Below are 285549 nucleotides of genomic sequence, written 5' to 3'. Positions count from 1 at the left end.
AGCTAAGGGTATTGTGGTTATTATTGCTTTGTGTGTTTTCTCTGAGGCAATATTGGGTGCGGCAATGCCTTCGAAGGAAGCGGCACGGAAGAGTAGAAAGAAGGAGAATAACAGGGCGTACTATGAAGCTCATACAGAGTCTATACTTTCAGAGAGAAAGGACAAGTACAGCAGTGAATGCCGATCACAGCGTCATACTAATGAGTACTACAAAAATGTAACAGCGTCGCGTGAGAAATCAGCTGAAGCCACCAAAACATCATTTAACAAAGATTTGGCAAAGTCTCGCATTGAGTCAGCGGAAAGGCAAAGGGAATACTACCATCAAGACTTGGAAAAGTAACTTTAGTGTCCTGTGTAATAGAAATTGCATGCACATAAAAGATAAGATTCATGCAATGTTTGTAAAAAGTACACAAACAAGTGGAACAAAAAATTAGGAATTTTCAATATGAGTAGGGATCAAAGTAATAAAAAGTACTGAAACAAGAGAGATTATCTACCACCTGAAGTCATGCTAGTACACACGTAATCCCTACTTCAGTGCCATTATATCTTAAATCTTGGCAACTGAAGTAGCGATTACGTGTGTACTAGCATGACTTCAGGTGGTAGATAATCTCTCTTGTTTCAGTACTTTTTATTACTTTGATCCCTACTCATATTGAAAATTCCTAATTTTTTGTTCCACTTGTATGTATAAAGAGATGAGCATGCAATCACATTTACACAATGCCAACTCACTTATAAAATTAGTTAATTCAACTGAAGCTGTTTTATTCTCATCATAACCTACTACTGTTGTACTACACTCATACAACCCCTCGTCATCTTCACTGAGGTATGAAAATTGTAAAGTACTAATATGGTTGGTACCATTGGAGACAGTTGGAGTGATAGTTAGTCTGTTATCATTTGCGATGGTACCATTAGGTCCAGTCCAGCTAATAGTTACATCATCAGAATTTGTTATATCTTTGCAGGCGTGTAGAAATTTTCACTTTAAAAATTTGTAAAATTAATTAAAAATATGTGATAATCTAAGTTAATTGGCCTAAATTTCATTAAAAGCAACACAAAATGTGTGTGAGGTGGTAAGAAATTGCAGTTTAAAAGTTGAAAAACAAATATTTGGGAAGTTTATGCCTTGCAACTGTATAAGACACTATGATACAGTGTATGACTACCTATCTCAGTACTTTTGGGGCACTATGACTCCCTATCTCAGTACTGTTGGAACACTAGTACTACTGACCCTGTACTCAGGGTCATAGTCAGATAACACGGTAATAGAATTTCCAGAAAACAGATTCAGAGCTCCAATCTGCTGCCTTCAATATGTCAATTGTGGTCAAGATTTTGGTAATCACTGCTGTTGCTGCAGCAGAGGCTCCTTACACTGAGTGTGCAGAGAAAATACCCACATCAATTCCTGCACCTTTCAACACTTCACATAGCCATCTTGCAATTGTGCAAGAGGTCACCAGGTGGTGAGGCTTGACTATGGAAAGAAAAAGCTTACCAAAGTCTGACTTCTCAGACCTAAACTCCTTTGTCAGACGTTCATAACACTGAAGAGTCCTAACAGGGCACAATTCACTGTTATGAGGAAAGGTAGGAAAGACTACTCCTTCTGACTTATACTGTCTTCTGTCTATGTGTGTAAAGCTAAATCAGTCGAATGTGATGGCCTTGTCAGAGAAAGTAACATTATTACTTGTAACTTGTATGTCAATAACTTCAAAGGTAGAGTATAATTATAGTAGATGGCCCTAAGCCTTCTATATACTGAAAAACTACCCTGAGGCAATGTCAGCCTGGCATGAAATGCCCCTTTTAACAATCTTGCCACCATAGGATGCTTTCCAGCCTCCATGCCATCCACCTTATCATGAACTGATGAAATTGCTGACAGAAAGCTGTTAAGGGACCTAGATTAGTAGCCATAATTGTGCAGGGCTGCCTAAAAAGACCTATAGAAAAAAATCTAGAATAGAAAATAAAAGTGGCTTCGAGGCATCCCTTCCCGTCAACTGAAGCTGGAATATCACCCTTAAAGGGATGACCAAGAGCCCCTTATGCTAATGATGGCATCGAAGCCAGCTCATAAGGCATCTTATAACATTATAATTATGTGCAGGTTTATCCTGGATATGGGCCTTGGTAAATAAAGTGTAACTTGTCTTAGCAGCTACCTGTATAGAAAGGCCACCTTTCTATAAAGGCCATTGAGACAACTTCTACACTAACTGAACTGCATAGGTTCCATTGTAGCTAACTACTTTGTTTATATACTATATACTTGTTTATATATGGCAACTACTCTAATAGAGCAATCACAGCTGCAGTTGAATTTTAACTTTTGCACTGACAGTTTAAACGGCATTAATTCATTTGTGATAAATTCTGCTGCTCCCATGGTTGAAGGAAAAAGCCATAAACACACAGATTATTGTTGACTTGTTGTCTAACAACCTTTAAGTAATAGGGTTTGACCTCACTTGTCTCTAGCAATGAAAGTATTGTTTGACCTAAATTAGTGCCTTGTCTGGTCTAGTTCTTCCAATCCAGGACCCTGTCATTGTCTTATGACAGGCTGAGCAGTTTGTGTGGTGTGTATGTACATTATATGTTATCTACCTCATAATGGAGAATTTTGCGACTTCAGTGAATGGTCTATATATTAGAGTATGTAAATACAGTCTTCATGGATTTGCATAATACCTTCAGAATGCTTGTATGTATAGGCGCTTGATATGCTTGATATGGATCAATGAATTTACTATAATAACATTTAGTAACTTTTTAACAGTGAACAGTAATCACTTTAAGAAAAATTGAAGGGTTTGGAATTGAATTCAAGACAATTGCTATGTACACTGTATGAGCTAATAGAAAAGGCTTACTGTCACATATTACGAATATAAGTTGTACGGATTTCATTGGCTAGATAGACAATTGATCAATAACTGAAGATGTCTGTATACATCAATCAGTTCTCAGTAAAGCTATCTCTGTTATACGGTAGAAAGATTTACAAACACTTTAATAAAGCAGTCTGTCAATTTTTTGGATATAATTGTTTGCTGTGTCACAAATTGCATACCAAAACCATATACAAATTGTGTATGATTGTTGCCATTATCATCATCAATAAGATGTTACATACATGTAGTGGAAAGCCTCATTTTGTAGCCTAGTATCATGACTGCACGACACTGATATAATGTGTGGTTGAATGTGTCAGTGTTTGTAGTGTGTGATGACATCATGTACAATCATGACACAAAATTATTATTGTCAAAATGTACAAAACTTCAATGTTGTTGTTGTATAATAGCTAAGTTCCAATTCCATGTGCTGCTACTGGTAGCCCATTGCACTGCTGCATGAAACTTGTTTTGTATATATGTCTCCTCAAGTTGACCCAGAGTAGTTGTCCATACATGCATGTAGTTATGTAGAGTATCCTCACTGGTGTATATCGAAAGCATCATATTTGAGGCAGGGAGTTAATTGGCAAGTGGATCTATGGCAGTTTGTTTTGTAGACATGGTTCATACTCAGAATAAGAAGTCACTAGGTCTAAGTCCTTGAAATTAGGTTAGGTAATCCTAATGCTGCAGCACATGTTGCTGTCAGACCTTCAGTGCTGGTCACTGTAAAGTGCTAATAATAATAATAAACAATAATAAAGAAGTTTAATAGTCACATGATAGTACACTATCCATCTGGGTACCTACAAGAGAAGCTAGACATGGAGGGAGTCTGTCGCAACTATTACATCAAAACTTAAACCCAGTAGAGTGCATCAACACTGTTTTGTGAAAATTTGTACTGCTGCAATATTTACACCTATTCTATTTCAATGTTACTCATCATTTTTATTTAAAAAATATAGTTACACTATAGTAAGTTGCGTTATGATTTATCAGCTAAATGTACACAACTCTATGTACTTTACATGTACTTTAAGTCAACTATCTGTACTTCACAAGTGCTTTCATTCCAATTAGTACAGTGGATTTGTGATAATTTTTGCATTAATTGTGCCCTTTGTGATAAAAGCATGAAATGTGGCACAGTGTTAGGACCTTAGGTCCTTATAATTAGAAAGATTTTTAGCTATAGGGGCATCCCAGATTTCTCCTATTGTGGACGTGGTGCTTGCTTTAAAATGGCTACTTTTTGTACTATCTGGATTTTTAATCAGACATAGCAGCCAAAACTTCAGTATATTCAGTTGCTAATTTTGGTAGAATATATGTGTTCTTATAGCTTTAATGGAGATGGGTGAAGAACACAGGGGACAAAAAGGGGTTTTCCTTTCGTTGGTACAGAAGTTTTGTGGATATGAAAAGTTTTAATCGTTAATATCAATATAAACCTTTATAAACACTAATAATATATTATTGTTGCATGATGTTACAAGCAGCTGTTTACCATGTGATTAGTAACCAATTCCAACTGCATTTGAAAAATGTAGTCTTTCCTTTATTCATTAAGGCGAGTGCATCATACAGTACAGTGTATACTGTAAGTCTAATAATACACAATTAGCGGAATGTGAACTTTTTATGAAGATAGTTATCTGTATTTCTTGATCCATCACTGTTAAACAAAAGTGCATTAATTAGAATGAGCATGTAGTGATTTTTTTGTATTTTTAATGTTGCAGTTATAATACAATGCATATGCGGTGGAGACGGGGGGGCAGGGGGGCCATGGCTCCCCCACTTTTATGGGACACCGTTTGCAAGAAAAGATAGAGATACTCTAATAGAACAGTCAGGATCTGGATACTCTAATAGAGCAGTCACAGTATTCAGAGAAGCAGTGTAGCAAGTTACTTAGCTACGTATGTGTAGTTATAAATAAGGAGATATAATTGGTGGAGAGCAGCTATTGTCAGCAGGCTGTGACCTTTTTTTTTTTTTTTGGTCTTCAACTTACAGCTGGCCTCGCCCCCTCACTCTTTGGCCTGCTCCACCGCCCCTGATACAATGGCTAAAGTTTATAAGATTGTGGATCCTCAGCAACCTAGCATATCATCAGATTCTAATCAAACAGACTGAAGCCTATGCATATTGTGTCAGGAAAGTACATCTCCGGCATTGTCCAGCTGAGTCTAAGCGCACTTCTGATCTGATGGGACAGATTACAAAACTACTGCAGATTTACTTGAGAGTTCTAGTGCAGTTGGTTGTTTACCAGCTACTATACACCTAACTCGGCTTAATAATGGAGAAGGCATTGAGTTAACACTGCAGAAGCACAAAGCTAAATGGCACAATTCTTGTAGACTTTAATACAACAAAACAGAATTACAGCACTAGCGTGCTCGAAAGAGAAAGGTGTCCACAGAAGAAGATTCTGGTGACTGTCATTGTGGTAAATTCACTCACCAGAATTGTCAAAAGAAAACCAGCTCCACAGAAGTGTGCTTTTTCTGGGATAAACCTGCAATATCTGGGGAGTTTTTATCAAAAGTATCAACATTTCAACTTGATTCTAGAGTTCGGCAATGTGCAACAAAGCTGCAAGACAAGCAGTTGCTTGCTAAATTAAGTGCAGGAGATTTAATTGCTCAAGATGCTGTGTATCACCGACAATGCCTTGTAGCCTTTGTACAACAGAGCTAGAGACGAAAAAGCATGTGAAGAGTATGGCATATATGCAGTGAACCATGGTGTTGCATTTGCAGAATTAGTATCCTATATTGAAGAAACCCGAAATGATAATTCAGTTGCACCCATCTTCAAACTTGCAGACTTAGTAAATCTGTGTAGCATTAGGTTGAAACAGCTTGGAACTGATGTACAACAATAAATTCACTCTACCAAGCTCAAAGACAAGATTTTAGGCTACTTTCAAGACATGGAAGTCACAAGCAAGGCTGAGATGTAGTTCTGATTTTCAATGAAGATGTTGGCTCAGCATTGAAGAAAGCATGTGAACATGATGTTGATGATGATGCACTTAGTCTTGCAAGGGCTGCTAATACGTATAGTAAGAAGAGATATGCTTAAAATATACAAAACAGTATTGATACGTACAGTTGACAATGATGTTGTAGTTCTAGCTATTGCAGCAGTTGATCATCTAGACATTTCAGAATTGTAGATTGCATTTGGTACTGGCAAGAATTTCCGGTATTTTGTCATTCATGAGATGGCTAAGACACTTGGACCACAACATTGTCTTGCTTTATACCAATGTTCCATGCCTTTACTGGTTGTGACACAGTGTCAAGCTTTGGGGGAAGAGGAAAGAAGGCTGCATGGGAAACCTGGAGACGTTACTCCAGCGTTTTGTGCTTTAACTGCCTGCCCAAGTGTAGAAACCATAGAGAATTGGTTGCAATTATTAGAACTATTTGTTGTGTTGTTGTATGACCACACTAGTGATAAGGAGCATGTCAATGAAGCCAGAAAGGACTCAAAGGAGCTCTTTACTTGCAAAGGTAGAGCAATAGATGCCCTTCCTCCGACACAGGCTGCCCTTATACAGCACATCAAAAGAGCTGTATACCAAGCTGGACACTGTTGGAGCCAAGCAATGATTGCATCTCCAGTGCTTCCATTACCAAATACCTGGGGATGGTGCAGAAATGTAGGAGAAGGCTGGAAAGTATACTGGACAGCATTACCAGAGGCATCACAAGTGTGTAGGGAACTGCTATGCTGCGGATGTAAGAAAGGATGTCGGGGACGATGCAAATGTCGATTGGCTGCATTGCAGTGTACCACGCTTTGTTTTTGTGGTGGACTATGTGGTGAATGATATTACCTTCTTACTATAATGATTGTTTACATTTTCCTTTGTTAATTAGTTAGAGAAATAACCATACAATGCCTATATATCAATTTCCTTAATTAAATAGTACAGGAATACATCACATTTATAACACAGCACTGTATAACATTAATTGCATGGGCATGTAATTTTAAAATAATGAATGGTCCATAACTCAGGAACAGATTAAGCTACAGATTTGGAATAAATATCGAAATGTTCTACTCAATGAGACCTATACAGTGGTACCTTACTTTTACATGTTAGATTAATCCTACGTAATATATTGGCAAATATCCTTATTTTTCAACATAAATATGGCCATAAAGGTCACTAAAGGTCAAATCTGAGATGGCCCTATAGCTAAAAATTTTCATAAGGGTAAAATCTACCATTGTGCCAAATTTTATGCTTTTTATCATCAAAAGCACAATTCTTTCACCAATCTGCTGTACTACTAGTAAATAGCTAGCCTCCTCTTAATTGAAGGGGCCAGTGGAAAAAGGGGACATGTGCCATTTTAGATTTTCCATCTCTTAAAAATTTGAAGTTTTAGCCATGTGAATAATTTTGTCACTAAGTAAACAACAAAATTTAAACGTTCATAGCAGTCTCAAAATAATTTTTAGCAAATATTCCAGGAATTCAATTGTGTACCAAAATTCTGTTTAACGCCCACAATATGGTCACCTAAATTTTCAAATAGCACTTGTCCCCTTTTACCGCTGACCCCTTCAAACATATGACTTGTGCAGACACAACAAACCAAGCAACAAACTCACTACTGAGTAATGACAGGTAAAGCATTCCACATATAGCTATTAGCAACATGATTAAATACTAAAACTTTACAGTGATCAGCACTGAAAGTCTGGCAGCAAGTCAAGTTGTGCTGCAGATTTGAGAAAAGTTGCACCGTAAATCAGATGGGATTAAATAGTTTAGGATGGTGCATGTGCTCTAGGCGTTGGTTGCACTGCTCAAAGTAAAAATACAGCAGGGTCCATGAACATCATATAGTAGTTATTTCAGTAATATTATAGTATTAGCATTAATTTCAGGAAAAAGGCACAGCCTGTGTGTGAATCCTGCTCACTTCTCTGGAACTTGATGATCCCATATTTTTAATTATGTGTGTGTAGGTTATCATTTGGTGGGTATCCCACCACCTTCAATGATGTCATTTCCATCATCCAAATTGTTTGCATTTTGTAAGTAACCTTTTGTAGGTCTGCATGTGTGTATAAATACGTTGTACTTTACTGCCATTGCCAGTGTGTGGTGTTAACAAAACTATTTGGATAGTAAAGTTCTATAGATACAGCTGTACTTACAGTAATTGAATACACAGTTCAGAGTCATTTTACAGACAGTATGCAAGCTGTTTCATCCGTTACTGTAACTGCTCATGCTAAGCTGGATGCTGAAAACTCCTGGATAACCAGAGATGCTGATGTGACAGGCAATGCCATACACTACTGGTATAACCCAAACCAGGAGCAAACACTACTTCAAGTAGTGGAGACTATTGAAGAATGGGCCCATAATGACTATCAGCATCAAATTGAACAACATCCTTGTCCCTGTTGCTTTTGTTCTTACAACCTTTGCATTAACAACTTGGAGGCTCGTGGAAGGAACTATGATCGTCAAGCCATGGCGGCAAACGCTGCTAACAAAGCTATCCATGATGGAGAACCATTCACCATCAGAATGTGTGCCACCTTCGTAGGATGCAACATACTTTAGACTACATAGCTTATACCATTAATAATTGTACGCATGGTGTATATAGACTCTACATATACGTATACAGCTGATTATAATTAGGCCAAGCCAAGTTGATTCACAGTTTATCGTCAGGGATATTTGAAAAAGTCATGCGGGCGGGAGCCTTATGTAGCTAAAGTCTTTGAGCAGGCTGTAGGACCAGGTGTCCTACAGACTTTCAGCACTTGTGCTGTAAAGCATTAATAAATTAAAAATAATAATAATAAATAAGGTCATTTTTCATAATTTTTTTAACATGAAAAAACATTTTAAACGTAGCTTCACACAGTTGCTAGCTACATTAACAATTATTGCAAGCTCATATTTTATTACGTCACTGTTTAATAATACTTAGAGTAGTACTCGTTTAGGCCCCTATTCGGTGATTATTAGATTAGTTTCTCATCCAGCCTTTCTAATTATTATGATGCGGGCGGGAGGGTATTACCATTATGCCATTATTTTATAATATTAACACACTGATGTACAGACCTTGTCCAAATTGTCTTTCTTTCTTACTAAAAACATTTCCTTCACCAGCTGATTCTACTTTTCGTGATCGCCAACTGTTTTTCGACAGTCAACTGAAAGCCTGCTTTGATGAAGTCGATAGAGCACGATTGCAACTGGCACTGCAGCAATTTGCTAAGGAAAACAACAGTTCTCCTGGTGATATATAGCGCATTGTAGTGTTCATCAACAAAAATTACAACAGTTTGGTATTACGTGTTCTTCTGAGCATGCGCAGAGTAAATAATTGCTTACCATGCGGTAGCCTAAGAAGGATGCGGGCGGTGGATGAGAAACTAATAATCACCAAATAGGGGCCTTATGCAATCTCCATTTATTGAAGGTTCTAACGAGACCAGGCCGGGGATAATCGTCACGTTTGTTACACACGTCATGTATTCTGTAAAGCATCATCATCATCATTATTATTATTATTATGTTTTAATATACAAAAAACGAGTTCGGAAGCGTAAGCAATGATTATCACACGAGAAAATGAATTATGAAATTATTGCTCTATTACTTATTCTTATCCTCTTTACCAGTTAGGCCCTCCAGTGCCTAACTGGTAAAGAGGATAACAATAACAATAAGAATATATAACTAAAATCCCATGCGGGCGGTGACGATAACAGTGAACTGGCCATTGTGTAAGGCGCGATTTTTAGCTATCGTATTCACTCACCACACTGTTAAAACTGAAGTGCCATGGTAGCACCTAAAATGCTATGGTAGCACCTCAAAGTGCTAAATTTTGACTGCTCCAGTCAAAAAATAGCACCTAGAGGTGCTACCATAGCACTTCATTTTTAACAGTGCAGTGGCTTAGACTAATTGTTTTTTCAGGACGAAAATTTTTGCAATTTTCGTGCTCCACACAAAGAATCTAATGAAACTTGCGGATCTTAGTAGAGGTGTTCGAGGAGGTGTTACTGTTAGATACGCACAACAACAAGTAAATGATTAGCTGGATTCCCGGCCGGCCGCCGCAGGATTGCCGGCTTCTTTAAAATCAGCCAAACGAAACACGAGCTTTCGAATTCAAGCCGGTTGCCCTACCAGACAAGACAATTAGCTAAGAAAGCTAACTGTTCCTCATAATGGATAAAGTTGGATTCAGTTTGTCTATATAATTATGAGGTTAAGGAGTGGCTATACTATCACCAACCAATGATTATAATTGATGCGTACAAATTTTCCTTTTCCCCATCAACCATCAAATTATGGAACCAACTCCCTGCTGAGGTAATTAATGAGTTTTGCAATAACTTAAGTAACTTTTATGATCACACCTGTGCGTTATAATCTTTTGATTGCTGCACAGTAATAAATATAATAATAATTATTAAATGTAAAAGGGGTTTATAGTTGTATATAAATTGTGATAGCTAGGCCATGCCTAAAAAAAAAAAAAAAAACGCGCTTATTGGTGGTTTGTTTGCGAACGTCTTCTCTAAACAAACAAGCTGTTGTACCGTGGCGAAACTTATTTACTGATAACGGTACCCTTAAAGGTTTGAGTTTTACTATCTCGTGTATTTCGTTTGCTGTTGTACCGTGTATAGTGTAAAGCTGTTTCGTGTGGGCTTCATTTGGAGTTGCTCAGATGTCCGGTTTACCGTCCGACACTGATATGGATAGCGATGACGCCTCGGCATCGTCCGCAAAGAGAAAAAGACCGAATGATACACCACCGGACTCGCGAATCCTCCAACAAAGTAAGAAAGTAAATATATGTGGCTATTGTAGTAAGAAGTGTACATTAAGAAGTGAAGCAATACAGTGTGACCTTTGTCATTCCTGGGTTCATGCATCGTGCGAAGGTATAAGCAAACAAGACTATGAATTGCTTACCCAGGTAACTGGCTCAGTTGAGAATGTGGTGTATTTTTGCAAGCTACATAGCTGTCTGACCGTCAACAAAAAATTGTTGAATGACCACCTTAATACCTTATCATCTGACAATGCAGACTTGCCTTCACTTAGATCACTACAAACTGAACAACTCAACTTACACAAAATTATCTCTAAAGTTTCTGCTAAAATTGACGACCTCTGCAATTCCAATGACAACCTAAAACAACAGATTACCACTACATCAGAAACTATTACTAGTGCTTCACTTCAGTCTCATTCAGTACCACGACCCCCTGCTTCCTCTGCTCAGGACATTGCCGATGAATTAGCTGATAGGGAGCGTAGAAAGAGCAACTTGATTGTTTATAATTTCTCTGAATCATCAGATGATAAGAAGCATTTTATTGACCTTTGCAATACAGTTTTCAAGCTTGATATTTCTGTAGTCTCTCACAGACGACTTGGTAAACAGGCAGAAAATAAACTTAGACCTCTACTCCTTTCCCTTGAAGATGTTGATGATAAAGAATTTATTACATCTCGATCTTACCTCCTTAGACGTCACGAAGAGTATAAAAATGTTTACATCTCAGCAGACATGACAAAGTATCAGAGAGCCAAACACAAGCAATTAGTTGAAGAATTGAAACGTAGAAAGGCTGCTAATGAACCAAACTTGACAATTCGGAATGGAGTAATAGTTACCAAACATCCTTATCGTGGCAACCAAGGAAACAACTCTCAACCTAATTCTAACCACCAGCAGCACTCAGAAACCCAGAATTGACTAGCTTCTAGTACTTACTGTAATGAATTCAAAATTCTGTATACAAACAGTGATCAATTTATAAATAAACGTGATGACCTCCTTATGCAGATTGCTGATAACCCACCAGATATTATTTTAATTACTGAAGTTATTCCGAAAGCCCAAACGAATCCTATTGATGAAGCAAGATTGAATATTCCAGGGTTTAGCATATTCTTGAATTTTGATCCAACCCTTCACAATCTCGGATCTTCAAACTGTCGTGGTATTGCAATTTATGTATCAAACGTGATAAATGCTACTGAACTATCATTTGACACTCAATTTAAAGAACATCTGTGGGTATCAATTCCCTTACTGAATAATGACTTGTTGAGTATTGGATGTATTTATAGGAGTCCTACAGCTGACTTTGTTACCAGTACAAAATCCCTATGTGACTTACTTAGTGTAGCAGCTGAATCTTGTTCTCACTTGTTAATCTGTGGTGACTTTAATTACAGTAACATCAATTGGGCCAACAACATAGGTCATACTGGTGATTCTTGTGCCCAGCAGGTTATTGACAAACTAAATGACCTTTTCCTCTACCAACATGTTAATGAACCTACAAGATACAGACTGAACCAGACTCCTAACACCCTAGATCTAGTTATCACCAATGAAGAACACATGATCAACCAAATATTGTACCAACCAGGCCTTGGTCTTAGTGATCATGTTTGTTTACATTTTAAGTACTCATGCTATGTGGAGAGGAGCAATAGACCAGTTCCTAGGTTTAATTTATATCGTGCTGATTTTAACAAGCTCAATAGTTTACTTACTTCAGTTGATTGGGAAGAAGTTCTGAAGGACCTTGACATCAATAGTGCTTGGGATCACTTTTCTGATATGTTTGATAACTATATAAAAGAATGTATTCCAATGTCAGTCCCAAGAAAAAAGAACAACCTTTACATTACTCGAGAAGCTAAAGCTTTAAAGAACAAAAGAAACCGTTTGTGGAAAAGATATACCAGATCACAATCTACTGCTGATCATGTTGCTTACACTCAAGCTCGTAATGCCTTGCGTACTCTTACGCGCAACTTGCGTAAACAGTTTGAGAGACAGATTGCTAATAATGTTAAGGAAAATCCAAAAGCATTTTGGAATTATGCAAGAAATAGAATGAAGACACGACCAGCTTTAGGAAATATTGAAGGAATTGATGGCAAATTTTATACCTCAGATATAGATAAATCCAATGCACTTAACAATTTCTTTTCCAGCGTTTTTACAAATGAGGACCCAAGTACAGCACCAACCTTTAATATAGACAAAAGTGATGATGTCTCATTATCCAGTATTACCATAGATCCATCTATTGTGTTTGAAAAAATTGGCTTCTCTTAAAACTGGTAAGGCACCTGGACCAGATGGATGGCCAGCGGAGGTTTTCAAACAGTGTGCAGATCAGTTATGTGTCCCTCTGTCTATCCTTTTTAACAAATCTTTAGAAAGTAGTGTACTACCAGATGATTGGAAAATTGGTTACATAACACCTATATACAAGAAGGGTAACAAGACTAAAGTAGATAATTATCGTCCTGTTTGTCTAACGTCTATTGTCATTAAAATATTTGAATCTATTATAAAGGATACTCTGTCCAATTACCTCTCCAACAATAACTTACTCTCACCTAATCAGCATGGGTTTGTTCCTAGAAGATCATGTTGTACTCAACTACTACATGCTTTAAATGATTGGACCTTATCACTCGATGAACGTCTCTCTACTGATGTAGTTTATTTTGAGTTCTCAAAAGCATTTGACAGCGTCCCACATACTAGACTTTTATTGAAACTTCAAGCATATGGAATTAATGGTCAACTTTTGAGCTGGTTCAAAAGTTTTCTTACGGGTCGACGTCAATGTGTTAAAATTAATGGAGTCTTGTCATCTTGGGTACAGGTTTCCAGCGGTGTCCCACAAGGTTCAATACTTGGTCCGTTATTGTTTTCTCTATATGTTAACGAACTGCCGTCACTTGTCTCCAGTCAGTTACTGATGTTTGCAGATGATATAAAGCTCTATCGTACCATCCGTTCTTCTGAAGACTGCCTTGTACTGCAAAATGACATAAATATCTTGCTTGACTGGTCAAAACGTTGGCTATTATCTTTTAATATTTTAAAATGCAAGGTCTTACATATTGGCAATGCTCCATACACCGGGAATTATACTATAGCAGGAATCCAGCTGGAGCTATTGGACAACATTCGAGATCTTGGCATACAAATTGACTCAAAATTAAAATTTCACATTCACACAGATATGGTAGTTAAAAAGGCCTACCGGATTCTAGGTCTCATCTGTAAATCATTTGAGTGTAAGGACTCTGATGTCATGGTAAAACTATATAAAACACTTGTCCGCCCAATTGTTGAATATAACAATTTCATATGGGGACCTTCTTACACACTTTACAATCAAAAACTTGAAAGAATGCAGCGTAAAGCAACCAGAATGATTCCATCTATCAACCATTTATCATACTACGACAGATTAAGACATCTAAACATACCATCTTTACAACACCGTAGACGAAGGGGTGATTTGATATATTTGTATCAAATTCTCAAAGGCAGTTATGATATAGAAAATCATTTATTTACCCCATCCACTTCTACTGTAACAAGAGGTCACACAAGGAAATTATTCAAACATCACACTAATTCGTATACAAGATCCAATTTTTATAGTAACAGAGTAATCAATGACTGGAATTCATTACCCCAATCTATTGTTGATTCTCCCTCTGTCAATGATTTTAAAACACTGCTGGACAGACACTATAGTAATTGCTTATTTGATTTTGTGTAGTAATTAGAATAGCTAAGTACATAATAATTATTAATTTTGTTTATGGATGTACAGGCATAAGCCTTTATCCTTAAAATACAAATACAAATTAAAATACAAATGTCTTATAGACCCTGTGCGCACTAAGGCGTGGTCCGGCAAAAACTTGCTACGGCTTCAGATTACACAATGATTTACGGGGTTTTTCGGAGGGATATGAGGGCAAAAGTATCGAGCGTTCTAACTATTACAAAACCTTTCCTAGTCGGGATATTAAACTAGCTATGCAACAAGTATGTTATGTACTTTTACCTATAGTAGCTAACTTACTTTTTAATTACACACCTCTTTTTTTCAGTACGAATACTTCGCATTACATTTTTAAAACTTTCCTAGCATGTAACTAGCTAATAGCTACGTTTTTACTCTCAAAAAATGTATGCGCCATTTCGATGATGTAATAAAGTTCCACGCTTTAGTGCATCCGCAAGGGGTCTATAGCTAATACAACTATTTGTATACTTGTTTGTTTATAAGATAAATAAAAAATTGGAAATTTAAAATGGGAGTAGGGATCACTGAAAAATATTGCAGAACAACAACTGTTCTTGGGTGTGTGGTTCACGATAGAGTGATGTTTTTCAAAAACGCGCCGCCAAAAACCAGACTAACAGATTACTGAATCCCTATAATTTCGACACAAGTAACTAAGCAACTAACATGTCTAGGTCCTATGGAGCGATATTTTAAGTTACTGCCGGTTTGTGAAGACGTTTTATTAAACGCTTTTAGTAGTCTCTTCAGCGAGCGAAACAAGCTCTTTGAAGGCTTGTATCTCTGTCAATGGGAAGAAATACGTCAAAAACGCTTGCACAGTATCTAATAAATTTAATGTACCGTATCACCATTCCCCAGAACCATAGAGCCTACAGCTTTTGCTGCATTTGGCAAAGGAAAAACGTAGTAGTGACAGCTGGAGTTGAGCGATGTACGGGCTGGCTTACCTGCCTTGCTACAACAACTTGTAGTGTTTCACCTACCTCAAACTACACTGTAGCGACATAAACATATGAATTAGTAACTGCTCTAGACTCAGTAGACTGGTTTTATGGCTTTCTAAAAAAGTATCGATAGGCATTCAAAAATTTGAATGATTGCCCGTGACTACACCGTAACCCGAGCTTAAGAGGAAGGCACGGTAAACACTAGCTAAGGACAGCGAATGTTGTTTGGTCCACCAGACAAAAAGCAAGATTTCAGTTGGGTTAGATGTCAGCTGCTCTGTCCAGGGAAAGAAAGGCAAAGGGAAGTCAAAAGCAGATGTCATTAAGGACAAACCATATGATACTAAAGAAGTTGAAGCTCGAGTTGAAGTGCTGTATACAGATGGAAATAAAGGAGGGCTATCAGTGTCCATGCAGTTTCAATTTCACCACAGGAAAGTGGAAGGTGCAGTTTTATGATGACAATGAGACAACTGAAGTGAATTTTCCTGATAAAGATGTCAGGTTGATACAGTAGCGGCTAATGGACTATGTAGTTGTGAAACTTGTACAAATGTTATAATTTACACCTGGGTTAGGTCTACTGTATTAAATTACTCATACTCTATATAGCAATTATATGTAAAATTAAGTTCATACAGTATTAGCTATAATGTGCCTTTATTTGCAAAATTGTTGATAAGTAGTAACAAGAGTTTATAATGTGTTAGCACATTATAAGCTCTTGGTAACAATGAAATTAATTGTTAATAATAACAATAATAATAATTGCTTGCTGCAGGTGATCTTGCACTTGTTGCCATGGATACTGCTCATCGTAAGGCAACAATGAGACTGTATTTGTGAAATTGTTTGTATAGGATACACTAGCTACATACTGTATTGTCATTAATAGCCAGTGACAGGTTTGAAATAAGTGTCTGTTCTTAGTAAGAGGCCTGGATGGGAAGAAATAAACACCTCAACCACCTGTCAGAATATATAATCTTGTTACCATGGTTACCCAATACATAGCTTGTAATTGTTTCCATAGAAATTATGTCATTATTCTTGTGTTGTGGAATGTGTGGGATTTGGCATAAAATTTTCCCATTAGCTATGCATGTATTGGGTTTACATAATTCATTTAGCATAAAGTTTTCCCATTAAGCACATAGAGTGAAGATTGGCATAAAATCTTCCCTTTAGAGTAAAAGGGGAGCATACTTCCCCTTAGACCTAAAGGCAATGTACCCCTTAAATACACCATTGTGTGCAGTACAATATTAGTTACACAAGTGTAATATTATATGTTTGTGTCTTCGATCAACATAGATCATAATCCTGGTTCAGTAGTGCATCAGTAGCGCTAGGCCTTGTAGTTTTCTCAAATTATTGTTTATTTATATTTTGAACCACTCCAAATAAATTCTGTTTCCTGTCTACCACCCGCATCTAGTTACTGTCAGCTCTAAATATTCATTATTCCGTATTCTTCCATACTGACAGGCTCAGTAAAAAGCCATCTTGAAACAATGTCAGCAGAGAAAACTTCACATTTGTGTTATTTTTGCAACTTAAAGAGGTTGTACCAGGCAATTAATGGCTTGAAAAGCTGCCAATCATATAATGAAGCGTAGGTGGTGGAGATGGCGGGGGGTGGGGCAGAAGGGCCATGGTCCTCCCACTTTTATGGGACAATGTTTGCAAGAAAAAATCGAGATACTCTAATAGAACAGTCAGGATCTAGATACTTTAATAGAGCAGTCACAGTATTCAGAGAAGCAGTGTAGCAACAAGCTACTTAGCTCAGTACATATCACTGCTTGAAGGTTCTTAGTTTACTAATTTGTTAAGTTGCTTTACTGTAGCTGTACCCAGTTATACTGATAGTAAAATTTCAGTATATGGAACATAATTATTTTACTAAGTTTTAAACTCTCAGTAAAACATCAGTGAATGCGGGTTTACTGAAAAACTACTAAAATAACAAACAATTGACTGTTCCATATACTGGGGATATACCACTCTAGTAAACAAAGACATTTCAAGCAGTGTATATGTATAGTTATAAATAAGGAGATATACTTGGTGGAGGGCAGCTATTGTCACTTACCTTTTTTTTGGTCTTCAGCTTACAGCTGACCTGGGCCCCCTCACTCTTTGGCACCCCTGTAATGAAATAATGGAAATGGACCACCCGTGGCCTGCATGCATATGTTTGAGTCCAGGACGGGAAACAGAGAATTTATTTGGAGTGGCCTTAGCTATATGATGTAATTTTAACAGCATTTCTTATTATCAGTAGTAAGTTACTTGGTTGTATAATTATTGAGCTTTACAGTGTCTAGTACTGTTGAAACAAAAGTGCTATGGTAGCTACCACTTAGAGGTGCTATATTTAGAAGCGCTTTTACATAATAGCACATCTTGAACTCGTAAGGAGTCACATTTCAATGTTTTCACTAGACACAACATGTCAACATCACATCAATGTATATAGCCAGTTTGTCTGGTGCCCACACTTAGGTAACATTTATGCCCACACTTTGTCACTTACTCTATATCAGGTCTCTTTTTATTACTGAAATCTCCTTCAAAATAATTATGATTTAATCCCACATATGATTAATTCCACATGTGTGATGTGAGTATTAATCCTACTCACATGTAGGATTAAAAATTTATGAAGACATTCTTTGCATGATTATTTATTGGTCAATCTCAGCAAACAAGCAAGCACACAGCAAAAACTGTTTAGCTAATAGTTACTTAAGGGTGAACTACACTTCTAATTCTAAGATAATTATATAATCCTTTCTACACAATATACTTCTTGACTTTAAATTCAACGAATCATTTTACATAATATTTCCTTCTGTTCTATTACAGTAGTTATATTAATATTTAATATTTGCATCTATTTATTAAAATAACGACACTATTATTGATTGTTGAGTAAAATTGATCCCACAATAGAATATTACACTTGTTAATCAGGATTTAAAGTAAATATTGTTACAATGAAGAAATGAGGAAGGTTAGTTGGTTAAAACATGAATAACATTTTTATGTATCACTTATCACTTTCACACTTCAAGATCAAAGGAGCTGCCCAGGCTACATTCACAATGTAACCTGGTTAGCGACTTTGCCCAACTGTGCAGTGATCGATGTTAGGCCAAAATTGATAGTTTGTTGATTCTGTTCCCACTTTTTGTTCTGTCTTCCAGAGTTTCACAAAACACTATACAAGTTTCACATACACTTTTTATTCTGGCCTGTCAAACATGATAACGATGGTAGCTTTGTGTAACATTTGTACAGCTATATATGACAGTGCTGTGTGTGCTAGTATATGCCAAGTTTGTCACTATTAATATCAGATCCTTTTATTACTTCAACATATAGCTATTATTGTGAAATATTAATCCCATAGAGATCATTAAGTGGAGTATTAATCCCAAACATGCAACTAAGTAATCCCACCCATGTGGATATGTATGACATAGGCATGATATCAACTGGCTACTTTATGGCTAAATGGATTATTAATCCCAATGTAAGTGATGTAACTGATTAATCCCACACATAAGTAGGATTAATAATCTATTAACATAATATTATGTTCTCTGCATGATCAACAACTGGTTACATCATGACATAGCTATCATGCAAGCAAGCAAGTATACCAACTTGCAATAGTTAGGCTTACATGAATACATATTCTCTGAATTGATTGACCATACCAGGTGATGAGGAGCCATTTGGGAAGTCCCACAGCTCAAGCACTATAAAATAGCTATTGCATTGCAAGATAAGTGGGCATGATCATGTAAGTCAATCAATCACCTTCCAGGTTACATTATTAGATTATGAAAAAAGTCATGGCACACATATCCAGGTTGCAGAATACTTCAACACAACCTCCAAGTCCTCGACCATGGTGTGTGGAGTGTTTATTATGTGTAACTTCACTGATAGTACACACAGACTTATGCAGCGTGGAATAGTGAGATATAACATGAGCGGTAGTGTTTCATAATACAGCAGCCATTATAGTTATACTCATTACAGAACCTTCACTGAGTTGTGAGCTCTTTAGCAATGGTGCTGTACTTGCTTGTTTGCATTAACAGATTTTAAGGGTGGAGAGAAAGTCTAACACTCCCCCACTAGATATGTGTTACATACACCAGACCATTGCAAAGCTCAATGTTTTGCCATGTTAATATGTTACAGGGCTACTATGAGGGAGAGAATGTTGTTGAGATAGCTACTATTGCTCCAATCTGTGTGTAGGAAGGAAATGTAACATCGAATGAAGGCTTCTGCTGATGATGTTATGCTGAGTTGTAGTTTTGCACTCAAGAAGCCACCTTTTCTTGGTCACAACAGCAGCCTGAGCAAGCATCTTACAATTTACAGAGTGTGTACAATGATGTAGATGTGATGGATGCCACACCAATCAAACATATCCTGTAATAAACTTTAGTTTGTGAGAACAGAAGTGGAATACATGTTGGCTAATGGGATCATAGATCCTAGCAGTAGAGAATGCTGGAAGCTCACCCTGTGTCCTTGTTCTAAAGAATAATGGAGCTTACCATTTTTGCACAGGCTTTAGAAAGGTATGTTATTATTATATTATACTGTGATGAAATGCAACTCTTATCCAATACCCAGAATAGAAGATTGTATAGACAGCATTGGTGTCTTCAAGTTTATACAAGTTTGACCTACAAAAAGGTTACCCTTAACTGCTAGAATGAATGAAATTTCTACATACATAACTCTGGATGGATTCTTTCAGTATACAGTAATGCCGTGTGGGATGAAAAATTTCCTGGCAACCTTTCAACTCAGTACATGATCAATAAGATCATTGCTGGTGTTCAGGGATGTGAAGGTACACAGTACACTGATGTATGCAGAAACATGTGAAGAACGTCTGGACCAGATGAAGTAGTTCTTTCTTAGGCTGCAGGAAACTCAGCTATTGGTTAATCTCAGGGATGCTCTTATGTTATAATTATGATTTTGACCATGTTCAAACCAAGGTATAGATGTTGTTACTAAGTCACCTATTCTGACAAATCAATGTGAGTTGATGCACTTTATGGGAATGGTTGGCTACTATGGGAAATTTTGTAAGAATTTCTCACTTATGGAAAAACCACTTACTCTCCTTCTTCATAAGAATCAGAAGTTCAACTTATGATGCAAAGTGTACAGAAGCTAAAGTGATTACTTTTGTCTGCACCTATGTAGTAACTCCACAATTTGACAAACCGGCCTTTTGTGTTAATGGTGGATGCCAGTTGGTACTGTGCTGGTACAAGAAAATCGGCAAGACTTGGAGCATACAATTGCTATATTTTTACAGAAGTTTAACAAGAGCTAACAAAATTATTGCACACGTAAGGAGACCTTGGAACTTATACTAGTCCTCCAACACTTTAATTTCTATTTATCATCTTCCCAGGACCCAATATTGGTATAAACGGATCATAATCCTCTGACATTCCTTAATAATTAAAGAATCAACAAGAGTATATGACTTGAATATTACAAGGCAATTGCCAAGACAGTATTTTAGTAGATGCCCTGTCACAATAACTCTGGGATTCTAACTGTTCATTCTAGTTAGGTTGTTTATATAGGCCATTTTTGTAGTTTGTTTGTACAACACTTCTGGAACTGTAACACTATCAAGAGCTCATAATACTAAGTAGTGAGAGAGTGGAGTGTCTACATTCAGCAATGTCACTGTGTAAAATAGAGTATCCATACCTCTGTAGAACAAGGGCTTTCAACAGTTATATATATCAACATTATTATAATTATGAAAGGGTGCACACTGGGATGGACAGCGAATAAGTTGGTGAGAAATTTGCTGTAAAACTTGCATGAGTATACGTATCACAAACAAGTCACCCTTTAGAGAGTTCAGCTACACTAAACAAGTCTCACCCTGTAGACAGGTCAGCTTCAACCCTGTAGAGAGTTCAGCTGTATTCATTACAATTAACCCTGTAGACCATGCAATCAACTATGTAATAAGATAAGTCACCCTGCTGTAAAGAGTTCAACTACAAACAATTCACCCTGTTGAGAGATCAGCTATGTTACAAGTCACCCATGCGGCCAGTAGAGAGTTAAGCTATACTTGGAAGACACCCTGTAGAGAGTTTCATAGCTTGCCACCCTGTGAAAAGTTACTTAAAAGTCACCCTGTATAGAGAGTTCAAATCACCCTGTAGAACATTCAGCTATGCAATGTTCTAGTATACCTTCAGCTATAGGCAACCTCCCTTGTTTCTACTTTTTATTTCTATGATCCTTAATCAAACTTAAAATTCTTAATTTTTCTTATTATACTTGTTTGTACCATAAATACAAAATCTACGTACTTGACTGCATTGACTGGCAATTCTCTCAGTAGCAAATTTTTACTAATGATATTTTGTATATGTTTCTAAATCTCAATTTGTATCACCTGGTAATGCAACAATTGAAAATCAGCACTATATGGAGCACTTTATGATCACTGCTGTGTGAGAATTCTCTAAAGTCCATATACTAGTACTGCTTTAGAGATGTAAAATGGCTGGGTACATGATATTACTTTTGGAACAGAAAAAAACAAACAATTTCTTTACAATGGATTGCTATGGAACATAGGAAAGAATATTAGATCATAAGTGTGTTGCATAATAATTGTAGTCACATACAGTGATGTGTGGTAAACATGTTAGCCATACAGGGTGGATGAACGGTCAGTGGCCATTGCATCAAAATGTTGTCAAGTATTTATATGCTCTAGGTCTGTTAAAGTTAAGTTCTGAGATTGAATAAATTAAATTGTCAAAATGGTGTTTACACGAAGTCTTCTGTAAAAAAAGTATACATATATTATGCTATTTTTATTATTAATTCATTGTAAAATAATTTTTGTATACAAAATTTGTACGAAAATTTCTGTATATATGCTTACATTACCCATACAAGCCACACACTTTCCCCAAAGGTGTTTTCTCTGCAACACAAATACAATTTTTGGCATAAAATTTTGGTGTAAATGGCAGCCAGTTAACCTGTTACATTCTCATTTTTACGCTGAAACTTTTAACCAGTATAATGTTATATAGTACATAGCTACTTCTACTACTGATTTAGAAATAAGGCAAAAGCATGTACATCCTGATCTTAACATTACAGAGTTACAAATATAAAAATTATCGTGTAGCTGTCGAACAAGCCTTGAATTAGTTGGTGGTGTTTGCTCCCACAACCATGAGGAAGACACAGTTTGTCACCACTTGTTGAGGTTAATATAGAGTTTCTATTAAATTTTCAAAAATTTAGATATTAAAATAGAATGTGTTTATTTTTGCCATTTACCCTTCATTATCTTTTGCTGTTATTAACCCTTTCCGAAAGTCACATATCCCATGACTCCGATCCCATCTGTGCAAAACTGCATACAGAGACTGCATAATTAGTGCAATGTAGTATAGTATAGTGTAGTGTAGTGAAGATCAATCACCAGATTTTTTCCTTTGAAAGTGAAAGGGCAGCTGGGGCACAAAATTACATAAATATGTGCATTAATGAATATATACATTCACAGAAGTGTACAGGGTAGCACATACCAACAGACCACTCACACATGCATTTAGATTGTCCACAACTTTGATCCTTGTGAGGTAATTACAAGGATTCTGAACATATTGTCCTCTGTATTTTAGTTAGTCACATGACACCAAGCTCAACTTGTGCATGTCTGCAGAGAACATTGGTTCGACCAATTATGGAATATGCCGCCCCAGTTTGGGATCTGTATTATAACAATGACATTTATATAAGTTAGAAAAGGTGCAAAGAAGAGCTGCTCGATGGATTGTATCAGATTACTCCAGAAATAGTGTTACGTCATTATTGTCCTCTCTTAGTATACCTACATTACAACAACACCGTCAGTCATCAAGATTAACACTATTCTATACATAATTAATAATACACTACCGATCTCCATCCCCTCACATCATCATAGAACTCAATTTTGTACCAGGCAACATCACCTCAATCATTTCATTTTGCCACAAGCAACCTTCAATACCTATAAATATAGTTTTTATCTTAGAACTGTTAAAGACTGGAATGAGTTGCCAATTAATATAATAGAATCAAGAAACTTGGATGAATATATTTACGTACTTAACCTTCACTACTGTATCAAATTGTATGTACGTACGTACGTACGTATGTATGTATTTGATTGTACCATTTGGGGTTTTCAGCCCTTGGGCAAACCAGCTGAGCTGACTGCCCATTTAAATCTTAATTCTAGAACAAAAATTGACATACATTTTGCAACTATACAGTGAGACTTTTTTAGGGTGGAAGCTCTTGGACCACCAATTCCATGTATACTGTAATTCAAAGGTTGCATACTCTTTAGAAAGGTCACAAGGTTTCAGCAAGAACAGCTACAACATTTCATACAGCAGGACTCACAGCTACGTAAGACATCTCATTAGCATCAGGCTGGTAATGGCGAAATGTCTTACACATATAGCGAGAACATCTGTATAGCTATACAGTGGCGGATCCGGGGGGGGGGGGGGGCACGTGCCCCCCCCTTCAAAAATTGCATACAAGATCGAGATACTCTAATAGAGCAGTCAAATACTCTAATAAAGCAGTCACAGTGTTCACGAGGCATTACCTATGAAGCTATAAATAAGGATTTTATTTTACAAAACATACGTGATATAATATATATTTGGTAAAGGATAACTAGCTATTTTCGTTGTGACATTTTTTTTTTTTTGCTCTTCAACTTTTTTTAGCAAGGTCCCCCCCCTTTCCAAACTCTGGATCCACCCCTGCTATATTAGAAGTCTCTAGAGTAAGTATGTGCCAGCTGAGTTGCTAGATACTAGCTATTGACCAGTTGATGCTGATATCTACAAAATTAATATAGTTATCAGATCTACAAGTATGTACACCAGCTCCTTACTGACTGCACAGTATTGTATATGATAGCATACAGTATAATATTGATCAAGTGATTTGTACACCCACATCAGAAAACCATTCTTCAGTACACTGGTGTAGACCAGAATGTTATACGCATGTGGTCCTTTATCTAAAATAACAGTGAAACACTTAGCAATGCATTCATGCATGCATTAGAACCTTGCATGGATTACAAGACATGTTGTGTCTTGGTTAGCTAATTTGTAGTATCTATACAAAGAGCTGACATTTTACTGGTATTGAGCAATTCTAATGAAACGAAAGTTACAATAATTATGTAGGTATGCATGTAGTACAATAGTGTAAGCAACAGTTCTCACAAACCCATAGTGATCATTTCTATAAAGTCTGGGTCATGGGCAAGTAACATGGAGAGCGGCTACTACAGTCACAGCTACAGGTAGAAGAGCAATGAAAACTTCAAATTCTTGATGGTTCCAACTAGCTGCTAGTGTATTATTAAAGTCATCACTGCTCTATTAAAATACATCATGCTGTTGGCAATGTCCTAATATGACCACACGTAAATAGATGTCTTGTAAACACTATAGTATTCCTGTATGTTTATTATGTTTCACATGTTAATATTAAATTTTAAAAAGCACCTTGTGTTGGGAACCCCTAAGTGTAGCATCCTTCCACCTCCTATGTAGTGGATATGTCCACCTTCAAACTGGAAACCCCTTTATAAATTTCTAGATCCGCCACTGTAAGGGGTCTGTAGGTGCACCATTCCCCAAGATATTGTAGTCTTGTCTGTGTCTCAAGTTTCACTATAAAATTGTATGCAGTTGTAAAATGGGACATTTCATCCTGAACATTGTACATGTTGCAGTAGCAGAAGATGAAAGTGTTTAGCCAGAGATTCAAGACTTGATCAAGGTGCAACAGTCAGACTACACTCCATACATCCAATGATCATGCATCTCTATACTGACAATATTATTGATTAGTACATTATCATATACATATTGAGTGTGAGTTTACTTTCACTATACAAACAATTGAAAGTGATGCTAAGATCAATTGTATAAAATACTGTGTAGCTATTATTATATAGTGAAATGTGTTACTTTCTGATTTCCCATTCATGCAATCTCCAACACTTGTTATTGCATGACTCGTGCCATTCATAGAGATTATACTTGACTTTGAAAATTGCATTGAAGGACCTTCTTGACTGTTTTTGTAGTAGAGCTTACTTTAGGCACAGCCTAGTCTGGCAGTGCCTGCCCCATCGCTTTTAGAGTAAGGATCTGGTAACCGTAGTATATGGTACTTGTGCTACTACGTACCACTATAGTGGTAGAGCCAATCAAATCGCAGTATCCAGTTTAAATAAGCATTTGTGATGTAAAACGTGTACTTTGCACCATGAATAACACAATAACCATAGTTACCAAATTCGGAATAGTTAGAAAGCAGCTGATACTCTCCGAGCGAGACTCTGAGATACACACGCCGTAGACCTATGTTCAGAAGTATTAAGTTTTGTGCTTTCTTCGCCGAGTTACGACAACCTGAAAACAGGTAAATTATTACATCACGCGCAATTTGAAACCACATTTGAATTCCGGTAGCACAAGTACCATATACTACGGTTACCAGATCCTTACTCTAAAAGCGAAGGGGCGGGTGCTGCCAGACTAAGGCACAGCCTTAATGCTGCATGCTCTTCAGTAATATTCTTACAGTATCCACGTATATAAAAGGAGCACATCCCTTTTCAACTCAAAGGAATACAGCTCAGTCCATTTTGTAGCTCGCCTTGTAGACGTGTTCACAACATGTCACTATACATACTTGTATTTCAAACTGGCACACCTTAACACAAAGTTTGCCTGCCTGAAGTTTAATGCATTGTTCATTTCTCTCACATGCACTAGCTGCTTTCCACACAATTTTTTGTCATTTTTGTAGTGTACATGGCACACACAAACAAAAGCATATAATTTTTCCAACATGTCCCACAGTGACCCTTCAGCTTATAGTGACTGTGGAGCATAGGCAAAGCAATTATGCATTGACATCAAAATCGCCTGTTAGACGAAAATGCTTGGAAGTATATTCTAATGAATTAATGCTGAGTCTGATTGATGATTTAACCTTCTACTTCCAGTGCTGTGATTGGCAGAGCCTATTTATAGTAACAAAATTCCATAACATGGCATGAGCTTAAGATACTAACACTTCTTTCGGCATCTTCCTTTTGTTCATGCTCCAAACACAAAAGAAAAAGGAGTCAGGGCACAAGACTATTGTGAACCTATCATTGTAATGATAGCATGCACTGGTAACTGTTATATTGTGCAAGTTACACATCATCAATTTCTATCAGTAAGGCCACATAAACTTAATTATTAGTTTCTCATCCCCATCCGCATGGCCATATGCATTTCTTACCTCATCAAGGCTTTTTTACACCACTGGTGGCTGAGTGCAGCTATCCAGCACCTTCTTAAGTTGGTACCTTACTAGAACAGTCTAAGATGAGTCATTTTAGCTAGCTAATTCAGCTAACTAGTCAGTAAAAAATAAAATAAAAATCCACCCTCCTGCACTGCTATTTTGAGTACAGGAGGATGAGAAACTATATGTGACTGAATTTGACAAAACAAGGCTTCCACACACATCCAATTTTCTGACTTTAACCAACTGTAGCTCGACTACTCAGTAGGCTATTGACCTAAAATTTTCACTCAATTATTCCATAGCATTGTAAAATACCAGGTCAAAATTTGAAACTAATGGCATACTCCTACATTCAGTCATGGTGCTTCAAAGTCATGAAAGTGGATGTGTGTGGAAGCCTTGTTTTGTCAAATTCGGTCACATATATAGATCTAGAAAACTGGCTAAACTTTTTCCTTAGTTTAACACTGTGTAGTTCCCAAATTTACACTATTTATAATAATAAACAAACAGAAAAGAACTTTAAACTTGAGAAGATCTTCTCTTTGATTGTGTTTAGCTAAATGGAATGTAGACGGACAAACAGATGGAGAAATGAAATGGGTATCTGAATGGTCCAGGACCATTTAGATACCCATTTCATTTCTCTTCAGATACTTGTTTCCAAGTCTTATGCCTCAGCCAATGGTTAAGAGCTCATTCAGTTATTTCTCTAGTAATACAGAGAGTTCCGTGAGTTGGCTTATAAATTACTAACATTGAAAGTATAGTTTTGATTGTGGTAGTTAGCTATTGGTAGTCTCGCGTGGCCAGACCACTTTTTTTCCTTTATATTTGGTCGGGAAAAAAAGGGTCTGGTCTGGTTCAAATACCGTATAGCCTAAATATTTCGAGGGGGGAAATTTTTGCTGATTTCACAGTTTTGGGTGTTATCAGTGAAAATTTTAATATTTTGACCTCCATATAGTCTAATACATTTTGGGAGTGTTTGCAAATGTGAAAATTTTATTTTTAGCAACATTGCTCAACCTCGAAATATTTAGGCTATATGGTACCCGCACTTGTTTTCAAAATCCCAGTTGTGGCCGGAATTAACTCTATGCACGCTTACTACAATCAATATAATTATTATTATTATTATTACTAGGACCGCGTCACATACAACCAAGTAGACATACCAACGTTGCAACCTACCCATTGGGCAAGTATAAACAGTGCCATAGGAAACACTCAGAGCAGTGTGCGTGTACCTGTGGAAATGATACATATGCATACGTACACAGGCAAGGGAGTTTAACTGGCATCAGAAAACCACAATACTAAAACACAACCTACACAAAAAACCAAGTTAAGTTAGCTATATTGAAAGTAATTATATTGAAAGTAACTATATGTTGTAGGTGTGACGTGTCTCTGAAGCTGACTCAGCAGTGAAGTGAGGCTATGCAGAATTAGGGATATGGTGAAGGCACAATTAGCAATTGATCCCAATCAAGCCAATATGGCACAACAGACTCTGTTGTAACTAGAGGCCACTGGTGATGAACCTGTATATCAGCAGTGTGGCATTGGCACAGTGATCACAGTGTATAATATTTTGCATACAGCCATGCACAACATACAGGAGATAGTTACACGTTGTTGTATATGCAGCACTGCATCGGCTTCTTCTTTAGCTATTACAGACTCACAGTAGACTAGTAGTTAAGCCGAGTGGAAAATAATTCCAGCCGCCAGCAAGCCAGATGAAGGTGCCGGTATAATGAAAATAATTTCAGCTGCTAGCAAGCCAGATGAAGGATGAAGATGTAGACCTATAATACAACTACCGGTACAAGTATTACATTACTCATTACCTTGCTGTTCCAGCTGGTTGTTTATGAGCGCATCAGCTGGTATCCCAACTGGTCATCAGCTGGTCCTTCACTGCATGACGCCTGGAGCACATATCCTGCACACAAAATACAGTTACAAATATTTAAACATACTTGTAATGTTGTTGCTTACCAGTAAAGTGGCACCTGGCCTCTCCGCGGACGTTTACTAATCTTCTCGTTCGAGCAATCTGTAATTAAACAAGGGCGTGGTGCCAGGCGTTATATAGAATTACACGTACGGTAAGGTCATCAGCATGAACAGGCGTACTTATTATACGGTTGTGCCTTCATTCACAGGCGAATCTATCCCCGCTTAGTTCATGTCTCTAGGCCTCGTAGTTTTCTCAAACATTATTTATTATTTATTTATTATTTATTTATTCATTCATTATTAATGACGTAATTTTAACTGCATTTCGTATTATTCTTAGTACTTGGTTGTATAACTAGGACCGCGTCACATACAACCAAGTACATACACCAACGTTGCAACCTACCCATTGGGCAAGTATAAACAGTGCCATAGGCAGCACTCAGAGCAGTGTGTGTGTACCGGTGGAAATGATACATATGCATACATACACAGGCAAGGGAGTTTAACTGGCATCAGAAAACCACAATACTAAAACACAACCTGCACAAAAATCAAGCTATATTGAAAGTAGTTATATATTGTAGGTGTGACGTGTTTCTCAAGATGACTCAGCAGTGAAGTGAGGCTATGCAGAACAAGGGACATGGTGAAGGCACAATTAATAATTGATCCCAATCAAGCCAATATGGCACAACAGACTCTGTTGTAACTAGAGGCCACTGATGTGCCAGTATATCAGCCGCGGTGTGGCATTGGCACAGTGATCACAATCTATAATATTATGCATACAGCCATGCACAACATACAGGAGATAGTTACACATTGTTGTATATGCAGCACTACATCGGCTTCTTGTTTAGCTAGTAGTTAAGCAAGTACAGGTATTACAATACTCATTACCTTGTTGTTCCAGCTGGTTGTTTAAGAGCGCATCAGCTGGTATCCTAACTGGTCATCAGCTGGTTGTTCACTGCATGCGGCCTGGAGCGCATATCCTGCATACAAAATACACAGTTACAAACATTTAAACATACTTGTAATGTTGTTGTTTACGAGTAAGGTGGCCTCTGGCTCTGCTGTAGCCTTACTAATCTTCTTCTTCAATCAATCTGTAATTAAACAAGGGTGTGGTGCCGGGCATTATATAGAACTACACGTACGGTAAAGTCATCAGCACGAACAGGCGTACTTATTATACGGATGTGCCTTCATTCACAGGCAAATCTATCCCCGCTTAGTTCATGTCTCTAGGCCTCGTAGTTTTCTTAAACATCATTTATTATATATTTATTTCATTCATTATTAATGACATAATTTTAACCGCATTTCGTATTATTCTTAGTACTTGGTTGTATAATTATAGGTAATAATTGTAGAACTCACATGAGTGAGTATGTTACAATAGGTGTAATAATTAAGGCTAATTATAAGTTACAATCTAGTGTTATTAAATGTTCCTTAAAAGTATCTAAATTGTTACAACTTATAGTATCTCTAGGTAGATTGTTCCATAATGAAGTAGGAAAGAAGCTGTACTTGTATGCGTCAATAGCTGTGTCAATAAATTTAAGGTCACTGCCCCAGGTAGCTATGCCTTGTTCTATATGTTATATACAAACATTACAAAACCGTAACTTGCCTGTTTGTCACTGAATGATCGGAATCCTATCTTTTCAATTACCCTCAATGGCATTAACGTCCATTCAAGCATGCTTTGAGAATGCATTAGGACGCGCGCATAGAATTAATCCCGGCCACAACCGGGATTTTGAGAACAAGTGCGGGTATTCGAATCGGACCAGACCCTTTTTCCCCCGACCAAATGTAAAAAAATGTGTGGTCTGGCTAAGCGACTGTATAGCCTAATATTTCGAGGGGGGAAATTTTCGCTGATTTCGCGGTTTTGGGAGTTATCAGTGAAAATTTTAGCCTTGAAATACTTAGACCTCCATATAGTCTAATACATTTTGGGAGTGTTTGTAAATCCACGAAAATTTTATTTTTAGCAACATTGCTCAACCTCAAAATATTTGCCCCTCGAAATATTTAGGCTATACGGTATCGGCATGTCTACGAGAGCAAAGGAATCCGTACAAACACACAATGCATAATTACATAGTACATAGTAATAGTAATAGCATAATAATAGCATGTTTCAAGCCTTTAGTGAAGGGGGAAATGGTCCTGATGTAGGGAAAGAGAATAGTGCACGTGCTGAATTGTCGGTGTTCAATATAGTGCAGACCAGCTAAATAAATTACTTCACACTTGGACAGGCTGACATGGTCCACATTCTGTAGGTATGCCTTGCAATGACAGCGTACAGGACAAAGTTCTTGTAAACAATTTCAATTTACTACATACTGTAACAGTATAGCTGCTATTTTGAAGGCACACACATGCATGTTGCTGTACCTTGATTTGTTTGCTACTGATTATGGAGGATGATTTGATGCCTACCAACTGAGGCGATTCACTTGGTTTGTCTTTTAACTCAGACTCTACTGATTGTGTGCAGTGTAACACCATTTTGCAGTAAATGTACTTGAAATTTAACTGTTAGACTGGAGTGATTCAATTATATCTAATCACGAGCAAGAGTTGAACTTGCACACGCAGGATAACAAAAGGCAGAAATGATAACCCTCTTGAGTTTACTTAATCTCATTGAATATTGGGACAGTCTGTACTAATATATTGCAGGTCCCTATGGTGAATGGGTGAATCCCCCAATTCCCTGTATCCCACCATCCCAACATAAGCAGCCCATTGTGTTTATGTTATGAAGTAACAGCTGCTCGTGCCTAATTGTATAAAATAACAAAGGTTATCTGCACGCACAACATGGGGCAGGGTACAAAACCTTGCACGAGACTGTACTATCAGCAAAGATTGCAAATGTAATTCAATGCCAATATTTCTGTATTAACCAATTCAATGAAATATTAAAAATTAATTTAAGGTGTTTAATCATGCAATACAGCTACTCAACCTATACAGCACTGTGCATGACAATAAATTGATTTCAGTGGCTGCTTTGAGCTTCAGTAATGGTGGAGTAATATATAACATACACCTGTAGAATGGCATGACCCACACACTATAGCTAACTGTCACAAATGAAAGGCAGACAGTGCTGCACAGATGATTAGGTACGCAGATATTTAACAAAGTTTTACAGATACAACAGGAAGTACTGACGAAAGAAAAATTTGAAAAATTTGCAATATTATTAATCAGCTTTGACGAATTAAAATTTGACGAAAAGCAAAAAATAAACACTGACTTTTGAGGTGCTTATTGGACAAATTAAAATTTAACCAATTTGTCAAATTTTACTTTTGTCAAAAATTTGTAAATTTACAGTTAATATTGTTTCAGAAATTGTACTACAGTATTATCCATTAGCTACGTAGTTATGCTCACAGGTAATTCTAAGGGGAAGGGGGGGGGGGGGGGATTCTATAGGTCTAGCTACCAACACCACTGCAAAACCATCTGCAACTGCATGGGACAATCTAAGCCTCTGCCCCTCTACTATAATTGACCAAGGCAAGTTGAAATATATCTGGACTGAAGGAAATTATCACCATGTCTATGTTAAGAATTCTGTTCATAGCATTGTAGCATAAACATTACAACCAGGCAAACAGTGGTGATCTTGGTGGTGATGTGATACATACTGATGCATACTTAACTCACCTCTGTTATCCTGGCAGACCCCCCTTAGTAGCACGTCATCACAGGCCACTGGCTGCTGTCACCTCTCCCCAGAATCGAGGTTTGATAAAGCGTGTCAGTGTGCTTAATAATTGTTTTATAAAAGCGCCTATAGCGCAGTGTTGTTACGTTATTTTACGTAGCGGGCATCAAACGATGTGAAAGTAACGAAACCCTATTCCGTAAAGATGGCGGTGAAGGGTGATCTCCGAACGCGATTAGGAGAAGAACTTATGTGCGCCATTTGCTGTGACCAGTACAAAGACCCCAGGATGTTACCTTGTCGACATGCGTTTTGTAAACGATGTCTAGAAGAATATCAAGAGTCACGTGAAAAGCAACGTGATATTTTAGTTTGTCCTGTATGCAAGAAGGCCACCAATTTGCCTCCTCAAGGGATAAGCAATTTACCAGCTGACTTCAAGATGAAGAGCATCGTTGATGTAATGCAGGACACTGAACTATCTGATCCTGTGCCAGCCAAGAGTAGCAAACCAGGCCCCTTACCAATGCGCCCATTTCTTGACTACACTGCTAAAGCACGGGCCAGGCCATTATTGACAGTAACGTCTTATGGTGATGGTGAGCCATTTGGTTGTCCATACGGATTAGCTTTTGGCACCAATGGGATCATTGTGATCAGCGACTGGAAAATGAACAAACTGATCTTCTTTGACAAGCATATGAAGTTTAAGTCTGTGACTGGTGCCTCGAGCTGGTTCAGTCGTAATGATTGTCTCAACAAGCCCAGTGGACTGGCCTCTGACCCAGATGGGAACATTTATGTAGCGGACAGGGATAACCATTGTGTTAAAAAGTTCAGCATTTTGGGAAAGTTCATTTCAAAAGTCGGAACTGGCAAGCCAGGTTCAAGGAACGGAGAGTTTAACGAACCACGTGCATTAGCAGTTTCTTCAAAGAACATTCTGTATGTGGTAGATGCACTAAACAACCGAATACAAGTATTTAATGGTGACAAGTTCCAGCTCTCATTTGGCTCACTGGGCAGTGAACCAGGTCAGCTACACCTTCCTCGTGGTGTGACCCTCAATTCCGCTGAAGACCAAGTGTTTGTAGCTGACAATAAGAACAGCCGTGTTCAAATATTCAGCTCTCAACAAGGATTATTTCTTCGTGAAATAGTCCATGACAAATTATGCTTTCCTCTGGGCATCAGTTGCAACGGAGATGGTCACTTGTTTGTGTGCTCAAGTAACAATAGAGTAATTGTATTCAGAGAGGATGGTACTATGGTGACCACTATCGAAGGCAACCTTGATGGGGAAGAGAGATTTAATAAACCTGCTGAAGCAAAACTTAACAATAATGGACAAATAATCATTGTGTCTAAATGCGGCAGTGTTGTAGTATTGTAACTCATAGCTTTTGGTAGATTTTTGTTGCTTTTATACAGCATTATAGGATGATTTCAGTAAGTATAATAAGAAGTAATTTGCTGTTGTAGAGTTCAGTATGACTGTGTTCATTAACAAGGTTATCTGAAGAAACACATTTCTTAGTACTTTGCAATCGTTGACTTAACATTGGTATAGGTAACAATGCGCACGTTTTTTTATTTTGCAAGATGGTACATTTCTCCTAACCTTGGCTTGATTGATAAGATGTGCAAGTTAAGAAATCCCTAAATCACATTGAATAACCTTTAATTTGTGGCAATTGTAAGAAAATGGCATAGCATCAAATTCATTCTGAATCTGACAATTATGAATGACTTACTTCAAGTCCCATTTTTGTTTTGTTTTCATGAGTGGTCCAGTTGTTGTTCCTGGTCCGGTGTTGATACTTCTCTCTCCTGGATCTGAAATATATCTCAGTCTTCCATCAACTACAGGGTCTTATATAGATAAGTGCATTAACAGTCTGTAGACCCCTACTTTAATTGAAAGTATAGTTTGTGCCAAGACTCATTCCAGTTATTGCTTCACAGTGAATGTTACCTAATGTGTCTAGCTTGGTTGAGTGTTATAGAATCTGTTCAAAGCAGGACAGATGTATATGCTAGCTGCAGCCTCAACATTCTGCTATGTTTTAGCCACAAATTAGAAGCATTTTAATCCAAACATCATTGCATCAAATTTGTGAACCATATATATATTATACCAAGAGGGGTCCTTTCGTCAGTCGTCCATTTGAATGGCATGCATGTGGTTTTCTCTATGGAATGCCTCTCAATTATGGTTATGTAATGAACCGCAGGAATTGAACAAACTGTCCTATTTGGGACTAACTGAAGTATATAGCTTTATGCAATGAACGATAATACAAACAAGTAAATGTGCACACATATATGTGACCCTATTTTGGAAAACCATACATTTGGGCACATTGCCCTATTTTGGAAAACCATACATTTGGGCACATTGGCCAATTTTCTTTTTTTATAGCTACAATGAAGCATTGAGTGGTTATCTACCTTGTGTGAAAATTTTGTGATGATACAATGAAGCATTCCAAAGATATGGCTAATTTACTGTCTAATACATAACAATAACTTTTCATTATCAGTTTATAGTACTGCATAGTGATTAGGTGTGACAAATAGATGGCAAATCACTTTGTTGACAAAGATCTCCATTTTTACATTCTAAAATAGATGAAAAGAGATCCTTGATAGTTTCATCATGTGTTCTTTGTGCTTTTCTTCAATTAAATCACTTGTGTTATTGTGTAAAGACAAGAAAATGTTTGCTTTTGGGAATGAGCAAATCACCCAATTTGTAAATTAATTGCTGTCCCACCCATTGTGAAACTACTACTAACATGGTCTGATATAATTGAGTATATCTCCTAGAATAAAGAAGTTATGGGTGTGAAATTTCATAGCAAGAAGGCTTAATAGTTGCTTTAGCAGAATAATTATATATAAAAAAGTTAATTTTAAAAATATCGCTGAAATTTTTAATTGAGCATTCCCACAAATTTTTCATGTACCCAAATATATGGTTTTCCAAAATATGGTCACATATTATAAACAGGAGATTCTTCAACTAGTCCAAAAGTTACCACCCATTTCAACTACTTATATATAGTTGGTACGTGTTCACCTGAACCCCTGCCAAATACAGTAATATCAAAGAAGTGACATGTGTTCACTCCCGATGGTTTTGTATTGGAACAAGCATGTTTTTATGTTGTAAACGTGTTTATGCACCTGAATCATCTATACTAAATGTATGGAATATTTTAAAGCCTCATGACTCACTTGTTCTTACTGGTAAAGTGCTTTTTAAATAAACAGTTCTGGCATTTAAAGAGCTCTACTAAATGTTTGGGCAGTTGGCCCATGTAACAAGAATTATTATCAACAAGAAAGGAGGGCTCAGGTGAAAGCGAACTGACTATGGTAGCAGACACTATTATCATGTCAACTGATGGATTGTATGAATGTCATTGAATGATGAAGTAATGATTATTATGTAACATAGTAGCACAATTAGCTCATACACAAAATGATGGTGCGTGCAGATTTTATATACTAGAATCTTGAAATTGTGCATATTGTATGCACATAATGATAAAGCGGTTAATATGATAATACAGCGTTGCTTTGTGTTGCAGTGCTACTGTATGCTGTGATTAACATACTCTCCAAAGGGCATTGACTGGTCACTATGATGTAAAGTGGGAGATATAGGAGTCCCTGTGGAATTGTATGAAGTAGTTTTATCAATGGGACGCATTGCAAAAGTACAAGAAGTATAACCTCCATCAGGAGGTGGGATGGGACTATCACCGAAACATGAAGTAGAGTAGACACCAGTGTCCACATTCACTGCAACAGGTGGCATGCCATCATTGTCTTCTGACTGTTTAGCCACTTCAAATATGGAGTCATCTGTATAGTCCTGTAGAACAGTCGCCATTTGATTTTGATGATCTTTGTGTGACATTGATGCAGTTCTATAGTCAACGTAGCAACCTTCAATGGGTGGTGAGGGGGAAGATTGATCATAGTTTAGATGTTCTTTTTCAACATCATGTTTGTTGTCACCATTGGCTACTTGAAAATCATCACCACTTATAGTTGAACTATTTACACTGTAACGATCATCAGGTATATTAAAGACAACACTTTCCGAGAGATATGGGGCTTCACTAGTTGAAATTTCATTGATATCATTTTTCTTCTTTTGTCCATCTTTCATGGAATTTTTGCCATATATGTAATTCAACATGTCATCTTTTGTCGTTTCACCAGAACAAATTGAAGCACATTCTTCATCAATTGTAGGAATTTGGATATCTTTAATCCAGTGTAACACCTTTTCATTATCAAGAGATTCCACTGTGCTTGGTGGTGGTCTGATCATTGGATAGTCAATATCAAAGTCAATAGGTGGTGTCTATATAAGAACAACAACGTGTAATTACACTTTCTCCAAAATTCAAACCCTAACTATAAGAACCTTTTGATCCACTTTACATCTGTTTTTCAGTATACAATAAGAGCCAAAGAATTGATTTACATGCAGTAGACCCTAGTGTATATTGCATATGGAATACACATTATCCCGAGACACATGGTAGTGTGTTGCACAGCCAAGAAAGCTGGCACACTACACTGTGAGTATATTGACAGTAGAACTGGGTGGTATTGAAACATAGCAAACAGTATGCCTTCTGTGAAAATATCACACAGTATTAACGTAAAAACCATTGGTATTAAAGTAATGGCCATTTACCTCAATAAAAGTACAAAATACCCATGGTAGCTCAGCAACCCTCACGTACAAATTATCGCAGACAAACTTGTTTACATAGCTATAATTTGGTTAGCTGGCTACATCAGCACCTGCCTACAAACATTGTCACATGTCTGGTTACCCTCTAAATATGGGATGAAACATGCCTACAGGGAGGCCACACTGCCCGGATGGTATGGTGATATAAAAATAAATGAATAAAATTTATTAATAACTAAATAAAAAAATAAATAAAAAACAGGTGGTATCAAAACCAGTATGACTTACAATTACATATCACAGTTTACTAACAATACCAGTATATCGCCCAGCACTAATTGACAGGAAGAAAGAAAACACCATTTTCATGCGTACATAGCTCCATGGCCCTTCTCCAAAGTAACCATTTTTGCATTATAGCTGTCTGCAGGTAGGGTAGACCACACAGCAAATTTCTTAACTCTGTACCAGCCATTTTTGAGATATGGACATTCAAAATTTCTTCTTAAACTGGAGTCTATGGAGGCTTAGATTTCTTTTCGCACACTTTGAAAATTTGTTACAAAACACAAATGTACATCTTGATTGTTTCAAACTTTAACACAAATGAAGAGAAGAGCATCTAAAGGTGAATTCATGTACTAAATTTGCTATGAATCTGATAATTATTTATGGATTTATGAGATTTGTATTTGTGTAAAACTTTTGTCACAGCTACAAGGCAAACCAAGTATGGGAATAATTTCAAATTTGATGTGTACATAGGCTGATCATAGCAGTGCCTTTTTATGGTTTAAAAAACAATAGAGTTACAGCTACAAAATTACAAGGTAAAACCAAACAAGTGTAAAACTGTGGGGTTGAAATACTGTAATAGAGCAGTCACTGCGGGGTAATAAAGGTGCACAAAAATATCAGAAGAGAAAAACTTTTGAGAGTTCAAACCAGGGACCTCCAAACCTAAAACCTACATCCTTAACCACTGAAGCGCTGCTATCTTAGCTGTGTTTCACCCATTATACAGTGCTACAAATGAAGAACAGTATAAGACACCTCTGCAATTGATCCATGGAAATTAAAGCACTGATGCCATGACGCTTTATCGTCAATCAACAACTACTGGGTAGTGGAGAAAACAATGGGACACAAAAGAAGACAAAAGTAAGTCCTTGATGTATGTATTGTAGCTGCTGTGGTTGGCAAAAAAGTATGTTTCAGGCTGAAGTGACGTCATACAGTGAAGGAACCAAGCCAATAACCTCATCTATAGTTCAGTTATGCTTTGTTGGAGGCAGAACATTCAGTTAAATGAAAAACTAGAATTTTGTAGGAAGGGTTTGGGGTCACTTTGAAGGCATTTGTGGGCTTAGCTGTATGCGTAACCAATACTACCAAGCTGTTATGAAGAAAAAACGAGGCTGTTTTTTTGGGTGATATTCTTGGGTAAGAAAGCCCAAACCTCCATGATCCCTGCTATACAATGCTACTATTCTGTATGATAACACTATGCTTGACATTACAAGTACATGCACTTACCACATTTTCAGTTTTAGGTCGATTCCATATAACACCCATACTTCTAATGAAATAAAAACATATCATAGTAAATTAGAATAGCATGGTTACCACTACATCTCTCTCTCTCTCTCTCTCACACACACACACACACATGTGCGCACGCACACGCACACACACACATGTACGCACACAAACAACACACAGAACAACACACACAATGCAATAAACAGAAAAATCACATAATACCACCAGTCAGTGTACAATGAGGTATACCTTCTCCTCTTGTAGATAACGCACCCAGCAATAGTTATTGCAAGTGTAAGTGTAACCGCGACAGCAATGGATGAAATAATAATTGCTAAATGAAAAGATAACATAAGGACTAAACATGTTTACTTTACTCAAATCATCAACAGATATTTTTGTGTACGCCTGTATAATATTATTATATGTATTTTATTTGTCTTGTGCTTAACTAAGTACGTAGTTTAATGCTTGCCTGTAATGACATTTCAAATAAATACAAAATCAACCAAGCTGTAAAATGGGTGTAGCCTTCAAAAAAGGGTATATAAGAAAGCTGTGAAATCGAAGGTGGTTGCCAAGAAATGGTTGCAATGATGTTAATGCCAATAACAGTAAATGCTGTCATTATTATCAATTGATCATTACAGTCTATCACTTTACTTTTTTGAAGGCCATACTCTTTCGATAACTTTATTGTTTTGATATGGATTTTACTTATTTTGTATTCTTGCAAGCTGGCCTTGGGCCAGCTTTATTAGGGCTTGCATTAAAAGTGCCACTATTGAAGAAACAAATAAATCATATTCAAGTTTAGATATTTAAATTAAGCAAACGTCATTTGCTGAACTTTCTATTTGGATAACTGTTTTATTAGAGTATCTACACACCAATTTTTAACCAGCTTCTGTATAAGCAGTTTACCCTGTAGGTGTGACAAACTACCAGCTGATTTAAAGGATATAAAAATTTTGCAATTGTTATCCATGCTTGTTTTGGAATCTGTACCTCTGTAGTTATTACTCCAATTTCCATCAAACCACAAAAGATTTGGCAGCAGTGGCTCCAGGGGAGTTTCTCAGGTTTCCGGAAACCAGTTAATGGATTTGCAAGGTTGGATCGAGATACTCTAATAGAGCAATCATGCATCACTCTCATAAAGCAGTCGCAGTATTCAGAGAAGCAGTGTAGCAAGCTATGTAGCTTTAAAAAAGGATTTTCATGTGCTTTATCAGTGACATTAATGTATAGTTAGCGGAATGCAGTTATTCTCAGCAGGTAGCTACTTTTTTTGGTCTTCACCAAATGTCTAGCTATGCTCCTGATCAGAAACCAGGCACGAAAAATCCTGGAGCCACCTATGAATGAATGATCAACCTATCCATGTACCAATTTTTAACTTTGCAGTTTACTCTGTAGGTGTGAATTAACAATTTCTGAGACAGTTTATCCTATTCAAATCAAACTCGGTATCAAGATTTGCCTTTTGACCTCCTTTATGTACATGCAACAAATTTCAAAGCTATTATTCATGGTAGTTTTCAAAAGGAGAAAAGAGAACCTGAGGGCTACATATTTTGTAATTATGTTCAAAATTGGTGGAGTACACTTACACAATTAAAAACAATTTAAAATCATTTCACTTAGATATGGTACATAATTCCTTCTACTAATACACTGGTGTGATGCACCAGCTTCTTAGGATGTACCTCAATTATGATACTTTCAGATACTAAAATTTTACATTACCAATACCAACTCACATACCCGCACTGGAAGAGGTTCCAGAGGAAGATCCTGGTGCACTTGAGGGTAGTGAAGGTCCTGGTGTAATTGAGGGTAGTGGAACTGTAACCACATCTAGAAACAGTATTACACAAGAACACTTAAATGGTAAGAAATTGGCCAATGTTAGCTGGCAAAATGTTGCTGACTAACTTACTATCAGTAAATTATCCAACATAAATTTGGCATGCAAATGCACATCATGATGTACTATTCAAAAATACTAAACAAGTGCTTGAAAATTGCTTGACCCACTGCTGGTTGAAGCATGCCTCTTCTAAAAGAATTTTCAGTAGTGTACAACAGATACAATGATAATTTCCAGTAAGAAAACACTATGTAAGTAAGTTTATCAGAAATTGCTAAATCTGCAGAAACATGATGTTTATTAATGGTCTCAATAATATTGTCACTACAACTTCTCTACAGCAAGGGAAATTCTTAAGGTATATTCGCAGACACTCAGTCTATATAGTATATTTCATGGCTATTCTTATGGTAACTCATTGTTGTAATTGTTTTCTAGCAATCAAGGCAGTTTTAGTAATGTTTAGTCCAACAATCGGCTTTTACCTGACAACTAAGGTTATATTGCATTACAACAATCAAGTAACTTACTAAGTACAAATAGGTCAGTACCATTGACTAGTGTGGAGTTATTGATCTCAACAATACACTGATATGTAATCCCACTATCTTGTTCCCTCCGAGTTAGTGACATTTCACTATCATTGTATATAGTTCTGTACACTACTGAGTTGTCTACGGTTTCCCCTGAAACATTATTGACTCTTTCAACTACTGTGTCATTGGTAATCCATACAATGTCCACACTACTAGTGATACCTCTCACTGTAGTTACATTACATTCTAATAATAGTGGATCACCCACTTGTTGATTGTTGAGAGCAGTCACAATTACATTAGGAGTGGGAACTACATTATAAATTAGTACACAAATAACACACATAACCTGATCAATACATGGACTATTCTGCACATATCTAAAATTATAGTTATGATATGCAACCCAAAAAGTGAGTTTGTCATTAAATATCCTCACGTGCCTACATCATATGTGCTCTCTAACAGAAAACATCAGTTGATTGATTGATTTTGAATTTTACCTTAAACCAGTCGGCAATGCCGTTCTTCCCTGGCAGAGGAGCAAAGACACAACATATGTACATACATACATACATACAAAAATTAAATACAACAGAACACATACATTAACACATGTACAACCAAACAATTACAACATAAGCACACAAACTATTACACACACAAATTACTATATAAATCAAAATTAACACACATATAAAAATAAATTGTCGTTGAAGGTTGGTGAAGTCAAAATATCATAAGGTACTGCATTCCACTAGTGAATTGCTTTAAATCGAAAAAAAAAATGCTGAGTAAAAGAATGATGACATCTAGGTGGCTGAGCAAATAGCTGAGTAGTTCTAGTGACATATTGATGTTGGCGTCCAAACTTAATAGGTGGAATTAATGGAATACGTACGTTGCAGCTGAAAATACTGATGGTGCATAGCACAGAGTGAGCGATACTGAATCTTACTACATAGTGGTAACCACTGTAAAGAATGGAATTGATGTGTGACGTGGTCGCATCTCCGAAGGCCCAAACAAAGTCGAACAGCTCGATGTTGTAAACATTTCAAGCGATTGATACTAATCACTGTCAGGGGAGGACCCCAAACTGGCAAACAATAAACTAGGCGAGAAAACACCAAACTCTCAATCAGCAATTTCAACAAACTTGTTCTAAAAACCAGCCTCTGTTTGTTCAACAAATACAGATAATAATATGACATAGATTGGCACACCTTGGAGACATGGTGTGACCAAGAAAAGGTATCATCGAAAATAAGCCCCAGGTACTTCTGTTTACATACAACAGCAAGGTGGATGCCATTCACAAATATTCCAGGAGGAGAGGGGATAACATGTTGACTCGGAGCTCTAAACCACATTACAGAAGACTTCGAAAGATTCAGTTGCATTCTATTGTTTATAGTCCATTGACTAATCACTTCGAGATGTGAATTCATCAAAGCTGCAGCTTCTTCAGCGTCCGGAGCCAAACAGATCAGCGTTGTATCGTCAGCATACTGCAACAATATTCCGCCAGGTACTTGTGATGGCTAATCCTTAACATAAACTAAAAACAACAGGGGGCCAAGGGAACTGCCCTGTGGTATCCCTCCTTTCATAGATCTCCAAATCCATTGCCACTTTTCACACGGTGCCAACGGTTGGACATTTGAAGTAATTCTGGAACCATTTTAGTACATCTGGATGGATGTTCAACTGGAACAACTTATCAAGCAGCAAGTGAATTGAATGCCTTGTGGAAATCCAAAAAGGATGCACATACTGCCTTCCCATCATCTAAACATTGAATAATGAAATCCACGGCCACTAAAATAACATCCTCAGTGGATTTTCCATAGCGGTAAGTACCCTGGTGTGGATGGAGAAGAGTATGCTAGTAGTTACTTAGCTGAGCAGCAACAATTTTTTCCAGAATTTTAGCCAGTACAGGCACCACAGATATGGGCCTGAAGTTCCCAGGATCACTAAATGCTCTACCCTTATGAACAGGAGTTATATGAGATTGCTTCCACTGAGAAGGAAAAACACCTGCCTTTAAGGAGTCATTAAATATTCTGGTGAGGGGGACAGAGATCTCATTTGCAATTGCCTTCAAAAATCTTGCTGACAAGCCATCAGGACCAGTGGACTTTTTAGGATCCAACTGCTGAAGATGGGAGTGAACTAGTGAGACTGTAATATCAGAAAACGTAAAAGGCTCACTCCCAAGAGAATGGGGCAGAATAACAAAGCTGGCGGCACCCTCATGATCAGAGCTAATAGCAACAGTCTGGAAATGATCATTAATAGAATTCAATGTAGATAAATCCATTGGATCAGCAGAACTGTGAGTATTCCTCCCAAAAAGGTTATTAACATGTGACCACACATCAGCAGCATGAGCAGGATTAGAGCGGCTCCGCTGCATCAGCACCCGGAGATAATCAATTTTAGCTTGCCTTATTGAAGTTTTTAACTCATTCTTTAACTGCTGAAAATAGCTTCTATCCGAAGGATCACTAGATCTATCAGCTTGACGTTTGGCCTTGTTCTTGGATTTAATAGGTTGCTGGATATTATCATTAAACCAGGGAGTTGGTCTTTTAGATTGTTGAGGGTTCACTTTGTGCAGCGGTAAAAAAATGTCAAGTGCCTCAGACAACACAGTATGAAAAAGTCCCACTTGTCATCGATGCTGTCAAAGGTATCCAACAAATGCCAAGGAATGGCATGCAGGACTGCCTTTAATTGGTTCCAGTCACACTTTTTAAATGAGCGAATCCAACACTGGCGACCAGAAGATTGCAATGGAGGAATGTTAAAATCAACCGCCTACATTCTATAATCACTGACACCTAAGGCTTGAGTAACATTTGAAACATTGAAACAACCAGTACCAAAGATATGATATATCAGAGTTTCTGACACACCGCAAACCCGAGTTGGGTCCTTTATATGTTGGATTAATTGAAAATCAGTCAACAAATCAAGGTAAACCTGGGTAGCCCCTCCAGACACTAATAAATTGACATTAAAATCGCCTGCCATCATAATGTAACTAATACTTGCTGAAATAAAAAGTAACAATAAAACAGATCACAATTCTGAAATTAGTACTGTAAAGGGGACAGATGGTGAACGATATACTGACACAATGGCAATGCGATGATGCTTGGAAGTCACCAAACAACAGCACACATTAACTGATGAGCACAATTGCTCAACTTTGTCACACAATGGAGTGTGCTCTGGATACAAGGTCTGAACATGAAAGAACCAGGAAAAAATTTGGCTGATTCCACAGGACGTTTTAACATTGGTAAATGAAAGGACGCAAATCCACTCAAGGTCATTACTGGATCACGGTCAGTAAGCCATGTCTCAGAACAGCACAAAATAATAGGCCCGGCGCTGATGGCCACAGTGGAGCCACTGAGATATCTCAGGCAATTTACTAATCAGTCCTGAACATTACGATGAACAAGGCGAATGCCTTCACAGGGTGCCTGAAAGATATTAATGGGAAGTGAAAGGTCACACACTGACTGGTTGGAGGTGTCAAACAGAGATAGGTCACTATCATCCACATAAGGTAGCTGACTGAACAAACAAACAGGACACTGCCACGTAAACTCTCCACCATCACTCAAAGCTCAATGCTGGGCAGCAGTAATCCCAACACACTTAATGTGGAACCAATTAACACAAACATCACACTGTAGTCCCCTATGAGTGCACGCAACACTCTTTTTGCATACACCACATGGGTAGCGAATTGGCCCCGGGTAGCAAATTGGCCCCAGTTTTCTCACGGGTAACCTACAAAATAAATTTTAGTGAACATTCCAAAGATGTATATACTTCCAAAGTTCATCTAAACTTCTTTCACAGTTTCATAAAAACTATTGCACATATCCAAACATCTATGTTACTTTAGAGACCTGCAAAATGGTACGTACAATAATCATCAGACTTTACCCTCAGTAGTTGATTATTGTACCATAGGTCACTGGTTAATGCAACTTCCTGATCGAATTAGTGTTCTAAAATAACTCACTGGTACAAGCATCATAATAATAATGAATATCAGTATGATGATTTCTACATACACTAGTACTTTCTAATGACTATATAGAATTAGGCAAAGTTTGTGACATACACATGACCAAAATTTTCATCAGAGGTATCTAATCAGCTCAGATATGAACTCGCAGGTATTTATTGTATTTAGCATACAATGCGCAGTATATATCACTTGTAAGTAAGGAATTGAAAATCAAATTGAATGATCTCCAACCTAAAAATAATGAGCAATTTGTTGTCAGATCTACACGGTTAATCTATATTTATATCCTTGTTCAGTCTTGGATGATTTGCTGGTTCAGGTGGATAAAGCTTTTGGAACATTCTCAAACATTCATCAATGTGTGGCTAAATCAATCGTGTAGAAAGCAAACAAAACTATACATTACGCAAAAGGGAGCTGTTTAACTTCTATACAATTATTTGTTATAGGACTATATATACAACACAGTATAAAAAAACATGAACAATAATAAATTTATAATAAGTGCTATTAACTTACATACCTGTAAAGTTATTTAACTCAACTGACGATGATGTGCTATAATTATAATTATATCCAAATACTGTCACATCACATCTGTATGATCCCTCATCATTTTCCCTGAGGTATGAGAATTGTACAGTACTAGTGGAGGTGGTATCATTGGAGATATCTGAAGTGACTGCAGTTAGTCTACCATTATCAGTAATTACACCATTAGGTCCAGTCCAGATGAAAGTGGAATTTAATTCACTTGAAGCGAAAATAGGGCAAGAGATTTCATAAGGTCTGCCCACTAATATTTGCTGCTCCACTGGCTGGATATCAGCTGAAATGTAATACAGCATGATTACAATAGCATGAACTACAATCAGATTTTCAGGCGCCACATAACGTACACACATACATACATACACATACACACACACACTTAAATCAGAGGAAAATATTTGGCAAATTGAACAAGATGTCTATTTGATGAATTTAAATTTGACTTGCTTGCAGGGACCCATGTCAATCATGCAAGGACCACATTATAGAATATCAGATGAGCAACACTTTCAAGTTTTATAGTTGCATTCAAGGTAGAAGTTATCACGAGTACAAATGCAGTTACAGTAGCTATCTGGGATGCATAAGGAATATTGAGTAGGACAATCACTAGATAGGAGAACGTCTTGGCAGGTTCCTGTGGTCCACAAACGAAAAATATGAAAGGTACTGTACAGAGAAATGTCTGGCTGAAGCTGTGGAACCATGTTCAGTACACAATGTTAGTTAAACATTCGTCAGAATAAGCTGGGTAGGTTCACAGGTCTTCCTTTGGATTCCTCTGTGTTTTTGATCACCAGCTAGCCAAATATTTAGCAGATTTAAATTTGACAATTTCAGTGAAAATTTGCCAACTGCAGAATTTAATTCCCTGTCAAATTTTCTGCTTACACGGTAATGACTAGTATTAATTTTGTCATACAATTAGAATAACATAAAATATGTATTATGTAGCCCAGAAATCAAAGATAAATATTATAAATTAGTACTTTCACCTAACCTGGAGTCATGACTACATTTATACTACTGAATTGTTTTTTTCATTATTCAGTTAGAAGTATGTATTTTACTGTTTATATATATATATGTGGCTGAATTTGACAAAACCCGGCTTCGACGCACAAAGCTTCGTTAGGAGATATGGCGATTTTAAGTAATCATTGTGTAATAACTTCCCAGTGCCTACAGCTGTGCAAACAAAATTTGCACCAAGTATGCATCTATTTACTAGCTATCACTGAGTGGGTGTATACATTTCTGATACCCAAAATTAGCCCTGTTTTGGGCAGCTTTTCTCGAGCGGGTAATAATATCACAGGTGGTAGTAATAGGGTGGGAGGGTGGAGGGCGGTGGGTGGGATTAATATAGGGATATAAAATGAAGCAAGAAGATGATTGGAATCCAGAGTCCAAGTTTGGGCTCTCCATGGCCCTCCATGGCCCTCAAATCACTCCAAATTGACTGAGAACACTATTGGCGAGCTCTCTGTGAAGTCCCAGCTCACTACACACCATTATCACAAAGCCATGGCCATTCAATGGCACCAACCTCCCACTCGTGGCTTTGACAAGGTCGGAAGAAAGCTGCCACAGAAACCAGACTTGCCAGTCCTGAAGGAAGTACAGTGTGGAATATCAGGGGTGGATCTAGGATTTATAAAAGGGGGGGGCTAACTCAAGGTACTAATCTGTTGGGTAGAGGTGTGCAAAACACACTTCCCAGCATGCGAAGCATGCTGGAAATTTCGCATGCTGGAACTAGGGGGGTCTGGGGGCATGCCCCCCAGGAAATTTTCGAAAAATAGATGCTAAAATACTGCAATTTGGAAACATTTCCACATAAAATTCATGATATTTTCTGCCTGTAGATATTTCATATACTGCCTTTAGATTATAGGTGTGGCTTTCTAAAGCATTTTGCTAATCAAAATGTTTGGGTAGGTACAGACAACCAAGTACATGATGCACCCCTCTCACAATTGCACAACACCGAATAGGTGCATGTTAGAATAATATAATGTTGAACGTGGAAAATTTTGAAATTTGAACAATACAAGATTGAATCTGAGAGCATTTTCAATGAAAATTGTGTACCTGAATTAAGTATTGCCATATATATTAACTACACAAGTGGATGAATGAAGCCCTTTAAACAAACCAATGCACTTCATTGTATATATGTATAGGTGCAGGCAGATTTGGAAAAATTCCATAACAGAACCAACTACATGTTTCCAGTGAATGTTCTATTAGAGTAGTTAGCTGACTGCTCTATTAGAGTATCTCGATCTTGTACACCTCCAATGCTGATCCAGGTCCTTGTTACATAAACTTTAGCATAAATCCACTGATAATACCTTGGAAAGATGATTATAAGGTGGTTTTATGAGTGTTTGTATTATTAGTGATCATATAATTATGCTAAGACAAAATTTCATTATAATACTCAGCATATTGATCAAGTAAAGCCTAAATATGAAGGGGGGGGGGGGGGGGGGGGGGGGGGCTTCAGCCCCCAAAGCCCCCCCCCCCTGGATCCGCCCCTGAATATGATAGTGTATTAGGCCAGCAATCCATTTCTGGTAAAAATGTAAGTTTGATTTTGTGTGTGTGGAAGCCTTGTTATGTGAAATCCAGTCAAATATTTAACCATTAACAAAAACAGCACTGATCCAGCATGCAAAAAGGCTCTTTCCTCTTACACACTCTATCAAAGAGGAAAAACAAAAATGTCTTAAATACTATGATGGTTATGGCTCAGTGTTTAGTTTAAATATGTGTATATATACTACGACAATACAGACTGACTCACCTACAAATGTACTAGTAGAACTAACTAATGGAGTTGCATTGATCTCAACCTTACACTGGTACATGGTACCATCATCATCTTCACTCAGTATTGACCCATTATTGTAAGTATCACTGTACACTACTGAGTTGTCTACAGTTTCCCCTGAAACATTATTGACTCTTTCAACTACTGTGTCATTGGTAATCCATACAATGTCCACACTACTAGTGATACCTCTCACTGTAGTTACATTACATTCTAATAATAGTGGATCACCCACTTGTTGATTGTTGAGAGCAGTCACAATTACATTAGGAGTGGGAACTAGAGAACACAATATCAACTGATATACACGTCTAGGTACAAACATATGCCTGTGCACAAAGTAAAATAGTTATCAAACAGTCACACATCTAGATTATTTTGTCTCTTTAAATGTAATAATCCATCCCTATCAGTAGCAAGCAAGACTACTCAGTTATAACCATATCTGTTACTCAAAAGGAAAGTGGCTGCTCTATTAGAATATTTGACCATCACAAGAAAACCATGATGTCAAAGCCATGAGCGAATGGCTTTATGCAGCATGAATAATTTGTAACTATTCAAGCAAATAATGTGTTGATATAGATTCAGTTTTGTAATTGCAATCCCCAGAGCTATTGGTTTACTAGGAGGTATCTTTTACCACAATATTGTTCATTTCTTCTAAACATGGCCAAGATCTATTCCTCCTGGATTAGACTGAGTGTGGCACTCGATTGGAAATTGGGCGGCTTGCAGTTCAAATCCTAGGGTTGGAGGGATTTTTTTCCTTTCTTTCGCCCATTCTCTGTTCATCAGCAATCGTTAAAGTCTCCAGTGTTTGTTTTGGTTAGGTAATCCTAAGATTGCAGCAAAAGTTGCTGTCAGACTTTCAGTGCTGATCACCGTAAAGTTTTAATAACAAAAAGTATGGGTGCATGAAATCATATTTTCTTTCAGTTTCACACTTTTCTGTCGTGTATACATACATGTGCGCACACGTACCCACACACATCAGGGCAGTAGCCAGACTTTTATTTGGGTAGGTTCTTTTGGAGGGTGTGCAAACTAGGCGGTCTGGGGATATGACCCAAGGAAAATTGTTGAAAATGAATACTAAAAGGTTGAATTTGGTGACATTTCATGATCAGTAAATAAAAATAGCACAATTTTTTTAGGCAACAAATTCAAGCTCAAGACCAGCTATATGGATGACATCTGGCAAAAGTATCTTAACTACTACTGTAAATATACCATCTGTATCTAAATATATTGCAATGTCACAGTAAAAATGGATGGGAAAGCCTAAGTGCTCTCTCAGCAGGGGCAGTAGAGCAGGCCAAAGAGTGCTTAAGGCAATGAAATTTACACATTGCATGGGGATGGATGTTATTCATGGGGTCTGGGGAATTGCTTCCAGGAAAATTTTCAAGCTCTGAGTGTATTTTAGATGATCTCATTTTTTGCAAATAAATCAAGTAGTTACACACAGCTTTTAAAGAAATGTAAAAGTGATCATTCTATTAGAGTGATTTACTGGTTGACTGCTCTATTAGAGTATCTTGATCTTGTGTTACAAGCACTTGTGAGCGGTTTGAAGCACTTGATATATTTTAAAGTTATATTTAGTAAACTGTAGCTTATGAACCATTGCTACTGAAATTTCTGCAATGGACTTTTCCCAAGAGGGTGGTTCTTCAGAACCCCTTGCCGACAGGCCTGCACATACACACATACACATTACCATGTGTCTTGATTTTTGACATGCAAACAAATTTACACAATGTTAACTCACTTATAAAGTTGGTTAATTCAATTGGAGCTGTTTTACTCTTATTATAACTTAGTACTGTTGTACTACACTCATACGACCCCTCATCATCTTCACTGAGGTATGAAAATTGTAAAGTACCAAAATGGTTGGTACCACTGGAGACAGTTGGAATGATAGTTAGTCTGGTATCATTTGTGATAGTACCATTAGGTCCAGTCCAGCTAATAGTTACATCATCAGAATTTATTATATCTGCAGTGTTGACTGAGCAATGGATATCTAGTGGACCACTCACTAACAAATCATCAACTGGTTGAATACCAACTACACACCAGAACAAACACACATTCTGTTAAATAGCATATTAAGTATGTGCATCTGCAATGTGAACAGTACCTAGTTCGATAAACAAAAGCATCGAAAATTCAACTATTAATAATTATTATCTTTAAATTTTACATGAGTGGAAATATTTACATCTTGTTTTGTAAACCAACATTAACGGTACTAAATGCATATGTATAGGATGGAAAGAAACATTTTTGATCATCATAACTGATCCTTTGTTTTTTTATTTTTATACACAAGTCCAATAAAACCTATAATGAATACAGTATCTGTATATGTAATAACACAAACTAATACACAGGCAAAGTAATAAACAAAACACTGCCTATAATTACTTGAATATGCTGAGCAATTTTTAGTAATGTTTTGCTTGGTTCCGGAGTAATACTCATAGGTCACAGTAAAGTAGCACTTGTAGCTTTCCCATGGAATTGTAAATCCTGACCAGTGAGTAGAACACTCATACTACATGTGAAAGCATTACAATGAATATACTTGAAGTCAAGTATAGCTAGGCTATTTTACCACCTGGATATCCTAATCAAAACCTGTTTGAATATCTTGTGGATAATGACATCATCACTTGTATATTTTACAGTATAATAGTACTGTATAGTAGGGATCACAAAGGAGTAGGTGTGGCCCACGAAATAACATCACCCAAAAACCAGCCTCAATTTTCCCTGACGATGATCAGGCGGTATTGGTTAGGCAAAACTAAACCCAAACAAGCCTTCAGATTGACCCAAAATTCTTTAACAAGTTGCTATGAAAAATTATTTAATGGAATATTCTAGTGACTGACTGACTGAGTAAGTAACTGACTGATGCCTTCAGACAAATGTAACTCGATAACGGCTAAGGCGACAGGCTTGATTTTTTCACTCCTCGATGTTGCTTTGGCCCAAAAGGTGCCTTTTGGCATACCGCAGTACGTATAATGCATTCTTCATGGACTTACCACTGCTCTCCTTTGTGTCCCTTTGCTGATGGCAAAGTGTTGATTTGGCGGTAGCACATGATGGCTTCCCTTCATAACAGAAATCGTCCGTATTTTTCATAGTGGCCATTTTGATTTCAGAGGTGCTTTTCGAACAGTTCTTGATTCGTACTGCTGTGCAATGGGTTGAACATAGCCGACAACGAAGTGTAATGGATACTTCACTTTTCAGATGATAATTGATATAACTGGGGCACGTGGCACCATTTCTTTTGGTATGCGTGGATTGTAGAGGTGCTTTTCAAACAGTTCTTGATTTGAGATACTGTGTAATGGGTTGAATATAACTGACAATGAAACACAATGGATACTTCACTTTTTAGATGATGATTGATATAGCTGGAGCACGCAGCGCCATTTCAGATGCAGTATGCGTGGATTCACCAGTCATAATAATAATATTTACAAAAAAGTTAACAAACAACTGTGCAGAAAAATTTGGAATTTTCAACTAGAGTAGGGACCATAGCACATCAATAGAAAGTACTGAAACAAGCTGGAGTAGTGCACGATATTAAATCACAGTAAAAGAATAAGAAGTGCTTTATCTCTACTGTGCTCCAAGATACCATAACGGAAATGCACGGTAGGGATATAACACTTCTTATTGTTTTATTGTGATTTAATATCATGCACTACTCCAGCATGGTTCAGTGTTATGGTCCCTACTCTAGTTGAAAATTCCAAATTTTTCTGTGTACTTGTTTCAACATGGTATGAGTGTTTCACTGACTCTTTAGATCAAACAAAATGATGATATTGTATAAAGAAGCTAATAATAATTGCCTGGGTGACCTGTCATTTGTATTGTCAGTTTTACCTATATACGTACAAGTGTAAACAAAACAACTGAAAGTAAACAAATTAAAACGTGCTGCAATATACAGGCCAATTTCATTACAAAATGGAATTTCACTAAGTGAATATTGTAAAGATACACACACATATGTATTTACTAATTTCTTAAAAGTTCAAAAAATTAATCATCAAACACGTACGTCAGCTGTTGATGGTAAATAGGATTCTTCACCATTAATACAGTACCAAATTGGAGCACAATCTCGGACACAACTTCCATCGACACTATTGACACTCCAAGGGGCACGAACATTATTAGGATCAGAACAGTTAAGACTTGAATTGGTATTACATTCTATAATAAAAGGCACGTGCAACAATTAGAATACAGCAATAAATTTACCAACTCATATTATACATGTGTGTTAATAACCAAAGTGTATGTGTGTGCTTATATGTATATAAATAAAGTGTATATGTAATAGTTATACCACTGGCTATCCACTCCACAGAAAATGGAATTTGAAGTATGTGCAAAAACAACCAGTTTTTGCTTAGCCGGTCACAACATTGAACTGATAGTTAGAGTCTATAGTAGTACTTTTATGGGTACCTAGTATGTAGAGGTACTGTAGCTCAGCATCAACTGGCTTTTGGGGCCACACTTTTTTCACAGCTTGGCTGTTTTAATATATATGATCAGGATTGTATGTGTGAAGCCTCAAAGCCTTTGCAGCTTGCTTGATTTCTTTCCTTCAAGAATAGCAAAGTGGCCCGGATAAAAGAGAGCTGACTTATTGTATTTATATTGTTATCATTCAATTCAACATCGACTTTTATTATAAAATACATGTGTACTTGCTGAATGTTCTTATTAAGATGACTGTTCTATTAGAGTATCTCAATCATGCATTATTACATAATTTATTAGGTACTAGGCTTTTTGCATTATAATTTTGTAGTGTTACTCCAATTTATTTTCAACTCACAAATATTTTAAATTATGATAAATAGACAATGCACACAAATTTACTATAATAAGCTTTTTCCAGTAACAATTGGACATTTTTTTTTACAAATCTCAATCACACGCTAGCTACCCATGCTTCATTTTTCCAAAGCTACTACTTCAATTTCTACCAAACCACAAAAGGTCATCCATGTACCAATTGTATTAATAATCATTAATAATTCTGTAACAGTTCATCGTATTCAAATGATACGTGGCACTGGCACCAAGATTTATCTTTAACACCCAATGTATGTGTGACAAATTTCAAAGTGATTGAGTGCATTTAGTTTTAATATTATACAGTACATAAGCGCAAAAAAACAAAAAGAAAAGAAGCAATTAACTCAATGTTTGAAGACCTGTATGCCTAGAGCAATTATGCTCAAATTTGGTATGCAGACTACTGAAGGTGCAGGAGGACATTTCCATAGCAAATATGTGACCGAATTTGACAAAAAAGGCTTCCACACACATCCACGTTTATGACTTTGAAGCACCACAGGAGTATGCCATTAGTTTCAAATTTTACCTGGTATTTTACAATGCTATGGAACAATTGTGTGAAAATTTTAGGTCAATAGCTTACCGAGTAGTCAACTTACAGTTTGTTAAAGTCAGAAAATTGGATGTGTGTGGAAGCCTTGTTTTTTCAAATTCGGTCACATATCGTCTCATTTTGTAGAACAAAATAGAGCTATGCATGCAAGAAAATCATAGTATTGTTCTTTTAAAAACACACTAGTGTGGTGCACCAGGTACTTGGGCCACATGACATACTACCATATGTCACATTGGTGGGAAAACTCTGGACCGTCCACATGTATTCTTACACCTATGTTTACTTACCTTGTCCACTAGCAGTGGAAATCATCATCCAAAGTAACATAGTTGATATTATCATTTTCACTAAACAATAATAAACCAAACATGTATGTGCTACACAGCAAAATTGATTTATCAAGACACATGGTGCTGCAAAGAAAGCCAGCATGTTACACTGTGTGTGCATTAACAGGAAGAAAGAAAAAAATTATGTATGCACAGCTCCAGAGCTCCATGGCCCCTTTTCCAAAGCACATGAATTTTGCATTATATGGTTAGAAAACCAAAGAAGCAAAGACTACAGAATTACAAGGCTAAAGTATTCAATTATAAATCCAAGGTTGAGATACTCAAATAAAACAGTTACCGTGGGGCAGAGATCTACCAATGGAATTCCAGCAAAAAAGTGTGCATTCTATTAGCGTATTACAATGTTATTACTGAAAAGTCATATAATCACATGTATAATTTCTGTCTTTTCAGTAATCATCATTATGTTTGTAGATAAGAAATGTGGGTAAAAATCAAACCCCAAAGCCAGCCTATGGCTGACTCTTGGGCCATATAGAGTACAAAAAGAAATAGAATTCACATAAAACAGACCAGCTGTAAAAGAGGGTGTGGCCTTCAATAGTCTATGCAACAAAAAAGGTGGCAGCTAAGTAATGAAATTAATGCTAACAAATTTTAATAAATGCACACAGCCATTACTAGCGTCAGCATCATTGTAGACTGCCATCTTAGATTTCACAACTTTTTTTTATTGAAGGCCACACCCTTTTCACAGCTTGGCTGTTTTTGTGTGGATATATGTAAAAACCAGTACCCTGTTTCTACACTGTATATGTAGTTTAAAGCCACAATCATAACTTAACATTTGCCATTGGCTAAAATAATGTGCCCTCCTTATGCTATGAGAAAGACTTTGTAATAAATGCACACACACTAGCTAGTTACCTGTAAATATCCCCCAACCACTTTTATATCTATCTTTTCTTTTTCTTTTTTCATTTGATATAATCAGCAGCTTGCTGCCTTCCAATTATAACAATCACAATCTGCCTGTAATATTATTGCTGCTTTACATCTAAATGTGACTACTTTTGGTAGCCTGGTATAAATATTACAAGTGGCAGAGAGAGATGGTGGGTGGGCTAGTAAAAAAATGAAGGGAAAATAAATTAACGTAAAAGGTTGAGTTTCGAGTATCTTTAGTACTTATGATAATCTCAGAACTATCTAACACATTCCTGTGGCTTCCTAGTCTGCATAAACTGTTTTATATAGCAAAGCCAGTACCAGGTCATCACTGATGGATTTGCTCTGAGCACAGAATGAAGTCTCAACAATGTGAGACAGTCAGCGATGTAGCCAGGCAAACAATTTATGGTACACGGTACTAAATTCTCCAACCTGTCAACCACCATATGGTGGATTAATGTAATCATACACTTACCAAATTTGCTTCGCTCAAATCTTTGTGCATCTTATAATGCAATGTACATACCTTGTAGTCTACTTGCCCATAAAATCTCGTAAAGGCAGATCCTTTAAGGATTATTATACAAGAGTCATGAAATATTTCATTTCAAAAGAAAACTGGTTTAGTAGCTATTCAAGTTGTTTACCATGTCTATCATCACAAAGTAATTGGAGATGATCTTTAACACTGGGGATATAGTTACAAGCCACTTTCCCAAGGCATGGCATAATAAACTTTATCATTTTAGGTAGGTCACTTTATGTTATCATAACTATAATTTACTTACAGTAATTGATGCATTCTTAATTGTTATGCTTATAACACTATTAAAATTGATGTCAATAAGGTATTCCATATTAAAGTCAGGCTCAAGTATACACATGCATAGGCTCAATTGAAAGCTGGGTACTTCATACCAAGCTATACAATGCACACCTGGGTCCACCGGAGTACTAAAAAGTTTGTATGATTTAAAAAATGTTGTAGTCTTGTGCTATTATATTATACTAGACAAACGCCTGCTTCACTTTGTGTTTTGCTGTTGTAAGAGAAGACTCCAAACTGCACATCAGGTATATAACCCCCTAGTTAAGTTTAAAACTACCGTGCATTTGTGCTCTCTATGAAAATGAGCACCTGGGCCTGATATATGTAGACACTGGGCTGTTTTAAACAATGTACCCAAAATCAGGCTCTAACACGGTACCAAATGCGCAGTACATAATTATGGAAAACACTTGTAAATCATGTGGTGTTGTTTCAATTATATTAGTGATCACATTATAGTGTCAGATTTCAAGGGTATTCTTATGACTCCAACCTCACAGATAAACAAACAGTTTGCATAAACCAATAACATAGAAATGAAGTAATCACAAATGACAGTCTATCTTAACAAACAAAGGAGTTCAGCATATACAATCTTTTAGACGTTTTTGTATTGGTGAGCAAAGTAAACATGACAATTCTTTAGTAATATTGATTCAAAAGGCCAATTGTATGATGAAACTTAACACTTGACACACTTCATTGGTGAACCTGCAGCACATGTTGCTGTCAGACCTTCAGTGCTGGTCACTGTAAAGTGCCAATAATAATAATAATAATAATAATAATAATAATAACCCCACCATATGAGAATAACTGGGATGAATTCATAATATTGATTCCATGAACGTACTGTATGTTTATCTCCCTTATAAGGGATCAAGGATTAACGGATAAAGGCTATCAACATCATAAATACACTACTACCAATAACCCACCCAAGTGCAAAAGTTATTTCAATGGTGGATCCAGGATGGGGCATTTGGGGCATTTGGGGCAAATGCCCCCCCCCCCCCCTGATCACCTTGTGGACGAGCCACACTTCTGGTTAAAATACTAAACTTTGTCAAGCCAAGATCTGCTTATAAAATTCACGAAAATGTGTACATTTTACTAGTGTTTATTACAAATTCACCTGAAACCAAAGTCAAAACAAACTATGAAATTTCACCCAGCACCTTAGTGCGTAATAAGCGCCTCTAAAAATAATTATCGTGTTGCTGTTGTTTAATACATTCAGAGCCTTTACACGGCTTTTAAGACTTCACAACCATCTACAAAGGCCAAAATAGTAAAAATCAACAGTGAGATATTACTAAGAGGTGTATTATTTGCTGCTTCAAAAATGCAGCTACTAACAAGAGAATCTGGGTCTCCCCAACCACCTGCAACTTGGCCTGTTTGTACCCCTCCCCTTGCCAGGCCCTGGATCCGCCCCTGTATTTGGCTTTGATGTATTATGCTCAAAATATATTGTCTATCACATAGTAATTTGTTTCAAATTAAAATTAAGCATACATATTTTGGCTTCCTGCTATGGTTGCAAACTATTTGCAGTAAAAAAAATTATACATCGTAGAATGTCTATAAATTGTCGGTACTGAACAAATCATCAATATCTTTGCAAGTAAACATGCAAAGTAGGTTTGCCCAAGAGCATAGAATAAAATTTTGTTAAGTGAGGGGCTAAGAAGGGTTGCAACTAGTTCATGTAATATCTAGGAGGTCTAGGATTTTATCCCCACAGAAAAATTAGCTTTCTGAAATTGAATTTGGTAACAAATTTTGACTGAATTTTATTTGAAAAGGCATTTAAATGTTTCAGATGACATGACTGCCTCAATAACTGCTCTATTAGGGTACCTCAATCTTACAAAGTAGAGGGCCCCCTCTAAAATAAGCGTTTATCCCCCATACACCCTCCCTGCTGCTATGCCTATGGGCTTGCCCCTTCAATACTATGCATTCACCTAGTTTATAAACAGTCCTCATTAGCAAAATTTGATTACAAGTGGTTGCAGACAGTACACCATATATGCAGTATTTTTCTAGGTATGTACTGTAATTTTCGCGAATGCTTACTTTCCATCACTTTTGCAATTTTATTTTCACAAATGGCACAGCCTGCGGTATATTGGGATGCCTAGATATTCTAATATTTTTGACCATTTTATGATTAAAATTTCATGTAAGATGTCCCATTCGCAAAATTTGCAAAAATTACATACCGCAAAAAAATACAGCATAATACAGTAAGCACCACACATGGTTCTCACAAACAATTTCAGAATGTGGATGCACATCCTATACCTGGCCTTAAATGTCAGTGGCATGCGTGCCCGGTATGACATTTTTATAACAATATGCATCAACATAATGTTGAGAATCACAAGAAACCTTTGCCAGAAAATATAAAATTTGAAGACTTCGCAACAAGAAAGTAATCACATGGCTTGTAGTGTTAGTTGAGACTTTCAAAATGACTGCATTGACATTATTGATATGTGTGCACATATGAAAGATTGAAGTCACATACACACTCCTTTCTTCTATTATTAAATTAATCCACATTTAAATGTACATGCAAGCATCCACACTTGAGTCACAATATCAGCTTCTTTATAGACTCTACAATTAACATGCAATTAACATGAATTTATGTTACATAAAATAGTTAACACAGCAATTGCTAAAAAGGAGAATTGACACTGCATAACAGTAAAATTTGTATACAGGATGATAAAAATGGAATCTTTTCAATTGTACGTATTGTAAGTTTCTAATCAAGCACACATGATAGACTACATTTATACAAACTGACAGAAAGTGAATATATAGGGCACAATCGAATCCTATCATTGTTAAAAAAATAGCCTATTTGTTTACTTAAAGAGAGGGTTGTACTTATTTGGATGTTGATATTGTACTTTTAAAAATTCATTCCACCATCCCAGTATTCCACCATTCCAGTAGTTCATTCCACTGCTGTGTTTGTAGGCAGGTGCTTATGTAATCAGCTAACCAAACTATGTAAATTGTACCTGAGGCTTGCAGCTACCATAGGTATTTAGTGCCTTTGTAAAGGGCTGTTACTTTAATGGCTTTTAGTAATACCGTGATGTCTTTTATAGGAGGCATATGTATTATACCATTTGCTATTTTTCAATACTGCCCAGCTCTACTTACAAACTTTCTAGTTGATAGTCCATATTCCTGCCGAATCCAGACATTTCTGAAATTTCATCACTGTTATCTTTCCGTTATTTTCAAATTTCTTTTTTATTGTCTCGGTATTGTCTGCTGTGTCCAAGAAGTGTGCCGCCAAAGTTTTATTTATGCTGGTTAGATATTTTAGTGGTAAATTTTGGAGGGGTTTAAGATCCTTTCGTGAAGCACACTAACACTGGTAGTGCTGGCAACATGTCACCACCTAAGAATAAATTTAAACCTGTGATAACTATCACTGCCAGGCCTGTTTCCACTATTAGTAGTCTTTGTTACAAGCAGCTGTCAACAGTGTCGATGTACAACAACTGTACATTGAGTCTAAATAACTTATACTTCAGGGTATACACAATTTAGTAACCATCATCATAAAAAAATATCTTATTTGTTTACTTAAGGAGAGGGGTTGTACTTATTTGGATGTTAATGATATTGTACTTTAAAAAATTTCATTCCACCATCCCAGCATTCACCATTCCAGTAGTCCATTCCACTGTTTATACACTCTGTGTTGTAGGTAGGTGCTTATGTAATCAACTAACCAAACTATGTAAATTGTACCCGAGGCTTGTAGCTACCATAGGTATTTGGTGCCTTTGTAAAGGGCTGTTACTTTAATGGCTTTTAGTAATACCGTGATATCTTTTATAGGAGGCATATGTATTATACCATTTGCTATTTTTCAATACTTCCCAGCTCTACTTACAAACTTTCTAGTTGATAGCCCATATTCCTGCCGAATCCAGACATTTCTGAAATTTCATCACTGTTATCTTTCCGTTATTTTCAAATTTCTTTTTTATTGTCTCGGTATTGTCTGCTGTGTCCAAGAAGTGTGCTGCCAAAGTGTTGTTATGCTGTTTAGATATTTTGGTGGTAAATTTTGGAGGGGTTTAAGATCCTTTCATGAAGCACACTAACACTGGTAGTGCTGGCAACGTGTCACCACCTAAGAATAAATTTAAACCTGTGACAACGATCACTGTCAGGCTTGTTTCTGCTAATAGTAGTCTTTGTTACAAGCAGCTGTCAACAGTGTCAATGTACAACAACTGTACATTGAGTCTAAATAACTTATACTTCAATTTAGCAACCCTCAGTCCCTTTAGCAGTGCCTCTGTGCCACAACACAGGGCCTTTTTGGGATACTGAACTCTAAAGTACAAGTATAAAGAAAAATTAGAAACTTTTAAAGTTTGATTAGGGATAATAGAAATAAAAAGTAGAGAAACAAGGGAGGTTGCCTACACCCACCTGAAGATATACTAGCTGATGGACATATAATCCTCAATTCAGTCTATACTACACCTGAAGGTATAGTAGTGGGCATTTACTCAATCATGAGTATAGACCAAATTGAGGATTAAATGTCCATTAGTATATCTTCAGGTGTAGGCAACCTCCTTTATTTCACTACGTTCTATTTCTAATCAAACGTATGCCTTGTTATCAGCTATATTCAGCCCCTTACATAGTGTTACTAATGAAGAATACTACAAGAAGCATCTCTGCAATCAATCCAGTCACTACACCGTTACAAACATAATGAAGCCATCATGCACTAGCTAACGGGACACAAAGGAAGAAAAAAACAAGTCCATGATGCATACACCGTATGTACATACTGCTGTGTGCCAAATGGCACTTGTCAGGCTGAAGTGACATTGAACAGTGAAAAAAATCAAGTCTGAAGTCTTGTGTTACATTTGTCTGAAGGTATCAGTCAATCAGTCAAACAGTAAGAAGAAATTCATTGCATGCACTGAATATAAATTTGTATAAAAAATTGTAGTACACTATTGGAAGCATTTTGGGTTGCACTAAAGGAACTTTTAAGCTTGGTTAAGGTGCCATGAAGGTATCATGAAGCTGGTTTCTGGTCAAAAAAATGTTTTTGGGAAAAAAGTGCAAACTCCATGATCCTGTATTGTATGGTATGACTTGTCGAGAAATCCTAGAAGAGAGAAGACACCATCACCAAGATATTCAAAACATTACATACACCTCGGACACATGTACACGAGACACTGTAGAGAACTTTCTGATTAGGGCTTATGTGAGATACTCATAACCTAATCTGAAAATGTGGATAAATGCTTATTGAACTTACAACCACATTACTCTTTACCCCGGTGCCCTTAAACACTCATGCACGTGCATATGCATGGCATATCATATTCTTTATTATGCCAACAAAATAAAAATCTTAGAGCAAAATAAGACCCATCATTGTAATGGTAATCCAGTAACAAATGATCTATATACTCTTCCTGACAAGCAAACTCATGGTGCTATATAGACAGTACTGACATATTTATGTCATTTTAACACTGCCAGTGTGTTTATGAAATCTATATTCCAGTGAAGAAAGGTAAAGATTAAGTTAGTGTGCATATAATCAGTTAGAGTGCAGCGAAACCTCTATAATCCAATGCTCATTGGTGCTCAACAATTATGCTTAAGATTATGATTAAATACGGGTAAAGGCACAGCCTGCATACCCGATCAATGCAGTAATTATACAAAATAACTCTTGAATCAATTAAATGACTTATACAAAAATAAATCTTGAATCAATTAAATGACTATCTAATAATGGTTTCAATATCTTTCAGGTAGCTAGTGGTTTTCATCGTGCAACTAGCAGTCTTCTTCAAGTCTGTTTAATCGAATATTTACTTTCAAATGAAAATTCTTATGCACAAAAGTACCAGGGAAGAATGTAGTATTTAGACCTTGTCTGTGTTACAATAGCAGGTAATGTAAATCAGCGTTGAAACCGGGTCGGGTCATCCGGGTCACATTTTCTCCGGGTCATCGGGGTCTGACCCGGATTGGATCACGTGAGAAACGAAATTGTTCGTTTGACGACGTGGAAACTTATAAACGCTATCGCGTAGCTCTTTCGTGAGCCACGCCCACTTATCGCGTTACAAACATACGCTCAGCCACGCCCATTTATTAGTAAGTGCAGTATGTAGTGCGAAACTGAGGGTATCTATGGTGAGGGGTAGCTATTGTTAGTAGCTGATGACTTTTTTTTTTTTTTGGTCTTCAACCTACAGCTAGGTTGAAGTTGCAATTCTAAAAGTCTGGATCCGCCCCTGTTTACTCAACACGAATCGAACGCTCAAAACGTAGTCTCGCTCGCTCGAAACATAGCTCTTATCGCACGCCTCGGGCTTTAATTAATCCGGGTCAAATCCGGGTCTGACCCGGATTGCTATAATTAACATGTAGCTACTTGTTAAGCACATACGTCTGATAAAGCCTCAGTGAGTAAAATGGCTCTACTCTCTTGGGGCAGCGTTGAAACGGGTCATTACTGCTGACCCGGATGACCCACTGACCCGGATTGCTAGACGTATGTGCTTAACAAGTAGCTACATGTTAATTGTACTATGTTATTGCAAACTTTATTAAGCGGATGTGCCAAACAACCTAGTCTCGCGGCGCCCGACCCTAAAAAGAGGGTCTGGTGAAACTGTGTACAAAAAGTTTGAGCTCTGGAATGTTTATTGGATGACGTTTTACGTGTTACGTAAGTGCACTGTTTACGTCACAACATCCATTCAACCAGATCCGCTTACAGCATCACCAAACTAATAGCGCTACTTTATTTATTCAACATTAAAACGAACCCAACAGAATTGTATGGCTGTTTTCTCAATGAGTTTAAGCGGCAGAGTCACCGGATGTAATTAATCGTAAGCCGCGAATCTTTTGAAATGTACGCATTACATAATCAATTTGAAATAGAGCGATCTGATTGGAGCTTCCAACATTCCGGCAGCGCCAAACTTTTTGTACACAGTTTCACCAGACCCTCTTTTTAGGGTCGGGCGCCGCGAGACTACAAACAACCAGACTCTACGAGATTCTGCACGGCAATATTTGTCTGTTAATTGTCTGATCTGCTGATTCACCAAACTCATTGACAAGTTTTGTCAAGCCTTTCATGAGAGAAAATGATACAAATTTGTACAGTGTGAATTAAATGCAAGTGAGTCCTCGTAGGTATGCGACCACAGGTATGCAGGGGTCCTAAAAAAGAACCTCCATGGGCATGGCATGGGTGTGTAGATGTAGAACAGTTACAGTAGACAAATACTAGTTAATGTTTATTTATTTATTTATTACTGTGAAGCACTCAATACAGAGTATAATACACAGATATACATTGAACAAAAAGATTATAATCTACAAAAAAATTATACAATAAGTTTTTAGTTGGATCCAACCACTCCTTACAATTCCGGAGGCTACGATACTTTAACATTTTCTAATGGATGACTTGGAGATAGCTATGGTAGAGTTGGGAAATTTCAATTGGAGGCTGTGTTGGTAATGGCCAAGCACTGAAATTTCAATGGTCTCATAATAACTGGAGATGTTCAACCAATCAAATTCTGCAATTATTCAACTTTTGATTGCTTCCTATTCCATGCGTGCTGATTTTAAATGGACCTAATTTATTGGACACGTCAATTCCAGCATAGCAACATAATGGACTTGCGAGTTGTATACAATAATATCAGGGTGATATGAAGTTATCAGAATGGATGTTGGGACAGTAGCTTGAGGTACTTCACAGGCCCAGTGGTTGGGTACAGCGTTGAAACCGGGTCGGGTCATCCGGGTCAGACCCGGATTGGATCACGTGAGAAACGAATTTGATCGTTTGACGACGTGGAACCTATAAACGCTAGTCGCGTAGCTCTTTCATGAGCCACGCCCACTTATCGCGTTACAAACATACGCTCAGCCACGCCCATTTATTAGTAAGTGCAGTCTGTAGCATGAAACTGTGTCCGTTTCTGTCTGCAAGCTTACGTGGAGCCACGCCCACTAATCGATTAATGTATGAGTTGTATATAGTCTAGGTCTAGTCTTGCAGCAGGATATTAAGTACTTTTGTGAGCCACACCCATTTTAATATATTGGAAATTGCAATACTAAGTATGTATGAAGCCACACCCAATTGCTGTCTGTAAACTCACAGTAGCTACGTGGAACCAAACCCACTGACTGATTTTAAATTCTAAACTTACCGGCTTAGTTATCACATAACTACTTAACACGAACCGAACGCTCAAAACGTAGTCTCGCTCGCTCGAGAATACCCAAAACATAGCTCTTATCGCGCGCCTCGGTTTAATTTAATCCGGGTCAAATCCGGGTCTGACCCGGATTGCTATCCGGGTCAGTGGGTCATCCGGGTCAGCAGTAGTGACCCGGTTTCAACTCTGGTTGGGTAAGTCAGCAAAAGACATGGACAAATGGATAATCAGTAAAAAACATTATGAGCATAGTAGCTAGGATAGAGAGCACCTGATTATGATGATAAGTGTAATGCTTGCGGGTCGAATGCATGGTGCGTATCACATAATGAGCACTTGGAGTATTACAGTACTGAACATGCAAGTATACAAATTTTACTGAGAAGTCTATGCAGAGCAGTGCCAATTATTTCAAGACAAACTCCAGTGTAAACATAGTATCTCGTAATAGCCAGCAGGTAACTAGCTGCTACACCCACTGTGAGCTAATCTGTTGTTATCATTGTCATTACTATGTACATTTCTTATAACTATGAAATACCTCGCCCATGCGGCAAAAGGTTGATGAGCTCAGCTGAAAAAAAAGGTTAATGAGCTTGCCTAGTTTTCTTTGTGTGACAGCATGCACTACTGGGTTGGCCGGAATTACCTGGAACGTGAAACACTTGGAAGATCGAGATGAGTATGCATGGCCTTTTTATATGCACTGCAGAGTTGTTTAGCTATGCATCATATAGCCATAGATACAATAAAGCTTACCGGGATTGGAAACGGAAGTATCTACATCATCATTTGTGTATAAATCCCCAATGTTGCGTCACATCCTTTGATGTCATCCGTGTTTCACTTTACTGTGTTGGTACAGGTAACTCACTTTCTGTACGAATTTCGCTTCAACTACTTCACTGCGAGATTGTATTACACACTAATGGAGCCGTTAGACTGAGGTAAAACGTTTCTGCTGGTTGTCAATTTCGTTTTTGTAACCATGTCAGTCAAAAGCGCGGGTCGGGACTCGATGAAAAATTGGCTTAGCTATATTTATTTATGATTACTGGGCAGTCAGCACAGCTGGTGTGCCCAGGAAAAATAAGGGAATCACAGTATTAGGTACAATTATATACTAACTAGTGTGGTGCTGATTGTTAGTACAGTGTGATATCAAGTTAGGTTTTTTTAAAGGATTTAAAAAAATTTGTTTTTCAGCAATGATAATATAAATAAACACTTATAAACAGTGGGCAGAGTTTGGGCAGAGAGGCAAACTCTGCCCAGTCCTGGGATGATGGTATTGTTGCCATTACAGAAGCAGCATTGCCACGTTGAACATCAATGGCAACCTTCTGAATCAAAAATTGGGTGGCCGTATTATCACCAGACTGTCAAGTTAGTTGGGCTTTTTCACCAGGTTAGTACAGTGTGATATCAAGTTAGTTGCTTTTCCACCTATGAGTATTTAAACTAATTTATACGCTGAGTGCATGTCTCATGGCCATAACTAATAAGTAGAGCCTACTTTATCCAGTGAAACTGCTCTGCCGGCTTTGTAGTAAGATGTACCAAAATTAACCGAAACACGGTTCCGTTTCCAATATCGGTAGTCTAAGTGTACTGTATCTATGGTATAGCTAAGGAAAGAATTTTATACCACCCTAGTAGAGCATACTCGTACCTGTATAATGTTTGTCCAGTATCTGGGTAGTTGTAGCTATCACCGTGGCTCTAACTCTTGATCTGTCAACTGGCTAACAGAAAAGCGGCCGGGAAATGAGTCAGTTTTCGCCTCGAGCGGTCCGACTATATATATTGCTTCGAGATTGGTTTTCGGTTTTTATAATCATATTCGCTGACTAGTCTGGTGCCGCCGATCCTATTTAGGCGCTTACAAAATTTTTCGGGGGCGCTTGTAAGCGCCTAAATAGGGTTGGCGGCGCCAGACTATTCGCTGACGTCAATAGCTATACTAACTTCTGTCATGAAGTAGAACGCTGAATACTTAGACTACATATGCATAGCTACACATCACATGCTTAGGCTATATTTAGAACATATTGTTGTAGTTCACGTGAGATTGAGTAGTGTGCGTTATATTATAAATGTACTTTCCATTCCGCATGTCCTTGTTGTAATTGTGCTAAGCTCCCCAACCCTTGTAACTATCATTTATTGTAATAACTAGTTTCATGGGCTTTTGGTAAGTTAAGTATAAGTAGTTGGTTTTATAGGCATTTGGCATTGATTGTCATTTGTCCTTCAGATCACCTTTCCAATCATACCGTCTTATTATTGTACCTACCATCCTTGTAATTTTGCTGTGTATCTGTAAAGCAATGAAATAAATAAATAAATAAATATTGTTGTATCCGGCGTGATTGTATCGCTTCGCTGTTTGGCAATCAGCCAGGCTTGAAGTAGACGGCTCTCATCGCAGCCCCCTTCTTCCATCCCTACATTTTCTGGTGCTGTGACCAGGATATTTGCTTGTCTCCCGATTTTTTTTTCTAACCAATCACTTAGAAGTCGTGGTACCGTGGCATTCTTCTTAACGGTACCACAAAAGGCAAGCGATATCCTGTGTTAGAATTGTTGTTTGTTCGTTACTACCCGTAGGCTATGGAAGAATTCAAGAAACTCGCCAACTCACGCAAGGGCTTCCGGATACATCTCCAAAAACTCCTTTCGAAGGCTGCCGACCTGATTGAACGTCAACGTAGCAAACTATCAGAATCTGATGTTAGGCGCAATCTGTGAATTTGCGCAGTTTATAAATTGCGCTGCGCATTTTGTGAATTCATAAAATGCGCAACAATTTATAAATTGTTGCGCAGTTTGTGAACTACCGTAAGAGCTGCGCATTTTATGAACTGGGTACCGCCGTTACGTTCTTGGCCAATTCAAGTACGTATCACAGGGAGGAATGACAGACTCTTTTACCCCCTTTTACTAGCTGAAGGGACATGGATAAGGCCACTCCAAATAAATTCTCTGTTTCCCGTCCACCGCCCGCATCTGGTTACTGCCAGCTCTAAATGTTCCATTATTCCGTATTCTTCCATTATTTCCGGTTATTCTTGCATACTGATAGGCTCAGCAAAAGCGATCTTGAAACAGTGTCAGCAGTGCTATCAAGTCAGCACATATTTCACGTTTGAGTTATTTTTGCAACTTACAAAGGAAGGAACAAGCTTAAGCATGCTTTTATGCAGCCTTTTTGGTTGTGCCAGGTAAATAATGGCTTGAAAAGCTAGCCAATCTTATAATGAAATAATGGAAATGGACCGCCCGCCCGCATACAAATATGCCTGAGTCCAGGACGGGAAACAGAGAATTTATTTGGAGTGGCCTAAACAGACGCATTCTACCCGACTATCTCTCCCTCCAAGGTTCCTTTGCGTACTCTGCAGCTGGCCTAGATAAGTTGCACTGTCTTTCTCTCTCAGTGTTGCGCTGCGTATACTACAGCATTTGTGGTAGGCTAAGCCATTTGTTTTGATCAGCTGATATTGATGGGCACAGTCCAGCCTACATGTTTTACTTTTCCTAGCAGTTGTCCAGCACATGCAAGCAACGTTGAAACCGGGTCACTACTGCTGACCCGGATGACCCACTGACCGGGATTTGACCCGGATGTGACCCGGATTAATTAAAGCCGAGACGTGTTTCGACTAGTCTCGGGCGAGCGAACGAGAAATATTGCAACTTCAGCCTAGCTGTAGGTTGAAGACCAAAAAAAAAAAAGGGTCTTCACCTACTGACAATAGCTACCCCTCACCATAGATACCCTCAGTTTCGTGCTACATACTGCACTTACTAACAAATAGGCATGGCTGAGCAAATGTTGGTAATGCGATAAGTGGGCGTGGCTCGCGAAAGAGCTACGCGATAGCGTTTATAAGTTCCACGTCGTCAAACGAATAATTTCGTTTCTCACGTGATCCAATCCGGGTCAGACCAGGATAAATTGTAAACCCGGAGAAAATGTGACCCGGCCCGGTTTCAACGCTGCATGCAAGCACTGCACATGCTGCACCAGTAATGAAATGCATATCAGCACATAAGGTTTGGTACATCGTAACACAAGTCCAACATCATATCTTTAATGTCCAGCCTTAAATGGTACACGTAGTTAGTTTCACTCTCACATTATCCCATGCATCCAGATGTAACAGACTAACACAACACGTGGTTAGCTACATAATGTCACCTCTGTGTGATACAGTTATTAGTGCAAACATATAGTGTTTGGAATCAGGTATGCTGTGTTACACATATAGCTAAGTATGCTCCAATACATGAGTTACAAAGGTACAGCTCCATTTGATGAACAGCAAGACCCAGAAAAGTTGTATCCATTTTCATCTTGCCTGGCTATAACCACATGTCTTCCTAAACACCGTTCATGGTACCCCCATGAGCACCTGACCTATGGAATCCATACATTAATTTGTATGCATATCACTAGACCTCACCACGTCAGTTGTATCATCATCCAAACTAATCATTCCACAAGATTGAGAATAGTAATCCAATGATTCTAAATAAACAAACATTATAATGCATGTGACACATCATAACTCATCGGTACAATACAACAGACGATGAAAAGAAATTTGCTGGTTCACCAAGAAATCCAACTATTCATCAAAAAGGTTATTTAAGCTAATATAGATACATTTTACCACAACATGAACAAACACGTACATGTTTACTTAATGGTATACAAATGACACAATGTGATGATGTATATCGAATTGATTGCTGAAGCAATTAATAGGTACATAATTATAATAATTTTTGAGGGAAGCCATTACATGGTGCTAGCTACCACAAATCAACACCTTCCGCTGTCAGCAAAGACGCATAAAGGAGGACTCAAGTAGGTCCATGGTGTTCTCATTATATGTACTGCAGTATATATGCCAAATTAAGGTACCAAGCAACGTTGAACAGTGAAGAAATCAAGCCCATAGCAGGAGGTCTGTTCCAGGTAGTTGTAAAGCTGAGTACCATGTGCAAAATACACACATGGTCTTACTAGGAGGTCTCCCCTACAGATTCCTTCTGAGATCACTTACTGACTGCTCTATTAGAACAAATGACTGTTCTATTAGAGTGTCGTAATCTTTTTGCAAACTAATATATCAGAAAATTGATAGGTGGGCTCCATAAATTGATAGGTCGATGGGGACCACAAAGGTTTGGTCTCTTGCAAAAATATCAGCTAAAATCCAGCCTGACTTGTCCTTCACAACTTGGCATTATTACAAACTTGGGAACCGGACTATTTGTTCAGTACAGGATATTGGTATCACCCATCTCCACAACGTATGATAGTGGCTATAAATTTTTGTGATGCTTGAGAATATGATAGCACACATAATTCACTATATATTATACTTAAATATCTCTGCAAGTATTTTCTTGTAGTCTACATGTCCATTTTCAGTTGAATGCATACGCTCTACTATGTTGTAAAATTTCACAACTGTTGCAACTAAATGATGGCCATTCTCATTCTGTAATTACAAAATTTTGTGAAGGGCAGGCACAAAGTTTCTTACCCTTTGTTTGTTCCAACTTCAGCTCTGGGTAGTTTAACAAAACAAAACTTCTTTGTTGTAGTAATGAAAGGCAGAGCTAATTAGAGCATCACTTCTTTCCACTCCATTCAAAACGGTCTGATATCAAACATGATCTTCTGCACCTTCTCCTCCGTTACTGCTTTGTTTTGCTTTTTGGAGGTGTGATTGGGACCAAGATATTTTCCTCTACAGAACCTTTCGAATAGCCGGCTCTCTGTGACCCTATTTTGACGTAGCTCACAAGCTCATAGTGAAATTCACACCTCGCACACACTGCCATGAGGAAATCTCGTGATCTAACACTTGGAATGACAGTAGGTCGGCAACCGATACAACAGGCTGTAAGTGTCGCATCTCGCCTTGCCATATGGCAGCACGACACCCGCGCAATTTATAAATTGTTGCGCATTTTATGAATTCACAAAATGCGCAGCGCAATTTCTAAACTGCGCAAATTCACAGATTGCGCCTAACACTGATTTGCCATCCGTTACTGAATTACGTGACCTACGTGATCAACTTCAGAGGAAAGACGGACGTATCTCCGCCTTGGACGGAATGGACGCTGAAATGTTGAAACATATCAAGGACGAAGAAGAGCTAGTAAAGGAAGTTTGCGAGGCAGAAGACATTAAAGAATCCATATTAACCAGCATTGCTCACGTCACACATATCATTGACACACTATCTGTTACTGTTAGTGAGCCCAATCCAATAAGTACTCAATCTGGCACCAGTACCACACAGACATTAGTCGAGCCTTCCACTGCAGACCCCACGAGTGTTGAGCTCACCCCTCCCACAAGTGTTGAGCTCACCCCTCCCACAAGTGTTGAGCAGCCCCCTCCAAGTGATGTACCCACTCCACTTACCCATGTTGTCAGATGTACCCGTGTTATATCATGACTTGCTGAGACTACCTACAGTAGTCTCAGCAAGTCATGATATAACACGGCTTCCTAAGCTCAGCATTCCTACATTTGCAGGAGACACACTAGAATGGCAGTCCTTTTGGGATTGCTTTGATGCTGCATGCACCGTAATCCTTCAATTACTGGTGTCCAGAAACTGAATTACCTACGAGCACAGTTGCGAGGAACAGCACTTAGAGTCATTGCTGGACTCCCCCTAACTGATGAGAATTACAACCATTCAGTAGCACTGCTCAAAGAAAGGTACGGTGAAACTCACAAGCTTACTGATGCACACATGCAGGCACTAGTGGAGTTAAACAGTCCAAGAAACAACTTGTTATCACTCCAGCTGTTTTATGATTGTGTACAGAGCCATTTCCGAAGTCTAGAGTCCCTGGGAACCCCACAAGATATGTATGGATCCATGCTTGTTCCCATAATTTTAAGGAAATTACCAGCTGAAGTACGGAGGAACCTTGCCAGATCACATGGAACAGAGAAATGCACATTGACTGAACTACAGAGTTTCATTTTACATGAATTGTGGATCCTGGAGATGAGAGCGGACTACTCCAGCACCTGCACTCTTCACACCCCAACTGGTACATTTCTAACCAATGTAGACCGACGACAGTCACACAAGCAGCACAGCTCTCCAAGAAGATTTGCACATTTTGCAAATCACCTAACCACTTGACATCAAGGTGTGATGTAGTAACAGATACACAGAAACGGATTGAGGTGGTCAGGAAAGAGAATCTTTGTTTCAATTGCTTAGGCCATCACAAGGTATCACAGTGCCAATCCAAATATCGATGCAAGTCATGTAAACGAAAACACCATACCACCCTTTGTGATACTAAGACCACACTTAAACAAGAATCACCAACAGACAAACCTCCAGAATCAGCCAACACTACTACTGGGACAGACACAATAGCTTCCCTCGTAACTCCTGTCACACCTCTAGGCAACACCTCCACACACAGTTTGATGTCACCAAATTCCACCAAATGCTTGCTGAAGACAGCTGTTGCAGATGTGCAAGCTGGTTATCGCCGTTGTAGTGCTAACATATTATTTGATGAGGGTGCACAACAGTCGTTTATTTCTCAAGAGTTACAGTAGCTGACCAATTGAACATCCGCTCACAAGGAAGTGTCACAACAGCAATATCATCGTTTGGAGGGACCTCAACTCTTAATACACTGCAATATACTAGCATTGAACTGATCACCAGAGCTGGAGACACAATAACTCTATCAGTTTTAATAGTTCCCAAGATAGCCACACCATTGAGGATACCAAGCCTGTTATACCAATGAATTCAAGGTTTCCCATACTTGCAAGAGCTGGATTTGGCACACCCCATCACCCATACCTCAGATTTTGAGATCACTCTTCTAATTGGTGCTGATTTCTACTGGTCCATAGTACAGGACCAGATTATTCGTGGGAAAGGGCCAACGGCAGTCCAATCGAAGCTTGGTTATCTACTCTCTGGTCCAGTATCATCATCTGAGAATACCAGAAATCTCCAAGTATTTCATACAGCTATCCATCCCATTGAAGACTGTTTCAGCATCTCACAATTTTGGGATGTTGAATCAGCAGGTACATTGCCTTCACCAAAGCCACTACCGGTCAATTCATTTTTCACTTCGTATCTCAAGTCCTCTATCGGTCGCACACCAGACGGTTCCATTGTTGCTAAGTTCCCATGGAAGGACAATCATCCCCCATTGCCTTCAAACCGCAATGTATGCGAAGGTCGAGCTCGATCCCTAGCTCGCAAGCTTAGCTGCACTCCAGACCTAATGTCACTGTATGGGGACATAATAGCTGATCAACTGAAACGTGGCTTTATTGAACAGGTTAAGGTATCCCACATCCCAGAAGAATGCCATTTCATTCCTCACCACCCTATAAAGAAGGACTCTACCACAACACCCTTAAGGATTGTTTACGACTGCAGTTGTCGTCAATCTCCAACACAACCAAGTCTGAATGACTGCCTTCAAGTAGGTCTACCCTTTATCAATGAGTCAATGACCTATGCAATCCTCATCAGATTCTGTGCTCACAGTATCGGCATTGTCACTGATATTGAGAAGGCGTTTCTACACATACACCTTGATGAGAAGGATAGACATTTCACATACTTTGTTTGGCTATCCCAGCCCAATGATCCAGAAAGTGAGTTTATTGTTTATCGTTTCAGAGTTGTACTGTTTGGGTCAGTGAGCTCCCCGTTCATGCTTGGTGCTGCACTGTACAAGTTACTTCTTACAGATGGCTCAGCAGTTGCAAAGGATATCCAGCAGAACATTTATGTCGACAACATTGTCTCAGGTTTTTCGAATGCAGACGCTGCCGCAGACTACTATCATCAGTCATGTAAGATTATGTCAGCAGCCAGATTCAACTTACGTAGCTGGGCATCCAACCACAATGCCATTTACTACTCTAGCTCAGCAAGACAGGATTGCAGACAATCGTACCACTGTTAACGTATTAGGCTTACTGTGGAGCACAGACACAGACATGTTATCCCTTAACCCAAAGGAATCAACATCTACACAGCACAACTTGATTACCAAGAGAAATGTTCTTAAGGATGTATCCAGACTGTTTGACCCCCTTGGATTCGTTACAACTATCACAATGTTATTTAAGGTTTTCTTACAAGAGCTGTGGCAACACAAACTCCACTGGGATGAACCCCTACCTGATGACCTCAGAGAACAGTGGCTGACTATTGTTAGTAATTTTCCATCGTGCTACAAGTTTTCTATTGCCAGACACTATCTCAACCCAGATGCTGTTTCTAGACAATTACATGTATTTGTGGATGCTAGCAAGAAAGGCTATGGTGCTGTCGCTTACCTTTGTTTACATGGACAGTCATCCCTTGTCATGTCAAAGACTCGGGTTGCACCTATTAAAGAGTTGACTCTACCAAAGCTGGAACTCATGGCAGCAGTGATTGGCACCAGACTACTCAAATTTATACTAGATTCATGATCACTGTCACCCCTGTGGTCTGAGACACCCATCCACATGTGGTCAGATAGCCAAATAGTTCTATACTGGATTCATAGCTCAAAACGTTTACCGCAGTTTGTATCTCACCGTGTAACAGAAATCCAGCAATCAGCTCCATCAACATCATGGAGATACTGTCCGACCAGTGACAATCCAGCTGATCTCCTTACTAGAGGACTCACAGATGAACAATTCAATGCTAACATCAACCTCTGGATGCATGGTCCGACTTGGATATACAATCAACAACAGTGGCCCACATGGCATCATTCCTCAGTTTCACACCTACATGCTGTAGCAGCTGCAGCTATCAGTGATGAATTTCAACCCCGAGAAAAACCACCATTCACACCTGGTTTACACCAGATCATCAGTGTATCTAACCACAGCACTTTAAGTCACCTTCTTGCAACCACAGCGTATGTTCGTAGATTCATTTTCAATCTACGCAATCTAGGATGCAAGTACACCGGTCCCCTCACAGCCACTGAAATGGACATTGCCAGGACAGCATGGATAAGGGATTGTCAGAGAGAAGTGTACTGGAAGGAGCTATCCAGTCTTACAAGCACCTCACAAAACAAGAAATGGCTACCATTAGTAAGGCAGCTCCGTCTATTTCTCGACAAAGAAGGTATTACCAGGTGTGGAGGCCGAATCCATAATGCACCTCTGACAGAGCTTGCAAGATTCCCGTATCTCATACCTCCCAAGCACCCATTCACGGCTCTAGTTGTATTAAGTGTTCACTCTTCAATGTATCATACAGGGGTCATTGGCACACTTACTGCGATTAGACAGAGTTACTGGATTCCAACAGGTAGACAGTATGTAAAGGCATTACTTCACAGATGCACCACTTGCAAGAGACGTAGTGGCAAGCCATACAGTGCCCCAGATCCATCACCACTGCCGAAGACTAGAACATTGGATGCTCCACCCTTTACAATAACAGGAATTGACTTTACTGGTGCATTGTACGTGCGACAGGACTCCAATGAACTAAAGGTATACATATGTTTACCTGTGCCACCACTAGGGCTATTCACCTAGAAGTATTGACGGACCTGTCCACTGAGACATTTCTGTTGGCTTTCCGCAGATTTGTCAGTTGGAAATCTCTCCCAACAGTAGTTATGTCTGACAATGCTTCCACGTACATGTCAGCTGCAACAGAGCTATACAACCTGTTCAATTCCAAGACACTTGCTACATCACTTGAACGACAAGGTGTGGAATAGAAATTCATCCCTAAGAAGGCTCCCTGGTTCGGGGGGTTTTGGGAGAGGTTAGTTGGATTAACAAAGAATTGCTTGAAGAAAGTCCTAGGTAGAGCACACATTAGCCTAACTACACTTGAAATGATGGTGGTAGAGATTGAAGCTGTCTTAAATGACAGACCACTCACTTACCTTTCTGATGACCCTTGTGATCCTGTACCACTTACACCGTCACATCTCCTATATGGCAGAAGGATTACCAGAGTTCCTCATGAACTTGTTTCTGATGTGCATGATGGAGATTATGGTGACACCTCAGATGTAAGCAAGAGAGCAAGAATCCTTGCACACCTTTTGGAACACTTTAGACACAGATGGAAGCAAGAGTATCTCACCTCATTACGTGAATTTCACAAACACTCAGGGAACAACACACAGAAGATCAGTATCGGACTATCGGTGATGTTGTTTTAGTCCATGATGAGGGACCACGGATACAATGGAAGCTTGCAGTCATAGAGAAACTGAACAAAGGTGGAGATGGTATGATTCATTCAGCAGACATCCGAACCAGCACTGGGAAAACAAACAGACCGATTGTGAAGCTTTACCCACTAGAGGTAACAACTAATGATACTGAACCTGTTAACACTACAGCAGTTGAAGAACAAGATGGAAGAGTTTCTGTTAACAGACCCTCAAGGCGAACTGCTGCCAAGAAAGCAACCAGACAAATCTCAGAATGGACTAAGTTGCTAGCCGCCCCCCTGGAGGATGTTATGAAGTAGAACGCTGAATACTTACATATGCATACACATCACATGCTTAGGCTATATTTAGAACATATTGTTGTAGTTCACATGAGATTGAGTAGTGTGCGTTATATTGTTGCATCTGGTATGATTGTATTGCTCTGCTGTTTGGCAATCCTGGCTTGAAGTAGACGACTCTCAACTTCATTAGCTATACTTGGTATGATTGACCACATGGATTCCTTATCAGGCTTTACAGGCTCCTTGAGCCTTCTTTACCTGTAACACAAATACTAAATACTTATGAACAGCATCACCAGCGTTCAGTAATTTTAGCTCATTGATGCTCGAGGTTATCGTGCTTTTCTGCGGCAGTGTGTCGGTACTGAATAGAAAAATATTCTTAGACCATGTTAGGTTACCAGGTTATCTTTTACTTTGATGGAAATATTATGGTCATTAATTAGTCTGTGGCTTATTTCTGAAATTTTAGCACCTGTACGTTAGGCAACAGGCACGCCCCTTTCTATTCTACACCCTTAGGCCACATAAACTTAATGGAGTGTCTATGTCCACCGGTATACCGGTTGTTCTGAGAGCCAACAAAGTTCTATTACCACCGGTGCTTCATACCTCATAGGTTACTGGGCATGCGTCTGCTTTATAGTCACGTGATGTTACAATGTGCAATTTTTGCCGGTGATGAAAGTTGGTCAAAATTCTCAATGATTTAGCGGATGTCGAGAAGATCAAGGATCAAGTGCAGGCATTATACCGTCAGATGTGTGCCCTTTCGATACACTAGGCAACGTGGGAAAGGTGCTAGGTCACATGTATTTTTTATGACAGGAAATAGTGCTACACAGGCACTTAGCAAAGGCATTGTAGGTTAATCCGTGACCTTGATCAGACTTAAATGGCCAATAGTCCCAAACACGAGCCCAAACAATGTAACATTGAAACCCATAATCAATAAAAGCGGATGTTTGTCATGAAGTGACAGCTAGAATATTTTCAGACTTGAGGATGTACCCACTGTACACTGCAGGCTTAAATCACATTCTCATGTAACTTGGCCTCTTACTAAATAATACTTTTCTGTAGGTTTTGTATAGTTGTGTGATGATCTTTGCTTGTTACCTAATGAATAGAAGAGAAAGATGAGGAACAAGACAGAAATAGATTACATGCTGCACCTAAATGGTAAGGAATTGATCCAGCAAGTGTGTCACATGAAATAAAGTAAGGGTACAGGAACACATGGGAATGGCACAGTATGTCACAACACAAGAACATAACGTTGCACCTTCATGAGAGCAATATTGCCCAGATAGCAATAGTTGTGACAAGCAAGCTTAAGGGCCTGGATCTGCAGGTGTATCTAATATTGAGCTTGCACATGTGTAGAAAAATAACAATGTCAGGGGAATAGCCAGGAAAGGCATTCAGATGTGAAGTGGAATGTCCTTGTGGAGAAGGCCTGGGTGCTTCCCCTGGACCATGTTTGAACAAAAATGATGAAAAATGTGCCCTTGGGCAGTAACAATAAAAGGTGCTGTTTGTGCATCTAACTAGCTACACATTGCTGTTTATGCAGCTTAATATTAACTAATCTATACTTTCAGCATAGATTCTTTACACCCCACTGTGCTTCCAGACAACATACTGACGGCTTCCTAACATATGGGAGCCCTCCACACTTGGGTTTCTTAGTTGGCAAAACTTCCTTCCGAGTATAAACATTATTCTTGGTCCTGTTGAAGGTCAGTAACTTCAGACGTGGCCTGTACTCCAATATATTCAAGACATCACATGCCAGCAATCATCATGTAAATATACATCAACTAGTCATGCTAACCTGACACATGTATAACATGACCACTCATTTTGTGTACGCATCACAGCTGCTGCATTGTAACAAATCTCAACGAACAGTCCTTCACCATTTCCACCATTCACCACATACACAATTAATCATCTGATACAAATACAGCATTAATGCAATGTGACCTTCAAGAGTAGTGCAGAGCTGTGCCAGTGTGCAAGTAACTACTGGAGAGGTCCAGGGCTGTAAGGTGGGTGTGATTTTTAACTATCTCTGAAAGGGGAGTTCATCTGACCCCTCCTAGCTACGCCCTTGAATGTGTCATGACAGAATTTTGAAAGAGTTACTACTTACAACCTACATGTATGTTTTAAGTGCATATATGTGTCTACATTTATGGGGTCAGTATTGTCATGCAGATCTTACATACATAGCTATAATAATACAGTGGAACCTCTCTTAAAGGTCACCTGTGTTGGGTGGTCACCTCAGCAAAACCGCCATGTGACTATGGTCCTGACCCATTCTCAATCAGTTTGTAGTACAAAAATAGTTTGCATTAAGCAGTCACTTCTATAACGCGTAGCCCCAAACAGCACTTTGTTATACTAAAAGCCTCTCACAAAGCGGCCAGCAACAGTAAGTAAACTAATTATAAGATAAGCTTATAGCCACTCCATGGCAGTCTCTTTACATGATTCTAATTAAAGCTCACCTCATGATATGTTATTTCCTGAATTTACCTTGGAATTTACAATTGTGTAGTTACCAGGTACGTAACTGTCTTTCCAGTCTAAAACTACAGCCTTTCCTTCACTGGCAAGTGTAATGACGGCTACTCCACAAAACGCTGCCACTCGCGTTACTATATCTCACTAAGTACATGTAACCTTACAACAACAATCATCACCTAAAGGTGTCAATTACAAGAGATCATATGTGGTGCAAGCATGAGTCTGTGTGTACTATATCAGTGTTACACAAGGTAGTCTAGTGATAATGTCTCCATGCAGTGGGTTCTGGCTCTTGTTGGTCATCCTTTCTGCTAATTCGTTTATGCCTGTTATGTAAGTAATGGATTGAAGTGTAGGCATGTGGGGATAGCTATAATCCCAGGAAACTTGTATAAAGGCCAAACCTTGGTTTGTGGCTTATGGCTGCTTTATAGAGGATATTGAGTTAGGCAGCCACCTCTCCATAAAGGCCAAATATTTCTGGCCCAAAGGTGACTGCTTTAGACAGGTTCCACTGTAATCAAATTTTTGCATAATAAATTACTTATATGTATGTAGGTTTGACATAGTGCTGCAATCGCATAACACGTCATGAAGTCTTACCTGGAGCATGGAAGAGGTATTTATTCTAGTAACTTTATGCTTATTATGCCTAATATATGTACGGTCAATAGTACTAAAAGCTTATCACACATGGGTAATACAATAGAATCCTTGCTCCACTGTTAGCGAGTTGCTAACGTAGCTGATGCAGCCACTTGTATATCACAAATTTCTGATACTAAACCAGATGTCTAGTTCTTAAAGCAGCTCTAGGTGACAACCAGACATGAACTAATTGGTAATTTTATTACACAATCAAGTGTATGGTTTTTATGCTCCCAAATACCGTATAACAACAAATTTTGGCAATGAACTAAATTGACCAGTTCATTTAATGTGAAAGTATTTTAATTGCTGTGATATTTGCTATTGCGCACTACTGGATGCTGTGGTTTGCCATGAAAATGTACAGAAACCATTGGGAAACAAACAACCGCAGAAACTACATCCTTTGTTACACAGAAAGTAATGAAGATATACCAGCATGGACAACTACATTAATTTCTACACCTGGCGGTTGTCTGCTGCTTCTAGGTGTAGCGATGAAGCATGCAAGCAGGTGCTTGTTTCTATGTTTATATGGAATAACAACACTAAAACAAGCATTATTAGGATCACCTGGATGGTGTTTGCTGACTCACTAAACGTGGTGTTTGCTTGTCACAAAGCTTTGCCAATCAGTTCTGAATGGTTTTCAAGTACAAACTCACTATTACCAGCCATGGAAAGCATTTTTCAGCAAAATCTTAAAGTTTGCAGCTCTATAACTCGCTCATCCTTTACGCTATTCACAGCAGACAACCACAAAGCGAAAGAGAAATTAATGTAGTTTCGTTCCATGTACAGAGAATTGGACCATACCGTATACCTTGTAAGTAATGGAGATTTAACCATCGATTATCATCGTTTTCCCAATGGCTTCAATACATTTTTATGGGCATCCACAGCAAGGTATAGTGCTTTCCTTGTGCTCCTCCGTGTTGACAAAGAAGAAGGCCATTCCAACTAAGAAATGACAATGGTGAACATTGTTTTTACCGTATCGTATACCTCATGTATCCTTTGCTGTGTGAACACAAAACTAAGATTTTCTTACTCTCCACAAGCAGGCAAATCCTATGTTTTATTAATTTGATCAGTGCGCACAACACAATTGAAGCGTGCGTAAAATTTTCATGTAGAACGCATATTTTTACCCAGTGTATTTCAGTGCAGTTTTATGGCAAAATATTATTTTGCGAAAACGGCCAGTTTTTGCTCAGCTGGTCACATATTATGTTTAGAGACAGAAACACATGATCCTGAAAAGTAGGCATGGCTCACAAAAGTAGGTATGATTCCAGGATCAAGTGCTACCACTAAACTTTTGAAAATGAACACTCTTTATTTATTACCAATTGTCTGATGATTGAAAATTGAAGGGGTTAGAGTTTACAAAATGAATGCTCCGAACAGAAAGCACTTTAAACTACTGCCATGCTCATGCAATCAGAAAAAATAGCACTCTGGTATGGTCCAAGCCTAGTACAGCACTCGGCTTTGCCTCATGCTGTATTAGTCTCCCTCGTGCTATTTTGGCACTATAAGTGTGATTTTCATGGATGGTCCATTCAGAGAGGTTCCACTGTAGTTGCTTTTAGCCTCATATAAGTATTCTATTCACCAGTGTCATACAGCATTTGAGGGGGGTCCCTACCTAGGGCCTCAATGATAGAAGTTACAGGGGTACCATAAAGAATACAAGAAGAAAAGAAGGGATTATATATGCTATTTGATTTGTTAGGCTGGCTAGATTCTGCCTATTGTTGCAAAACATCATTGGGAAGCAAAGTAAGTACATGTGCTGCATTATGTGTAATTAGGTATTTAATCGTTTTTCTGCAGGAGGAAGCATAAAGAAGGTACAGGCGACAGTGACACCTAGCTAAGTGTTAAAGTGGGAGAAGAAAACAGCTTGGATAATGCATAGTTTATAGCCAAACAATGTTTTGTATTTATACTTTTGCTAACTGTGTAAATCTATTACGGATTACTACTGGGTTGTATCTGCAGAAATAATTGAAGAATTTTGTAGTGGATTTATAATAGTACAAAGGGTGCAGACATTCCTACAATGCTAGTCATTTCAAGACCTGTTGGTAAACATGACAGTGTTCCCATTGGGACAACGTTTTGAGCAGAAACATACATGTACAGTAACCTTGATGTAATTTTGGGATATTTTATTGCTGTATTTATAACCTGTACGGATAACTACTAGAGCACGAGTATATATACATTGAGCCTCAAAGTGGGACACAATGTGCATAACCATATGTGTATAATGATAGCTATTTAGGTCTCTGATCTTTTCCTGTTTACCTTAAGGTGACTAAATTTAGTTATTTTGGTTTTTCTGCTAAATTTTGTACACACTAAACCTACAAAATGTATGGTTAATTAATTACATCAATTCATAAAATCGCTAAATTTTGCATGCACTAATTTCACCGATACATAAATTTGCTAAATTTAGTCACCTTAAGGTAGCTAGGTGGCCTCCTTGTTGGCAGTTGGCACTGTGACCATGAGTTGGCCAAAAATCCAGGTGGCTTCTAGGTGTTTGCCCAGTACTTGGTTCAAAGAGTTTCATTTAGACTCCTAGGCTGGGACACGCTTACTGGCTCTACCTCAAGTGTATTCCCTCCAGTACTTTACTGGTAAACGACATCCGACACTGCTGTGCTGATACCACAATTGTCAGTCTACAGGTGTTTTAGTGAAACTATATATATATATAGGAATCTCATACAATATTCACAGCAATGCCAAGGTCTGCTATATGGTCTCCCTGTGAATATAGCTAGCTACGTAGTCGTCCAGAAACATTATTTTTGTGAATGACAATACTGAATGGAAATTGGATTACATAACACATTATGCTGGCATGGCAGCCAATTGATTACATATAGCAGAACACTGAAATATATTTAACACTGTTCATTAAATGGAAAAAAATGCATTATGTACACTACTGACAGTGAGTCTTTCACATCAGTGACCAGACTTCTGGGTGGTGAAAAGGAACAACTAACAAAGAACATTACAGTATACATCAGCTCAGGCTCCAGAACAGACGAGACGTCATTCCTGAAAATTCAAACCCACAATACAATTTTTGTGCTTTTCAGTACTTGCCTGGCTATACATGCAGATCATCACCAAAACGTAACTATCTCAATCGCACAATCGAAGCTAATACCTACCACTATAAAAGGTGAGAAACGGACTAAATTCGCTTACTATGTAAGCGTCGCAATTTTGCACAATGCGCCAGTGTTTGCAGGCTTTAATTGCTACAAACAGCGCTTGCATGGCTGCAAAACCACCATTGGTTACATCGGTGGCAGCAGCCTGGCTACCATAGCCCACCGGTGGCAATAGTCATTCGGTGGCTGTTATTGCCACCTGCATACCGGTGTACATAGAACTGGCCTAAACTTAATTATTAGTTTCTCATCCCTGCCGCTTTTCTTACCTCATCAAGGATTTTTTGCACCACTGGTGGCTTAGTGCAGTCATTCAGCACCTTTAAAAGTTGGTACCTTGCTAGAGCAGTCTAAGAAATCTGCATTCTGGGTCATTTTAGCAGCTAATTCAGCCATCTAGTTAGTAAAAAATATAATAAAAATCCACCCTCCCGCACTGGTATTTTGAACACAGGAGGATGAGAAACTAATAATTAAGTTTATGTGGCCTTATGTTTAAAATAGAACCAGTCTGTCAAAGGCATGAAAAATTTGGATGAGTTCAGTGTACTGTAATAATTTTGCTAAAAAAGAGCACTTGCGGTTTTTTGATAGCAACTTCAGGTGACAAATAGCTAGGCATGGAAGTGAAAAGAAAGATTGGTGGCAGTGTCAAACCGGAAGTTGAGTATCTGATGATTGAGAAGCTAAAAGACAAAAATAAAATGCACCAATAGTTTGTATTGTTTTGTATAGTGTATAAAAGTATCAAGGCTCTAGTGTGTAAACTGCAACTAGTTTAATTAAGGTTACGGTATAGTCACGGGCAATCATTCAAAATTTAGAATGCCTATCGATACTTTTTGAGAAGCCCATAGAACCAGTCTAGCAGCGTGAAAAGTTTAAAATGAAGGTGAAGCCCTTCATATTTAATGTTTTTATGTAGCTACAATCTAGTTTGAGGCAGGTGGAACACTACAAATTGTTGTAGCAAGACAGGTAAGCCAGCCCGTACAGCGCCAGCTCCAGCTGTCACTACCATGTTTTTCCGCCGCCAAATACAGCAAAAGCTGTAGGCTCTATTGACATTTCTGGGGCATAGCGATACTGTACATTAAATTTATTAGGTCCTGTGGAAGCGTTTTTGGTTGTTTCTTCCCAGTGACAGAGATACAAACCTCAAAGCGCTTGTTTTACTCGAAAAAAAAAACTACTAAAAGTTTAATAAAACGTCTATACAACCAGTAACTTAAAAAATCGCTTCCACAGGACCTAGATATTTTAGTTGTTTAGTTACTTGTGGTGAAATTATAAGGATTCAGTAATCTGTTTGTCTGGTTTTTCTCGGGTTTTTGGCGGCTCGTTTTTATAAAACATCGCTTTATTGTGGACCACACACCCAAGAAAAGTCGCTGTTCTGCAGTAAAAAGAAACAAGCACAATTAGTTATATTGCTACCACAACACAGTTGTTGAAATTATTTATCCCCGCTTGGTTTAAAGCAGGTTTTGTAATTTGTTCCGCCCACGCATTTTATACTATTCCGATCCGTAACCTTAAAGGGAAAAATTATAACTCACATTCTATATACAGCAAATTAACGGTTGGGTTTTGACTAAAGGGTGCTCTAGTATTAGCTTATATCCAGTAAGAAAGTACAGTATATTTGCCCAAACCATTAGTGAGTTATGGTAATTTCATGGGAGCAGTACATGAACTGTACAGAGCATGCACCCTTAAGTAAGGCCAATGAAACTTGATTAGCAGTTTCGCGTCATCGCCCGCATGCTTTTGATACACCCGCATGGAATTTCATTATTGGCATTTCAGATTGAAATACTCTAATAGAGCAGTCACTTTTACTCTAATGGAGCAATCAGCTATACTCTAATGGAAAAATCATTTGTTATATGGATTAGTAACATACTTTAGCTGTTTAATGCAGGAATAATCAATGTAAATCCCACTTTTTTTTGGCAGAAATCTTCATGATTGGGATGTGTGTTGTGCTTTTGGAAAATAATGAATAATGAATGATAACCGCCCGCCCTCATCAAATTTTCAAAAATCTGAGCGAGAAACTGGTAATCAAGTTTCATTGGCCTAAAGTAGCTAATTTTACTTTCAAATGGTTAGTTATCATACCATGATACTAAATAAGAACCAGTGGCAGATACAAGGGGGTTGTAATGGTTTCAGCTGAAACCCCCTCTGAAAATAGTGCTCCCCCCGAGTCGATCATCATAAGTTATATACATAGTGTGTTATAGTAGGACTTTCTACTGGCGAAACTTTCATACTTTTGCCTTTGAAATCACAATTACGGTGGAGGTTGTGACTTTTTTTGGTCTTCGACTTACAGCTGCAGCTAGGCTGAGATTGAGTGGAATCTGAAACCCCCTCTGAAAATTTCTAGATCCGCCACTGAGAACTTGTACATTAAGTACCTGTAGCTAATTACTATACTATTCTTGTATTTCCTTTACAAAACTGAAAAGTTTTCTGATGTCATGTATGTATGTATGTATAACATCTTACAAAATACATGGTAGTGTTGTCATAGTGATATCATGTATGATGTCATTGAATTTATCAGTTGATTGTCTACTGTGCATGACATACAAGCTATATAGTTTATTATAAGCAGCCACCTTTATACAAAGTGAACCTATAATGCATAATGAAGGATCTTGTCGAATTAGAATCATTCACCATGCGTGCACCATCACCTAAAATATAAAATTTCAGTTCAACTTGAGATGGAATGATTGCATTGTCCATTGCAGATTTAACTGTCTAGAGAATTGTAGATTTGAACAGTTCAGTCACAATAGTGGCATGCTAAATGCTACACAGTAAAAACAACCTAGTGACCATCACTACACATATACGTATACTTTTGTGGCAAATCCCAGTGAAGGTCACTGACAAAGTAGTGATGCAGTGTAACTCACTTCATAAATTTGTTGCACCACACATATTCTATTGAACCTCTTTGCACGCAATCTGAAAATCTGAATACACTATAAGTATGTAATTGTCAGGCTCAATTTTGACAAGTTATATATAGCTGGCTATATACTGATGAAGCCGGCACATCCCAATGTTCTCTTTAGTTCAGAATTCATAATTTTTCTAGCCAATCACATCATATTAAATCAGAGTAAAGACTCATACTAAGCTGCATTATACTCTATACCCCGGTCCTCATCAATAATTCAAGGTACACACATGTACAATTAAGCACATTATGCCATATTGATTACTAATTATATATAATTGAGGAACAGTGAAGATCCAACTTTGTCAGTGATGCTGGTGTCGTGTGAGGTCACTGTTGCAGTGGAAACATCTGCCACACTTGCAGTAGAATTCTGTCTGTTTTGATGGAGGAGGTTGACCAGCACAGAATGTGCTATGTCAAGTTAAGTCCCCAGATTGTACTGGGGTCTGGCATATTGTTCAGTAAGAATGTACAACGTTTTTTTGGCAATCAAAATTCATCGTAACTACAGGCCACCAGTAGCTAAGTGCCAGTACATCATTGGTGTGGTAATGGCACAGTGATGTGTACAAAGTATATGTATACAAAACATACAGGAGAGAACTATACATTATTGCAGTATTGTATGCAACAATACATTATAGGCAATATCACCAGATAAAAATTATTAGCCAATATACAGCACAGTATATCAACATCAACTAGAGCTACATAGGGTTCACCAGTGGTGTAGCAATGGCACAGTGATGGGTGACACACTATAATTATGCATACACAACTTGCAGGAGATAGCTACACAATACTGTAGGAGTATGCAAGCCAGATGAACTAGATAAAGGAAGACAGCCAAGCCAGCCAGAGCCTAGCAGCTACGCCAGGTGAAGGCAAAAAAGATTAAGCACGTATTGAATTGCCTGACACCAACACAAAGGAAGTTTGCCATGCCAGCTGCACAAGACAAAATTGTTTACTTGTATTTTATACGTAACTGTATTGTAAAGAGCGTGGCCTATGTTTTAATGTTTTCTTGTATTGTTTATTTACGTGAATGAATCCACTGGCAGCTGGCATGGAGACTTGAGATGTTACAAACATAAAAACTTACTTGTAATCTTCTTCTTTACACGTAAAAAAAAAAAAAAAAAAAAAATCACGTGACGCAAGTTGTGGCTAGGGTCTTCCTCCTTGAGTGATAGACCCGGGATCTGCGTTCTTCGTGATTTGAGCATTCTCCTGACGTTGTTTAACGTGAACCTTTGACACGGAGTCGTACTATGGTCGCCCTTCATCTCCATCGTCATGGCGAAGCGTAACTTATCATCTGCTGGCGGTTCTACCCCTCCTACCAAGAAGGATAAACCCAGTGAGGTGTGTGTTTCATGTAAAAAACAGATTTCAGAAAATAGTCATAGTTTGTTTTGTGAATGTTGTTCCGAATGGGAGCATCGTAACTGCTCTGGTGTATCCTCGGAAGTTTATGACTTACTCAGTAACGACCCCTGCCCCAATATCATGTTTTTCTGTAGTCTCTGTCGGCCAAAGGTCACCCTTGCTTTGAAGTTTTTTAATGAGGTCCAGGACAAACATGCTCAATTGGAAGCAAGGCTGGCACAACTTGAAAAGAAACTAGCACAACCCAATGACGATAATAGTGCCAGTGTTACACCTGGTAAACTTGTTGAAGTTATCAATGACTCCCCACTTCATGGTACCAACAAACAACTGCCAACTCATCCCCAGGGCACAATTAATATTCTTTGACTTCTTGACCAACAGCCCAACGCAAATTGATACTATATACCTGGATATACGTAAAGCCTTTGACACTGTTTCACATGGAATCCTACTAAATCACCTCTGGTCTTTTGGCATTACTGGTACCCTGTGGTCGTGGTTTAAATGCTACCTCACTGACCGAGTACAGCAGGTATCTATCAACAATACCTTATCTGACAGTGTACTACCAGTTATATCTGGCGTCCCCCAGGGAAGTATTTTAGGTCCCCTGTTATTTCTAGTTTATATGAACAATATCTCTTCCAGTATAGAAGTTAGTCAAGTATTGAAGTTTGCTGATGACATGAAATGTTTTATGACCATCTCGTGTGATGAGGACCGCATCAAGCTCCAGCAAGATGTTGACTCTATTATTCACCAAACAGTCCTTTCCAATCTAACTATCAACTTTACCAAGTGTGTACATGTTCCCTTCAAATCAACGTCCAATACCAGATACCTTATTTCCAACACAGAAATCAATTGTCAGGAGACTCAAAAAGACCTGGGAGTGATTGTCTCCAGTGACCTGAAGTGGTCAAATCACTACAATTCTATAATATCTAAAGCATATAAATCGTTGGCTCTGATACGGCGTACTTTTTGTTCCAATCACTATCCATCAGTCAAGCTACATCTGTATATTACTCTAGTTCGTCCTCATCTTACCTATTGCTCTCAGTTATGGCGACCGTACCTAATCAAGGACATCTTATGTTTTGAGCGTATTCAACGTCGAGCAACCAAACACATCTTGAATAATTATAATATCAGCTACAAATCCAGGTTATTAGAACTCCATCTTCTACCATTCATGTATATCCTCGAGATTCAGGATGTTTTGTTTGCGATCAAGTCACTTAAGTCACCCACAAGAAACTTTGACATTAATAGATACATTACATTTACTCAGGGTCACACCAGATCCTCTACACATAATAAACTCAAACATCGTCTCCATATTACTAACTTAAATAGAAACTCTTATTTCCACCGTCTTCCTCGTTTGTGGAATGCTCTTCCTGTAATCAATACCAATTTATCAATTGCAACCATCAAGGCTAAACTAAAGAAATTTATGTGGAATCATTTTGTAACTCATTTTGACGATGACAATCACTGTACCTACCATTATCTATGTCCGTGCAGCAAATGTCACAATCTCTCGCCACCATCAAACTTTCAAACACTATAGCTAAGTTATAATTAGTTAAAGTAATTATAATGTATGTATAACTTGTGTTTTTAGGCTGCAAGCACCAGTTGCTTGCAGACCCTTGGCATACTTGCCATAAAGTAATAATAAATAAAAATAAAAAAAATAAAGTGGCCTCTGGCTCTCCTGCACGGGCATAGCTAATCTTCTCCTTCGCGCAATCTGTAATAATTAAGCAAGGGTGTGGTACTGGGCGTTATATAGAATTACACGTATGGTCAAGTCATCAGCACGAACAGGAGCGACGATTATACGTTTGTGCCTTCATTCACAGGCGAATCTATCCCCGGTTAGTTCATGTCTCTAGACCTCGTAGTTTTCGAGAACATTATTTATTATTCATTTATTCATTATTATTTATGACGTAATATTTTAACCGCATTTCGTATTATCTTTAGTGCTTGGTTGTATAATTATTTATGACGTAATTTTAACCGCATTTCGTATGCTTGGTTGTATAATTAGTATTACTGTGCAGGAATCAATGACAGATTATAACGCACAGGTGTTATGCATATAAGTATCTAAGTTAATACAAAAATCATTAAGTGTGGGAGAATCAACTACAGGTGGAGGTAAACTATTCCATAATTTAATTACAAAAGGAAAAAATGAAAATTTATAAGAGTCAATATTTGTAGAGAGATGGACATAGCTAGTATCCTCCTCGAAGTAAACATTGTTTAGGCACAAAGTGGCTGGCAGGAATGTCTATAAGGTCATATAATTATCTTGAAGCATCATAATACATTTACTTCTCTTTCTCCTTTGCTGTAGGGTAGGTAAACCGAGCTGGTTCAACATTCCAGAAACACTGGAAAGTTTAAAATAATTATTGTAATAAAATTTTGCAGCAGTTCTTTGGATACTTTCTATATTTAGGTGGGTGTGGGGATCCCAGATGGTAGAGCCATATTCAAGTATTGGGCGCACCATGATCTTATAGATGTTACATTTGACATGTATAGGACAGTTAGAAATATTGCGACGTAAAAATGTATTAACTTGCCTTGCTTTATTGGTTACTTTCAGAATATGTTCATTCCATGATAGCTTTTCATCAATTGTAACTCCCAGATATTTAGCATGTGTTACTTGTTGTATGACTGCATCACTGATGGAATACTGGTATTTGATAGGATTCCTTTTATTAGTCATCTGCAAAAATTCACACTTGGAGGGATTAAATTCCATTTGCCACAATATAGACCATTGATGTAACAATTTCAAATCCTCCTGCAGGCGGACACAGTCCGCTTCAGAATGTGTAACAGAATATAATAAAACATCATCAGCGTAGAGTTTTATTTTGTTGCGGACGCACTGTGGAAGGTCATTAACATAAAGTAAAAATAGTAGAGGTGCCAGGACGGTGCCCTGAGGGATGCCTGATAATACACTGGTTTCATGGCTAGTACGGTTGTTCAGGATAACATGTTGGGATCGATTAGTCAGGAAGGATTCAAGCCATTTCAATAGAGGACCACGTATGCCATAGTGGTTGAGTTTGTAAAGTAAACGGGAATGAGGCACCCTGTCAAAAGCTTTACTGAAGTTGAGAAAAAGAACATCACATGGGCCCCCTTCATTAAGGCAACTAGCAAAATCATCTGTGGTAGAGATTAATTGCGACTCACAACATCTACGGTGGCGAAAGCCATACTGTTCATCACAAAGAACATGGTAAGCATCCAGGTGGTCTGATATATTAGAAACAATAATGTGTTCAGGATCTTGGAACAGATACAGGTAAGAGATATCGGTCTGTAATTGCCACATTCAGTACGACTGCCTTTCGTGTATACTGGGACTATTGCTCCAGACTTCCAAATATGTGGCAGAATATCTTGATTAAGAGATGCTTGAAAAATCATAGTTAAAGCAGGAGCAATTTCAGCTGAAACTTCTTTTTAAAAATGGGCGGGGAGATTGTCAGGGCCCCCTGATTTGTGAGTTTGTAGTTTAGCAAGTAGATATTGAACTCATTGTGGATTTATTACAATAGATGGAATATCAGGTAAGGGGTTACTGTTTAAGGTGGGGATATACTCAGTGTTTTCAGTAATAAAGATTGAAAGAAAAGTAATTAGCCAGCAAGTCAGCTTTGTCTTGGGGATCAGTATATGTAATGCCATGATCTACAAGGGGACTTACTCCTGTATGATCTTTCCTTTTATTCTTTATTAGAGTCCACTAACGTTTAGTAACTGTGTTAGAGCTTGGATCTACAAGGCTAGATAGGCATTTATTATAAGCAAGACGGCAGCCTTGTTGGGATTGTTTTTTGATGTCTCGGTAACGGAGCCAGTCTGTTTGTAAATTTGTTGGGCGAGCACAGTTGTATGCACGTTGCTTTTTTCTAGCAAGCCTTTTTAAACTAGGTGTAATCCATGGGCAGCGACATTTAGTTGAAATTTGTTTTGTAGGAATAAGCCTCATACAGGTGTTACAAATATCCAAGAACTTGTTCCACAAATCATTCATAGGGATAGAAGTATTATAAGCTGTTACAAATTCCTCACAAAAACCTTGAATAATATGTCTGAAAGTCAGTTTGAGACCACAAGTATACAGATCGCGTTGGGGGTCTGTGAGGCAAACAACAGAGCCTTTAAAACAACTTTTAAGACTTCACAAGCATCTGAAAAGGCCAAAATGGCAAAAACCAACAGTGAGAAACTACTAAGAGGTGAATATTTGCTGCTTCAAAAATGCAGCACTAAACTAGAGAATCTGGCTCTCCCCGACCACTTAAAACTTAGCCTGTTTGTGCCCCTCCCCTTGCCAGCTCCTGGATCCGTCCCTGAGTTATGTAAATGAATATAACTTGTGTACTAGAAATCCATTCTTATCCTCTTAGTGGAATAAACACTGTTGTGCACTAAAACTTCTTGCCCTCCCTTGGCCCACCCTGACAGTGTCTCCTAGATCCGCCCATATTTGGCTTAGATGAAAGCACAAGGAGGGAGCCTAAAGGTTGCTGTTTACCTATTTGGTGGCTACTAATAATAACTACCACTTGGTTGCTAGGCATTTTTAATTACAGCCCAGGGGAGTGACCATGAATGCTATGTAGTGCCTTCCCTCTCTGCCAACTAAACTGCTTAGTACTAACTGATAGCAATAACAACATTACTTGTATTTAAGTTGGTTACTTTAGCATATATAGTAGCATGCAATTCTTAGTTATGGACATTTCTAAGATACAGACAGTAGTATGTACCAGACCACCTGGATAACAGGCAAAACATTACTAGCATATAGAAAGTTCGAGTTAATGTATTAACTACTTATAAACTAAATAGTCAGGATCAAAACATGCTATATCCAGCCAAAGTATAGGTATAAATATATAAAACTACACATAAAATTGTTGACAGTGTTGTTGTTGTTTACATAGTGGATTTATGCGCTGGTGAGTCTACAACTGTGTAGGCATTTGATAACTTTGGTTTTTCATACACTCAAGTGGCAATTCCTGACTTGACACACAGGGGAAGAGGAGACAGCATGAATGTTGTGGTGTTGCTGTAGTATACTTTAGTGGGTAAATTAATTGATAATTCTTGCAAGAAACACGATGAGGTCATTAATTGTGGTAAACCTATCAACACCCAGTACAGATTAAAGCTAGCCGATAAAAAAGTAGTCCCACACATCCAGATCCTGCATATTGTTCTTTCATCATTGGTCTGGAAGGAGGAAAGGTTTGGTGAATGCAGTAAGGTATGTATTTGTTGATTGGTGAGAACCGCACATGATGGCTTAGACTACAAAGCCATTGCAAAGCCATCATGTGCAGTTTTTGCCAGCCAATTAGTATTCCACAGCAATTGGATGCCACACAGTAGATTTCCCAAATCTGTGGGTAACCAGAACAAAATTAAAATACTATGCATAGTATTTTAATTTTGTTCTGGTTACCCACAGATTTGGGAAATCTACTGTATAATTGTGTACAATTTTCATGGCTATGATTACCTGCAACCTGAACCAAATTCTCTACTTTTTGTCATTGGGTTGAAAAGAAAAGGAACTGGGAACACCATATACATATGTATATGGTGTTCCCAGTTCCTTTTCTTTTCAACCCAATGACAAAAAGTAGAGAATTTGGTTCAGGTTGCAGGTAATCATAGCCATGAAAATTGTACACAATTATGAAGTGCTTATTATTTTTAGTCACTATCCTGCCATGGACCCACTGAAAGCCTATGATGTAGGGGGTCAGAAACGTGATACTATATAAATTATCCCAGACAGCTTGCAGTCTAGACAAGTGCCAAAGGAAGATATGTTTAGGAGATACTTACGTAATTATGCCAGCATATAATATGCCAGCATAAGAAAAATGGGTGAATGAGACACTGTTATGTAACAGTCACTGAAGAATGTACCATAGACTGTGAATACCAGGGAGTACACATGTTGAGAACTACTGGTATCTGCGGTGAGAACATTGACGATGTGTCATCACATAATTCAAGCATTCAAATTTTAGATGAGCCATCTCTGTTCCCACTACTGTATTATATGCAGTGATACATCCTTATCATTATTTCCTAGCTATCCATTCAATTACTAGCAAGGGATGATTATCGCTAATTTATTATTAAGTATTAGTACCATTGTTTTATACCTAGCTACACTCCTCGAGCTCTTTTAGCTACCCAGCCATGATAATTCATCATTCAGCACCTTGTTCAGCACATTTAGTCATTGCATCAGTTTCAAGAATGATTATAGTATATTAATATACATTTCAATTTTGCTTAGCTATATCTGTTGTTTGCCTGCTCATCAACCAACTTAGTATGCCTAGTGAATGTGGTAAACTATAGCTAGTCATATGGCAGACTGTACCGATTTGGTTAGAAGGTTTAAGTAGGCTGACGGCTTAGTCCCGCGTCCAAAGGACACCAGAATGTCCCAATATGGACACCATTGGTGGTTCCTGTGGGAACTTCAGTTTTTACAGTGCACGGGTGGAGCTTAATATAGATTTTTAAAATAAGCGCTTACTACCCAAGCACTAGAAGGAAGCTCTAATAACTCCAGTACATAAGAGGGAGATCGCTATAATGTTAGCAATTACTGTCCTATTATTAGTTTGACCTCGCCTATTTGCAGAATCTTGGAATCCGTCATTAAAGACAATCTCCAGGAACATCTTCATCAGCACAGCTTTACTCCTGGAAGATCCTGTTCAACTCAACTGTTATTGGCCATGAATGATTGGACTAATGGGCTTGACAATGGTCATTCTGTTGATATCTTGTATTTTGATTTTGCCAAGGCATTTGATTCCATCCCGCACTACCGTTTAACTTCCAAGTTGCAAGGGTGTGGCATATCTGGCAAGCTACTAGCGTGGGTGAGAAATTTTCTTGTGGGAAGGAAGCAGAAACTTGTACTGAACAGTCATGCATCAGATTGGTCAAGTGTCAGTAGTGGAGTGCCACAAGGCTCTGTTTTGGGCCCTATTTTGTTTAATATATATATGTTAGCAACATGCCCTTAATAGTTAATAGCCCCATTTTCAATTTGTAGATGACGTAAAGATGTTCAGAACTATCAGGATTGTGGACAACTTTTACCAACTTCAACAAGATATAAATTTGCTTTTGCATGGTCCAAGAAATGGCAACTGAAGTTCAACATTAGTAAGTGTAATTGGTTACACTTAGGTAAACTGCATGGATTTGGTGAATATGTAGTTGATGGCACTGCTATTACATCTTGTGATGTTGTAAGGGACTTGGGAATAATGATTGACAATCAGTTAAAGTTTCATGACCATACCACCACAGTTGAATTTTCAGTACTTTGACCACACTACGTTCATCAACTTGTATAAATCATATATCCACCCAGTGTTAGAGTATGGTAACATCATCTGGGGACCACAATACATACTAGATCAAGAATAAATAGAGAAGATACAGAGAAGAGCCATGAATTGGTCCAGGATCTTCAGAACTGCATGTACAATGATCACCTCACTGCTTTAAACTTACCATCATTTAAATACCGCAGACTGCGTGTAGATATTATAATGTTCTACCAGCTATTACACAGCCATTTCAATCTAGATACATCAGATTTGTTTACCACTGCAAATTTATCAACAACTAGGAGTCACAATTACAAGTTATTTAAACCTTAAGCAACGTCAAGGATGAGATCTACTTTTTCACTGTGTGAGCCATCAATGACTGGAACAGTTTGTCCAGTCACATAGTTAATGCACCCACACTCAATGATTTTAAAAAAATTTTTCAACAGTAGCTAGTCTAGAGAGAGAAAACCATCAATTATGAAGTGATGAAAGTACAAAAATTACAGAAAGTATGATAGTCCTCAGTCACATCTGATCACGTGTATGGTCCTAAAGAAGAACCTGCATGGGCATGGCAAGGGTGTGAACTGAATATAAAAATAAAGCTATATAAATTAGTTAATACTATTGTCACATCCATGCACCCACTCTTTATTATTCCTAGCCAAAAATATTCTCTCAGAGGCTAGAATACTTTGGTAGGCAGCATCATCTAAACATTTCCTTGCAGTAGATTTGGGGATAGTTATGGCAGAGTTGGAAAAATTGATGAAATTAAGGCAGTTTCCAATGGAGGCTATAGGTGGTAATAGCCAAGTGCTGAAATTCCGATAGTTTCATAATAACTGGAGATACTTAATCTGTCAAATTCTGGCAATAATTGTAAATATTCAACTTTCAATTGCTTTCTATTCTGTGCTAATTCCAAATGATGGACAAAGTCTAGTGGATAGGTCAATTCCAACATAGCAACAGAATGGACTTGCGAATTGTACATAACAATATCAGGGCGATATGGAGTTACCAGAATCGACATTGGAATGGTAGCTTGAGGAGCTTCACAGGCTCGGTGGTTATTCAAGTCAGCAAACACTTGAATAGATGGACAGTCAGCAAAAGCCTTAGTAAGCATAGTGGCTAGAGCAGAAAGCACCTGGTTATGATGATAGGTGTAACGCTGCTGATTTAATGCAACAGGGCAACCATTCAAGACATGAGCTGTTGTGGGTCGGGAGGAATCACATAATAAACACTTTGAATCACATTGTATTGACCACCTCCGCAGATTTATAGCAGTGGGGAGTGTATCAGAAGCGGCTCGTAAGAGAAATGATAGTTGGCCAGTATGAAACCCAGCCAGTAGCCTATTCTAAGTCTTGCAGGAGCTTTCCAATTCAGTAGAGCTACCAAACTTGGAATGGACAGTGAGTGTCTGCAAGTGATTTTCACATTAAGATTTATTGTACTGTGTAAGCTGAGTTTTAGCTTTTAAATACAGGGAACGAGCAGATGGTAAAACAGACCTTCATTGTAGCTATGATTATTAATTAGTTAACTTACTTATTTTTGTATATAATTTTTTGCGATGTAATTGCAAATTTGTTACTTCTTTTTGTGCAGATCAGGCTTTACAGGCCCCTTGTACCTTCTTCACCTGTGACACTAATACTAATACTAAGCGCCTTTTTCGAGAGGGTGTTTATAATCTCTAATTGATAAGCGCCACCGCCCCGAAGAAGCCGGGCTGAAGCAGCTACTCACAGTGACTGCTCTACTACTAGAACGTTATTATAATCATGTTTAAATTCTAGCTGAATGGTCATGGCGCAGGCCTGGCTAAGCAGCGGTTCAAGTTTTAGTATCCGGTATAATTTACGTATAATCTGAGGAGGTGCGGTTGTGGGTTGTTGTGTGTAGTGTCGTGCGTAACTTTTAGATGTTAACTGTGAGTTTTTGTTACGTTGTGACCACAACAGTGCATCCTGTGATGTTATTTTGCCGATTCTGAATGAAGCTTTGATCATTGGCAGAAGCGTTTCTTTGTATTGCGTAGTGTGTATTAATTAGAGTTGTGTTTGGTGTTTTTGTAACGTGTAAATTTGTTGTCTGTGTGTTTGTTATGCAGAGCTATGAGGAATCAATGTTTCTGAATAGTGTAGCCAAAGCTACACTAGACAATGTTGATTGTCTACTTGATCTGAGCTCATTTTAATTAGTTTGTAAAAAGGGTGTTAGTGTTGCACTGAGAAATCGGATACAAACGTACAACTTCATGTAGAAATACTATGCAACTTGCAAGTGTTTATGAACGCATTCTTGTACATCACAACATTGCTGAAATGTACTGTCAGTTACTGTAGCACTATGACTGCGTTTTGTTTTTATCTGCGTTACCAGTTAGGCACTGGGGGCAAGGTGCTTACCATGGGTATTCTCATATCCAAACCGCTTTTTTCCCTTTTGTATTTGGATTGGGGGAAAAGGGTCTGGTGTAACTCCAATAGCCTGAATCCCCAGATTCTGGGGATTGTTTGAAGGGTGGCAAACGAGCCACGAGCCCATGAACAAGATGTTTTCTTGTTCCACGAGCCTGTTGCTGCTAAGTGATTTCTGCAATGGTAGTTTCCTTCTTTCCCTCACCCAAATATAAAAGGGAAAAAAGCAGTCTGGCTACGAAACTAGAGCCAAGGAACCTAAGCGAAAATCTTTGTAGAATAGGACAAATACCTAGAAGGGATTTGAAAAAATCCAACCCTAGCCTGCAAGCCACCTGGATACTGGCCAAGGGAAAGTTGCTTTTTGTCTGCTTTACCAGTTAGACACTGGAGGGTGAACCCTGGAGCTCAGCTGAAATTGGTCCTCAAGGGATATAGGTGATGAGCTAAAATTGCATACGAACTTCATAGCTAAATAAAAAGGTGACTGCTCACATTTCATCTTTCAAGACATTTCTCTCTAAAATTCAGTCATCAAAATCAGCAGTAGCTAAATCGTGTATTTTAGACTTCTATAAAGTTCTGTAAGCATCTGTTATACTATCCGGCCTTGTCCTCTGCCAACACGTCTCTCAGATCAAAATACTCTAATAGAGTAATCACATTTTTTTAAATGAAAAGACAGGTGCAGTCACTTGTAGATTGACACACGGTATATGGCCACTGTATGTAATGTATGTACTATATTGTGATATACTTGAGTAGGCTGACTACATGAGTACATGTGCAATTATGTCCTACCTGGGAACAATTTGTTCAAAAATTAGCTAACTGATTGGCTGATACTTCCTCCAGCTGGCTTGTTATGATACAGTTCCTAGATCCTATACCATGTTACAATGAACATAATTTTGTAATGATCACTTCTTAGGCTAGTATAGGTTCCTAGTAGTATGAATGTACACTGCATCCTTTCCATGCATGTGTGGGTAGGTACATTGGCCTATTTCACTATGCGTTCAGGAGTTCATAAGCACTTTTAGGACTGGGGTTCTTGTTTTGGTGTCACCAGTCCACTTGTACCTACTGAATGTAATTGCTAAAGCTACGTACTGGTATTTTGTACGTCACATTCAAAACTGGTGTATTAAGTTATGTATGGGACTAAGCAGATACCCTGGGTATAGGGGGATGATCAAATTGACTAGCTATACAGAACTTGAAAAGTAGGACTCAATCATCCCACCTTCTAGCACAACTTCACCACCCACGAAAACTTTAAAACTTCTCAATCTAAAAACCTTAAGAATAATGTACCATGCTTAATGCACATTCTGCTATGGACATGGCTGGCATATGTTGCATACTTGCATTTATATTTGTCATGAGTGGTATCAAGAGTAAATAATGGAAGAAAGAGTATCCAACTGCCATATACTGCATCAAAAATGAGCAGGTCAAGTAGAGAAGCCATCCTGTAGTGCTTTCAAAGGCAGTGTTGAATGGAGTAATAAACACCTGCTAGCTCAGACTGTTTGAAGTGTCCAGGCATGATTTGAAGTCAAACAGTCTGAGCTAGAAGGTGTTTATTACTTCATTCAACACTGCCTTTGAAAGCACTACAGGATGGCTTCTCTACTTGATGTGCTCATTTTTGATGCAGTATATGGCAGTTGGATACTCTCTCTTCCATTATTTACTCTTGCCGGTATCATATTCCATGCACCATTCCATGCACCGAACAGACTTGAAGAAGAAGACTACTAACTGTGTGTTGAAAACCATAGTCTGAAAGATGTTGTCATATAATGTAGCTAGCAACAAATAAACTTTACCAAGAATTTTGCCTACCAAAAGATTCATGAACTAAATCATCCTGCACCACTGTTTCCTTATTTCATTGCTAGCTGTACTTTCCTCCTGAATTTGCCTCACACATCCATTGGCTATCTTTTGTAGGTCTCCATTCACCAAGGACTATAGCCACATCATAATGTAGAACTTTGCTGTTTCATTGGAAATATTTTGTACCAATGAAATGGCACTCTTAGTTAATACAAATTCCCTTTACTGCTGCTACTCAATGAATAGTTTATACTGTGTAGCTACTAGAACACTTTTAATCATTATAATTAGCACCCCACGTACAGTAACTAAGGTGATATTATTAGTCAAGAATGATACCAAAAGCCCATGTAGCAGAGAGTCAGAAACATGTTACTAAAACCCTGTTAAATGCAGAAAAAAATCTCAGACCAGGTGGTGAACAGACAGCTTGCAAGTGTCTGAGGAGCCACACAACTTGGGATCCAGAATTTCATCTGCATTCAACCAGAACTTTTATGACTTGAGTTACGTTAGGGGTTAGGGTGCTGTTTGTTGGTCACTATTATCATTTCTTTCTTCACTAGTTCAGAATATGCACACATTGGCTGTTGATGTTGCATGTAGGCCAAGTGACATCTGTTATTAAGCAAGCACACATTATTATTATTATTATGCATAGTGCTAGTCTTACACATACAGCATATATCATCAAGTTGCATCAGTTATATCTCAGCAAGAGTAGTTTTTGAGCCTGAGGTGAAGCCGAGTTAATAACTAAGATGTTCTACAGCTGCTGTGATATAAATAAATGGCTTAACAACTGTCGGTACTTTGATGTATATGGGTTCATGCATGCTGTAAGACTGCTATTATATAACTAGTTTATATAAGACTAGGCTGTCTGATATATGGCTTCATAATTTATGCTGACACTGAATTTTGATTGCCAAAAAAACGTTGTACATTCTTACTGAACAATATGCCAGACCCCAGTACAATCTGGGGACTTAACTTGACATAGCACATTTTGTGCTGGTCAACCTCCTCCATCAAAACAGACAGAATTCTACTGCAAGTGTGGCAGATGTTTCCACTGCAACAGTGACCTCACACGACACCAGCATCACTGACAAAGTTGGATCTTCACTGTTCCTCAATTATATATAATTAGTAATCAATATGGCATAATGTGCTTAATTGTACATGTGTGTACCTTGAATTATTGATGAGGACCGGGGTATAGAGTATAATGCAGCTTAGTATGAGTCTTTACTCTGATTTAATATGATGTGATTGGCTAGAAAAATTATGAATTCTGAACTAAAGAGAACATTGGGATGTGCCGGCTTCATCAGTATATAGCCAGCTATATATAACTTGTCAAAATTGAGCCTGACAATTACATACTTATAGTGTATTCAGATTTTCAGATTGCTTGCAAAGAGGTTCAATAGAATATGTGTGGTGCAACAAATTTATGAAGTGAGTTACACTGCATCACTACTTTGTCAGTGACCTTCACTGGGATTTGCCACAAAAGTATACGTATATGTGTAGTGATGGTCACTAGGTTGTTTTTACTGTGTAGCATTTAGCATGCCACTATTGTGACTGAACTGTTCAAATCTACAATTCTCTAGACAGTTAAATCTGCAATGGACAATGCAATCATTCCATCTCAAGTTGAACTGAAATTTTATATTTTAGGTGATGGTGCACGCATGGTGAATGATTCTAATTCGACAAGATCCTTCATTATGCATTATAGGTTCACTTTGTATAAAGGTGGCTGCTTATAATAAACTATATAGATTGTATGTCATGCACAGTAGACAATCAACTGATAAATTCAATGACGTCATACATGATATCACTATGACAACACTACCATGTATTTTGTAAGATGTTATACATACATACATACATGACATCAGAAAACTTTTCAGTTTTGTAAAGGAAATACAAGAATAGTATAGTAATTAGCTACAGGTACTTAATGTACAAGTTCTCAGTGGCGGATCTAGAAATTTTCAGAGGGGGTTTCAGATTCCACTCAATCTCAGCCTAGCTGCAGCTGTAAGTCGAAGACCAAAAAAAGTCACAACCTCCACCGTAATTGTGATTTCAAAGGCAAAAGTATGAAAGTTTCGCCAGTAGAAAGTCCTACTATAACACACTATGTATATAACTCATGATGATCGACTCGGGGGGAGCACTATTTTCAGAGGGGGTTTCAGCTGAAACCATTACAACCCCCTTGTATCTGCCACTGGTTCTTATTTAGTATCATGGTATGATAGCTAACCATTTGAAAGTAAAATTAGCTACTTTACTTAAGGGTGCATGCTCTGTACAGTTCATGTACTGCTCCCATGAAATTACCATAACTCACTAATGGTTTGGGCAAATATACTGTACTTTCTTACTGGATATAAGCTAATACTAGAGCACCCTTTAGTCAAAACCCAACCGTTAATTTGCTGTATATAGAATGTGAGTTATAATTTTTCCCTTTAAGGTTACGGATCGGAATAGTATAAAATGCGTGGGCGGAACAAATTACAAAACCTGCTTTAAACCAAGCGGGGATAAATAATTTCAACAACTGTGTTGTGGTAGCAATATAACTAATTGTGCTTGTTTCTTTTTACTGCAGAACAGCGACTCTTCTTGGGTGTGTGGTCCACAATAAAGCGATGTTTTATAAAAACGAGCCGCCAAAAACCCGACAAACAGATTACTGAATCCTTATAATTTTACCACAAGTAACTAAACAACTAAAATATCTAGGTCCTGTGGAAGCGATTTTTTAAGTTACTGGTCGTATAGACGTTTTATTAAACTTTTAGTAGTTTTTTTTTCGAGTAAAACAAGCGCTTTGAGGTTTGTATCTCTGTCACTGGGAAGAAACAACCAAAAACGCTTCCACAGGACCTAATAAATTTAATGTACAGTATCGCTATGCCCCAGAAATGTCAATGTACGGGCTGGCTTACCTGTCTTGCTACAACAATTTGTAGTGTTCCACCTGCCTCAAACTAGATTGTAGCTACATAAAAACATTAAATATGAAGGGCTTCACCTTCATTTTAAACTTTTCACGCTAGACTGGTTCTATGGGCTTCTCAAAAAGTATCGATAGGCATTCTAAATTTTGAATGATTGCCCGTGACTATACCGTAACCTTAATTAAACTAGTTGCAGTTTACACACTAGAGCCTTGATACTTTTATACACTATACAAAACAATACAAACTATTGGTGCATTTTATTTTTGTCTTTTAGCTTCTCAATCATCAGATACTCAATTTCCGGTTTGACACTGCCACCAATCTTTCTTTTCACTTCCATGCCTAGCTATTTGTCTACCACAGATGATTTTGCTAGTTGCCTTAATGAAGGGGGCCCATGTGATGTTCTTTTTCTCAACTTCAGTAAAGCTTTTGACAGGGTGCCTCACTCCCGTTTACTTTACAAACTCAACCACTATGGCATACGTGGTCCTCTATTGAAATGGCTTGAATCCTTCCTGACTAATCGATCCCAACATGTTATCCTGAACAACCGTACTAGCCATGAAACCAGTGTATTATCAGGCATCCCTCAGGGCACCGTCCTGGCACCTCTACTATTTTTACTTTATGTTAATGACCTTCCACAGTGCATCCGCAACAAAATAAAACTCTACGCTGATGATGTTTTATTATATTCTGTTACACATTCTGAAGCGGACTGTGTCCGCCTGCAGGAGGATTTGAAATTGTTACATCAATGGTCTATATTGTGGCAAATGGAATTTAATCCCTCCAAGTGTGAATTTTTGCAGATGACTAATAAAAGGAATCCTATCAAATACCAGTATTCCATCAGTGATGCAGTCATACAACAAGTAACACATGCTAAATATCTGGGAGTTACAATTGATGAAAAGCTATCATGGAATGAACATATTCTGAAAGTAACCAATAAAGCAAGGCAAGTTAATACATTTTTACGTCGCAATATTTCTAACTGTCCTATACATGTCAAATGTAACATCTATAAGATCATGGTGCGCCCAATACTTGAATATGGCTCTACCATCTGGGATCCCCACACCCACCTAAATATAGAAAGTATCCAAAGAACTGCTGCAAAATTTTATTACAATAATTATTTTAAACTTTCCAGTGTTTCTGGAATGTTGAACCAGCTCGGTTTACCTACCCTACAGCAAAGGAGAAAGAGAAGTAAATGTATTATGATGCTTCAAGATAATTATATGACCTTATAGACATTCCTGCCAGCCACTTTGTGCCTAAACAATGTTTACTTCGAGGAGGATACTAGCTATGTCCATCTCTCTACAAATATTGACTCTTATAAATTTTCATTTTTTCCTTTTGTAATTAAATTATGGAATAGTTTACCTCCACCTGTAGTTGATTCTCCCACACTTAATGATTTTTGTATTAACTTAGATACTTATATGCATAACACCTGTGCGTTATAATCTGTCATTGATTCCTGCACAGTAATACTAATTATACAACCAAGCATACGAAATGCGGTTAAAATTACGTCATAAATAATTATACAACCAAGCACTAAAGATAATACGAAATGCGGTTAAAATATTACGTCATAAATAATAATGAATAAATGAATAATAAATAATGTTCTCGAAAACTACGAGGTCTAGAGACATGAACTAACCGGGGATAGGTTCGCCTGTGAATGAAGGCACAAACGTATAATCGTCGCTCCTGTTCGTGCTGATGACTTGACCATACGTGTAATTCTATATAACGCCCAGTACCACACCCTTGCTTAATTATTTACAGATTGCGCGAAGGAGAAGATTAGCTATGCCCGTGCAGGAGAGCCAGAGGCCACTTTACGTGTAAAGAAGAAGATTACAAGTAAGTTTTTATGTTTGTAACATCTCAAGTCTCCATGCCAGCTGCCAGTGGATTCATTCTCGTAAATAAACAATACAAGAAAACATAGGCCACGCTCTTTACAATACAGTTACGTATAAAATACAAGTAAACAATTTTGTCTTGTGCAGCTGGCATGGCAAACTTCCTTTGTGTTGGTGTCAGGCAATTCAATACGTGCTTAATCTTTTTTGCCTTCACCTGGCGTAGCTGCTAGGCTCTGGCTGGCTTGGCTTGTTACGGATGTACGATAATCTTCTATACCGGTCGTAACAGCTACCAGGTTCTGCAGGTCGGAACGCCCGATGAAAGCCACTCGACTCTTGTAACCTTGCAACACGAGGCGGGGAGAACTCTATCTAACGCACACACAATAGCTCACGTGTACAAGCACACAAGGGGAAATACCTAAGTTTATGACCTAACCTAATACAATAAATAAATGAATGTACACTAGCTACGAATAGAGTTATTCAGTCATCAATCTCGACATCCTCCGGGGGGGGGGGGGGGGGGGGCGTAGAGTTTCAGTCCATTCACTCAACTGTTTCCTTGCTCTTACAGCAGCGGCTCTAGGGTGTCTGGGTGAAACTTGATCAGTATTCTGTTGGACAGTTGACTCAGTTTCCTGTTGAACTGGCTCAACATCTGTCGAGGGATCTTCCACTTCCAGGGGGTATAGACGGGCAATGGGACGGTTGGTACGTCCACTTGCTGTGCGTACCGTCACTGATCGGATATACCCATCATTCCCCTTCACAAGTTCCTCAATTACTCCAAGTTTCCAACGGCTTCTGGGTATGTCATCATGAATTTGTACCACATCACCTGTCTTCACTGTCTGTTCCATAGAGCCCGCTGTACGGTGTCTTTCTCGTAGGGAGGTCAAGTACTCCTTTTTCCAACGAGATACAAAGTGTTGTAACAGCAGCCCCTGCCGGTCCACCTTACTTCGCAGTTGTTCAGCTGAAGGATAATCTGGGTCTGCAATCTCTTCTTCCTGTACATCAGGGTGTGGTAGGGCAATGATTCGGCGACCATACAGTAAGTGAGATGGTGTTAATGGCACCAGGTCTCCTGTGGAGGATGGAAGGTAGGTCAGTGGTCGATCATTAAGTACTGCCTCTACTTCCACAATAGTAGTCTGTAAGGTGTTCAGAGTGATGAAGGCTCGGCCCAAAGTCTTCTTCAAAGACATCTTCACCATCCCGACTAACCTTTCCCAAAAGCCCCCATACCAAGGGGCTCTCTTGGGAATGAACTTCCATGTTGTGCCCCTGCATGTGAGAGCAGACTGCAATGTTCGTGACTGGAAAAGCTCATTTAATTCCTTTGCTGCTGATGCGTAGGTCGAAGCATTGTCAGATATAATTAACCGAGGTAATGACCTGCGTGCTGTAAATCTACGGAAGGCTTGTAGGAAGGTTTCCTCAGTAAGATTAGTCACCACTTCAAGGTGCACTGCCCTGGTACTGGCGCAGGTGAACAGGCAGACATATACCTTGTACTCACCAGTTACTCCTTCACTCTTCACATACATGGCTCCTGTGAAGTCAACTCCAGTTACACTGAAGGGAGGCCCATCTTGGACTCTGGCCAGCGGCAGTGGTGGGGGATCAGGGGTAGGGAATGGTTTACCAGCGACTCTGCGACAGATCACACACTTCCTTAGTAACTTGGCTACCACTCTTCGTGCTGCTGGAATCCAGAAGCATTGTCTTAGGGCTGTGACAGTAGCATGAGTGCCTCCATGTAATTGAGTGGCATGAGTGGCGTACACAATCAATGTGGTCAGTCTGTGATTCTCAGGGAGGAGGTAAGGAAACTTGGTGTTGTGGTCAACAGGAGCATTATGTATCCTCCCGCCACAGCGGAGAAAATTGGAGGAGTCTAAAAACAATCGAAGCTGTCTGACTAGTGGCAAACGTCTAGTAGATGTCTGGCTTCTGTGTAAGGAGTTGATTTCCTTCAAGTATGTTGAGTGTTGGCAGCTTTGTATCCACATGTTCTGAGCTTTGCTTAGTTCACCAGCTGTAATTGGTCCTGTAGGCTTGGACGCATGTGATTTAATACACTCAATGAATCGTAGCACATATGCAGTGACATATAACAGTTTAGACAGTGTACTGTACCTTTCTATGTCAATGATGGTTGCTACAGAGGATAATTGATTGTCTTCACTTGTTTCCTCAACTGGGTTGGGGGATAGCACTTCAGTCTCTGCAACAGTGAGTTGAACATGCTGTATGTCAGTCGTACTCCATTGTGGCCGTAACTCTTCACGGACAATCCACTCTGGACCATGTGTCCACATACTGGAAGCTCGTAGTGCTGAAAGTGAAATGCCTCTGGTTAACAAGTCTGCAGGATTGTCTGCAGATGGACAGTAACCCCACCATTGAGCAGGGCAGGCCTCGGTAATTGATGACACACGGTTTGAAACAAACTGTTTCAGTCTCTTGTCACTGTTGAGCCAATGGAGTACGATTTGGCTATCACACCACATGTGAACTATGTCAATCTTGTAATTGATTGAGGAACTGATCCAAGTGTACATCTGTGCAGCAACGGTGGCACCCATCAATTCCAGTCTGGGGAGTGTATGCTGCTTCAGTGGAGCTACTCTAGTTTTGGAAATGACAAATGATGATTCACAGTGTTGATGGAAGTATGCCACTGCGCCATAAGCCTTAGTGCTTGCGTCACAAAATATGTGTAATTCAATTGGTGCAGCTGTACTCAATCCATTCTTTAAATAACATCGAGGAATAGAGATAATGTGCAATTGTTCAAGATCTTGAAGTAGTGTCTGCCATTGTTGTTGATGCTCTGGTGGGAGTGGGTCATCCCATGATAACTTCTTCTGCCATAGCTGTTGTAGTAGTAACTTAGTACTAATTGTAACTGGGGAGGTAAAACCCAGTGGATCAAAGATCTTTGATGATTGTTGCAACACCTCACGTTTCGTAACTGGAGAATCACATGATGGAAAGGCCTTCTGAGTAAGTGACAAACTATCATTACTTGTGTTCCACACTAGTCCAAGAGTGTTGACTTGTTCACTATTGTCTGCGACATAATCCCTCTCTGCTGCTGCACAAACTTGCTTGCTGTTAGATTCCCAGCTCCGTAAATTGAAATTGGCTTCAGAAAGTGTTGTTCGGGCTTCAGTGTAGTATAGAATGGCTTCTTCTTCAGTTGAGCACCCTGACAAAATGTTGTCCACATACAAATTGTGAAGAAGATCCTTTGCTGTGGTTGAACTGCATTGTGTTAGATGGCAGTGAAGAGCAGCATACAACATAAACGGAGAGCTGGCTGACCCAAACAAAACAACTTTGAAGCGGTAGGTCTGAAGTGGGCTCTCAGGATCATCAGGGTTGCATGGCCACAGGAAACGGGTGAAATCACGGTCCTTGGGGTGTAACTGCACATGCAGAAATGCCTTTTCAATGTCAGCACTGACACCAAACTTGCGGGAACGGAAACGGAGGAGGATAGCTGGTAGCTCTTGTAAAAATGGAGGCCCTGTTTCTAGACAATCATTGAGACTGGCCAAGTGCTTAGCTTCACGGCTGCTGCAGTCATAGACTATCCTCAAGGGGGTTGTGGTCGAGTCCTTGTGTACCCCATGGTGTGGTATGTAGTGGCACGGCTTCGATAAATCAGAGTCTGGCACCTTCTCAATGAAATCACGTCTCAATTGTTCTTCAATTATTCCGTTGTAAACTTTGAGCAGCTCAGGTGTTTTACTCAGTTTACGGGTGAGTGACTGCACTCGTCGTTCACAAGTAGACTTGTTGGTAGGCAATACGGGGTGGTTAGATTTCCACGGAAAGTTCACAAGATAGGTACCATCACTCTGACGAGTTACTGAGTCACGTAGGTACTCCTGTAAGAATGTGGACAAGTGGCTAATTTGCTCAGAATCAGTTTCCCACACGTTGCCACTGTTGGTAAAATCAGTTGAGTCATACAGTGATACAGAACTGAGGTGGAACATGCCAGATGTTAGAGCAGGGGTGTAGTTGTACAGTGGTCCTGAAAGTAAGAATCCAAGCTTGCTTTCCACAGCAGTGGGACCTGGTCCTCTAATTACAGCTTCTTTCACAATTGACCAGTAGGCGTCAGCTCCAATAAGCATGGATATGTTAATGTCACCACTATCTGACACTGCATGATTGAGCTGTAACCCTTTCAAATATGACAATTGCTTAACATAGGAAAATGGAAGGTTACGGAGTGGCTGAGCAATTCTTGGAGTGACAAGGACTGATATTGGAATCTCTGTGCCCTCAGTAGTCTGTAATTGGATTGTGGCAATTGGAAGGGTTTGGTTGGAGGCTTCTGATGTTCCAAATGCAGCAATAGCAATACGTTCTGTTCTTTGAGTGTTAAGATGTAGAGAATTTGCAAGAGTTTGTGTGATAAATGAGCGTTGTGCTCCCTCATCCAGAAGAATGTTTGCTTGTGCAGAATAGTTGTTAGCTCTAACTGTGGCAACGGCTGTCTTCAGGAAGCACACCTTAGCTAGCTGGGGTTGTGACATTGCAGAGTTGATCAGATTCTGTGAAGCTTGCGTAGGAGGGACAGATGGCTGTTCGGAAGCTGGTTTCTGTGTGTTACTGGGAGTCTGGGGATTGTGTGTTCCTCGGCACAAACTGGTATGATGCCGTTCCTTACAATGTTTGCAGCGACCCTTAGACTGGCACTGACTGACTCTGTGGTGTCCAAGACAATTAAAACACAACTTATCCCTTTTGACAATGTCAATACGTTTGGATTGGTCTGAGACGGAGTCACACTGTGTGGCTGGATGTGATCCCTTACAAAACACACACTTCGGCAGCTTCCTGGGTTCATGTCTACTTAAGGCTCCTGTGTGAAATGATGCGGTAGAGTGATGATCTTCAAACTGAGATGGAGGAACAAAGGCACCAGCTTCAAGGACTCGTATTTCCTTTGTGATTGCCTCTCTAAGTTTGTCAAGTGTCCACTCAAGACTGCTGTGTTCTCTGGCCAAGTTCTTTCTAATGTCCACTGGAAGTTTCCCTAGTATCATGGGAACTAGTAGGGCTCCGTACGATGTTGTTGCTTGCCCTAATGCTGACAGTCCCCTCACGTGGCTCTCAATTGCATCATGAAAACCCCTTAAACTTGTGATGTTGTTCTTAGCTAGTGGCAAGTTCATCAAAGCATGCATGTGGGCATTGACAATCCTTTGTTGATCACCAAATCTACCCTTTAAAAGGTCTACTGACTGTTGGTAATTGACACTAGTTAAAGGAAACCCAGCAATGGTTCTTGCAGCTTCACCCTCAAGGTGTGCCCTTAGATAATTAAGCTTCTGAACATTTGTTAACACATTATTGGAGTGCACAGCAGAGTCAAAGGAGTCCCAGAATGTTTGCCACTTCAATGGGTCACCTCCAAATGTTGGTAATGTTAGCTTAGGGAGGCGGCTAACATTCTGGGGGACACCAGCAAATGTATTAACATACCCCTGAGCCTGATTAGGTTGTGATCCTTCATTGGTTTCTCTTGGTTGTTGTTGAGTGGTATTAGTTACCAGCGTGGCCTCACTAGACTGTTGATCACTAGCCGGATGGCTACCTGGTTGATCACTGACTGAATCACTTCCTTGTTGATCACTAACTGAATCACTTCCTTGTTGATCACTAACTGAATCACTTGCTGGTGTTGGTGGTGGGCTTTGGACACTCAGTGGTTGAAAAGGTGGAGCTTGAACATTGAGTGGTTTCGGTCTTGACTGCACTGCCTTAATGAAGGAAATCTTCTCTGCCAATGTGAAAATTATCTCCTCTGAGTCCAGTATTTCTGTCTCTAATTCTGTTGCATCACTGATGGTGGCTAGGATTTTAGCATCCAACTCTGTTAGTGTGGCTTTCTTAGCCTCAATTTGTTCTAATGATGTTTGAAGGGTGGCAGCATCTCTCTCGTTGGGAGCCTCATCACTCTCCAGGATGGAAGCAATCTTTCCAAATACACGTGTCAGGTGAGCGCGGTGAGCCCTTCTTGATGCTCGGAGGTGTGAAACTTCCATCGAACAAATTCTGATCGCCAACTGAAATAACAAGCAAGAACAACAGTGTCACTAACGAAATCGCTTGCCTTACTGGGTACCGTTATCCTTTATGCCACGGTACCACGACTTTTCAATGGCGGGTTAGAAGTGTAAGGCTCGCGATTCAACTGCGTCACAGCACCAATGTTACGGATGTACGATAATCTTCTATACCGGTCGTAACAGCTACCAGGTTCTGCAGGTCGGAACGCCCGATGAAAGCCACTCGACTCTTGTAACCTTGCAACACGAGGCGGGGAGAACTCTATCTAACGCACACACAATAGCTCACGTGTACAAGCACACAAGGGGAAATACCTAAGTTTATGACCTAACCTAATACAATAAATAAATGAATGTACACTAGCTACGAATAGAGTTATTCAGTCATCAATCTCGACATGGCTGTCTTCCTTTATCTAGTTCATCTGGCTTGCATACTCCTACAGTATTGTGTAGCTATCTCCTGCAAGTTGTGTATGCATAATTATAGTGTGTCACCCATCACTGTGCCATTGCTACACCACTGGTGAACTCTATGTAGTTGATGTTGATATACTGTGCTGTATATTGGCTAATAATTTTTATCTGGTGATATTGCCTATAATGTATTGCTGCATACAATACTGCAATAATGTATAGTTCTCTCCTGTATGTTTTGTATACATATACTTTGTACACATCACTGTGCCATTACCACACCAATGATGTACTGGCACTTAGCTACTGGTGGCCTTTAGTTACGATGCCACTATTGTGTTATATCTATCACTACTGTGACATATTGAGATGATTTGGGGATCGTACCTTCACCACCTAATAGCCTCACCGGGGGGCTGTCACGTTGGTGTATGTACTTGGTTGTATGTGACGCGGTGACGCGGTCCTAGTAATAATAAAAATAACAATAAAACCACCAACAACACGATAGCTATTTTTAGAGGTGTTTAATACGCACGAAGGTGCTGGGTGACAATTTCACAGCTAATTTGACTTTGGTTCGCTTTGGTTTCTGTAATAAACTGTAGTAAAACCATATTTTCATGAGTTTCTTGGCCTAACAAAGTTTAGTAGCTAGAAATATGGCTGGCTCCTCCACAAGGGGGGTGGAGGGAGATTTGCCCCAAATGCCCCATCCTGGATCCGCCATTATAACTTTATTCAGCATGAATAATGGATATACAGTTTTTAAGACTGTAGTTGGAGAAACAAATTTAAAATTAGACCTCCTAGGTTTGAATATGAGAGCATTTTTGATAGCGCTTAGCTATCAAAGTGCATGCTTTGCAATGTATACAAAGATTGGTTAGCCTATCTGAGACAAACCTGTTTGATAGTAAAGTGTATAGTAAATCAAAATAAGGAGTAGCTAGTTTAGTTATGATTTATAAAATTGTAAATTGATGACATTAGAATTGTGACTGTACTATTAGAGTAGTGACTGCTCTATTAGAGTATCTCGATCTTTGCACAAAAAAAATTATTTGTCTTATTTTCTTTACAGTGTACAGTTTAGCTACAACTGTAAAGTACATTTATAACTGTTGTCTTCTATTTGCCCATTGGCTTTCTATACTTTTGAATACAGTGTGAATGCATGATTCTAGTTTCTGGTACTGTAGGTCCAAGGGGAGCAAGAGAAGGGCCAGGGGGGCACAGCGCCCCTTGGCCCCCCTCAGATCCGCCTATGAAGCCAAACTTTATTATGGTCAATAAACTACAAGCCACATGACTAATTTGGGCTGTCCGGACAATGAAGGTGCCTGGATACTAGAGGTCCAGATAAGGGAGGTTCCACTGTACTTTTATATTGTATGTAGTATGGTTAACTTGACATTGCTGATAATTGAAAGATGGTAAATGCATGAGAAAGTGTAATATCTAATGTTTGAATCCAATCAATTTGCAACCAGGTGTTATTCTATAAAACATTTAGTATAATCCGACTGCTGTATTAGAGAGTATTTGCATTGTTGAACAGAAAAATCTAACCATGCTTCAATTTTGTTAAAAATCCAACCCATATCTGACTTGACAGCTAGGTTGTTTCTGTTCCCTTCTTGTTTTCCTAGCTCTATTATTATCCTAAATAAAGTTCATAAAACTCAGTCACTCTGAGTCCAAGCTGAGGATGAATGTCATCAATAACCAAGGAATTCTATGAGTGCTGTAGCTTCTATCTATGGCTTCATAAAGGGCTTCAATGATAAGCATAAAATTGTTGATGCTTTATTACCTTATGCATTATACTGTATTTGCTAAACACTTCTTTTCATGTCAAAGGTGTAGAATTAAAAATATCTCCTAAAGGGACCCCACTGGTAATATAGTTTTGTTTTCCTTTTACCAAGAAATTGTATATGCATACTGTACCTTTAATCTATGCTTTCGAAAGGTTCACTTTTATTGATTTTCTAGCATCCTGGTATGCACATTGTTTATGGCATATAAGGACTCTATAGGAAAGTACATATGTAGCACAGTAACATGGGCATTGACACTATATGGGATTGTCATACATAATTCTCTGTACCCACGCTCCACCTCATGCACACAATGTATTTTAGAAGCTCGTCAAAATCTTAGAATCAAATTATAGATAGATGTTGTCAAAAACTCGCAAATTTGTGGTGCGCAAGCTACAGGGGAGCAATGTTTGTAAGGCTGCCCATTATGTTGGTGCAGACTATTGGTGCCATTTTAATAACAGTCTCTACAAAAACAACTTTAACCATAATGGCTGCCTTTCTAGTTGCTGGCTTCATATTGACCGCATGGCAGGACAGATGTCACATAAGTTTGAACGTGTGTTTAGCATTTGGCTTTGTTCACATGCAGTGCTGCTGACCCTATATAGTCACATCCTTTCACTATATGTGACTCCGTCCGCGAAAAGTGGTCTTATAGCCTTTTCAATTGCATGTACTTGGCTACCTGTAACTTGACTTGTGAATGTGAAATTTGGTCCCCTTATACCCCTAACATAGCACTATGGTGTGGTGTAATATGAAGGTGATAGGTTGAAAACATGAAGAGTTATGATTAGTCAAACTCTACAGTTTGGAAAGGCTATAATACCCCTTTTCACAGACCAGGTCACATATGTTGTAGGGCTAAAATATTTAATATCAATATATGCATAAGTAGCTATTATATAGACATGAATGGTGTTGTGCTTGATTTCTAATGCATTAAGTCTTGTTATTGCATGAATTTTGGTCAATATGGCAACTGAAATGTGTAACATAGTCCTTTACATGTGACATGTACCAATGCTGAATACTAACTCAAAACTTATTGTCATACATACATCCCACATAACAGAAACATCATTTACAATTTGGTTATTTCATCTGGTAGGACAACTATCATGTGGTTGTCCTGTACAAAATATTCCCTTATTAAGGTACGTATCTATGTGATGTTGCATTAATGTCTGCTCTGTACAATAAGAATGCTTTTAGCCCACTAGTTAGCCCACTAGTTAGATTTCTCTCATAAGCTACTATAGCTACTTAGTTCTTGCTTGTAGTTAGCAATGGCGGATCCAGCATGGGACATTTGGGGCAAATACCCCCCCCCCCCCCCCCCCTCCTTTCCCTTTCGGATGAACCATGCTATTTTGATTGAACTACTAAACCTTGTCAGGCCAAAATCAATTTATAACTCATGAAAAATGTACACATCACCATCATTTGTTGCAAACTGACTCACCTGAAACCAAAGTCAAACCAACTATCAAGCAATGTCACTCTCATCACCTTTCGGGCATGCTAAGCGCCTCTATCATTTCTGGTGTTCAAGACATTTAACCTTGTAAACAGTTTTAAAGACGTATCTGTAAAGCCCAAAAAATCAACAGTGAGGTACTTACTAAGAGGTACATAAAGCATAAATCAACTAATAAGAGAATTCAAATCTGTTCTTCCCACCCATCTACAACTAAGCCTGTTTGTGCCCCTCCCCTTGCCAGATCCTGGATCCACCCCTGCTTAGATAGTTAACATACCTTCTCACCTATGCCTTGGTAGTCCACTACTTGCTATAATGTTATGAACTCTTGAAATACACACACCTTTGTTATGAATTAGATAATTGATTGACAAATTGATGTTTCAGTAGCAAATTATTTTGGTTAGTCACATAGTTGCTAAACTATAAACAGCTATAATGCGAAACCTGATTTTCACACGTGGCATCATATGTTTAGCACTATCCAGTTTATGTGGTTGAGACAGCATTATGTTATGGGTGCTTTTCACGGCCATAACACTGATATACCTCATGACAGCAGTAGTATTTTTTATAATTTTTATAGTCAGTTGTTTAAATACAGTTTTCTACATTTACATGAACCATAAGCAAGAAGCAAGTAAATACAAAAGTTATAACTTCACAATGGTTCTTGTACAAAATTGAGGAAAGTTTATCACTTAACAATCACCATAGCCACTTGATTCATCTGAGTCATGATCACTTGGCTGTAATAGCATTAACACTCTTGAAGAACAGAGATACTTACAGTAGTTCAGGTTATGCTTCTCTATCTTTGTATTAAACCAGTCAGTTACAGTTTGTACCAATTCTATTAATATGTATTTAAGGAATATATTAATTACATATGTGACATACAACTTTACTACTATTACCTTGAGTTGTATTTCCAATGTATTGAAAACGCACATTGACGAAAGTATTTGCAAATGTATTACTTGAGTATGATTCATACTGCACTTTCACTGTATCATTTGACCACACGTACACATCCACACTGGCAAAGTGTACTGACTCTATTGCAATTTGGTCAATGTGTTTATCAATTGTATCATATACTTTATAGGAATGGATGACAACTACCGAACAAGGTTTAACAGTTGGATCGGTTGGTTGCAAAGATGGCGGTGCATACGTGCTGTTGCTAGCATTGGTAGCTTCTGTCCCATCAGTATTTGCTGGATAAAAAAAGAAGAGAACTAATCACTAAGTTATAGGCTGTCACAGGAGCTTACTTCTGTTGCATTTTGGGCAGCAGATTGTTATTTCTTCTATTGGATCATCAGGTGTGCATTCTCTTACTGGAGGACATGGCAATTTCTCACAATATGTTGTTCCATTCTAAATATGGAAATTTAAATAACATTTGGGTATGTGATTACAATTTTTATACTTTGCAAGTGCAGTTGGAACACTTTAGAACACCAAACTTGGGAAAGTAAGGATTCCATACATCACCATCTTGGTAGGTGATCCCATTCTCTTCACATGTTGCTACAAAACAATATGCATTTTTCTGGTTAGACATGCTAATTAGAGACATGATTAAATTATGGGTGTTGATAATGAATATGAGTACCTTGCTCCAAGTTGGCACTGTTTTCTGTAAGGAAACACAAAAGTAAGTGACTTGGGTCTTTTTAGACTTAGAGTATAATATTATGCAAATGATATAATATTGCTTGGTACATTATGAGTAAGTTTGAGCTTACCATCTGCACATCTTGGACAGCATTTCCTTTCCTCTACTACGATTTGGTCAAAGCTGCACTTTAGTTGAGGACAGGCTTGAAATATTCTGCTGCAAACCAATTTTCCAAGCTAAAATTATACTGCAAACATTAAACACATTAATTTGGTTCTCTTACACAACAATGGCAAACTTCACATGGATCAGAACTATTGGAAGGAACCATCGACAATTCTTCATATGTTTCACCATCAACCAAGCATCCGAGAGTAATCTCTGTTGATAGACACCAATTGGTGAAAATGCATGACAGAGGTTTGTTAAACAATGGACATGTGGTGGGTATTGTCCTGTAACTGATTGCTTGTACAGCTGCCACTTATAGGGATTTTGCTTCATTTGGCCTGATGAAGCCCCTTAGGAATACTATTAGTGTGGTAGCAGCAGCAGCAGCTGACAACAATTTGTTCACTGCAAATTCACTTTCGTTACAGGTAACCACATTTGTGTATGCTATATACCAGCAATCAATGTACTTGCAAAGAAATTAAAGTGAACCTTATATAACTTCATGTCATGAATTAAAACTACAAAGTTTAATCATTTGTTTACCTGTTTCATCACAGCTCCAGCAGCAGTCTCCTTCTTTTAGTATAGTTTTTGAACACTTCAACTTTGGACACTGGACATTAATGCATCTCGGATGTATGTCTGTAGTATTTAGGATGTCTTCAACTGTTAGCAAGAGCACAGGAGATGCAGCAGTAAAAGTTGATTGAATGAAGAGAATAGCACACAGTGAGGTCCACATTGTTTCAGTTGCTGCAATGAGGCTGTTTCAAAGTGACCCTCGTTTTATACTGATAAAGTGACGTCACTTAATTGTTTCTGTAATTGCAATGAATTGTAAATGTATCCCACATCATAACATTAATTGTATTTAGTCAGATATTCATTACTGCTTCCTTGACACAGCATGTTTTCCAATTAAATTGGCACCATGTTGCTACTAGTTACATGTATGTATTGTTGTGCTGACTACATGCCTCTGTATAGTGTTGTTTCAGTGGTGCTGTATCTACCTTGTGTCTACATGTCTACATGCCCACACTATTATGTTAACCAATGTGTTATAATAAATCTTTTTCATTGGTCAAGTGTTTGTGGTACACAACTGTAAGGAGAAGTTAGCAATACCATGCAGTGAATAGTAAAGATCACTGCACGAAAAGTAAGATGTCCTGCTTGTGTCAGCATGTAGGAAATTTTTTAAATGATTTCCTATTTAAGTTATCATGCAGGAAATGTCTCTGAACATTTTCTGTACAATTTCCTGTTAGTGTCACATTGCAGTAAATTGTTTTAACATTTACAAGAAATGTAGATAAAATCAGTATTAAGATTTTCACCACATTCACGACTAGTGACAATGCAGCTGTAAACTGATCAAATGGATACTGCAGGTTTCATGTGTTGATCAGTGTAATACTGAGCCAAACTTAGTTCTCAACATATACCAGAGTGTCTCTATACAACAATGTGCAAAACTGTAACCCATATTATGCTGTTGCAATAACTTTTTAGTTGTATATGAATTGTTATACTAAGGAAGCTCAAAATCAACTACACCATATTTCTCAGTGACTTACCGTGCTACAGAAAAAAGAAGCTATGGCATACAGTGATGATACTCAACTGTTTAGGCTTTCAACATGACAATTAAACAGTCAACACATGGAGCTAGATAGTTACGTACTGTATGCTGGGGTAAATATTGCATGAATTTATGGCCATAATTGTGTGTTACACTTTGTGTCTTTGTACAATATAGATGTTAGAATTTGTCATGAATAGTGACAGACAGCTGGGGAGTATGGCATTGTGACAAAGTGTTTATTTTAGTAAATATCTGGTGATGGCTTTACTTACTGTTTCAGCGGTTCACCATCTTCATGCTATATACTTTAATGTATACTACAATGATATACCTGGATTTGTGGAAAGGATTACTACAATAAAATAACCTGTACTTGGTTGCCAGGAGATAAGAAAGCAATAGTGCATTTCATGAATATAATAATAAAGGAAATGTAAGTGGCTATGAATATTATACACGTATACGAGTACACCATAAAAATTTTCCCTACATAAGGAATGGGAATATATATATATATATTCCTTTACTGTTATGTGGGTGATTATGTGTAACATAGCTATAGTGCGGTGGCTAAGTTGATGCCATCCAAGCATTCCATGGTTATCACTCGGGCGAAATATTATTGTAATGTTGCTTTACATTAATTTTATAACTGAAGCAAGCAATCAACTTAGCTATGATGATATCACATCATTTTACATATAGCTATAGTTTCTGTGTGCATTAGCTGCATCATGCTGTCTACAACCTGATACATGATGTACACAAGTCTACATTGGCAATATACAATATAGCACCTCCAAACATCCAGTAAATAATCTCAACTCTTTGGTCTGTCACGAGGTCTGTCATGGATGAAGTAAACACAGTATACTGTAATGTTGTGACCTCCCCTAGTCTCTGTTGAGGCACCACGGCCAACTGTGATATATACTATATAGTCTCTCCTGCAATCCTATGGTAGATGGTTGTCAAACTTAGTCTTTGTGTCACTACCACTGGGAACTTTCTGACAAGTGTATATAATGTATAACAATAAATTACAGATTTTTGATTGTCTATGTGTACTATCAATAGTTCATAATAAAGAGGTCTTATAGTATGGACTCTTGGTACAAGAGGTTATTGGTAGACTTTTATTGCAGGAAAAAACACTTATGGCACTTAGATGGTATACTTAATTGCAATGTTGGTTTACAGTTAAATGGCTTCTATCCATGCAAGAATTATATATGATGTAGTAAGAAAGCAAAATGTTTGGATTACAGCACTCTCATATGGTGGTCTATAGCTACATAGTATCACATTAAAACTTTTTAGTTCACAGATTTACTATAGAGATTTGGAGACCTGTATGCCTTAATAACATTATGAGACCAACTAGATGTGATCATCATTCACATGTAGCTAGTAGCTGGTAATGTGCAAGGACTTGCATGAGGAGTGAAGTTCTCCTAAAATTAGATATTTGCTAAGAAACTGCATGAGTGAGAAGGGTGGTGGCAGCTAATTGGTCATATTCATAGAGTTGAAGAATTTACACATAACTATATTCAAATGTTTTGGTAGACCTTTTGGTTAAATACATAAACTATAGCTACCTGCCGCATTTCTTTGTTCTGCTGTAAATGAGTTTCTGGTAACCTCTTAGCAGCAATGTGTGAACAAAACTCTATCATGTCAGCAAGGTAAGAGTTGTTTTAATCTCAGAGGCTCGTAAGATGGAATGCAATCCATCTATGTACATGTGTCCTGCTCAACTGTGTTACCTGATCCTGCATGGTGGTAGCTGCAGCTGTATGTGTTTAAAGTGCCAAGTGTTCACAATTTTTTCACAGTAATATGTGAAACACATTGCTCTTCAAAGCAGGCAGTGAAGTGTGGCTTAGTAATCTACACTATGAATTTCCATATTGGGTATCCACCACAGCACATTATTTCATTAGTGGTTATATCCATTTAGTGGCTTAAAGTAACAGCTGTTAGTGTCTTTGTGTCGCCTATGCTTGGAAGGACTTATATACTTTGCCATTCGTGCATGTAAGCATGGACTATAGACATTTCGAATCTCAAAAAAACTTCTATAGCTGCTAACAGTCTGGCACTATCAAATACATGACTTTTATATAGTGGCACAATCAAAGCTTGGTAATTGTAAGGTTTCAGCTAGGGTTGATGCTCAGTTGCTGTTGTTGCTTCCTTGAGCAAGAATATTTATTCACATTGCTCCAGTTGTTAAATAGGGACCTTTCTTAAATGGTGACTATTTTGGTAGACCTACTTTTAAATGCTTTTGGTTGAATACATATTAAACTATAACATTACTTTGTTCTGTTGTAAATGAATTTCTAGTCACCTGTTAGCAACTATCGTGTGCACAGCAAAACTCTACAATACATATCTACATGTCAGGAACATGCATTAAGCATGTAGCAAGGTAAGTTTTAATCACAGAGGCTCTTAAGATGGAATGCAATCCATCTATGCACATGTGTCCTGCTAATGGTGGTAGCTAGCAAGTGCCAAGTGTTCACAATAATCAGCACAGTGATGTGTGAAGCATATTGAGTAAAAGCTCTTTGAAGCAGGCAGTGATGTGTAGTGTAGAAATCTACTCTATGAATTTGCATATTGGGAATCTACCACAGCACATTATTTCATTAGTGTTAATGGCTATATCCATTTAGTGGCTTGAAGCAACAGCTGTTAGTCTGTGTGCCAATAGTTGAAAGGACTTATACTTTGCTATTGCTTTTGACTCATGCATGCATGCAAGCATGGCCTATACAGACATTACAAATCACAAAAAAAAAATTCTGTAGCTGCTAACAGTCTGTCACTATCAAGTCCATTACCTTTAGTAGGCACAATCAGTGCTTTGATACATGGAAAAATTTAATGTTGTGTAATAGCTAGTGTGTGCGTGTGTGTGTATTGTGTGTGTGTATTGTGTGTGTGTATTGTGTGTGTGTATTGTGTGTGTGTATTGTGTGTGTGTGTATTGTGTGTGTGTATTGTGTGTGTGTGTGTGTGTGTGTGTGTGTGTGAGAGAGAGAGAGAGAGAGAGAGAGAGAGAGAGAGAGAGAGAGAGAGTTAAGATAAGTGGTCCTGAGTTTGGTAATTGAAAGGTTTCAGTCAGGTTTGATGCCCAGACTAGTTTACCCAGGTGTTAAATGGCAACAACTGGGAAGGCAGACCATCCATAGCTCTGATATAACATATGTAGTGGGTGAAGGTACAGATGAGACTTAATTGGGTTGCCATGCCCACACATTGACATGAGATACTGTATGGTACACCTTTCTGTGAGTTAAGTATAATACTAGTCCTGCCCTCGAAGGATTATGCTTACGATGACTCTTAGCACCAGCCTACATGAGTAGCTAGCACACAGATGTCCCAGTCAGGTAGGCAAGTGGTAGCTGAAGGTATTGCCTTTTGTGTGTTTGTTTGTGTGTGTTGGACTCTGCTTTGTTGGTGTAGCCTAAGGCTGACTAAGAAGTTGACAGGAATGCATTTAAATACATGAATATTTTTACTAATTCAGTGTGGACAATCTAATTAGCCACAGTGCATCCACCGCACTAGCTATATGGCTGCACATGGATGAGGTCACTGCTCTTTCATGCTCGTATATATATACCAACAGCATGCATGCACAGATTGCACAGATTGCACACAATCACCTTCGCTGCATATTTCTTCCGATTGTTCGCAGTTAACAGCGAGGCTCTATAGCTATGATGCAGCTTGTTGTCATCCAGAACTAGAACAGTGCTTGTGCTCCATGGCAGACTTACCTGCAGGTATATATATATAGCTATAAAGGCTGTCACAGCATTTATGATCGTTCGTAGATATCGCTTCTTTCATCCTTTTCCGCCAGTTTGTAGAGACGCCACAATTGTACCTATGCTACAGTAACTAGCTACAGCGCTACACGCATTTGGCAACTACAAAATCACATGTTGCTTGCTGGCAAAAGAAGTACAGGATAACACCCCTCGGGTTGAGAGTCAACTGGGTGCATTCCACAAGCACTCATCATCTTTAGTACAACTACCTCACAGTGAAATGGTTAAGTCTACTTTATAGATGACTGCAAGCTACCCTGACATAGGGAACTTTGCAGAAAGACATATAGGAAGAGCTGCATTTGTAGCAATTTTGAGGTAAGAAGATGTGGTTAATTCATGATTCGCTATTAATTTGCTATCTATATCATTGATGGCAGTGAGATCCACCATCGACATCACCTAGCTACGTAAAGCTGTCAAAGGAAGTGACAAAAGTGGTTACTGATGCTTTCAAAACTTGGACTGCTGATGATGTCTTGTGGTAGTACTGTAGATGCAAGAAATCACATAGTAAGTTCTGCTATAGTTCTTGGAAATGCGTATTTTGTGGTCTATTGAAGTTTGGCAGTGGAGAAACTTGTGATCATGGCTGGATCTTGTGAAAGCTATGAATGACACTGTATCAGGAATAGTATACATTAATTCAAGGTTTGCCACAGAAAAAAATTGCCATAGCAATATTTTATTGTAACAAAATTTTTACAGATGCTACCTATAAGAACTAGTGATGAAACAGATTATGGGAAGAAAGCTTCACTCAACGGACAGAAGTAAAAGAGCCAATCTACATTAATTTTAAGTGATGTAACATCCCTCAGAAAAAATAATCCTGAAGGTGTCAAGAACTTCAATTTGAGAACTGAAAATTATAGTTGCTGTACAAATGATGTGCTTTTTTACTTATTAATGAAATACGTATTGTGGGTAGTAAATATAACACAGGAGTGAGACATTGCTAGCTATATTACTAGCGCAGTATATATAAAGCAGATGCACAATATAGAAAATGTTGATTTCAGCTACAGGATTTTTTACATCCTGTATGCATTTCACAGTGTTAAAATGTACATTTCTTCACTGCCTCATTTCCAGCACCATTCTAGATGCAGTAAACCTTTCTCTATCCTCTGTATGAAACTTTACTAAAATCTGCTAATTTTCTACTTATGAAATGTGGCTGAAATGACAAATTTCATGCACATTTTATACTCATTACCTACAAGCTGACATGGAACTTTTCGCCCAGTGGATCATACTGCATTAATGTGAGGGTAACCATCTAATGTACCAGTATAACTCCTACCACATAATCAGCAAATAGACCAGCTTGGCTAAAGTAGGGATCAAATTTTGCACTTCAAGTGATGATATTTCCTTTTCAATCATTTGAGATAGGGTGCAATGTCAAAATCATTGCCTTAGGGCATGTTCTGAAACTTCATTTTGAGCTGGTCACGAAACCATACAAATGCACACAAAATCTTTGAGGTGTAATCAGAAAATCAATTGTTATTAAACACTGCTAATGAAACCAATAGTGCAAAAGTATGGGCACATTTCAATACAAATAATATGATGTGTGTCTATGGCTTCATATACCTTGACCCTCCGTGCTTCTTAACAATACAAGCTAATGACCTGGATGGACACCTCCCTTGATCAGCTTTTGGATATGACTGTCCCTTGGTTGCCTACGCAGATGCCAAATTTCAGCATATGGCTTCCTCAATGTATTTTCTTTATTGGCTTCAGATCCAATATGAATAAAATCTAGCAAATATTGTACCATGCAAGTTTGGTGCTTTTATCAAAAAGTGAACAATTTTTTTTTGCTTAGCCGCTCTACTATAATGAGATTGCTACCATGCAGTTTGATTGAACTGTACTATTCATCACTAGTATAATCAGTCAACACCAGACATATTATGCAAACATGATGAGATGTGCATCTGGTGAGCCAGCAAAGGAGCAATTTCACAGCCTTAGTAAGTTACATACAGAGCACATGTAGAATGCAAAGTATGCCTGCACTTAGTTAGACTGTAGAGGTATGATGCAAAAAATGTATATAAAATAGCATGTAAATACATAGAAATCGCAATGTGCTACCTGTGATAAACACCTTATGAGCTACCCATAATAGGACATGCACAATTTGCAAGAGAGTCAACTTCAAGGTATCTAAGTCCATAATGCGTACATTTATCTCCTGCAGTGTCAGTGCCAAAAGAAATGTGTCTGTCCCAAATGATGTCCTCACCAACTTAATACATTAACCATTCTTAAGTTAGTTTAAGGCAACAATGAGTCAGCCAATCAGCGGATAATGTACATAAAGAACATTATAATAATAATTATCACGTAAACGGGATTTAATTACAATATTTTACAACCCTATAGCTTACCCTAGTATTGTTTGACAGGCTAGTGTGGTGAGGCCATGTGTACTATGGTTATACAGCATCTTGGCAGCTTGTTGGTTGTATATATTCTTCAATGGATTGGCATCCCTACAAGGAGATTCACAGCCGGTCCAAACAATAACAAGTCTTGTTGATAGCTCACAGCTACTCTCATATGGTGGGGACATACAAAGCTTAAAGGTTCATCACAATTATAGGATACTGAAAGTAAAGAAAACCCTAAATATATACTACTACAATGTTACAATAGAGCATGTAGCAAATGGCGTAGGGAAGTTGAGAATACAACAGAAACCCTGTTACAGTTCTTGTAACATACCTATAATTCCTTTTGAATAATTTTGTGACATCTCAACTATATGCAAGCTTGGAAATTTATTATGTTGATTTGTTGCTGTGATGCATGTCTGGTCATTGTCATTATATCACAAGAATCATCCAAAGAAATGAACAAACAACAGAGTTGTAATAATAAAACTGTGAAATATAACATACATAGTGGAATTTTCTTTTAAAGCTTAATTCATGTTGTCCAAGGTTTTTCAAAAAACAACAAAAATTTGGGAGGTCATTTTTCATTATGAAGCTTGACATATATGGTATCTTATGTGCTGATGTTCTCTGTACTGCGTAATTCTTTCTTTATATCAGTGTTGGAACTAGTAAACTACTGCCTAGACTGAGACAAAAACAGAAAATGGGTCTATAAATAACAGGCAATGCAATTAATGTGTACTTTCAGGTTAAATAACTTACAGTCAGCTATGTATTGATCCTAATACTATTCAGGGTTGGGATAGTATTGGGACCAGTGGTCCATTTTTGTCTCAATCTACATACATATTGATGAGCAACAGCTAAAAAGGCTAAGGAAGTCTCCAACTAGATGATTGGTGATGACAGACAGTAAAGGTGTTAAGAGCAGACACATGTGGTTTGTGAAAAGTGTTACAACATTGTACTTTATGGTTTCTCGTGATAAAATGTTTGGTGATGAATTTGAATAATGTGGCAGGCAAAAGATTTTTATTGGGTCAAGTACTACTACAAATGAGTCAAATTTCAAGAACTAGTGTAATTCCTAGAAAGATACATTGATTAACTGTAACATACTTCATGACCAACTGACAAAATAATTTGACTGAAGTATATTTATTATAACTGCAGAAGCTACTTACTGTGTACTTGATCACTAGTTATAAACATTTAGCCTTTATACGCATATCAATAAATTTTCCTCTTGCCCCATTCATCTTGGATGAAGCCAGACTCTCTGTGAAATGCTGGTGGATGAGTGACAAGTTATGCTATATGCTCACGATGATATAAATGCTGAAGACCTCAACCGTGTCTGATTGTTTTATTAGAGTATAATGAATGCTGTATTAGAGTATCTTGATCCCTTCAATATAAAGAGGTTAAATCTCCAGATATTGAGAATCATATAGTGCATGGGGGCTTCTGCCTATACATACATCCTTTCTTTGCTTTACCTGTATAGACTACATAATTAGCCCTATTGTGAAATTTTATTGTGTACCAACAATAAAAATTCAGTAGGCTTTCTACACAAATATCCCACTTCTACATCTGCCTAACGATGTCATGATGATTTTATGGTCTACTTTTAGTTTTATCATGCACTTAAGATATAAGTAAGTTGTGTGTTCTTTTCAAGCCTTGTAGTGTATGTAGAATACTTTAAAACTTACTGTCGGGTGGAAGGTAGTCACTGATGCTTACTGTAAAGGGCATAGTTACTTCACTTGGATTAGCGATTTTCAACTCCACAGCAATTTTCTGATGGCTGTGTCATCAGCTGCTCAAAAGTATAAACCACTTCAAAGTCGGCGTAACGATGCCGTAATTGGAACCACAACTCCACCTTAGGTATTGTTGTATAATTGTGACACCTCCACTTTAGTTGTTTACCTTATAAGTTGTTAACTTGATGTTTTTACTTAGCCACTTGCCTATGGGTATATACACCATTGTATTGAGAAGTGTGCAGTAGGTGAAACATATTTGCTTACTATAGTACTACAAAGCATACAAAGATCACTGAGATCCAATAAGACCTCTCATTACATGTACAAACTTGCAGCTAGAAGCAACTGCAGTTTCAAAACAGTCCAGGTTGCTAGATGGCTTGCTAAATCAATTGTGCCATTTTCCCCTTTAAAATGTATGGGGAGCCATGGGAAAAATGTACCCTTTTTCAGTTTTATGCACTGTACATGCCAAAGTAGCTAATTCTATCCCAAAAAAACTATGGATTTCTGAGATTGGCAATCAGTACTCTATCTAATGAGCATATTAAAAAATCAGGCTGGAATGTTTATATATAGACAACTTCTATATATATTTATGTAGCATAGTTGTGTGCAGATTTACCAATTGTTATGACCTCTTTGGTTATCTATATATGCTTGCCCCTGCATGGCATTGTCTAATGAGCAAATAATTTGGTTGTATCAGTCATTATGAGGAGCAGCTTACCGTAATTTGCTTTTCTTCGTTGTAAAATAATTTTCGTATGCAAAACTTGTACGTAAAGTTCTTACATGAAATTTTTTTTACATAAGATCGAACTACTCTAATAGAGCAGTTAATCACGTAAAAATTATACAAAAACATTTTTACATGAAAATTTTTAGCACGAAAATAAAGCGGATTACGGTATTTGTAAAGAAACACATGTGTGAACAATCACGTGACCCATACATATTGTTCAACTGCATTTGCAAACATGCAATCTGAAACTGACTGTACGTATACCCTTTCAGTGTCTTGTAAAGCCATAAAGCTAGTAGTCCAGATGAAACCCCTCCATTTGTGCTTAAACAGAGTGTTGAAGAGACTTCACCTATCTTAAATTTCATCTTTACAAAATCTCTCTCAATCGGCACATTACCATCAGATTGGTGGAAAACAAATATCTGTCCAGTGTTCAAGAAAGGAAGATGAGATGAAGCCAGCAATTATAGACCTACGCATATATTTATCTTCCTACAATATTATGTTCAAAAGTGATGGAGCACATTGACTGTTTGTTATATAATTCACAAGAAGATGCTACCATCCTTGGCTTCCACCAACTTTGTATCAAATGGGTACAGATATGGCAACTTAGATTCAATGTCACAAAGTACATAGTTATCAGATGTACCATTACCTATCATCCACAATTACAAGCTGACCAATTATATTAGTAAAGTGTATTAGAAAGTAGTTTAGCTTAGTTAGATTATTCTGAGGTGGTTAGTTTTGTGCTCATTCTATTTAAAGCTCTCCCTGAGGATCGCCTTTGTGTTGTCTGCCATCGCAATTGCATTCTTGGTGGAATTGTTACGAGGTGAGTATTGTATAAATGCTGTAGATGGTATAAATAACAGTAAAATGTTAAGAATGCAATTTCCACTTATTCCGTTATTCCATATTCTTTGGGTGATACTATTCTGTGGGCCACGCCTACTCCTTTGTGGTCCCTACTATACAGTTACTATCGTACTGTATGATAGCTAAGTGGGATCACAGATATTGAAAACTTCCTGAACCTAAAACCCCCTCTGAAAATTCCTAGATCCACCACTGGGGGGGGGGTTCAAACATCATCAGAGGCCTCCGCCTCTGTGTTGAGTATGAAAACTAACATTTGCAGTACTATGTTCACACTTAGCCTACTAAGAACATTAATTGTTACAAATAAAATGCACATGGTCCTTTGTGTGCCATTCTTTAGGGTCATGCATAGCTAGCTAAACTATTCTCATGACTGTCACTTATCCCTATACAACTCTTGATCAATTTAGAAAGCAGTATGATTAGATATTTGCACATAAAACTGCTCTACAACAAAAAATTCAGTCCTGAATGATATGACTGCTCTAATAGAGCGAGGCCTAATTAGAGTATCTCAATCTTTTTACAAATTCAAGTAGCTGAAAGTAGTCAGGCTGGTCTGAGGGCTCTGGCCCTGATATCACTTAGTAGTAATACAAATAAGGTTCTTGTGGGAGTGGGACATACCTTCTAGGTTGGCATGGTCTACATGCCTAGTGTACTGTACTTCACACACTGATGTCTGCATGAATCTTCCTCTGAGGAAAAATCCTAGATCTGTAATTGCAAGAAAATTGTGCTATTGCATGATTACTGCTCTTAAAGTGAATTCCACCAGCAATGTTAGCGTACTGCCACATCTGACAGACAAGCATACAGATCTGCTGTGACTGACAAGTAACAATCATGAACATGAAAAGTTACAACCTAGGGCCTGCTTGAAACAAATAACCCTAATTTATGTAACTGTAATTGTTTTTGTATGCCCAAATGTTTTACAATACAATTTACACAGAAATTCCTTAAAGTATTATTTTCTTTAGCTACCAAGTTACACATTGCTGTAGCTAAGTGACAAACTAAAGTTTATGGAATGCATATGTTGATAAATTCTTTATCATAGTTAACACTACATACATTGATATGCAAAACTTGACTGAATAAAGCATTAATATTTTATCAAAAAGATTGAAGTATATAACAACAAATAAAAATGCACTATAACACTAAAAACCACTACTGTTCATTTTCTGCTATATATGTAAGAAAGGACAACAAATTTTAGAACATCGAATGCATTCTAAAAGTAAAACAGATAGTTCCTTTTTCTCAAGTCTTCGTCTGTTAGCATTAAGGATCCCCAAATGTTTTTTCACTTCAGGTTTGTCAGCTAGGTGATCATCTATTATTAGCATGTATAATGCAGTCTTGTTACGGTAACAATCAATTGTGTTAAGTAGAAAAACTACATCTTGTTCTGTGATTTTCGGATTGTCCCGTAAACCTATCCATTGCAAAGTAGAATTCAATTTAAGCAAACCAGCAAGAGCTTCAATACCCACTCTATTAATATTACAACTTAGCAAGTGAAGCATTGTAATTGTCTCATTTGTTTTTAGCGCTTCACAAAGTTTAGTTATGCATTCATCATCAAATGAAATACTTTGTGATAAAATTAACCATTCAAGAGAAGTTTGACATCGAATTATTTTCACAAGACCGTTAATTTGACTTGAACTACTGTGAATGTCTAAAGCCCATACGCGGTTATCTGTCCGACATGTAACTTGATCACATTCACTTTCAGTACAGGTCAAGTATTTTAATAAACTATCTGCCCCAACATCATCTAGTGTCTTGCATTGTATGATACATTATTTGCCACTGTGTGCTATAAAGTATGACAGACCTAACAAAATCTGTGGAGTTACCACAGATTCTGGCACAGTAATCCAACATATGTTGCCATTAAATAGATAGCTAGTACATAAGGCAGCACAGAATTTAGGATTTTGAGCTTCCAGAGCTGCTACTAGTAAAGTACATAGAAATTCTCTTGACAAAATGGAACTACAAATGTATCTTGAATAGCCTTGTTTTGTAAAGTAGGCTTTAATCATACTTTTTAAGGATGAAAACTTAAACAATGTGTGACCAATTATTTCCCAAGCATGAACAGATACATTATGAACTGCGGTTCCTAGTTTTCGGGAAACAGAGTTAGGAAGAAAATCTTTTATCACGATTGATTTGAAGCCAGTCAACCCACCGTAAAATATCCACACCATTTCCATATCATTGTTGCCAAATAATTCTTTTAATGCATCTTGCTGAAGTGATTTAGTTTGTTGAGATAGGTAGCGTGCAGCTAAAAACTCTTGCACAGTTCGATGAAGAAACTGATAAATGGAGGAAACAAAGTTGCAATAAACATTAGTTTTTTCTTGTAGGATGCCCATTCCATCAAAATTCCTTGGAATCTCTTCTGAGTTCCAGCAGTATTTACTTATTTCTTTCTTGGAAAATGTTAATTTGTCAATTAATAGTCCGTAGAATGCCAACTCTCCTAATTTATTGAACACTGACAATATATCATTTGGTAAATCATCAAGAGTTTCTACTATGCTATTCACTTGCTGTGTTCTAGATTGATTTCTACACAGTACAAATTTTATTAAATGTTCATAAATTCTTGTCAAAGTTTGAGGTATCTGGTTATTAGTATTTTCAAAAACATACAGAAATATACACAAGGTTACGGGAACAATTAGCATATTTTTAAAATGTGGATGGCTTTGCAATAGATTCCAAAAACGAGCTTCAGCAGTACTGTCACAGCCTTCCTGAAAGTAGCATTGAACGTACTGCTCAACTTGTTCATTTGAAAACCCAAGAATTTCAATCATGTGACTGACAAACTGTAAACGCAAAGTTTTAAGTCCACAAGGACGGCTGGTAATAATGATGTGTGCATCAGGCAAACACATACCACGTATCAAGTCTGTAAGGAAATTATAACTTAGCTCAGTATCTGATACACGTAGTTCATCCCAGCCTTCTAGTATAAACATTGTATCCTTTCCATTTTTTGTGTAGATTTCTGTAGCAATGCTGTTAGCATGCTCACCCCTGTGTAACGCAATGAATTCTTTAACAGAGGTGACATTTGATGCAATTCTTGTATCTCGCAACTCCACAAAAATTACATGAGAATACTGTTGCAATAGTTCTCCTATTACCCATTTAGAACATAAATGCTTTGATAAAGTAGTCTTACCACTTCCTGGAGACCCTTGTAACAAAATAACACGATGTTCGTTGTCACAAAATATATTACTGAGGGAAATAGATTTAGAGTATGTCTGTTTGAATAGCAAGCAGTGTTCAAGGGAACTGTGCTGTTCATGTTTGTTAATCTCCTTTAATAAAGGATCAATAAAGTGACAATGTGGAGTAGAAAATATATTGTCTATGGCCATAAATGAAGGACTAGTGTATCTCTGAATGAGGTACTGCTGATAAGTACCTAATGCTGAGCTTATAGGTGCTAAAAGATTTTCTTTTTCTTTTTTTATTTTTAAAACTATGGTTTTAGAGTCTTTCACACTGCTAAGGCATTTAAAAAATATTGGAAAATCATGGATCTCCTTGGTGTATAATACTTCAAAAATATTAGAATTATTGCTTATATTCAGCCATTGTTTATCATACTTTGTAAAGAATTTCTTGCTGTTCAAGGCAAAAAGCATCTCCTCATAATTGACGGCTTCAATAATATCTACTTCATACTTTAGAATACAGAAAACGTCCACCATGCTTTTGGCTAATTCTTTAAAACTACAGTCAAATAATAGTACTTCAATTAGTGTTCTGTACTGATCAAAACTGCATATCTCTTCAGCTAACCTGATTATCCTATAAAAGCAGAAAATGCACACATTTATATGAACTTAAGTTTATATAACACTGGCATTGGTACCTGCCCTACATGCAGGGCTATAAACATTTTAATGCCGGAAACAGTGACCAAGCATTAACACCCTATGCTATGCACTTTATGTATTAATGTTGTAGTGAGACATAGCTATATACCTCTTGCCATACAAAAACCCACACATGTGTTTAAACATTATCATTAATTTTAAATGTCAATAATATGACCTTTAAGGTAATGCATGAGCAGATCTAGATCTAGAGTGAAAGAATGTAAATAGTGAAATAGTTGTGCCAGGTCAAGCAATTGCACACAGTTCCTCAGTGTAAACTACGGTATTGGTACCTACTCTACATGCAGGACTATAAGCATTTTAATGCTGGAAACAGACACCAAGCACCATGTAGCTATGTAACATGCATGATGTTACTTTTTAAAAATACGTGTTTGTTTTGTCTGTGATTTTGACAGGAATACAGCTCAATCATTCAGTGAAACTTCCTTACCAGTGCCTTCAACATGTTGTAAAAAACAAACATAAGCATTGGTACCTACTGTACATGCAGGACAATTAATAATACATTTGGAACCAAGCCAAGCACAATTATTATAGCATGATCCTTATGCCATCTTTTTCAACTATGTATAGTGACATAATGAACATGCAGGGTTAGTTAAGCTACATGCAAGCTAAGATAATATACCTACATGACAGGTGGTGTACACATAACACAATTTCAGTATGCTATGCACTATGGCTATCTTTGGCCCTCTACTCTGAAAATCCTTCCTATGCCTTTGGTTGAGGGTGAAGCATACACAAAGAACCTTACAAACTGCTGCAGCAAAATACCATGTGATTTAATGACAAGAATTGATTCCTATGCATATTTCTTCTTTTCTTCCACCATCAAGCTCTGGAATTCCCTACCCCAACATGTGATTGACTCAGCAAAGACTAGCTGGTATAGCAACAATAATTATTAATTAAGTATATAGCTAATTGTAACTTGTTTGTTGTGATCTGTGCAACATACTGAGGTCTACACAGTAATTTTACAACCAAGTACTAAGAATAATAAGAAATGCGACCAAAATTATGTCATAAATAAATGTTTGAGAAAACTACAAGGCCTACGAACTTGCAGTAACTGGGGTTCAAATCGCTGGTGAACAAAGGCACAAACGTATAATGGTTGGGAGTTTTCATGCCAGTGAGTGAAGCGGTATTACAATTTTATTTAATGCCAATCAGAACAGATTACAGATTAGCACTTGATTTTGCATTCTGGTGAATTTTTAGATCAGGTGTTAATCTAGAAATGATGTGACGAATTGGCAAACCATCATCTATGTGGAAAGTAAATGTTAGTATTAGTTAATTGTTTCACTGCATGATGTGTGTTTCAGAGCATTTGCCACTTTGTAGGTTTGGACCAAGGTGGCTTAACATCACCAGTGTTTCACCTGCTTGTCAGGCGTTGGAGAGAGGGCACTTGCAAGATAATGTTGTAAGAAGTGTGAAAGTAAGTCTGTTAGCTAATGGTATTGTATAGTGTGCAATTGAGATACTCTAATAGAGCAGTCAGTTTCATGCTAGGTATTATCACATACGTTTTATTCTTTTGAACAGTTTGGTGGTAGCTGCACACTGTATATGCCTTGCCCTGGTGTTAGGCAGTCACATTGGTACATGTACTTGGTTGTATGTGATGTGGTCCTAGTAAAATAATAGTAATAATAACTATTGTCATGTTTGCATTATGTGTAACTTGAATAACACCAGCGAAGTTTGTCACTTTCTTCTAGTATAAATGATGGAAATGTCTTAAAGTCTTTATTTATTTTGTTACTGTGCAGAAATCAAAGCGATTATTGCTGCACTGGTGTTATTCAAGTAGGCACCGGCCAATTGTGCCAGCATAATTTAAAGCATAATAGGTGACCAAAAGCATCAAGCATAATGCCAGCATAATAGGGATGATATTTGAAAATTTAATTAAAATGCGCAATACGTGTGTCTGAAAGAAAGCGAATATTCACTGCCAATAGTATTATTGGTGCATGTCATGCTTAAAAACACGTAATATAACTTATTAAACCATTTCTTTGTTGGTTATTCACACTTTGCAGAAATAAGATCGAGATACTCTAATAGAGTAGTCACTTACTCTAATACAGCAGTCAGGAAAGACTGATATACTCTAATAAAATAGTCAGTTCTAGAGCATAATCTTGATTTGTAAAGCATAATTTTGAGCATAATAGGCTTAATTTTTTAGCAATCCTCAAAAGCATAATAGGCAAAATTTTGGACATAATAGGCCGGAGCCTATATTCAAGTTACACATATATAGCCCAACATCAGAAGAGGTTGGACGCGTTCACCTGAGCTGTACATTTTCATCGGAAAATCTTCATTTCAAGACAATTTTAAGTGCATTTGAAAGTTTATGTATTTCTAAATCTAATGGCATGGCGAACCCCAGCAAACCCCACTGATTTAGCTGGTAAACCAGCCAGAGTTTAAAGCACCAATAAAATAAATTATGCTAAATCTGTTTTATTGAGGAGGCTAATACAGTGATCTCAGTGTAACGCAGTGAAGGGTCATTGTTTCATTATTGAAAATGTGTGTGACAAGTCTGGTGAAGTTGTATGCATCAAATCACAATTAAATAATTTCACCATGAATCTCAAGTGCTTTGAGAAAACAAAGTACATAGCCTTGAAGCCTACATGAAGGACGATCTGAATATCTAACGAACCCCAGTGAACCCCATCATTTTTTAGTTTAGTATTGTGACTATTGAATGTCACATGAAATACCAAAGAAAAGAATGCAATTAAGAGCAATATATTTAAGTATCACTTATAGCGCGTCCAACCTCCTCTTGCCCAACACATGACAGTAGTTACTATTATTATTATTGTATTACTATATAGGACCAGACAACCAAGTACATTCACCAATGGGACAACATACCCATCGGGCATCTATAAACAGTGCCATAGCCAGCACTCAGAGCAGTGTGTGTGCCAGCGGAAATGCATAATGCAGGCAAAGGAGTTTAACTGGCATCAATACTAAAACAATAAAAATGCAACTTATACACAAAAGTGAGCTATTGTGGTATTAATTGATTTGTAGGTGTGAGGTATCTCTTAAGGTGACTCAGTCTAAAAAGTGAGGCTATGCATGGCAAGGTGATGAAGGCCAGCATATCCAGATTATGATCCCAAATCAATGCAGTATGGCACAGAATAAAGGCCAAAGGTAGCTAATCAGTGTCACATTGATGTCTACACACTACTGAGCCTTAGATGACATTCTGGAGGTACACATTAAAGTAGTAGTGCATGCAACAAATAATTGGCAACAATGATGGTGGAAACTCATTTAATTAGCAAGCCAGGTGAAGTCATGCAGCAACTTGGGACTAACTGTGCCACCTGGAAACAAGACTAAACACTTGTAAAGGAGACATAGCCACAAACCATCTGTAATCAAGCCAACGTGGCAAAATAGCCGCTGCTGTAACTAGAGACTACTGGTATGTGCCAGTACATCAGCAGTGTGGCATGTATTATAATAGGGTAGGGAATATATATCTACAATACAACATACAGGAGTTAGTTACACATTATTGCATATGCAGCAATAACATTAATACAGAACAAACAAAATAATACTGAACAAACACTAACATGTGGATAGTTAGTGTATTGTTTACAGGGAAGCAGTAAACCCAGAATAACGGAACAGCGGAATAACGGGTTTACAGTAATTTCACAATGCCTCATGCCCACGGGCGCCCCCGCATGTATGATTTGATATATTATATCACAATTGGTTTCACGAGGTTTCGAAGCACCCTCTTTTATCTAAAGAATAATTTCTCATGATCAGTAGTCCAAAGTTAGAGTTAGGGCTCAGTATAAATCCTGTTACGGGTAGGGTTTGGGTTCAGCCATATTCTTTAATATACACTAGACTTTATATCATCTTGCATTTATGTACATCTAAAATTCAGGGTTCCAGCAGCTGGCAGCGGTGATACAGTGGTTATGGCTGATTCATTATGAAACGTCCTGGGATTGAGCTCAGAATTTCAGGTTTTGTTTTCATTTTTACAAGTTTTAAGTTAAAGTCACAAAATGCATCAAGCATTGTGAGATTAGTGCTACCCGAAATAACGGAATAAGCGAAAGCTACATGGTTTTTAACATTTTACTATTATTTACACTGTCTATAGTATTTATACAATACTCACCTCATAGCAATTCCACTGAGAATGCAATTACAATGGCAGACAACACTAAGGTGATCCTCAGGGCAATCTATAAGTTACCCTTAATTGTTCTTTACACAGAGTGCATCCACTGGCAGCTGGCATGGCGACTTGAGACTTAGTGTGCCAGCTGGCAACACTTTCAAATACAAATGAACAGTAGTTAGTTTGTCTAAATGGCTGTCTGATTTATTAACTGCTTTGTAGTAGGGATCTGGGGTCATAATAGCTTTCTGTTCTTCTCTACATTTTACAAGGGTAGGCCAGTTAAGGTTCGTTAGCATTTGTGTAACGCTGGTATAAGACCAAAAGTTATTCATCACAGATCTTGTCTGACTTTCTTCGAATTCTATCATATTGATATCCTATTTTGTGTGTGGTGACCAAATACTGACTGTATAGGCTTTACCATTGCTTTTAACAATTACTGTTAATTTCAGGAGGGCAGTAGTTTAATTTCTTATTTGGAAAATCTAGATATATAAAGCTGTCTGTCTGTCTGTCTCCAGTGCCCATAACTCAACAACCAAGGCACGTATTGACAAGGGACTTTAACGAAATTAAGCACTCATCATCTGGCAACTCCAAGTTTGTTTTTACAAAAGGTACGTGTTTCTTTTCATTCTCATACAGCGTTGAAGGTGTTGGTGTAGACGAAAGCTTGAGCTACTTTCCTGTCAAAACTACGAATAAACAGCCAAAGTGTTAGCACATAGAAATGTTAACCCAGAGGTCCTGGATTCGATTCCTGCCCATGACAACTTTTTTTTCTTACACACTTTTTCATGTGTCAGCTATTGATGATGATTACTCGGTAATCTGTGAATGTATCGACACAATTCACATGCGAAATGAAACACTCACCATCTGGCTACGTCGCAAAGTTTATTGCAAGCTTTTACATGAGTTTCTTTGTCCGCTACAGCACCTTGAAGGCCATGATGTAGAGAAAACTTCAGTTGCATTCCATTGCTAACCACACGATAAACAGCGCAGCTGGTAAAGCACCTCCCTGAAGTTGTTGTGGTTACTGCTGTGTAGGGTGTGGGTTCGAATCCTGCCAGTGACAAAACTTTTCTTTTGTTTTATTCTTTGTGATGTGATAAGTGTGTACCTGTGTATTTGCTCAAACCCTCAGTTGTTTGCAGTATAACTACAACTTGCTTTAAATATTGTTGACCACGTTATTGCAGTACCTGCATGATAGGATAGCACCACATAATTCTGCTGTTTAGTTAACTCCATGTTCACATCACTTAATTATTAGGGTTGCATGGTGGTGAAATAAGGTTCAATGCATGCTGCTCAGTTTAGGACATGATCTTTAATGCTTCATTCCTAAAGCATTGATTCATGTTATTGCAAGTGTTATTGCAGTTAATGTGAAATGGTCCTGTATGAAGGGCAGATAGGTATACGTATTGGTTTGTCTGTGTGTTTGTCCCATGCAAAGTAAGTGTCTTCTTTTTGTAACTCCAATTCTTTGTGATGTTAATTCCTAAATTATAGGTAGGAAGTGTGTACCTGTGCATTAAGTTAAGTTTGCTCAAACTTTTGCTTGCAGTATATCATACAGTATGACAGTACTGTATATTAGGGACATCGAAGGTGTGGGGGCGATCCGTGATATAATATAACCCAAAAACTTGCCACGATTTTTCCTCACAATGACATGACAGTATTGGTTGGGTAAAACCAAGCCCAAAAGTGTCTTCAGATTGACCCGAAACGTTTGCGTCAAGTTGCTACAGAATTTAGAAAAAAAATTATTCAACAGAATTTTCTACTGCCTGCCTGCCTGCCTGCCTGCCTGCTGCCTTCAGTCCAGCGTAGCGGAAAAGTGGCTACAGCTACAGCCCTAATATTTTCGCAGAAACATTTCTAGTTTGCTTAAGAAGAAATCTTTGGTATATTGATAAGCATACAATGCTTGCGCTATTGTATTACCTTTTATCCTTCTTTACCATGGCCATCAGTCAAGCTGAGTGTTAATAGACTACAGTACGGCTTCTATACCAGTGTATATTGCATCAAACTATTCGAATACACATGGTCGCCTGTTGCACCAAAAGCACACGCGTACATGACTCACTGTTGATATCAATCAGAGAGATCAACTCACGGCGAACTATATAGTAATGTGCAAGTCAATAAATATAGCTTATTTATGTAGTAACAATGTTAAACCGAGTCGGGTCATCCAGGTCCTGTTTTACAGATTATTCGGGTCTGACCCCACATGCTAAACTAAATGTGGACGTGTTACTACACGTCATAGCGTAGCTCTGCTTCTTTTGTGAGCCACGCCCACTTAAGTAAATTACAGTCTGTAGACATATGGTAGCCACATCCATTCATCAGTGTGTAGGTATGCATGAATCCACGCCCACTTACGTAAATTACTGTCTGTAGACATATGGTAGCCATGCCCATTCATCAGTCTGTAGGTATGCACAAATCCACATACATCCATTATTGTCTGCTGGCTTATGTTGAGCCACGCCTACTGATCAGTTGTTATTGTATGAGTCATAATATAGTATAATAGTGCTGTGAGTAACTCAGCAGATATTTAGTGGTCATGAGCTTGCAAAATAACTTCACAAACAAGTATACAAAAAAATTTGGAATTTTAAATTAGATTAGGGACAGTATATAATGCTGCAATAAAAAGTACTGAAACAAGCTGGATCGGAGTAGTATGTAATGTCCAAATACTGTAAACAATAAGAAGTGAATATCCCTACTGTGCATTGAGTGTAGCATAGTAGAAATATTCACTTCTTATTGTTCTACAGTATTTGGACATTACGTACTACTCCGATCCAGCTTGTTTCAGTACTTTTTATTGCAGCATTATACACTGTCCCTAATCTAATTTAAAATTCCAAATTTTTTCTTATACTTGTATAGATACAATTGCTTTAATAACCTTTGTTGACCACATTATTACAGTACCTGCATGAAAAGGACAGCACCACATAATTTGCATATGTCTTGATAATTATTGGTTTAGCAATTCTGCTGTTTAGTAACCCCATGTTCACATCATTTTAATTAGCGCTTGCATGATGGTCGAATAAGGTTAAATACACAAGAAATCACCATGCATGCATGCTACTTAGGACATGATATTTAATGTTTCATTCCCAATGCAGTGGTTCATGCTATGTTTGGTTAATGTGGAATGTGAAATGGTCCTGCACATAGGGCAGGTATCAATGCTAGTCATTAATAAAGCACGGGGAGAGTAATGCGGCAAGACAGTGCCCTGAGGTACACCAGAAGTTACTGTAGATGAATCATTCTCAACTATTACATGCAGGGATCTTTGCAGAACAAAATGTTGTATCAAGTCGTTTTCTTCTGATACCAATAATAATGGAGTTTCTGGAACAAATGCTGGTGGGGTACTTTGTCAAATGCCTTAGTTAATTAATTAATTAAAAATAATGTCAGTCTGCTCATGTTTTGTTTAAGTTTTCTTCACTGTTAGCAACAATTGAGTTTCACATAGTTAGGTAGTTGGTTGGAGGATATCAATTTTTTGCTCTGACCCTAAGCTGCATGTGTTATCCATGTTGTTTCATGCGGAACAGATCACAACAAGTTGAGTTGTAACCACAAATTTTGAAGAAGCCCGCCATTGAATTCTTGCTCCATCAGCAGAAGTGGCGGTTACTTTTTCAATGTAATTTTGTGATTAAAAACCATGCAGAAGAGTATTTGCATGCTGGCAGGAAATGAGAAATAATGATTTAGCTACATGGAGTGGCCTAATAGAGCAATAAATTTTATGTTACAAAATTACATTAAGGGGGCAATGCGTCACGAATTTGTGTTGTTGTGAAGCTATTCAAGATTGCATAAACACTTGATTATTTTGTGTAAAAATAACAGGTGTGTCAGTGGGTGGGAGAACAATCTTAAAACTATCCACAAAGTTTATTCTGTTGCTGTAAAATGAGTAAACAAGCAGTTGGGGAGTAATTGACACTACACAACAACTTGTGTTCATGTATCACAACCGGATGCAGGTAGGTTGAAACAGTGATTTTTTTGCTATAATATGTGACTGGATTTGCAAGAATCCCATATGTTAGCGCAAACCTAATTTTACAGTAGAATATAATAAACGCAATGGGTGAAATATTTAAAAGAAATTCTGTACATTTTTGAGCGCTTGTTTCAAATGAAGAAAAAGTGATAACAGCAAAAACTATGGTAGCATTGTGATCCCGAAAGCAAGAGGAGTTTTAAAATCTTAGTTTTGTTTCAGTACTCCTAAGGAGAGAGAAGATACTAGTGTTAGTTTACCTTACGTTAACGAATGGTTCGTCATCCTTTTTTCTCTCGTTTTTCCCTTCGCCCAGCTAGTAGGAAAGGCCTGGAAGACAGAACTTACCAGCAATGGATTCACGTATTAATGGAAAATCCACAAGTGAAATTGCATCTTGATAGATGACTGCATTCGAAAGTTATGACTGTTTGTTTAAGCACCTGTAGTTTATTTTCTGTATCATCACTGTACAAATTGATTTTTCTGCTGTTGCCACTTTGTAGCACTGTATCTGTTACTTCAAAAGTTCTTGGCTTCTAGAGCTGAAACTTTAGTTGATCATTCCTTTGGCTATCTAAAGAAAAGTAATAAAATGGAATTCGAAAAATGCGCTAACATATGGAGTTCTTGCAGGTCTAGTCATGCACATAAATTATATGATAAAACGATGTTATTTTTACTCACATTTTTTTCTTATCTACATAGACACAATAATGATTACTGAAGACAGACTTATAAATGCATGTTTTAGTTCAATATTTGGCAAACAAAGTACTTTATCTTGAACAAGATAATCACATCTACTATATATAATGTATCAGTTTTGTTACAATGTTAGACAGCCCAGGGGCCATTCTAAGCTAGCTCATCTGGCTTACAATCATCGTACAAGGACAGATATACAAAGACTGCCACTTTAATGGCATGCATGCTTCTTAGCAACGATATGATTTGTTTATTACATCATAAACATGAATGGCTTCATGTATAATCAATTCATGATGGAATGGTTTGTCCCAAGAAGATTGCTAGAAGACAGTTGCTGCAGTACCTTTCTGTAACCCTGCGGCATTATAATTCCAGGATGATTCTTCACCAATATGCTCTCTCCTCAGAGGATGATTTTTACTTTGGGGTAACATAATGCTTATTTGCAAGTACAGTAGGCTAGTCTAGGTAGTGTAGTTGTAACTGTGATAGTTTTTCTTTGTAGAAGGCATTTATTTAAGCGTTTAGGGCATGACAACATGTGTCGTCATTGAACTTGACAAGTTAAACCATTAATTTTAATCCTCTTACTACTTTTTTTATGGCATAAGGAATTGCTCTTGCCAACATTCATGGTTTACTGAGTTTAGTTTTCTTCATTATGATGATAGCTAAAGAAGTTTTTTTTTGCCACACTTGGCAGAAGTTTACCAGGGAGAAGAAAATACGTAGCTTATACAACAAGGTCTGAGATCAAGCTTTTGTAAGTTTAATATTAATATTAACTGGTTTATAAACCAACATTGCATCGCTGGCAGCTTTCAACAAATGGAAAGATGGACTAGCAAACATTTTAAGCTGGATACTAGCTAGCTATGAGAATACTAATTATGTTTAACTTGTGACAAATTTCTACCGTTCTCAAGCATCTAAATTTCAAAAAAAATCCTGGGGGTGCATGCCCCAGACCCCCCCAGAGAGAAAAATGCTTTACATTCTGCAAGTGCAGTGTGTAGTGATTCTTACCCCTGTTAAGTATATACATCTGTAACAATTTGGCCCACCTAATGTTAAAAAAGTGAACTGGCCATGCTTGCTGCACACAGCTGATGCCCATCCACAGTAGTGGTGAGACAAACAAATGTCATTGTTAACACAAGGTGCTTCACATGTGTTAAGATCATGTGTGAAATAGGGGGCGTGCCATTCTAGAATTTAATAATGAAAGTTGAGGCAGCAGTGTTTAGGTATATAGAAGCGGAAGGCTGATGAGAAACAAGGAATCTACTTTGCCTGGCCTAAATGTGGCCACGTTATCAGGAGCAAGGAAGATATCTGTGTAAAAATATTTTCATGGTTTGTATTATCATGACATGATTCTTGTGACATATGGTATAAAAACATTAATTAACATGATGTCATAATGAATAATGGCCACAAACTCAGATCAAAATTGAGGAAGTGGCTGATGAGAAACAAGGAATCTACTTTGCCTGGCCTTACAAAGACAGTTTCAACAAACGTGTGGCCACTACTACTTACAAGAGGTTGGCATCTCTGCTTGCTGCTAGGAGAGCCCACAGTTATAGTAGTGTTGTGTCCTGGATTAGATAACGTATACGTAAAAAGTTTTGAGGTTGAAAACTTTCATAGATGAGTGACTATGGCAAGTTTCGGAGGAAAATTTTTGTAGCGAGGCAGTTACAATAGCTAATTATATGTATAATTGCTGGATTTGGAGGAAAATTTTTGTAGGTGAAGAATAATCTATGAAATCCACGAAAATTTTCCACCTTGAAAATTTTTACGTATAAGGCACTCCACCAGTTTTTCTTTACTAAGGTCAACAACCTGTTTGCATGGAGTCAGGTCTCATCGTGGCAACCCAGTGACTATTGGAGTACTTGACTTTGCAATATCTGAGGGTCAGGTGTTTCCATCCCATGTACTTTGAATTGTTGTTTCTTATTTTTCATTTACTTGCTATAGATATCTAATCCAAAACAGCCAAGCTGTAAAAAAAGAGTGCGGCCCTCAAAAAGGCTATGATGAAAAAAGATGTGAAATCCAAGGTGGCGGCCAAGAAATGGCTGTGATGGTAGGTTAATGGTAAAAATTTTAATAACAACAATTCAGGTGAATTTTGGTGCCGCTTGGTCTTGGCACAAAATTCACCTGAATTGTTGTTATTAAAATTTTTACCATTAACCTACCATTAGGCATGCGTCTATTATGCAGGCATAATTTCGGGAATAATAGGTACTGAAAAGCATTGGGGAATATTCTGGAATAATCGGATGAATTCTAAGAATAATTGGTACAAAATTATAAGTTTTTGTTGTGGTGCAGTGTAAAAAATCTTTTAGATTTACTACCAAAACAGTACAAGCATAAAAACGGTGAAAACGATCGAGATACTCTAATAGAGCAGTCAACTTCGAGTCCATAATTCTAATAGAACACTCACTTGTTTAAAAACCCTAACAAAAATACTAATTTGTCACACATATTTGGAAATAATTTGAGAATAATAGGTAGACTCAAGAATAATTTTGAGCATAATAGGTGAATAAAAAAAGAAGTGCCAGAAAGAATAATAGGAATATTTTTGAGCATAATAGACTTAAGCCTACCTACCATCACAGCCATTTCTTGGCCGCCACCTTGGATTTCACATCTTTTTTCACCATAGCCTTTTTGAGGGCTGCACTCTTTTTTTACAGCTTGGCTGTTTTGGATTAGATTTCACTTCTTTTTGTATTCATATACCCCAAAGCTGGCCTATGGCCAGCTTTGGGGCTTTTTAAACCAATCTTTTTTTTCATTTCCACAGGAAGAAGAAAAGATGAAGCAGATGAATACTTTAAATATTTCTGATTTTATCAATAAATGTACAAATTATATATATATATATAATACATATATTTATTACAGAACTCTACATGGTGGTTTCTTTGTAACTGAACACTCCACAAGGTGAGTCCTTCTAGCTGATCTCTCTACAGGGTGAATTGTTTGTAACTGAACTATCTACAAGGTAACTTCTTCTAGCTGATCTCTCTACAGGGCCACTAGTTAGTAACTGAACTCTCTACAAGGTGACTTCTTCTAGCTGACCTTTCTACAGGGTAATTTGTTTGTAGCTGAACTCTCTACATGGTGGTTTCTTTGTAGCTGAACTCTCTACAAGGTGAGTTCTTCTAGCTGAACTACGCAGTTGAAGGTAGCTTCTTCTAGATGATCTCTCTACAGGGTGAATTGTTTATAGCTTATCTCTATACAGGTTACTAGTTTCTAGCTGATCTGTTGAATTCTTTTCAGGGTGACTGCTCTATTAGAGTATCTCAATCTCGCACTTGCTACACTGAGTTTTATTTCGTGTTATAACTCTGCGGCTTCAAGTCTGATTCTTCTACACCATTGAAGATCCTTTCTAAGATGATTACTCCATCTGTACAGCGAATTTCAAAGCATTACCCCAAGCGGTTTTTCTGGTGGGCGTGGAAAGTAGTTGGTTTTTTATTAGTTAATCTTGATTGCATAATTGTTACACACTGTTGGTTTTTTCGTTCTATCTTCCTGGTTTTTAGCTCGATTTCTTTCAAACCACAAAAGGTTTGAGGTTCAATAATTAACCTATTCACCCACTGATTTTCAGCTTCTTCCCATACACGGTTTACCCTGTAGGCGTGACAACATATTGGTGTTATTTTTCGTGAATAATCGCTAATGACTCTTCGCCTGTTTATCGTATTCCAGCCAAAGTTGGTACAGAGATGTGCCTTTATACCCCTCTTTCTGTGTGCCAAATTTCAAGGCAATCGGATATTGCGGTCGCGTTTTATAGTGGTTTTTGTAAGTGTGCAAAAAGAGGAAGAGAAACAAGAAAAAAATGAAGAAACTAAGCCAATTTTTGAAGTCGCATATCTCGGGAACGCTTGAAGCAATTTGGCTCAAATTTGGAATGTGGAGTACTGAAGTTGGAGGGAGTGTCCACAGCAAAAATCGTCTTGTTTCATCAAGGCAGCACAGAGCTATGGAGGTGCGAAAAGTGCGTTTTCGTTCTTCCTGTCAATATACTCACGGGTGTTGCGTGCCGGCTTCTTGGGCTGCACGACACACTACCGTGTGTCTTGATATATATATATATAGGGATGGGAGGTATTTAGGTATTAGTAGTTAAAAAGATATTTTTCAGATACCGTTGTGGCTTTCTAAAAATACCGAATACCGAATTTAATGTATTAATTAAATTTTTGGTGGTTTAGTGGTGGCTAAACATGAAGTCAAGCCCCATACAACCATGTTTATGCTATGGACAAGACAAACACAATAATTTACCTTTTGAGATATTCAAACCTTACTTTGTGGTACAATTGTCATTTCATTTGTTCCTTTAAAAAATAACTTTCACTACTGGCACAGTGTGGGTATAAGTATAAATCATAGCTTACCCAGGTTTTTAAACAGTGTACAATATAAAAGGTATTTAGTGATACCGAGGTATTTTTCCTAATACCGTACCGTTCTTCAAAAAAGCAATACCGCCCATCCCTATATATATATAATACTAGTGGGGCAAAAAAATTATTAATTTTCAACAAGTAGAATAGGGATCAAAGATTTGATTTTGAAAAAAACTGCGTAAACAAGAAGTAATAGGGATGATAATCCACAAAATTCTATGCATCATCAGTTCAAAGCAAGTTATTTGAATAGTGTACACTCAATTTGCGATTCCTATTTCAACATTTTAACAAAATTTAACCACAAGTTGAAATAGGAATCGCAAATTGAGTGTACACTATTCAAATAACTTGCTTTGAACTGATGATGCATAGAATTTTGTGGATTATCATCCCTATTACTTCTTGTTTACGCAGTTTTTTTCAAAATCAAATCTTTGATCCCTATTCTACTTATTGAAAATTAATAATTTTTTTGCCCCACTAGTTTCATGATTTTTTTCATGTCCATGCACATGGACTACTTCTTAAATATACGTTCAACAGTACATGATTGTTTAATAAAGAAACCCATTGTAATATCAACTGGCAATAAACAATTACATAAATAAGTTTAATAAACAATTAGTTAACAATACAGTTAACAATACAGTAAACAATACCACGTTCCTTTGACGAGTAGATAAATCCACTAGTGTGACCGTTTACTGCAACGAAGCGGTGTGAAATCTCAACACGAGTAAAACACACGCTTGACAAAACGTGGTCGACTCCAATTAAAGTGCTGAGTATACGGAGTATCCCGCTTTTTATTTTTCAATCGCGTACGGAAGGGACACACCCCTTTTCAATTCGAAATTTACCAGTGTGTTCCAATAGCTTACAAGCCTTGTTATGTCGACTCTTAGCTGGTAAACAGCTGAAGAATATAATAGAAAGTATACACGAAATGCGTACAGTAATAGTTTAAGTGACGAGGTGCGGGCCACACCCCCTTCACTGTCTCGTAATGAAGGAAGTCTAAAACCCGAGTTTCAGTGAACAATAGTTATGTTTAATGTTTAGTGTGATACAACTTGATGCATTTTAGTCCTGTGAGCTAAAGCAATGGAATTTTAAACAATTCTATATTATCATCTGTATGGCTTCTCGATCGAATGGCGTCTCGAAGAGTGATTCTTGCTCTATATCTCGCAATCGCATTAGAGAGGGAAGATTTTAATACCACACAGACCTGGGTACGAATGTTTTTTAAATACGCCATACGTTTTTAGGGCTGATATCTACTTCCTACGAGCTGTAGGCGCGCGAAACAAGAAAGAAAGAAGAAAGAAGAAAGAAAGAAGAAGATGGAGAATCTAACCATTTTCAAAATTTTAAAAAAACACCTAAAACCATTTCCCTTACTTTTAATACGTGTTGGCTAGTGTTGTAAACACAAAAGAAAGGTCTAGAATGTTTTAGAAATAAAATCTAAAGCCCGGAAGGCTGCTTTTGGCGTGCGTTCTATTAGAGTGTTTTGAAAAATTTCTGCCTGATCCCTATTATGTACCACTACCGTGGTACATGATATATATATATATCTAATCTAAAACAGCCAAGCTGTAAAGAAAGGGTGCAGCCCTCAGAAAGGTTATGATGAAAAAAGATGTGAAATCTAAGGTGGCAGCCAAGACATGGCTGTGATGGTAGGTTTATGAATAAAATTTTAATAATGACAATTCAGGTGAATTTTGTACCAAGACCAAGCGGCACCAAATTCACCTGAATCATCGTTATTAAAAGTTTTATCATTAACCTACCATCATAGCCATTTCTTGGCCACCACCTTGGATTTCACATCTTTTTTCACCATAGCCTTTCTGAGGGCTGCACTCTTTTTTACAGCTTGGCTGTTTTGGATTAGATTTCGCTTCTTTTTTGTATCTGCCATAGGGGCTTTTTTAACTGATGTCTTTTTCTTTATCTGAGAAACAAGAAAAGATGATTAAACAAATTCAGATTTTATCAGTAAATGTGCAAATTATATATATACATATATATATATATATATCAAGACACATGGTAGTGTGTCGTGCGGCCCAAGAAGCCGGCACGCAACACCCGTGAGTATATTGACAGAAAGAAAGAAAACGCAATTTTCGCACCTCCATAGCTCTGTGCTGCCTTAATGAAACTAGACGATTTTTGCTGTGGACACTCCCTTTAACATCAGCACTCTACATTCCAAATTTGAGCGAAATCGCTTCAAGCGTTCCCGAGATATTCGACTTCAAAAATTGGCTTAGTTTCTTCGTTTTTTTCCTTCTTATTTTTCTTCCTCTTTTCGCACACTTACAAAAACTGCTATAAAACGTGAACGCCATATCCAATTGCCTTGAAATTTGGCACATAGAAGGGGGGGTATAAAGGCGCATCTCAGTACCAACATTGGCACAAATACGATAAACAGGCAAAGAGTTATGAGCAATTATTCATGAAAAATAACACCAATATGTTGTCACACCTACAGGGTAAACCGCGTATGGGAAGAAGCTGAAAATTGGTGGGTGAATAGGTTAACTATTGAACCTCAAACGTTTTGTGGTTTGAAAGAAATCGAGCTAAAATCCAGGAAGATACACCGAAAAACCAACAGTGTGTAACAATTATGCAATTGAGATTAGCTAATAAAAAACGACTGCTTGCCACGCCTACCAGATAAACCACTTGGGGTAATGCTTTAAAAATCACTGTGTAGATGGAGTAATCATCTTAGAAAGGCTCTTCAATGGTGTAGAAGAATCGGACATAAAGCTACGGAGTTATAACACGAAATCCAACTTGGTGTAGCAAGTGCGAGATCGAGATACTCTAATAGAACAGTCATCCTAATAGAGCAGTCACCCTGAAGAGAATTCAAGAGACCAGCTAGAAACAAGTAACCTGTATAGAGATCAGCTACAAAGAAACCACCATGTAAAGAGTTCAGCTACAAACAAATCACCCTGTAGAGAGATCAGCTAGAAGAAGTTACCTTGCAAAGAGTTCAGCTATAAAGAAACCATCATGTAGAGAGTTCAGCTACAAACAAATCGCCCTGTAGAGAGATCAGCTAGAAGAAGTTACCTTGTAGAGAGTTCAACTACAAAGAAACCATCATGTAGAGAGTTCAGCTGCAAACAAACAACATGTAGAGAGTTCAGCTACAAACAAATCTCCCTGTAGAGAGATCAGCTAGAAGCAGTATCCTCTTAGAGAGTTCAGCTACAAACAAATCACCGTGTAGAAAGATCAGCTAGAAGAAGTCACCTTGTAGAGAGTTCAGTAACAAAGAAACCACCATGTAGAGAGTTCAGCTACAAGCTAGTGACCTTGTAGAGACATCAGCTAGAAGAAGTTACCTTGTAGAGAGTTCAGCTACAAAGAAACCATTCTGTAAAAAGCTCCGCTACAAACAAATCACCTGTACAGAATTCAGCTACAAACAAATCACCCTGTAGAAAGATCAGCTAGAAGGAGTTACCTTGTAGAGAGTTCGGTTACAAAGAAACCACCATGTAGAGAATTCAGCTACAAACTAGTGACCCTGTAGAGACATCAGCTTGAAGAAGTTACCTTGTAGAGAGTTCAGTTACAAAGAAACCATTCTGTAAAGAGCTCAGCTGCAAACAAATCACCAATATACAGATTTTAGCTACAAACAAATCACCCTGTAGAGAGATCAGCTAGAAGAAGTTACCTTGTAGAGAGTTCAGCTACAAACAAATCACCCTGTATAGAGATCAGCTAGAAGAAGTTACCTTGTAGATAGTTCAGCTACAAACAAATCACCCTGTAAAAAGATCAGCTAGAAGAAGTCACCTTGTAGAGAGTTCAGCTACAAAGAAACCACCATGTAGAGAGATCAGCTAGAAGAAAGTACCTTGTAGAGAGTTCAGCTACAAAAAACCACCATGTAGAGAGTTCAGCTGCAAAGAAATCACCCTGTAGAAAATTCAGCCACAAACAAATTGCCCTGTAGAAAGATCAGTTAGAAGAAGTTACCTTATAGATAGTTCAGGAACAAAGAAACCCTTCTGTAAAGAGCTCAGCTGCAAACAAATCATCTGTACAGAATTCAGCTACAAACAAATTACACTGTAGAGAGATCAGCTAGAAGAAGTTACCTTGTAGATAGTTCAGCTACAAACAAATCACCCTGTAGAGAGATCAGCTAGAAGAAGTTACCTTGTAGATCGTTCAGCTACAAACAATTCACCCTGTAGAGAGAGAAGCTAGAAGAAGTCACCTTGTAGAGTGTTCAGTTACAAAGAAACCACCATGGAGAGTTCTGTAATAAATATATGTATTATATATACATAATTTGTACATTTACTGATAAAATTAGAAATATTTAAAGTACATCTGCTTCATCTTTTCTTCTTCCTGTGGTAAAGAAAAAATGTTTAAGAAGTCCCAAAGCCGGCCGTAGGCCAGCTTTGGGGTATACAAATACAAAAAGAAGTGAAATGTAATCCAAAACAGCCAAGCTGTAAAAAAAGAGTGAGGCCCTCAAAAAGGCTATGGTGAAAAAAGATGTGAAATCCAAGGTGGCGGCCAAGAAATGGCTGTGATGGTAGGTTAATGGTAAAAATTTTAATAACGACCATTCAGGTGAATTTTGTGCCAATTGACCAAGCGGCACCAAAATTCACCTGAATTGTCGTTATTAAAATTTTTACCATTAACCTACCATCACAGCCATTTCTTGGCCGCCACCTTGGATTTCACATCTTTTTTCACCATAGCCTTTTTGAGGGCCGCACTCTTTTTTTACAGCTTGGTTGTTTTGGATTAGATATATATATTATATATAATACATACATTTATTACATGTCAGCTATTTCATATGGATAACTTGTTTGCAGCTGATCTCTCTACTGGGTGACTTGAAATGTAGCTGAACTCTCTACAAGGTATTTTGTTTCTTACTGATCTATCTGCAGGGTGATTTGTTTGTAGCTGAACTCTCTACAAGGTGATCCTTCTAGCTGATCTCTTTACAGGATGACTTCTTCTAGTTGATCTCTCTACTGGGTGATTTGTTTGCAGCTGAACTCTCTACAAGGTGACTTCTTCTAGCTGATCTCTCTACAGGGTGATTTGTTTGTAGCTGAACTCTCTACAGGTGATTTGTTTGTAGCTGAACTCTCTACAAGGTACTTTCTTCTAGCTGATTTCTCTACAGAGTGATTTGTTTGTAGCTGAATTCTCTACAGAGTGATTTGTTTACAGCTGAACTCTCTAAATGATGATGGTTTCTTTGTAGCTGAACTGTCTACAAGGTAACTTCTTCTAGCTGATCTTTCTGCAAGGAAATTTGTTTGTACCTGAATTTTCTACAGGGTGATTTGTTTGCAGCTGAACTCTCTACATGGTGGTTTCTTTGTAGCTGAACTCTCTACAAGGTGAGTTCATCTAGCTGATCTCTCTACAGGGTGAATTGTTTGTAGCTGAACTCTCTACGGTGTGATCTTTTCATAGCTGAAACTTTCTATAGGGTGATTTGTTTGCAACTGAACTCTCTACATGATGGTTCCTTTGCAGCTGAACTCTCTACAAGGTAATTCTACCTGATCTCTCTACAGGATGATCTGTTCGTAGCCGAACTCTCTACAAGGTGATTTGTTTGCAGCTGACTCTCTACATGATGGTTTCTTTGTAGCTGAACTCTCTATAAGACAACTTCTTCTAGCTGATCTTTCTACAGGGCAATTTGCTTGTAGCTGAACTCTCTACAGGGTAGTTTTTTTGCAGGTGAACTCTCTACATGATGGGTTCTTTGTAGCTGAACTCTCTACAAGGTGACTTCTTCTAGCTGATCTCTTTACTGGGTGATTTGTTTACAGCTGCATGAACTCTCTACATGGTGGTTTCTTTGTAACTGAACTCTCTACAAGGTGACTTCTTCTAGCTGATCTCTCTATAGGGTAATTTGTTTGTAGCTGAACTCTCTACAGGGTCAGGGTGATTTGTTTGTAGCTAACTCTCTACAAGGTGGTCTGTTCGTAGCTAAATTCTCAACAGGGTGATTTGTTTGCAGCTGAACTCTCTACATGATGGTTTCTTTGCAGCTGAACTCTCTACAAGGTGACTTCTTCTAGCTGATCTCTCTACAGGGTGACTTGTTTATAGGTGAACTTTCTACAGGGTGACTTGCCTGTACTGAATTGCCTATCAGATAAACTTTTTGTCGCTGAATTCCCTACAGAATAATCTGTAATGTAATATAATTCTATAATGGAGTAAGTTATAAACGTAGCTGAATGCTCTATTAGGGTGACTGTTTTTTTTTTAGGGTATCTTGATCTCGCATTTACTATGCGCAATTGCCTTTCGAATCATAACTCAGTGGTTTGCAATCCGATTCTTCTGTACTTCTGCAAGGACTTTTTATGATGATTATTCCAGCTACCTACTGATTTTCAGCTCATTGCACTAAGCGGTTTGACTGGTAGACGTGAAAACTAATAGTTATTTTTATTCATAAAAATCGATCGCGTACTTTTGACACAGGTTTGGTTTTGTGTCATATCTCCATGGCCTTTATCTCGATTCCTTTCAAATCACAAAAAGGCACTCCTACGATGGCTACGCCATCTACATATCAATTTTTAACTCATTCCTCCGAGGGTTTTACCCTATAGGCGTGACAGACCTTCGACCTTATTTTACGTAAATAATTGGTCATAACTCCGGGAATGTTCATTGGATTCCTACCAAAGTTGGTACTGAGATTCGCGTTGATGAGCCCCGTAAGTGTGCCAAATTTCAGCCCGATCCGAGCACGAATTCGTGTTTTATGGCGGATTTTGCGAAGTGTGCGAAATGAAGATGAAGAAAAAAAACTGTTAATATAGATCCACTCACTGTGTGGCGCCAGCTTCTTGGGCCGCATGACACACTACCGTGTGTCTAATTTGAAAACAAACGTTGGGAAAAGTAAAACTCGTGCTCAGTAGCACTTACCGTAGTTTCAGTTTGTCGTGCTGCTTCTGTCCGTCATCAACTTCTTGCTGTTGCTGTTCGCCATGCTGCGACTCGTCATCATCATTTACTTGCTGCTGCTGCTGCTCATCAACTTCTTGCTGTTGTTCTCCATCAATTTCTTGTTGATGCTCGTCATCGGCCAAATTATGGTCGACAAGTTTTTTGAAAATAATCTTCCACTGGCAATCGGAATATTGTTCAATTTCTCCATACGCCTTTGCAAATGTAGCTTTAACCAGTTCGTTCATCACTGACGCTTCTCTATTCAAACATACAGCTATATCTACCTACCACTTTACTGATCGTTCAACTTCATCGAGTTCATTTATAACGCCGGGGATGGTAGCTATAGTTACAGCAAAACCGCAGCATCTTGATAAACATTTCTTTTGTTGATAAGCTGATAAGCGGGAAAACAGACGCGTGCAGGGAATATTCATTGCCAAGTCGGGAATTTTTCACCATTATAGACTAGACTAGCATTGCTTGGGCAATGACGCCATCCCGGAAATTGTTGGCGTTGCAGCTGACATAAACTGTAGACGTTATGATGTGCGGTTTGCCGCCACTGTTTACTGTAAACAGCACATGCATACATATAATGACATCGTGGTGTAACCTCTAGGTATTCCCCAGCTCTACGAATTTGCTTGGGACCACTTCTGGCTCATTTCGGGTGTTGTGAATTAACCAATGAATTCTACCCACTTATTTTAATTTTTTTATTTTAACTGCTTTTTAATGCAGGTGTGTGGGCAACTAGTACCCACAGCCAGAAAAAAGTATACGTACAACTTACAATTGAGTGTATAAAATTACAATCAAATTCAAGTTAGCAGGCTAAAGTTATTACATACATTTGGTCGTTTAGATCTTGGCATAAAAATGCACTTAATCCCATGGGGCTCCCATGGGATTTAACGTGAGCAGTCCCATGGGTCACTCATGGGAAGATTTTATGTACTTTACACTCACGTAAAATGCTGATAGAAGGCAAAAGATCCACTTCAGAGCCTTTTTCCTGGTATGATTTTACGTAACTTTGTAAATTGTGACCGGGCCTGCAATAATATAGGGCATGTGGGCACATGATTTTTGCCTACGTTTCACAGTTTCATCACTCATAACTTTTTGTACCATTATGCTATGGCATTGCACTTTTCAGTTCTTAGTAAGCATTTAATTGGCAAGTTACAGAATGAACATATACTTTTCCAGTACTGAGATATGACCTATAGAGTGATGGGATGTAGTTTGTGCCCACATGCCCTGTTTTCGCAGGCCCGGTCACATTTTACTACTCCGGTACAGTACTGCTCTGCAAATCCTCATGTTACAAATAACTTGATACAAAGATCACGTGATGCAAACTAATCATGTGAGCCTTGTTAAATGAGATTCCTTAATTGTTAAACAATAGTGTTGTGATGTGTGTTCTCTGTGGAAATCAAGATCTACACGGATTTTACTACCCCGGTACTGCTCTGCTTTGGAAATCCTCATGTTGTGAATCTTGTGATACAAAGATCATGTGATCCAACATGATCACATGTGAATGAGCTGCACTATATTGAAATTATTCTGATTATATAAACTTTGCATGCATGCAGCTATATTAATGATGTCTATGTCAATATCATCGGGTAACATAAAAACAGTTTGTTTGTCACACAGAAAGTATACACTACATTTCTTAGTTACTGCAGTCTATGTCAGGATCATCACGTAAAATAAAAACAGTTTGTTTGTCACAAGGAAAGTATACACCATACTTCCCACTTCTTCCATCATATGAAGTTACTGTCCCTTTGTACCACTTTTCCACTCCTCCTTCTATAGAAAACTTCATTTTAATGGTTTTCCCCATCAAACTCAAGTCAGGTGGGTTGTAGATGACACCGATATAATTCTTTGAGCTATATACAAACATACGCATGTAAATAATTATCAAAATGTACATGCATTATATTATGCAATATTGAGAATTATGCCATATGTGACTGGATCTGGGCCGGAGCCCTTTCTCTGGCTTGTCTACTGCTGTAGCTTAAAATGACAGCCCGCGAGTCCACGGATTAACCACCTGCCAAAATGCACTGTTATGTTTTGTGTAAAACTTGCAAGTAAGTAACTAGTCATATGCATAAGACATAAGTAATTAAGTTGCACAAAACATTATTATTTTATACAAAGTGCAAACAGATACTCCCTCTTCTACCATTACACAGTATTACAGATACCTTTGCAGTAAATCTGGCAGTATAAAATTCTACTGAATAAAAAATTCATGGCAACCTAGCGTAAGTCACCAATTATCAGCAGGTACCAATTATTGGTACTTGTAAATTATATACCAACTATATATGGAATATAATTATGAAGTTACGTAAAATAATTTTGTATTGGAAACCAGTATGCTTTTGTGTCTTACCTGAATATCTCTCTAATAGTTGGCCTCATCTTCGTAAAACTTGTGTGAAATGGAGCTATATATCCAAGGACTGTATATCCCACAAAACTTTCACAATGAAGCAATAAGGCACCAGCGAGTTACTCACGAATTTGCAAAATCTGCCAATATGTGGTGTATATGCGTGGACATGGGTAGTATATATAGTGTTTGCACATTTTGTGTGTGCCTTGTGCTATTATGATGTATGCATGGGTCTATGTATTGAAATGAAAATAGTATAGTCTGGTGTTCCACATTTGTAATTTCTAATAGACCCTCAGCAAAGCATCTTGTGCTGTGAGTGGCAAACCAAGTTTCTGAGTTGTCCTTAGGACACTATGGCCTATATGGCAGTGGCCATAGCAAGCTTTAATTATTCATGGAAAAGTATCAATACTTTCAAATAGAACAGTCAGGAATAATAAAATACTTTAATAGAACAGTGATCAAACAATATAGCATAAAGTGTTAGATTTTTATCTGAAAACATTCCCAGACGTAATCTCAGATATGTCATTTTTTCAGATTTGGTATCTTCCCAGACAACCTAGAAAGGCATGCTTTGCAAATAAGTGTATTGCACTCATCTTTAGTGGTAACCCTGACTGTAGCCATTACTTGGCCTGACCAATAAATTGCAGTTTCCACCAGCCCTGGTTCTAATAACAATTCACAGCTAGTAGGGATGTATAGTATATGTGACCAGATTTTACAGAACCGAACCAAATCGCACATCAGGCAAAATCAAACTAACACCACCAGTGGATAGCTACACTATCGTACTACAAGTTTTGACCCTCAGCACTACTCAAACTACACGAGGCTGGTTTTAATAGACGTCTTTTCTGGGTGGTGTGGAGTGCCCAAATGGCGGTTTCAGGCCTTGTGAAGGACCTGGCTTGGCAAGAATCAGTGGTTTACTGGTGGACAGCCTTATAATGTTGGCCAGACGTGTTCTCTGTAGATTTTGCTACATATCAGCCACTAAGGAGCCAGCACAGCCCTGTAATCTCGTGTCTGGACTCCAATCGTGGTCTGCCTCCATTTTGAGGCCTATCTTTTGCCCTCCCCGCCACCCCCCAGCCTCCACCCCCCAGCCTCCACCCCCCAGCCTCCACCCCCCAGCCTCCACCCCCCAGCCTCCACCCCCCAGCCTCCACCCCCCAGCCTCCACCCCCCAGCCTCCACCCCCCAGCCTCCACCCCCCAGCCTCCACCCCCCAGCCTCCACCCCCCAGCCTCCACCCCCCAGCCTCCACCCCCCAGCCTCCACCCCCCAGCCTCCACCCCTTTGTGAGCACTCGTGATACTACTTCGCTCGTCTAACTGCTCAGATTTTCTATCTTATTTGGCGGGAAACTGTACAAGCAGCTACAAGTACTGGAAGTGGCTTGAAAGGTAACAGATTGATGCATCTTTTGTGTAAATTTCATACGCGTGCTTGCTATCCTTGGAGAGTTATGCTGGCTTCAATTCTTTAAAACCGTTTATCTCGAAACTTCTAATGTGCGATTTGGATCGTTTTTCCAAAATCCAGTCACATATGTTCATCACTTTGTGTTTTGTCTCAACACCGCTACAATGCAGAATTCATCATACACCCCCATGGATTGAGTCTTTCAATTATATAACTGATAAAAAATTAATGATATCCTCCTCCAAAAACACCTTTGCTGTAAAAAACGGCACACCCAACAAACTACAAGTACTTGAAAAAACAGCTCAGCTATAGATAAAGACAAACAGGCAAGTGAAAGAGCTGATATCTGGAGCGGCCAAGAATAAAATATATGTTGATACAACCAACTACAATTATTAATGAAGTTGTAACATTAAATGTTAATCATTCAACAACTGATTCTGATTTATTTCTACTTGTTATGAAATGCAATTATTCTACTGAGTTTTATTAATAGTTTGGTAATTTTAACAGATTTTTCTTGGTTTAATATACATTTTTGTCTTTGTCCACAGAACATGCTGATCTTATCATTCAAATGGAATAAACAAAAAAATATGTGGAGGCACTTTTTTACATTTTGTACTGCAATCAACATAGTAGAGTGGCATTATATTTTGTATTTTTGTCAATGAACAAATCTTGTTATAATATTCATATATTTTTATAGTAATCCATAATTCTACAGTATACTGGAATAAAGTCAATATAACTATTCATCTATTTTACTGTAAACATCCTTCAAATGTTCTACAGTGGCCTTTCTCAATCTGTTTGATGGTGTAAGCTTGAAGTCAAAGAGAATAATGGAAGATTTTGGCACAGAGTCTGTCCAGTCAACCAAATTACGACCTTCCTTCTTCTTAGCCGTTTTCCAAGGCCTAGTGTAACTTCCTTCTAACCAAATGACCTCCATGTCGCTTTCATTGACCTTTGTAACTTTTGCCACAAGCGGCCGGAGATTACAATTCATCACATTCAAAGCAACTAGATTACCAACTTCAATTGTATTAACATTATCAACTGTAACAACATCTCTAGTGGTTGAAGTAGGTCGTCTGTAATTTCCAGTGTAAACCTATATGGTGGAAGGATCTTGTAAGTACCACTATTCATGCATGCATTTTTGTTATAGGAGTAAAATAACATTTTACAATCTTGCAGAGAAGGTAGTAACAAATTTGTGCTGAGAGAGGAGTAACAAATTTGCACAACCTTGCTGAAAGGGGAATAACAAATTTGTACGACCTTACTGAGAGGGTAGTAACAAATTTGTACAACCTTGCAGAGAGGGAAATAACAAATTTGTACAACCTTGCAGAGAGGGGAGTAACAAATTTGTACAATCTTGCAGAGAGGGGAGTAACAAATTTGTACAATCTTGCTGAGAGGGGAGTAACAAATTTGTACAATCTTGCTGAGAGGGGAATAACAAATTTGTACAACCTTACTGAGAGGGTAGTAACAAATTTGTACAACCTTGCAGAGAGGGGAATAACAAATTTGTACAACCTTTGTACAACCTTACTGAGAGGATAGTAACAAATTTGTACAACCTTGCAGAGAGGGGAATAACAAATTTGTACAACCTTTGTACAACCTTACTGAGAGGATAGTAACAAATTTGTACAACCTTGCAGAGAGGGGAATAGCAAATTTGTACAACCTTGCAGAGAGGGGAATAACAAATTTGTACAACCTTACTGAGAGGGTAGCAACAAATTTGTACAACCTTGCAGAGAGGGGAGTAACAAATTTGTACAACCTTGCTGAGAGGGGAATAACAAATAAACTGTACAGAGAGAGGGAGTAACAAATTTGTACAACCTTGCTGAGAGGGTAGTAACAACCTTGCTGAGAGGGGAGTACCACAATTCCAGCATTTAAAGGGCTTCACAGTGCTACCAAATGTTTGGACAACTGTCCCATGTAACTAGAGTTTTATTAACAAGAAACATGTTAACGTGAACTGATTCTACTTTAGATACTAGCTTCTGCATAGGAAATGTACAATTACAACTACTGTATACACTGCTACAGTACCTATAATATGTAACCACCGGGGCCTGCAAAAATAATCATGTAGGCACAAACTCACATAACAGGTTATATCTTGGCATTGGGACTACATAATTTACATTCTGTAACTTGCATTATAAAGCTAACTAACATTTATATAATTAGTAAAAAGTACATGGTCATACCGTAGACAAAAGCAGCTGTTTTTGTCTTGCGATAATACTAACGCCACGGCAACCATGCATGCTCACACGACAAAATAAGTGACATGAAAAATGCATACTCATTGGATAGACCTAGTTTTGAACATAATGTTGTATTGTGCCTGATAGTGTGGAGTATATTAGAAAACCAGGTGGAGTATTTGAGATTTATTACCTACACAAAACAGCCTAAATAGAGTCTAAGTTAGTCTAACATGCAATTAAACGCTTGTCATCAATATACGACTGTTGGCTTATACAAAACAGATGATCAAAGTTTATGCACAGTGGAGGCTCTCTATAACGGACACTTTGGGACCAAGAATTTTTGGCCACTTTTGCTGAAATATAGAGGTTTCCCTCTTTCAGAGGTAAAAATTCATTGGTGTGATCTGTTGGGACCAAAATTTTTGTCCTTATTAAGGAGGTTTTGTTGATTGAGCACTTAATTTGGAGAGTTTTTAAGAGAGGTTCCATTGCTTTTATATATATTATACTGTAAACTACTGAGCACCCGAAACATTTATTGTACTACATACGTACATACCTGAACAGGAACTCTCTCTTCATCTAGCATGTCTTCAAGGATTCTTCCTTCACCATCAGCATTAGTGGTGCACATATCATTGTCACATGGTCTTGGAGTTCTTTGCGATGCACAATGAAGAACCGGCAATGGCCATCCACTGTTACTGTCAGGAACACTGCGAAAACTGATCTAACCCTTTGTCTAAAAAGTGTTCCCAATTACTCCATGCAGTAGGAGACACCCAACTCCTAAACTTTGGTATGCTTTCAAAAAGCCTTGATGGCTCTACTTTTAAAAAGGAGGGTGTTGCAAATCCAGGATTGGTGTCAGGCAGGCTCTAAGATGATCATAATTACATGTATAAGATATTTCTCCTTAAAGTACATATAATTACCTTTAAAATCACTGCTGCCTCCTCTTCAGAGCACCACGGGCTTGTAGTCCAGTTTCGAAAATACATCACAGCCTTCCCTTGGTCGTTAAGGATGAACTTGAAGCAATGTGGTTGGCTATGCCCATGAAAGCTGTTTAAATGTGGTGTTATCCAAGATTTGATGTCGTAAATTGCTTCCAACAAATGGGCCGTTGGAGTTGGCTCCATGCTTGTTGTCGTGGCATGTAAGAGATCTGCATATAGAGGCAGTGCATACAAAACATAATATTAATATATAAAATGAGATTAAGAAGCAAATTTGCAAAAGTCTATAGCTATAACTATACACTGTATAATGGCATCATTAATAATATGCTATTATAGGAACCCACCTATTATTCCTTTTCCTGTTATGGTATATTGCACTGCTTAAAAGTTTTGACTCAAAATTGTGCTCAATATTCATGCATCAGTTTTCATGTCTCTGTGGACATAAATATAAGTGGCTGAAACATTGATCAAGTCCTATTATAAATGCTATGTAGCTTAACAGTCAGTTACCTGATTACTTTAATTATTAGAGTTGCTGACTGTTAATTTTGACTAGCATTTTTGGAAGAAGGGTTTATAGTATGGTACAATTAATCTAGTATGCTAAAATTATATGTTTAATATTTTTTCTTTCAAAATTATGCCAGAATAACCAGTGGGTCCCTATAGCTACAGTACACTGTGAAATACATGCAAGCTCACCAGGAATGCTTTCAGCACCAGTCTTTCTTAGCTGAGAAGCCATCTTGGAAAAAAATTGGTCAACGTCTTCATGTGTGTGACCAACAGGTAAGAAGTTGATGGTTACCTATATTTGAATAAAAAGAAATTCAGTACTAAAATTAAAGCTTGCTTAATACTATTCAATACTTAAAAATTAATTTTATATTGTTTATAGGACTGTTTAATCAGTAGATAATTTTGATATCATTTATTATCAGCATATATATATATATATGTATTGAGCTGATTGAATTTACTAACCCTGGTGATATTTTAGGACAAAAAACATAAACATCAGATCTGTTATTGGTATATATCGGCCAATATGTGAGTTCAAATGTCAGCTAATCAGCAAAGTCTCTTATTGGTGCATCACTTCACAGGGTACCAAAATTTCCCAGCACGGACACCAATTAAAAGCGGTATCTGTATTGAGAAATTATGGTGTCCTATGGACACTACAGTGTAGTGAGTGTAAACTTGATTATGAATAACTAGAAATGTAGTAAATAAATGTATGTAATACTGTACCTTTCGAAATATCTTCTTCTCTACAAGTAATGCACAAAAACCTAGGAGATAACGGTTTTTGTTCTGGTTTCCTGCATTGTCAAGTTGTAGATATAGAACCTCCGGCAAATTCTCAACAAAGTCAAGCAGCACATGTAAAAGAGCATGAAGTGTCAGGTTGACATCCTGTGGCCATTGACAAATGTCATACAGAGCGTAGGCTTTCTTTCCTTTGTGAGATCTTGTATGAGCAAGGACGCCAGTGCAGTGTGTTTGTAGTCTAAATACAGTCTGTACAGCCTTTGGAGTTGGACATAGGTTTGGAATATTGGTTTTGTTTTGATCCATTCCGTCAATAATAACAGTGAGATATTTGCTTGGATTGCTGCGAGACTTTTCACGGTGGTGCTGATATTTATTCCTTTCTTGCCTAAACAATTTCTAATTACAAAAGGTATAAGAGTATAAGCACAACTCACTCGACATTTTTGAGATGACGTTGGTATTTGTCCTTTAACTTCTTCAGACGGTCTTTTCTGAGGAACAATCTTTCTTTGTTGTATTTAGTGCAAATATTGCACTTACTAAAGAGACTGTGCTGCAAAAACAATATAAACATTTGTACATAAATTTTCAAGCTTGATTTTTCAGTGTACACAGTACGCACTTAGTCTATTGTAACACTTTATTGAGCATATACATATTAAATATTCTGGTTTACCAGCCAACCAAATTTTGCACATAATGCACACATATACACAAATTTCCAAGTGCAATGGACTCTCAGATATCTAAACCCCAATGATAGTAAGTGTTCATGGCAATGAATTTTTTGCCTAGGGGTATATTGAAGGGAGTTTTGGGGTTCCAGAAACCCCCAGTGAAATTTTACCTTCTGCATAAACAACACAAATAGCTCAGATTAATAATGATAACAAGGCAAGGCAACAATATACTATAATGGGATACTTTCAATTGGAGATGAGTGTGTATTTGAATTATTGCAGACTATAGCCATGCATTATAACCAGTATTGATATTTAGGAATTAAAGGAAACAATGCATACAGCATGGAAAAGAGTTTATATACTATCCATGAGATGATGGATCTAATAAAATTTAAACTGTGTCCTCAAACCACTGCACATGAAACTTTATCTGAAAACCACTTTGGAAAAATCCTGGACATGCCCATGTACTAAGGACATGCATTTATTTACAGAGCTCTGTTGAACAAAGCATACATCTATATCAGTGGTGGATCTAGATGGGTTTCTGAGGTTTCGATAGAAACCGCCAGTTTGCATGCACAGTGCTTATGGCATTTACAAAATACAGTAGATATAACAAAGCAACAAGACACAGTCAAGAGTTATGTATGCGTACAGTATGTATGTACGTACTACACTGTTACACTGTACATATGTACACCCCCTGTATACTTACCTTTGGAATCACGACATTCTTAAATGACATCTCCCAAATGGTATAAAAGTGTGAAAGTGACATAACTGTTTCTAATCCTTGTTCAAGTAGTTGACCTTTCATCATGTAATACACATCTCTCTTTGCCAACCCATGTGGCAAATGTACTTGGTCCATATGTGGCATACTGTCACCAATTCTGTTGAAATATCGAGTCATCCAAGCCTTAGCTTCTGACACTTTCACTGAATCTCTGCGGGATACTGCTTTTCTTGTGAACTTGACAGTTGGATTGGACTGAAACAGTTTCAAGTTTCGCTGGTACCTCTTCTCCGATATTTTAAACATTTTCATATACCCCTTTCTGCAAACCGCTCTCCCCTTGATAATGTGTTGAATAGAGTTAGACCCTGTACTAGACATCAATTGAAACGAACCAATTAGAAATTGGTTTTGATCAGAAATGGTCATGGATTGAAAAAAAAGTAAGCGGTCTAGCTGCTCAGAAGCAGCAAACTGTGACAAACAATATTGACTGCAACATTCATTTTCTAGACCAGTTCCTGACTCAAATCTGCCCCTTTTTGTAGGTGGTGAGACTGATTCATTTTCCAAAATAATTAGTGAATCTGTCTCTGCTAGCATAGTAGCAATGTCAGAAGTGTCATGCTGTTGTAGAAGATTACTAGTTGATGACAAAAGAGGACTCGAGGTAGGAGTTGAGTGAAACCTAGGAATCATGCTGTTCAATTCTGCATCATCATCATCTGTCTCAATGAAAATATTGCTATTATAATAGTGGTACATGCCAAGTTGTATTTCAGGCTCCAAAACAGTAAAGGAACAGTTGTCCTTGCTTAGAAAGGAATTGTTGAAGTTACCATTACCCCTTGTTAGTTCAGACACTGCGGTTAGTGAGTCTTCTTCACTGAATACGAAAATGAATGAGTCTTCATTTTGGCTTAAATCTTCAGCCTAAGTTTCCAACAGTTCTTCATCTACTTCATCAAAGAATATTGCATCATTTATGACAATTACTGAGTCCTGGCTGTCTTCCATTAGTTACAAACAAACCAGCTTCCCACGGTAACACTCGCCTAGACACTTGCTGACCGGCTTAGCTAGGTAGCTAGCTCAGTGCCGTAACACACACCAAGGTATCGTCGTACTAATAGCTGTTCACATGAAACTAGGGTAGAGCTAGCTACATACAAATAAAGAAGCTATTAAATTCAGGTTCGAAAGCAGCTAATATGTCTAGAACGCAATGTGAAAATATTTTTTCACAAGCAGCGTTTGCTCCATTGGTATGGGAGAAGGCTGTGATCGTGATGGAGAAGTTCGAAGATGGAAAGCTCAAGGATCAAAAATTAAGCAAAAAGAGCCTTATTTCAAAGCCTGAATTCAAACAACACCACTTCCAGTGTCTCCATAATCTGGCCCCATCATTCCAAGAGCAAATTTTACAACAAGTAGCTGATTGTAAGATAACTCTAGAAGAGATGAAGAAGCAATCAAATAATTTCAGAGCTCTAGAGAATGTGAAGAAAGTGTTTGCCAGAGCCACTACCACCAACTCATCATGGGAAGAAGCAAGGGTTCGATTTCCTTGGCACACAAGTGAAGAAAATTTCAGTCAATTCCTTGGCTTAAATTTCAACAAAGGTGTCCCAGACTCTTTCCGATCATATATACAAGCTGCATTGAAAGGAGAAAAACATTATGAGAAGAACAGACATGTCTATCAGGGATCAGAAGCTGTTGTCATTGAACTGTCCATCAATAATATTACTCTGGCTAAAGTGCAGCAGTCGTATCCATCATACTCAGGATCTAACCTGATCCTTACTTCAATTCCTAAGGTACATGACCAATTCACCATGACTGGTATTTGGCCAGTGTTGAAAGATTTCTTAGCCAGCAAAAAATCCATAGATGTTAACACGAGAGCTAACACCTATTGGTGATCAGCCAGGATTCATGTTTCACCATACTTATATGACTGCATGAATTTAACAAAACCAGGAATCCACACACATCTAGTTTTTTAGCTTAAGGACCATAACTCAAAGGAGGAGTCCAAATTTTGGACTTTTTCTCATAATACTGTCAAAGCCTTGGGTGAAAATTCTAGGTCAATAGCTTCTGAGAGGTAAAGTTGTAGTTGGTTAAAGTGAGGAAATTAGATAATCATTTACTTTAACTGTGAAACTTTGCTTTGTGAAGGTTATACACAGAGCTCAGGAAGCCTGGTTTTGTCAAAACAAGTCACAAATTGTGGTGGGTTTTGCAAGCAGGAGAAACATTAATTAAAACCATCAGCATAGGTAATAATTGCATAATAGTTATATGTGACCGGATTTCACATAACAAGGCTTCCACACACACAAAATCAAACTTACGTTTTTACCAGAAATGGATTGCTGGCCTAATACACTATCACATTCCACACTGTACTTCCTTCAGGACTGGCAAGTCTGGTTTCTGTGGCAGCTTTCTTCCGACCCTGTCAAAGCCACGAGTGGGAGATTGGCGTCATTGAATGGCCATGGCTTTGTGATAATGGTGTGTAGTGAGCTGGGACTTCACAGAGAGCTCACCAATAGTGTTCTCGGTCAATTTGGAGTGATTTGAGGGCCATGGAGAGCCCAAACTTGGCCTCTGGATTCCAATCGTCTTCTTACTCCATTTTATACCCGTATATTAAGACCACCATCCACCCCCACCCTCCCACCCTATTACTATCCACCCCCACCCTCCCACCCTATTACTATCACCTGTGATATTATTACTCACTCGAGAAAAGCTGCCCAAAACAGGGCTAATTTTGGGTATCAGAAATGTATACACCCACTCAGTGATAGCTAGTAAATAGATGCATACTTGGTGCAAATTTTGTTTGCACAGCTGTAGGCACTGGGAAGTTATTACACAATGATTACTTAAAATCGCCATATCTCCTAACGAAGTTTTGTGCGTCGAAGCCGGGTTTTGTCAAATTCAGTCACATATGGGCATAACGTGGAGTCTATAGAATTTACAAAACATGAAGGCCCGAGGCTGTAGTGAACGAGTGCAGTGAGACCACTATTAAGGACCTGATTATAAATTCATGTACCCTTGTAATATTACTGCATGTTAATTAGGAGTGTGTACTCATTGAGGTATTGAACATAATATTGTGCCGAAAGGCATGGAGTGTAAATATTAGAAAGCCTATAAATAGACACCATTTTTTACTAACTGTTTGTAATTATGAAATACCGTCTGTACATGTTGCTGTCAGACCTTCAGTGCTAGTCACTGTAAAGCAATTATGCTATTATGGTAGCCTAATTTTGCAGCACCTCTTATTAGCTATAGCATGCATATGCAGCAATGATCTTTCTTTGGTCCTCTGATAAAGCTTTACCCCATAGTATTCTTAAAGCCAGGTGTAATTCACATGAGCTAATAAACCCATTGAACTAGCCTAGTTGTGCGCATGTTATTTCATCAATCTTTCATTGGGCAATAAATTATTTACAAGTCCAGTTTGGCTATACTAGTACTGTTTATCATATCTGGCACCCTTTTGTTGCACTTTTGTCTTGTACTTCTTTGTAATGCGCACAGGGATTAATATAATTTGGATGGGTTTATCAGGCTGTACACATCATAAACTTGTATAGTTATGGTGCATGCACTTCTCTGTGTGTATATACGTATAGCAGTGTACATATATGCTCTTCAAGAGTGCTTATCAAACTTGAGTGGTTAATGTGTTTACATACTATTTATGAATACAAAGCAAAAATTTAATGATCATTACCACAGCACCGGATACTGTCTACATAAATATAAATATTATGCTATACACCTTATATACTGTAGCTATACTATTATGTACTATTTCATTGTACTGTATAGGAATGGGATGATACACAGATAAGGCAAGCGGCTTTAACCTGCAGGCAGATAAATTGCTTGGAGAGTGCAACGCTTCCATATTTCAACATTGCTATGATTTGCACATGCCGTGAGCAAGCAGTGATGGTGGAAGAATCCTTGAGACAATGTGTTGAAGCTGTGCAGGTTGCTTTCTTTTATGATCAAAGCATTTCTTGTACAGGTAAATTACATAAATAATGTGATTGCTGTTTACAATATTACAAAGTCTGCATGTTTTACAAACTGGTGTACCACAGCTATATTCTTCATAATAATGTGTGGTGATTATAGGAAGTGGATTTCAGCTGGTTGATGCCGTGGGTGTCGTTGTCCTGGGTCATTTTTCTATCGATGGCCAAGTGAGAAAGGAGCACTTTTCCAAGAGGCACCATAATATATTTGTTGTTGACAACAAACAAAAGCTGCGGGAGAACATTATTGAACTGCTATCATTCCCGGGTAACACAATCATGGAGATCATTGTTGAAACAGACCAGTATTCAGGTAAAACTAACAATATAAATTATATACTTTATACTCAGGCCAGTCTTATAATTTCATTGAATATGAATCTAAAGTCTGAAACTCCTACTATACTTGCGTCCTACCTCTGGGGTTGCCTAATGAGTCTGAGAGTAAAATCAACTCTACTTAAACTGCAAGTACACTGTACATACATAGTAGTAGTAGTGGAACATTATATCCTTGGCGTAGATCACATTTAAACAGTCTAATCTTTGGCCTAAATGTAGTGTTTGGACATCAGTGCACAAACGCACAGAGAAACATCTACAATATTAGTGTATGACTAATAGATTGTAAGTGGGAGGCATTACAGATACAATAATTTATTATTTTGAGATTACTAAATTTTACGAATAGAAATTTGTCTTGAAAATGCTCATCTCTCTTACAATATTATTTGGAGGACTTGCCTATCCCTCAGAATTGAATTTGGTGGCTAAGTTTGAAAATGTTTCCAATTCAGAAAGTTTAAGTAGCTATACATGACTGCTCAATGAGAAAACTAATCTGGAAGGGCTCTATCTTGGATGCATGCCATGCTTAATCGTATGGATCCCTGATCAACGTTCTCTTTTACATCAACATTGGGGCAATGTACGTACATTTAGTTCATACTTAAATGTAACTCCACCAATTAATACACATAATAGTTATACAGATATGATGCAGAATCTATGGAATTTATAAGCCTAAAGGCCCGAGGCTGGAGATACTGAGTATATGTTATATTGTGCCTAAAGGTGTGGAGCATTCATGTATTATAAAACAAGGTGGAGTATATGATATTTACATATTACCCACACAAAACAGCCTAGTAACTAAATAGAGTCTATAGATTTCATAATGGGATAACAAATTTGGCATTCTATTATTGTATCACCTATGTATATATGATATGAACTAAACCTTGGAAATTGAATGGGATAACAAATGTGGCACTCCATCTCTACTAATCAATAAAAATACAGCATAGCTACAGTATAAGGGGAAACAAATTTGTGATTCCTGTTAGCTACGTACCTAGCTGCATGTGTGTTATTATGAATGTTACTTTACAGTATCTACTGGAGTCATTTCCCTACAGAAAGGTAGAAGTTATGTGGGTGTTGTGGGGTATGCCAGGATTGCTGCAACAATTAGAAAAGAGCTAGCATGCATTGAAGGCAATGAAAGTTACGAAGAAGAAACTGATGAGAGTCATGCCGACAATTCAGAATAGAATGTTACAGCTGTATAACACTTGCATTTAGTGGTCTTCAGTGCATTTATACATATAATACTATAAATTATTAACTGCATTATTAGAGATTGTAAACTTTATATGTAATGGTGAGAATATTATGTTGCTGTACAAATAAAGCATGTAATTAACCTATAAATTTGACAAATTACCAAATAACTCAATGATTCATACACCGAAACAGCAAATCAGAATTGGGGGGTATAAATCATAATCAGTTCAACTGTGTTCTATACATTCATCCCTGCTACATCATGAATCAATTCTTTGTTACTCTAATTGGCTGGTAATCTTACCGCCTTTTTTTCTCTATACTGACTATTGAAAAAGACAGCCAAATTACCAGCCAATTAGAGTAACAAAGAATTAATTCATGATGTAGCAGGGATGAATGTATAGAGCACAGTTGAATGATTAACATTAATTTTAATGTTATATACAACTTCATTAATAATTGTAGTTGGTTGTATCAACATATATTTTATTCTTGGCCGCTTCAGATATCAGCTGTTTTGGTTGCCATGGCTGCAGTTACTTTCGTTTTACCCATTTTGCAGCCAAGCATGAAAACTTTGGTAGTTGTAGTAACATTGATTCTTGGCTGCTCCAGATATCAGCTCTTTCAGTTGCCTGTTAGTTTTTTTCTATAGCTGAGCTGTTTTTTCAAGTACTTGTAGTTTCTTGGGTGAGCCTTTTTTTACAGCAAAAGTGTTTTTGGAGGGGGATATGTATTATACGTATATATTATTTGTACATTTACTGATAAAATCAGAATTAAAGTATTTATAAAATCTGCTTCATCTTTTTCTTCTTCCTGTGGTAAAGAAAAAAAATATAGCTAGGTTAAAAAGCCCCAGAGCTATCCATAGGCCAGCTTTGGGTATGCTAATACAAAAAGAAGTGAAATCTAATCCAAAATAGCCAAACTGTAAAAAAAAGAGTGCAACCCCCAAAAAGCCTATTGTGAAAAAAGATGTGAAATCCAAGGTGGCAGCCAAGAAATGGCTGTGATGGTAAGTTAATGGCAAAAATTTTAATTACGACAATTCAGGTGAATTTGGTGTTGAATCCTAGTAGAGGAGGCAACACAAATTCACCTGAATTGTCATTATTAAAAGTTTTGCTATTAACCTACCATCACAGCCATTTCTTGGCCGCCACCTTGGATTTCACATCTTTTTTCACAATAGCCTTTTTGGGGGCCACACTCTTTTTACAACTTGGCTGTTTTGGATTAGATATAATATGCTACGTACATAGTATATACTACCTATAACGGAATCAATCACCATGCCAACAAAGTGACAGGATATCTATGAATGGTGACAGATGGGTGTATCCATTCACTGGACTGGACTACTCAAATGGACTCAAATAAAATTTGATCAAACACCTTTTTCAACCCCTAAAAGCGGTTAGCCACATGATCATTATACTTTGTATACCACACACTCAGGGTTCTCAGTGTCTTGCATTTTATGCCCCTGGAGCTAGGCACATAGCTACAGCTAACTGTAGTCTAGTTTTAGTATTGTTCATAATCAATAGGTTGAAGATGCAGCTTTACCTGCCTGTTAGTTAGTGTGCCGGTTGTATTGGGAAGTATTTCTCTTACTAACCGAACACTACACACTTGTGCATTACTAACCAAGGAGCTGCATGGCCAATCTAATACACAAACTGCTGAAAGGTTAGGCAATGCCACATTATTTTCAGGTGTAAAACTGACTCAATGTATGTCAATGTGTGCTATTTTACAAAAGAAGGCTAGAAAAGACTGACAGATGCATTTAGCAGTGTTAACAGTGCACAGTGCTTGTATAATTTTTATATAGCAGTAGGCAAATTGTTTTTGATAATAATCTGCACTGTATATGAAATGTGGAATGCTTCTCAATTATGGTTTATAGTTGTATAATGAACCGCAGGAATTGAACAAACTATCCTATTTGTGACTAACTGAATTAAGTATATTACTTTATTCAATGAACTAAGATAATACAAACAAGTAAATGCACTCACATAAATATGTAATATAAACAGGAGATTCTTCAACTAGCCCAAAAGTTACCATCCATTTGAACTACTTATAATAGCAGCAGACATCAACTAAATGATGATCACATTGCATGAATGATGGTGTAACAATTATTATGTAACATACACAATAGCTCAGTGCAGTACACAACATGATGGTGCATATACAGATTTTATATACAAGAATATTATGGTACTTGAAATTGTGCATATTGTATGCACATAATGATAAAGTGGTTAATATGATATGTTTTCATTATACAATATTGCTTTGTGTTGCAGTGCTACTGTATGCTGTGATCAACATACTCTCCAAAAGGCATTGACTGGTCACCATGATGCAAAGTGGGAGATGTAGGAGTCCCTGTGGAATTGTATGAAGTAGTTTTATCAATGGGATACTACAAGAAGTATAACCTCCATCAGGAGGTGGGATGGGACTATCACCGAAACATGAAGTAGAGTAGACACCAGTATCCACACTCACTGCAACAGGTGGCATGCCATCATTGTCTTCTGACTGTTTAGCCATGGAGTCATCTGTATAGTCCTGTAGAACAGTCGCCATTTGATTTTGATGATCTTTGTGTGACATTGATGCAGTTCTATAGTCAATGTTGCAACCTTCAATGGGTGTTGGAGGGGAAAATTTATCATAGTTTAGATGTTCATTATGTTTGTTGTCAGCATTGGCTACTTGAAAATCATCACCACTTATAGTTGAACTATTTACACTGTAACGATTATCACTCATATTAAAGACAACACTTTCCGAAAGATATGGGGCTTCACTAGTTAAAATTTCAAATTATTTTGGTTAGTCGCATAGTTACTAAACTATAAACAGCTATAATGCGAAACCTGATTTTCACACATGGCATCATATGTTTAGCACTATCTGGTTTATGTGGTTGAGACAGCATTATGTTATGGGTGTTTTTCACTGCCATAACACTGATATACCTCATGACAGCAGTAGTATTTTTTATAATTTTATAGTCAGTCGTTTAAATACAGTTTTGTACATCTACATGAACTATAAATAAGCAAGAAGTACGTAAATACAAAAGTTATAACTTCACAATGGTTCTTGTACAAAATTGAGGAAAGTTTGTCAACAATCACCATAGCCACTTGATTCATCTGAGTCATGTTCACTTGGCTGTAGTAGCATTAACACTATTGAAGAACAGAGATACTTACAGTAGTTCAGGTTATGCTTCTTTATCTTAGTATTAAACCAGTCAGTTACAGTTTGTACCAATTCTATTAATATGTATTTAAGGAATATATTAATTACATATGTGACATATGACTTTACTATTATTACCTTGAGTTGTATTTCCAATGTATTGAATTGACAAAAGTATTTGAAAATGTATTACTTGAGTATGATTCATACTGCACTTTCACTGTATCATTTGACCACACGTACACATCCACACTGGCAAAGTGTACTGACTCTATTGAAATTTGGTCAACGTGTTTATCAATTGTTTCATATACTTTATAGGAATGGATGACAACTACCGAACAAGGTTTAACAGTTGGATCGGTTGGTTGCAAAGATGGTTGTGCATATGTGCTGTTGCTTGCATTGGTAGCTTCTGTCCCATCAGTATTTGCTGGATAAAAAAAGAAGAGAACTAATGCACTAAGTTATAGGCTGTCACAGGAGCTTACATCTGTTGCATTTTGGGCAGTAGATTGTTATTTCTTCTATTGGATCATCAGCCGTGCATTCTCTTACTGGAGGACATGGCAATTTCTCACAATGTGTTGTTCCATTCTAAATATGGAAATTTAAATAAAATTTTGGTATGTGAATACATTTTTTTATACTTTGCAAGTGCAGTTGGAACAGTTCAGAACACCAAACTTGGGGATTCCATACATCACCATCTTGGTAGGTGATCCCATTCTCTTCACATGTTGCTACAAAACAAAATGCATTTTCTGGTTAGACAAACGAATTAGAGACATGATTAAATTATGGGTGTTGATAATGAATATGAGTACCTTGCTCCAAGTTGACACTGTTTTCTGTAAGGAAACACAAAAGAAAGTTACTTGGGTCTTTTTAGACTTAGAGTATAATATTATGCAAATATATATATTGCTTGCAATTGGTTCATTAGGAGTAAGTTTGAGCTTACCATCTGCACATCTTGGACAGCATTTCCTTTCCTCTATTACGATTTGGTCAAGGTTGCACTTTAGTTGGGGACAGGCTTGAAATATTCTGCTGCAAACCAATTCTCCAAGCTAAAATTATACTGCAAACATTAAACACATTAATTTGGTTCTCTTACACAACAATGGCAAACTTCACATGGATCAGAACTATTGGAAGGAACCATGGACAATTCTTCATATGCTTCACCATCAACCAAACATCCAAGTGTAGTCTCTGTTGATAGACACCAATAAGTAGTGAACATGCATACAGAGCTAGAGGTTTGTTCAACAATGGACATGTGGTGGGTATTGTCTTGTCACTAATTGCTTGTACAGCTGCCAATCAGAGGGATTTTACTTCATTTGGCCTGATGAAGCCCCTTAGGAATACTATTATTTTATTAGTCGGAGTGGTAGCTATAGCAGCAGCAGCTGACAACAATTAGTTCACTGCAAATTCACTTTCATTACAGGTAACCACATTTGTGCATGCTACCAGCAATGTACTTGCAAAGAAATAAGTGAACCTTATATAACTTCATGTCATGAATTAAAGCTACAAAGTTTAATCATTTGTTTACCTGTTTCATCACAGCTCTTAACAGCTCTAATTGAACAGTCATTTGATACTTCATGTTAATAGACACCCAGATAATTGACTCTGCTCAAACTTATGTGATGAAGTACATTTTTTTTGCTGCTATCCATATACATGTTTTGCATATATCTTTACTATAACTTTATAGGCTTCTGGGCGCATGTGTTGCTAGTACAATTAATAATCTGTTTGATGAGAATGATGCATGGGAGAAGCTGGGGTGGCTGCTATTGTGGTAAATACTGTAATTACAGAACTGACCGTTCGTTGCCAACTTGTCGAGTTACACATCAGCAGAGACCTAAATTTCCTACTTAGTAAATGGCCGAGTTTTGAAAAATTCAACTACTTTAAACCTATTAGGGATCTAGATTATTTCTTGAATAATAAATCCGAACACTGTCACAATTTAAACAACGATACGCTATAGTTTTGGAACTCCCTACACATGAATTTTTTAATAAGACAGTCTGATTATGACAAGGCATAACTATACATCATTTGCAGACTTGGAAGGAGTCCTTTAGTTAAAAGATTACTCCTCACTAGCTAGACAAATTGTGCCAACTCACAATGCCAGAGTAACTGAACTTTACTACTGAGAGTCCAATGGGTCTCCAAACTATAGTGAATTAGTAATTACTTGTGACAGTCATACTCCCCGTATACGGACAGTTTATCATTGTAGCTAATCTAATTAAGTCTATTTAATTAGTTGATTGAAAAATGTGAGAGGGTATATACCTATGTTGAAAACTCTCAGTGCCCTTCTTATAACAATGGAAATAAATAAGCCTCTGTGTTGATAGCGTATTTTACTTGTATGGGGGTAGCAATTGTTGGACACTCCTCACGTGAACACACACACACATACACACAAAATCTGAAGAAAAAAAATTCGTCCGCCACGTAATATTGATTTTATTATTATTATTATTTTTTTTATTTCCCCGGGCTGGATGGACTGCCCTTGCCTACCACCCCCAGCACAAAGAAAGCACGTGCTGGACAATTGAATAAAAAGGACCAGATTGCTGAAAGTTTAAAAGTCCCTGTGCTCATCAATGCGGCCCATCTCAGGAGAGGCATCAGAGGAGCGATGCAAGATGGACCTACTTCCACGTATGCACATTGTAGCTGACCGAAGTAGAGAAAAAGACAATGTGCATCGGATAAAAGCCAGAGTCTGACTGTAACTAGTAGAGCCGCGATGGTCCACCAAGGGTTTTACTCTTTTCAACACCTTTCATAACCCTTACGTAATATTAAGCTCAAAAGCATCCAGACTGCCTACTGTAGTTGTTGCTCTCTCTCTTCGACTTTAGGGCACGCATCTAGTAGTTGCCGCGAGTAGTCGACTTTAGGGGATGCGTCCAGTAGTTGCCGCGAGTAGTAGACTTTAGGGGAAGCGTCCAGTTAGTCTCGCGTGGCCAGACCGCTTTTTCTCCCACGGTGCTTATCGATTGGAAATTATAAGCGCCAGTTGCCACGAGTAGTAGACTTTAGGGGAAGCGTCTATAGTAGTGTTAGCGTTAGAGTTCAGCTTTGGTTTCTTCTTCACCTTTAGGGTTAGGTTCTTCTTACTATATACAGCTTATTTCATTAGTCACATTTATAAGATACAAAAGAAGGGAATCAAGGGAGCTAGCAGCGGTAGCATAATCGGTAGAACACTGGACCATCACACTGGGATCCTGGGTTCGATCCCCCTTCAATATTGCACTTTTTTCCGCCTTTTTAGTTCACCGTTTTTTGTCTAAGTTCTGTAGGGTTATGAAATAGGGTGAAAAGAGTGATACCCGGTCAGCCAAACGACGGTAAAAAACTATTGCCTCCCTTCCCATACCTCCGGTGGTCGCAAACACAAGGGGAGTGAAGGAGGCCCGCTCAACCTCTCCGACACGGTCACCATACTCACGTTTCTTCTGTGCCTCGTGACGTCGATACAAAGAGGGGACATGGGGGTTGCAGTAGCTCGGTTCATTAGGATGAAACACCCTTACGTCAATGATCTCCCCAATAAGTGGCTGTAAAGGTGGCTCAAGGGACATGTCCTGGAAAGCCACTCTGCAGTGATGTTTCGCAAAGCATTGTGGCGAACAAATGTGAGGCCCCCATGTCTGCAAATCATAGCATGATCCGCAGAAAATGGGACCCCACAAACACAGTGACTGGGTATGTTCAGGAGCTTCCAGCCGTATCTAAGATGCAAGGCATCCCAAAATTCTTGCTTCATCAGATGGAATCCCTGCTCTGCTAAAGGCAATGCTGTCAGCCAGGCAGAAGCACCCGGTTCACTGTTCAGGTCTAAAACTCTTTGGGATTGTGATGAAAGATTAGATTTGATCGTAGAAGCCCTCCCCCTCAAAGTAGAGCGACGATCCTGATGAATCTGAGCCTTGATAGAACTAACGTTGGGTAGAGGGGCTAGTAGATTCTGAGCAACAATCAAAGATCTCAGAGAGTGTGTGATTTTGATAGATGCAGTAAACTGAGAATCAGCAATGTCTACAGGGTTGACAATACCCAAGCCACCTAGGCGGCAGGGTAGAGAGAGCACATCACGCTCTAAGGCAGAACAAGCACCATGGCCAGTGAGGGCAAGGATCAGCTTCAAATGGATGGCATCCTCTAGAGGCTGAAACAGGGGCCCGACATTGGGGATGGTCCTCATGATGTATACCCACCGGCCTATCATCCCATGAGTGAATGGAATATTGATGGTGCATTATTGAACGTAATATTGATTGGAGGAGTTCTTGGAATAAAAAGGTTAAATTAAAGTTTAGAATAGACTGTAGTAAATAGCACACAGACAGTAACGTTCGCACTGCTGGCGTCTATTTTGAGTCCCCAACTTGTTAGATTTCAAGGCTTGCCCTCACGTGATTACACTGGTTGCGAAGGCAACCTTTCGGCCTCCAACCATTGGTAACAATTATTTAAAGTCCACGACCCTCATTGGCTACACAATACACTCACTTAGTTACACTTTAAAATACGCTGATTTAGTTGCTTCTCTTTCGCTGCGACTACACAGGACCGACTAACTTCAGTAGCCGGTGACTTCCGTATTCTCCGTAAAAGGTACAGTAGACAGTAGATCTTCATTTATTTAATACAAAACTTTCCTTCTCTTTAGCACCACCAAACGTTCTTTCGAGACTAATTGAACTTTTGGAAAACCGCTTGGCTAGTCCCACGAAGTACTACTGAATAATGTACGCACGCCGCCATTTAAGTAGCTAGCTACGTATAAAAGGTAAAAAAAAATTTTAATGAATAAAATAAAATTAACAAAACACTTCCCCCCCCCCCCCCCCCCTGATAATACACAGTATCTCACCAGTTAAGACAAAACGAAGTTAGTCAGCACAGCAGTTATATTACTAAAGGAAAAGTATAACATGCCATGAGGTACATGCAGTGTAAGAAAAAACTTTATTTGTACCCACTCCAACATTTACACACAGCTCCATACAATCTGTTTCTTATTTTCCACCCTAAGAACGTTGTCACCTGATGAAGCAATAGAAGCAGAAATGCATTGTGACTGCTATAAAGTTCTTTGCTACCTGACTATTGACAATACCATTGTCAGAGTCTACAGGAATTCTAACTGTCTTTACAGATCTAGAGTTCCTCTTTTGTCTTCGATTTACTCTCTGTACCAATATAATATAATATAAACAAGTTTATTTGCATATAAACTAACTTTTGATATTTTATTTCCATAAGTAGAAACTACGAGGACTTGTAGCTATGCCTCCAGTCTCCTGGATGAGTTCACCGATGTGATCACAAAGACACCATCTAAACTGAAACCTCGGCAGTCATTCTCCAAGGATACTGAATATACCTTGGGTCTGTAACCATTTAATCAGGTAGAGTCGATGCTGCTAAACCATATTATTCAAATATGGATGTTGTCTTTAATGATAGATTCTAAGATTCTGCAAATAGGCGAGGCCAAACTAATAATAGGACAGTAACTGCTAGTATTATAGCAAACTCCCTCATCAGTGGCGGATCTATAGGAATTTATAAAGGGGGTTTCCAGTTTAGAAGGTAGACATATCCACTGCCGGGGTATAGGAGGTGGAAGGATGCTACATTTGGGGGTACCCAAAATTTATGGTGGTAGTAGTAAGTGTGCGAAGCACACCAAGCATGCTTCGAGCATGCTAATTCCAGGGGTCTAGGAGCATGCCCCCCAGGAAAATTTAGAAAATTAGGTGTCAGGAGGAGGCATTTTCGGCGGTTTTAGCTGTCAATCAAATACTAGTACTATTTTTAATACATGCTTGATGTTGTATTAGGGTGACTGCTCTATTGGGATGACTGCTCTATTAGAGTATTTCGATCGTGATTGACAAGTTTCTGGAAGTTCATGACGATTATTGCGCAGCACCACTGAGTGTGCGAAGAAGCACATTCACCGTGTGCACTGATGTGCTGGGGGACATGTCCCCAGCAAATTTTAGAAATTTAGATGCTCTGAGACTGCATTTGGCAACAATTTCAGTGTGAAAAATAAATAGTTACGAAGTCTATTTACGGAGTGTTGAGCACGCACACCGCTTATTATAGGCGCACGCCGCAATAATTAATTAAACTAGACAAATGCTAAAAGCATTGTGGGGCGAGCCTGATCAATTGATGTTGATACTGACATTTGCCGGCCTGTATGAAGTAGCAGAAGTACCAGTACATGTAGGAATAAAATCAAAGTACTGTCCTGCAAATTTACCTTGATTCTCTTTCTTCAGCAGTTTCGGTCCGTCTTGTTGTCCTAGCCTGCTCTCTTCTTGTCCTGAGGCTCTCTTCTATTTCTGACTGACTCTGCTGTAATCTTATAGTAGTACATCTATTCCTATCATACTCTCTGCGCCTAGCCAATCTATACAAAATGGTTGAGTAATTCTACTAGAGTTGTAAAGTGATTATATTAAACCTTTCATCTCTTTGTTCAGGTGTTTCTGTCTGTCTGCGAATTCGGTCGCGCTCTCTCCTTCTTCGTAGCCTCTCTTCTCGTGCTTCATCAGTCTCCACATTACTTGCCATGTGGCACAATCTGCACACGTGGTAGCATGGACTGGTAAATTCTTGTTCGCTATCCGTATACGTGACGCTCGTACATACCTTGGACCGCTACATTCTCGTTTGCCATCCGTGTTTGTGACGCTCGTACATACGTTCTACCGTTACATTCTCGTTCATCATCGTAAACGTGACGCTCGTACATACGATGATCGCCGCATTTGATCGTTCACTATGTCCGTATACTTGACGCTCGTACACACGGGTTTCACCAGCTAGTGTGGGGCTCGCTCAGGCTCGCCCCAAATACTCGACTGTTGCATATTCACTTTTCAAAGGGGGTTTCCGTGGAAACCTTGAAATCCCCCTAAATCCGCCACTGCTCGTATGTACTGGAGTTATTAGAGCTTTCTTCCAGTGCTTGGGTAGTAAGCTCTAATAACTCCAGTATATAAAAAGTGCTTATTTACAGGTTTTTGCATTTGAATTTGGCGACTTTGCAATTGAATTCGTCCCGTTTGCAATTGAGTTCGTCGCCTTTGCAATTGAATTAGTCCCGTTTGCAATTGAATTCGTCGGCTTTGCAACTGAATTCGTTCCGTTTGCAATTGAATTCGTCGCTTTTGCAGTTAAATTCGTCCGTAAGTAACAAGAATGGAAGCTGGAGAAAACATGTAGCAGCTGCTACAAGAACTTGTTCAAGTGCAACACTTGAGTAGTAAACAACTCTTTATAAGGCAACAATTCTTCCGCTACAGCCTCTCCAGCAACATTCCTAACTCTACTACGCCATTTGCGATGGGTGTGGTCACTCGCGAGCAAGCAAATTATTTTTTCCCCGGTTAGATGTAATGCCCTTTCCTACCACCCCCAGCACAAGAGGCAAACGTGCTGGACAAGAACTGAAAAGCGGGACATCTAAAAGTCCCTAGGGCCCTTTATTAGGCCCATTTCCGGGGAAGCATCTGGTGATCTAAACGAGAGGGAGCGGCTTCCACGGATGCACATCGTCGCTGACCTCAACAAGGAGAAAGACAGGGTACAGCGAATCCACGCCAAAGTACTTATACTGTACGATAAAGCACCACGTTTGGAAAGGAGCTCAGCAAGCCGGCGATAAAATGTGATGGCTTCCCTCCCCATGCCCCCATTTGTGGCAAACACCAATGGAGTAAGGGATGCAAACTCCACCTCACGGACACGGTCACCATACTCCCTCTTCTTCTGCATCTCATGACGCCTATACACAGATGCGATGGTATCGAAATATTGCGGTAGCTTTGTGCGTTTGGGTGAAAAACCCTTACATCGAAAAAGGCACGCTAATTAACTTGTCAATCGCACTCAAGTCAAGAACTACCGTCCAATCTCTTTACTGAGTAACACATCTAAAGTACTAGAAAGAATAATATGTAACAAAATTACTAATCATATTGTATGTCAGATTAATCCAGCTCAGTTTGGTTTCTTACAAAACAGATCAACAGTTCAGCAACTTCTATCTTTTCTATCAAATGCTTTTAATGATCGCAATCAGCTTGATGTCATTTACTTAGACATTAGCAAGGCTTTCAACACAGTCTCCCACCCACATCTTCTCACCAAACTTTCGTCCTTTAACATAGGAGGTGAAGTTTGGTTGTGGTTTCAAGCCTACATTACCAATAGAAGACAATATGTATCTTTTAACAACAGAAATTCCTGTTTACTTCCAGTGGAATCTGGAGTACCTCAAGGCAGTATGTTGGGTCCCCTATTATTTATCACATACATGAATAACATTCCAGATTCAGTGTTCTACAGTATTATCTATTTGTTTGCTGATGACATCAAATGCTTTAAACGTATAATAGTACAAAATGACATGGATCTCTTGCAAAGTGATATCAACTGTCTGTTCAATTAGAGCTCAACAACCCACCTGTCATTTCATCCTTCTAAAAGTTGCCACTTGTCGTTCAATTTTGTGAAATCCTTTGAAATCCGTGAAATCTTTGGAAATTTGTTCAAGATTTTGAAATTCGTACTCCTTTTTTATGAGTTAGTGACCCCTCGACCTGTCGTTTAACCAGGAATTTCCAACATCTTACACAATAAATGGAACCACTATCAATTCACTTCCAATACACAAGGATCTTGGAGTTTTAATTAGCGATAATCTAGAATGGAGTCCCCATCAAGATTTTGTCCTTACCAAAGCCTACAAAACACTAGGTCTTATCCGAAGAACTTTTAGCCAATCAGTTTCATCCTCAGTGAAAGTCAAACTGTACATCTCACTAGTAAGATCTCAAATCATGTATTGCTCACTAGTCTGGCGTCCTCACCTTATGAAGGACATTACTAAGATCGAACAACTAAATGTATATATTAGAAATATCCGACATTATGTTTTTTATTAACAGCATCAAGAGCCCCACCTCAAGTTTTAATATCAATTCCTATGTATCATTTTCAAACAGCGGAACAAGATCCTCTGCTCTAAAACTTAGGCACATTACATCTTTCACCAACAGACAACATCACTTTTATTTTAATCGTATATGCAGACTATGGAACTCTTTACCAATCATTAACATGAATTTATCAACTTTTACCATCAAAAATCAAATAAAATCGTTCCTTTGTAAACATTTCATTGACAAATTCAACCCCACTGATTCTCAAAAACTGCATTATCTATGCCCCTGTGGCTCCTGTATAAACAACTCCTTCATGAACTTTGAACATCTCTAGTCCTGATCACTAGTCAAGTAATTTTCAACCTGTAACTGCAAATTATGTAATTTATAATTTATGTTAGGTGTAATTTGTAAGTTAAGTAATTATAAGTTTACTTAAAGTGTAATTATAAGTAATGTAGTTTGGGTACTGGCACAGGATGCCAGTATTCCATCAGCGTAACAACTCTTACGTTATCTATGTCAACATGTCAATTCTCCTGTACATCATTGTTGTTTACACTGTAAAATTTAAATAAATAAATAATGCAAACGCGACGAATTCTATCGCAAAACCGCAGTGGTGTAGTCAGACTTTTCGCCATGCCTGGGCAATGGGTGGGCAAGCCATTTCCTATGCAGCACACGTACACATGCCCATCTTCACATGGACATCAATATAACATTTTTAAAATGCATTATGTATCATCCTACACTACTGTATGCAAGATGACTAATATCAACCTAATAGAAGCGAACGCCTAGCTAGCTATTGGCCTTCTAACATATTACATACATCTATAGCTACATGTGTCTTAATACCAGACTACAAAGATTCTTGAATTAATGCACCTATCAATGTTATCCCCCCACCTACCCCCTCCCGGGCGTAGTGGGGGAAATGGTGGGGATTTGACTTTTTGAAAAATCAAATTCTCCACCCATGGGGGAACGACTAGTGGTCAAATCTCCATGTAGTATGGCTGTAAGGTACTTTAGAAAACAGGTCAATTCCTTTAGCTTGCAAGTTAAAACAGACGCCTAAAATTTCGAGCGGTCAAATGCCCCAATAGTGGGGCAAAGTTTCAGATCAAATCAGGTCAAAATCCCCCACTAATCCCCTAGTGAGCCCGGGAGGGGGGTAGTGGGGCTTAACATTGATAGGTGCATAAAGCACAAGGTGCTCTATCACGTGATGACTATGCTCTGCCACTACAGTTGTTAGCCTAGAAAAGTGGAAACAAAAAGAAAAGAATTGCTGACTGAACAAGTACTCCATACCGTTTGAACTGAGCAGTATCCACACGGATAGATGGGTGCTAATTTCACAAATACCTCTAGACTGCTTTACCTCCCGAGTTTTGACCACACCAATAGCTACCGTGATCACTTAATCCAAATATAAACCGTCCCGCCCACTATAGTGAAACCAATTCTTTGTCCTTCACTCCTTGCCACAATGCTGCGCGGTTTTTTGCAATCACGTGATCTTGCTTCTATTTATTGCCTCCTCTATTTGTGCACAATCAAGTTACTCGTAGGGAAAATCCCTTGGATAACCCCATCTCTGTTTAGCCAAAAAGAAGGAAACATCGGCGAAAATGGCACGGTGAGTGTTGTATAAGTTGTGCTATACTTATTCTTGTACAGTAATAATTTTAGCAAAATCTCGAGCTATCCAGCCCACATCTTTATAATTACTCTAGGAGCTGATGGTGGGGCAAAGAAGTCTGATGCCCAGGCAATGCCCTGGCTTGCCCGGGTTTGGCTACGCCACTGCAAAACCGATGAATTCAACTGCAAAACCGACGAGTTCAATTGCAAAACCGACGAATTCAATTGCAAACGGGACGAATTCTATTGCAAAACCGACGAAATCAATTGCAAACGGGACGAATTCAATCGCAAAGGCGACGAATTCAATTGCAAAAACTTGTAAAAAGTCTATATTAAGCACTATATCTGTTGTTTGCCTGCTAAACAACCAACTTAGTATGCCTGGTGAATGTGGCAAACTATAGCTAGTCATATGGCAGACCGATTTGGGTAGAAGGTTTAAGTAGGCTGACGGCTTAGTTTCATGTCCACAGGTCATCAGAATGTTCCAGTATGGACACCATTGGTGGTTCCTGTGGGCAATTCAGTGCATGGGTAGCTAAGCAAAATTGAAATGCAGGGGCGTAGGGACGGGGGTTCAGGAACCCTCCTGTAAAATTTAGACTTCTGCAAGCAGGATCCTAACACACCATTTAGTGTGGCAGGACAAAATGAGTGAGCAATATAATGGCACAGCACAACAATTGATAAAACTTACATTCATCTCTCAGGGAAGGATTTACAGAGGTAACACGAGCTCTTTTCAAAACTTGTTAAAAAGGTCGATATACTCTAATAGAGCAGTCAGGTATATACTCTAATAGAGCAGTCAGGTATACTCTAATAGAACATGCATGTAAATATCCATGTCCATATGAAGTTTTTTAGACATTCCAACATTAAAATAATGCAAAACTTAGCATGACCTTATACTGCTATAGCTTTGGTGTGCAGTGTTTAAAGATATAGAGCTCCAGTAATTTATCACTTGTGTTATGTAAAATGAATTCATGCTATGCATATTTGCATAGTTATATTGTTTTGATTGTCATTTGTATCAGTGGATTCATGGCTCCTATACCACAGTGAGACATAACTATCACTTACAGATTACTATATGTGTCTCTATGTGTTATTAGTATTAGTATTTGTGTTACAGGTAAAGAAGGCTCAAGGAGCCTGTAAAGCCTGATCTGTACAAAAAGAATTTAACAAATTTGCAACTACATAGCAAAAACTTATACACAATAATAGTTAACTAACTAGACAGATGCAAACAGCATCGTGGGGCGAGCCTGATGACTTTGAAGTATTGATGGCAGTGCAAACTACTATAGACCTTACGAGTTGTATGAATAGTTCATATTGCTCATGGATTTTACCTGTATCAGTACAAGCTTGATGCTTTTATTGATAAGTCAACTGTAGGATCTTTGTGGGGAGGGCAGTGCATTTCTAGTTCTTTCAATTCTCGTCTGCTCCGCTGTCATCCCTGCTCTTCGCCGTCTCATATACTCCCTGTCTCTACACCTTCTTCTTTCCGCATCCTCAGGGGTTTCTCTATCTCTTCTGCGCCTGTACTGCTCTCTCCTGCGTCGAAGGCGTTCATCTGCATCCATTGCACGTGGCTGGGCAGTAACGAGGGCAGTAATCTACGCCGGTAAATGCCGTGATATGGTCCATTACACATCGCCAAATATGGGAAAGCAGTAATCTAGGCCGGTAAATCCCGTGATATGGTCCATTACACATCGCCAAATATGGGAAAGAAGTAATCTACGTTGGTAAATCCCGTGATATGGTCCATTACACATCGCCAAATATGGGAAAGCAGTAATCTAGGCCGGTAATTCTCGTGATGTGGTCCATTACACATCGCCAAATATGGGAAGGCAGTAATCTACGCCGTTGATTTATCATTATATGAATCATTTCGCTGGAGCAAGTGTAAGGTATCCGCTTTATATCGTAATTTATTGTCGTATTACGGGTCCATTACACATTGACTCCGTTTCTTATCGTAATTTTTTGTAAACGGGTCCATTACACCGTTGACTCGCTAGTGTGGGGCTCGCTCAGGCTCGCCCCAATTAATAATCATACAATAAATTAGACCAGCCACTGTTGAGAAAATTTTTAAAATCATTAAGTGTGGGTGCATTAACTATGTGATTAGGTAAACTGTTCCAGTCATTGATGGCTCGTACAGTGAAAAAAGTAGATCTCACTCTTGATGTTGCTTGAGGTTTAAATAACAATAACTTGTAATTATGACCCCTAGTTGTTGATGAAGTGGCAGTAGTAAACAAATCTGATGTATCTAGACTGAAATGGCTGTGTGATAGCTGATAGAACATTATCATATCACCGTTATGCTGTCTGTTTCCACTAGGTGACTTTATCTAGTACTACCTTCATCCCAGGGGCACTTAATGCATCATAATTAATGTACTTTTTGCATAAAATATAGTAAAATATTGAAAGTCTCTCAGCGGCTGGGGGCTGTGCCACCAGACCCCTGCTTCTAGTAACTCAATACTGCTGCTGGAACCCCCCTTCAAAAAATCCTGGCTACGCCCCTGAAATGTATATTAATATACTACAATCATTCTTTTCTTGAAACTGATGCACTGACTAAATGTGCTGAACGAAGTGCTGAATGATGAATTATCATGGCTGGGTAGCTAAAAGAGGAGTGTAGCTATGTATAAAACAATGGTACTAATACTTAATAATAAAGTAGCAATAATCATCCCTAGTAATTGAATGGATAGCTAGCTAGGAAATAATGAATGCTATACATAAGGATGTATCACTGCATATAGTACAGTAGTGGGAACAGAGATGGCTCATGTACAATTTGAATGCTTGAATTATGTGATGACACATTGTCAATGTTCTCACCACAGATACCAATAGTTCTCAACATGTGTGCTCCCTAATATTCACAGTCTATGGTATATTCTCCATGCAGTGGCTGTATTATAACAGTCTCGTTCACACATTTTTCTTATGCTGGCATAATTAAGTATCTCCTAAATCTATCCTCCTTAGGCACTTGGGATAATAATTTATATAGTATCACATTTCTGACCCCCTAATTCATAGACTTTCATTGGGTCCATAGCAGGAAAGTGACTAAAAATAATAAGCACTTCATAACTGTATACAATTTTCATGGTTATGATTACCTGCAACCTAACCAAATTCTCTATTTTTTGTCATTGGGTTGACAAGAAAAAGAACTGGGAACACCATATACATAGCATTTTAATTTGTTCTGGTTACTCACGGATTTGGGAAATCTACTGTGTGGTATCCAATTGCTATTAAAGACTAGTTGGTTGGCAAAAACTGCACATGATGGCTTTGCAATGGCTTTATAGTCAAAGCCATCATGTGCGGTTCTCACCAATCAACAAGTACGTACCTTACTGCATTCACCAAACCTTTTCCTTCCAGACCAATGTTGAAAGAAGACTATGCTGGATCTGGATGTGTGGGACTACTTTTTTTATCGGCTAGCTTTGATCTGCACTGGGTGTTGATAGGTTTACCATAATGACCTCATATGCTTTCTTGCAAGAATTATCAGTTACTTTACCCCCTAATGTATACTACAGCAACACCACAACATTCATACTGTCTCCTCTACCCCTGTATGTCAAGTTAGGCATTGCCACTTGAGTGTATGAAAAACCAAAGTTATCAAAGCCATGCCAACACAGTTGTAGGCTCACCAGTGCGTAAATCCACTATATAAACAACAGCAACACTGTCAACAATTTTATGAGTAGTTTTATATATTTGTACCTATACTCTGGCTGGATATAGCATGTTTTGATCCTGACTATAATATGTTATTATAAGTAGTTTATGCATTCACTTGAACTTTCCACTAGTAATGTTTTGCATGTTTACTTTTATACTGTATGTAGTATGGTTAACTTGACATTGCTGATAATTGAAAGATGGTAAATGCATGAGAAAGTGTAACATCTAATGTGTGAACCCTTTCAATTTGCAACCAGGTGCTATTCTATCAAACATTTAGTATAATCCGACTGTTGTGTTAGAGAGTATTTGTATTGTTGAACAGAAAAATCTAACAATGCTTCAAAGAACCAACCTGTATCGGACTTGACAGCTAGGTTGTTTCAGAATCTGTTCCCTTCTTGTTTTCCTAGCTCTGTTATTATCCTAACTATATACACTTAATCAAAGTTCATAAAACCGAGGAATAACTCAGTCACTCTGAGGCCAAGCTGAGGATGAATGTCATTAATAACCAAGGAATTCTATGATTGCTGTAGTATATCTAGCTTCTATCTATGGCTTCATAAAGGGCTTCAATGATAAGCATAAAATTGTTGATGCTTTATTACCTAAATGCATCATACTGTATTTGCTAAACACTTCTTTTCATGTCAAAGGTGTAGAATTAAAAATATCTCCTAAAGGGATCCCACTGGTGATATAGTTTTGTTTTTCTTTTACCAAGAAATTGTATATGGGTACTGTACCTTTAATCTATGCTTTCAAAAGGTTCAATTTTGTTGATATATAGTATCCTGGTATTCACATTGTTTATGGCATATAAGGACTCTATAGGAAAATACAGTATGTTGCACAGTAACGTGGGCATTGACACTAATGGGATTCTCATACATAATTCTGTGTACCCATGCTCCACCTCATGCACACAATGTATTTTAGAAGCTCATCAAAATCTTCGAATTAAGTTACAGACAGATGTTGTCAAAAGCTCGTAAATTGGTGGTGCGCAAGCTACTGGGGAGCAATGTTGTAAGGCTTCCCATTATATTGGTGCAGACTATTGGTGCCATTTTAATAACAGTCTCTACAAAAACAACTTTAACCATAATGGCAGCCTTTCTAGTTGCTGGCTTCATATTGACCGCATGGCAGGACAGATGTCACATAAGTTTGAACGTGTGTTTAGCATTTGGTTTTGTTCACATGCAGTGCTGCTGACCCTATACAGGTGTATATAGTCACATCCTTTCACTATATGTGACTCCGTCCGCAAAAAGGGGTCTCATAGCCTTTTCAATTTGCATGTACTTGGCTACCTGTCACTTGACTTGTGAATGTGGTATCACCCTGAAATTTGGTCCCCTTATACACCTAACCTTGGTGTAATATGATGGTCATAGGTTGAAAACATGAGGAGTTATGATTAGTCAAACTCAACAGTTTGGAAAGGCTATAATATCCATTTTTGTAGACCAGGTTACATATGTCGTAGGGCTAAAAGATTTAATATCACTATATACATAAGTAGCTATTAGACATGAGTGGTGTTATGCTTGACTTATAATGCATTAAGTCTTGTTATTGCATGAAGTTTGGTCAATATGGCAACTGAAAATGTGTAACATAGTCTGTTACATGAGACATGTACCAATGCTGATTACTAATTCAAAACTTATTGTCATACATACATCCCACATAACAGAAACATAATTTACAACTTGGCTATTTCATCTGATAGGACAACTATCACGTGGTTGGCCTGTACAAAATATTCCCTTATTAAGGTATGTATCTATGTGATGTTGCATTAACTATAATAATGTCTGCATGCTTTATACAATAAGAATGCTGTTAGCCCACTAGTTAGATTTCTCTCATAAGCTACTATAGCTACTTGTACTTGTATTTGTGTAGCAATGGCGGATCCAGCATGGGACATTTGGGGAAAATACCCCCCCTCCTTTCCTCTGCAGATGGGCCATGCTATTTTGATTGAACTACTAAACCTTGTCAGGCCAAAATCAATTTATGACTCATGAAAAATATGCACATCACCATCATTTGTTGCAAACTGACTCACCTGAAACCAAAGTCAAACCAACTAGCAAGCAATGTCACTCATCACCTTTCGGGCATACTAAGTGCCTCTAAAAATAATTATCATTTCTGGTGTTCAAGACATTTAACATTGTTACTTAAAACACAAATCAACTAGTAAGAGAATTCAAATCTGTTCTTCTCACCCACCTACAACTAAACCTGTTTGTGCCTCCCCTTGCCAGCTCCTGGATTCACCCCTGCTTAGTTAACATACCTTCTCACCTATGCCTTGGTAGTCCACTGCTTACTATAATGTTATGAACTCTTGAAATACGCAACCTATGTTTTGAATTAGATAATTAATTGACAAATTGATGTTTCAGTAGCAAGTTATTTTGGTTAGTCACATAGTTGCTAAACTATAAACAGTTATAATGCGAAACCTGATTTTCACACATGGCATCATATGTTTAGCACTACCTGGTTTATGTGGTTGAGACAGCATTATGTTATGGGTGCTTTTCACGGCCATAACACTGATATACCTAATGACAGCAGTAGTATTTTTTATAATTTTATAGTCAGTTGTAATGTTTAAATACAGTTTTGTACATCTACATGAAATATAAGCAAGAAGTACATAAATACAAAAGTTATAACTTCACAATGGTTCTTGTACGAAATTGAGGAAAGTTTGTCAACAATCACCATAGCCACTTGATTCATCTGAGTCATGTTCACTTGGCTGTAGTAGCATTAACACTCTTGAAGAACAGAGATACTTACAGTAGTTCAGGTTATGCTTCTTTATCTTAGTATTAAACCAGTCAGTTACAGTTTGTACCAATTCTATTAATATGTATTTAAGGAATATATTAATTACATATGTGACATATGGCTTTACTACTATTACCTTGAGTTGTATTTCCAATGTATTGAAAACGCACATTGATGAAAGCATTTGCAAATGTATTACTTGAGTATGATTCATACTGCACTTTCACTGTATCATTTGACCACACGTACACATCCACACTGGCAAAGTGTACTGACTCTATTGCAATTTGGTCAATGTGTTCATCAATTGTTTTATATATTTTATAGGAATGGATGACAACTACTGAACAAGGTTTAACAGTTGGATCGGTTGGTTGCAAAGATGGCGGTACATACGTGCTGTTGCTAACATTGGTAGCTTCTGTCCCATCAGTATTTGCTGGATAAAAAAAGAAGAGAGCTAATGCACTAAGTTATAGGCTGTCACAGGAGCTTACTTCTGTTGCATTTTGGACAGCAGATTGTTATTTCTTCTATTAGATCATCAGCCGTGCATTCTCTTACTGGAGGGCATGGCAATTTCTCACAATGTGTTGTTCCATTCTAAATATGGAAATTTAAATAACACTTGGGTATGTGAATACAATTTTTATACTTTGCAAGTGCAGTTGGAACAGTCCAGAACACCAAACTTGGGAAAGTAAGGATTCCACACATCACCATCTTGGTAGGTGATCCCATTCTCTTCACATGTTGCTACAAAACAAAATGCATTTTTCTGGTTAGACAAACTAATTAGAGACATGATTAAATTTTGGGTGTTGATAATGAATATGAGTACCTTGCTCTAAGTTGACACTGTTTTCTGTAAGGAAACACAAAAGCAAGTTACTTGGGTCTTTTTAGACTTAGAGTATAATATTATGCAAATATATATATTGCTTGGTTCATTAGGAGTAAGTTTGAGCTTACCATCTGCACATCTTGGACAGCATTTCCTTTCCTCTACTACGATTTGGTCAAGGTTGCATTTTAGTTGAGGACAGGCTTGAAATATTCTGCTGCAAACCAATTCTCCAAGCTAAAATTATACTGCAAACATTAAACACATTAATTTGGTTCTCTTACACAACAATGGCAAACTTCACATGGATCAGAACTATTGGAAGGAACCATGGACAATTCTTCATATGCTTCACCATCAACCAAACATCCAAGTGTAGTCTCTGTTGATAGACACCAATAAGTAGTGAACATGCATACAGAGCTAGAGGTTTGTTCAACAATGGACATGTGGTGGGTATTGTCTTGTCACTAATTGCTTGTACAGCTGCCACTCAGAGGGATTTTACTTCATTTGGCCTGATGAAGCCCCTTAGGAATACTATTATTTTATTAGAGTGGTAGCTATAGCAGCAGCAGCTGACAACAATTTGTTCACTGCAAATTCACTTTCGTTACAGGTAACCACATTTGTGTATGCATGCTACCAGTAATGTACTTGCAAAGAAATAAGTGAACCTTATATAACTTCATGTCATGAATTAAAGCTACAAAGTGTAATCATTTGTTTACCTGTTTCATCACAGTTCCAGCAGCAGTTCCCTTCTTTTAGTATAGTTTTTGAACACCTCAACTTTGGACATTGGACATTAATGCATCTTGGATGAATGTCCGTAGCATTTAGGATGTCTTCAACTGGTAGCAAGAGCACAGGAGATGCAGCAGTAAAGGTTGAGTGAATGAAGAGAATAGCACACAGTGAGGTACACATTGTTTCAGTTGCTGCATTGAGGCTGTTGCACAGTGACCCTCTTTTTATACTGATAAAGTGACGTCACTTAATTGCTTCTGTCTGTAATGCAATGAATAGTAAATGTATCCCACAACATAACATTAGTTGTATTTAGTGAGATATTCATTACTGCTTCCTTCGACACAGCATGTTTTCCAATTAAATTGGCACCATGTTGATACTAGTTACATGTATGTATTGTTGTGCTGACTACATGCCTCTGTATAGTGTTGTTCAGTGGTGCTGTTGCCTATGTCAATATTCCCACACTATTATGTTAATTAATGTGTTATAATGAATCTTATTCATTGGCCAAGTGTTTGCGGTACACAACTGTAAGGGGAAGGTAGCAGTACCAGTGAATAGTAGGGATCATACTGCATTATTGTGTTAAAACAAGGGTAACTATCTAATGTACCAGTATAACTCCTACCACATAATCAGCAAATAGACCAGCACGGCTAAAGTAGGGATCAAATTTTAATTTGTACTTCAAGTGATGATATTTCCTTTTCATAATACTAGTCTAAGAGCGGCTAAGCAACAAATTTTGATGAAATTGTTCACTTTGTGACAAAAGCACCAATTTTTCTGTGGAACTTGAGTAAGGTATACTAAATCATTTGAGATAGGGTGCAATGTCAAAATCATTGCCTTAGGGCATGTTTGGAAACTTCTAAACTAGGTTATAAGCCCATTTTGAGCTGGTCAGAAGACCATGCAAATGCATCCAAAATCTTTGAGATGTAATCAGAAAATCAACTGTTATTAAACACTGCTAATGAAACTCAGTGCAAAAAGTATGGGCACATTTCAATACAAATAATATGTTTTGTATCTATGGCTTCATATACCTTGACCCTCCGTGCTTCTTAACAATGCAAGCTAATGACCTGGATGGATACCTCCCTTGATCAGCTTTTGGATATGACCATCTCTTGGTTACCTATGCAGATGCCAAATTTCAGCATATGGCTTCCTTAATGTATTTTCTTTATTGGCTTCATATCTAATATGAATAGAATCAAGCGAATATTGTACAAGTTTTGCTGTTTTATCAAAAAGTGAACGATTTTTTTTGTTTCACCATTCTACTATAATAGATTGCTATACCAGATTGATTGAAACTGTACTATTCAGCACTAGTGTAACCAGTCAGCACCAGACATATTATGCAAGCATGATGAGACGTGCATCTGGTGAGCCAGCGAAGGAGTAATTTCACAGCCTTACATACAGAGCACATGTAGAATGCAAAGTATGCCTGCACTTAGTTAGACTGTAGAGGTATGATACAAAAAAGTGTATATAAAATAGCATGTAAATACATAGAAATTGAAATGTGCTACCTGTAATAGACACCTACTCATAATAGGGCAGCACAATTTGCAAGAGAGTCAACTTCAAGGTATGCAAGTTCATAATGCATACATTTATCCCCTGCAGTATGCCAAAAGAAATGTGTTTGTCCCAAATGACGTCCTCATCAACCTAATACATTAACCATTATTAAATTAGTTTTAGACAACAATGAGTCAGCCAATCAGCGGATAATGTACACAAAGAACATAATAATAATTATCCGATTTAATTACAATATTTTACAACCCTATAGCTTACCCTAGTATTGTTTGACAGGCTAGTGGGGTGAGGCCATGTATACTATGGTTGTATAGCATCTTGGCAACTTGTCGGTTGTATATATTCTTCAATGGCCATGGATTGCATGGCCTCTCTACAAGGAGATTCACAACCGGTTCAAGCAATAACAAGTCTCGTTGATAGCTCACAGCTACTCTCATATGGTGGGGACATACAAAGGTTCATCACAATTATAGGATACTGAAAGTAAAGAAAACCCTAAAGATATACTACTACAATGTTACAATAGAGCATGTAGCAAATGGCGTAGGGAAGTTGAGAATACAATAGAAACCCTATTACAGTTCTTGTAACATACCTATAATTCCTTTTGAATAATTTTGTGACATCTCAACTATATGCAAGCTTGGAAATTTATTATGTTGATATGTTGCTGTGATGCATTGTCATTATCACAAGAATCATCCAAAGAAATGAACGAACAACAGAGTTGTTATAATAAAACTGTAAAATATAACATACGTAGTGGAATTTTCTTTTAAAGCTTAATTCATGTTGTCCAAAGTTTTCAAAAAACAATGGGAGGTCATTTTTCATTATGAAGCTTGACATATATGGTATCTTATGTGCTGATGCTCTCTGTACTACGTAACTCTATCTTTATATCAGTATTGGAACTACTAGTACAAACTACTGCCTAGACTGAGACAAAAAAACAGAAAATGGGTCTATAAATAACAGGCAATGCAATTAATGTGTACTTTCAGGTTAAATAACTTACAGTCCGCTACGTATTGATCCTAATACTATTCAGGGTTGGGATAGTATTGGGACCAGTGGTCCATTTTTGTCTCAATCTACGTACATATTGATGAGCAACAGCTAAAAAGGCTATATAGGGAAGTCTCCAACTAGATGATTGGTGATGACAGACAGTAAAGGTGTTAAGAGCAGACACATGTGGTTTGTGAAAAGTGTCACAACATTGCACTTTATGGCTTCTCGTGATAAAATGTTTGGTGATGAATTCGAATAACGTGGCAGACAAAAGATTTTTATTGGGTCAAGTACTACTACAAATGAGTTAAATTTCAAGAACTAGCTATAGTGTAGTTCCTAGATAACATACTTCATGATCAACTGACAAACTAATTTGACTGAAGTATATTTCTTATAACTGCAGAAGCTACTTACTGTGTACATGATCACTAGTTGTAAACATTTAGCCTTTATATGTATATCAATAAATTTTCCTCTTGCCCCATTCATCTTGGATGAAGCCAGATTCTCTGTGAAATGTTGGTGGATGAGTGACAAGTTATGCTATATGCTCACGATGATATAAATGCTGAAGACCTCAACTGTGTCTGATTGTTTTATTATGAATACTGTATTAGAGTATCTTAATCCCTTCAATATGAAGAGGTTAAATCTAAAGATATTGAGAATAATATAGTGGGGGCTTCTGCCTATACTTACATCCTTTCTTTGCTTTACCTGTATAGACTACATAATTAGCCCTATTGTGAAATTTTATTGTGTACCAGCAATAAAAAATTCAGTAGGCTTTCTACACAAATATCCCACTTCTACATCTGCCTAACGATGTCATGATGATTTTAAGGTCTACTTTTAGTTTTATCATGCACGTTAGATATAAGTAAGTTTTGTGTTCTTTTCAAGTCTTGTAGTATATTTAGAATACTTTAAAACTTTTAAAAACACACTATCGGGTGGAAGGTAGTCACTGGTGCTTACTGTAAAGGGCATAATTACTTCACTTGGATTAGCAATTTTCAGCTCCACAGCAATTTTCTGATGGCTGTGTCACCAGCTGCTCAAAGTATAATCCACTTCAAAGTTGGTGTAACAATGCCGTAATTGAAACCACAACTCCACCTTAGGTATTGTTGCAAATTTATCTTCCTACAACATTATGTTCAAAAGTAATGGAGCACATTGACTGTTTGTTATATAATTCATGACACAAGAAGACACTACCATCCTTCCACCGACTTTGTATCAAATGGGTACAGATATGGCAATTTAGATTCAATGTCATAAAGTGCATAGTTATCAGATGTACCATTACCTATCATTCGCATTTAAAAGCTGAACAATTATATTAACATTAACTATAGCTACCTAAGAGTACTTTTGGATAAGCATTTTTTGTCTTGGTCACTGCATATACCAAAAATAATATCTAAAACATTAAACTTTCTTAAAAGAAACTGCTCTCTAGAAGTAAAGCAGATTCATCATAATTATTTAGCTATGGTTTGGCCTCAATTCATTAGTATGGGACCCGATCTACCACAATGATGTGCACAAAATTGAAAAAATTCAAAGAAGTGGGTATTATCAGACTACAATTATAGATATAGTTCTGTCACTTTAATGCTCCAACATCTCTCTTGGTCCAAACATAAAGAAATTAAGATATTAAGAATTAGACGACATGTTTTACAAAACAATGCTATTCTTGGAATAAGGCCAGGCAAACTTGATTAGTTGTTTCTCATCCCCGCTCGCATCCCTTTTACCCCACCGCCTCTAATTTCATTATTGCTGTTATCAATCACGTGCACACGTATATTTTTGATGCAAAGAAGGCTGGCTATCATTTTACAGTGCAGCAAAAGTCACTTGCACCTCAGAAACGGTGGTAAAATGTAAATACTAGTTCTTACAAAGCTTTAGCTAACCTTTATAGTAACAGACAGCTTGATTTGGAGTATTTTCTTTAATAATGAATAATGAATAATGATCTCCTGCCCACATGAAAATCCGAATTTTTGTGGATGAGAAACAAGTAGTCAGGTTTGCCTGGCCTAATTCTATTCCATTCAATTATCTTCCAATGACCAGATTAATGAGGCATTATCATCATTATCACTGATGATATTTTCCTTCCAACATCATCAACATCCTCCAATACCAATGCAGCTTTTCTCCAGAACAGTCGAACTCTGCCAGAATGTTGGCCAATTGATCTAAATGACTTTAACCGTTTTTCTCTTAACTTTTCAAATTACTTTTTACGAAGTGTATATTTAGCCGGTCACCGTGCAAATATTTATTTAGCTGGTCGCTTGTTGTATAAACATTAGGAAGTGTCACCTATAACTCGAGTATCAAACACACTAGTTGTATGAAGGTAAGTTTTTGGGTGAGTTCGAGGCGAGCTAGGGTTGGAGTGAGTGAGGCGAGCATCTGTAAGTTTTTTTTTTTTTTTAAAATAGCAACAACTGGCTAAATATCAACAGCCTATTTTTTATTGCTCTAGTGTGTGTGTGTGTGTGTGTGTGTGTGTGCGTGCGTGTGTGTGTGTGTGTGTGATTTTTTTCCTGAGCATACCGGCACAGCTGACTGTTCAGTGTCAATAAATAAATAAATAGCTAAATATAAATAACTAAATAAGCCGGGAAGAGAATTTTCGGAGGCTCCTACAGGCTTATCCTGTCTTTTTGATGATAACTGTGTTCCGTTCCATGTTTTCTGTTCCCGTAACTTTCCCACCTACAATGTATGCATTGTGGATCACGTGCCGCGCCTGTCTCGTGATCCACCTTGTGATGGAGTGATCGCTCCCCGTTGCGACCCGAGAAAAGATCCAAGAGGAAGTGACTGTTAGAACATTTAATTCTCTGAAGTGAGCGCGATCAAGAATCCAACATCACGTAAGTAGCTGAAACCACGTGAAATGTAATGAAATACCAAATACAACTGGAATACCGTTCCAAGCGCAGAAAACTAATTGAATAGTGTGTGCCTGAAATCACGAGCATTGAATCCTGTGAAATCCTAGTCTGGCTACGCCAGACTAGTGAAATCCCTGCTTTTTTTAATGGTGCAGTCTCATACATAGCTACATGATGAAGCAAACTTGTAGACAACGTACGATTTCGGGCGCGCGGAGTCTCTTTCCCATTTTTGTATTTGGGAAAAAGGAAAACCCAAATGTAAAAGGGAAAACGGTCTGGGCATGAGACTAGCTATAGTATGTTCATGTTGAGCTGAATCCTCGAAAACATTTAATAACTCATGGATGCAATTACATACGATCTTGAAATTTGGCTCATTTGTAGTACTGCTTGACCCGCTAAAAATATTTCAAAATAGTTTTGTTCAAATGTTTGACATAATACTTATGGCCAATCAAAATTTTCACAATGCATTAATATGGGGAAGCCATATAAGTACAGTGGCCATTACAGCTCTTTCCCAAACTTGTAATAGAGCCAAACTGTACGTGTCTGTTGTTGACACCTTTGCTGTTACCAATACTCATCTGGTTGGCTGAAATGTTAGCTCTGTTGAGAAACAATCCACTTTTAATTTTTAGCTGTTTTTCAGGATTCAGCTCAACGTGAACATACTATAGGTGTGGTCTCCTCTATATGTTCACCTATTACACCTGGAGTTTACAGTCCCCAAAAGCTATTGCAAAGGGTCACTAGTAATGCTTGGTATGCGGAGAAACAAAAGTGTGGAATGATGCACTTAGCTTGCATGATGGGAGCGTGCTATGTTAAAGTCTGCACAGACTTGTACACAATCAGACAAGATAATACAGGGCTGTCTAACAATGTATATCGTCACCTTGATCCATATCCTCAAGGTTGTTAGGCCGGAGTGTGTACGCCAAGTATCAAGACTCCCGGTTTTGTCATCTTGTCATAATAGCGATTTTACCAATTTGTTCGATAGTAAGTTTAAACACGTGTCATCCTTGGACTAGGACAACTGGGACAAACTTTATAAAGGACTGCACTAAAACATACTAGGAATAAATTTTTCAGTGTTTATGATGGCTAACATGTTTAGGGATAATTTTTCCACTCTTTAATTCCTCTCTGATTCCCAGTTGTCTTAGTCTATATACAGAAGAAGGATGATATATGTTTGCACTGGCACCGCCGCGGGTCTGGTGAAATACAAATTCCATTATCATTTCAAAAGAATGCAGTTATACAGTGTATGTACAGATGATTTCCCTCCAATTTGAATAAAGGCATTGCGTTGCCAAGACAATTTGTGTGTTAATGTCATTGGTGGATAGCACAGAATTTCTACACTAGGAATAATATGGGATCTGTATTTCACCGGACTTTTACTTTTGTGAGTGGGTGAGCAGCACCAGATTAATAGGATGTGTGGTGCCTTGAATTGATTTTCTTCTTTACATCAGAAATTTTACCAATGTTCTCCATTCCCTAAGTGCAAAGCTCTAAGTATACCCTCAAGTTCTTAATCTCAGCCATAATCGTTTCTCTCATCTCAATATATCTTCCTGTTATTATCGGTTGAAAATCTGCACAGCATATCAGTGGCAGATCTTAAAGGGGGTTTCTGGGAGGTGTAGCTATATATTTCTCTATAAAGCTAGCTATGTAATTACATCATTATGCTAGTCTACCATTTAGACATCCTTACTTGCTCTTTTATCAAAGAAAGATAATGGTTTTTCTTTGCTTTAAGTTCTCATCAGGGTCTCTTCTATTTTGTTTTCTAATGTTTAACTCATGCAGAAGCAAGTGCCTGACAAAATAATTATTGAGTGAGCAGATGAGCTGCTGTGCATTTGATCTAGTTGGCCTCAGAGATAAAAATGAAGACATTCTATAAGTTATACTTATTATAAATGTTACTGTTATGATAAAGAGCTATTTACAATAGAAGAGTGGCTTACTCAGCCAGCATCACTTTTAAAAATGAAATTCTGAAAGGGGATTTGTGTCGAAACTGCCGAAACCCTTCTAGATCCGCCACTGCATATACCACGAAGTTTAACTTGCTATTACAATTTCTTCATAAATATCAGTAGTTTACAGTTCCCTTGCTTCATACTCATAGGGGAAAGTTAAGGGACAGATTAGGTGAATAGTCCAGTCTAGAATTAAGCAGCTGCAAGTACTTTAACTTGATTGATTAAAGGCTTACTTTTTCAGGTTTTGGAACATTTCTGCTGAAATGAATCATCACAGACTGGCTATGCTGTGTTTAGTGCAACTTATGACAGATATATTGGAAAACACTCTACCTAATAACTCTACGGCTACACTGCATACCTATATGTCTTCACTCCCTACACCTCTGTGCCTACTGCACATGCTCAATGCATGTGTTTATATATATATATCTTGTGTAAAAATGGTAGTCACATGAAAGTCTTCTCTTTAACTGTTTCACTTAACACTACAAGGATTATTACATTGTTATCCTCAAACTGGGACATCGTACCTTGAAGGAGCATCTGTTCTTGCAGGTATTCCTCCAAAAGCATAGGTCATATAAACTGCACACTGCATCATCAACTTTTATTGTTAGAATCCCTGTGTGTTTAGCTAGTGTCTTTTACTGGAACTATTAACGTCTTTTACTGGAACAGTTAACGTAACTGAAATCTTAACATTATCTTTCAAATTGGTCAGTAGTCAGCAGCCCATCTGAATAGACTTGCTCATTACTAGTAAAAACTACTTTCTTATTTGTTGCCTCCTTTAAGGTAAAATCTTTGCCATTTTCTGATGTCATAGATGCAGCACTCATTAAACTTCTCACAGCATGGACTCTGGTCAAAATTTTTGAACAACGTCCACATCGCATACCATTTAACAGCAATAAAATTATGCTTTTGGTAAATACAGTGGGTGACCTGAATGTAGTGGTGCAGCCACGAAAGAATGTTGCACTTACTCTAGTAATAAAGATCGACAGAATAATTTATATCCAATCATTAGTCACTATAAGCACCCTGCCAACTAAATAGCGTTTCTGCCTATTAGCCTATATAACTACTATAAATTCACCCGGCCAATTTTTACTGCTTCATCAAAAATTTTTGATTAGAAAGTGTTATAATAATGATAGAGAATACTAAGCACGTAATGTCAAAAATTTTAAGAAACTCAGAATAGAAGATGATTCAAATTTTAAGCATGATTCCCATGATCCTGTGTATGATCCCTTTTATACAGTACTACTGTACTGTATGATATCCTCCATAGGACTGAATATCCACTGTAGAACTGAAGTTGTTTATGCATATAGCATAAAGATTTTGAAATATTGAGAGATTGGACATACACAGATACAATTTGTGTATGGTGGAACTTCTCTTTTTCAGGCGGTCTGGTACATACTGCTGCCCATATCTCAGAAATGTCTGTAACTATAATAAATGCATGCTAATATGTGACTGGGCCTGCGAAAATAGGGCATGTGGGCACATGATTTTTGCCTACTCTTTCAAACTTCCTTGGCTCATAACTTTTTATACCAAAATGCTATGGCAATGAAACTTTTAGCACTTAGTCAGAATTTAATTAGCTTTATGATGCAAGTTACAGAATGCAAATATTCTGTTTCAGTACTGAGTTACGACCTTTAGTGTGACAGGGTGTAGTTTGTGCCCACATGCCCTGTTTTCGCAGGCCCGGTCACATATGCCGAAGTAACTGCTATTATCTATCATTGCTATCAGTTTGTACTGTACAGTTTAGTGGGTAGAGGGGGAAGTCACTACAGAGCATTCATGATCACTCCCCTGGGCTGTAAAATGTTTTATCACCTAGCTACAGCCACCAAGTGGTAGTATTATTAGTAGAATAAACAAACATGTAATTTAGACTCCCTCCTTGTACTTTCATCTAACCCAAGCATCATTATTGTCAATAGACACAAGTCACATGGCTAATTTGAGCTGTCCAGGCAATGGAGGTGCCCAAAAATAGAGGTCCGGAAAAGGCTCTACTGTACGTATATGTATATATGTGAGTTTGCATGCTTAGTGTGTACATGCACTGCATGTATGCGACTGTGTTCATAATACAGCTACCAAAGTTCAAGTGTGTATGTGTGTGCATGCGTGTGGATATTACCATGAAATATCAATGAAATGACTTTCATGGCACTTTATGGGGATTATTTTACTATTCATGGGTAATCCATAGGTGTTTGATGGCACTGTTCTCTGGTAGTGCTACACGGTGACTTCATTCTATCTGATCTCTCTACAGGGTGACTTGTTTCTAACTAATCTTTCAACAGAGTGATTTGTTTCAAGCTGATCTTTCTACATGGTGATTGAAATGTAGCTAATCTCACTACAGGGTGGTTTGTTTCAAGCTGATCTTTCTACAGGGTGATTTGAAATGTAGCTTATCTCTTTACAAGGTTAATTATTTCTACCTGTTCTCTCTACAGAGTGACTTCAAATGTAGTTGAACCCTTTGCAGGAAAACGTGATCTCTCTACTGAGAGAGCTTGTAGCTGAACTTCGGGAGGGTTGCTTATTTCTAGCTAAATCACTCTACGAAATGTAGCTGAATTCTCTCTAGGTGGTTTGTTTCTAGCTGATCTCTCTACGGGTGACTTGTTTGGCAAGTATTACCATATCCAACAATTAAGCAACTTTTAAATTTTTTTTCATTAACAAGATACACGCGTCTACACTGGAAGCAGGTTTTCAAGGCTCTGTCATGGAGTGTCAGATGACTTTTAATCCTTTCCCCGGTTCTAGCAGGAATGGCCAGCATGACGTCTACTTTTATGTAAAATGTAACAGCTTAATACGGCCTTTTTCATGGTACAAAGTAGGGGGTTTAACATTACACACAAAACCATTGGCAATGAAAATATTGGCTCACCCCAACAATCCAGGCGCGAACTTTTTAACGAATCCCAGTTATACAAGGCTAGATCTATCCTTGCTGGAATACTTCAGCTAGTTATACCGTTTGTGATGAACGGTTTAGATGATACAAATAATTTTATAAAAATCACCATCTCAATCCAATGGTCACATACCCCGGCTGAGAACTGATTATTAGTGACACGCACTATATTGCGTAGGCGAGTTGCGATGGAGAAGCATTCCGTTTTTGAATGTTTAATTCATCAACTTTTCAATGGTCAATAATAGGCCTTGTACATCATGCTAATAACACATTAAACTACTTTGATCACGTGATCCAAATTTGTATTTTGTACATGTAATCAAGTAAATATTTTTCCAAAATGGTCATTTTAAAAGTTTCAAATTAGCTGTTTGCATGTAAACCTGTGGAAAAATGGGTCACAATTTAATTGGTGAATTTTAAAAATCTTTATTACGCACACACTACACACACACAAAATCACACTCACACACGCACACTCACACACACACACACACACACACACACACCACACACGCACGCACGCACGCACAAAATCACACTCACACACACACACACACTCACACACACACACACACACACACACACACACACACACACACACACACACACACACACACACACACACACACACACACACACACACACACACACACACACACATGACACTACACTACACTACACTACACTACATATTCACATAAAAATAAAACACTACAAGGTATGGTAAGGGTTGTTTACATTAGTTAATTTTGTGGTGCACCACATATAGCAACAAGGGAAATGTGTATCTGTGATCAAGAATTTAATTTGGATTCTAATATCATAATTAGATGGTCAGACTACTTTTGTCAACTAGAGATGAACTGACTTTTGGTAAAAAGCGAGGGGTAGCCAATGCCTTGGGACTCTTGTATGCTATGTGAGAAATCCAATCAGAAATACACAAATATTTTAGAAACCAAATCCCAGATCCAAAACCACGTGAAAATAATGGAGAAAGTGAGTTTAACAATGTAGACAATGATTGATCACGAATAGCTAGAACAAGATGTAGATCAACAACTGTACAGGTAGTTACTAGTTAGCAATCTCACTAAATGCTTTTAAAATACATAAAGATTGGAACTCTCGTACACACCATTTGGGTGCTTTGCGTGGGCATTGGCAACCCCTCTGGTACACCATTTCGGTGTTTTGCGTGGGCGTTGGCTACCCCTCGGGGAAAAATAATAATAATAAAAGACTATACAGAAGCTGAGCCTGTACAGAAGATGAGCCCTGCACAGCTACCTGGATTTCTTTGTACAAAGCATACACTCACCTTATTTGCACATTGCCCAATCGTCATCATGGACGCTTCCACCTCCCACCGTGCACTAAAGTAATAGAAACATCATTAAATAATATAAGGATTAATATTATTATAGCATAACACAGCAACACAATATTACAGCATGATAAACAAATCAAAGTATTTATACAGAAAACTACGTCATAGACATTTAATCATCTTTGAGCAAGGCCATTTTAACGAAGGCACTAATTGTGCGTGGGCGGGCAATTCATTACATTCTGTTTGCCGTTTATAACTATCACTGGCAAACTAATGCATATACAATATCAAAAAACGTATATATTTAAACAGTTGCACGATACTTATAGACTGTTTTTTCACTGTCAACCACTTTTTGTGCGTGGGCGGCCCACTACCCCTCTCCTCCGCACCCTCCCACCCACCCACCCCCTATATGATATACGTGCTATACAGGTGAGTTGCTAAAATTAACAGGTTTTTGTAGAATCAATTGTTTTTTTTAAATTCTAATTGAACAAACAGTACATTTTCATACTACAGCTGAATGACATTAAAATATATTGAATTGTTCTGATATGACTTTTTATTAACAAAACTTGATCATGCACATTTTACGTATGGTTGGCATTTTTGTTATAACTCCATGACTGTTAGTGCGATTTCTTTCAAACCACAAAAGGTTTGCACTACGACGGTTATTCCATGTACAGATCGATTTTCAAGTCATTCCTCAAACGGTTTACCCTGTGGCTGTGACTAAAAACCGCCATTGATTTTTCAAAAATTGCGTTTAACTTCCTTGTTCTTTAGCCGATGTATATGAAAATTGCACTGTAAACGTGCTCCATTACATTCTTACTGCCCTCCAAATTTGAGGAAAATCGACTAAAGCATGCACCAGTTATAGCAATTTTTCTAAGTGTTGCGAAATGAAGAATAAGAAGAAGAAACTAAGATGAACTTTGAAGACGTATATCTCAGTGATGGCGTGGCGGATTCAGTTCAAATTTGAAACTGGAGGTGCCCCACCCCGAGGGAATTACCACAGCAAAATGTTTAATTTCCGGTCAGGCACTATCAAGCTACAGATGCGTGAAAATGGCATTTTCCTGGTTCCTGTATAATACACACTTGTTTGTCACGTGCCTGTAGTCTACTTGGCCGCATGATACTCTATTGTGTGTCTTGATATATTTAAATATGCAAATGCTTTGCTGTTTTTAAGGGTGCTCTGTACTATTCAGGTATAGCTTCCCACAAAATATGCTTTGCTTTATAACTCACAAAGTGGTCAGAGTAAGTGCTCATAAATTCTAATCGATAAGAACTGTGATGGTGGTCTGGCTATGCAAACTACCCACACACAAATTGACCAATTTTACCAAACCATCTGATTTTTGTTTCTTGGGCCCAACTGACCCTATACTTTTTACTTTTCAGTGTAAAATATTTACATGTGATCACCTTGCAAGTAAAGTTAATACCACAAAAGAGTTGTAAGTTACCTTTTAAGCTCAACACAAAGTAAGAAATGCTACCATATAGCTGGCTACTGACTAGTGGCACAGCAATCATATGAATAGTTTGACTACCGTTTAACACATAAATCACTCTGCAGCCAACAAAGTTTATTATTTTTATTTTTGTTTTGCAGATCTACATGACCCTGTACTTAGCTGAGTTCAGTCCAAGAAATGTAAAATTTAGTTGAAGTGGCTTTACTCAACCAACACTGCACAGTTTAGTTCAAATCAACATGTAGAATGTGAGTCATACTGTAGTTATAATTTTTGTGAGCTAAAAAATTTTTAAACTTGTTGAAAGTGTGTGGAAAACGTTCAATCCTGAATTAAGAAAAAATGAGGCTGTAGTTTTTTATTGGCAGGAAAGCCCAAATCTTCATGATCCCTATTATAATCATGTGACTTGGTCTGCGAAAACCCAGCTAATCACTCATGACAGTAGATTTGATTTCACCGGAAACACAGACCACATGAATGCACTATCAAATTGCACTGTCAAGATCAGCCAGGCTTGACTCAGTGCTCTTCTTTTAATTTGCTGGCAAGTGAGCTGTATGAGCAGTCTGAGGTCTGACCAACCTGGGATGGTTATACGATACTACTCGAATGCAACGTTGTTTAGCATGAGTGCGAGCAATTAAAATCTTGCTAACATTAAAGGGTGTGGCACCCATTTTGTTCATGAGTCTGTATCCCTCAAGTTGAGGGATGAATATTCACAAACGAAATGGGTGAGACTTGCACAAAACAACAATGCATTTGAGCGATACCTGGCTGTACAGCTACATGGTGTTGAAATATAATACTAATACTAATAAAGATCTGTGTATAAATTTTCCAGTTTAATTTTGGTTTATCTCTTGTGTTCCTTTCATTTTATAAACAGCCTCTCCCCCCCCCCCCCACTCCTATTATACAGTCAACCTCTATTTTAAAAACCATCTAAAATGGTGTGAAACTTAGCTGTTGGCTACTTGCACAGTAGATGCTCTGGAAGGTAAGGAATAGGTGTAAAATTTGGTACGTGTAGCTCCATTAATTATTGGTGAGCTACAACACTAGTACTTACAACCGCCATTTCTTGATACTTTTAAATAGGCAACCAGAGACAGTCATATAATACTTGCATAATTCTATATACCGTAGATTCCCTAAAATTTCGGCATCTCTAAATATTCGGCACTCCCCGTGCTTTGAACGCAATGTGCTCTAAATTTCGGCAAGCGCAGGAAAGTTTCTAATTATAAGCGCACTATTTTTTCGGCACTTGGAGCACTAGTTGACAAAGGTCTCTTGAGTACTGAGGATTCCCAGTGACCTCACACAATCGCTGGATGAAGCACCAGGTGTGAAATTGTTCAGGGAACGTACCCAACGATATCATCGTGTGACATCGCGACTACCGCAAAACGATCTTCGTTTCTGTTCACAGAATAAAATCTCTCCTGGCCCCACATCTCCTAACATGATACACCCTCAGATAACGCTTTGTTAGCCATGGAACACTTCATGCAGCATCTGCTAGCGAGATTTATCACGAGATAGTTCAATAATATTTTTATTGGTTGTGGCATAGATAATAGAGTACTATGTTACAGGTTTTTGCAATTGAATTCGTCGCCTTTGCGATTGAATTCGTCCCATTTGCAATTGAATTCGTCGGTTTTGCAATAGAATTCATCCCGTTTGCAATTGAATTAGTCAGTTTTGTAATTGAATTCGTCGGTTTTGCAATTGAATTAGTCGGTTTTGCAATAGAATTCGTCACGTTTGCATTACAGTTCGAAAACGGCTCCAAGAAACCAACCGTTCCGTTAAGAGATGACTTATTTATGCCATGGAGAGTTACACTTGAGACACTAGAATGTAATTGGAGCTGGTAGAGTAAATTATCTATTCTCGGACACCATGTATACTCGGACACCCGTTCTCATAAACTACTGGACGGAATCATATGAAAATTGGTGTGGGAATACTTTGCATATAGCCTAACTATACCTCCAAGTTTGAGCCAAACCTCTTGTTTGATTGTTGTGCTAGACCACATCAAAGTCGTTGCTCGAAGTCATGTATTCTTGGACAAAATTCAAGTATTGTCGGACACCGGTCAGTAATCCTACATCAAATACTTTAAAGACTTACCACCAACACCATCTGTTAGGGCTGTTCATTAGCTATCAGCAGAGCCATAGTTTATTTATTTCTATCTCATTTGCAGGAAACTGTGATCGGAAATGTGCGAGCATGTCACCACCTCTATTCTTTTTTTTTTTTTTTTTTACCCGGGCTTGATGGACTGCCCTTGCCTACCACCCCCAGCACATAAATGGCCTGTGCTGGACAAACCGGGACTTTCTTAGTCCACGGCAAACTGAGACTCTGCCCGAATCAGCTCCACAATTGGGGGAGTCTTAACATAGTGACCGATGGATGAGCGGGCTCCGCGGATGCATTGTATGGAGGACCGCAAGAGAGAAAAAGATAGACAGCACCTTAACCACCCCATGACAACAGAGTAATCATCGCCCCACTTGTTTGAAAGTTGATGAGCCAAGCGTTGATAAAAAAACAGAAGCCTCATGAGCCAGACCACCAGAGGCAGACATTACCAGGGGGTAAAAGAGGCATGCTCCTCCTCACGAATTCTCTGAGCATACGCACGTTTCTTAATGTTCTCGTGCCTCCGATAACAGGAGGCCAGTGATGAGGACGCATTAGAAGCAGCCAGAGGGTTGAACACCCGCACATCCACAAAACATCTTTCACTTCTTCCACCCCAAAAACCATTCATGGCGGTGTCAAGACGGGCACCATCTTGGATATTGGCAGAAGCAGGGTAGTCCTGCTGTGAAACCGGCTGGAGCTCTGGTTCAACAGCTACCTGAGAGCATACTTCAGTCAACAGGGTAGCAGTTAGATCTCTGATCTCATTGTGTCGGATAGAAGGTAAGCCACCCTTGGGACAGGATAAAGCATGCTCCACTGAAAAGGAAGTCCCACATGCACAGTGAGCAGGAGTCCGCTGAGGAGACCACCCATAACGTAGTGCCACGGCATCGTGAAACGCGGACTTATGCAGTGCAAAGCCATGTTCCTGTAGGGGCCGGGTGGTAAGCCAGTTGGAGGCCCCTTTGGCTGAGGCTAGATCTAAAGCACGTTGAGAGGAGGGATCTAAGTGCACCACCTCTATTCTTGGACACGAGCTATCAGCTGGTTCTCATACACGGTTATACCAAATCGAACGAAAATTATTGTGGACGTATTTTACACATAGCCTATCTGAACCTGCAAGTTTGAGCTAAAAAGCTTTTATGGTTAGCTAACTAGAGCAGATTAAAGTTTCCACGAGAAAATTAACATTCTCATTTTTCTCGAATAATAGCCAATGTTTCCTACACCAAATAATTTAGCCACTTCCTACCACCACCATCTGATAGAGCTGTTCATTGGCTATCAGCAGAGCCATAGTTTATTTCTTTCTATCACCTTTATGGATAGTTATGATCGGAAATATGTGAGTATGTAATTACCTCTATTCTCGGAAACATTGATTCAACCACCAGGAGCGGCATTTCTCGTGGCCTAGCATACCGCCATCTGCTAGAGCAACTCTCTGTTTGTCTGTGGCGCCACAATGCCCGGACATTTTTACATCTATTTAGCCTGTTGCCTGGCAGTCCTTTGTGGGAGTTGAACTCTGTTTCATGCTCCCACTCCCTGCAGTTTGGTCAGTAGTCTGCAGGGCTTTCCTTTTAAGGCCCCTGTCCAGGGGTCTTGCTGTGTGTATGCTGGCGGTCCATGCGGTGTTTTTGTAGGTCTGTGTAGGCTCTGTAGGTTTAACTACTTTTTCTTTTTTCTGCTTTTTGTCATTTATAAATTAAATTAGGTTTAACTTCTAGCTAGAGATCGGGGAGGATGGGAGTGCCATTAGGGCCGGAATAAAAAAATAAAAAATAAACTTTTAATTATTTTTAAAAAAAGAAAAAAAAAGAAACATTGCTTCTGTGCTATCTGATTGAAACTTGGCTCCAGCTATTTAAAAGGTAGTTCACTGGCATTGCAAGTAGTTTAAGTCAATGAAAAGTAAAAAATTTCACCAGAAATAGCTGGAGCCAAGATTCAATGTGTCCGAGAATAGAGGTAATTACATACTCACATATTTCCGATCATAACTATCCATAAAGGTGATAGAAAGAAATAAATTATGGCTCTGCTGATAGCCAATGAACAGCTCTGTCAGACGGTGGTGGTAGGAAGTGGCTAAATTATTTGGTGTAAGAAGCATTGGCTATTATCCGAGAAAAATGAGAATATTGATTTTCTCGTGGAAACTTTAATCTGCTCTAGTTAGCTAACCATAAAAGCTTTTTAGCTCAAACTTGGAGGTTCAGATAGGCTATGTGTAAACTATGACCACAATGATTTTCGTATGATTTGGTATAACCGTGTACGAGAACCAGCTGATAGCTCGTGTCCGAGAATAGAAGTGGTGACATGCTCGCACATTTCCGATCACAGCTTCCTGCAAATGAGATAGAAGTAAATAAACTATGGCTCTGCTGATAGCTAATGAACAGCCCTAACAGATGGTGTTGGTGGTAAGTCTTTAAAGTATTTGATGTAAGATTACTGACCGGTGTCCGACAATACTTGAATTTTGTCCGAGAATACATGATTTCGAGCAACGACTTTGATGTGGTCTAGCACAACAATCAAACAAGAGTTTTGGCTCAAACTTGGAGGTATAGTTAAGTTATATGCAAGGTATTCCCACATCAATTTTCGTATGATTCCGTCCAGTAGTTTACGAGAACGAGTGTCCGAGTATACATGGTGTCCGAGAATAGATAATTTACTCTAGTACGCGAAGTTGACAGCTGTCTGACAAATTAATTAGCTTGCTCGTGAGTGACCACACCCATCGCGAATGGCGTAGTAGAGTTTGGAATGTTGCTGGATAGGCTGTAGAGGAAGAATTATTGCCTTATAAAGAGTTGTTTACCACTGTTGTACTTGAACAAGTTCTTGTAGCAGCTACTACATCATGTTTTCGTGTTTGCTCCAGCTGCCATTCTTGTTACGGACGAATTTAACTGCAAAAGCGACGAATTCAGTTGCAAAACCGATGAATTCAATTGCAAAAGCGACGAACTCAATTGCAAACGGGACGAATTTAACTGCAAGAGTGACGAATTCAGTTGCAAAACCGACGAATTCAATTGCAAAAACCTGTAATATGATATGTTAATAGTACTGTATTTAGGGTTTCCACAAAATTTTCAAATTAATTTGCTAACTGTTGTTATGTGTTGGACTAACTCTCACTTGAATACAGCTACAGTGGCGGTAAATTCTATTGCCTCCTTGGGGTGGAAATCGATCGAAATGTCTACAAATTACAAGATTACGAGCTGCAACTCCCGGAAACAATGATCTATTATCGCAATACTGCACTTCAACCTTCCTCTGTGAGCAAACCTTCGCCAAAAAGTATTGGTGGTTTGATTGATGAAGAACGATTGCTGTAGTTGCATCATTGAGACAGGATTTTGGGGTCCAAAAATGGGTTTTCGTCCACAAAGACCAAACGAATGATTGCCAAAACTTCCTCACACCACAGTAGTAGTCAGCCATCAACAAAGAAGTCACGTACCAAGTATGGTTAAATTCTGAATATGCTAACCATCTGGGTGAGCCCAGTATTGGGCAAAAATCACCCAAAATGGCACCCATTTATCATCACTTGCTCTCTCAACTACTCAAAACCAGGATTCTTGGCGTATAACAGTGCTAACATCTATAACATATAACTAGCAACAAGGATTTGTTGTTAGAAACCATAAAAATAAACTAATAGGCGTCTATCCTAATAACTACAGGCTCACATGATCGAGTATGGCTATTGCTACTAATAGCGCTATAGACCAAAATCATGTCGTTGTATGTACGCTTATTACTTTTAAGGGTGTTTAAACCACTACATCAGACATCAAGTGTGATATCGAGTGTTAAATCACAATAAGAACGAAAATCACGTGAGAATGGATTTATTAGGATAGACGCCTATTAGTTTATTTTAACAGTTTTCTAACAACAAATCCTTGTCGCTAATTATATGTTCTAGATGTTAACACTGTTATACGCCAATAATTCTGGTTTTGAGTAGTTGAGAGAGCAAGTGATGAGAAAAGGGTGCCATTTTGGGTAATTTTTGCCCAATACTGGGCTTGCCCAGATGGTTAGCATATTCAGAATTTAACCATACTTGGTACGTGACTTCTTTGTTGACGGATGACTACTACTGTGGTGTGAGGAAGTTTTGGTAATCATTCGTTTGGTCTTTGTGGACGAAAACTCGATTTTTGACCCCAAAATCCTGTCTAAATGATGCAACTACGGCAATCGCGCTTCATCAATCAAACTACCAATACTTTTTGGTGAAGGTTTGCTCACAGAGGAAGGTTGAAGTGCAGTATTGTGATAAAAGGATCATTGTTTCCGGGAGTTACAGCTCATAATCTCGTAATTTGCAGACATTTTGATCGATTTCCACCTCAAGGAATTGATAGAATTTATCGCCGCTGCAGCTGTATTCAAGTGAGAGTTAGTCCAACGTGTAACAACAGTTAGCAGGTTATTTTGAAGATGTTCATTTTTTACGTTGGAAACCCTACTGTATTCCAATTTTTTACTCTATCATCTATGATTGTGGTTTCTATTTTTTATTACTTGTTGAAATCCTTAATATTACGTTTGGGTGATTGTATTCAAAAGTGATGTAGTAATGACATTGACCATCCCTTCTGGATAATGTAGGCAGTCATAGTATATAGCGCTGCGACCCAGTGAGTGTTGTAGTACCGTCAGCTCCGCCGCAAGATGTTCCTATTAGTCCTGTAGAAAGAAATCCAGAAAGTAAGCAGTAAATGGATCGCAAATTGCATAGCCATGAAGCATGCAGACTGTATTAGGGATAGATCCCTAAAAATTTGACAATAGCACCGGGCTGGTACATTTTTTTCCTAATTGTTTGGCCAGACGCGAACTGAATTGATTTATTTCTGCCGAATTTTTAGGGAGTCTACGGTAGATACTTTCCATTCCAGGCTCTGTAACCACAAACACCTGGGAGTAGCAGATAAGTATATTCATGTGCTCCATATACGGTGGCTAACTAAATTCAAATGCTTTCCTGGAAGTTGCAATTGTATGTAGTCCCTCCCTAATAGGTCTGCAGCTGCTCCAATGCGGACAGTCAACTTGTAGCTACTCCTGATTCAGTGCAGACTACTTGTAGCTACTCCTGATTCATTATAAACATTGCGTGCTGCTTTGTATAGCTACCCTGTTGATAGTATGGGAATCCAAGCCTTGATGCAAGCTGGGGTCTATACCATAGTTGACACTTCTATAACTCTCTAATCAATTGTCAATAGGGATCACTTTTCATAATCAGGAATACACTGAGGTATTTATACAATAGAGACCACTATGTATAATATGTGATAAGAAACAAACATTCATGCATTCATAGTTGTATACTCAGATCCTGTATTTGTTTTGTTATATAATTATGTATTTAAATTTATATGTATGGGCTATTTCAAACTCAGTTCAGTGCATTCCTAAAACGTTCAATATCTTCCAAGAGCTGTACAATCTCTGCATATTGCTGAGTAGATATTTCATATAGTCTGTTGAGTGTGCAGCAACAAATGTGGTAGTCATAATGTTGCATGTGCTGCATAGATTTGTGTTGGCGTTCAAAGCAAACAAACTGCCTGACGATGATGTTGACAGGCTCATATATCCTCTCAGCAATGTCCTTGATAGAAGCAAACTGATTGGCATGTTTCCTTAAAGTTTTCTCTGTTTTACGGAAATCCTGTGCAACAAAATGTGTAATTGCACCAGCAGTTATGGCTGCAAGAAAAGTGATAGGGAGTCCAATCGCTGTACCAATACCGAAGGTGAAATATCCAGCTACGATTGATACAGTGGTTCCTCCTGCTAGGGTGGCAGCTGCAGCAGTTCCTCCTACACCTCTTGCTGCGTTCTTCCTGACTCTTGCTTTCGATTGGTAATTGACTAATTCGTCTGCGCCTGTGCTGCATACTTCTCTGGCATTACTGAGACTGCCACAAAACGACGAATGGTGAGACTTAGTTTCTTCGATGTAGAAACGTTTTCTGTCAAGAAAGCGAAGTAATGGAGCACTGTCCTTATTGCGCAAGCCTTCTTTTATTTCCAAGAAGTTTGATTGAATGCAAAAATAATACAAATCATTGACACAATCAGCAAATTTAATGGCGGTGTCAGCGACCTCTTTTACAATAACTTTCAAGGCAGTAGCATCAAAAGACTTCACGTATTGACAATGATAGATCTGTTCGACTTCGGTTAATATGCTGATCAAATCCCTTCGCATACAGCCCGCGGCGTCACTCCCTGCTCTAACTACGTGCTCACTTGATACTATCTTTGCTATTTCCATCATAGACAAACTTGTAACTAACTACAATAATCTCATTCTTAGTCTCGCGGCGCCCAACCCTTTTTAGGGTCGGGCGCCGCGAGACTATCTCACTCTCAGCTGGAGATAACCTAGCAGTGGCTCAAAAATACCGTATATGGTCTGGTTCAGTCGTTTGATAGATAAATGGATTGTTCGTCACTATAAACCATGTACACTGTATCGTGTGAGGACCAGAGGGATTACGGAATCCGAGACTAAGCAAGAGTGCACGTGATCTAACACAAGACAAGGAGGTAATATTCCAGTGATTTACTAGTTAACTCAAAGGCTGAAAATAGCATAGATTATATATTATTCCATTGACGGACCCAGCATTGACGGAGCATTGCGTAAGAGTTATGCCTTTATTCGCAACCAAGCGATATGATTGCGTACGAGTTATGCCTTTATTCGCAACCAAGCGATATGATTGGTTGCATCTGATTCTCGTAATCTGGCACAAATAGATCCGTAATCGAAGGGATGGCCGTGCCACAATACATTAAAGCTTAACCAAGCACCGCCCACCGCGATTCATCAAGTTTCTCATCACACCATCATTAGGGACCACAAAAGAGTAGGCGTGGCCCACGAAATGACATCACCCAAAAACCAGCCTCAATTTTCCCAGATGACGATGAGGCAGTATTGGTAAAACCAAGCTTTCAGACAAGGGTTCCGTAACTCCTGTATGAGATTTCAAATCTTTGCAAGATTTCAAGCAATTATAGCAAGATTTCGGAACATTTGAAATCTTAGATATCCGGAATAATAGCATCACGTGATACATAGTATATGGCAATATGCGGAATTGTTTCTCAAGTCTCTGTAAACTTGTGGGGGATGCTGGACATAGCACACATGACACTGCAAATACGGAAGTATGCAGGACATATACGGGCAGGATATTGTTGTTTTGATTTGTAACAATTTCAGATTTCAAAAACAGAGATTTCAGAAGGGAGTTGCGGACCCCTTGCTTTCAGATTGACCCGAAACACTTTCAACAAAGGTTTACACTAATTTCACAATGCTTCATGCCTGCGGGTGCCCACACTCGTATATATTGATATATTATACCACAATTGCTTTCACGAGGTTTCAAGATAGTAAAAGCGCCATCTACTATCTAAAGAATGATTTCTCATGATCAGTAGTCCAAAGTTAGGGTTAGGGTTTGGGGGTTCAGTATAAATCCAGTTAGGGGTAGGGTTTGGGTTCAGCCATATTCTTTAATATATGCTAGATCACTATTAAATTATATCATCTTGCATTTAAGTACTTCTAAAATTTCAGGTTCCAGCAGCTGGCAGCGGTGATACAGTGGTTATGGCTCTGATTCATTACAAAATGTCATGGGATCGAGCTCAGAATTTTTACTTTTTTTTCATTTTTTACAAGTTTTAATTAAAGTCACAAAAGGCATCAAGCGTTGTGAAATTAGTGCTACCCTTCAACACGTTGCTACAGATTTTTAAAAAAGTATATATTTAATGGAATTTTCTACTGACTGAGTGACTTTCTGGGTAACTGACTGACTGATGCCTTCAGACCAGTATAACCCGATAACGAATAATGCTACGGGCTTGATTTTTTCACTGTTCGACGTTGCTTCAGCCCGAGAGGTGCCTTTTAGCATACCATAGTACGTGCAATGCATTCTTCATGGACTTACCAGTGTCCTCCTTTGTGTTCCATTCATCTTTGCTGACAGTGAAAAGTGTCGATTTGGCGGTAGCACATGATGACTTCCCTTCGAAACAGAAATTGTCCGTATTTTTCATAGTGGCTATTTTGATTGCAGAGGCTGTGTAACGGGTTGAACATAGCCGACAACCAAACGTAATGGATACTTCACTTTTCAGACAATATAGCTGGGATGTGCGGTGCCATTTCAGATGCAGCATGCATGGGTTCACCAGTAATTCGTGATTAATTACAACATACACATGTGAACAAAAACAATAATTATACTAAATATATACAGTCAAATTGGAAGGAAGACGCTGGGCATAGTGGGGAAGGATGAATACAGGGTAAAGGGGGAAAAGTGGGAGCTGGTAGGTACTAGTGAAGAGATGAATGGATGGTAATCATTGGAATAGTGTGGTGTGTAGCATTAAAGTCAGAAGTCAGATCGTAAACAGGTAGATCTGGTCCGGAAAGTGTCATAATAATTATTTACAAAAAAAGTTAACAAACAAGTACACGAAAAATACACAGTGGGGATATAACACTTCTTATTGTTTTACTGTGATTTAATATCGTGCACTACACAGTGGCATAACTAGCCCTGAAGGATCGGTTGGGCACCCTTTTCAAGCTGCAGCAATGCTGGTGTGCTCTTGGGTGTAGCTACTAGGGGATCTGGGAGCATGTCCCCAGGAAAATTTTCAAAGTTAGACTCTCTTTAACTTGAAGATGAGAACAATTTAAGCTTTATTATTCCACTATTACACTAAAACATGTTTGATTGTTGACCGAGTGTTGTATTAGAGTGATTGCTCTATTAGGGTGACTGCTCTATTAGAGTATTTCGATCTAGTGTGGATAGTTTCTGGAAACTGAGTTGGTAGGGCACTGAAACTGATTGGTTGGGCCTGTGCCCTACCAGTACCCACCTTAGCTACGCCACTGGCACTACAGCTTGTTTCAGTACTTTTTATCAATGTGCTATGGTCCCTACTTTAGCTGAAAATTCCATTTTATGTGTACTTGTTTGTAGATATTAGAGAGCGCCACAAATATACCTAGTCTGCGCCCCTTCAAGCTCTAATCGAAGGGCCGGCTGCGCCAGACTAATCACACCCATGCTGGCGGGCGGGAAATTCCATTATCTATTTATGAATTGCACTCCTTTGTGCAAGTCACTTGTATTTAGCCAGTTATTATTATCAATTTTGTCTAACAGCAGGGTACACAAAAGTCTAAGTGTTTGCATGTACAAGCATAGATTATTAATCCCCACGACTAATAATCTATGGTCCAGTGATACAAAAACTAAAATCTACAACAACAGTACAAGGAAATACATTTACAAAAGGACACAAGACATACACAAGCAACAATTACCTAGCAAACAAAAATTATTCATCAGGTTTTAATTTAGCCACGAGTGAAGATATGGACAAAATTCCATGTACGTAGTATTCGGTTTCAGAAGAAAGGAGTGTGCATAAAGAATGAGTACCTACATATATTAATTGTTGAGGTCCTGGTTGTCAGTATTAGAGATTGTGGTCGTGTAGGAAGTATATTAAATTGAAAATGCTGTTTGAAAGAAATAGGAAATGAACAAAATTGAATATAATATCAAAACTGACAATGACACTCTACGGCTCTAGTGTAGGCCATCTGAGCTCAGATGACACTGTTTTGGTCCAGTTACACAGTCGAATACTAATTATCTAGATAGCTTATTGTTTTGGGTGCTAGTGTACAGGTAGCACGAAAGTTTACATTAGGTGGCGTTACTTCACTCATGAAGCAAGTGTCTGGACTAAAACTTGTGTGATATTTTTAGAATACAGTTTTTTTACTGAAATGATGGAATTTTTCTGGCTTGCTAAGAAAACCATGCGGGCAGTACAAAATCAATTTCTAACCTAAACCTTGTTTGCTGAAATGTACAAACAAGACCAACAAGTTGCATAGAGCATAGTGGTAAAAAAATAATACAATGTGATGATATCACTATCATTCAGTTATGCTAGAGCAATAAGTTTCAGCTATGTCAAGTAAAAATGGTCTCACTTCCTAGCTATACAGACCACTCAAAACACGGGCACATAAATTTTAGACACATGAGACTATAGTAGCAAGTGAGCCAAAGTCAGTAGCATGTTAAACTTTCTCCTATCCTATGTATAGCTTGTTGTTTGTGACTTGTTTCTAAAGTGAGTTTTTGTGAGTATATAGTTGGGACATACTGGCTGCATGAGCATCAGGTCCTATTTGGCTCTACTCACAAATTATAGTTAGATCCTTTTCTCAGGTGTGCTTATCACCCATTAGGTGATCAGTGCTCGTCAGGAAGGGGTTCGTGCATCCTCCGCATTTCCTAGCTAGAATTAAGCACTGCAAATTATTGTGCTTTGTAGCACACTTAACATGCTTCCAATGTTAGCTCACTACTGTATTACACCTGTAATGCCTTCTGACATTCCTTCCCTTTAGTAATTAGACTCTTTACCATCAGAATATAATATGAGTTTGTACAAATAATCCACTATTTATAATCTCAGTGTAATCAAGTTATAATGCCACTGTGTACATACTACTCTGTAACAGAGGTCTGCATTAATTAGATCCAGTAATAGAATTCCACAAAGACACATTTATTCATCTGTAATGCATGTCAATATATGATAGTGATAGAGACAAGCTACCTCGAAACCTCTGTAAACTACAGTATATGCATTTACGAATGTGACTAGACCACCAACAAAATTAATCAGTATTAGAGATGCGAAGCTACATATGGCTATATTGTCATTGCATTTGCCTTGGTAGCGTTTGTGCTTTGTGATCTCCCTCATGACGGAGAATAGAATGTCTATGCCACACTAAAATTTAATAGTAAACACGTTCAAAACTCCAGGAATCCACTCAGTGGAGTCCTATAATCGGCATACAAAATGTACAACACATACATATACAAACAAAAAACATAACTAAAATAAAAGTATTTTAATGATGAAAAAATAGTAACCTTCACAACTCTTGATGGCAATCTATTCCATAAAATTGTTTCACAAAAAGGAAACCTTACTGAAGTTAGTACAAACACTTGGAACAAAGAGGTGATTAACATGGCATCTGGAATAACCTGTTTACATCCTTGGAGTATGAAAATATTCAGCTTAGCATTAATGTAGAGTGCCACAGTATATTAAAATGAGTTGTCACAGCGCTCATATGAAGTAGCTAGCTAAGTGATGAAAATTGCACGATCTTAGTGTATTGGCAAAGCAGGTTATAAGCACATAGTGTTAAAATACCGAGTTTTCTGTGCACAAACCAATAATATATGATTTTCATACAGGGTGTGGTCATAGTGGGCGGCCTGTAAAATCCTTAACTTTTCCTCTACTGTGAACTACAGTATTGTGATGTTATATATATCACTAGATAGGGGTACTCCACATTGGCATGTACTTAAATGTATTGCCGATAATATAACACTGAAAAATATCCACAATTCCATACAAAACAAGACCAACTACTAGGCCTTAAACCCAAGCGCAATGTTGTTTAATATATGTATCTTTGTGTAGCTAGTGTCATGGCAGATCAAGCAAGTCAACAGAATGGTGACGATAATTTGCCATCAGAGCAGAGTGGAACTGAAACACAAGAGACTACAATTTGTTTGTCTAGTGTGCAAGATTTACTGGAAACATTGAATATTCTAAAAGAAAAGCTCCAAGGAATGGCAATGTTGATGCAATCTCAGATCAGTATGCTGTGTACTCAGCTAGAAAATGTGGCTTGTAATGTTATTACCAGTAATAATTTACCAGAGGAGTTAAAAGTGTGTCTAAACGTTCTTGTGTGTGATTTTCTCTTGACTGTTTTAGAAGGTAAGCCAATTCATATACAACCTGTGTATATATGTATTGTCAAAATCAGATAATGTCATGACTTGTTTAGTGCCGCCATGATATATCGATATCGAGTTGGTAATAATTATATAGCCAGTTGGTTGCACTGATGATGCAGGGGAGGCCAGACAAACAGTAGTTGGAATTTAAGTGTTAGTGGTGACCACAAGCCATTCCCAAAATAAACTGTGAAGTTTTAATGTTTCTATATAGTGCCAACCACTAGTAAAATGCATTTAAAACTTACTCTCGTGCCCAGCCAGGCCCTCTGCATGACAATGCAGATGCTTTACAGCCATTCCGAGAAGTTTTCACCAGGGTTATATAAGGTTTTTGTTGTTAAGTCATGCATTCCAATATCACCTTATAAAGCCATAAAATTGTGACTCATTGTTTCACCAGGCTACTTGAAAGACAGTCATGTTTCAGTTAGTTCTACAGCTAGTATGCAAGCCTTGTTGATATAATATGACATATAAGTTTTCTATATCATGGCAGCATTACTACTGTCCCCTAAAATCAACTTGTATATGTCTTTTAGTCCACGCTATATGTATAGTGGGATATTCCATGTACAGTAGGACACAGATAATACATGTCTTTGTAGCTGTTCATGCATAAAAATTATTATTCAGTTTAGCCAAATATTTTAGGTTGGTGAAACTCTGCTAATTCACCAAACATTTCTCCCACAAAATTCTCCTTTCATACTTTACACACGCACGCACGCACACACACACGCACGCACGCACGCACACACGCACACACACACACACAGAGGTATAGACATAGGTGGTATGGATGTACAAAGTCGTTGTACTTATAATAAATAATTCCTTTTTAGGATTATGTGCTGTGACGATCACTAAGGATTCAGAATTTATTCTACCCTTTGACATACTAATTGGAGTCTGGGATCTTATTGTTCCTTTCATTTCTGGTGATTGTTTGACCGACGAGTTACAGTGCAAACTTTTAACAAAGTTTTTAAACTCTTTTGCCAAGCTTTCTAATAAGGAATCATTTCAAAATGTAAGGCTAAAGCATGTATTGATATGTAGTGTATTGAATCTGTGCTGTTGTTAAAGTAGTTAAACAAGATACATGATAGAATAGTATAACAAAATTTATTATTGTAGGGATTTTCCCACCAAGCTATGCTGTAATACCATCATTCATCTCTTGTTTTGCTACTTTTAATCGTTTGGATCCCTACTTCATTTTTAAATTGATAACTTGTATTATTATATTTGTTTGTTTTTGCTTTGTTTTTTGTTATAGCATAGAGCTATGCATGTGTGACTATTCTATTAAGGTGACTGCTGTATTAGAGTATCTCGAGTCAACCTTTTGCCTACCAGAGGGCATGCCACTGTTTCATATTATAGCATTATGAATGCAGCTAGACCAATGCAGCTAGGTGTGTGGTCATCATGATCGAGTAACTAGATGGTCATCATGATCGAGTAACTAGATTATTATGAGGTATGGTCCCATGCTTGATTATTATTAATCAACCAAGATTGTTAATGGACGTCAGTGTCTTGAACCTATCGTGAAGTTACTGGTATCTACCGAGCGTAAGTGCTTTGTGATGTCTAAATATGCTGCTCAAGGAAGGGAAAATTAATGTGTTGATGTGGTTTCATTGGATCAACTTATGGATATAGAATTTAAAATAAAATTACCAAAAACTCAAATTTTCATCTGCCTGACCACAGTCGTAAGGCTGGAGATCAAACAAAGCAATGCACAACCACCTTTTTACATCACAACAACAAAATCACCAATGACATCGGCCTTTTGGGGTTCCAACAAGTGTGTGCCCTCTGCCCCTTGTCTTTCCTTTTATCATTCAATCAGGCTGGTTGTCTTCTTAGTGTTTTCTTGCTTTTAATACTGTATTTGATGTTAGATGGATTAATATTATTCTGTAAAGGTGATTTTCATCATGTAAAATGTCTCTAGAATGGCTTTTAAAAGCAGCATTTTAGGTGTGGCATCACTTTTGGGGGGGATCCATACTTAAAAAGTACTACTGTACTATTTGATATAGCTACATATATGTGGGAAAATCCTAGTCTAGCTTGTGGTTAGAATTTGTTGCAATGCCAAATAGAGGTTTCCCACAAAAGCTGTGTTATCCATTATATCTCTTGTTTAAGTACTTTTTACAGCATGGACCCCTACGAATTGATTGTTTATGTAGAATACTTCTATGATAATTTTAACAGCAGCATTTGGGGTACTATTTTCTTTAAGGATCCCTACTATACAGTGTTACATACCTTCCCCCCAAAAATACACAAAACTTTATACATGATTGAGATAATCTAATAGAGCAGTCAGTTAAATACTCTAATAGAACAGTCAATGCATGTACAGTAACAACAGTTGCTGAGTATGAAAAACTTGAACCTGCAGCACCATCCCATGGACACATTTAATCTACTAGGAACATGAAATGCACATGGTCCTTTGCATGACAACTTTCAAACTATCCATGACTGTCACCCGATCCCTACAAATCTTGATCAATGCAGATCACTAATAATTAATTATTACTTTGATTTAAATATTTTTGCTCTACATCAAAAATTTCAGTCCTGAAACATATAAAATACCTTTAGTTTCTAGTGGGCTATGCCCTTTAGACCTCCTGCTCCATATGCTCTAAATTACACTAATAAACGTCTACGCAGTTGTTTGTTTTAAGGCTATATGGTAATAGATACTCTCATTAATACATGCAATACTTGTAAAACCAAGTCATGAAATATGTTTTATTATGATTTTAAGCAGTGGCATTTTTTAAGCATACCAAGGTGATCATTACTGTTAAGAATATTAATTTTAACAATGTTTCTTCTTGGTCACCCTTGCAGCATCAGGATATTTTCTATAAATTCTATTTATTTTTGGAAAGTATTGGATCCTTACCAGTGATCAACTTAGTTACTGACTCACTAGAAGCACTGCTTGCATTACAGGAAGATAATAATACCATTTTCCATTATATCATCCTGTTTATTGTTAGTTTGTTTATTGTTGAAGGAAGCAATGCAGATGATAATGATTTATACATCCTAAAAGAGAGTGATCTTAAATTGCTAACAGGAGAAGCTGAAGGACCTGTGAAATTTTCCTTGCTGCAGAAGCTAAAGTTTATCCGTGCAATGTGCACCAATTCTAAGAATCGCGAACTTTTATCTTGCAAAAGTGTCCTACAGGTGGTATGTTCTGCTTATTCACTACCAGATGAAGAATCAGTTAATGAACAAGAATTGGCTTCTGCTATACTAACTTATCTATGCAGTGATGAATCACAAACTATTGTTGTAGATGAGAGTAGTACTAGTCTTGAAGATGTTATCTCGTCATTGTTAAATGATATTGCCCTTCATGTTGAGGAGTCGGAAAAGAGTGGCTGTAGTGATGAAGAACGTGGCGTAAGAATATGCTTGACTCTTCAGTATATGCTTACAGCTATCATATCTGACAAACGCTTGGAAGTATTGAAAGCTGTTTGTTTTTATCCATGTGCTGTCAATGTTCTGTGCATTTATTTAAAGTTACATTTGCAGCACATTTCTATAGGTTAGTTTTATGTGCAACTACATGTATACCTGTCAGCATAACAATTAGTCTAAATATTAAAAATCTCCAAAGTTCATTTAAAAGTTCAAATGTCTCAGACAGTGATTGTGACTCTTCCACTACATACCAGTTGACAGAACCGCACTAAATTGTTGTCAGTCTCACAAGAAACACTGTGAGTTTTTGTATACTTGCTGACTTAGTGAGTGTATGTATACCGGTTCCCAAGTTGGCTATGTTTACTGTCTTACTCAGTATCTGATTTATATAAGCATTCATGGCTCAGTGTTACATTTAAGGCTTACAAATGATGTTTGTTGATATGATGTTTCTTAACTTAACTCCAGGATATCATTATCAATTTGAGGCCAAGGTGAAGCCGAAGCCGAGGTATTGATAACACTATGAACGTAGGTGTGGTTTAACTGGCTTCTACATCCTACAGTTTGCAGCACTTAACTCACAAACAAATATGACAATCGCTGAAATGGAAGTGTTAATTACAGTGATATTATACTTGTTAAAACACTCATGCTGTGCTTTTAGTTTTTTTGCTGTGCCTTTAGGTTTTATGATATACTATGCTTTAATCCAACTGAATGTGTAAATCAACCTGTCTGATATTATTACCTATTGAGGTTTAACTTCTATTCCCAGGGTTTCACTAGTTTTTTACTCTTCAGTGGGATAGAAAGTGTTATAACTTGTATGGATAAACAAATCATTTTATAATTATTTTTTGGCTCAAGTAACCAGCTTTTATAGGTATATGTATATTATAGTGATATTAAAAAGACCCTGCTTGCGTGTAGCTCTTTTAACTGATATAGTGCCAAATCACCCAAGCAGGAACATGTACACACAGCTGAGCCACCGACCACCTTAGTGTGCATGCACACTTGGTTTCCTGAAATCAATTAGATGCCTCTGTGTGTGCTTAGTGGCACATGTGTGTATGCACAGGTCAGGCTGTGAGAAACACTGCAATTAAACTGGGAAGTTAATTTTCTCTGAGGTGGTGTCTATCAGAATACTAAACACACTGCGTACACCATTTTCAGTGGATTCTACTTTAACTACTGAAAAGCCATATGGCCCCTAAAGCTACCAGGTAAAGAAGGTCTCTTTTGAGTTGAATTAAGGTGTCATATTGGAAATGAATAGCACCCTCGAAGCTTAAGAGAATTTGCTGTTCGTAACCTTTTAAATTCCATAGTAACGAACAATTATAATTTGTAATAGATATATTTAATGAGTTATAGTGAAATGACACTTAAGTATATAAATTAATTTATTCATATTTATGGTACAGAAAGTTATAATGTGCAGTAGACCGTCAGTTATCCAACCCTCATTTATCTGAAATTGGAAGTGACTGTTCTGTTAGAGTAGTTCAAAAGAGATAAATCTATGGGCCTCAGTTATCCGAACAATTCACTGATCTGAACACTTGTCATTGCCTGAGACACATTGAGGTTCGGATAACTGAGAGTACTTAGTATTGCAACTCAGTGTGTGGTTTTTAGAATTAGCATGACCATTATACGTTCTTTTGCAGATCATTGTCCAGCTACTTACTGTCAAGAAATTGTGCATTTGGCTGGAGACATTTTAGTCAGTATAACAGATGAGATTCCAGAAACCCATGACACTATTGTGAAGAGTGGTTTGGTTCTTGCCTTGTTATGTGCTCCCCGTTGTTTTACTGATCAGCAAGAAATAACTGAGGTACACTTAACCAGTCAGATATTATGCAATGCATATGGACATATTACATGACCACCAATTATGTAATTATTGGGGATACAGATATGGGTGTATCAATTCGCTGGACTGAAGTCACTGAAGTACAGGGCCTTGTAATAATTCTTGCTTTTTATGGCCAGGCTTAACCACAGAAACATTTAAGAAATCTTCGAAATTCACAGCAAGGATTCAAAACATACAGGTAGCTGTGGCAACTGTTTGAATGCCTTTTGCAACAGGCACTACAGGCATTATAGCTACTACATTACTGCATAACTGCTACAATACTGATACAGACTGACTTAACTGTAATAGAGAATGTATACTGATTTTCACAGAACACAAAACACCATTTAACAATCGTATTTGTATTTGGACTGGGATTCAGATAATTAAATACCTACTTAATTGCCATAGGCTGCATAGCAGGAATACCGTAACATTTGGCATTGAAGATATAGACGAAGAAATTATATCAAAAATAAGATTACCATTAAGCCCTTTTCAATTACTCTAATAGAATGTACACCTTAGACAAAATAATGGTTATTTCTACCATTCAGTTAATTGACTGTTCACTTATTCAATGACCAGATGTAATGGAGAGACCATTGTATTTTTTGATCAAACAAGTGAATGTACTTTTGTGATGAGGTTAGCTGTATCTTCCATTGTTTTAAATTCCATGAAAATGTTGTTGTTTTTCTGCAGGAGCTTCAGTCAAGAACTAATACAGTATTAATGTTGTTACACAATTGCTTCAACAAAATCGTTGAGTATCATGTGTTAGATGAAATTGGTCATATACTTCTTTGTGACTTGAAGCCGCTGTTAATCAGTGAAGACAAAATGATTTATTTTAATGCACAAGGAATTCTCCTACATTTGGGACCTTTCCTTTTTGGCCAAGATAGTAAATCTCTCATCCTTGATCACTCTAAAATATCTGAACTGACAAGTGGCTTCAAGGAAGCAATGTCTAATCCAAAGCAAGTGACCACTCTTACATGTGGCATCAGTGTTTCTACTGTAGAGTTACTTGGTTGGCTTAATGATGCCACTATTGTAAAGGAAAATATTGACTTGATGTTAAAAAATGATATTCTTACCCTGTTGGTGTCTACTATTAATGAGGCACCAGTTGAAGTTAAAGAAGCATGTCTTTGCCTGGTGTGGTCTATGCTTGTGCATGTAGAGATAAAGAAATGTGACAGCACAATACAGTTGCTGGTTGATTTTGTATCAACTGTCAAATCTTTGCTACCATTGGAATTCAAACATTTTCTTTTCTCAGCTATTTATACTGATTTCAGCATTGGTAAGTTTACCTCAACTAGTATAACTAATACATGTAGGCTAGAAGTCACTGCCTCTTTGACCAAAGTTTCCTATATATTATCAACATTAAGGGTAGGCCAGGTATGCAATGCATGATGTGTGGCACTCATTGTATGTATACTGTATGAATTGGCAAAACCACAAATTTAAAATTATTCTGTTTGTTGGAAAGTTACTGATACAAATATTAGAATATTTTTCCTTTTTTAGGCTTACATGAGCTTGTAAATTATGCAGAAGGATGTTTTGAGCATCAACATTTTAATGAGTGCAAGCAAGTGTGTCAACACATACTAATGCTTGAACAATGTGATAAAGGGGTGCAACACTTGTTAATTTCGCTGTTAGTTAAAAGTGATTACCAACTCTACCTACAAGAGAATAGATGGTATCTTACCTACAAAGATGTTCTCTCTGAACAAAATGTCCATCATTTGAAAGAATTGAAGCTTCAAAGAGCCAAGGTGATAATTGAACAATTTACTAAATATAGTATTCCAATTGATGATCCTGAATTAAGCATGTATTTGGACATTGCTATGATGGAATGTATTTGCTTCAATGAGCTCCATAAAGTGAATCGTTGTATTCTGTGTTTAAAACAATTTCGAAAACTTCAAAGGAGTCATATAGTGCCTAAAAGCATTTTACAAAATTTTCGTAAAGCAATGAAACAGTACAGTGGTAACATGTTGTTTCAGGTAGACAGCACTGTCACTCATGCTGGCAGTAAGTACTTCTCTGACAAGACTCTCACCAGATATATGCTATGTGTAGATTGTGAAGCTATCCTGAATGTAAATGGAGAAGAACTTTTTTATAAGCACTTCTTTCAGAGAATTTATGATCCTTCAAATGAGGATTGTTTGAATCTTTCTTATAAAATTCCGTATGGGAACTGGTTGTATCATTTCTGCATTGGTTTTATATTTCGTGGCATTTCTGCTTTCACTGGAATTCCAGGCATTAGCAATTTTCATGATGTTTACAATATTTTTACCTACTGCAGGAAATACTTACTGAATAAAGAACTCTCAATAGAATGTCTTCCTTCTGTTCATATTTTTGTTAACCAAACAACAGCTTTGCTTGAAGAGTGGTTGCAAGAGACTTTAGTTGGACCAGCACTTTTTCATTTTTCTAAAAGTAAACTTGATGACGGTGTTAGTAAACCATATCCAGTTGCTCAGTTCTTTTTAGCAAAAGTGGGAATTATTAATATTGTTGCTAATTTTATTCCTGCTGGAGACACAGAGATTACTCAAATAGATCCTAATGGTGGAGTTTATGATGTTCCTATTAATGATCAACGCTATCTTCTTCCTGGCATTAAAAAAGCATATAGTTTGTTTTCTTCTCACCACAGGAAATCTTTCCAGAATTCATTATTCAAAAGTGACCCTTATGCTCCCAAGAGTAGAGGTGACAATGATGTCTACATGCATGAAAGAAAAAGTTACAAGTTGGCTGGGAGTATTGACAGTGACAAGGAAAGACTCCAGAAACAACTAGAGGCAGAGGGAACCTTGTTCATGAAATGTTTGCCCCCTAACTTTAAATTAGATCATGCTCGCGGCATAGTTGAATTTCCTCCTCCGTACACTTTTCTTCTTCATTTCAACATAAGCCTACCTGAAGTTCTTGATATGCCTGAAAATCCTGACATTTCTTTCAACTCCACTGAAGTACTGTTTATTGGTGTAAAACAAGTGGACCAACATGTAGTGCCTTTTTTCGTACTTTATGAACATGATCCAAAGCAGTGTTTTTATTTTGGGTTTGTATTTTCGCCTGATGATTATTCAGTTAAAGACCACATTTCAGATGTGCCTTTAGATAGTTATCCTGCATCACTTGCAGAAAGAATCAAGGAAATTTGTGTAAAGTTTGTTCCAAATGCTATTCCACTTGCTATAAAATCATGTGGTTTTTCTAATATCCATTCGTTGCTGTATCATTATAGTCACAAGTAAGTTATGTTATTTAGTCACACTTAATGATATTTGTGTAGTTGTAAAACAGCAATATATTTTCTAGTATAGTTAACATACAAACATTAAATCTGTGTGAAACAGTTGAAGTCAGTGGAAAAGGGGGACATGTGCCATTTTAGATTTTCCATTTTCTAAAAATTAGAATGGCTTAGTTTAACCATGTGAATAATATTGTCACTAAGTAAACAACAGAGTTTAAAAGTTCATGGCAGTCTCAATATAACTTTTAGCAAATATTACAAAAATTCAATTATGTCCCAAAATTCTGTTTAATGTCCATTACGTGGTAACCTAACCTTTCAAATGGCACTTGTCCCCTTTTGCCACTGGCCCCTTCAATTGCATTCACCTTAGTGTAGTACTTAATTTTATCTTAATATGTACCTTGTGGATTTTTGTTAAACATTTAATGTTAACATCACCATAATTATAGATGTTGACACACAGGATTAAATGTAGCTGTGTTGTTTATGCCATGTAGTTATTTGGATCGTACGTTTGACAAAAGATGTGCTTCTAGCAAACAGTGTTGGTACTGCAAAAGTCGCTGTAGTAAATGTCTTCAGCAAGCAGCCTTTGGATTAACTTTCCCTTCATCAATGCTTCCAGAAGAGAATCTCAAATTCTGTAGCATTAACTGTAAGAACTTTTTATTAGGCCCCGAGGCATCGCTTCAATTTTCCATCCAAATAGTTGGTTCACTTGATCCAGAAAAGGAAAAATACATTCCTAAAGGACACCAAGAACTATTTTACATCCAAGGTCACTTAAATTTAATTGATAAAGGTGGCTTGTCATTTTCGTTGGCTGTTCGGATAAATAATAAATTAGAATACTATGTTTTATATCATGAAAGTCAACAATTTTTCAAAACATTTGCTGAATTTTTTGTCTCAAAGCATGGTGAATTTTTACAACTTATACCACATGGCCACTCCCAAGATAGTACCGAAGAGTCAAGTGTTGTTGAAGAGTTAAACCTTTTAAAAGTTCTTGATCCTTATATTGAGTTAGGAATTGTATGTCATGAGATGTTCAGAAAAAGTAACCTGACGTGTAATTCTCTGACTATACCAGTCGGAATGGATTTTAAACAAGATCACTTTTATCAAAACAATATATCCTTCCCAAAGCGATTAGCATCCAGTGCAATGCAATCACTGATCAATAACCTTAATGCATTGAAGCTGGTAAACTGTATAAAAAACCAGCAAGTTTTGTTTGAAGATTTGGTTAATCTCGCCAGTGCACAGCTTAAGGATTTGCTCAGTAAAGATTTTGATCCAAGCTTAGATCTCTGTATTCTCAGTCAAGAAGTTCTTATTGATATTATCCCAGGTTAGCTGAGACATGTGAAAATCAAATTAGTGCATGCTATTTGATTAGGCTTGACTCAAAGTAAAAAGAAAAAGATTGGAAAAGTTTTGTCAACATTTTGTATGTTGTTGTGGAATGTTGTTGATCATAAACTGACTATGGAATCTTTACCACCCGGCCTGACAGATGCTATACTGCTACATTTATCTGTCTGTACCAAAGACATTAAACATCTTCAAGTAAGTCTAAACTGTCCCAATGTAGGTATATACGTGCCCTTGCATAACACAGCTTTCTGTTTTTAATGTAGCAATCTACTTTGGAAGTGAGCCTTGTTGATGTTCCTGTCATTCACATTCTTTGTCAACAAAAGAATATCCTAAGCAGACAATTTTTTGAACTTTCAAATGTCGTAAAACCAATTCTTGAAACAGTAGGTGGATTTAGATGGGCCACAGTTTTATTCTTTGCTCTGTATGCTTCAAGACTGCCTAGTACAGAAGTTCTAAAGTTAAGAGCTGACGATATTTCACAAGTAGAGCGGTACCTCACAAACTTTGGGAATATTCAAGAAGTAACTGTTGTGTTTAGAAGTTTGCTGACAGTTCCAGAAAACCGAGACTTACTCATTGCTAATGGTTTAACTGACAAACTTATTGACCTGCAGAATGCATCAGTTGATAGAGACAGAACAGAAACTATTGGACACATACTTGATATGTTGCTAGACCAGAAAATGTAAAATTAGCTAGTCTTTTTTGTTAATGTATTGTAGCTTTTCTTAGGCTTAACTTAATAATACATGCATATGTATGCTGTACAGTGGAACCTATCTACAATGAACAGCTACAGGCCTATATGTAACCGGATTTGGCTTCCACACAGACAAAATCGAACTCATGTTTTACCAGAAATGGATTGCTGGCCTAATGCGCTATCATTTTCCATTCTATCTTCTCTTCAGAGCTGGTAAGTCTGGTTTCTGTATCAGATTTTATCAGACCCTGTGAAAGCCACAAGTGGAGGTTTGGTGCATGTTGTTCTATGGCCATGGCTTTGTTGGAATGTTGTGTAGTGAATTGGGAAGCCTCGATGAGCTCACCAGTTGTGTTCTCCATCATTTGCAAATGATTTGATTTGGAAAAGGGTCCATGGAGAGCCCTACTTGGACCTATATATGGATTCCACCCAGACTTCTTGCTCCATTTAGCCTGGTTTTGTCAAATTCAATCACATATTTGCTGCAATATAGAGGTTTTCTTTTTTCAGAGGTAGAAATACTAGTGCATGGAGTCAAACCTGTTGGTGCCATAATCCTTGTCTTTAATGTGGAGGTTTTTTTCAACTGTGTTCTTAATTTAGAGAGTTTGTTAAGAGAGGTCAACAAAGGTAGAGCCTTTGGCTACCATGCTACAGCAGCACGGTTATGCAACCCAGTGAACCAGCACAGAACACCTGTGCTCTATTCAGGAGTGAGGTGCTGTGAGTCAGCACAGGAACATGTCTCACAGGTGAAAGTGTGGGCATTCGAAGTCCAACCCGGACCTTCACCCAGGACAATTGGTATTTGTTGTCTATGTCTCACACACATACACCCTGTTTTGGTAATTCAGAAAACTCAAGTGTAGGGCAAACAACTGCTCCTAATAATGTTTATGGACTATATACTCAGGAGAATAGTTGAACAAGTATAGCTATTTGAAAAACCAATCCAAATTGCACATCAGTAGTTTCGAGATACATGCATTAAAAACTTTAAACAATTATGACATCCCAACGGTAGTGAGCACAAGTATAATATTTACACCAGTTTCCAGTGATACATCAGTTTATTATCTTGCAAAACATCCTCAGTGCTCACAGCTGCATGTAGGTTTTCTCAGAACATTCTCAGTGCTCACAGCTGCCTGTAGGTTTTCCCACCAAACGAAATAGAAAATTTGAGGAATGTGATAGTATCATGAGTCTCCTCTCAGATTGAGATAGGTCTCTTTACTGCAGCATAATCATGCCAAAATGGTTCTCACAACCAATCTTGATGCTGAGGCTTAAAATCAGTGGCCTGGTATAATATAGTGTGACTACTGGTAGATTTTGACAGATGTATAATTTTTATCAGCGTTGTATATAGTTTGGATGATATAGGGTTGTTAGTGCCCTACAGTGTGAATTTTGACAATACAGTAACTTGTCAAATATTTGGTATTTAACATATGGTTTACAAAGTGTTGTTTATACAACTGTTTACAAAGTGTTGTTTATACAACTGCATGAATTAGTATATAAATCAATGAAACTTGATATTAGACTGACGACTTTAAGAAGAAGAGATAAATAGTGTAATGGCTATATGCCTTGTGATTTTTTATGTCCTGCAATGGTGTGTGTAGCATTTCAAAAGGTTTTGTTTGTTAGATTTTTGTTAAGTTGTTGCCAGTTTTGTTTTGGTATTGAGGTCCTTAACTGAAATTTTGAACACATGGCAGGTAGCTGTGTGCACAGCAAACAAAACCCAGTAGAAAATATGTATGTGCTTTTGATCACTTTGAGAAAGAAGCTTAAGGTGAATTGTAGCATTACATTACATTGAAGATCTTGTATACAAGGGTATCAAGACACACGGTAGTGTATCGTGCGGCCCAAGAAGCCGGCGCGCAACCCCGTGAGTATATTGACAGGAAGAAAGAAAACGCAATTTTCGCACCTCCGTAGCTCTGTGCTGCCTTGATGAAACAAAACAAATTTTGCTGTGTACATTCCCTCCAACTTCAGTACTCCACATTCCAAATTTGAGCGAAATCGCTTCAGGCATTCCTGAGATATGCGACTTCAAAAATTGGCTTAGTTTCTTCGGGTTTTTTTCTTCTTATTTTTCTTCCTCTTTTCGCACACTTACAAAAACTGCTATAAAACGCGAACGCGTTATCCTATTGCCTTGAAATTTGGCACACAGAAGGGATTATAAAGGCGCATCTCTGTACCAACGTTGGCTGGAATACCATAAACAGGCAAAGAGTTATGAGCGATTATGCACGAAAAATAACACCAATATGTTGTCACGCCTACAGGGTAAACCGCGTATGGGAAGAAGCTGAAAATCGGTGGGTGAATAGGTGAACTATTGAACCTCAAACCTTTTGTGGTTTGAAAGAAATCGAGCTAAAAACCAGGAAGATACAGCGAAAAAATCAACAGTGTGTAACAATTACGCAATGGAGATTAGCAAATTTTTTTTTTACTATTATTATTATTATGCTTGCCACGCCTACCAGATAAACCACTTGGGGTAATGCTTTGAAAATCGCTGTACAGATGGAGTTATCATCTTAGAAAGGTTCTTCAATGGTGTAGAAAAATCAGACTTAAAGCCACGGAGTTATAACACGAAATCCAACTTGGTGTAGCAAGTGCGAGATCGAGATACTCTAATAGAGCAGTCATCCTAATAGAGCAGTCACCCTGAACAGAATTCAAGAGATCAGTTAGAAATAAGTAACCTGTATAGAGATCAGCTAAAAACAAATCACCCTGTAGAGAGTTCAGCTACAAACAATTCACCCTGTTCAGAAATCAGTTAGAAGAAGTTTTCTTGTAGAGAGTTCAGTTACAAACAAATCACCCTGTTGAAAGATCAGCTAGAAGATGTCACCTTATAGATAGTTCAGTTACAAAGAAACCACCATGTAGAGAATTCAGCTACAAACTAGTGACCCTGTAGATACATCAGCTAGAAGAAGTTACCTTGTAGAGAGTTCAGCTAGAAAGAAACCATTCTGTAAAGAGCTCAGCTGCAAACAAATCACCTATACAGAATTCAGCTACAAACAAATCACCCTGTAGAGAGATCAGCTAGAAGAAGTTACCTTGTAGATAGTTCAGCTACAAACAAATCATCCTGTAGAGAGATCAGCTAGAAGAAGTTACCTTGTAGATAGTTCAGCTACAAACAATTCACCCTGTACAGAGCTCAGTTAAAAGAGGTTTCCTTGTAGAGAGTTCAGCTACAGACAAATCACCCTGTAGAGAGATCAGTTAGAAGAAGTTACCTTGTAGATCGTTCAGCTACAAACAATTCACCCTGTAAAGAGATCAGCTAGAAGAAGTTACCTTGTAGAGAGTTCAGCTACAAAGAAACTATCATGTAGAGAATTCAGCCGCAAACAAATCATGTATAGAGAGTTCAGCTACAAACAAATCTCCCTGTAGATAGATCAGCTAGAAGAAGTTTCCTTGTAGAGAGTTCTGCTACAAACAAATCACCCTGTAGAAAGATCAGCTAGAAGAAATCACCTTGTAGAGAGTTCAGCTTCAAAGAAGCAATCATGTGAGAGTTCAGGTACAAACAAATTGTCCTGTAGAGAGATCAGCTAGAAGAAGTTACCTTGTAGAGAGTTCAGCTACAAAGAAACCATCATGTAGATAGTTCAGGTACAAACAAATCACTCTGTAGAAAGATCAGCTATAGAAGAAATCCCCTTGTAGAGAGTTCAGCTACAAAAAAACTATCATGTAGAGAGTTCAACTACAAACAAATCACCCTGTAGAAAGATCAGCTATAGAAGAAATCACCTTGTAGAGAGTTCAGCTACAAAGAAACCATCATGTAGAGAGTTCAGCTACAAACAAATCGGCCTGTAGAGAGATCAGCTAGAAGAAATTACCTTGTAGAGAGTTCAGCTACAAAGAAACCATCATGTAGAGAGTTCAGCTGCAAACAAATCACCTGTAGAGAGTTAAGCTACAAACAAATCTCCCTGTAGAGAGATCAGCTAGAAGAAGTCACCTTGCAGGGAGTTCAGTTACAAAGAAATAAACCATGTAGAGAGTTCAGCTGCAAACAAATCACCTGTAGAGAGTTCAGCTAGAAACAAGTTACCCTGTAGAGAGATCAGCTAGAAACAAGTCACCCTGTAGAGAGTTCAGCTAGAAGTAGTCACATTGTAGAGAGTTCAGCTACAAAGAAACTACCACGTAGAGAGTTCAGCTGCAAACAAATCATCCTGTAGAGAGTTCAGCTAGAAGAAGTCACCTTTTAGAGAGTTCAGCTACAAAGCAACCACCATGTAAAGAGTTCAGCTGCAAAAAACTCAATCACCTTGTAGAAAGATCGGCTAGAAGAAGTTACCTTGTAGAGAGTTCAGCTACAAAGAAACCACCATGTAGAGAGTTCAGCTGCAAACAAATCACCTATAGAGAGTTCAGCTAGAAGAAGTCACACTGTAGAGAGTTCAGCTACAATGAAACTCCCATGTAGAGAGTTCAGCTGCAAACAAATCACCCTGTAGAGAACTCAGCTACAAAAAAATATGCAGTGTAAAAAGATCAGCTAGAAGAAGTTACCTTGTAGAGAGTTCAGCTACAACGAAACCACCATGTAGAGAGTTCAGCTACAAACAAATCACCTGTAGAGAGTTCAGCTAGAAACAAGTCACCCTGTAGAGAGATCAGCTAGAAACAAGTCACCTTGTAGAGAGTTCAGCTAGAAGAAGTCACGTTGTAGAGAGTTCAGCTGCAAACAAATCACCCAGTAGAAAGTTCAGCTATGAACAGATCACCCTGTTGAGAGTTCAGTTAGAAACAAGGAATCCTGTATCGCCTTGTAGAGAGTTCAGCTACAAACAAATCACCTGTAGAGAGTTCAGCTACAAACAAATCAACCTGTAGAGAGATCAGCTAGAAAAAGTCACCTTGTAGAGAGTTCAGCTATAAAAAAACCACCATGTAGAGAATTCAGCTGCAAACAAACACCCTGTAGAGAACTCAGCTACAAACAAATCTCCCTGTAGAAAGATCAGCTAGAAGAAGTTACCTTGTAGGGATTTCAGCTACAAACAAATCACCCTGTAGAGAGTTCAGCTACAAAGAAACCATTCTGTAAAGAGCTCAGCTGCAAACAAATCACTTGTACAGAATTCAGCTACAAACAAATCACCCTGTAGAGAGATCAGCTAGAAGAAATTACCTTGTAGATAGTTCAGCTACAAACAAATCACCCTGTAGAAAGATCAGTTAGAAGAAGTTACCTTGGAGAAAGTACAGCTACAAAGAAACCATTTTGTAAAGAGCTCAGCTGCAAACAAATCACCTGTACAGAATTCATCTACGAACAAATCACCCTGTAGAGAGATCAGCTATAAGAAGTTACCTTGTAGATAGTTCAGCTACAAACAAATCTCCCTGTAGAGAGATCAGCTAGAAGAAATTACCTTGTAGAGAGTTCAGCTACAAAGAAACCACCATGTAGAGAGTTCAGCTGCAAAGAAATCACCTTGTATAAAATTCTGCCACAAACAAATTGCCCTGTAGAAAGATCAGTTAGAAGAAGTTACCTTTTAGAGAGTTCAACTACAAAGAAACCATTCTGTAAAGAGCTCAGCTGCAAACAAATCACCTGTACAGAATTCAGCTACAAACAAATCACCCTGTAGAGAGATCAGCTAGAAGAAGTTACCTTGTAGATCGTTCAGCTACAAACAATTCACCCTGTAGAAAGAGCAATTAGAAGAAGTCACCTTGTAGAGTGTTCAGTTACAAAGAAACCACCATGGAGATTTCTGTAATCAATATAATATTATGTGACCGGATTTGCAAAAAGGGGTCTTCCACACACATCCAATTCCGTAACCGTTGGAGACCATAACTCAGTGTTCAAGTAACATATTAACCTGAAAATTTCACCACATATTCAGCTATAGTGGTGCTCACCACTGTCCAAAATTCAAGGCAATAGCTCTTTCCAATCTGAAGTTATCAATTGTCAAAGTTGGTAAATTGGATGTGTGTGGAAGCCCCCTTTTCGCAAATCCGGTCACATATGTACATGTATTATACAGTATATATAATTTGTACATTTACTGATAAAATATTTAAAGTACATCTACTTCATCTTTTCTTCTTCCTGTAGTAAAGAAAAAAACATAGGTTAAAAAGTCCCAAAGCTGGCCATAGGCCGGCTTTGGGGTATACAAATACAAAAAGAAATGAAATCTAATCCAAAACAGCCAAGCTGTAAAAAAAGTGTGCGGCCCTCAGAAAGGCTATGGTGAAAAAAGATGTGAAATCCAAGGTGGCGGCCAAGAAATGGCTGTGATGGTAGGTTAATGGTAAAAATTTTAATAATGACAATTCAGGTAAATTTTGTGAAGCGGCACAAAAATTCACCTGAATTGTCGTTATTAAAATTTTTACCATTAACCTACCATCACAGCCATTTCTTGGCCGCCACCACCTTGGATTTCACATCTTTTTTCACCATAGCCTTTCTGAGGGCCGCACACATTTTTTACAGCTTGGCTGTTTTGGATTAGATAGTAATGATAGTAAGTTTCCTGAAATATGTTTGGTCACAGTTGTTTAAAAGAGGAAATTTTAGATGCATATGTATGTGCATGATTGGGTATAGGATCTCTGTGGTAGTATAGAGTGTGAAGGGAGCAGTACACCAGATAAATGATAATACTGATCATATATTTAGCCACAAGGAGAATAAGTTTGTTAGTGACTACAATCTAGTAGAAGTGCATGAATGATCTGATTGTAACACAGTTGTTGATGTCAAAGTGGGTATAAAAAATTTCATATGATTTTATACAAAAAATATAACATAACTCGTACTGGTATAGAGTGTTCACTCTAGTATTGGCACAGTGGTGAGACTGATTGCAGAGTTCATTACAAGGAGGAAAAACACAATTTCATGATTATGATTGTCATTCAGGGTTGGAGCCTGTACACCCATTCAATTACATACATACAATAGAATTCAAAACAACAAATCATCTATACTTATAATTATTAAATTAGCTATTAAGCATAAGTCTGCACTCATACAAATAATTAGGTATCTACAAAAAATTTTAATAAATAATTTCATCTTGTACACTATTAGTATTTCTTCACCACCTAGCAGAGATTCAATAAACACCTTTGGGTGTTCTAATAGGATAATCAACTGTTCTATTAGAGTATAATAACAGTTTTCCATTTCCCCTAAAATTTAACTTCTTTTATTGGTACTTAGAGTAATCCTTTCAGTTGCCCTACGAAATGTGTGTAAGTCAATTGTCACTGAATAAGTACAGTGAAACCTCAGTTGTCTGAACCCCTGGGGGGCCACCTGGTGTTTAGATAACTGAAAAGTTTGTAACTCTAGTTCTTTGTTACAAAAATATGGCTATTTTGCAAGAAATAAACAAAAGCATTTATCATAAGACAAGGCCAGTACAGAAGGATAAAATGCCTATAGGAGTACACTCACTTCTCTAATAGAATAATCACTTTAATTTGGATGACCAAAATTTCCTTTAAATGCAATATTCTCAATCAAACATCCACAGAATCCTATACTAGCTAGCTCTCTCTATATATAGCTGCAGCATTTATAAACAATTCAGAAGATTGCTTCATAATCGATACTTGGTACAATGGAAGGATGCATGCACAACCCAGAATGAGGAGGCATGATTACATTATTAAACAGAGCAAAAAGAATTTTAAGGCAATTGTTAGGAAGAAACTTTTCACGTTGACAGCAGTTGAACGTTCTATTGGAATATATCGCATGGTGATGATTTTCACAGTCAGCCTTACTCCTAAAAACATATTTTCTAATTAAGCTCTCCCCCTTAGCCAACTGTGAGGGAAACTTCAACTTCATTTCACCTACCACCATCTCCCCCTCCCCCCTATCAAGACACACGGTAGTGTGTCGTGCGGCCCAAGAAGCCCGCGCGCAACACCCGTGAGTATATTGACAGGAAGAAAGAAAACGCACTTTTCGCACCTCCGTAGCTCTGTGCTACCTTGATGAAACAAGACGATTTTTGCTGTGGACACTCCCTCCACCTTCAGTACTTCACATTCCAAATTAGAGCGAAATCGCTTAAAGCGTTCCCGAGATATGCGACTTCACAAATTGGCTTAGTTTCTTCGTTTTTTTTTTCTTCCTCTTTTCGCACACTTACAAAAACTGCTATAAAACGCGAACGCCATATTCGATTGCTTTGAAATTTGGCACACAGACGGGGGGTATAAAGGCGCATCTCTGTACCAACATTGGCTAGGATACGATAAAAGGAATAGAGTTATGATCGATTATTCACGAAAAATAACACCAATATGTTGTCACGCCTACAGGGTAAACCACGTGTGGGAAGAAGCTAAAAATCTGTGGTTGAATAGGTTAACTATTGAACCTCAAATCTTTTGTGGTTTGAAAGAAATCGAGCTAAAAACCAGGAAGATACAACGAAAAAACCAACAGTGTGTAACAATTACGCAATCGAGATTAGCTAATAAAAAAAACAAAACGACTACTTGCCACGCCTACCAGATAAACCGCTTGGGGTAATGCTTTGAAAATCGTTGCATAGATGGAGTAATCATCTTAGAAAGGCTCTTCAATGGTGTAGAAGAATCAGACTTAAAGCCACGGAGTTATAACACGAAATCCAACTTGGTGCAGCAAGTGCGAGATCGAGATACTCTAATAGAGCAGTCATCCTAATAGAGCAGTCACCCTGAAGAGAATTCAAGAGATCAGCTAGAAACAAGTAACCTGTATAGAGATCAGCTACAAACAAGTCACCCTGTAGAGAGATCAGCTACAAACAATTCACCCTGTAGAGAGATCAGCTATAGAAGAAGTCACCTTGCAGAGAGTTCAGTTACAAAGAAACCACCATGTAGAAAGTTCAGCTACAAACTAGTGATATATTGTAGAGACATCAGCTAAAAGATGTTACCTTATAGAGAGTTCAGCTACAGAGAAACCATCTTGTAGAGAGTTCAGCTGCAAACAAATCACCTGTAGAGAGTTCAGTTACAAACAAATCTCCCTGTAGAGAGATCAGCTAGAAGAAGTTTCCTTGTAGAGAGTTCAGCTACAAACAAATCACCCTGTAGAAAGATCAGCTAGAAGAAGTTACCTTGCAGAGAGTTCAGCTACCAAGAAGCCATCATGTAGAGAGTTCAGCCGCAAACAAATCACCTGTAGAGAGTTCAGCTACAAACAAATCTCCCTGTAGAGAGATCAGCTAGAAGTAGTTACCTTGTAGAGAGCTCAGCTACCAAGAAACCATCATGTAGAGAGTTCAGCTTCAAACAAATCACCTGTAGAGAGTTCAGCTACAAACAAATCTCCCTGTAGAGAGATCAGCTAGAAGAAGTTACCTTGTAGAGAGTTCAGCTACAAACAAATCTCCTTGTAGAGAGATCAGCTAGAAGAAGTCACCTTGTAGAGAGTTCAGCTATAAAGAACCATCATGTAGAGAGTTCAGCTACAAACAAATCACCTGTAGAGAGTTAAGCTACAAGCAAATCTCCCTGTAGAGAGATCAGCTAGAAGAAGTTTCCTTGTAGAGAGTTCAGCTACAAATAAATCACCCTGTAGAAAGATCAGCTAGAAGGAGTCACCTTGTAGAGAGTTCAGTTACAAAGAAACCATCATGTAGAGAGTTCAGCTACAAACTATAGTGACCTTGTAGAGACATCAGCTAAAAGAAATTACCTTGTAGAGAGTTCAGCTACAATGAAACCATCATGTAGAGAGTTCAGCTGCAAACAAATCACCTGTAGAGAGTTAAACTACAAACAAATCTCCCGTAGAGAGATCAGATAGAAGAAGTCACCTTGTAGAGAGTTCAGCTACAAAGAACCATCATGTAGAGAGTTCAGCTGCAAACAAATCACCTGTAGAGAGTTCAGCTACAAACATATCTCCCTGTAGAGAGATCAGCTAGAATAAATTACCTTGTAGACAGTTCAGTTAAAAAGAAACCACCATGTATAGAGTTCAGCTTCAAAGAAATCACCCTGTAGAAAATTCAGCCACAAACAAATTGCCCTGTAGAAAGATCAGTTAGAAAAAGTTACCTTGTAGAGAGTTCAGCTACAAAGAAACTATTCTGTAAAGAGCTCAGCTGCAAACAAATCACCTGCACAGAATTCAGTTACAAACAAATCACCCTGTAGAAAGATCAGCTAGAAGAAGTTACCTTGTAGAGAGTTCAGCTACAAAGAAACCATTCTGTAAAGAGTTCAGCTGCAAACAAATCACCTGTAGAGAGTTCAGCTACAAACATATCTCCCTGTAGAGAGATCAGCTAGAATAAATTACCTTGTAGACAGTTCAGTTAAAAAGAAACCACCATGTATAGAGTTCAGCTTCAAAGAAATCACCCTGTAGAAAATTCAGCCACAAACAAATTGCCCTGTAGAAAGATCAGTTAGAAAAAGTTACCTTGTAGAGAGTTCAGCTACAAAGAAACTATTCTGTAAAGAGCTCAGCTGCAAACAAATCACCTGCACAGAATTCAGTTACAAACAAATCACCCTGTAGAAAGATCAGCTAGAAGAAGTTACCTTGTAGATAGTTCAGCTACAAACAAATCACCCTGTAGAGAGATCAGCTAGAAGAAGTTACCATGTAGATTGTTCAGCTACAAACAATTCACCCTGTAGAGAGAGCAGCAAGAAGAAGTCACCTTGTAGAGTGTGCAGTTACAAAGAAACCACCATGGAGAGTTCTGTGATAAATATATGTATTATATATATAATTTGTATATTTACTGATAAAATCAGAAATATTTAAAGTACATCTGCTTCATCTTTTCTTCTTCCTGTGGTAAGACAGGTTAAAAAAGTCCCAAAGCCGGCCATAGGCCGGCTTTGGGGTATACAAATACAAAAAGAAATGAAATCTAATCCAAAACAGCCAAGCTGTAAAAAAACAGTGCGACCCTCAAAAAGGCTATGGTGAAAAAAGATGTGAAATCCAAGGTGGCAGCCAAGAAATGGCTGTGATGGTAGGTTATAAAAATTTTAATAACGGCAATTTAGGTGAATTTTTTGCCAAGACCAAGCGGCACAAAAATTCACCTGAATTGTCGTTATTAAAATTTTTATCATTAACCTACCATCACACCCATTTCTTGGCCGCCACCTTGGATTTCACATCTTTTTTCACCATAGCCTTTTTGAGGGCCTCACTGTTTTTTTTACAGCTTGGCTGTTTTGGATTAGATTGCCTATTATAAATATGGATTGAACCCTAAACACTATACACAGATGGGTACACTATACACAGATGGGTACACTATACACAGATGGGTACACTATATAAATAAAATTACAACGTATAGTGCAGATATCCTAACAGACTATGTTTTAAAATTCCTTTGGCTTATATTTGAACTGATTCAATAAATTAATGCTGGTGAACTTTCAGGCATCAAGAAAGCTATAGTTATAAATGCACATAGCTTCTGTAGAGCTGTACCCAGTCCCCCACTACTTGAAGTTTCTTAGTTTACTAGAGTGGTATATCCCCAGTATATGGAACAGTTAATTGTTTGTTGTTTTAGTAGTTTTTCAGTTAACCCGCATTCACTGATGTTTTACTGAGAGTTTAAAAACTTAGTAAAACAATTATGTTCCATACACTTCAAGTTACTAACATTTTACTATCAGTATAACTGGATAGAACTACAGTAAAGCAGCTTAACAAAGTAGTAAACTAAGAACCTTCAAGCAGTGCTCCTTTTTCCAGAGATCCTATACTCTGGTCATTCCCCTAGAGCTCACACATTAACAACTTTCTTCTCAGTGCTGGCCATTTATGTTATGAAATATAGCTATTAGTTTACTATATACAAATAGTCAACGCATACAGCAAGTTGATATACACAAGCTACATGCAACAAAACTGTCAGTATAATCTAGAGTTTTAATGAGACTACAATGTATACAGCTTTTTATACACATAGTATTAGTAATCGCAAAAATGTTTAATTGCATGGTTTAGTGTCTTCTTGCATTTTAACTGGCTTCAGTATTTCAATGACTTGTTCAGCACAGCGTGCTTGGCAGTAAGTAAGATTCCTCATTCTATTCTTACTGCTAAATCGGTTGTGTAGTCTAGTCACCGAACCTATAAGACCAAAATAAAATACTTATAGAGTTGTATTGTGGTTATGTGTATATAGCAGTTGTTGTGAAAACATGCTTTATGTAAGAAGCACAAACATAGCATTACTTATATTCTACAACCAGCTGACATCAGCACACATTATCATTACTTTGAATGGCACATCCAATGTATGTGAATGTTTTGTTGACGAAATGATCACTAAAGTATTGTGAAGTATAAGTTTCATACTGCATTGTGGAGAAGTCAGGTGACCAAACATATATGTCAGTATTCTTTGAAACTATAGATTCTATAGCAACTTGATCCTTTAAGTTGTCTACTGATTTGTAGACACCATGTGAACATTTGTCTTTACACTGTGTTGAAGATGGCGGATCTGGCACTAACACTGGTGGCTGGTAGGTAGTATTTTTCTTATCTTGTTCAGGTGGCTCTGTAGTAGCTGTATCATACATTATCGTAAAGACAAAATTGCTCATATATACTTAAGGTTAACTTTTTATGACTTACTGGGTACTCTTGAACACTTGGGACAACAGACAGTCACATCTTCGTATGGATCATCAGCAGTGCAAGCTCTTACTTCTGGACATGGTATTGTTTTGCAGCTCCTCATCCCATCCTATGGCATACACAGATATGTTGTACACATCCTAACGAATGTCACCACCTTGCAAGTGCACAAAAAGCAATCCAAAACACCAAATCTGGGATAGTATGGATTCCATGTGTCTTCATCCTGATAAATGATGCCACGTTCCTTACATGTTTTGCCTAAATATATTCAAAGTATACAGCTTGTTTACTGATTACCTAAAAGCATATCACAAACCTTGGCCAGTAGTTATATTGTTTGTACCTATTGTATTGAGATATTTGGTCAATTTCTAATACTGTAAATCAGAGTGGTTACTGCTTACTTGGTCGGCAACTAGGACAGCACTGTTTTGTATCCCATATAAGTTCACTACTTCTACATCTGGGCTTTGGACAAGTCTTTAAAATGCTGTCACAAACGATTTCTCCCTCCTGTCAGTTGTACAAATACGTATGTTAACAACTACACAATGATGGATACATTCTTGTGAAACCTATCTAGATACATTAAAGCATGAAGCATTTAAGAAGAGTTTTGTATCAAACACATGCCTTTATACTTAGCATAGATTAATAGCATATCCAAGGGTGTAGCCAGAAAAAATTAACAAATACAGTACAAGAGTAGACGAACTGCTCTTTATAAAGTTAATATTTTTCAGTACACTACTAGTAACCAAGGCAGCTGTCTATAATACTAGCTACATCAATCATAAAACTGTCTCACAGCCACTCAACATCCTTACCCAGCAATAACAGACTTCACAGGGATTTGAACTATTCAGGGATGGGATCACAGTTAAATCTGTGTACGTACTTCCACCTTGTGTGCATTTAGTTGCATACTCATGAGTTACAAGATTCACCACACCTGTAAAGGGAACACATGTATCACTACATGACGCACTTTAATGAAATGTGATTTATATAGATACTTACATGATACTGTAACCATGTGAAAATTGAGTTAGCTATTGCACTGAACAGTTTCTGTATTAACTCAATCAATGGCTATTATGTGTTCTTGTAACTAACTCATACTAAGAAAGCTCAATTCCTCTGTTAACTGAGCACTTGTATTCAAAATTTTTACTAAACTACTTCAGAGTTTAATGCCTTCATGAAAATCCAAATGCCATCGATTAAATATAATTTTGAACATCCATAATGTATGTACAAATATACAATGCATATACACACGTATAATGTTAACCTGAAGTATCACAGCTCTTGCAGCATTCTCCTTCCTTCTTGATGACCTTCTGACATCTCAGTTCAGGACATTCAAGTTCAGAACATGTCGCTGTCATACTTGTCTGGTTATCATATTGTTGTCAGAGTAGCAGGGACCCATGCATGCATGTCACATCCACAGGAGATGAATACACAATGGAGTGATACAGTGAAACAGAAAACAAAACACAGTGAATAGTAACATTGTTAGAACTTCTAGACATGGGTAATCCAACTACCCTTACTTGCTTCCTTTTATACCACAAGTTAATAATATTGATTAAGCATGCTTATTGTTGGTGAGGGAAGTATTTGAAGAGAAACCTTAAATGAAGGTTTCCTAAACAAACATTCTACTACTACATCTGGCCATACAGAGTGAAGATTTACTGAGTCATCATCTCACTAATTCAGACCTACTATGTGTATGGTAATCATTTTGAGTTAGCCACAAGATATAAGAGCATAGCCACCTCATTATGTAGGCAATAGCAATCCTAAATCTTACCTTGTTTTTTCCTAACAACATCCATGTGTTAAGTTATTATGTGTAACACCGTAAATGATATTTGTAGAATAATCGTGCATGACACAAAATAATACTTCTAATTATGGCAGTACAAATTCTAACATCATACAATGCCAGTGTGCATACATACATACACTGTAGATTTATACATACTTTACTGAAGAGTATAATAAATTAATATATACTTTACACCATGTAAAAAATTTGCTAGTGGTTCAAATAATTATTTGTAGTGAAGCAGAACAAAAAAGATTACAAGGCGTTCCTAGACTGAAGCCTTGCTAACATGCCAGACATTCAGTGTAAAGTGTGTAGCTACTTATGACGTATATTGAATGCTTCAACTGTAAGACATCACATAATAACTTTAGATGAGAGTGCACATGTGCATTATTTTTTAAAATGTTTGAATGTTTGCTAATGAATATTGACTATTTTCTTCATTGTTTACCATTCACAGCTCATTTCTCTTGCTCAGCCGGGCTGTCTGTGCATACACACTTTAAGCAGCAAGCCAACTGGACTTCATTTTACAGTGCTGCTAGTTTGATTCAGTCAATAAAAGATTGGTGCTATGTCCCTACCTGTATTATCATTTTCTATATATATATATATATATATAAATACCACATTAGTGATTTTTGGCACTATTGATGGTTGTAACTGCGCTAAATTGTTAAGTAATGTTTTAAGCTACTAACTAGCTAGAACAGGCTGAAACAGTCATGCTCTGATTTGTGTGAGCTACCAAATTCAGTTGTCTAGTTAATAGAAACAAAGCCCATATATATATATATGTGGGCACCAACAGATGAAAAACTAAGGCCTTATTTAGTAGCAGTTCATGAATTTACCTCATCACATCTACACTCAACACAGTAGTCCACTCGGTTTGATCCGTTTATCTGTCTGTAAGGATGGAAGACTTCTCCCAGTTCTTTATCAAATTCTGAGCAATTAAGATTAATGATGTATGTGTGGCCTTGAGTCACATCTGTAGATACACATAATAGTGCGACATTAGTTAAACAAGAAGATTAGAAGCATAAGCTACTGTGCTAAACCTCACCCAGCAAGAAAGCAAATAGCAACAAGAAGAAGGTCACTTGCTTCATTCTGCAGTTTTCTTCCAACTCACAATGCAGTATTGCTCCAACTAAAAACTTGTAGCTCAGACTGAGTCTTTTATGGTTGCTATACAATATTAATGATTCCTTTGAAGTCCATTAGAGGCAGGATTTCAGCCAACCACACTTGCTTTTTTAATTATCAAATGCTTAGAGAATAAAAATCCCAGTTCAGTTCCATGAAACAAGAAATATATCAGCTAATACTTATAACAAGTACATATATAGCTAACATTTTTGGTAATTGTCTATTTAATTAAGACAAAAGACTAAGACTCTTATATGAATATTGTTTGCTTAGCCATAATTTACACAATAAAACTATTTTATGGAAAGAGTGAGCAGTGCACTATATAAATTTACATTTTCTATGCATGCAAGTTAGTGACTTCTTTTGACATTGTTTTGCTCCTTTTTATTTCTATGATACCAAACTTAAAATTCCTAATTTTCCTTGTGCTTGTGAAATTAAAGCTTATGTGTCATTACGTATCAATGACTGCTGGACAATTTATTCCTCACATATATGTATGTATCATAATTTCAGGAAGCAGCATGAACAGCTGTACAACTGTCTTCACTTAACCATTATACTAGATATGAGAGTACCTAATGATGGCTGTCCAATATAATTATGCTGATCATTGTGTACACTTTTGACAATAGTGAAACATAGACATCATTACACAGTATGCTATTCACTACAGACAGACCATTTGACTAAGTATAGTGACCTGTATATAAAACAAGTGTAGAACAATTTGGTATACCATGACAGATGTGATCTTATTGAAAGAGATATCATGCCAATGGCTGCAAATGGATAATGCCATCCTGTGTATACGTATATGGCTTCTATGTGTGCAGTGAAGCAAAGCTTTGTGGCATCTCTCAAATAAATTTGTGTAATAATGTTTGGAACCTTCTTTTGAAGTGGCAGCAGTAATGAAATGGCCACTTATGGAGACATCCTTATACAGACCTATTATAGACTCAAGTATTCAAAGCTCAAATATCCATTACTTATACATGAACAAAAAAGTTATATCAGTCTTGCATGTAGTTACTAGGCAATGATAATGCATGTAACATGAACGCATTTTCAATTTCAACATTTACTATATTACTGTATGTGTATATACATATATATGTGTGTGCTTGTGTGCTTGTGTACACGAGTTTAGAGATACATTGCATTCAGGCACCCTGTTTAAGTCAGCGGATGCTTACACACGACTGCCGTAGCAATGATTGGCTTCAATTGTCGTCACAATGTCTGCGGTGTGTGTACTGTGTACACATCACCTATCCACATTTGTAAGCCATCTATATGTATGTGTCAAAATAGAAAAAAAATATATTTTCTGTTCATTAAATTTGCTAGACTGTTATGTGTAAGGTATGGTAATACTGAGTGTACACATTAAATAAATATTTTTTTGGTTCACTTTTTATTGATAACTGTGTATATATGCAGACTTACACAATTTCAATTGGCTAATGAGTTCTCTGTTGGATATGGTAGCACATGGTAGTACTTAATGATGTTTCATTGTGTTGTCTGTTTCACTGTTACTCTAATGTAGTAATAACATAATTATGCTGTGGTATCCATAGATAATATTTCTATATGGCAACAATATTCATATGTGACTGAATTTTGGAAAATCACCCATATGGGCACACATGAAATAATTAGAATTTTCATATTTAGTGGATTGCTAATAAGAGCAGGGCACAAGTTTATAAATATTTCAAGAATTTTCTTGTAATTTAAGGTATTGAGAATGGCTTACAACTATTACAAGTAGATTTTCACTATATAAAGTTTGTGATTTGATCGTTAAATATTTTAGGTGTCAAATGCGCCCATATGGGTGATTTTCCAAAATTCGGTCACATATGAAGATTTCCACCTTCTACACTTTGAGTTTAACATACATACTTAAATACATGTTCATATGCACACACTTAGTTGTGGTCATTGATGGAACAATTAAACAGATTTACTTTAGTGATATATTTGGGTTGCCAGTCAGCTCTATATGTGTTTACACACTATCGCTATAGTGATGGTTGGCTTCAAATGTCATCCTAATGTCTGTGGTGTGTACATGTACCATATCAACTACCCATGTTTGCAAGCCATCCACATGTGTCGAAATAGAAAATATAAAATATATATTTGTTTATTGGATTACTAGACCGCTAGTTAATATTGGCATGTCATTACTCTATACATGTATGTATTCATTACACACAACATAGTAGTGAGTATTGCTAGATATGCACCTTTACACTAGGTCATGGCATATAAATAAGTGGTCATCTCAAAGAGGTAGATACTTATGGTGTTTCACTGTGCTATACATACCTGTTCACCTATAATCACTATACGTAAGTCAGTTACGTAGTTAATAATGAACCTATGTGCTATATATTCATTCACCTTTGGAGAAACTATTTGTACACCCTTACTTTCCAAGTCAGATTTACAATGTTACTCACAACATGTTTTGTTATGGATGTGGTTGCAAACTAACAATATGAATATTTAATCAAATGATATATTTGGGTTGCCTGTAACCTCTACACATGTTTATACTCTGCCATCGCAGTAACAGTTGGTTTCAACAGTCATCCCAATGTCTGCGGTATTCATGCTCATATATTAGGTAACAACTACACAACTACACCCATATGTGTTGATGTCGAAACATAAAATATATTTGTTTATTAAATTCACTATAGACCACTAGTTAGCATGGGTAACCTTTCAACGCTTACTTTCTGATAAAATAATGTACTATACAATTTACACAACAGCTGTCAAGTTACTATGGGTGTGCTTTTGTAAGGATTTTAAGCACGACAATGAAAAGTGTGTCTGCCTAGCTGATTCACTGGTGAAATAACTGCTAGACGAATAAGGAATGTATAGCTACACTGTATGCACATGTTGCTGTCAGACTTTCAGTGCAGGTCACTGTAAAGCTTTAATAACAGTATGTGTATAATTCACTGATGTCACAATTGACTAACAATGTATACAGATATTCCAACATATGAGTGAAATGCAATTGCATAAGTTGGTTTAAGTGTTTTAGTGCATGACATCTGTCTCATGAGTACATAACTGTGATGACAGGTTATTGGTAAAATGATTGAACTGACATGATGAACAGCAGGTGGCAATATGTATAATTTATACACAACTTGACTATAAGATGTAAATATGTGTGGTAAGTTGTAATCATACAAATTCAGTGGCAAGTTCCCCTTTTTAAAAGTGTTCTACCACTTTGTTGCAGTGTTTGAACCTGGTGAAGCCATAATCAGATCATCACACAAGGGGATATTTATTGCATAACTCTTCATAGCACAAGTAGTAGAAAACTAAGATTTTATTGATATTAAAATGTGGTATGTAAAATTTTCAGGAGTCTTCTACTGGCTTGGAGGCAGCTGCATGGATCAGTCATCAAGATACTTGTGGCAAACTACCACCTGCCATTTTCTAATACATTAAGATAGTGAAAGCTGGCGTCTTTGAAATATAATTCCATCAGAAAATTAATATGCAGTGATAATGTGAGGCAGACTATTAGTATATGTGAAGTATTATAGATTTTATAATGGCCTTTATTAAAGAACTGCACAAAATGTTGAATTCCATTCGGCTGTAACTCAGGTAGTTGATACCATCATCCAATAATTGTGGTGGGTTTGGTGCCTTTTAACCTGATAAGTAAAGGTCTACCCTAGTATTGGTATATATGTATACAAACTTGTATGAAGAATTAACGGTGTGATAATGCTGAGGAGTGAAGACTATAGTTGCATGAGCCATACAGTCTATAGCTAGTATGGACCCCTTTTCAAAACTCTGGACCTGTCACTCACTGACAGACATTTCACTTCAGTAGATATAGTGAAGGTTCATGATTTGTTAGCAATTACATACATGAACATACACACATGCACACGCAGACACACACTGTAAAAACAAAGGTGTTCCAGGGCACCTTTTTAGGTGTCCTAACTACTATGTCTGTGGGGCTCCCTTGCGGGTGTTTTATTACACTTCATCAGGGTGTTACAAAACTCCCACTAGGGTGTTAAATAACACTGGATACTAAAAAGTTTGACCCTTTGAAGGGAGAGTATTGGGATAGGTGTCACAGGTTGCTAACAGGATTACCATCTCTTAAAGTCAAAGGAAGTCTACCTATTGAAATAGAATCATAACACATGTACGATACATAACACAGCCACATGCTTTTATTTATACCTTGCTTATAATGGTTAGCTTTTTGTATTAATAATCTAACAACCAAGCATCACTTTTGATTGTGGGTTTCCATCAGTTTTGACAAAAACACCCTAATGATGCAGAGAAACACCCGTAAAGATGTGGGTGTAATATAACACCCTATGTAGGGTGTAATTAAACACCTCCATTTTACAGTGACGCAGATGCACACAGAGTTTTAACATTAGTTACATATCATACAGTACATCTGCATAATAGGGGAAAATATGACACCTTTTATAGACATAGTCATGTTAGTATAGGTCTAAAGCATATCTAATGTCGTAACTGATTGCGTGTTTGATTCTGACCTATAATATGTTTGCTGTATATGTACCTTCAGGCATAACTACTGTCTGTCTGTAACAGTGTCCTACTCAACCATAAAATTAATGTCATTGGTTTTTTTGGGTTCATATATATGTATAGACAGCGAGATATTACCATGTTCATAGCAACAGCCATAAGGATCTGAACATGGGATTGTCCTGTTGCTATGATGTACAAGCGAGTTAATCTAAGAATTAACATCATAAGGATTAATCACCATGCAACTACATTCTCACTTTCCTTTGAACAACCCATAACAGTGCTCCATTAAAGTTGCTATTGTCATACATAAGTAATCATAATGCAATTAACTGTCTAGCTGCATAATCTTTTTTGTATCACTCATTTATGTGTTTTATTAATCCAACTAATTGAAGTTTTGGTCTTTTATATACTGCTACCATGGGAGTGTTAGGCTGCTATATACAGGCATAGCAGAATTATTCAAAACAGCATCTTTTACATACATGCTCGAGCTCTATACATGCAGGCCATAAGTTTCAGATGTCCTATACCTATACTATGAAAGCTCAGCTTTCAAATGACATTTAATTAAATGGCTGCAATAATGTTAATGCTAATAAATTTTGTATAGTAATTGTGTCCAATATAAGCATTAACAATATTGTAGCCATTTCTTGGCTGCCACCTTTGATTTTGCAACTTTTCCACTCAAGGCCACACCCCTTTCACAGTTTGGCTATTTTTGTGTGAAATTTACTCACTGCTAGACAGCAAATAGAATGAAGTCAGCACCATTCACAATGGCTAGCTACATTACAGCTAACTTATGCACAATTTCTAGTGCTCATGGAGTCTATACTTGTAACCCTGTGGCTTGTACTCCAATTTCAGGCACTGGTATGATCATTAACCTATCTACAAACCAATTTGGAGTCATTTCTTCAAGAAGTTTTCCCTGTGATTGTGACAAAATTGATATTTTGGTATGAATAAGCATCATAATTGTACTAAACGTGGCACAGATGTCATGTAGGTAGCTACACTCTGCAGGTTGATCTGCATCTGTGATCAACATCTTAAAATTCTTTTTTCTCTGAAACAATCAATATAGTCAATCGTGAAACAAGAATAGCATTTTCAATTATATTACTAGGAAGCCTAATTGTGAGCTTCCGTGACCTGCATAGCAATTCGCTGTGGAGCCTCAGAACCACACAAGCACCAAGATTGCAGCAGGCCAGAGAGAAAAATTACATCCCATCACAATGGCATAGGAACGGCTGTGCATGGTGCTCAAGAGATTCTAGAGAGAGTGGCAGTATCTCATTGGACTATCATTTTATTAGATTTGCTTATATACATAACTACATTTTCATCCTTTAGCTCCCAGCATACCAGCCCATGCACCAACCCTCAAAAGAACCCATTCAATCTGTGTACCACTGGCATGACAGACATTCACTGTATATATGACTTGACAAGCTGTAGCTGCAGAAACTGAAACTTGAGTCAATTCATGATCTCAGGGCATAGCTGAAAAACAGCCTTTTTGGCTGATGCTATTTTCCCTGATTACATAAATTTTTTTAAAAAATTACTGAAGTGCTTGAACTATGAGCTGGATAACAACTGTGGGTTATTTAGTACAGACCTCTGACAGCAAGTTGGCAGTTGTACTCTACACTTCATTATGTCTCATAGAAGGAAGGGTGGGAACATTAAGACAGAGCATGCTCTCAGTATGAAGTGCTGGCTTCAGCATCAAAGTAGCCGCTGAGGATAGGTATATAGCTAAATGGTAACCAATGGCAAAATGCAATTGAATCATGGAAAGCAGTATATTATGAAAAACGGATACTGTAGGGCTCTTAGTTTCACCTTGAAGTGTTTATGAGTGTTTGACACAGCTAGCAATTAGCTAACACTATGGCATGGCTATGCATGCGCCTGCGCTTCTAATATTGTATAATAATGTATTCACGCGTGATACTGGTGTACCTTACAGCTGCAAAGAACGCCGGATTGCAACTGGGAAACGGGATTGAATTATAACACAGCAAAGGTGTCTCTTAGTATGTCGTGTGAGTTACCTATAACTCGTTAAACTTAATGTAATCCAACTATATAAGTTTGGACATAGATAGCTAGTAGCTAGATGAGGGTTTAGCTATCTATCAGTATGGTTGGGCCAGAGCAAAGCAAAAACATTTAAAGCCAGGCAAAATTGATTCACAGGTTATCGTCAGCAGGGCCGCCCAGAGAAATTAAGGGGCCCAGGGCAAAGAGTTAAAGTGGGGCCCTTGACCCAAGTTGTAAGGTGAAGATCAAAAAAAAAAAAAAAAAAAAAGGTCACAACCTGCTGGCAATGACAATAACTACCCATCACCAACCATATCTCCTTATCTATAAGCTTGCTATACTGCTCCTCTGAAGAATACTGTGACTGCTCTATTAGAGTATTTAGATCTGACTGCTCTATTAGAGTATATGGATCTTTTAAGCAGGTATTCAGGGGGCCCTTCATGGGGCCTCCTGGGGCCCCTTTCAGGCTGAGGCCCGGGGCAAAATGCCCCAGTTGCCTCCCCCCCCCCCCCCCCCCCCCTGTGGGCGGTCCTGATCGTCAGAGGATTTTCAAAAAGTATGAGGGCGGGTGGTCGTTTTTAACTTCTCACTATAGGAATTTTAATGTTATCCTACTGAGAAGCCTTAAAGCCTGTGAAATTCAGTGAATACAGGGAGTCAGAACGTGTAATAGACACTACTTATACTATTCAGGCCACTTATTGTTAATTTTATGTTTAATTTCATATCAGAAAGTTAGCCTGAACCAATGTAGGAGGGTGGTTCATTTTTCATTATTCATTATACAGTCTTACATGCACCTGATTCCTTTATTAGAGTTAGCTAATGATCTATTAGAGTATCTCATTCTTTAAATCATTATCTTAAGAAGTGAAAGGGATAAAGTCCCTTCTCCTGACATCAGGATTGCTCTTCAGTCCATCCAGCCTTCCTTTTTCTATGCCTAGCTATGTAAGCGAGCTCATTTATAATTAAATCTATACAATCATTAAACATGGAGATGATGAAATAATGGCAAAACCTTATAATATAGGTGGTGAGACATAGCAATGCGGGTGGGTGATCTGAAAAATTTGACAATATGTGGGTTTAGCATTATCATATACTGTATGACAGGAAATTTTTAAAAAATTGACGAATTGGTTACATTCATCAAAATTTTAATTCATCAAATGTCAATAATACTACGTATGAGTCAGTGTTTAGATCTGATTTCTTGCTTTTCGTCAAAATTTAATTTATCAAAGCTGATTAATTGTGAATTTGTTAAATTCTTCTTTCGTCAGTTGTACACAGGGTCAGATCCAGGAGCTGGCAAGGGGAGGGGCACAAACAGGCTAAGTTGTAGGTGGTTGGGGAGAGCCAAATTCTCTTGTTAGTTGCTGCATTTTTAAACAGCAAATAATCACCTCTTAGTAGTGTCTCACCGTTGAATTTGGCCTTTGCAGTTGTGACATCTTTAAAAGGCACTGAATGTCTTAAACAACAGCAACACAATAATTATTTTAGAGGCGCTTAGTACACACGAAGGTGCTGGATGACTATTTCACAGTTTGGTTTGCTTTGGTTTCAGGCGAATTTGTAATAAATGCTAGTAAAGTGTGTATATTTTCATGAGTTTTATAAACTGATCTTGGCCATAAGAAGTATGGCTGGCTCCTCCGCAAGGTGGGGGGGATTTGCCCCAAATGCCCGATCCTGGATCCGCCATTGGTACGGTGGCTAACTACAAGTTACCAGTGTGCTGGTGCAAGTATAATGGCAGCTCTTGACTGCTTTTCTATGGAATGCCAAATGGGTAAAAACCAAGTAAATGTTTCATTTAACATTGATACTTTGAAATCAATAAAATCATCACATTTGTGAAGTTACCAAGTCTCATAAGTACTTTTCTATACGATGCATGCTTAGTTATGACTGCTCTATTAGAGTATATCAGTATTTAGAGGGGAAGTTTAAATCAAGACTCCATTGAAATCAAAATGGGGCTTTTGCCTGCCTATATTATATACCCTCCTTTACTACACCTATACATAAAAGAGCTGCATACCATGCAGCAGATATTGTGAAACAGTGTTTTACAGAAAATTCAAGAAACTCATGTAATAAGGAAAATTTTGGTAAAACTTTGAAATACTATGCTTGCAGATAAACAGTGAATTTTGGTTCAAGTTGTAAAAGAAAGGGTGCAGTTTTCAAAAGCCTTAGTAAGAAAATTGTAAATTAAAATGTAGCGGCTAAGAAATGGCTGCAAAGATGTTCATACCAATCAATAACTTCTTTCTTGAAAGCCATTTCTTGGCCGTCACTTTCAATTTCACAACTTTTTCACACAGGATTTTTAAAGTCACATCATGTTTTTACAGCATAACTGTTTTTTACATGGATTTCGCTTCTTTTTGTATTACAAATACCCCAAAGCCTGGCTTTTGGACTTATTTTTACCCAATTTCTTTTTCATCTACAGGCACAATAATGATCATGGAAGACAGTAGTTACAATGGGATTATATTACAGACTTAAATTTTGTAATTGTGACTGGATCTGGGAAAACCGGTATTAATTGCTCACATAGTGTCAGCAGATTCCATTTTCACCAAGAGCACAAAGCCACATGAATAAACTATCTAATTTCTCAAAATCAGCTAGACTTGAGTGGTCTGCTTTTGCTGGCTGCTTTTCCCAAGTCCAGTGGCAACCCAATGCTTTACCCTATGCAACTAACTAGCACAAAATGTGAATCCATCCTTAGTGGACTCTAGATACATTTGGCTTAAAAACTATTTAAAAGCACATAAATTAATGAGTTAATTGTTCACTATGCTGCTGGTCCTGCAACTTATCCCTCTAGGACTGCATTAAGATATAGAAACTAGAAACAACATCACGTGAAAGCTGACCAGCTTATTGCACTTCCTTGTTTTGTAGTCATCCATGTTTGTACACAATATATGTTCCAGCCTGACTCTTGAGATAATCATATGGCTTAATTCAGTCACCAACTTTTCATCTCCAACCAATTTGCTTGATGTGCCAAATGATTTTAACTTTCGTTTATCACTTTAGACCATTTGACTACCAATTAAAATAAGAATCAGTGAAAAGAAGTCAGTGAAAAGATAGACTCCTCCCTCGTGTACCTTCCATCCTCACCTAAAATTTGATATGATGCTACACATTAAATAGAAAAGCCACTGGATCACATGATGTACTCGTTGAACTTTTCTCAACATCAGCTGCTCATTTACAACAAATATATCATACTACCAAGGTACGCACATACACTATTTGTCTCTTGTTTATGACAGCAATAGCGAGCAGGTGTTGCTGACCTAGCTGAGATACCCCAGGCTCACCCTTGGCTATGTTGCTGAGATTAGTTATGTTGCTGAGATTAGTTGTGACTCAGTCTGGGAAAACCGGTCTTATTGCCTATTTAAAAGTATTGAGAAATGCCAGTTTTAAGCATTTAGTGTGTTGTAGCTCGCCAATGGTTGAAACTATGTGTAGCACATTTTCACATGTTTTACACCGATTCCTTACCTTCCAGAACATCCACTGTGCAAGTAGCAACAGTTAAGTTTCCTGTCATTTTAGATAGTTTTAAACCGAGATTGTCTGTATCAGGTGAGCTCCAAAAGGGGAGGGAGGAGGGGGCCTGGGAGGAGGGAAAGAGCCTAAGGTTGTTCAAAAAATTGAAAAGGAAGGCTTAGGGATACATTAGGGGATAAATTAGGCCAAATTATGGGCCATTCAGGTCTCAAAACTGGCTTAAATGAAAGGAAATTCACAGTACAGGTCTTTATCCAATACCACAAAGCTGTACAGCCCCATAGGGCCATCTCCAGGCTGACCAGAGTTCCATTACGGCCCCACACCGCATGTACGGATAAGTGTGCCCACCCATTCCTGTTGGTCTGCCTATGCCACTGATTATTGTTATTACAGGAAATAGACGTTAAGCCCTGCTCATATACATGTATCTTGAAATTATTGACAGAGTTGGAAGACACTACAGTTGGGAAACATTGATTGTTCTTATAGAAAAATATCAATAAGATTAGACCTTTGATCATGTGGTTTGGTTAACTTTAAGCCCTTGTTACATTAGACAATTTCAATACTGCTGGCTGTAGACTGGCATTTCCGTATAAAATATTGTAAACCATGATCATGACAACAAAAGAAGGTTGAGGGCGGATAGACAATCATCATATTCTACTGTAAGTCTAAATACTCAGGAACACTTTTGGTAGCTCTTCTTAATAAAATCCAGCCACAAACTGGTTTTGGGGTTATCAGCAGATCAGTGAACAACTCACTTAATTTCTAGTTTAAATCTACACAATACTAAAAGTGCACAATTTCATAGATCTGCTAATGGAAAATCTAGATTACACACTCTAGAACATTCTGTGTGTGTTCTATTAGAAGTCCTCAAAAGTACACCCTAATGGGGTATTACAAAAATATAAATATTATCATTTTGTTACCTGTAGATAAAAGGAAAATTTAGTAACACAAGAATGGTTCAGTGGTTAAGGGTTTACTATGGAGGTCCCTAGTTCAAGCTTGGAGGGGGGGGGGGGGGGGGAACTTTTTGCTCACATTTTGCTACTTGGTGACTGTTCTATTAGAGTATTTTGATCCCCACTATTTTACATTATGTTTGTTTTTTTCCTTGTAACTCTGTAGCTCTTGCTGTTAAACCACAAAATGTATGGTTAACCTATACTCAGACTGATTTTCAAGCCTTTTCCATAAGCAGTTTAGCCTGCAGATGTGACAAAAGATTGGTCTTTTTATCACAAAATAATCATCAATAACTCCATGAATATTTTTCAGATTTGCACCAGACTTGGTACATGAATTCACCTCAATACATGCTTAATGTACACCAAGGATTTTCAAGTTGCACATTTGAGTTACACCCCCAAAAATGAGGTTAACTTTGAGGGCATGTATTTCACAAATGTGATCCAATCTGAAATTTGGAATGTGAGGTGCCAAAGTTTGCCGGTACCTATATAATGCAAAAAAATCATGCGCTTTTGAGAAGGGACCACAGAGCTATGCATGTGTGAAAACGTTTTCTTTCTTCCTGTCCATATACCTTTGGTGTGGTGTGCCAGTATTCTTGACCATACAACACACTACTGTGTTTCTTTATTCACAGTTTATCATCACTGCCCACATGGCATTGATTACCCCATAATTTTTATTATTCATTATTTTTATCAGTCACATGATATCTTGATTCTGTATAGAGCCAATTATAGGGCTAGAATACAGCTTAGTATAAAAGGTAGTTATGCCCCCTTGATTCTCAGCTCTTTCACTCAAGGGATACTCTAATACAGCTCTCAAATGCTCTAATAAAGCAGTCGGCACAACTGAGCCAGATGCATGCATTGTAAGACAAACTAGCTGTTGCATTCTCATTGGATAGCTGTATATGAGTAAATAAATCTATATAGTCTGTGTGTTTCGCATTGTAGTACTAAAGAGATTCTGTGTAATATCATATGCAGTCATAGGCGGTGGAGACGGGGGACCAGGGGGGCCATGGCCCCCCCACTTTTATGGGACACTGAAAAGATCGAGATACTCTAATAAAACAGTCAGGATCTGGATAATCTAATAGAGCAGTCACATTATTCAGAGATGCAGTGTTGCAAGCTACTTAGCTACATATGTGTAGTTATAAGTAAGGAGATATAGTTGGTGGAGAGCAGCTATTGTCAGTAAGTAGTGACCTTTTTCTTTTTTTTTTTTTGGTCTTCAACTTATAGCTGGCCTGGCCCCCTCACTTTTTGGCCTGCTCCACCGCCCCTGTATGCAGTCAAGTAGGAAATTGTAGGGTCACCTCTTGGAACTTGGTGTGTTTGTAGTACCTATGCTGCTCATCACCCATGCCAATTTTTAGCCCCATACACCACATAGTTTCTGATTCATAACCACAAATATTTTGTATATTTCATAAAAAATTGGTCCGTCTTGTGTTACAAAATCAACTGTAGCTCACCACTGTGTTAATATTTTAAAATAAAATTCTCAGTGATTAAAGACTGTTAATTGATCTTTCAAGTAATCCATAAATTATGGGATATCAACTTAATTAAGGTTCAAAAAGGCCCTATTAAACATTTTAATCCTGAATATTTAAAAAGTGCTGATTCAAATTTTAGAATTTTTAGTAAATAATAACTGGGTTGGGTCATGGTATATTGTTGATAAAATTTTGTGGTGGGATAACAATGGGTTCAAGAGATAATACTATAGTTAAGTATGTTGTGGTATGTACTGTAGTCTATGACTGCCATATGGGAGTGTACACCTCTAATATCCACTCCTGATAAGGCCATGCCAACTTTGTCTTACCAATGAACATGTACAAGTACAGTGCAACCTGTATTAGTGACCACCAAGACCACCTTTGTGCTGCAATTTATTCAGTCAGATTTACTGTATAGTTATCAAATGCAGCCAGCTTATCTTCTTGAGCAGGTGGACATTAAAATGCCTTTTGTATTAAGTCAAATTCCACAACAACCACAGGCCCACTCCACACTATTTAATTTATGTACCATATAAAGGGTATTTATAATGGGTAAATATTGAACTTGTCAACATTTCAGAAAACATTTGTCTGGTACACCACCCCCCTGATTTTATTGCAGTGTAGTATTATCATCTAAAGTGGTGAGCTGGTGCTATTACTTATTAAGTTTTTTAAAGCTAAACTTCAAAGAGTTTTAGTTTATAACCAGCTGAGAGTTTTTGAAACTTTCGATTATACAATACATGTAATAAAATAATAAAACACCTAGCCACAAACTCTGACAAACAAATTGCATACTTTATGGCTCCCTAACAAAATTCCAGTCACACAGGCCATTATTGTCCAAATTACTAAGATATGCATTGCTAGGATTCTTTACAACCTTCAGGAATGATGTTACAATCACCTCGACTCTGCCTTGGTGATTATTACATGAGGGCTGTTTATCCACTGAAGAATCCTAGCACTGCATATCTTACCTATACATAGAAATGTAGATGATATCATATACAGTTGCTGACTAGACTAGAAAATATTCATGTGACTTAAAGTTGGTGAATTTGTAATCCTCAATATCTAGTCTACATGGCTCAGTCCTGTTGCAATCTGTTTGACATACCAGGCCATACCTGGAGTAATCGTAGGAAGAATCTCAGACCTCACAGCCTGGATGTGTGAAAGAGCTCCATATATTACCATTGGTATGAATGTCTGTGACACATCAGTGCAGGAAGAAGCTAAGCAAGGAGTCACCAGATGCTACTGCTCTGTCCTATTCTTCTTAGCTCACAAACCACAAAATCTGATCCTCTGATCTTCACTTAATGTGTTTCTAGCAGAAATCGGTGAGACATCCTTTTCTCAGAGTAGAGGCTAGTGAAAGGCCTAGCTATAATACCATACACACCACCATATAAGAGCACCTATCTTGTAATCCCATAGAGACCCCAAGCTGAAACTTTTGCAACTAATAGGTGAATGTCTGACAAGTATCCACCAAAATTTCTAATCAGCACTTTTTTAGTAGATCAAAGGTCTAAGATTAGGAGACGTGGCTAAATATCAACTTTGTCAATTTAAGCAGTTAAATATAAAGCATAAGCCAGGTGAAATGGCAGGGGTAGACTTGTAAAGAGATGTGGTGCTTAGTGCCGAGGGATCTTGACTTTCTGTTAACCTACCATTCCATCAAATCTAATGGCCAAGAAAATGGTGTACATGTATCCCAACATGAATATTTATCACTTATAGATTATAAGTGCCCCCTTTCAAGGGGGCACTTACAATCTCTAATTGATAAGTGCCACTCTGAAGAAAATAGTGGTCTGGCCATGCAAGACTATCATTAAAACGAGTGTAGAAGAGGAGGATGGTATAGCTGGGCTTCTCGAGTCAGCTGTCTAGCTGTAACTGCCATAGTAGATATGAGCACAGCTGATATAAAAATGGTAAAGGTACAACATGAAATACACAAGCAACACAATAGAGACAAATCCAGGAAATTACAGCAGATGTTACTGATTAATTCCCTAAGTCCAAGTCAACAAGTTCTTGGCTGGCTTCTGTTGGTGCTATGCATACTCAAAAATATCCCCAACCACCCACGCATGTGCATAGCTGAAAAGAAATCAAAGACCTTATAAATTATATCATACTACTTACATTGATTGGATGACCATCTGGCTTCTTTGGGTTTACCACAAATATATTTGCAGCACCATGTAATCACATCAGACCATATATGTACATGGGGCACATGTACAAGGCCATACCATATGCACTAGAATGGTTATGTAGCTACACAGCATGTATTGGCAGTGACTATAGCAACCTTAACCTACTAATACTACTAAATAACAGTCAAGTGGAATGTGCATTTTGTAAACAGCATTACTGGAAGAAAGACAAATTTTTGACTTTTGGGATGAATTTGAGACTCTGTCAACAATATAAGCTTATAGAAAATTTGAAATACTCTGCCAGAAATGTATATACATAGGAGAGATATATTCTAGTTGAAATCCAGTGTGCTTTTATAGTCAATGAAATGTGGAAAGTAGTGAATGCTATAAAAATCTGTGTACGCAGCATCACATCTTTACAACAGCTAGCTACCTGGTGTCTGCCAATAGGTAGGAAACATGTGTCTGACTCCATCAAAAATAAGCCCGGTAAGTCCACAGTGATACTTGTTCCCATTTGACCACGTTTTTACTATATTCATTTCAAAGAAGCCTTGCTATGAAGAGGTGTCAAAGTGTTTAACGGGCTTCTGTCAAAACTCACAGCATGGCCATGGGTTTCTTTAAAATGAATATGGCTAAAATATGGTCACACAGGGCAATTACCACTATGTACTTACCGGGCTCATTTTTGATAGACCAATACTGAGTTAGATACTCTCTTCTCTACTATGGACTCTTGGTATCACTCAGTGATATCCAGAGTGAAGCTAAAAATAAATTAATTCAGTTGTTATTTCTGCATTTGAATATTACTTCACTACACTGCATGTTGAATTATATGATTGCCACATTTGTACACTTCTATACTGCACCCTTCACAGTAAAGTCAGAAATCATGCATAGGAAATTAATATACTAATTTCTGCTAACTATATCATCTGAAAGCAAAAATGTCTCATCATTTCATCACCTGTCTCATTATTAGCTATATGTGATACTGAGCAGAAAATCAGATCACCTGTGTCTTTTGTAGCCAACACATTAGTCCAAATTTTCCAAATTTTCAGTCTAGCCATCCACCACATACAATTATAATGATGAAAGTGTTTATGATTTAAGAGCCACGTGCGTGCATTCCAATTACAAGTACTTGGCAACCCATAACTGGAGTTGTAAATATGGTAATAGCTTGAAGTTTGGTCACATTGTACCCCTAACATACTTGGTGTAATTTCATCATGACATCAAACCACATAAACCGGGCCGGCACCTCTGATTATGACATATAATATGCTTACGGTTATTTCCTGGTAATATTTTATTTCCTCTAACCTCCTGATGGTAGCTATATATATATATATATATATTCAAAGTGATAACCTTTACTCATCTGAGTAGAAAAAGGAGTTCGTCTAGAGAGTGGTTCGATTTTGAGGCCGATTGCTAACTTCAACACTTCTGAGAATTACCCCGGCGTGACAATTGCGAAAAGTATCTATAGCAGCTGCGTGATAGCTACATAACGAAATTCAGCGAGAAGCGGGTCAGGACGACACCAGTGAAAATAGCAATAGAGGTACGTAGTGCAACCACAATCAATTATGCATACGTAGCTAGCTATTATTGTTATAAATGGAGTATAGCATGTTCAATTTATGGCTTGGAGCACGTGGAATGCACAAAGACGAGTGATTAGGTATACCAGAGTGGTTAGCTACCTATCAAGACTCACGGTAGTGAGTCGCGCGGCCAAGAAACTACAAAGCGCACGCCCATAAAAGACGCGGGGCCACTAGAGTAAGCGATCTATTGTCGGACACCATCTATAATCGGACACTTTTTCTCAGACACTACCAGGCCGAATCTTCTGAATTTTGCCACGGATAAACTTCACACTTAGCCTAGCAATGTACCAAAATTTGGGCTGGAAAGCTTTTGTGGTTGCTTTGCTACAGCCGATTAAAGTGACTGTCCGAAAACCTCTAATATCGGAAGTTTACCTCTTTTATCGGACACCGCCCAGCAATCCTCCACTAAAAGATGAAATTCCTCACAACCACCACTGACTGTTAGGGGAATACATGTACTTTCTAAGCAGCCATAGTTTGTTTCATTCCTCCACTCGTAAGCGGAGCTACAACCATTGATATTCGGGTGTGTCGCGACCTCTGTAATCGGACAGAGCAGAATTTCATTTCACGCGGTTTTATCACTTCAAAGCTACCTTTTAGATATAATTAGCCACGAAAATGAAAAGTGTGGTACAAAATCTAATTGGACTTCTAAGGAGTCGTAAAATTTTACCATTTTAGCGATCAGTATGCTACTGTGGGACTCCACAAAATGACTTATGGACTGTTCCGAAGAACTTTTAGCACTGAAATGCATGGGTGTAGCACAAAGGGGAGGGTCTAAAGTCCTTCCACCCCTCCACTTCCAATTATCAAGATATACTCTAATAGAGCAGTCAGCTACTCTAATGGAACAGTCATGTATTCAAATAAGTATTTAGGTGCATTTTTGAATAAAATTTCAACCTTGGTACATCAAAATGAATTTCAGAAGGCTAATTTTCAAAGCTTTTTTGGGGAGTCATGCTCCCAGACCCTCTTGATAGTGCATGCTTTAGATGATGATAAGTGTATACTTATCACATGCACTGCAAACCGTATGGACCAGCTACCATTCTAGCTTGTAAATCCCTTATGCACCTTATTTCTGCTATATCCCTTGCAGCCATGCATGTCACACATACTATACAATGTGCTCAATGAAAGGTATGATTTTGCTTAATTAAAAATAAGACATGCATGCATGTGTATATAGCTAATTTGCAGGTGGAAAACAAAACTTGTACATTGCTAAGAACTCCTATCATCCAGTCAAGAAATTGGGTCACATATAAGTGATGAAAAGAATGACATCACATGTTCATGTTCTGGAGTAACAATCACTATATATTTGCCATTTCTGCAAACAACCATTCCAGCAGTTAAATTAATTAGTCCAAGGCCGGACCGGCCGGACCACTTTTCAGCCACTTGAATTTGCAAAAAGATCGAGATACTCTAATAGAGCAGTCATCGCATTATACTCTAATAGAACAGTCATGGTGATAGTTAGAGCATTCGGTATACAATATCAATACTCTTATTACACTGGTTGATCTAAGCCATTATATCCATTTTAATTGTTTTCAAATTACTTTCTAATGAACCATCTGCATAGAATTGCACAATAGGCTAATTGATAATGCATGTTATGTATTAACAATTACAATCAAAATTGCTTCTGTATCTCAAAAGAACTAAACTCACTTTGTATCATGAAAGTAAAATTAGCTACTAGCTATATATTAAATTGAATTAATTGGTATACAGTAGCACAAAATTACCTGGATATATTCTTGGTGTAAAAAACAGAAAGAGACCGTGTATGTAAAATAGCTTCCAGATGCCATTTCAGAACATGTATTTTCAAAAATTTTTCCAGGGAGCATGTCCCCAGACTTCCTTAGCTTAGCATGTTAATACATGCTGTAGCTAGCACACACAAAATACATTACAGTAGATAATGTGATTTAAATTTCAAATCAATAAAATGTAGTGTGCATGACTATGACCTCCATTGTAGTCCATGAATGGCCTGACCACTCAAAATCTCTGGGCTCCGGCCCTGAATTACGATCCAGATTGGAGCTAATTGTGTGCTTTTAACCTACATTATACACTTTTCACAGCTATATCTATATAGTGTACATGTCATGCCTTTCTTTGGTTCAAAATCTGTAATATCTTCTAGCTAATTACTAGCTGTATATAGCTATATCACAGTGAGTGCATGTAGCTAGTTGTTTATTTCATACAAAACTACCTTTTGTTTAACGTGTTGCAAAGCATGTGTGACATGCATGGCTGTAAGAGCAGATAGCAAAAGTTAATTAGGTGCATGAAGGGCTTAAGTAGCATAGCTGGTTGAGAGTGAGAAGCATTCTTACCATGCAAAGCATGTTCTATCAAGGGAGTCTGGAGGAATAACCCCATGCAACAGGAAAGTTGAAGAGTAGTCTTCTGAAATTGATTTTGGTGACAAAGATGACTGAATTTTACTAAAACCTGAATCTAAATGTTTATTTGGACACATGACTGCTCTATAGAGTATATCTTGATAATTGGAAGTGGAGGGGTGGAAGGACTTATAGACCCTCCCCTTCGTGCTACACCCATGTATTTCAGTGCTAAAAGTTCTTCGGAACAGTCCATAAGTCATTTTGTGGAGTCCCACAGTAGCCGGCATACTGATCGCTAAAATGGTAAAATTTTACAACTCCTTGGAAATCCCTTGTACCACACTTTTCATTTTCGTGGCTAATTATACCTAAAAGGTAGCTTTGAAGTGATAAAACCGCGTGAAATGTAATTCTGCTCTGTCCGATTACTGAGGTCGCGACACACCCGAATATTAATGGTTGTAGCTCCGCTTACGAGTAGAGGAATGAAACAAACTATGGCTGCTTAGAAAGTACATGTATTCCCCTAACAGTCAGTGGTGGTTGTGAGGAATTTCATCTTTTAGTGGAGGATTGCTGGGTGGTGTCCGATAAAAGAGGTAAACTTCCGATTAGAGGTTTTCGGAGTCACTTTAATCGTCTGTAGCAAAGCAACCACAAAAGCTTTCCAGCCCAAATTTTGGTACATTGCTAGGCTAAGTGTGAAGTTTATCCCTGGAAAAATTCAGAAGATTCGGCCTGGTAGTTTTTGAGAAAAAGTGTCCGATTATAGATGGTGTCCGACAATAGATCGCTTACTCTACTGTGAGTTATTTACGTGTAGCGTCGGTTTAGCAATATTAGTCCTGGATTATGCAACATCTCTCAATAGATTTGTATTGCGTTACGTGATAAAATCTTTAGGAGTTGTTATCATCCATAGGTTTCTTGCGACCTCGCTAAAATAAAAAAGTATGCCTCGCAAAATAAAAAATAGGCATATTTCACTTTATTTTTCTACCAGACTATCTTATGTTACACGTACTGTCACGTTATACCAGTCAACATAGCTGTGTTTGTACAGTCCATCTAGCACTGACATTTTCCCATTCTGGTTTGCCCATATGCGTATTCTCTTTGACCAAACCTCTAATCCCTAAAATAACTTTTAAAGACACGACATGGACACAAACTCTAATGTCTGATAAACAAATTGTGACAGTATGCAGAACCATAAGTTCCCTAGGGATGGCATTTTAAGTAGAAATCTTTTAGATTCCATTTAGTGCCACTCCCCATGCAAGCGTTTATTAATCGCCAGATTTGAACTGTCACCAGCAAAGGTGGTTTAAGCATAGTCTTCAATGCTCTGTTTATTTCAATAAATTAACCACAAAGGTAAGGTGAATACAAAAGGTAACAAGCCTTTAGGGGTTACTATCTAACACCTCTATGTACTAGTGTGTACCATGGAGCTTGTGTTGTGGATTTCATGCGCACATAGATAGTGCAACAAATTTTTGTAATGGATTGCTCGAATGTGGCCGGGATGTGGTTTGTGGTGTTGTGGCTGGAATGTGGTTCGTGGTGTTGTGACTGGAATGTGGTTCGTGGTTTGCCAGTGACCCTGTATATAAGTCCACACAGCTTACACAATATTCAAATTTCATGGATAAGATGGCCATGAAAATTTCTTGCTGTATGGTAAACATACAACAGTGTTATTACAATACGTAACACAATGTTAATCAACATCAAATCAAGACATTACTAAAAATAGTTTAACGATAGTGATGATCTCTTGTATGTCAGCATGACGATACTGAGACCTGTAAAAGAATAAGCAGGCACTGAAGCTAACCTTAAATTAAACACACATGCAACTAACCTGGAACATCAGTCGCAACACCAAAGACGCTTGTTTCATATCTGATGACACAATCCAGCAGGCACTGAATTAATAAGAGAATGTACTAAAAAATCAATATGCCAGGCTGTACCAATAATAGGATGGATAATCAAAATGGACAAAAATTGTATCCCAGGCCGTGAATAACATAACTGTTGGGTAAGCATATAAACCAGAACATTAGGACATTAGTCAAACAAAAGTACGCTATCACAACTTGGTCATAACACAATGTTTGTACCACTGGACTTCACACTGGTTACCCGAAAACTGACCATGCTGGCACAACAGCATATGAAACAAATAGTTACTACAACACAGAAAGCTTACTGTTGCACTGTCCACATTAACAGGCATTAAATACAAAATGTGGGTACTAGGAAATAAATACTATAAATCAGAACATTAGGATATCAGTCAAACAAAAGTATGTTATCACAACCTGGTCATAATACAATGTTTGTGCTACTGGATTCACTGGTTGCCCGAAAATTGTGCCATTCTGGGACAACAGCATAATTATGAAACAAATACTTACTACAACACAGAAGGCTTACTGTTGCATTGTCCACACTGATATGCCATAATTTAAAAACATAACAGGTGGGTATTAAATACAATACTCTTAAAATCTGGGTACTAGGAAAAAATCACTAAAATCACAACATGTAAACTGACCTGGAAATTAACACCCTTGATGCCACTACAGTCTACACTGGATATTTGTTTGGTCCCATCAGAACACTATGCCCGATACATCTGAGTAGACTAACCTGGAAGTTCACACCCTTCATGTCACTAGTATACACTGATAATTGATAACTACAAAAAGAACAATTGCAATAATACAATTCCTCTGTACGTCTACTGACCTGACATTCATGACACGTGATATCGAGACCTGTAAAAAAATAAGCAGGCACTGAAGTTAACCTTAATTAAACACACATGCAACTAACCTGGAACATCGGTTGCAACACCAAAGACACCTGTTTCAATATCTGACGAAACAATCCATCAGGCACTGAATTAAAAAAAGATTGTACTAAAAATCAATATGTCAGGCTGTACCAATAATAGAATGGATAATCAAAATGAACAAAAAATTATATCCCAGGTTAAGTGGATAACATAACTGTTGGGTAAGCATGTAAACCAGAACATTAGGACATTAGTCAAACAAAAGTACGTTATCACAACCTGGTAACTGATAATTGAGAACTACAAAAAGAACAATTGCAATAATACAATTCCTCTGTACGTCAACTGACCTGAAATTCATGACAATTGTATCTTTGTTCCTGCATGGTCTCAACTTACATACCATGATCACATCCAACTGCTAGTGGATAAAGTGGTATGACCAGATGGCCTGCAACAACCAACAAGCAGGTGTTAAATACAATACACCGGTATTGAAAAATATGAAAAATATTATATAAGCATTATTCCACACTGATATAGTAATAGATTATAGGATGTTGTGGAACTTGCCTAAACGTGTAAACTTGAACATGAGGACAACTGCATAATCTGGACACTTGGAATTGTCCAATACCGGTTAACAAACAAGTTGGTACTAATGATATTCACTTCAACTTTTTATCCCAGCTGGGTGAATCTCTTGTAACTGAGTAAAATATTTTCCACCTCTAATGACATTCACTTCAACATTTTATCTCAGCTGGGTGAATCTCTTGTAACTGAGTAAAAAGGTGTTTATTTTCCACCTGCAACCAAAGTTCTACATTTCTGTGGTTGAGTGTATATAAACTGATCTGGAAAATTAGTATGCCATAGGGGAATTTCCTTTCAACATCTAGCTGTGGAATGAATTTCCTTTCAACATCTGGTGGACAGGTCCAAAAACCCTATCGCACAAGCACAGTGAATCAGTGTGTGGCGATGTGACACTTTACACAAACTTCACTCCTCGTTTCATTAGCCTTCAAGACCGCCATATATCATCAAGTACCTCAGTATTCTAGACTCTTACTTCTTCAAGCATTGCTCAAGCAGTGTAGTTTCTCACGAGGGACGAGTTTCTCATTAAAGTACACCTCACCATCGAATTACATTGAATTTAAAACCACATATCACGTGTGTCTGCTTAAGGTGATTAGGGACTCTCCACGAGATTTCCCCTACATAGTTCACATGATAGTTATTGCCTGTTACACCTGATCAACAGGTAAAAAAAATACAAGTAGACTAATTACATACACATATACATAGTGTTAGATGAATACTGGTCAATCAATTTCTTAAAATCATTAACTGATGTTGCACATACTACTTCTTGGGGTAAGTTATAGTTGTCAATCTGGATTCTGGTGGTATGCATGTGTACTTTAATATCAGGGCTGAGGGAAGTACCCAGGCAGCTCAGGCAAGAGCCTGACCAATATTTCACTGTAACAGTAAGTTATCCATGAAAATTTACCAAGTTATTTTGATAGCTTTGCCTGACCAATAATTTGATGCTTCCCCCAGCCCTGAATATAGTATAAGCTGTCAAGAATTGTTTGTGCACTGCTAAACTAAGTTATTTTTGTGTGATAAGCGTGCTTGAGGAAGGGTCTGGGGGATGAGATTAATGTTTTGACAGCAGTTGATGGTCGGGCAAAGAACTGCAAGAAGAACTATTGTGATTGTAGGGAAAAATGCCGCCCTTATAGCTCTGCCTAGGGGCATTAACTAGCATTTTCTACAGCTACTGTATTATGCTGCTGATAGTCCGGGCCACCAGAATAAAGTTGACAGTGGTAGCTAGTAAGGCTCAATCCTATTATTCTGCTAAACAGGCAAAGGAGTCTGGGGGCACGCTCCCTCAGGAAAGTATAAGTACGTACTGCAACTTTTAGTTTTAACTACTTCATCAGGTATAAAAATTCAGTCAAAAGGTGATGATCGAGGCTCTGTTCTTATGCACTAGGTGGTTGCATCTATACTGCACTTGACATCCTTGAGGGGTTATATAGTACTGGCATTGCATGTCCATAGCTATTCCATCTCCCTGAGTCTTGATGATTGATCATGAGTCCTCTATTAATTCCTTTCTCTGCACCTCCAATCCTGAAGCTGTGACCACAGTATTAAAAAATGATTATAAAATACTGTACGATAATAACAATTAAGAGTCCATATTGTACTCTTATTAAGGACTCTTGATAATAGTGACAATATATGTATTTATAGCTGTGTATATAACAACTGTGAACTAATTAGGCACTTGCAAGTTTACTTTTGAGCATAAGGTCTCTGAAGCATGTAGATATGAGATACAGTAATTATCACATGCAGTAAAGATAGATTTACTCTAATAGATCAGTCATACTAAACTGTAGATTCATACTTCTGAATTTACGGGGTTATGAAACAGTCATTAGTATGTATGGCTTTTACAACACTGTCAGACAAGATGACAGGTGCATCTTTGACTCTCCAAGATAATTATTCTGCATTGCTCCTTTTTACATATCATCTAAACATTATCTTTTTCACCAGTTTGTAAAGCCTATCACCGACAAAAATGAGTGATATCCACCCCCAAAACACCTTTGCTGTAAAAAAAGGCGTGTCCAAGAAACTACAAGTACCCGGAATTAACCCAATGTAAAAAAACAGCTCAGCTGAAGAGAAAAATAACTGGTAACTTAAAGAGCTGATATCTGGAGCAGCCAAGAATACAACTAACTACAGCTGCTAAAGTTTTAATCCATGCAAGAACACCTTGGCTGTAAAGCAGGTGCTTATACAATTATATATGAAAGTAAAACTAACTGGCAACTGAAATAGCTGATATCTGAAGCGGCCAAGAATGAATGTTCATATACAACTAATGCAAAATTTTAACATTGAACCTTTATCATTCAGCTGTGTTCTAAATTCACTCTTGCTGCATCCTTAAGTAATTTCTTTTAATTCTATAATTGGCTGGTAATTTGGCCACCTTTTTTGATCTATATACTGACTATTAAAAAAGGCGGCCAAATTACCAGCCAATTATAGAATTAAAAGAAATTACTTAAGGATGCAGCAAGAGTGAATTTAGAACACAGCTGAATGATAAAGGTTCAATGTTAAAATTTTGAATTAGTTGTATATGAACATTCATTCTTGGTCGCTTCAGATATCAGCTATTTCAGTTGCCAGTTAGTTTTACTTTCATGTATAATTGTATAAGCACCTGCTTTACAGCCAAGGTGTTCTTGCATGGATTAAAACTTTAGCAGTTGTAGTTAGTTGTATTCTTGGTCGCTCCAGATATCAGCTCTTTAAGTTACCAGCTATTTTTTTCTTCAGTTGAGCTGTTTTTTTTTTTTTACATTGGGTTAATTCTGGGTATTTGTAGTTTCTTGGACGCGCCTTTTTTTACAGCGAAGGTGTTTTTGGGGTGGATACTATATACAGCCTTGTTAACTGTATGCATGCTAAGAAATTAACTGTTTTACTTAAGCGTGTTAACCCAAACATCAATGTAGCAACAACTGAAAATACCCACTATAATATTAAACTATTTGACAGAAATTGTTCTCAGAAAGTGATTAGTATATGGCAGGATGTTTGGAGCAATGGTAAGATAGCAGTGCACAGGTCAAGAAAACACACTGGCAACTCTTGAAAAAAACATTATGATGGATGTTCTATTAGAGTAGTTGACTGTTCTATTAGAGTATTTCGATTTTTAACAGCTTTTAGGTTAAGTCTCACACCAAAAGTAATCCCTCTTAGTAATTCTAAGTAAAATTCTCCCTTCTTTTTCCATCTTTTCATTGCCCATGCATACATATAAGATGCTATACCGCAACTTCTAGAAGCTTTCTAGTTTGTACATGGTAAAATTTTGGAGGGGGAGTGCTTCAGCACCCCAAGCACTCCCCATAAATCCACCCCTTGACTACAGTGGTTGGGAACATTGCTCTTCAGGCTGGAGGTACATAGTTCGAGTGCCCGTTGTGACAACGTTTTTTTTTCATTTTTTGTACCTTTTGGTGTCGTATTTTTTCTAAGTTATAATGGTAACATACTGTACGTCACCGCCTGCATCAATTTTTAGAAAGCCGCACCAAATTTTAATTATTTAATTATAGATCACGTGAGTGCACTATTTCATGACTATTATTATTATTATTACTGTGTAAACCTCACAGAGAGTATATCACACAGATAATGGTACAAATGAGTTCTATAATTACAGAGTGGTGGATGTTGAAACACAACATCAAGCTTGATTTCGTTAATATTGTTCATCACATGGTTTTACAGGTACATGTTGTTTGGAGTTGGTTGACTTCACTTGTTGCTTTGGAAAGTAGCTGCTTCCCTCAGAATTATCTTACCATGCTTGATTCTATAACGTTTTCCTTCCTTGATAGAAGGAGGCACAAAGTGACACGTTTTAAGGTAAATGTATTAGCTGTGCATATAAACATAGCAGAAGGATAGAAGTCCCTCTACACTTGTTAAACAGGGGTGCATGGGCGTACTATCCAGGCAGCCTTCAAGATCGAGGTACTCTAATAGAGCAGTCAGAGACTGAAATAACAGAAGTCAAACGTATAATTAATAATCAATAATCACCTCCCGCCTGCATCAGTTTTTGTTCCATTTGGTGACGGGAATCAAGCAATACAATAACAAGTGTAAGGAAAAATTAGAAATTTTAAGTTCGATTAGGGATCATAGAAATAGAAAGTAGGGAAACAAGGAGGTCACCTGCAGATATACTAGTGAACATTTAATCCCTATTTCATTCTTGGGGGTATAGACTGAATTAGGGATTAAATGTTCAATTTATTAAGTATAGTCAATTTATTAAGAACACTTAGTAGTTGGGTTTTACATGACCTACGTGGCACAAACCTGTGTTGTACTTCAGTTATTAACTTTTTGGTCATAAGGTGGCTGAGCATGAAATCTTTGATCACTTATTCAAAGACCTTGATAATAATTGAGGTCAGGGTTTTTGCTAATCATCAGGATATTTGTAAATCATTCCATTATGTATGTGAACATATAACTGTATGTGTATTGATTCGTCCTCAATGGCAGATGTAGAATTTTTTAAAAACAAGTTCTGAAAATTAATATAGAATGTGCTATAGTTAAGGAATAACAATTGAAGGAATCTAGGAAAGAAAATTTTGAGATTTTAGAATCTCTGAATTGAATTCAGGACTACTTAGTTTATAATCACAGTAAATACAATGCATTAAACAATGTAATTAACTAGGACAAAAGTTGTCTTAAACTACATTCCTTGATTGATAGATCTGCCACTGGTCCATCAGTGTGTTATTTTGTCCTCTAATGCAGGACAAATCATAGAGTGGAGCAGTAGAACGACTACCACTGTATTCAAAGAGATGACTAATGAACTCGAGTCTAATAGCTCATCCCTCTGGTTTGCAATGCAAGTAGAGAAAGACCTACAAAAATCAGCTGCAAAATTTGCCACTACTAAAAGCAATGGTATGAAAATATTGACCGCATGTTGTAAGAAAGACACTGGGAAAAAAGTATAAACAACTTATTGTGATGACTTGTTAAAATGATGCGAGGCTGGAACCAAGCTTTTACGTACCATTTTAACACTGGTGGTGTTTATACTTCAAAGATGCTATTTGCCAATGACATAATTAGAAAATGGTGGGTTTGATTTGTTTGTTGATTAGCACATGGTTAACCACAAGTCTCTTAGTGCCAATCCATGCAACTGTCTCCAAGTTTCTTTACCAACAAGAGACTCCAGTGGGCAAAGTGAACTCTGCATACCATTTTCTATATGATGACATGATATGTTTACATCTACAATCCAAGATTCTAGGCCATAGCTTAGCATATGTGACCCAGTCTGGGAAAACTGATCTTATCACCTATTTAAAAGTATCGAGAAATGCCGGTATTTAGTGTGTTGTAGTTCGCCAATGGTTGAAGCTATGTGTATCAAATTTTCAAACATTTTACATAAATTCCATACCTTCAAGAGCATCCACTGTACAAGTAGCCAACATTGGTTTAATTGAAAGGAAATTGATAGCACAGGTCTTTATTCAGCATCATGGAGCTGTACAGCCACATACAGCTATCCCCAGGCTGACTAGAGCTCCATAAAGGCTGCATGTACGGATGGCCATTGGGCGTGGGAAAAGCAGACCACTTAAGTCTAACTGATTTTGATTGTGAAATATTAGATAGTTTATTCATGTAGCTTGGTGAAAAATTTAATCTGCTGACATTGGTGATAAGACCGGTTTTCCTACCTATATATTTTTGATGATTAAACTGTAAAAGTTTACAAATTTAACAAGAATGTTTTAAAAATTAGACAAATTTCATTGCTAATAATAGCTGTTTTCTATTTAGCAATGAGTAGTTTGTTGCAGTGGAGCAAGGGAGAGCAGAACCAGGTGTTTGGTCAGATATTTGGGAAAATTGCAGAACTAAACTGGATGTGGGAGAAAACCATCGAAAAATTTGTTGAACAGGTATGGGCTAATGTGTACTTGTGTTTTAACCAAATCCAAAATGACAAGCCAATAATATTTTGCATGCGTGATGTCTCAAAATCTATTATCTCAAAATAGCTACACTGTATACAGTAGCTAACTGGGAGGTTAGTACTAGTAATAGCATGGGTAGCAGTGAAATTTGGGATAAATATCACGAGTGTTGTATTGGAAATGGGGATAAATTTCACAAGGCGAAGCCGAGTGAAATTTACCATTTCCAATACAACAAGAGTGGTATTTATCCCAAATTTCACTGCTACCCATGCTATTCCCAGTTAATACCATACTCGCTGCATATGCGCATGCTGTGCATTAGCGTTGCCATGTACGCAATTTGTCACTATGTACTAAACACGTGTCAACACTAATTGTTAACATAAATTCTAGCCAATGAAATTGCAATTACAACTTTTTCACTGCTACCAGTGAAATACGGGATAAATTTCACTGCTACTATTGAGACTTTTGTATGGGCACTGAAACAGGTATGGTATTAGGTAACAAATTATTATTTTAGTGAATGAGCATTTTTTGTCAAAATAATCTTCCAAACTAATACAGCTACACTTTATTGTGTACTGCATAAAATTATGTTAGTATTGAAATGAATATGCCAGATTTATGAAAAGGTACACTGTACCTTTTTCACACACAAAATCTGACCCATATTTTCAGCATAATATTTTTATCATTGCATATATAATTGCCTGAAATTTTCTATGAGTGCAACTAAAGTATCTGGCTGCATTTTGAAACTAAGAGTAAGTTAATCAGTATAAGGAGTCAAGTGTTACATAATTTGTTTGCCGGCATGTAAAAGATATGTGGAAAAGGTATCAATATACCTTTTTGTAAATCTGATCACATATTCTTTGAAAATTGGATGCTACCTGTGTGTATGGTTCCGTCTGACTCCAATTTGATCATTTTCCTCTTTGTTTACAGTACTCTAGTTATCAACACTATCTTAAGATGCTATTTAAAACTGAAACAGAGATAGATGAGCACAATAAGGAATTAACGACGTGCTATTCTAAAGTGACTACCGCTAAAAATCAGGTATTTTTAACACATTAATATTGAACAAAATTAACATTTGTGCTATGAATATGTTTTCCTGCTTGTGATTGTCTAGAAGTAACTGTTCAAAATTTGACATATGTACCTGTATACTGTAAATGTTAGATGCTACTCCGAATTATTTGATTTATGTTTTCTTGAAGTTTATAATTATTTCTGTGTAGTTTGATGCAGCCAAAAAGAAGGGTGATGCAGCATGCATCACAACACAAAAGGAAGAATTGAAAACAGTTTAGTTAATCTTATCACTTGCTTTGTGTCTAAAATTGTCCTTTAGATGATATCACAATACACTTCCATGCAGGAGAAAGTAGCAGATATCATCAACAAGTTGGAACATACCAAAGTACATACGTACATAGTTAAAACAGTGCATGTGACATTTTATACTTTAAGATTACTGTCCGTACTATAAACATCACATGTGCAGCATTCACCATCATCATTACAAGAACAAAGTGCACAATATCATTCTCTCTCTGTGTATAAAATTATTATTACAAAATACTTGTTGAACGTAATTTTCTCAACAGATAACATTTGTGAAGGCAGCATTAAAGGAGCAAGCCAATGCCTATGTAAACATGGCAGGAAAATGTCAGGCTATTTTTACAGCACAACGAACTGTGGCAGCAATCATCCCAGTTCAAAATTATAAAAGCACCTTACTATCAAATCAACATGGTGAGTTTTGTTCTTGGTTCTCAAGACATTCTGATGATCCAATTGTACATACATACTGAACTGCATGGATATAATACATTACATTGTGGCTATGTGTTGTGCATTGTTAACTGTTAAGTACAGTCTATCGTGTGTCCAAGACATTGTATATGTGAATTATTTTCATACTCTAAGTATGCATGTGTAACATACAGTAATGCTATATTTCTAGTATTTCTTGAGAATATCTCTAAGCTTGTTGACTCACTGAGTAAGAAGTTAGGATTAGTACCACCACATAAAGAAAGGAGTGATACAGCAAAACCGTACGTTGTACACTACTACCTTAAAGCATTGCATTAGCTTATATATATTTACATCACAGTGTTCCTGCCAGATCTAGAGGAGCAACAATTTCACACGCACGCACAGGTATGTGACATAATATTCAGCATGAATGAGTATACACGTGTAATATATGATGTAGGCAAAATTGAGCTACCAGTTCCCCCAAGGAGTTCCCACTCTTTAAACATTTCTGAATCGTTTTGTGAACCAATATATATTACTCCAAATAGGAAACGATCTGGTGAGTTTGTATCCTACACAGTTAGATATATACTGTATAATTAAGACATAAGGCTGTTATGCTTATAAAACTGATCATTGTTATGCTTTTGTTATGCTCAGGAGAAATTCTAAAGTTATGCCACCATCTTTGGTCAATGATGTTTGTATTAGACCATCTACATTGATGCCTTAGCCTTAAATAGTCTTCTAAATTTTTAATCGGTTGCTACATAAGAGTATTTCATTTCAAAAATGTGAGTAAGCATGACTGCTCTATTAGAATTTTCAACTGTCAGTTTAGTGAAAATTGCAGTTTCAAAAGTTTTATGATTGCTATTGAATGCCTGGTATCCGCACATACGCACCAATCATCATTGAAAAACCTGTACTGTACATGCATACACAGTAAAAATAAGTAGAGAATACTGTGGCGAATAGTGAACGTCACTGAAAATTCTTAATGACGGTCACTAAAATGTACAGTGACGTTCACTATTCACCACAGTATTCACTACTTATTTTTTACTGTGTACAATTTCACATGTACTCATGTTGAAAATATGGTGCAGTACAGCTAATTGAAAATGCACTGTTATATGTTAAATTTCTGCCTAAATGACGATACCAAATATTCAATAGAAGAGCATGGTATGTCAATGTGAACAATGTTTACACTCTTCATATTTTAGCCACAATGAAGCCAACTATCAACACTGCTACAACACAAACCATTGAAAGGAAGGCAGCAGAACCTTATGAGAGTGTGGAAGATTGGTTTCCATCTCAAAAGGACATTCCAGATTCTGAAGGCCAAGAAAATTCATATGCAAGCATAGGATCATACAAAAGGAAAGGCCCTAATCATTATGAAAAGATTGACTTTGAAAGACAACTGTCTATAGCTAAAACTCAAAGCCTTCAAACCCAAACAAGTAATCCACAATCAGAATATATTACCATCCTAGCAGATACAGAGAGAGCTGATTATACCTCAAGGATGACTCGGAGTCACTCTGATTCGCACTTGCGCTACACTAGTGAAAATGACTATGCTTATGCACAAGCGTCAGAAGTCTCTATTGAGTGCAATTCTCTACAACTGCCAGTTAACAGATATTCCCATCATGCCTCCCTTCCACATTTACCAGAACATAAAGTTTACAGTCTTCCTCCAGTTGATACTTCATCACCACAGGAGCCTTCTTCACCGAACACACTTACTCCTGCCTATGAGGAACTGCATAGTGAAGAACCACAAACAAATACAACATCTGAAGACAGAGTAAATGATAATTACAATTATCAGTTTGTAAAAATTAAGAGACAAGTAGACTCATCCCCAGCAGTTAGCTTATGTGCTACTGATAATACATCATTCCAACATAAACCCCAGTTGTCACATTTGTGTGAAGATCTCCCAGACAGTGTTAGTAACAGACTCAAGCAAGTTCAATCATTAAGTTTGGATGTCCCCAGCAGCAATAATGATAGTCAGCTCACCATGAAGTCGCACAGTGTGAGCCAAGTGAATATGTTAACAGCACTCAACAAAGAGGTATACTCCTTCATAGTAAATTCTCTATATCCAGAAAGGAAAAAAAAGAACCAGCCATCTTTGAGTGAAATTTTTAAAAGATATTGCCAAAATGAGCACACAATGCCTGCTGGTGTACCACTCAAAGGAGACAAAAAGAGACAATTATCACTTGTGAAAGCTGCATCCCTTGATAGTAAGATGTCTTCTGAGTGTAGCTCACTATGCAGTTCTGTAGAATTTCTTTCTGATAGCAGTGGCACTACTTCCCCAATACAACCAGGAATGTCAGAACACTGAAAGTATATAGCATTAAGAAGATGGAAGAATAATTACTGTATTATGTAGTGACAACTTGAATTTTTACAACCATAATATACATGGAATGCATAATTTTAATCTATTAATTATATTTATTTTACCTTCTTTGTTACAATAGTCTGCCTAGGAAAATAATTCACTATATTCTTAATTAAGGAGACTGGCTGCATGCACTGTTCTGGCATGAAGGAATTACTTTTGATTTGAATGAAAATTTAGATTATGCCCTGCTAGTACTACTATGTAGATAAGGATTCATTTTTAGCTGAGTACATAGTATATAACTGTGTTTTTAGATGGCTTGCCATGGAAATAGCAAGATGTGCCATGAAATATCTAGTAGAACATATTTGGATGAGCCACATAGGCTGATCGGACCTATCATGACATACACAGGTATATATATACGTGCATTATGTTATACCAAAATGATAAAACATCATAGCTACAAAGCTAGCCATCTACCATGCATGTATGGTCATACAACCAGCAGGTAGCTATGCTTTTGCATTATAATTACTGAAATTAATGTTGTTTCAGGTGGACATATCAGGTAGACCACTCATGCCCATATTACAACTATAAAATGTGTAGCCAAAAAGAAGGGTGATGCAGCATGCATCACAACACAAGAGGATGAATTGAAAACAGTCTAGTTACTCTTATTGTTTGTCTTGTGTCTAGAATCGTCCTTTAGATGATATCACAATACACTTCCATGCAAGAGAAAGTAGCAGGTATCATCAACAAATTGGGTACATACATAGTTAAACAGTGCATGTGACATATACATTTAGTTTAGATTACTATCAAACTATAAACATCACATGTGCAGCATTCACTGTCATCATTACAAGAACAAAGTGCACAAAATCATTCTCTCTATGTATAAAATTATTATTACAAGTCTACTTGTTGGATAACAAATAACATTTGTGAAGGCAGCATTAAAGGAGCAAGCTAATGCCTACGTAAACATGGCAGGAAAATGTCAGCCTATCTTTACAGCACAATGGACTGTGGCAGCAATCATCCCAATTCAAACTTATAAAAGCACCTTACTATCAAATCAATATGGTGAGTTTTGTTCTTGGTTCTCAAGACATTCTGATGATCCAATTGTACATACATACTGAACTGCATGGACATTACATTGTGGCTATTGTACATTGTTAAGTATAGTCTATCGTGTGTCCAAGACATTTTATATGTGAATGTATTTTCATACTGTAAGTATGCATGTGTAACATACAGTAATACTATATTTCTAGTATTTCTTGAGAATATCTCTAAGCTTGTTGACTCATTGAGGAAGAAGTTAGGATTAGTACCACCACATAAAGAAAGAAGTGACACAGCAAAACCGTACGTTGTACACTACTACCTTAAAGCATTGCATTATATATACTTACATCACAGTGTTCCTGCCAGATCTAGAGGAGCAACAATTTCACACGCACGCACAGGTATGTGACATGATATTCACCATGAATAAGTATACATGTGTAATATATGATGTAGGCAAAATTGAGCTACCAGCTCCCCTAAGGAGTTTCCACTCTTTAAACATTTCTGAATCGCTATGTGAACCAATATATTATTATATTACACTAAATAGGAAACGATCTGGTGAATTTGTATCCTACACAGTTAGATATATGTGACCGAATTTGACAAAACAAGGCTTCCACACACATCCACTTTTGTGACTTTGAAGCACTATAACTCAATGTAGGAGTACACCATTATTTTCAAAATTTGGCCTGATATTTTACAATGCTATGGAAGAATTGTGTGAAAACTTTAGATTAATAGCGTACTGGGTAGTCACGTTACAGTGGGTTAAAGTCCGAAAATTGGATGTGTGTGGAAGCCTTGTTTTGTCAAATTCGGTCACATATACTGTATAATTAAGACATAAGGTTGTTATGCTTATAAAACTAATCATTGTTATACTTTTGTTATGCTCAGGAGAAATTCATAAAGTTATGCCACCATCCTTGGTCAATGATGTTTGTATTAGACCATCTACATTGATGCCTTAGCTTTAAATAGTTTTCCAAATTTTTAACTGGTTATTACATAAGAGTATTTCATTTCAAAAATGTGAGTAAGCATGACTACTCAATTAGAATTTCCACTGTTTAGTGAAAATTGCAGTTTTAAAAGTTTTATGATTGCTATTGAATGCCTGATATCCACACATACGCACCAATCATCATTGACAAACCTGTACTGTACATGCATATACAATTTCACATGCACTTGTGTTGAAAATGTAGTGCAGTACAGCTAATTGAAGAGCAGTAAAAAATGCATTGCTTATATAAGTTAAATTTTTGCCTAAATGATGATACCAAATATTCAATAGTAGAGCATGGTATGTCAATGCGAACAATGTTTATACTCTTCAAATTTTAGCCACAATGAAGCCAACTATTAACACAGCTACAACACAAACCATTGAAAAGAAGGTAGCAGAACCTTATGAGAGTGTGGAAAATTGGTTTCCATCTCAAAAGGATGTACCAGATTCTGAAGACCAAGAAAATTCATATGCAAGCATAGGATCATACAAAAGGAAAGGCCCTAATCATTATGAAAAGATTGACTTTGAAAGACAACTGTCTAAAACTCAAAGCCTTCAAACCCAAACAAGTAACCCACAATCAGAATATAGCACCATCCTAGCAGACACAGAGAGAGCTAATTATACCTCAGGGATGACTCGGAGTCACTCTGATTCATACTTCGCACTTGTACTACACTAGTGAAAATGACTATGCCTAAGTGTCAGAAGTCTCCATTGGGTGTAATCCTCTCCACCTTCCAGCTAACAGATATTCCCATCATGCCTTCTTTCCATCAGAGCATAAAGTTGACGGTCTTCCTCCAGTTGATGCTTCATCACCACTGACAGGAGCCTTCTTCACCGAACACGCTTGCTCCTGCCTATGAGGAACCGCACAGTGATTTGAGAACCACAAACAAATACAACATCTGAAGGCAGAGTAAAAGATTCCAATTACAATTATCAGTTTGTAAAAATTAAGAGACAAGTAGACACATCCCCAGCTGTTAGCTTATGTGCGCTACTGATAATGCATCATTCCAACATCAACCCTAGTTGTCACATTTGTGTGAAGATCTCCCAGACATTGTTAGTAACAGACTCAGGCAAGTTCAAATATTTAAGTTTGGATGTCCCCAGCAGCACTAATGATAGTCAGCTCAGCATGGAGTTGCACAGTGTGAGCCAAGTGAATATGTTAACAGCATTCAACAAAGAAGCATACTCCTTCATAGCAAATTCTCTATACCTGGAAAGGAAAGGAAAGAACCAGCCATCTTTGAGTGGAATTTTTAAAAGATATTGCCAAAATGAGCATCCAATACCTGGTACATACCACTCAAAAGAGACAATAAGAGACAATTATTGTTTGGGAAAGATGCATCCCTTGATAGTAAGAAGTCTTACGAGTGTAGCTCATGATGCAGTTATGTAGAACTTCTTTTTGATAACAGTGGCACTGTTTTCCCAATACAACCAGGAGTGTCAGAACACTGAATGGAAGTAGCACGAAGAGTAATTACTGTATGTATGTAGTGGAAACTGTTGCACACTTGAATTTTAATATGTAAAACGTCTGTGACTGAAGATATATATAAAAGAAGAAAGGATACTCATTTAATGGGAGCACATTTTGTTGATACAATTATAACCTCATGCTTTTAAAATGCTTGAAGTGCACAACAGCTTCTGTTATTTCAGTCACAATATTATACTTATTAAGTGTTTAGGGGAGAACTAAATTAAATCCCTTGTATGGCCAAGCTAGACTTTAATGTGCTGTGCAGCCATGAATAAATTTGTGACTATTCATCAAAACAGTTAAGAGTCTAGCTAAATGCTGTCATATATATATACACGGCAGGTAGCTAGCACTGCCAATATAATATGCATAGAAGTATTCATATATACATTGGAACATGTATACAAGTCTGCCTTAATGTCACTTGCAACATACCAACAATTGTTAAATGCGGAGAATTTATTGCAATTAGTTGTCATCTACGTAGCAAACAAAATTTACTGCATCATCTTATTTGGATATTTTACAATAGTACTTAATGGCTGCATATAATTATTATAGGCCCCAGGAACATGCTCCAAATTTTCATCACTATCCTATTGCAAGCCTCGCATTATATTTTTATTGTTCCCAACATAAACTTAATATTTCCAATTTTTATGTATAATTATTATAATGTTCAATAAAACTTTGAGGCAGCAAAAAACTATTTGTTTAGCTTGCAAGATGCTTATAGTTGTGGGAGTAAAGAGTTGTTTAACTGACTGCTATATATTGGAGTAGGCGACTACTTTAATAGAGCTCAATTTGAATTGCATATGATGCCGTATATATGTAAATTGTATCATTGTAATTGCATTTGAGTGGTGCAGGGTCTTTGCCAACAAAAGCACAACTAAAGTACTCCATTATTACCTTAAATTCCCAACTTTCAAAGGAGATATGCTTTAAACTAATCACTAAATGAATATTATATAGTTAAACCAGAATTTCCTATATTATGTATTGTAAGGGGTACTGGTAAAAAATAAATAGAAAAATCTTTGAGGACAGTTGCAGCATAGATGTAACTGTATGTAATAGTATTTTAGCATCAATTTAAGCTAAATTACAAATGTTTTTTAATTATGTAATTAACCCTTATAGTGGCCTAGCTATAGACCCCTTAACATTCAACATTAATTATTTTAACATTCAACATATACCGCTCCCTGTAGCTACATATACATTGTATTTAAAATCAAAGCACAATACTGTATTAGCTATATGCTGCTATATTATAGAGACTGATGATGATGGATGGTCACTTTCTTTTCAACTTACAGGTATTACAATATATACACTTTACAAAGTTCAGCCAAAATTTTTTACAAGATACAATCTCAGAAGGCTAAGATTTTACCATGGGAGCATGCCTCAGAATCAATCATGATAATAGGCTCTACAGCTTAATTTTAAAATGAAAAGCTCATCTAAACCCTTGATTCACCCACTAACTACACAGGGGGTAAGTCCGGGAGACATCACTTTGATTGAAATATTTACATAATATATTTCAACTTTCTAACTGGTGAGTTAGCCAAGGATCATGTTGCAGAAGAGACAGGGTGTGACTTTAATAGAAACATTTGTTTAGGTGTTTGGTCACATTTGTTCTTTGAACTCTTCCAACCATTGCACCTCTGACTGCACCACAGCCAGAAGTGGTACGTCTACCACACAACCTACTTATTGCAACAGCTTTCAGGTTTATTATGGACAAACATTGCCCGCTTGATTTTATGGCATTGGACTTCACAGTGTGGAAACACTGATTTCCCCTTCCCCAAGTATTTGTCATTGTATTTATAAAATGTTGGTTTAGCTTGTTTCAGTTGCAGTAACCTTTCTTAGCTTTACAGCAATGTGTTTTATGCTTCTTTGTACTACTGTGTCTATTTTATAATATTTGAACGTTCAGAAAAACATTTTAAACAGAAAAAATATATTTCACTTTTTGTATGCCTCTTGCTTCGACTTCCTTGTTTTCCAGTCCAAATTTTACTGTAATTTGTACTATTTTGAATCCTCACTATAGCATTATGGTAGGAATTGTTTCAAATCACAATCTTTGAAATTTGATATGCTCACACTTAAAGGATTTATAACATGCACAGTAAAAATGTGTAGTGAATATTGTAGCAAATAGTGAACTACACTGCAATTCTTAGTGACTGCTCACTATTTGCCACAGTACTGATTCACTACTCATTTTTAACTGTGTAATTACATAATATCATGCTATGCTGTTAGATTATGATGCTTCCCAAAATGGGTATGATTTTTGTCACTACTTAACATGCAACAAATGGTACATGGTTCACTACTAGCCAAGGATAATTTCATAAGATGGTGTTACTTTTTGGACATATGGATACATCTAAGCTCCCTATTAGAGCAGTCACCCCAACTGAAGAATTTCCACCGATGTGTATTAGGATAACTGCTTTACTATTATCTAATGGTGAAATGCTAATGCCAAAAGGCCCTAAAAACAATGTGTAGTAATCAGCAACTACATATAATAATCTGTAAAGAAAGCTATATAAAATTATCCAATTAAGTCTTGATGCCCATGCAGTCTGTCTTGGCAGAAATGATAAGAATATAACCAACACTATAATTTCCATTCACAGCTTAAGTGCACTTAATCACTGTATGCATGTGTGTGTGTGTGTGTGTGTGTGTGTGTGTGTGTGTGTGTGTGTGTGTGTGTGTGTGTGTGTGTGTGTGTGTGTGTGTGTGTGTGTGTGTGTGACTCTTAGAGCAGAAATCTTACCTCATGCAGCAGCATCGTCAGCATACCACACCTGAGTGACAGGAGCAGTCAGTTTCTGTATCAAGGATACAGTGGCTAAAGCATAAAACGGCATTGCAAGAGGGTCACCTTGAGCAGTCTCTTCTTCTGAGTACACAACATCACCATCAACATAAAGGCAAGCTGGGTGCCAGTAAGCGTTTATTAGAATGGTAGAAAATGATGGGCACGATCGTTCAATATTATACAAAGCCAGCTCTGTTAAGAGAATTGAAAACATTAGTAGCATCGATTAGTAACATACTCTCGGTGTCCTCATCTCAAAAAGCTTCCCTCATTGCATGGACAGCAGCCTCTCCTCCTGAGGGTTGACCAGCACATAGCTGCACAGAGTCAGCAACAAATTGAATCTAATCCAAAACAGCCAAGCTGTAAAAAAAAGAGTGCGGCCCTCAAAAAGGCTATGGTGAAAAAAGATGTGAAATCCAAGGTGGCGGCCAAGAAAGGCTGTGATGGTAGGTTAATGGTAACAATTTTAATAACAACAATTCAGGTGAATTTTGTGCCAAGACCAAGCGGCACCAAATTCATCTGAATTGTCGTTATTAAAATTGTTACCATTAACCTACCATCACAGCCATTTCTTTGCCGCCACCTTGGATTTCACATCTTTTTTCACCATAGCCTTTTTGAGGGCCACACTCTTTTTTTACAGCTTGGCTGTTTTGGATTAGATTTCACTTCTTTTTGTATTTGTATCTTTGGGACTTTTTTAACCTATCTTTTTTTCTTTACCACAGGAAGAAGAAAAGATGAAGCAGATGTACTTTAAATATTTCTGATTTTATCAGTAAATGTACAAATTATATATATATAATACATATGTTTATTACAGAACTCTCCATGGTGGTTTCTTTGTAACTGAACACTCTACAAGGTGACATCTTCTAGCTGCTCTCTCTACAGGGTGAATTGTTTGTAGCTGAACTCTTTACAAGGTAATTTCTTCTAGCTAATCTCTCTACAGGGTGATTTGTTTGTAGCATATAGGTGATTTGTTTGCAGCTGAGCTCTTTAAAGAATGGTTTCTTGGTAGCTGAACTCTCTACAAGGTAACTTCGTCTGGCTGAACTCTGTACGTGGTGGTCTGTTTGCAGCTGAATTCTCTACATGGTGGTTTCTTTGTAACGGAACTCTATACAAGGTAACTCCTTCTAGCTGATCTTTCTACAGGGTGATTTGATTGTAGCTGAATTCTGTACAGGTGATTTGATTGCAGCTGAGCTCTTTACAGAATGGTTTCTTTGTAGCTGAACTCTCTACAAGGTAACTTCTTCTAGCTGAACTCTCTACGTGGTGGTTTGTTTGTAACTTAACTCTCTACAAGGTGACTTCTTCTAGCTGATCTTTCTACAGGGTGGTTTGTTGTTTGTAGCTGAACTATCTACAAGGTGACATCTTCTAGGAGCTCTCTCTACAGGGTGAATTGTTTGTAGCTTAACTCTCTATAGGGTTATCTGTTTGTAATAGAACTCTCTACAGGATGGTGTCTTTGTAGCTGCTCTCTCTATGGGGTGACTTGTTTCTAGCTGATCTCTCTACAGGGTGATCTGTTCGTAGCTGAATTTTCTACAGGATGATTTGTTTGCAGCTGAACTCTTTATATGATGGTTTCTTTGTAGCTGAGCTCTGTACAAGGTAACTTCTTCTAGCTGATCTCTCTATATAGGGTGACTTGTTTGTAGCTGAACTATCTGCAGAGTGATTTGTTTGTAGTTGAACTCTCTGCAAGATGATCCTTCTAGCTGATCTCTCTACAGGATGACTTTTTCTAGCTGAACTATCTACAGGGTGATCTGTTCATAGCTGCACTCTCTACAGGGTGATATGTTTGCAGCTGAACTTTCTACATGGTGGTTTCTTTGTAACTAAACTCTCTACTTGTAGCTGATCTCTCTACTGGATGACTAATTGTTTCTAGCTGATCTCTCTACTGGATGACTAGTTGTTTCTAGCTGATCTCTCTATAGAGTTATAACTTTCTCTATAGAGTTATAACATGTTTGTATAGCTGAACTCTTTACAGAGTGGTTTTTTTGATTGGTTTTTGAACTCTCCAGCTAAACGGTGACTTGTTTGTACTACAGAGTGACTTGTTTGTAGCTGAAGTCTCTACAGAGTGACTTACTTGTAACTGAACATTGCATAAAGTAACTTGTTTGTAGCTGATCTAGATGAACTCTCTACTCAGGGGCGGATCCAGAGTTTGGAAAGAGGGGGGGCACCTTTCTGAAAAACAGTTGAAGACCAAAAAACTTGCTGAAAATCAGTTGAAGACCAAAAAAAAAAAAAAAAAGGTCACAACAATAATAGCTAGTTATCCTTACCAACTATATCACGTCTGTTATGTAAAATAAAATCCTATTTATAGCTTCATAGGTGAGCTACACTGCCTCATGAACATTGTGACTGCTTTATTAGAGTATTTGACTGCTCTATTAGAGTATCTCGATCTTGTATGCAATTTCTTCAAGGGGGGGGGGGGCATTTGCCCCAAATGCCCCATCCTGGATCCGCCATTGCTACTGGGTAGCTATTTTGTAGCTGAACCCTTTACGCAGTGACTTGTTTGTAGCTGAACTCTCTACAGAGTGACTTGTTGTCTCTACAAGGTGACTTGTTTATAGCTGAATTATCTTCAGTGTGACTTATAATGTTCTGAATCTCTACAGCAACATATTTGTAGCTGAACTCTCTACAGGGTGACTTGCTTTTAGCTGAATTGTCTATAAGATTAACTGTTTGTAGCTGAACTCCCTACAGAATAACTTGCAATGTCATATAATTCTGTAATGGAGTATGTTATATACGTAGCTGAATGCTCTATTAGAGTGACTTTTCTATTAGAGTATCTCGATCTCGCATATGCTACACGTAGTTGGCTTTGGAATCATAACTCAGTGGTTTATAATCCGATTCTTCTGTACTACTGCAAGGAATTTCTATGATAATTATTCCAGCTACACACCGATTTTCAGCTCACTGCTCTAAGCGGTTTGCCTGGTAGGCGTGAAAACTAATAGTTTTTTTTTTTCATAAAAATCGATTGCGTGATTGTGACACAGGTTGGGTTTTGTGTCATATCGCGATGGCCTTTAACTGGATTCCTTTCAAACCACAAAAAGGTACTCCTACGATAGTTACTCCATCTACATAGCAATTTTCAGCTCATTCCTTCAAGCGGTTTACCCTGTGGGCGTGACAGACCTTCGACCTTATTTTACGCAAATAATTGGTCATAACTGCGAGAATGTTCATCGGATTCCTACCAAACTTGGTACTGAGATTCGCTTTAATGAGCCCTTTAAGTGTACCAAATTTCAGCCCAATTGGAGCACGAATTCGAGTTTTATGGCGGATTTTGCAAAGTGTGCGAAAAGAAGAAGAAAAAAAAAAACAAGAAAAAAAACCCAAACTTTGGCCGCTCGTATCTCGGAAATGGCTGGAGCGATTGTCTTCAAATTTGGAATGTGGACTCCCCGACCTAGCTGGCACTTCTGTAGCAACTTTGGTTTCAATCGGATAAGGAATCACGGAGCTACAAAGGTGTGAAAATCGCGTTTACTTTCTTCCTGTAAATATACTCACGGTGTGGCGCGCCGGCTACTTGGGCCGCACGACACACTACCGTGTGTCTTGATACCTTCACAGATCACACACAAGATAGCTTTAGCTATAATACGTCGAACTGTTTCACCAACACTAATAGGTTGGACATCTGGTTTCTTGTCCAAAGCTATAAGCCAGCAAGCCATCAGAGGGGAAAGACTAAATCATATGATCAACAAAAGTGATACACATACGACCAGCCAATAAGGCTATGGAAGAACATGGTTCCTCTGAAGCAGAACGAAAAGAGAAGCACAGTCCTCTCCATCCATGAGCATCAATGCCAGAGGATCCAGCAGCACCCAAAGTTCATAGTGCAGTAGCTCTTATGACTGGACCATCCAATGCATCAAAAATGACTGAGTGTACTGTAGCAGTATCAGGTAATAAAGCAGCAGAATGTAATAAAGCAGCAGACGTAGGCACCAGCCTATTATGCTTTTAATTTTGTCTATTATGCTATGCTGCAGTGCTCAAAAAGTTTGCCTATTATGCTCATAATTATGCTCAAAAGTTTTGCCACGATTCCAATGTTTTGTTACTTTCTATGGATAATGATAAACTTTGGCTTATGAACAACTGGTTAAATGTAAAAAGTACTCATTGTGCATTAAGAATTTTGCTGCATTGTAAATTATAACAACAGCTCTGTCAGATAACTACTTAATGTCATATCAGTGGCATTGACTGTTCTATTTTTGTATATCAACCTTTTTCTGTGGCATGCATTTTTGCTTACAGTATAACAGTTATTCTACCTATTATGCTGGCATTATGC

At 37.8% G+C, this 285549-nt stretch overlaps 15 protein-coding genes and 6 long non-coding RNA genes across 23 annotated transcripts; 9 read left to right on the top strand and 12 right to left on the bottom strand.

The window, feature by feature from the left end:
- Positions 1-24805: 24805 nt before the first annotated feature.
- Positions 24806-27062, bottom strand: LOC136241889 (uncharacterized). Its single transcript, XR_010694441.1, has 2 exons — positions 25183-27062; positions 24806-25133 (listed from the first exon to the last, which is right to left on the bottom strand). It is a non-coding gene; the product is annotated as an uncharacterized lncRNA (long non-coding RNA).
- Positions 27063-28173: 1111 nt separating this feature from the next.
- Positions 28174-30738, bottom strand: LOC136241888 (uncharacterized). The gene is made up of 3 exons (XR_010694440.1): positions 29861-30738; positions 28997-29054; positions 28174-28940 (listed from the first exon to the last, which is right to left on the bottom strand). It is a non-coding gene; the product is annotated as an uncharacterized lncRNA (long non-coding RNA).
- A 2052-nt stretch (positions 30739-32790) lies between these two features.
- On the top strand, positions 32791-34210 carry LOC136241886 (E3 ubiquitin-protein ligase TRIM71-like). The gene has a single exon (XM_066033270.1). The coding sequence runs from the start codon at positions 32869-32871 to the stop codon at positions 34054-34056; it is 1188 nt and encodes a 395-aa protein (XP_065889342.1). The 5' UTR covers positions 32791-32868; the 3' UTR covers positions 34057-34210.
- A 1906-nt stretch (positions 34211-36116) lies between these two features.
- LOC136239905 (uncharacterized) lies at positions 36117-55257 on the bottom strand. The gene is made up of 10 exons (XM_066030648.1): positions 55230-55257; positions 54543-54602; positions 50560-50862; positions 48759-49064; positions 45918-46223; positions 41329-41646; positions 40693-40785; positions 39175-39259; positions 38920-38962; positions 36117-37044 (listed from the first exon to the last, which is right to left on the bottom strand). Exons 1-10 carry the CDS (start codon positions 55255-55257, stop codon positions 36262-36264), a joined length of 2325 nt encoding a protein of 774 aa, XP_065886720.1. The 3' UTR covers positions 36117-36261.
- A 10392-nt stretch (positions 55258-65649) lies between these two features.
- On the bottom strand, positions 65650-66405 carry LOC136241881 (uncharacterized). Its single transcript, XR_010694439.1, has 3 exons — positions 66286-66405; positions 66130-66241; positions 65650-66059 (listed from the first exon to the last, which is right to left on the bottom strand). It is a non-coding gene; the product is annotated as an uncharacterized lncRNA (long non-coding RNA).
- A 4822-nt stretch (positions 66406-71227) lies between these two features.
- LOC136239904 (uncharacterized) lies at positions 71228-74133 on the top strand. The gene is made up of 4 exons (XM_066030647.1): positions 71228-71742; positions 71814-72199; positions 72442-73349; positions 73402-74133. The coding sequence occupies exons 1-4, from the start codon at positions 71228-71230 to the stop codon at positions 74131-74133; spliced, it is 2541 nt and encodes an 846-aa protein (XP_065886719.1).
- A 36-nt stretch (positions 74134-74169) lies between these two features.
- On the top strand, positions 74170-75395 carry LOC136239903 (uncharacterized). The gene is made up of 2 exons (XM_066030646.1): positions 74170-75131; positions 75194-75395. The coding sequence occupies exons 1-2, from the start codon at positions 74170-74172 to the stop codon at positions 75393-75395; spliced, it is 1164 nt and encodes a 387-aa protein (XP_065886718.1).
- Positions 75396-75518: 123 nt separating this feature from the next.
- On the top strand, positions 75519-76162 carry LOC136239901 (uncharacterized). Its single transcript, XM_066030645.1, has 2 exons — positions 75519-75777; positions 75849-76162. Exons 1-2 carry the CDS (start codon positions 75519-75521, stop codon positions 76160-76162), a joined length of 573 nt encoding a protein of 190 aa, XP_065886717.1.
- Positions 76163-76987: 825 nt separating this feature from the next.
- On the top strand, positions 76988-81526 carry LOC136241880 (uncharacterized). Its single transcript, XR_010694438.1, has 4 exons — positions 76988-77329; positions 79244-79304; positions 81072-81118; positions 81173-81526. It is a non-coding gene; the product is annotated as an uncharacterized lncRNA (long non-coding RNA).
- Positions 81527-105410: 23884 nt separating this feature from the next.
- Positions 105411-110035, bottom strand: LOC136241877 (uncharacterized). Its single transcript, XM_066033263.1, has 2 exons — positions 105664-110035; positions 105411-105574 (listed from the first exon to the last, which is right to left on the bottom strand). Exons 1-2 carry the CDS (start codon positions 109593-109595, stop codon positions 105556-105558), a joined length of 3951 nt encoding a protein of 1316 aa, XP_065889335.1. The 5' UTR covers positions 109596-110035; the 3' UTR covers positions 105411-105555.
- Positions 110036-113913: 3878 nt separating this feature from the next.
- On the bottom strand, positions 113914-123255 carry LOC136241878 (chordin-like). Its single transcript, XM_066033264.1, has 9 exons — positions 123000-123255; positions 115693-115968; positions 115259-115356; positions 115103-115211; positions 114970-114993; positions 114784-114884; positions 114626-114731; positions 114266-114568; positions 113914-114201 (listed from the first exon to the last, which is right to left on the bottom strand). Exons 2-9 carry the CDS (start codon positions 115889-115891, stop codon positions 114050-114052), a joined length of 1092 nt encoding a protein of 363 aa, XP_065889336.1. The 5' UTR covers positions 115892-115968; positions 123000-123255; the 3' UTR covers positions 113914-114049.
- Positions 120006-121525, top strand: LOC136241879 (uncharacterized). The gene is made up of 5 exons (XR_010694437.1): positions 120006-120543; positions 120595-120909; positions 120972-121104; positions 121155-121242; positions 121300-121525. It is a non-coding gene; the product is annotated as an uncharacterized lncRNA (long non-coding RNA).
- Positions 123256-127439: 4184 nt separating the features above from the next.
- On the bottom strand, positions 127440-151347 carry LOC136241876 (uncharacterized). Its single transcript, XM_066033262.1, has 2 exons — positions 150810-151347; positions 127440-130274 (listed from the first exon to the last, which is right to left on the bottom strand). Exons 1-2 carry the CDS (start codon positions 151076-151078, stop codon positions 128234-128236), a joined length of 2310 nt encoding a protein of 769 aa, XP_065889334.1. The 5' UTR covers positions 151079-151347; the 3' UTR covers positions 127440-128233.
- A 6496-nt stretch (positions 151348-157843) lies between these two features.
- LOC136239900 (uncharacterized) lies at positions 157844-161675 on the bottom strand. Its single transcript, XM_066030644.1, has 5 exons — positions 160595-161675; positions 159628-159746; positions 159170-159578; positions 158618-158723; positions 157844-158118 (listed from the first exon to the last, which is right to left on the bottom strand). The coding sequence occupies exons 1-5, from the start codon at positions 161378-161380 to the stop codon at positions 157844-157846; spliced, it is 1695 nt and encodes a 564-aa protein (XP_065886716.1). The 5' UTR covers positions 161381-161675.
- A 161-nt stretch (positions 161676-161836) lies between these two features.
- Positions 161837-166436, top strand: LOC136241875 (uncharacterized). Its single transcript, XM_066033260.1, has 4 exons — positions 161837-162435; positions 164483-164684; positions 164795-165007; positions 166087-166436. The coding sequence occupies exons 1-4, from the start codon at positions 161905-161907 to the stop codon at positions 166245-166247; spliced, it is 1107 nt and encodes a 368-aa protein (XP_065889332.1). The 5' UTR covers positions 161837-161904; the 3' UTR covers positions 166248-166436.
- Positions 166437-169311: 2875 nt separating this feature from the next.
- Positions 169312-182237, bottom strand: LOC136241874 (uncharacterized). 3 transcript variants are annotated; one of them, XM_066033258.1, is made up of 8 exons: positions 181541-182237; positions 170618-170715; positions 170462-170570; positions 170325-170348; positions 170148-170240; positions 169989-170094; positions 169636-169930; positions 169312-169484 (listed from the first exon to the last, which is right to left on the bottom strand). In XM_066033258.1, exons 3-8 carry the CDS (start codon positions 170462-170464, stop codon positions 169460-169462), a joined length of 546 nt encoding a protein of 181 aa, XP_065889330.1. In that variant the 5' UTR covers positions 170465-170570; positions 170618-170715; positions 181541-182237; the 3' UTR covers positions 169312-169459. The 3 variants fall into 3 exon arrangements, with proteins under 3 accessions (XP_065889330.1, XP_065889331.1, XP_065889329.1); XM_066033259.1 differs by lacking the exon at positions 181541-182237 and adding an exon at positions 174064-174317 and having other exon boundaries at positions 169312-169571; XM_066033257.1 differs by lacking the exon at positions 181541-182237 and adding an exon at positions 174064-174317.
- On the top strand, positions 181630-226672 carry LOC136241871 (uncharacterized). Its single transcript, XM_066033255.1, has 12 exons — positions 181630-182110; positions 185674-185719; positions 187080-188518; positions 215466-215771; positions 216637-216824; positions 218678-219389; positions 220948-221117; positions 221847-222453; positions 222684-224442; positions 224949-225805; positions 225854-226023; positions 226095-226672. Exons 4-12 carry the CDS (start codon positions 215474-215476, stop codon positions 226524-226526), a joined length of 5193 nt encoding a protein of 1730 aa, XP_065889327.1. The 5' UTR covers positions 181630-182110; positions 185674-185719; positions 187080-188518; positions 215466-215473; the 3' UTR covers positions 226527-226672.
- On the bottom strand, positions 186544-188832 carry LOC136241872 (chordin-like protein 2). The gene is made up of 8 exons (XM_066033256.1): positions 188328-188832; positions 187881-187978; positions 187725-187833; positions 187594-187617; positions 187408-187508; positions 187250-187355; positions 186889-187191; positions 186544-186824 (listed from the first exon to the last, which is right to left on the bottom strand). Exons 1-8 carry the CDS (start codon positions 188524-188526, stop codon positions 186673-186675), a joined length of 1092 nt encoding a protein of 363 aa, XP_065889328.1. The 5' UTR covers positions 188527-188832; the 3' UTR covers positions 186544-186672.
- Positions 226673-238389: 11717 nt separating the features above from the next.
- LOC136241870 (chordin-like protein 1) lies at positions 238390-242218 on the bottom strand. The gene is made up of 10 exons (XM_066033254.1): positions 242141-242218; positions 241926-242065; positions 240523-240625; positions 240056-240180; positions 239633-239741; positions 239545-239571; positions 239383-239486; positions 239223-239334; positions 238861-239154; positions 238390-238712 (listed from the first exon to the last, which is right to left on the bottom strand). The coding sequence occupies exons 1-10, from the start codon at positions 242184-242186 to the stop codon at positions 238570-238572; spliced, it is 1203 nt and encodes a 400-aa protein (XP_065889326.1). The 5' UTR covers positions 242187-242218; the 3' UTR covers positions 238390-238569.
- A 16227-nt stretch (positions 242219-258445) lies between these two features.
- Positions 258446-274834, top strand: LOC136240390 (uncharacterized). The gene is made up of 11 exons (XM_066031357.1): positions 258446-258709; positions 269349-269504; positions 270399-270520; positions 271490-271603; positions 271789-271854; positions 271902-271970; positions 272158-272308; positions 272520-272613; positions 272673-272719; positions 272775-272876; positions 273547-274834. The coding sequence occupies exons 2-11, from the start codon at positions 269399-269401 to the stop codon at positions 274689-274691; spliced, it is 2016 nt and encodes a 671-aa protein (XP_065887429.1). The 5' UTR covers positions 258446-258709; positions 269349-269398; the 3' UTR covers positions 274692-274834.
- On the bottom strand, positions 262854-263933 carry LOC136241042 (uncharacterized). The gene is made up of 3 exons (XR_010694114.1): positions 263709-263933; positions 263010-263073; positions 262854-262950 (listed from the first exon to the last, which is right to left on the bottom strand). It is a non-coding gene; the product is annotated as an uncharacterized lncRNA (long non-coding RNA).
- Positions 274835-285549: the final 10715 nt, after the last annotated feature.

This window comes from Dysidea avara, chromosome 12 (assembly GCF_963678975.1).
Source record: "Dysidea avara chromosome 12, odDysAvar1.4, whole genome shotgun sequence".
Classification (NCBI taxonomy): Eukaryota; Metazoa; Porifera; class Demospongiae; order Dictyoceratida; family Dysideidae; genus Dysidea; species Dysidea avara.
This window is presented reverse-complemented; position numbering and strand designations above follow the sequence as displayed.

Excerpts from the sequence above, each read along its gene's own strand:
- LOC136240390 (XM_066031357.1), top strand. The coding sequence starts at position 269,399 with ATGACTAATGAACTCGAGTCTAATAGCTCATCCCTCTGGTTTGCAATG. Across the intron at positions 271,604-271,788 it reads TGACTACCGCTAAAAATCAG|TTTGATGCAGCCAAAAAGAA; the intron begins GTATTTTTAACA and ends ATTTCTGTGTAG. Across the intron at positions 272,614-272,672 it reads AGGAGTGATACAGCAAAACC|TGTTCCTGCCAGATCTAGAG; the intron begins GTACGTTGTACA and ends TTTACATCACAG.
- LOC136241878 (XM_066033264.1), bottom strand. The coding sequence starts at position 115,891 with ATGTGGACCTCACTGTGTGCTATTCTCTTCATTCAATCAACTTTTACT. Across the intron at positions 115,357-115,692 it reads CTGGAGCTGTGATGAAACAG|AGATTACTCTCGGATGCTTG; the intron begins GTAAACAAATGA and ends GTCTATCAACAG. Across the intron at positions 114,569-114,625 it reads CTGCCCAAAATGCAACAGAA|CAAATACTGATGGGACAGAA; the intron begins GTAAGCTCCTGT and ends TTTTTTATCCAG.
- LOC136239903 (XM_066030646.1), top strand. The coding sequence starts at position 74,170 with ATGTGGTCAGATAGCCAAATAGTTCTATACTGGATTCATAGCTCAAAA. Across the intron at positions 75,132-75,193 it reads ATTGACTTTACTGGTGCATT|GGCTATTCACCTAGAAGTAT; the intron begins GTACGTGCGACA and ends TGCCACCACTAG.
- LOC136239901 (XM_066030645.1), top strand. The coding sequence starts at position 75,519 with ATGGTGGTAGAGATTGAAGCTGTCTTAAATGACAGACCACTCACTTAC. Across the intron at positions 75,778-75,848 it reads AGAGTATCTCACCTCATTAC|TCCATGATGAGGGACCACGG; the intron begins GTGAATTTCACA and ends ATGTTGTTTTAG.
- LOC136241876 (XM_066033262.1), bottom strand. The coding sequence starts at position 151,078 with ATGAACGAACTGGTTAAAGCTACATTTGCAAAGGCGTATGGAGAAATT. Across the intron at positions 130,275-150,809 it reads CACGACAAACTGAAACTACG|GATAATCAGGTTAGCTGAAG; the intron begins GTAAGTGCTACT and ends CTGCTTTTATAG.
- LOC136239905 (XM_066030648.1), bottom strand. The coding sequence starts at position 55,257 with ATGGCAGTCTACAATGATGCTGACGCTA. Across the intron at positions 49,065-50,559 it reads TGAATTAACCAACTTTATAA|TTCCCACTCCTAATGTAATT; the intron begins GTGAGTTAACAT and ends TGTGTTCTCTAG. Across the intron at positions 38,963-39,174 it reads GTTATCTACAAGAGGAGAAG|AAGTATGGGTGTTATATGGA; the intron begins GTATACCTCATT and ends TTATTTCATTAG.
- LOC136241870 (XM_066033254.1), bottom strand. The coding sequence starts at position 242,186 with ATGAAGCAAGTGACCTTCTTCTTGTTGCTATTTGCTTTCTTGCTGG. Across the intron at positions 242,066-242,140 it reads GCTATTTGCTTTCTTGCTGG|ATGTGACTCAAGGCCACACA; the intron begins GTGAGGTTTAGC and ends GTGTATCTACAG. Across the intron at positions 238,713-238,860 it reads CATTGGATGTGCCATTCAAA|GTTCGGTGACTAGACTACAC; the intron begins GTAATGATAATG and ends TTGGTCTTATAG.
- LOC136241874 (XM_066033258.1), bottom strand. Across the intron at positions 170,095-170,147 it reads GTTCCAACTGCACTTGCAAA|AATGGAACAACACATTGTGA; the intron begins GTATAAAAAAAT and ends TTCCATATTTAG. Across the intron at positions 169,485-169,635 it reads CATTGGAAATACAACTCAAG|TGTTAATGCTACTACAGCCA; the intron begins GTAATAATAGTA and ends GTTCTTCAATAG.
- LOC136241871 (XM_066033255.1), top strand. The coding sequence starts at position 215,474 with ATGGCAGATCAAGCAAGTCAACAGAATGGTGACGATAATTTGCCATCA. Across the intron at positions 221,118-221,846 it reads ATCAGCAAGAAATAACTGAG|GAGCTTCAGTCAAGAACTAA; the intron begins GTACACTTAACC and ends GTTTTTCTGCAG. Across the intron at positions 225,806-225,853 it reads TCTTATTGATATTATCCCAG|GCTTGACTCAAAGTAAAAAG; the intron begins GTTAGCTGAGAC and ends CTATTTGATTAG.
- LOC136241872 (XM_066033256.1), bottom strand. The coding sequence starts at position 188,526 with ATGTGTACCTCACTGTGTGCTATTCTCTTCATTCACTCAACCTTTACT. Across the intron at positions 187,979-188,327 it reads CTGGAACTGTGATGAAACAG|AGACTACACTTGGATGTTTG; the intron begins GTAAACAAATGA and ends GTCTATCAACAG. Across the intron at positions 187,509-187,593 it reads CAGTGTCAACTTAGAGCAAG|CAACATGTGAAGAGAATGGG; the intron begins GTACTCATATTC and ends TTTGTTTTGTAG.
- LOC136241875 (XM_066033260.1), top strand. The coding sequence starts at position 161,905 with ATGGAGAAGTTCGAAGATGGAAAGCTCAAGGATCAAAAATTAAGCAAA. Across the intron at positions 162,436-164,482 it reads TCCTTACTTCAATTCCTAAG|GAATGGGATGATACACAGAT; the intron begins GTACATGACCAA and ends TGTACTGTATAG. Across the intron at positions 164,685-164,794 it reads TCAAAGCATTTCTTGTACAG|GAAGTGGATTTCAGCTGGTT; the intron begins GTAAATTACATA and ends TGGTGATTATAG.
- LOC136241877 (XM_066033263.1), bottom strand. The coding sequence starts at position 109,595 with ATGGAAGTTTCACACCTCCGAGCATCAAGAAGGGCTCACCGCGCTCAC.
- LOC136241886 (XM_066033270.1), top strand. The coding sequence starts at position 32,869 with ATGGCGGTGAAGGGTGATCTCCGAACGCGATTAGGAGAAGAACTTATG.
- LOC136239900 (XM_066030644.1), bottom strand. The coding sequence starts at position 161,380 with ATGTACCACTATTATAATAGCAATATTTTCATTGAGACAGATGATGAT. Across the intron at positions 158,724-159,169 it reads AGAAGAAGATATTTCGAAAG|GTAACCATCAACTTCTTACC; the intron begins GTACAGTATTAC and ends ATTCAAATATAG. Across the intron at positions 158,119-158,617 it reads TGGTGCTGAAAGCATTCCTG|ATCTCTTACATGCCACGACA; the intron begins GTGAGCTTGCAT and ends CTCTATATGCAG.
- LOC136239904 (XM_066030647.1), top strand. The coding sequence starts at position 71,228 with ATGCACCGTAATCCTTCAATTACTGGTGTCCAGAAACTGAATTACCTA. Across the intron at positions 71,743-71,813 it reads ACCAATGTAGACCGACGACA|GTGTGATGTAGTAACAGATA; the intron begins GTCACACAAGCA and ends CTTGACATCAAG. Across the intron at positions 73,350-73,401 it reads GAGTTGTACTGTTTGGGTCA|ATGGCTCAGCAGTTGCAAAG; the intron begins GTGAGCTCCCCG and ends TACTTCTTACAG.